This window comes from Microcebus murinus, chromosome 17 (genome assembly GCF_040939455.1).
Source record: "Microcebus murinus isolate Inina chromosome 17, M.murinus_Inina_mat1.0, whole genome shotgun sequence".
Taxonomy (NCBI): domain Eukaryota; kingdom Metazoa; phylum Chordata; class Mammalia; order Primates; family Cheirogaleidae; genus Microcebus; species Microcebus murinus.
In genome coordinates this window covers 51,369,898-51,658,255 of record NC_134120.1, presented here as the reverse complement: position 1 = coordinate 51,658,255, position 288,358 = coordinate 51,369,898, and the positions used below count along the sequence as shown (strand labels likewise).

Here is a 288,358-nt window from a genome sequence, read left to right as displayed (position 1 = left end):
ACCTTGACTGTGATGAAATATTAACAGCTAATGACACATCTGCACAGGGAAGATCAAAATGACGCCACCGAGCCTCACCCCTGCCCGCGGAGTGGAGCAGCGCCGTGCAGCGCGCAGCCGCGATTCTGGGCGTGCTGCTGCTGCAGGCGACCGGGCGCAAGGCCACCGCCGCGGCGAGGTATGTGGGTTCTCACCTCCGTTCTGCTGCAGATTGCGGGACTGGGGCCAGTCACTCATCCACTCGGCGGCGGCAACTTCTTCATACACAAGGACACGCGTAAGTCAGGCTGGTGGTCCGCAACCGTCAGTTACAGCCGTACTGCAGCAAGACAGTTACCTTTATTTCCCGGGCCATGGGGGCTTGAGAATGATATGGGTTCTTTCTTAGTTGTCTACGATTTTTATAAAACCAAAATAAACATTTTAAGTCTGAATGCACAGAAGGATGTGCCGTCCCTCCTTCGAGAAAGTACCGCAACGGAGGTGGTGCCATAAGGTTAATCCCAAGTCAAGCCTCTTCACGCGTAAATCGAGAGCTACTTGCTCCACGCGTTTGCAATTGTGCGGGAGAGGGCTGCAGAGGGTCAGCTGTAGCAACTGCTTCCAAAATAATCGCAGGTACCCGCCTTCAGCCCTGAGAGAAACCCAGGAGGCTCGTGGTGAATGTCTCCTGCTTCTAACTGAAAGATGTTATTTTCACAACGATGCTCAGCTTAGTCCAGAGTCTCTGAATGAAATGGCCCCTTGCAACGAGGCTTGCGGGCGGCTCTGCACAGCAGGCCACCAGCGACACCCCGGTGTCAGCTCTCAGGGGAGCGGTGGAATGGCCTCTTCTCACTCAGGGCAGGCAGCTGCCGAGCACCCTCGACCTGCATCTTCACCCACCGAGTGTTTAGCTCCTGCCCCCGCACTTCCACGTGCGTCAGAGTTGGGTGTGGGGAGCTCCGTGGGAGGACCCAGGCTCCTTCCATCCGACGGCTCCACCGTCTCTTAGGACAGGGCTCCCAAGCTCAGCACCATGGACATCCGGGGCTGGATCGTTCTCTGTCGCCAGGCCGCCGCCGTGTGCATTAAACACGGGGCGTCTGCCGGCACGCCGGCCTCTACTTACGCCAGTGGCACCCCTTAGCTATGACGACCAGAAATGTCCCCAGACATTGTCAAATGTCTCCTGAAGGTCAAAGGCACCTCCTGAGCCCCCACCCTTGGCGACGGAGCACAGCCCTCGGCCTGGGGCGTCCCCCGCACTTGGCCGGCAGGTGGGAGGGAGGGAAGGCACCTGCGCGCAGATGCCCCCGCCCTGCAGCGACGCCCCGCGGGAGCTCACGTTTCACGAACACACGTCCCCACCTGAGTCAAAGAGGCTTCGGGAAACATGCTCCAGCTGCATGACCAGGAAGCAAAGGAGATCTGGTGGGCGCCAGCGGGAAAGGCAGCTGCGGGCCGCAGGGAGGCTGTTGTCTGGGAGACTTTCTCTGCCCTGTGGTCCTCGTTCCTTCCCTCTCCATCCCTTTCTTTCTTAAAAAAAAATAAATAAATTTTATTGTAGCGATTTAAGGCATACACGATGTTACGAGTCCATGTAGATGGTAAAAAGGTTACTATAGCGAGGCAAATTAACATCCGTCCTCTCACACAGCTACCCAGTGGTTTTTGGTTTCACAGCAAGAGCAGCTAAAATCTCTCCACTTAGCGTGGATCCCAAATGCAGCACAGTCCTATGACCTGTAGTGCTCACTTCGCGCGTCAGGTCCCTGCACTTGTTCATCCTGCATATCTGCTGCCTCGTATCCTCTGACCTACCTCTCCCCGCTGCCCCTCACCCCCAGTCCCTGGCAGCCACTGCTTTGCTCTGTATCTACGTATATTTGAATTTGGTTTTTGTTTGTTTGTTTGTTTGTTTTTTAGATTCCACATATAAGTGAGATGATGCAATGTTTTCCTCTCTGTGTCTGGCTTATTTCACAGAGCACACTCTCCTCCAGACTCATCCACATTGTGGCAGATGGCAAGATCTTTTCCTTTTTATGGCTGCATAATATTTCATTGCATATATGTGTCACATTCCTTCATAGACAGACACTTAGGTTGTATCCGTTTCTTGGCTATTGTGAATAATACAGCAGTGAACTCGGAGTGCAGGTATCTTTGCAAGGTGACAACTCCGTCTCCTTTGGACTTGTGCCCAGAAGCGGGGTTGCTGGGTCACGCCTTAACTCTATTTTTAATTTCTTTAGGAACCTCCTGGTTAGTGCAGTAGTAAACTTCCCCACCTGTCCCCAACCCTTTCCAGAAAGGCGCCCTCATGACCAACTGGTTTGTTCGTCTTTCTAGATGCAGAATTGAGGGAAAAGAAAAAGATTAAAAGGAGAAATAGGCATCTTGGGACTGTGGAAGAAGTTTCAGGTGGAACTTTTCAGGAAATATAGGGGAGAGAGGGCTGGCAGGACCACGGGATAGTAAGAAAGCAGATGTGAGAGAAAAAAGGAATTTCAACAAGTGCTCACTTCATGATATTCAAGAAATACAAAATTAATTTGTGTTGAAATGACTCTCTTGTGCTCACTTCGGCAGCATATATATTAAAATTTGAATGATACAGAGAAAATTAGCATGGCCCCTGCACAAGGATGACACGCAAATTTGTGAAGTGTTCCATATTTTTGTTTGGCCAAAACAAAACAAAAAAAGAAATGACTCTCTGGTTTCCAGACTATGTTCCCAGGACCATAATTCTTTCTGGGTATGCCTTCAATAAGGTTACAGATCATCAGGATTTAGATGTTTATAGGGAGTGAAAGAGTTAAACAAGGCAAGTAGAGGAATAAAAACAGGGATAGCTCAGCCATGAGTAAAAAACAAATATGATTTTTACATATTCCCTGCAGTTACTGGGTCCAAAGGAACCCGCGCGTGGGGTAGCCAGCATGTGAGGACCCATGTTAAGAGAGCGAAGTTGGTTTTTCGTGGTCAAGACAGATGTGTACACAGAATCTAGAAGTTCAAGTGGGTAGTGCCTCTAGAACTTGAAGATGCATATCATGTGCATCACCGGAGGACTCATTAAAATGGAGATTTAGATTCAGCATGTCTTGGGAGGGGACGCTGAGGTTCTGCATTTCTGATGAGCTCGTGGGTAATGCCCATGCTGCTGGTCTAAGCACCACATTTGAGTAGCAAGGAAGGAGGAAGACAATGTGACATCAGCACATAGGCATGAGGCTGACCCGAGGGAACAAGCCATTTGTCCAATCAGACTCAGAAACACCTATGTCTTTAAGAACCAGAAGTAATCTTAGTTCTTTATACAATTTCTGTCTGTGTTAGAGTTGGTTCCAGGGTTTATGAACATCTGAACTACAAGATATTTAAAGGTGAAAGGAAAAAGGAACTGAGCGCAGAGCCTCCAGGTAGACTGTAAGGTGACACAGAGCATTTTTATGAATAAATGCTGAAATGAATCATTCTCACATTTCGTCTTTCCCAGCCGCAGATAGGTTACATCCCTCGGTAGCAGTTGCTCCTGAACAAGCCACCCTCTTTCCAAGCCTTTATAACTTGAATACTCACCAAGAAATATGAGACCCTGATGATATATTATAACTAATACTCAGTATTCCTGGACCTCTACCTCAAATTCTTGCAAACCAATCCTTTGAAAATTTGCCATTGGAGAAAAAAAAAATCTGTACTCCATGATTAATACATTTAGCTAGTGAAGAAATTTCAAATGGTTAGTGTTTTTAATTAACAGTTATAGCTATTTGCTCATGTTTAACCTTTCCTTTATTAATAAAAACATTAGCACCAAGTTCTATTTAGCTCCAAAGCAATTATAAAACAGTTAAACACTGCTATCCTAGGGACATTTTCCCAAATGTAGTTAGTGATTGTCCATACTCAGAACTAGTATGAGAATTCCAATCATAAATATTATACTGTCTAACGGGCTAGCTCTTTATTTGCCTGTGAGTATCAGAGGTGATGATTCCTATTCCCTCATGCTAGCCTCATAATTGATCTATTTGTGGTGAAGATAAATTGGAATTATTTTTGCCAATACACCCTTATTACTGTGCAAATTTCCCTCTTATTTATTTTCAGACAGTGACAATTGCCTGGACAACATAGACAAGATAATATCATTGCCATTTACCAGAATGAAATAATGTTAAAATTGTGTCTTGTAAAAGCAACAACATAAAATCAGCACAATAATAAAAACAAAATCTTAGAAAGCCCTATTAGAAAATAGAAATTCAACACAAAGGCATGGTTAATATGTGTAACCTTAACACTTGTACCCCCATAATACACTAGAAAAAAAAACTTAAAAAAAAAAGACAGTGTGTTCATTAAACATTTGTAGAAATGGATAAAAATTAAAAAAATAAAAAAGATTCAGATTAAAAAAAAATGAAAGGTAGCCCCAGTATAAGTGATTAGACACTTTGGAAGCAGAACAACTCCTCTCTGTGCTCTGAGAATGTTCCCTCCATGTTCTGCCAATAAGAGAGTCATACCCCAAAGACTCAGACAGCTACAGAAGGAGATTAAACATACAGAAATGGATGTTCAATAGTTTAGCTTCTCCCCATTTATCCTTTAGCTTCTCCCCATTTCTCCTTTGAGTGTCTTGGAAGGTACATATTTGTGTTGGTACCAGGTTTGGGGTTCAAAGATGTTCCCCATTTCTGTACATAGGGGAAAACACAGAAAATCAAGTTCCTGTTGGTTTAAACTAGTGCATAAAGAATCTTGAGTGTGTGGCCACACTACAGTATTATTGATAATCTGGAGTTCTATCTATCAATTACTCTGATGTTTTGCTAGCTACCTACTCTTTTGTTAACATCTAATGAGCTCCTTAGAATAAAGATATCTAGATCCATAATGATTACTAAAGCAAATTCTCAGATTTTTAAATAATTTTGACATTATCCCAGAGAAATAATTACAACTTGGTTTTTTATATTTTTTAAAAGATTTCAGAATAATATGGAGGTGCAAACGTTTTGGTTACATGAATTACTTTTGTATAGGTTAAGCCAAAGTTGTGAGTGTGTCCATCACCCAGATAGTGTGCACTGTACCCGCTAGGTGTGAATTTACCCATCCCTACCTCCATCCCCCACCTGCTTGATTTCTGTTGAATTTTACTACCATATGTACACATGAGTGTTGCTCACTTAGTTCCAATTTAATAAAAAGTTTAAAATCCTTAGCTATTTAGTTAGAAAAATAAATCCCAGAATTTTGTGATAGCTTTAGTTTTGGGATATATAAATACAATTTGACTTAAGAAATAAAGTATCATCATTTTGTTTGCAAAACGCACAAAAGGAGAGAGCAACATTGGGACATTATCAGGACAGACAAAACAAGAATCAAGGCAATCTCTTTGATGAGTTGAAATAAAGGTATATCTGTAAAAACCAGAGGAATTTTTTAATTTTACTTATTTTTTTAATATTACAATCTCGCTTTTTAATAGATTGATAAATTTAGGAGTACACATGGTTTTTGGTTACATGGATGAGTTGTATACTGGTGATGTCTGAGTTTTTAGTATACCCACCACCTAATAGTGTACATTGCATCCGATAGGCTGTTTTTCTTCCCTCACCCCACTGTCACCCTCCCCTGTTCTGAGTCTCCAATGTCCATTGTACCACTCCTGTGTACCCTAGCTAAGCTCCCTCTTGTAAGTGAGAATGTGTGGTGTTTGCTTATCCATTCTTGTATTACTTCGCTTAGGATAATGGCCTCAAGTTCCATCCAAGTTGCTGCAAAAGACATTATTTCATTCTTTTTTATGGCTGAGTAGTATTCCATGGTGAATATAGTGTGTGTGTGTGTGTGTGTGTGTGTCTCACATTTTCTACCACTCTTCAGTTGATGGTCACTTATGTTGATTCCGTACCTCTGCAATTGTGAATTGTAGTGCAATAAACATACAAGTGCAGGTGTTTCTTTGATATAATGACTTATTTTCCTTTGGGTATACACCAGTAGTGGGATTGCTTGATTGAATGATAGGTCTACTTTTAGTTCTTTGAGGAGTCTCCATACTGTTTTCCATAAAGGTTGTACTAATTTACCTTCTCATCAACAAAATGTGTAAGTGTTCCCTTTTCACAGCATTCCTGCCAGCCTGTATTGTTTTTTGACTTTTTGATAATGGCCATTCTGACTGGGTTAAGATAGTGTCTCATTGTAGTTTTAATTTGTATTTCTCTGATGATTAGTGATATTGAGCATTTTTGTATGTTTTTTTGGCCACTGGTCTATTTTCTTTTGAGAAATGTCTGTTCATGTTTTTTACCCACTTTTTAATGGAACCCCAGAGGGATTTACACACTACCAAACACCCCTGAAAATGTTATAGTGCAATTCTAGATCTCTGTAGGATATTTGGGGTTTTGATTACCAATGCTTTTCCCTTTCTAACTAGCTAGATTAGCTAGATAAATAGATGGGTGATAGATAGATAGATAATGTATATAAATGTGTGTGTGTATATATGCATATAGTTTCTTTCAATTTCAGTAAGTTTGACAAGGACTTCATAGAGGAGGGGAGGGAAGACAGGTAATTTGCATAACAATTGGTGTGATGAGTCTTTTGTTAATGTATTTTAATGGCGCTTTCTTCTGGTGTTTTTCATTTATTCCAATTCACAATCCTCTCCATCTTATTTCAGAAACTCATCTAATAATAACAAGGAATAAAACTCCTCTATAGTTAACATTATTTGCCCTTCTAATTCTGGACTTCACTAACTTCATTAAGAAGTTAGAACCAGATGATCTCAACAACTCTGAGTCTACAATTTTATTTATTTATTTATTTTGAGATGAAAAAATTTTATTTCTTTTTGGAAACTACAAAAATCTGACATAATTTTTTTTGAGAAAACCACATTTTATTTTTATTTTTTATTTCAGAATATTACAGGCATATAAACGTTTTGGTTACATTAATTGCTTTTGTATAGCTTGAGTCAAAATTATAAATGTGCCTATCCCCCAGATAGTGTGCATTGTACCAGCTAGGTGTGAATTTACCCATCCCCTTCTCTCCCTCCCTCATGATTTATTTCAGTGAATGTTATTTCCATATGTGCACATAAGTGTTGATCAATTAGTTCCAATTTAATGGTGAGTCCATGTGGTGTTTGTTTTTCCATTCTTGTGCTATTTTGCTTAGAAGAATGGTCTCCAGTTCCATCCAGGTTAACACAAGAAGTATTAGTTCACCATTTTTTTTATGGCTAGGTAGTGCTCTATGGTATAGATATACCATATTTTATTAATCCACTCATGTATTAATGGGCACTTGGGTTATTTCCACATCTTTGCAATTGTGAATTGTGCTGCTATAAACATTCAAATGCAGTTGCCTTTTTTATAGAATGTCCTTTTTTTCCTTTGTGTAAATACGCAGAAAGATTGCTGGATCAAATAGTAGTTCTATTTTTAGTTCTTTGAGGTATCTCCATACTACTTTCCATAAAGATTATACTAGCTTGCAGTCCCATCAGCAGTGTATGAGTGTTCTCGTCTCTCCGCATCCACGCCAACATTTGTTGTTTTGGGACTTTTTGATATAAGCCATTCTCACTCAAGTTAAGCTGTATCTCATTGTGGTTTCGATTTGCATTTCCCTGGTGATTAGAGATGTTGAGCATTTCTGCACGTGTTTTTTTGGCCATTAGTCTAAATCTTTTGAAGTTTCTGTTCATGTCTTTTGCCCACTTTTTAATGAGGTTGGTTTTTTTCTTGCTGATTTGCTTGAGTTCTTTACTGATTCTAGTTATCACCCCTTTATCATATGTGTAACATGCAAGTATTTTCTCTCATTCTGTAGGTTGTCCATTCACTCTAATGATTATTTCCTTGGCTGTGCAGAGCTTTTTAATTTGATTGGGTCCAATTTATTTATTTTTGCTGTTGCTGTGATTCCTTTTGGGGTCTTCTTTATAAATTCGTTCTCTAGGCCAATGTTTATAAGAGTGTTTCCATCATTTTCTTCTAGAACTCTTATGGTTTCATGCCTTAGGTTTAAGTCTGTTATCCATAGTGAGTTGATTTTTGTGAGTGGTGAAAGATGCAGATCCTGTTTCAGTCTTCTGCATGTGGCTATCCCATTTTCCCAGCACCATTTATTGAATAGGGTTCTTTTCCCCAGTGTATGTTTTTGTCTGCTTTGCCAAAGATCAGATATCTATATGAGGATGGTTTTATATCTGGGTTCTGGGTTCTAATCCATTGATTTATGTCTCTGTCCTTATGCCAATATTATGCTGTTTTGGTTACTAAAGTCTTGTAGTAGAGCTTGAAGTCTGGTAAATTGAGGCCTCCCAATTTGTTCTTTTTGCTTAAGATTTCTTTGGCTATAGAGGGTCTCCTATAGTTCCATACAAAGCATAGAATTATGTTTTCTTAGTCTGTGAAAAATGATGTTGATATTTTAATAGGTATTGCATTGAATCTGTAGATCACTTTGGGTAATATAGACATTTTAACAATGTTGATTCTACTGATCCATGAGCATGGTATGTTTTTCCATCTGTTTACATTCAGTGTTTCAAAGTTCTCCCTGTAGAGGTCTTTCACCTCCTTAATTAAATATATTCCTAGGTATTTTATTTTCTCTGTTGCTATTGTGAAAGGTATTGAGTCTTTGATTTGGTTCTCAACTGTTTTTGGTATATATGAATGCTACTGATTTGTGTACATTGATTGACAAGAGAAGGAAATCAAGGGTATCCAAATGGGGGCAGAAAAGGTCAAACTATTGCTCTTTGCTGATGATATGCTCTTATATCTAGAAAACCCAAAAGATTCTGTCAAGAGACTACTGGAATTGATAAATAAATTCAGCAAAGTCTCAGGTTACAATTTTATTCAGATTTGAAGTTATAGGTGAGGGAAAGGTGGGTAATCTAATTCACAACTTCTAAATGACTACACTTCCCTTGGCACAGTGTTACTTGGCCTCTTAGTATTCTGGATGGCAGGAGTGGGGGCAGCAGGAGAAGAGAGCCTTCCTCTGACTGGCTTCAGGAGGCTCCCAGGCTCAGAGTCAGGCAAACGGGAGAGCCATTTCCAGGCACTGGTAACCTAACATAGAACACTATAAAATATTTATTGAATTTTTATGGTGCTGTTCTGGGTGGTCAGAGAGTAACCTCAAGGAGAAGTTCACAATCCAAGGAGAGAAACACATAAAATATTTATGTTTCTTTTTTTTTCTTTTTTTTAGATAACTAACTCTAAGATTTTAATCATAAAGAAAAAAAAACTCAAAGGAAATTTCTCAAATGCCAGTGCCAGGGTTTTTTATTTTCTAGCTGTTTCTAGATTCCTTTGTCAGCTAGCGCTTCTCAAACACCTGCAGTGTGCACAGCTCTGTGAAGCTCCCCGGGGCTGTGAGCCAACAGGGGCGGCAAATTTCTTCCCTGAGGTCACAGGGATCTTCCCAAAGTCTTATCCTGATCAAGTTATTCCTCTGAAGCCTTCATGGATTCCTCCTGCCCACAGGAAAAAGTCTGAACTCCGTTATTAACCTGGCCTAAAAGAACCTGCATGATGAATCCATATCACCTCCCAGGAGGCTGGCCCACAGAAAGCTCCTTGCAGACCTCCCAACCCCCACCCTCTCTGTGCTCTGAGCCTTCCTCTCTTCCAGAAAGATTCCTTTCTCAGCAATTGCCCCTCTTCACACTCTAACAATACAGCAGTGGCAGGAGTCTTCCTTCACCCCCAGCACCAGGTAGAGCACCTGCCACCTGACCTAAGTCCAGGGCAGCACTTCGGCCTGGATGGGAATGGCCTGTTTATTTGATGGTTTCCCTCCAGTCAGAGACTTTCTGGAGGACAGGGCTTGCTGCCTCTTGGGTGTACAGCTCCCAGGCCCCACCCCCCAGCACAGAGCAGCACAGGGTCGCCCCTTGGTAAATGATTGTTGAGTTGAAACGAGGTGTTCCTTGGCCTTGTGTATCTTTTCACTGATGGCGGCATCCTGGGGCAATGGCAACAGGCGTGGGGTCCACAGTCAGCAGACTCGAGCATGAGCCCGTCCTGCTCGCAGTCCTGGGTTGTACTCAGATGGGCCATTTTCTCAGTCTTTCGCACAGGCATGGCAATAGTGAGAGTCAGTTGTGAGACTTTAATAAATCTGAAAGCACTTTAAATCTGTAAATGATTCTAGACCAAAAGCTGTACTTGGCTTTCTCTGGAGGATCAATGTCAGTCCAGACAGTTGTGTTTGGTGGTGTTTGGTAAATGCTCAGAGCTATTAGGGAAGATGGGATTTTTGTCCCTCAGAGATTCTTGGTGGGGTACATAAAAATAGAAGAAGAAATAGTTGTGGCTTATTTACAAGGGACAGTGCAGTACTTGCTACGTGGCAGATGAAGACACCAGAACATTATGACCATGACCCTACCCACACCATACCTGTTGTCTAGCAAGCTTGGAGCTCTGGTGCCAGGAGCTAGCATGATTTCCTCCAAATTAGGCATAGTTTGTACAGTGAATTATTCTCCTATTCAGACAGAAGTCATATAGGCAGGCTCAATAAAGAGTCACACTGAAGATTTGAAATCCTCTTGTGAACTTGAATGGGGTTGGAAAAGGAATGAGAGCCAAGAGTACAGGAGCCATCTTTCCTGGCGTTGGTGTTAAAGTCTAGATTTTGAGACATGGGCCATCATGATGGTCATGCTATACTCTTCAGGAAAGAGTGACTCTTCACAGACATGCAGGAATAACAAGGAAAAGTAAGGATTATTCTATAATAGCTCTAGACTAAAATAAGTAGAAAAACCACTCAACTTCTTTCTACTCTGAATGCAGCTCCAACCTGGATGGCACAATCAATGGACGTCAGTCCTCAAAGATTGGAACTGACATTCTGCCTGCAAAGTCCATCAGGCAATTTGTGACCTAAGCCTGTTCCTCACTAACCCATCTGGCTCTTCGGAGGGCTTGTCGGGTCTGATGAGCGGCATGGGAACGGAGTCCTGTGTAATACATAGCAGCACATGGCAACTGGGCTCTCTATTCCCTGGGCGCCCTGGCTGCTCTCGGCCAAGGCTGGGAGGAGCAAAAGACATTCCAAAGCAGCAGTGTGAAGTCAGGATTTCCAGGTTGAGATGTCTGGACTGCCAGATAAATTCTCCTTGGAATAGAGCTGATGCCAGGAGCACCCACGAGCCCACAGCTTGCTGACAGGAAATGCTACATTTCTGTTTGATCATGACACTCGCATTTATGCAAACTTCAGTTTATGCAAACGGTCACTTTGTACTCTTATCCCTCATAACTTCAAAAGTTTTATTTTTGATGATGATAAACTTTTCTTTTCAAATGGAACATGTTAGTGAGCCCGGAGATTCTCCAATTATACCCATTTCTGGCCTCTTGCTAGGCGGGCAGCCCTCAGGCTGGCGCGGGGCAGCTGCGTGGGTGGGTGGAGAGAACGCCAGGACACGCCGCCCTGGGACACGCACCTGCTCCTCTGGGAGGGCCCAGAAGCCCTGCTGAGACATGAGTCTTCCTCTCGCTTAGGAGCCGGGTTTCACGCATCTGACAACAATCTCCGTGATCTTCGGATGCTAATTTGGATGTAAACACTCAGGGACTCTGGGCTGAGGACTTTCCATCCTTTCCCAGCCCAGAAGGCATATTATCATGCCACACTCAGGGGGAAATTATGGCGGTTTATTTCAGAGTAGAAATAAACTCTTTCCCCTTTTCCCTTAAAATTGGTTTTCTTTCGTTCTTCTGTTTTCCTTCCCTCCTTCCTCTCATTTCCTCTTACTCTCCTTCCTTTCCTTCCATCCTTCCTTCCTTCTTTTCTCTTTCCTATTCTTTCTTCCTTCCTTTAAGCATGGGAGCCCTTAATTCAAATAAAACTGTACATTTCAAATGTACATGTAAAACGCTTAAAAGTAACTGTTCTAACACAGTGAGTGGCACCTGCTCAGCCTTATTCCCTTCCTGTTTTCCCCTCAACTACAGGGTGCTCACCACACCTGGACACATGCACCTGTACACACATGCACACCTGTACAGACACACACTTATACACACAAACACACCTGCAAACACATGTACACGTGTGCATGAACATGAACACACACCCCCACAGGGACACACATATGCATCTGTACATACAAGCATACACATATACACCTGTGCACACAGTCTTGCATACATAAACACACCCGCACATGTACACCTGCACACGTATGAACACACACATGCATGCACCCACATAGACACACATACACATACATACACATGCACACTGTGCAGTGGGCCCTGCAAATATGCTGAAACTCCTTGAAGCCTGGTGTGAAAACCACAGTTATAGGGCATTTTGGAAACGCCAAGTGTACAAAGAAATTAATGTTGTTTTCCTGACTGCTAATGAAACCTCAACTCTGCAGCCCATGGTTCAAGGAGTAATTTCAACTCTCAGATCTTATTATTTAAGAAATACATTTCACAGGTCTGTAGCTGCTATAGATAGTGATTCCTCTGATGGATCTGGGCTAAGTCAATTGAAAATCTTCTGGAAAAGATTCACCAGTCAAGATGCCATCAAGAACATTTGTAATTCAGGGGAAGAGGTCAAAATATCAACATTAAAAGGAGTTTAGAAGAAGTTGATTCCAATCCTTAAGGATGAACTAGAGGGGTTCAAGACTTCCGTGGCCACAGAACTGAAGATGCGGTGCAAACAGCAGGAGAACTAGAAGTGGAGCCTGAAGATGTGACTGAACTGCTGCAATCTCCTGACGAAACTTGAGTGCATGAGGAGTCGCTTCTCATGGATGGGGAAAGAAAGTAGTTTCTTGAGTTGGAATCTACTCTTGGTGAAGATGCTGTGGGCATTGTTGAAATGACAACAAAGGATTTAAAATGTTACATAAACTTAGTTGATAAAGTAGCAGCATGCTTTGAGAGGACTGACTTCAATTTTGAAAGTTCTATTGTAAGTAAAATGCCATCAAACAGCATCTCATGCTACAGAGAAATCTTTCATGAAAGGAAGACTTGAAACACTTCATTGTTGTCTTATTTTCAGAAATTGCCACAGCCACTCCAACTCCAGCAACACCACCCTAACCAGTGGGCAGCCATCCACATGAAGGCGAGACCCTCCACCAGCAGAAAGATGACAACTCGCTGAAGGCTCAGATGATCATTAGTATTTTTAATTAAAGTATGAACATTATTTCTTTAGCCATAATGCTATTGCACACTTAATGGACTATAATACAGAGTAAACATAACTTTTATATGCACCGGGAAACCAAAAATTTCATGTGACTTGCTTTATTGAGATATTCACATCATCACAGTTGTCTGGAACTGAACCTGCAATAATATCCCTGAGGTTATGTCTGTAGAAAACTTTGAAGGAACTTGTTCCAAGTTGGATAACCTTCCATCCCTTTGTGAAGTCTACTTTTCCTTAAACTAGAGAAGGTAAAACCACAAGCAGACATGCGGAGTAGTAGAGCCGCCTTCCCTCTTCCAGACTCCGCGGGACAGGCGGGCAGGGCACGGGTCAGGAAGCTGTGTGGCCACAGGCAAGGGCTCACCGGTGTGATGGTTCTCAGGGGGCTAACAGTTTGTCCTGGGAGGTGGAGGGGGTACCTCATAGATTCTGCTCTGGAATTGGGTTTGACTGTTACCTTTCTGCTTTCACAGACACACCTTTTGCAGCCCTGAGTAGGGCAAGACATTGGCCGAGGGCAGCTCCTCCCCTGCCCTGGAGGTTTGGGTGCAGACTGCATCACTGGTCCTCCGGGACCAGGTTACACACACAAACAGGGTTTCCTGCTCGTGTTTAAAAGCTCCAGCTCCAGCCCATGTGGCAGTTAATTTAGCATTAAAAATGCTGCATAAAACATACGATTAAGCTTGGTTCCCTGGAAAAGCTCATAAAGATGTGTTGTGTTGTAAGATACTGGGCTATAAGGACAATAGACATCTTCCAGCTTCTGTTCACTGCTTGTTTGCTGACCGCAAGGCATTATGAGTATATTATGGGATGCAGAGGAAAAAGACAAAGAGAGCAGAAACCTGAGTCTCTCGGCTAGGACCCGGAACAGGTTAGGGCCTATCAGGGGCAGGCTGAAGTAAAAATCACTGTGGGGGCGGATGCATGACCAGTGTGTAAACAACTAAGTTATAAAAGGGGACTAACACACAAAGGAGGGTCCCTGCCCGGAGAAGAGGTCACTGCGCTGGCACTCTGGGGGCTCGGACCCTAGCTCGAGCTAGACAATAGAACTCCTCTTGATAATTACAGCCTCGATGACTCTGTCTCTTTGTCCTGCGGCCTTGTGAATCTCGAATATAACCGTGTTGCAGCTTTTTTCCCTTTCTCTGCAACACAGTACTGCAGTGAGCATCTTTCCCATTCCATCCTAAACTTCAGAGAACAGGTGGTCTGACACTGAAAGGTGAGTCAGATATTTTTCCATTAGGCCATGCTTTTAAAATAATTTGCAGAATTCGCAGAAAAGTAACTTAAGGTCTTGTTTTCATTTTGCAAGAATATGGAGGTTCCGGACCTTCCCTAGAGAAAGCTCTGACTGCAATAAAGACAGATAAAATTTATGACAATGACTGAGATGGAGGCAGAAAATAGTGTTTGCCAGCGTAATGCGTTACCCCCAGAGGTATTAAGCCCAAATTAACAACAGTAATAGTTCCTACACTACCCATACCCGAGCCTCCACAGTATCAAAAGCAGCAGCAAACACCAAGTTCTCCAGCTTCCTCCCTCCCTTAACTTTACACTAGTTCCCCTAGTTTCCATTCCATGGTCCTGAAGAGGCATTTTCCTTCCTGCTCACCTCCTACTGTGATGGTTAACAGATTTGGGGCACACCATCTCCCCTGTCCCCCAGGCAAAAGACACCCTGCCCCACCCCCTCCGTGCAACTCAGATCCCAGCTCCCAGACTGCATGCCCTGGTAATGAGAATGCGGCTTGGCGCATGGAGGGGGTTGCTAGCAGGATCGAGGTGGTAAGGGCACTCCTGAAAGAATCTGCAGGCTGCTCTTGTCCACATTTTCACTCTGCAGACTAGCAAGGGAAGGGCTTGGAGGGAAGGTAAGAAGGCAGATGAGAATTAAGTAGGCTCATATGCAGTGCTCTTCCTACATTTCTTATGGCCAAGCTGATATTTAAGAGCTAGAATGTAAGAAATAATCAGGGTTCATTAATCGATTATGGCAAACATTTCCAAAAGGCCTGTGATGTGCCGTGTGGTACAAATAGTTTTCAAACAATCCGAGAGAGCCGTATGAGCGATGCGAGTTCGTAACCTCGTAACCACACCCTGCAGGAAGCTACTTGGCTGGTTTGAGATCCGAAGGGTGGGTTCATCCGAGGCCCGAGGGCGGGAGGAGGGGGGGTTGTGCATATAAGACCACACGTGGAGAAATATGTTTAGAGTGCCGGGAGCATAGCACTCAGGGAGGAGGGTAGCAGTAGAAAATACGCTGCAAAGGTTAAACAAGGGCTGTGTGATCAGGCTAAGGAATTTGAATCCATCCTGGATAAATGGGTCTAATGATGAGATCTTCATTTTTAAAATGTAATTTTGGCAGCTATACAGTCCAGAATACACAAGAGTGGGCAGCGGCTGGAGGAAGGAGACCAGTGAAAAGGCAGGTGTAGTAGGTCATGCAGGAGTTAGGGGCCTGAGGGAAGGCACCTGGGAGCTGCCCTCAGGTATAGCTGAGGACGGGCTATACCTGAGGGAGATAAGGAAACATCCAGACTGACTGAATGGGAGGCTCAGGAGCAAGGCAGAGCTTGGGGATGCCAACAAGGGTTTTGACTTGATCGGCAGATTGTATCTTCTCTTCAAATGGCCTGAGGGAGCCCCTTCCCATCTGGGAAGTGATCTCCCCTTCTTCACTCTCCAGAACTCTCAGTAGAAGGGTGTTTGTGACTTTATTCATTCATTATAGTATTTCCAAATAGGACTCAGACTTAGACGGGGGACTGAGCTTCCGTTATATCAGGTTGGGAATGGCCACCAAGTGGAGTATGTATTGCTGGCTCAGTCTTCTTCAATCTGTCATTTCATTTAGGACAGGGGGAAATGAATCAGAATCTTTTCTGCTCAAAATAGATGTTAGCTCTTCTCTTGGAAATAACTGATCAATAAACATTTAAAGATCAAGCCCTCGTTCCCATCAGTGCTGCACCATCTGGAAAGCTGGCACTAGATAGGAACAGGACCCTTCCCTCCCTGCCAGGCTTGGGAGCCCACAGTTTTCCAGTAATGCAGCCCTGGGCAGTTGGTGTGTCCCTTTTTGGTTTAATTGTATTTTTTTTTTTTTTTTTTTTTGGCTCAAGAACTCTCACATTGTCTGGTATACTCCTGGCTCATCACCAATTACTAATGGATTGTCTTGTGGCTAGGAGCCCATCATCGGCCTGGAATGACTATTAGAGTTTTTAAGGGTCGACTTGCAAACAGGTGAAGGGGAAAGTTGGACCTCAGGCCAGGGGCCCAGTCAAATATTATGAGCTATTTCTTCAACAGCAAACTGCTTCTAAGGGATCCGTTCGGGTTGTTTCGAAAGTCTTTATTGGTTTGTAAAAATGCTATTCATCCCTCAACTGTTTCATTTGCCACAAACTTTCGCATCTAATAAAACCATCTCCTCCATTTAAAAATCATTCCATCCTTTTTCTGGTTCACCCTGTATAACTCAGGGCTGATAGAACAGAAACACCTGTCTTCGGCAGTCGTGTTGACACATACTCTGCCAGTGTGGACTCCCACAAGAATGAAAAGAAAGAGAATATAGTACAATTCTTGTAAGTCTGCTTCTTGATTTTTATTACAACGTATCTGGATAACTTTTAGTGCTGGGGGCATATTTATTTTTATCCATTGTGCTGTGATTTTTAGTTATTAAGAAAAGAGAGCCTTCATTTTTCAATCCACATAGAAACCTTTTCTGTTACAGTTTTGTGTCTCAGTCAGTAAAGCACAGTCTGAATGAGCACACGTGTTTGTCAGATCCTCTTTGATAATAAATCCCCTTCTCTTAAGAGTTCTGAAGTTTTGGAAACTGAACAAATTTACCGTGTTATTTCACACAACCTACTTAGAGTTGCCAGATATGGCAAATAAAAATACAGGATGCCCAGTTACATTTGGATTTCAGATAAATAACAAATGCTTTTTATGGTAAGTATGGTCTATGCAATATTTGGGACATACTTACACTAAAAAATGAATTTGTTATTTATCTGATGTTCAAATTGGGTGTCTTCCATTTTATCTGGTACACCCAAACCTTCGGTAAATTGAGAGTTAAGATACAAAACCAATAACTCTGGCTTCCTCAACATTTTGTGTTTTCTCACAAGACAATTTCAACCACCTGACTATTTTCCTTTGAAGGACAGCCCCTCTCTGGGTATTTGGAGAGGGCTTTTGATAGGACCCTGCCGTACCAGATCCTTAATAAGCATATGGCCTGTCCTTAAGGAATGAATGCTGAAGGAACCTGTCGGGAAAAAATAGGAGCTTCCAGGGACATGTGGCAAGATGAGTCTTTCCCCATTTCGTTCATGACATGCAAAACAGAATGGGGCTCTGATATCCTGGGTCACCAGAGTGGCTAGGTTTAGGCTTCACAGTTGTTCAAATGCTGAGGCATTATCTAACATAATTCTTACATTGTGAAGATCTTAGCCAGGTCTACAGCTAGGATGGGAATATGCCTTAAATTGGAGGCTTTTGTAGCCATTTCTCTAAATTACATTTGACAGAGACAAAAGATTCCACTTATATTCCAATGAAAATTGCTTTACTGTTAGATAGACCCTCTTAAGCATGTGTCACTTCACAAGGAGAAGCTAAGGAGAGCACTTAGCATTCTTTTCATAGGTTCCCACAGAAAAATGTTCCTATTTTTCACTTCTAAATTCCTTTGGAAAGTTGCTGACCTTAATTTCCCCTTCTCTCTCAGGATGAGAAGATTAAGGGGGGGAAAAATCATGTGCATGAGGTCATTTAAAGACCCAGGCCAACCAAATTAATAAAGACATCATATGACATCCATATTAATCCAACCTTCAAGTTTTCACAATTCTAGGATTACTTCCTGAGTGGTGGTTGGGATCAGGCGTGGACCATGGAGATAAAACGCAACTCTCAACTTTCTCAGTGAGGAAACTGATCCCCAAAAAGGGACACCCCTTTCCCAAAGTCACAATCAAATATGAGATACAGTGAGTCTCGCACCCAGGTTTCCTGAATCTTTTTTCCCACAATTGTTACCGACTTATTCTATATGCGTAGATGAAAATCATTCAGGTATATTATTGCTTAAAAACAAAAGCTAGTGCACCCATGTTCATAACAGCATTATTCATAACAGCCAAAAAGTGGAAGCAACCCAAACGTTCATGGAGAACTAAGTGGAACAACAAACTGTGGTTTATATGGATCGTGGAATATCACTCCACCTTAAAAAGGAAGAAAATTCTGACACCTGCTTACTTACATGGATGAACCTTGAGGACATTATGCTGATTGAAATAAGCCAGTCACTAAAGGATAAATAGTGTGTGATTCCACTTATTCAGGACACCTAGAGCAGTCAGGTTCCTACAGACAGAAAGCAGAATGGTGGTTGCCAGGGGCTGGGGAAAGGGGGATGGAGAGTTATTGTTTAATGGGTACAGAGTTTCAGTTTTGCAAGATGAAAAGAGTTCCGGAGACAGATGGTGGTAATGAATTTGCAAAAATGTGAATGTTTAACACTATTGAATGTACACTTAAAATGGTTAAAATAGTAAATTTATATTGTGTATATTTACCCTAATTTTTTTTTAAATAAATGAGTCATCTGAAAAAAGGAAAAAAATCTGACTTTATGAGAGGCCAAGGTGCTTACTTCGAGTGCTTGCTGATAGGAATTGAGTTTAAAACTGAGAATAGATTTGAAGCATTCAACTACATAGAGGATATAAAAATGGTCAATAAATTTGTTTCTAGAACAGACATCAGTGACCTTTCAGAAAGGTGGATATAATGTTTGTCAGGCGTCCTGGAGTGGGGTAGGGCAGGCAGCTGTAGACAAGGCACTGAGAAGGCCATCCTGTCCCAGAACACCTCCTAACATTCTGCTGTTTCATTCAGAAGACTCAATTTGGTCCTGTAGTTCCACTCTTAAAATACAAACGCTCCAGAAGAGTTACATTCCAAAACCCATAGTGCAACACATTTAGCTTTCATTTCTGGACTTCCCAGCTGATCTCCATTCTCCAACTCACCTCCCCCAACCCATTCTCCACACTGGAGGCCCCTGTTTACAACTCCCATAGTATCCCACACCCTTCCTTTAAAGGCTCAGCAAAGGATAGGCTTGCTGTGCTGTGTTATGTTCTTAGTGTCTGTCCACACCCAGCTCCCTGAAGGCAAGCATGACGTCTCCTTTGTTCTTCTTGTGGTTCAGTGTCCAGTGTAGTGTTTAGTACAAAGCAGGCTCACAACAAATAATTTTTAGACATCTGGGTAAATCAACACACAGCTTAGAAGACTATTAGGTCTTTTAAAGCTCACCTGGGCAATGGTTAAGTGAAATTATTAAAGTAATCACTGAGGTTCTTCCTCCCATCTGCTCAGCAGTTATATATGGACTATTCTACCCATACTGCCATTAAAATATCAAACGTGAAGAATGCCAACAGGAAGCATTTCCAACGTAAAATTAACCTAAAGATTAAATTTCTAACTTTTAATATATGTGACAGCAGAAAAAAATAAAAAGAACATCTTTTAATTCTGCATATTTCAGTTCAAACTATTTAATAGACACAAGTAAAACCCTGTAAACTTTTCTTATTTGATGCTTAATAAGAACTACCACTTACACAAAATAGAAACAACCACTCCATTCTTCCAGTACGCTAGCAGAATGTAATCAGTGTGTGCGTGAATATATATGATGCTTCCAGAATACTTTTTGTCGATACCCTTAATACTTGGCTTATTAAATATTCTGTTTCTTTATGAATTCGAATATCAAATAATTATCCTTTGGGTAATCCCTCTTTGTGACCACTAACGTCCTGTAGATTTTCTCTGCAGAAAAGAAACTAAAGAAAGCAGAGAGGAGATTGGGCCGTTCATGTTCTAGGCCGAGTTCTGGGATTCTGCACCAGTGTTGTAACTCAAGATATTACACATCTGCTGGACCTCTTAACACTGAATCTAGGCCCATATTGCAACTAAAATTAATTTGCTGCCTTCTTCCTCCATAGGAAAGCTAAACAAGCTAATGGCTTATTGTATTAGAAGTGGTTTTAACAGAAACATTTTCTATTTTGTCATCTTTCTCCTATGAAAAATCAATTTTAAAGTCTTGTTTCTTGGAAAAGGTTTACAAAGCCATTTGGAAAAGTTTTGTTTTGTAGGTTGAAATTGAGGCGCTTTTTTAAAAAAAGAATTTCACCATAAACCGGAAAATGTTTAATTTTTAATTTTCTTCTTTTTTGCAGAAATAAAATACCTAATAGATAAGAAATTAATAAAAATAGACAAGAACCTAAAATTCTCCTCTAGGTTTAAGAAAAATAAGGATGAAACCAAACAATCTTCCCTATTCTTTTACATGAAATACATAACTTAAACACTATGATGAAACTGCAGATAAATTTCTGATTGGATGAAATAAAATAGTTGATTTTCTTTGTTGTTATCAATTGGCTTCATCCTGGATGGACATTTGGTGTTTTTCCTAAGAATTCAAAAATACTTCTTTTCCAAGGACTTCTTGTTTCTGTTCCTTCTCGTTACTTACTGGGTGATCTTAGATAGAGGGTTAGATCCCTTTTAGACTGTGTGTCACCAAGGGACCCCAGGCAGTAAAGCTTCCACTATGAAATAAGCTGGAGAACAAAGTGGGCCGTGCCTTGCCTGGAATAGCACAATTTGATAGCATAATACAAGACTTTCCAGTCTGGTGTTTAAGAAATGGAAGCCAACATCTGCTCTCCTTGGGGTCCAAGCTAATCACTCTTTACTCAGCAAAACTACCTTTTCATTTCTCCTCCTAGATCGCTAGTTTTTATAACTGGCAAGGAACACTTACAGCAGTATCTGTAAGGCAGCGATTTCTTGACTGACGCTAATGATTTCCAGATGTCCTAGTGTCTCTTCTCTTATTGATCTAGCATTTTAACATTTTCTTCAGCGTATTTAGATTTTTACAACCAACATCTTACCTTCATGAAGCCTTGAGGATATTATGCTAAATGAAATAAGACAGTCAGAAAGGGACAAATACTGTATAATTCCATTTATATGAGATATCTAGATTAGCCAAATTCATAGAAACAGAAAATAGGTTGATGGTGTCAGGGGCTGCGTGAGGGGGATGGAGAATTATTATTTAATGGGTGCAGAGTTTCAGTTTTGTAAGATGAAAAGAGTTCTAGGGACAGATGGTAGTGACAGGTTCACAACAGGGTGAACGTCCACTGCTAAACTGTACACTCAGAAGTGGTTAAGATGGAGAATTTGTTAAGTGCGTTTCGCTATAATTTTTTTAAAGCCCTCTCGCATCTCTTTACCTGGAGGATTGAACTGTACTATTCCAAGGCAGCGTGGCCGCAGAGCATGCTGGGATGGAAGAAGTAGGCTGGTGGAAGAAGAAGGCAGGGCTGGCTTAGCCTGAACCAGGAGGACGAACACACCTGTGTGTCGCTGGCCAGGGAAGAGGGTACCAGTCTAAATCACAAAGTTCAAACACAAGTATGGCAGACTTAAGGGTGACACAGACGTGTGCCCATATACAAGGAGGACGGTGAGGAGAGAGTGGGGCAGAGAAGCAGAAGTGTCCAGATAACGGACAGCCTCACAGGTTGGCAGGTGGCAGCAGCCGTGTGCTCTGAGGCCTCCAGCTGGGGGGTGGGGCAGGGTGGAACCTCTAGGAAGGGACCAGCTCCATTATCAGAGCACAATTATCAGAGTCCCCTCCAGGCATGCTGGAATAAGAAGAAAGCTTCAGTCTCCCAGGAAATCAGGAAAAAAGAAAGACACTAAGGCAGTTAATATTTTAAGGTGTTTTCTGTCTGCTTTATATTCCTTATTTTATTTAATCCTCATGCCATTAATAACACTGATCTCACTTACGTGGCCCCTAGTAAGTGCCAAGCATAGTTAGCATGTTTTTCATAGATTGACTCATTTAATATTCATAAGACTGTCTTATTATTAATACTATTAACACTATTTTATGAGGAAACTGAGGCACAGGAAAGACATAATCCTGTAGGTTTAGGGATAGGAACTATAATTATTTGCATTATAGATAGAGAAACTGAGAGTTTTAGAAATTGAGTAATTTGTCCAGGTCAGGCAGGGCATGGTGGCTCATGCCTATAATCCCAGCAGTTTGGGAGGCCAAGGCAGGAAGATCCCCAGGAGTTCAAGACCAGCCTGGGCAATATAGTGAGAACCCATCTACACAAAAAAATTTAAAAATTATTTAGGCATGGTGGCACATGCCTGGAGTCCCCACTACTTGGGAGGTTAGGCAGGAGGATGATTTGAGCCTAGGATTTGGAGGTTCCAGTAGTTTATGATCATGCCACTGCACTGCAGCCTGGGCAACAGAGTGAGACCCTTTCTCTAAAAAACAAAAAAAGAAACAACAGAAAAAAACATAAATTTTTCCCATGTCACACAATAAGGGGTAGAGTTGAGCTTGAGCCTTAAAGCTGGGATTCCAGAGGCTGGATGACAATCACTGGGCTACACAGGCCCCTGGGCAAAGTCCAAGGAGGATTAGAAAAAGGCCACAGCTCAGCGTGCACAGAGTCGCTCCCAGACCTCCCCTGGTATTGGGCTGATGAGTCCAGAACAAATTCAAGCCTCACTCCCCACCCCGACTGCACCCACCCAGTCCCCAGGCCCTTAGAGACAGAATCGGCCTGAACCAGCCAAGATTGGCTCAGGACTGAGGTGGGCTGCACGCAAGAGTGTCACTGAGCAAAGCTGGAGGGGTGGAGATTCACCACACTGTCTTGCTAGAATGCGCAGAAGAAACATGGCATGCGTCCCGGGTAGGTAACAGTAACTAGCTGTTGCAACTACATAAGCTACTGATCTTATTTTAATTCCCTTTTCCATTTAGAATCGTGTGCCCTCTGGTCTAGAAACGGTTCTTATTCAAGGAAGAGGATGCCTTGAGGCTGGCAGTGTTATCAATTTTACTCTTTCATAAATTGTCCAGCTCCAAGTATGTATTCATCCAGCCTACTTCAGAGCATGAATCAGAATAGCATACGCTAAATCTCGCACTGAAATAATTTCTAACACTAAATCACGTCCTTCTGAGCCTAATGAATAAAGTCTCTGGACCTAGGTTTTTGGCCTATCAATTATGATAAGGCCTCAGATCATGGACATAGAATTTAAAGAGTTCTGTGAGTGAAAGTTCATGAAAAGCAGAGAATAATGTTGTCAATGTAAAAACAACAAAGAGGTGTTTCTCATTTCCCTATCTACCCCTGCAAAGGCTATAGGATCAGCTTCTGAGAGTGTGTCCTATGCCATCTATCATTGTGCTTGGAATTTAGTTTAAATGGAGTGAGCTCAACATAGAGCATTTTAACTATGTTTAACATGCTGGAGGAATAACCACTTTTAGGGAACAATGTATAGCAGTTAAAAGTACTTCATTTTCTTCCCCTATATGTTATAGGTACTGACTTAAAATCTGAAGCATCTGCATAAATATCATCATAACATTGCTCATGCCATTTTGATTATGAAGACAAATAATATCTTATACTTTGTCATATGCATTGTCTATCATCTGGGATCTCTATGTATGTATCGATAATTAATTTGATCAATCACTGTGCACAGAAGTTTTTAAATTTAAGCTCAATCCGCAGGACACACCACCACAAGCCACACCAGTTTTACTTACATTTATTGAGGGGGAAGAGAAAAAGAGAGAAAGTAAAAGAAAAGTATGCAGGGGAAGAACACAAAAGAGTAATTATACCACTAGGACCCCATTTTCAGCACCAGAGGCTTATCAACACAGGAGGGAGGCTAATCCTCACGGGCAGTCTCCCAGGCAGTGGGTGAAGGCAACAGGCTGGGATATCAAGCAGGTAGGCAGCATGCCCAGAGGTTGAATAGGAAAAAATGGCGCCCCTCCGGGGGCTTTTCTGTGCTGTTTATATAGTGGTCTGAACAAAGGAAGGCTTTGGCGCCAAAAAGGCGTATGCTCTGGTCACGTGAGGTCCCAGATCTGGCCAGGAGCCGAGGCCTGTAGTGACTGGTCTCATATAACAGTTCTGGGGATGAGCCTAGGGTAAACATGCCCAGGCACATAGCTCAGAGCTATCAATTCCCGTTTCCTCAAGAAGTGGCCAACTTCTCCAGGGAATGGGTACATACCTTGAGCCTTATATACTTACATGACCCCAAGCAGGCCTTAATATTCTGTACCTCAGTACAATGTACTACAAAGAACTAGTAACTACTGGGCAACTAGAATCAGGCTGTAGCCTGAAAAAAAAATTTATTTCAACTTTATAAGGTTGTAAGGAGATTTTGATAGAGGTTTATAAAATATCTCAGCATTAGTACTCTACCTTTTCTGACAAGGAATTTACCACTCTTAATACTGGAGAATGTAAGATAGTTGGGAAAAAGTTGCAGGCTGAGGAAAAAAAACTTAGATTGGCAAGATTTTCTAATATTATAAAGTAATTTAATACTATATCATTCCACACTTACGTTCCTGGGAATTACCTGTGTTTCCAACATTTTCAATAATCTTAGCTTTAGGATATTTTCCCACTATTCTACTCTGAAAAAACTTAATTCACTAATTTCTCAAGCACTAGATGATTATAAAAGATCTTCTCAGTCTTTGATGCCATTGGGGAAGAGCTATTTTCACACATAATCATTTGTGCTGATGACTGTTGTGACACCCTATAGCTTAAACAAGAGGAACTAAACATTTTGAACATGAGGGCATCATTATCACCCCAGAAGCAGTTTGTATTAATATTGTAATACTCAACTGTCTACAAAGGAACCAGTCACTAAGCACACCAACTGATGTGGCTGGTTATTTTATTCAAAACAATCTCCATGAAGCGTGCTAGTCTACAAATGTTTGAACTGAAAACGAGAGGCCGACGCCAGGAGTGAAAGGTACGTGGTGAACAGGTTAAGAGTTGGGCTGGAGTTCAATTTCACAAGAGCCTTTCTACCCATACTACCTTGGTCGGCCTGTGAACCAGCTCTGAGAAGTCTGTTTTAGCGTCCACAATCACGGCAAAAGCTCTCTCAATAATCAGAACGGAAACAGCTACACCGGTGACGTGATTTCAACCAGAAACTAGATTTGCCTCCAGGGGCTGAAAGCAGCTCTGTGCATGTTAAATTCTGCATGTGGCTAAGATCTGCTTCCCGTTTCCTGGGTCTGGAAGTGAATAAAGTGCATCTGGATTTTCAGGCCCTTTATCTGTCATCAGAAGAGTATTTTAATGTGCCTATGTAATCCTTTAAGAGATGGCATCAAGAATAACCTGAAAAACTTATGTTCTCAGGCAGGGGTCCTCAAACATTTTAAACAGGGGGCCAGTTACTGTCCCTCAGACCATTGGAAGGCCGTTGGAGAGGGCGGTGCACATTCCACACATGCGCACTGTGGGCCCTGGACCACTGGGCTGCTAAGCAGGACAGGCAGCAGCGGCAAAAACACCCGGCAGGCCAGCGGGATAATGTCCTCATCCAGCCGCAGTTAGAGGACCCCTGTCAGGTTTACTCAGTTTCATCCAAATATAGCATTTAGCATCATAGTATCCATCTTTTATATCCTGAAATGTTTCAACTTTGACTCTAGTGAAACAATGAACGTTCTTTTTTCCATTCTTCCCTTACTTTTAAGCAACTATTTGTTATGGTTTCTTATTGATAAGACTTCCTAAGGGTGCCTGGGTGGGGGTTATTTCTAGAATTCTCTAGAAGGCCTTTTAAAAATATAGGTTCCTGAATTCCTACTTAAGTTAAAATGAATTCGAGTTCCTGTGAGTGGGGCTCAGGCCTGTGTATTTGAAAAAAGACCCCACATAACTCTGATGAGTACCCTGGTTGAAATCATTGGCATTTTATAAACACATGCTATTGAGATTTCATTTAATAATGAAATATATTAAAACCTTTAACATGAATATTAAATAATAAGGGATGATGGGGACAAGATTACTTTTTACTCCTTTTGCATAAAGCACCCCTCTTCTGCCAAATCTGAGGAATTCTCTACTCTTTAATGTAATATAACTACTTTCTTAAAGTTCTAGTTTGAAGTGTGATCCCATTTTTGAAGTCCAAAATTGCTTTTCAGTTCATCCACAGATGAACTCTTTTAGTTTGTATCTCCAAGGTTCTATTTCCAATTTCTGATTCTGTTTGCAGTTTGGACATACAATATATTCCTAAACTATCTTTAAAAACTGCTTCCGGATTTTCTGAATAGGACCTAAAGAAACGCTACTGAGTGTGCCTCACAAATTTTATATGACACATATTTTCCTTTTAATTCCATATTATATCATTGTTTTGTTTTTTTTTTTTGAAGAGGCTGCTTTAAAAGAAATACTTTTTTCTTTCTCCCACCTTAAATAAATAATGCTTAAAAGCTGTTTAAGATACTCAGGATCTGGGGAAATAGGAATCATACGAGACTTAAACTTCTCAACACTCTAGACCTTCTTAAAAGCACAATAGGTAATTTAGTTTTTAGAGAAGTTTATGTGTTGCACAGCAGCCTGCTCCCCCCGCTCACTCCCCTCCCCACACACATAAAATAGCTTGGAGTATCACAGGGAAGATGAAACCTATAAAATGAGTTTAATATGTGCTGTAATAATGGAAAACTACAGAGTAAATATTGTCTCCCTGTGTCATATAAAAGATTAGTAAGCTAAGAATTCTCACTCCTTACAGCATTAAGATGAATTGAAATGTGCCATCTTTATGGTAAGAAAATTTTTTATTGATCCATTGTTTTTCAGACTTTGAGCTCTAGCTTCTGCTCATGGTGAAATGCCTGGTACATGGCCTAATACAACTTGCATCCCTGAGAAATTATAAAATCTGTTGAAAATAAAGCAACTATTTAAAATATTTGGAACAACCAAAAGCAGGCAGACTCTTGAAAAATCAGCTATTGTGAGTGAGATTTGCAAGTGTGTGATTTTTTTTTTTTTTTTTGCTTGATGTTACTCCTCAATCTCTGTGTATTTAAGTAGCAGAAATCAGCAATCTTACTGATTCAGGGTGCCAAGGGGCAGAGTTTGAGGTTCACAGAGAAGCCAGAAAGTTATGAAAAAGATCCTGGAAAGAAGGGAGTCTTAGAAACTGACCACAAAAATCTATGTACAAAAACATGATTAAATTCTTGACAGAGTACTAAACTAAATATGTTTGTGAGAGATCTTAGGAGACTTCAGGCAAAAAGCAAGAGCCACAATCTAAAAGAACTGAGCAGAGATTTCAGCTGCTACCCACCATGTGGGTGACAATTGGGGACTCAAACCAGCCAAGTCAGTTGCAAGCCACTCTTCAGAAGAAGGTCACAGAATCCAGGGTCTCCACAATGTGTCTTCATAATGCCCATTATCCAGTCAAAAATCACCAGACCTGCAAAGAAATAGGAAAACGTGACACTTTTTTTAAAAAGTAGTCAATAGAAACAGACACTAACGTGACTCAGATATTGCAATTAACAGCCAAGAATTTTAAAGCTGCTCAAGGAAGCCATGTAGTATCAACATAGCATTTCAAGTCACCTTAAGCACCACTGAGAGATTTCAGCCTTTGGATGATAATACTGATATTAATGATAGATAGTTAATAGATAGTTACAACTTACTGAACACTCACATATATGGTCAAATGATTTTCAACAAGAGCATGAAGATCATTCAATAGGGGAAGCTGTCTTTTCAACAATATCTATAGAGAAAATTCAATATTCACATATAAAAGAATAAAGTTGGACTCTTAACTTACACCATATACAAAAATTAATTTAAAATAGATTAAAGACCTAAATGTAAGAGCTAAAATTTTAAAAAAAACACTCTTAGAAGAGAACATGGGGGAAAGCTCCATGACTTTGGATTTTGCAATGATTTCTTAGACATGATGTCAAAGCATAGGCAATAAAAGGAAAAATAGATATATTGGACTATATCCAGAAAAAACACAATTAACAGAATGAAAAGGCAACCCATGAAATGGCAGAAAATAATTTCAATCATATATCTGATAAGAGATTAAAATCCAAGATATATAAAGAACTCCTACAACTCCACAGCATAAAAACAAATAATTCTATTTAAAAATGGGCAAAGAACTCTAATAGGAATTTTGCAAAAGAAAATATACAAATGGCTAACAAGCATACAGAAAGATGCTCAAAATTACTAATTGTTAGAGAAATGCAAATCAAACCACAATGAGATAACACTTCCCACTTATCCATCCACCTAGGATGGATACTAGCCTAAAAGAAACCACAAAAACAAAACAAAACAAAAAACAAAAATAGAAAATAACAAGTGTTGGTAAGGATGTGAAGAACTTGGAAATTTTGTAGAAGTATAAAATGTTGCAGTTACAATGGAAAATGGTATGGAAGTTCCTCAAAAAATTAAAAATAGAATTACCATATGATCCAGCAATTTCATTTCTGGGTATCTATCTTATAGAATCAAAAGGAGCATCTCAAAGAGATATTTGTACATCCATCTTCATAGCAGCATTTTCTTAATAGCCAAAAAGTGGAAGCAACCCAAGTGTCCATCAATGGATGGATGGATAACAAAATATAGTATACATGTACAATGGAATGTTATTCAGCCTTAAAAGGACAGAAATTCTGACACATGCTACAATGGATCAACCTTGAGAACACTATGCTAAGCAAAATAAGCCAATCACAAAAACACAAATACTGTATGATTGCACTTATATAAAAAATCTATAGTATTCAAACTCATAGAAACAGAAGGTAGAATGGTGGTTCCTAGGGGGTAGAGGGAAGAGTAAATGGAAGTTGCAGTTTAACAGGCATAGAGTTTCTCTTGGGGAAAATAAAAACTTCTGCAGATTGGTTGCACAACAATGTGAGTATATTTAACACTACTAAACTGTACACTTATAGTTAAGATGGTAAATTTTTACAGGTATACTTTAGAGATATTACAGGTTCACTTCCAGACCACTGCAATAAAGTAAATATCACAATCAAGTGAGTCATATGAAGTTTTTGGTTTCCCAGTGCATATAAAATTTATATTTGTACTATACTGTAGTCTATAAAATGTGCAATAGCATTATGTCTTAAAAAATGTACATACCTTTAGTTTAAAAGATTTTTATTGATAAAAAATGCTAATGATCTTCTGAACTTTCAGTGAGTTGTAATCTTTTTGCTGGTGGAGGGTCTTGCCTTCATGTGGATGGCTGCCAAGTGATAAGGGTGGTGTTGCTGAAAGTTGGGGTGACTGTCGTAATTTCTTAAAATAAGACAATGATGAAGTTTGCTGCATTGATTGACACTTCCTTTCACCAAGGATTTCTCTGTATCATGCAATGTTGTTTGATAGCATTCTACCCACAGTAAAACTTTTTTCAAAATTGGAGTCAATCCTCTCAAACTCTGCTGCTACTTTAGCAACTAAGTTTATGTAATCTTCTAAATCCTTAGTTGTCATTTCAACAACGCTCATAGCATCTTGACCAGGAGTAGATTCCATCTCAAGAAACCACTTTCTTTGCTCATCCATAAGAAGCAACTCCTCATCCATTCAAATTTTCTCATGAGATTGCAGCAATTCAGTCACATCTTCGGGCTCCATTCCTAACTCTAGTTCTCCTGCTATTTGCACCACATCTGCAGTGACTTTGTCTGCTGAAGTCTTGAATTTCTCAAAGTCATCATGAGGGTTGGAATCAACTTCTTCCAAACTCCTGTGAATGTTGATATCATATTTTGATCTCTTTCCGTGAATCACAAATGTTCTTAATGGCATTTTGAATGTTGAATCCTATCCAAAAGGTTCTCAACTGACTTTTCCCAGATCCATCAGAGGACTCACTATAGCAGCTATAGCCTTATGTAATGTATTTCTTAAATAACAAGACTTGAAAGTTGAAATTACTTCTTGATCCATGGGCTGCAGAATGGATGTTGTGTTAGCAGACATGAAAATAACATTAATCTTGTTCATCTCCATCGGGGCTCTTGGGTGGCCAGGTGCATAGTCAATGAGCAGTGATATTTTGAAAGAAATATTTTTTTCTGAACAGTGGGTCTCAATACTGGGCTTATAATATTCAATAAATTATGCTATAAACAGATGTGCTGTCATCCAGGCTTTATTTTTCCATTTACAGAGCACAGGAAGAGATTTGGCATAATTCTTAAGTGCCCTAGGATTTTCAGAATGATAAATGAGTATTGACTTCAACTTAAAGTCACCAGCTGCATTAGTCCCTAATAAGAGAGTCAGCCTGTCTTTTGAAGCTTTGAAGCCAGGCATGACTTCTCCTCTGTAGCTATGAAAGTCCTATATGGCATCTTCTTCCAATATAAGGCTGTTTCATCTCCACTGAAAATCTGTAGTTTAGTGTCTCCTCTTTCATTAACCATCTTAGCTAGATCTTTTGGATAACTTGCTGTAGGTTACACATGAGCACTTGCTGCTTCACCTGGCACATTTATGTTATGGAGATGGCTTCTCTCCTCAAACCTAATGAACCAACCCCTGCTAGCTTCCAACTTGTCTTCCGCAGCTTCCTCACCTCTCTCGCCCTTCAGAGAATAGGAGAGAGGTAGGTCCTTGCTCTGGATTAGGTTTTGGCTTAAGGGAATGTGGTGGCTGGTTTGATCTTCTATTCAGACCACTCAAATTCCTCCCATGTCAACAACAAGGCTGTTTCGCTTATCATTTGAGTGTTCACTGGAGTAGCACTTTTAATTTCCTTCAAGAACTTCTCTTTGCATTCACAATTTAGCTACTGTCTGGCATAAGAGGCCTAGCTTCCAGCCTATCTTGGCTTTCGACATGACTTCCTCACTAAGCTTAATTATTTCTAGCTTTTGATTTAAAGTGACAGACATGCCACTCTTCCTTTCACTTGAACACTCACAGATTATTGTGGAGTTATTAATTGGCCTAATTTCAATATGGTCGAGTCTGAGGGACGAGGGAGGCCTGAGGAGAGAGAGTGGCCACTCAGTGGAGCAGTCAGGACACAGGAACACGGAGCCGTGAAGTTCGCTGTCGTATATGGGTATGGTTTGTGGTGCCCCAAAACAATCACAATAGTAACACCAAAGATCACTGGTCAGAGACCACCACAACAGACATAATAATAATAATAAAGTTTGAAATGTTGTGAGAATTGCCAAAATGTGACACACAGACAAAAGGGGAGTGCACGTTATTGGAAAAATGGCGCTGACAGACTGGCTTGGCTCAGAAACTCCACAAACCTCCAATTTGTAAAAAAAACGCAGTATCTGTGAAGCGCAATGCAACAAACTGCAATAAAACGAGGTATGCCTGTATTATGAGCATTTCACAACAACCTTAAAAGGTTTTTAAATAATTGCAAAAAAAAATTGTCCTTTGGCATAAGCTTAGATGTGGGTTTTTTGTTGCTTTTTTGGTGTTTTTTTTTTTTTTGGCATTGATTATGCAGAGCAACATAAGCTTGAATTTGTAAATAAAATCTGCATATCAGAACACATTTTTTGTTTGACTCAAGTGTATGAGTTGCAGCCATTGCTAAGGGAACCACTGTAATTAAGTTTCATTATGCAGAAATGTCCAAACACCCATACTAATGGATACAGGAAGAGAGGGGCGGGCTCCTTCTGGACATTCTTCCCATGTGGCTAGAAGAAAAACTCTAAGATTACTTTTAATGGCAGAACAAAGCTTTGTTATACCTCTCTGATGTGAAGAAAACCCCGTCTACAGGCATTTCTGTTTTTTCTGCTTTTCCATATTTAAGGAACAAGGGTGAAGCTGAAACTGAGTAAATGAAAATAATACCCTGTCTTCCGTGCCCCAGCACACCAGCACAGCAATATTTCTTCAGCTGAGGGAGGAGGGAGTTAACTGCAGAGCCAAAGATCCAAACCTGGTATACACCTGGGAAAAAAACTTGGGACTTTGTTTTCTGCAACAGTGGTTCTCAAAGAGTGATCCTCGGCCCAGCAACGCTGCCCTGCTGAAGTTCAAGAACCCACTGGTGTGAATGCTGCTAGCAGTCATGTGGGAGCATACAAGGGTGGGGAGTGCAGGGATTCAGACCAGGAAACATGGGTGAAAACAAAACACATGCTTTTGAAGGCACAATTGGGAAATACAAAAAAAATAAAAGGAACAGAAAACTAGGTCAAGAGAAAAGCATTACATGTATGTATTTTCTTTTAAGTTTGTTTCTAAAGAGCACCTAATATAATTAATGTTTACATTTTGTTGCTGTTTTCATTAAAATAAAGTACATTTTTATTAAAAAATTTTTACGAGAGGCCAGGAGCAGTGTCTCATACCTATAATCCCAAATACTTTGGCAGGCTGAGGTGGGAGGATCGCTTGAGGCCAAGAGTTCAAGACCAGCCTGCGCAATGTAGTGAGACCTGCCTCTACAAAAACTAAAAATATTAGCCAGGCATGGTGGCGCATGCCTGTGGTCCCAGCTGCTCTCGAGAGGCTGAGGTGGGAGGATCCCTTGAGCCCTGGAGTTTGAGGTTACGTGAGCTATGATGACACCACTGCACTCCAGCCTGGACAATAAAAAAAAACAGAACTCTCTGAACACTGTGTTGATAAGTCCTTTGCAAAAGGCTTTAAGTGTGTTATCCCATTGAGTCCTCACAATAACCCCATGAGGCAGGCACTATTATCCCCATTTTATGGGTGAGAAAACAGGTTTGAGAGGTTAAAGAATCTTGCCCATGGTGACTCAGCTGAAGAAAGCAGTAAACTTGAACTCAGCACTGGGACTGTGCGACTCAGAGCCAGCCCGAGCTTGCTGAGCACTCAGTGCTCTCTGTTAGGGGGATCCTCTTGATGATGAACTTCAGGACAGCCTTAGTTCCTAACCCAGAACCAGGTGTGGCTCTTCCTGCTCTCTCACCACTTGAATACAATCTGCTTCCGCCTTCTGTGCATTATTTCTTCTGAAAACCTCAACCTTACACCTCCCCTTTCAACCCAGGCTTCATTCTGCTGGCAAATGGGTTTTCTGTAAACATGACTTTCAACCTGCCAGAGTCCAGGTCAAAACCTCATAACTCTCCGCTCTCCTCACTCTTTTCTTCATGTCCCTTGCCTGTTGGGTCTCACTCTGCAGTCACAGGTTCGAATGCCCTACCCTGCTGTCGCTGACAACATCCCTAGACCTGCCATTATTCCATTCTCCAGCACATTTCCTCCTCCCTAGACCGGTCAGTCTCTTTCCAGTCTCGAGAACATTCTTTGGCTCCCATTGACTTCTCGACTGGAATATTCTCCCCTCTCTCTTCTGCGCATTCAAATTCTGCCCCTCATTGCCTCTTGGCTGGAGCCCACATTGATCTCTTTCTCCTCTGGGCTCCTTTGTCTCTTGCTGCCTGCTGTGGGGATCTCTTGGCTTTATTGAACAAGAACCACATTGGCAAAACATTTATGCACGCGCATTTATAAACTATATAAATGTACCACCTAATGGACATGGTAAATGCACATTTTAAAGCATCACAAAGATAGAAATTAAAAGTAGATGAAAGTTGAACATTGGTGGTTCTGGTATTTTCTCCCTTCACCCTGAGGGCCCTTCGTGGAAAGCACCCACACACAGTGCAGTCCCCAATCCCTGATCATTGTGTTGCCATGTCGTCTTGTGCTACCAGCTGTCCTTGTTCAGCTTGTTGTGTGTCCTAGCTTATTTTCTTAAAAAATATGTTGTATGTCCTCAAGGGAATGAATTCTGTTTCCAGTGACTAAAATGAGGTGCCATAGAGTAAGTGTCCAATTCATTATTGATATCCTTCCATTGATGTCCACAGCACCCAGCAGACAGGAAAAGCCTTTGAGGCTGTTGGTTATTGTTGGATCACAGCTCCTGGGAGGGTGTAAAACAGGATGGTCGTAGTTTAGGGTCATCTAAGTTCAAAGGAAAGCCAGGCAGTTAATGCATAGGGTGTCACTTGGCCAATTCCTATGAAACTGGAAATTTCCAAAAGAACAGTCTGCCTGCCGTGCAGCCCAAGAGAGACTATTTCACCAAGTCTTAGTGAGTTAAGAATGCTGTGGCTTTTTTATTTTCCTAACCATCTTCCCTATCTCTGTTTAACCCTATAGATGTCCCTGGGTTACCCGGAAGTCAGCTGGCACTCCCTGAAGCACCTATCGAAATGGAAGGTGACACTGTGCACCCTGGCCAACACCTAACACACAATATCATGTTTACAAGTTGCTCCTTCTCTCTAATAAAAGTTGCAGTCAATCACTGCTCAGAATTCGAACCTTGGCGAGGAAGCACCAAGAATCCTTTTACTTGGGTGTGCTTTTTTTCGATTTATCTTAAGTGTCGCTTTCACATCTTTAAATGTACTCTTCTGTTATTAAAAACTCCTGAAACATGTCTCATTTCTTTCTGCCCCCCCCCCTTGTGTTTTACACCTTTGTTAATAATCTGGGAGATGGAGAACGCTGCACCTAAGTGAAATTCGCCAGTGCTGACAAATTAGATAGTCACAGAGGGTTCAAAGAGAGGGAGGGAAGATGGGCAGGAAATAAAAAGTCACACTATTCCTAATAAATAATGAGAAAATGTCTAGCTGCTGCCATGAGTGACTCATCTGAAGCATTAACACCTGAACTTAGACATGCAATAATACTGGCAGGGAAGACAAAACTCAGCAAGGCCTGTCTTCCGTATGCCTTAGTGTAAAATGCCGGGGGCTGCTCTGTTCCACCTTCATTGGAAGGCAATGGATGCTTGTATTGACCTCTTGGTGAAAGAACATTACTGACCGGTACTGTGGTCATGCATATGATTTTGGAAAGCAAAGTCTGGGCCAGGAATGAGCCTTTCTCCTGGCTGCTGGAGAACAGGTCTTGAAATGATTCAAACTGTGGAAGCCTGCCCCATTTTCCTCCAGTCCAATGTCATGCTAAGAGGCACGGAGCCTGGCTGCACCTGTGGGCACCTGCAGGACAATGGGAGTGAGCCCCGGGGTCAAAGCCAAGTTGGGGACAGGAAGGACAGTGAAGTTGTTGGTGTCCCCCTTTCACTTAGACTTCTGGAGGTCTGTGGGGTGCAGAGTGAACAAACCATCTTCATCATCACTGTTATCACTATGTGACTTTTTATTTCCTGCCCAGCTTCCTTGTTATTGCTTAGCAAGCAACTAGCATGAGCAGAAACTATAATCTCTACTCCTTGGAATCACCAGGCTAAGCAGACATTAGAATATTATTTGTCAGAAGAGAAAATATGTTCAGAAGGATTAAATAACTTGCTCAGATTCACACAGTGGAAGTCATCACAGCCTAACCTAAATATAGCCTTTCCCACTTCACTGTGCCACTTCTTGCCTGTATTGGGTGGCTACTGAGTTTTATGTGCTCACCATAAATTAAGATCTATGTACCTTTATCCTTCCACCTGCTGGCCAAATGCCTCTAATTCCTAAATCCACCATCTTTCAAGTTTTGTTGTTGCTGTTGTTACTGCTACCATCCGGTCCCTTCTGGTTCTCTGTGGCTTCTCTTTGAAGTCTCTGGCAGCAAGGAGCCCTGATGGCATTTTCCTAAAATGCCAACATCCCCCTCCCCATCCACTGCAGAATGAGTGTCCAAGGGAGGAATGTTTTCTTCTTCTTTTAATTGCATGTCAAATACAAGGCTCAAATACTCACAGTCCATTAACTGAACTTCAACACAATGGTGGAAACAAGTTTAATTTTATATATACATTTTTATTTTCTATTTCTATACCAGAGTTCATTAACTGCAGCTGAACACTCTAGTCTTGACAGGGGACTAACTTTATGAGATGTAGGAGGTGGGAAAAAATAGACAATCTAACTCTGAGAAAAATATCTTGAGGGGAAAAAAAATTCTTTCCCAAGCACCTTTCCCACTTGCACTTCAAGTCAAGTAGAATGTTACCAAATACCTTTTCCTAAAATATGTCCTTTGAAATCTGTGAAATAGCAATATTTTAAAGAGCATAAAGAGCTAAAAAAAAAAATTCAAGATGTATTCTAGTAGGGTGGTTCTCAAAATGTAGTTGTGGAAACACTGGGCTATAGCTGAGACCCTTTCAGGAGGTCTGCAAAGTTAAAATTATTTTCACAATAAAACCAAGTCATCCTTGTCCTTTTTTACTTTTAATCTCTCATAAGTGCACAGTGAAATTTCCAGAGGTAGCATGACCTATAATGATGTTATTGCTGTGACAACTTATATTCTGATATTTTTAAATTTCTTACTTTTATTCTCTAATACAATAAATATGGATATAATCCACTCTTTGGGATTATCCATTTTTTGTGGATATAATCCACTCTTTGGGGTCCCCAATAATTTTTAAGAGTGTGTCTTAGTCTTTTCAGGCTGCTATAACAAAATACCATAGACTGGTGCCTTATAAACAACAAACATTTATTTCTTAAAGTTCTTGAGGCTGGGAAGTCCAGCATCAAGGTGCCAGAAGATTTGATGTCTGGTGAGGGCCTGTTCCTCATAGCAGGTACCTTCTAGGTGTCCTCATGTGGCAGAAGGGACAAACAAGCTCCCTTTAATAAGGTCGCTACTCCCATACGAGAGGGCACCACTCCCATGACTTAAGCACCTCCCAAAGGCCCCACCTCCCGACACCATTACCCTGAGGGATAGAATGTCAACACATGAATCTTGGGGGCACAAACATGCAGAAGATAACATAATGTAAAAGATCATGAACACAGAATATCTGCAAGCTGCTGCCGCAAAACATACTTGCTCATTTGAAATTAGCACCTCATACTCAGAAAGAAGGCTCATGTCACCATGGTGGTGGTGATGAAGGGAACGAGAAGAAAAGCAACATGAGTTCCAGTACCCCACAGACTGTCTGAGCACACCAGGCCAGGAAACACATCTGGCAAGCTCTCTGCACACACAGTAGCAAAATGAAAGGAAGGAAACAAAAGAGCAATGGTCTATTCATGATTTCAACACTCATTCGGCTTAACACTCAGCAAAAACAAGTGGATCTACACAGAGAATTCAAATGAAAACTGGTCTGCACACATGCTGGGTTTCCCGACTGGTTCGTTCGACACGCACGAGTACCTGGGGCGCCACTGGAGGCACGCCTGGCACATCTGCAGGGTCTGTGTTCTTTGAAGAGTGTGGAAAGGAAATCCGAGACAAAAGCCATGTCTTCCTGGCACTGGCTCTTCTTTAAATCCAAATGACAGATGTGGAGGCATGATGGCTTTATAGAGAGCCCACCTGTTCAATCTTGTGGAGGATGGCACTCCTAGAGCAAGTGATTGAGTTCAGTCTCAAAGTTGCCTGGTTGCGTGTTGTACGAAAGCAGTCTGATTGGTTATTGTGAGTGCAGTCAAGCGTAACAATACCGTGCTTGGTGGTTATGTTTGCACCCATAGTTGTAATTATCTGATGAAATAAGAAGTAGCACTGATGCCCACTGCTTCAAAACTTTGGGACATTAAGAGAGAGATAAATTGTCCACTTTTAAAGGTCCAAGTTCTCTGAAAACTATCTCCTGGTATTGATCAATGTCATTAGCACTAGTAGCTTTATACAAAGCTCTATATTCCTAAGTAATATTGAAAAACTCAAAATCATTCTAGACAGTCATACAATATCAGAAAATGTTTTAAGCGGAATAAAATTTCAAGTATCCAGAAATTTCAAGTACTTCTGGTTAGCTGTGTGTTCTCATCAATCACTGCTGGAGGGAGAAGGGCACCCAAAGGAATAAAAGGAAAAAAAAAACAACCTTAGCATAATCTACCTTGCTGCTTAACTCAAACAAGCTCAAGCAATGGCTGCACATTCGCTGAAGATGGTTCAGACAGTAAATTTTATGTTACATGTATTTTACCACAGTAGAAAAGGTTAGGGAGGACGCTCAAGCTTTAGCCAAGGAAAACCACGCCAGCCCTGCTCTCAGCTGCCTAAATCCAGACAACGTCCAGAGTTAGACCGGTAGACTGTGCCTGCGTTTGATATTTGGCCTGCTCTCAGCAAGCACGAATCCATATGGTCAATAAAATGGATAGGCATCTGCACTTTGAACACGAAGATTAATTTAATCACTATATCTGTAGGTGCTGTAAAAACAATTAAACTATGAATGACAGACTTCTGCCCTGGATTGCCCTTCATTCACCAGGGAGCTAACCAAGCCTAACACTCGGTAAGACTAATCCTAAGCTTCCATGCTTGGCTGCAACCTTGGTGTGTCTGTGTGGACTGTCTGGTCTCAGCCGGACCTCAGTTTGCAGAGTCAGTATTCCGGCAGTCGAGCCCTTGAGAAATGTGATCTTAAATAGGAAGATTTTCATAACATTTATTTTTTTAAAAAATCCTGTGCCTTGTATATTCACAGTACTTACTAAGTGAAAATGAGGAGGTTACCAAGCAGTGCATACAGTAAGATTCTATTTTTATATTTAAAAAACATACACAAGCATAAGATTGTCAGAAACTTAAAAGAGCTAATTTGATAGCAGGAGAGATAATCTGGGGACGGGGAGGTGGGAAGCTGTGGAAAAGTATACAGGTTTATATTCAATAAAAATAGAACTTAACAAATAGCACATAAAATGGCCTTTAATATAAAATGGTTCTATACACCTAAATTTAGTCTGCTGAGGATAAACCAGCCAACTACTCAGGACACTAATTATGTTCCAATCTTCTAACCAAAATAGGTATGAGTTTGATTTACTAAATTAAGGTGTAATTTTATATACAAAAGCCTTTTCAAAACTAAGTAAAGCAGGCAACTAACTCATGCCCTGAGAGAAACGGGAAACTATTGGCATTACAAAGCAGTGGTTATCTTTCTTCAATGATCAGTGCAAAGCCTGCACACGCGTGTATACTTTTTATAGAAAATAACAGCAACAATAACACTACCCAGAATATGGTATACTGGCATTAAGAAAATACTATTATTTTGCCCCATTCTTAGGTAAATAATTATATATCCAAATCATGGCTCTCAGTGTGTCATTAGAGAAGCCATTTCGACATAGCAGGCTACCTTGGCATAAGGGTCACAATGGTTTTTATAAACTTTGTGAGCTATTATATAAAATAAGAAATATGTTGTAATAAATGGTGGGCTAGTTATGGAAAATAATCACAAAGAGGCATTGGAACCATGGACAGCTAAGGTTTGAGCAGAAACAAATGTTCTTTTCACTGTTCCCTCTACTCACGTAATGGATTTATTCATTTAATGAAAAAGAGACCAAAAATATAGGTAGTTACTGTTCATTTAGGCAGTTTTTCCTGGCACCCGTCAAGAATCTGGCAACTATTTCACTGGTTTTCTCTATGGCAATGTTCCTAATAAATACATTTTGATGATAATAAAAATGATATGAAAAAAAGAACAAAATAGCTCTTCTCACTATTAATTATCAGAGATTTTCCCAGGCCCTTCTTTCATTTTTCCATCAAAAGAAGTGCCAGATCTGGGATGCTATGGGAGCCATCATTTTAGGCCTGGACTGTAATGAAAAGGCAAATAAAGTGTCAAAAAATATGTTACAACTATGAATCGATATATATTGCAAGACTGGTATTTTTATGTCATTTATCGTATCTTTCTTGATAAAGGGAAAGTCATAATTCTTAATTGTGTTAACCTGGAGAATTGTGTTTTCTCCATATTGTGTTATATAATTTAAATCAAGGAAGAATTATCCAAAATGGGAAGGAAATCTTTGACCAAAGTGGTATGAATTAATTAATTTTTTTTAATTAAAAATATTGACTGATTGAAAGAATGCTTGCTAAAATAATTTCTAACATTGTTTAGTGGGTGCCCAAAATCTTTCTAAGCATTTTACGCACATTAGCTAAGGGAAGCCTCCTAACTTCTCACTGTGGAAGGTCCCTGTCATTATCCTCATGTGACAGAAAAGGAAATCTAATGGCGTGGGTGCTGCAGTGGCCCGTTGCTGATAAGGAAGTTGACATACAGGGCATTTACACATTTTCTCTGCAGTGAGTGGAAAGTCAGTGAAAAGCATTCAGCAAACGAGGGGCCTCTCTGGCTGGGATGTGGCATAAGAGCCGAAGGCAGCGGGGGTGGGGGAATAGTTCAAAGGCTACTGATAGCCCAGGAAGGAGAGGACAGAGGTTTGGAAACTATGGGGGCAGAAGACGAGGACACTTTCAAGACATAATCTGGAGGCAGATCTGGCCAAACCTGAGAAGTCTCCAGTGGCTCGGGCCCCACAGGAGTCTTTGCCATGTGCACACGGACACAGGCTCAACAGTGGAACACAGCAACACAAGGCTGGGAGGACTGTCCTTTTCTTACTGATTTTAAATTCTGGCTCATCTTTTAAAAATAAGCATCGTCCTCCTTACTGATCAATAAAATGGGAAACATGAGGACACTAACAAGCATGCTTAAAATCTGAGGATTATATGGTTCCACACAGCAAAGCCTTCCCTTTAAAGTGTCACTCACATAGTATCTACTTAGTGTCAACTCATAATCTAGTTTCTTACAGTTCCAAAGAAATCCTTCCTGTTTCCAGGATACCTGTGTGACACCAGTGTACAGACCTTCGTCAAATCCCTTGTGGTGACATCTTGTGTGTGGCAAGGTTGTGAATCAGCCCCCACCCCCACCCCTGTGAACAGCCCTCCCGCCACCTACAGGTCTAGGAGCCGCACTTGAGATTACAGAATTCTGTCCCTGTAACGTTGGCCAGTCATTTGCCTAGACCTCAACTGACCCCGACTGATCTCATGAGAGTATTATAAAGATGCACTTAAAGTGCAATAATTGAACTCCTGGAATATCCATTTTAGAGCTATAAAATATCTGTTCAGCCCAAAAGCCTCGTTTCTGGCCTTGTTTTGATGAGCTTTTCTTCTTCCCCCTTTCCCTTAAACATCACATCCTGTTAAAGGGAACTCAAATCTCTGCTACCACAAATAAACTCAGGGTCCACCAGCCAGGATGGAGTTCCTGCAACCTATCAGGGCCTAACAACGTGTCATCAGCTGCTGTTAGAAGTCCTAGGTGGTGCTTAACACAGGGATAGTGGCTTTAAAGCCACAAGCAATACAATGAGTGCTGGGACCCAGTCAGTTGCTTGCCCTGGTACAAGACGGCTTTGTACCTGGGGGATGTGTTCTGCTGGAGGAGAGGCCTTTTCCTAATTCTCAGGAAAGACAGCCCTGCGGGTTAGCAGTGGCCCTGCACCTAAATCCTGACTACAATAAAGGCTACGGTCATTACCCACCGCCTAACAAAACAGAGGAGGTTCGAGGCCATAGAACCAAAGTAGCTGGAGAAATGGTTGCCTCCTTTAGAAACTGGGCTTCTGAGCCTAGTTCCCAGCTGGCCAAAAGATCTTTTCTAGTAAAAATGAAAGTGTACCCCCATAATATACCAAAATAAAAAAAATAATTAAAAAAAAAAAAAAAGAAAGTGAGCTCAATCCCAGTTAATGAAAATAAATATCACTAACTAACTAGGGTCTTTGTAACAAAGAGTGTGGCTGTCATTTTAAAAGAGAAAAAGTAGAACTCAGATGAACATTCAGCCTAGTCACCAGCATTGGCTTAAAGTGATACAGATGTCAACAGCTGCCGAGTTATAAGGATAGATCAGCTTCATGTCATACTTTGAAAATTTCTTGCTTTGTAATATTTGGCAAAGAATTTGCTTTTCAGATAATAAACTTCAGCTTACCGCTGAGTTTGCACACGTCACCCCAGATCAGAAGATAACCTCCCCGTTTCTGTCTCCCAGAGTGCTCTTTTCACAGGCTGGCATGCATGCATCAGGCCAGAACAAGAGAACGTCAAACGCTAAATCTTCACAGTGACTTTATGATCTGCAGTTATATGCAAGGTTTATTGATCAGTCACTGCTGCTTGATATTTTGCTGCAAAGGGCAGAGCTTACTCTGGAACATTCTGGTATCAGCAGCTTATTTACATTTTTTATTTTAATTTAGAGACAGTTTTTTAAAAAAGCATTCTGGGGCTAGTTCACACCATGCTACACCTAATAAGCTCTGGAGTACAGAGGAGTCACTGGGGGATCAATAGTTTTAAGTATCAGCAGAGGATTTCACTTGGGAGCTAGCAGGATAGGAGCTTCTAGCTCTAGAAGAAGGAGGAGGAGAAGCTTCAGATTAACAGCACTTTAAAACTTTTACCATTGTTTACTATAGGTAGCTTGGTGAGAAGGAAGGTGATGGAATTTATAGTTTCCAAAGTCCTTTCACCAAATTACTTCAAAAAACGTATAATCTTACCTAGTCTATGAGATACTCAATGCCATTCTCAATTTATATGAGAGAATAGAAATTTTTGAGGTTAAGTCGAGATCACATGGCTACTAAAGAACAGAACCAGAAACTTAGAAGGCATTTCAAGAAATCATAATTTTATTTGACTTTTTTCTTAACATTTGAGGTTTTCAGCAGCAAAATAGCAGCATCAGAAAGAAAAGATTTATGCTGCCAAGGCAAGCCTCCAGGTCGTGCATGGGTAGGCATAGGACACCGGCAATGAGTTTTGCCAACCATTGTGTTAGCAATGATGGCTCCTTTGAGAAAACATGCAAAGGTCTTCCTTTCAAAAGATGCTTAATGCATAAACCAGATAGCTATTCATTTAAAGGGCTACGCAGTAATGAGATAAATGTAAGAGAAATAACCCTCTTTCCAATCATCTGACCATCCCATTAAGAATGTGCTAAAAACCCTTAAAAGTTAGAAGACCTAAAATTTTTATCAGAGCTATATCTTGTATTCAACTCACTGAGCTTCACTGCAAAATCTGAAATACCCATCTGTATATTTTGAGGGATTTACAGAAAATAAAAATAACATTTGCAATTCCAAATTTAAATTGCTATATCTTACGTGTTGTTACCAAGTACAGTCATTAAATAACTGTAGAACTGGCCTCAGTGAAACTTGCTTTCTAAACACTTTTCAAATGTGCACTCACAGTCTTCCAAAGTATACGAATAAGGTACATTAAAAATTTGATGACTAATCGATGCTGAAAATTTGTCCAATGTGTATGAGTTTCCATTTCATTTTGTATAAATGTTTTCTGAGGACTTTTGGCTTATAAAGGACAAAGTTGGACATAGGTCTTTAATAATACAAGAAGAGATTTTATTTCCCTTATGAGCTAAGTGGCTACCTTAAAAAAAAAAGTACTAGCTTGGAAACATCCTGCCCCTTTAATGAGTTCTTTCTGCTCCAAGAGACTTCTGTTTCAACAAGAGAAAAATATGTCTAAAACCTTTTAATAACATGATTTTAGAGGCTACATTTGGAAATATTCTTAGTACATTTCATTTTAATGCCTAGTGTTATATAATTTAGTTGTTTGGTCTGATAAACTGTCAATTGATACCTAATAGTACCCTGTTTCCAGGTTACTTAGCTTAGTTTATGTTTATCAAACACATAGTCTTTTTCTGTCTCTACATTTTTTATAAGATTTTACTACACTCTGCCTTTAATGTATATAGGATTCTTCTCTGTGAAACCTTTCTGATCAACACCATTTGGCTTCAGTTCCTCAAGTCATAGCATGTGGATATGTCTATAGTGTGTCTTAAGTATTTATGTTTCTGTAATTTCATCCATTCAGTTAACCAATATTTATTGAGGGTCTGTTATACCAACAGGCTCTGGTATAGGCAGTGGGGATTTAGCAGTAAACAAAACAGGCTAAAATCTCCCTTTTTGTGGAGTTTATATTCAAGGGAGGGGGAAGGGAGGTGTCAGACTGTAACTAGATCAAGACAATATATACGTGTTAGATTGTAATGCATGCTATAGAGAAAAGTCAGGCAGGTGGGAGAGAGACGATGGCTGGAAAGAGAATACTATGTTAAATGTGGTGCCTGGAGAAAACTTTTCTGGAGAAGACAAGTTTGAGCCAAGACCTGGAGGTAGGGAAGGAGGGAATTATTACAGGACTATCTGGGGAAGAGTGTCCCAGGTAGTAGGAAGGGCAGGAAAACCAGCATGCCTGGAGGGGCCATAGGTAGAGAGCAATGCAGGACATGGGGCAAAAGAGGTAGACTGGTGAGGACCCGGGCTGTTTATTTGGAGGAGGTGGAAGCCATTGAGCAAGAAAGTGACATAATATTTTATTTCACTTTTGGAAGTGAATATTTTGGAAGTATGACAGGGTGTCCCAAAAGTTGCCATACATACAGAAAATGGGAAGTTGTAGCTAAATGTAGCTTTATTTATACAATATTTTTACAAAATATTTCCTTTGTATGGAGACTTTTGGGACATCCGGTACTTAGGCTGCTGGGCTGACAATAGTCTTAGGAGAGTGAGGAAGGGCTGATGCAAGGGACCAGTTAGGAGGCACAAGATAGTCAAGACACGAGATAATGTTGACACCAACCAGAGCAGTCACAGTAGAGGTGGTAAGAGAGGTTGGATTCTGGATCTATTTGAAGGGAGAGCAATCAGAATTTGCTCCAGATTGGGTATGGGATGTGAGAGAAAGGGGATTATCAAGAATGACTTCAGGATTTTGACCTGAACAACAGCAGGGACAGCAGAGTCACTTTACTGAGCAGGTATGGCTGGGAGCTATGGAGGCAGCAGCAGTCCCAGGGACCATGGAGATGGCTGTGTTGGAGCCGGGCCCAAGAGGCTGGAGGGCCAAGGAGGCAGCAGCTGGCACAAGAACGGGGAGGTTGCTGACAGGGTCAGAGATTCTTACATAAGGTCAGAGGGTGCAAAAAAGTCAATATGCTGAGGATAATGGGAGTCAGATTTCTCTCTGTCAGAGGAGAGATTTACAAATATAGAAAGAAGGAAGGCTAGAAAAAATCCTGATGTGCTGGCTTAGAACTGGAGGCACTGGTGTGAACTCACCATATAGAGACAGGTACAGAGATATAGAGATAGACACGTATTTTTAAATGGATACAGATATAGACATACACACAGAGTAATAAACATAAATGTGTTATGTGTGGTTGTGTGTGAACATGTATCACTGGATTCCTAACTCTGTCCACTGAGAGGGCCTAAAGTTTATAACCTGCCAGTAGCAGTGAGCTCAGATCTCATTTCCAATCCTCCACTAAGAGGAACCAGGGTTCCTTGGAGAGTGGGCTGATTCCAGGGCTGGGGTAGGGAAAGTACACAATGAGCCTGGAACATCTTGATGTACAGGAAAGTAAGAGGCTGCTCAAAGGACAATGGGGACATGCCAGAGGGACTTAAAAGCCTGCTTGAAGATATACCTACTGGCAAAATCTGGGACAATTTGGGCATCAAAATAAGTTATGAATGTAATATAATAGAACACAACCCATTGAACGGAATTCATGAGCCTATACTGAAATAAGTAAATAAATGTGGAGAAGGGCAAGATCTTCTTTATAGAAGAATGCCAACTAATAAATGCAAAAAATGATGCAAATGAAAAACCGCTATCTGGCAACCGTCACAGTGGTGGTTGATTCAGGCAGGAGTCATCGATGCCCACTAAGACTGGTTGAGTAAAGCTTTAATGAGAAACAGAATATTGATGAACCCTCAGAGCATAGCCTACAGAATACTTACCAACTACAATGGGAAAAATGGTCACTTTTTAATGGGAAATCCTAGTAACCACCAATCAAGGAGGATGATCAAGGTTCACACCACAACGATGGAACAGTTAAACATTACATACCTCTTAATGAAATGCACCATCAGGAGCATAGTATCGTTTCTTTGATATTCTTGACAAGAATGTATGGCCTGAATCAGACACAAAGGAACATCTGGTGGACCCAAGTTGACAGGCAGCCTACGGAATGAAAAGTACATGTTTTTCAAAGCCATCGAGGTCATGAAAGATAGAAAAAAACTGAAAAATTGTAGCAGATTAAAGAAGAATATAGAGACATGTCAACTAAATGTAATGTGTGCTCTTCTTATATTGGATTCTGGACTGGAAAGGAAAAAGGGACATTTTAGGAAAAGTTGGCAAAATTTAAATGGATTCTATGGATTGGTGGGTGGTATTATTTCAGTGTTGTATTATGTTTATAAAGGAGAGAGTTCTAGTTTGGGGAACATATATACACAGGAGTACTTAAGAGTGATGGAAAATCATGTTTGCACTTGCTCTTAAGTGGTTCAGAAAAAGGATATTGATCAAGAGTATTTATCTATCTAGAGATATACCAAATATAAAATAATAACAACTGGGAAAACTAGGAGAGAAGAATATAGAATGCCTTGTACCATTTTCCCCTATTTATGTAAGTTTGAAATTATTTTAAAGAAAATTATCAAAAGGAGACTTCATTGGTCATTAAGTCTAATCTCCTTTTTACAGAAAAGGAAACACTGAAGGACAAAACTAGGACCCCTAAAGTTATAAACAAACAGTAACGTGAAGATTTATGAGTTTCAGTCCACAGGCAACTCAGTGACTATCAAAAGTGTGGTTGCACAAAGGAACGGCTGCAGCGACAGACAGCCGCACACTAAGCGAAAGTGTTTTGCTGGGAGGACTGGACTGGAGCGCCATGTTCATACTCTAAGGATGTCAGTGGCAATTTTGAGGATAAGAGATGATGAACGATTGTGAAAGTGCATCATGTGAGGAGAGACCAAAGGGACAGGACATGTTTCGCCTCAACAAATGGAGTCATACAGGGCATCTGTTATTCGTCTCAAACAATTTGGAAGGCTTTCTTGTGAAACGGGGTCTACACATTTACATGACCATCTGAGTAGAAACAGAACCAACAGGTAAAGAATGCAGTGAGGCACATTTCGCCTTTGACTAGGGAAGATGAACGAGACTCTTCAGGGATAATTAGATTTTGATCCCAGGGTGCATAGGCAGGATGGGCACTTGATAGAAATAGTCTAATGGTAATCAATGTCACAAGTTATAAGTGACCTTTATGTCCCTTTTAAACACAGTTTATAATAACAGCTAGTATTTGTTGAATGCCTCCTACGTGCAGAGCATTGCAGATGCATTATCTCATTTAATCCTGGCCACAGCTCAGTTAGGGAGGCTCCCTGATCCTCTTTTCACAAATAAAGAAAATGAAACTTAAATATAGTATCCCACATGCAAATCTAGCAGATCACACAGAGGAGGTGGAGCCAGGATTCAGTTCTATGTCTGCTGGCTCTAGAAGCCACTCCATGTCTCAGCTTCTCCTCTTACCTCCTTTGGATTCCAGCCATTCTGTTTTGTCTCCTCCTTCAGAATCTTGAGACATGCAGGGCCCCAATGCCCACCGGTTTTTCCCAATGTCAACAGACTCTCCAACTTTCTCTTCCAATTCTTTCTCATTCCTCTCCTTTTTCCTACATGCTGTCTCATTCACATGAGCCTTTAAGCTCCTTAATACCAAGGAAAATTGCTTTCCCGAAGGAGAACTTTCCATCACTTCTATGCTAGGAAAAGCGCTCACAGAAGGAATGCATCTTGTCAAATTTTTGTGCCTCACCTGGCTGTCAGGATAACAGATGCATATCTGTTCTAACAATGACTGCTGTCTTAGCCCCACCACCACCATGCTTATCAGATATTCCTCCAGTTATTGAGTCAAACTGGACTTAAACTTGAGCGAGCCATACCTTCATTCTACTCGTTGTTTCACCCAATTCAGGTCAAAGTGCAATTCGTAAGTAAGCACTTAACCTGGGGTATTGAAATATCTCCTTGTGAATGATTTGCCACTGGACTGCTGTCTTTTGGAGTTTCAAGAGGAAGAGTGAAGATGAACTTGTCTCTTCTGAGAAGGGCAAGAGTAAGCACTTGACTGCAGGGGAAAAAGTTTGCTATTAATTCCCAAAGTGGACCCAAGATAATAGGGTCTCATGAAACAAAACCTTTGCCTTAATGCAAGGAATTGGTGCTATAAAGCGGTATTCCAAGTTACTTAGCAACAGTTGACAGGGAGCGGCTTTCGAAGGTGCCAACTGTTCTCAGTCTGCCCTTGTAAGGAGCCACCTTCTGACTTCCTTTAGAAAAGCCTCTTCCCTCCGCCTCGTGCTAAGAGTTCCCCCAAACACAGCTAGCTGTGAGTTTGCATGTGCACGCTCTCGTCCGTTTACCAGTGCCACACCTGCACTCTCAAAACAGACATTTCACTAATGGGCTATAAAATGTGCTATTTGGGCGGTTAATTTTGAAATGTCATTAAACTAATAGGCACTTAACAATGTACCTCTTTCACACAGATATACCCAAGAGTCAGGTGTTTCTGTCGATTGGATAGCCTTCCACACTCGCACTTGTCATATTGTTGCAACTTTTCCTCCTGCGGGAGGCTTTACCAAATCAGTTTTCCAGAAAGCACAACTTTAGAAGCTATTAAGAGGCAGAGTCAGTGAGGGTGGGCCTGAATGTCCTCAGCAGCCGGTGGCACAGTGAACTCTTGTCCTGGACTTCGGGGTAAAGGTGGAAGTGAAAAGAAAGATAATGTTCCCCTTGTTTACGTCAAAGATTCAGGAGTTGTAGGAAGCCCAGACTTCCCTCCTCTTTGAACCCTCATGAGTTTTCATGGCCTGGACACTGCAGGCCACAGAATCAAGCAAACACGTGGCCGACATGCTCCGCCTTCCGGCCTGGAAACTCCGTGGACAGCAGCGGGTGGCTTTGCACTGGAACCGGAGCGGCCTCCCCTGCGGTGGTGCAGGCTGGGGAGCAAGGCCCGAGACTGCACACCGCTCTTCTTCGCACTCGGCGCCTCCTAGAAGCCGGGTGATGCTTAAGGGAAGCAGCCCTCAAACCACTCTCCAGCCCACACCCCTAGACTCTGCTGCTGTGACTTTAACTCTTTTCAGAGATTGCAAAAATGTAACACCGGCAAGAGAAACCAAGTTACCAGGCCCCCTGAAGGCACTCGTAGGGGCATTTCCTACGGCCACTCTCCTTCCTCCGGTGTCTACCCACACAAAACTGTGCGTGTGTGTGTCGAGTGTGTGCTGCATTCTCCCCAGCCTGCAGCGCCCGCTGACTATAAAGCCCAGAGAGGCCTGCAGGGAGACCCGCACTTGGCGGCCCGCGGCTCGGAGGCGGGCGCGGGGCGGGGCCGAGCGCGGGGACCGCCCGGGCGCCGGGCGCAGCCAACGAGCGGGCGCGAAGGGCGGGGCGGCGCGGGCTGAGCGGCGCGGGCTGTCACAGGCGCCAGGCGCGCGCTGCAGGTGGCAACTTGGAGGTGCCGCCGCCACCGCTGCGGGAGCAGCCCGGGTCTGGCGGCCCCTTCCAGCCTCTGGGAGCCCTTTCCCGCCGCCGAGCTGGAGACGGGACCCGGGAGAATTGGAAGGCTCGAGCCGCTGCGCAGGGACCTGTGAGCAGCCCTACCCCGCTCTGCCCTTGCAGAGCTACTTTTTTCTGCGAGGAAGGTTGTGCCGGGGGCTGGGAGCCGGCTCCGGGAGGGGCCGCAGAGGAAGGCTTAGGCGACCCAGGTGAGCCCCTTTCCTTTCCAGTGCCCCATCCTTCTTGGCGGCCGGGCGCGGACCTGGAGCGCCGGTTCGCCCCGTGGGCAGGGGCCGGGCGCGGGCGCCTGCCCTTGGCTCGAGGTCGATGGGGGAGAGGACGAGGAAGGGGCGAAGCTGGCCCGGCCGGGGGCTGCCTGCCCGGCCTGCCTGGAATCGGCAAGGACTCCAGGGCGGGCACCCCGGGGCGGGGCTGAGCGCAGAGGTGCTTCGAGGGGCCGGAGCGCTCGCGCCCGGCTGAGGCGGCGGGGGTCGCCCCTGCGCACCGCACCGCGCGGGAGCGGCCGCGGAGCCGGGCGCGGCGCCTCCGCGAGCCCCCGAGCCAGCGCGCCGGGCCGGGCGAGCGGACGAATCTTCAGTCCCCCAGAGCCCAAGGCGCCGGAGGACGTCATCCCTCTCCGCTCCGGCAACTCCTCCTCCGCCCCTCTCGCCTCCACCCCTGCGCGCCCGCGGTTTAGCCTATTCGGAGATTCCGAGCCTTTGCCAGCGCGCGCAGTGGCTGCCGCGGTCACTCCCCTGCCCGCCCTCGCGGGAGTTGGAGCGCCCTGGGGTGCGGCTGCCGGGCCCTGGCCGCCCAGTTGCGCGCTCGAGGCGAGTGGGGCTGGCCAGTTCTCTGCGCGCAGGGCCGGAGGTGAGCGCGGGCTCGCTCTCCAGTGCTCCGTCCGAATCCATCCCCGCCCCGCTGCGGTTTGAGCCGCTAGCCCAGAGAGGGAATGTCGGAAGCCAGATCTTGTCCGCCCAGGGGACTTGGGGGCCTCCTAGGAAGGTGCGAGCCTTGGAGATGAGGCCAGACCCTCCGCCTCCATCTCAGCGTTTCAGTCCCTGCCTTCAAGTGGACAGTGGCTCTGACCTCCGCATTCCGGCTTGCGGCGTGTGCGGCGCTAGCGGCAGCGTCTGTGTGTGTGTGTGTGTGTGTGTGTGTGTGTGTGTGTGTGTGTGCGCGCGTGTGACGGTGAGCGTGTGCCATCCTCCGGGACGCAGAGGCTCGGGGGCCCGCTCCCCTGCCCCGCGAGCCGCGGGCGGGGGCTGCATTCCGGCCGCTCGGCGCTGTCGGCTCCTCCGCTCCTCCAGCTCCGGCTCCCGGTTGCCGCCACCAAAGCGTGTCCCAGGATGAAAATCATCAGCCCGAGGGCGCTGGTGGGAGTCGAGGCACTTCCCTAGGCAAATGAGGCTGTTTTTTCAAAATCCAGGGGAGCGCCCCTCGCTGGGCATTGCCTCTCCGCGCGGCGGGCTGCGAGGACCCGGGTGGAGGCTGGCGGAGGCGGCCGGTGCTCCAGGAGGGCGTCGAGTCACCCAGGAAGCCGAAGTTGGGCGCCGCTGAGCCTCGGCACTCCGCTCGCGCGTCCAGCTGAGGCCGGGCGCGGGCGGCGCGGGAGGTGGGCTGGCCGGGCGGGAGCGCGGGAGGGCGCCCCGGGCGCGGGGGTGTGCGGACTTTGTGCGGGTGTGGGAGGGCATGCCGGGCCTGCGGCGGCTCCCGGGCTCCCGCTTGCGCTGGAAGTTGGGCCGGGTCCGCACGGCGCCCTGGCCGCCCTCGCGCCGCCGGTGCCGCCCTCGGGCCGCCAGTACCGTCCCCGGGCCCGCGCCGGCGGGCGACCTCGCGCTGGAAACGCGTGCGGTGCGGGCGGCGGGGGCCTCCGGGGAGCGGGGCGGCGTCCGAAAGACCGCGGGCGGAAAACGCGGGGATCCGGCGGGTCGCGCAGGCGCGGGGGCGGCGGGGAGCGCCGAGGATCCCCGGGCGGGGCTGACCACCCGGCCGGCGGTTCCCGAGGGACCTGGCGGTGGGACAGCCCCGCCCGCGCCGGCCCGCAGCTCCGAGTCATCGCCTCCCAGTGCGCTGGGTGAGGACTGGCCGGGACAGGGCTGGAATCCGCAAAATGAATGAAAGTAGAAACGACTGTGAATCCCAAATCTAATTGCGGTTTAAATCTGAATTCCACCTGATTAGAAACAGACTCTAATCCGGCAAAGCAGGGTCTGGGTGGGAGCCTTCTACTGCGTTTCTCACCGCGGCAGTTACTGCGGGAGCCCGCAAGATCTGCCCAAGTTGTGCAGCTCGGGTGCGGGGGCGGGGCGGGCGCCGGCCCGCGCGTGTCTTTACACGTAGTTTGGAACAAGGGAAGATTCAAGTTCAGATTGGTTCTGACATGACCTTGAGAGCCTGTCTTCACTTTCCCTTATTGGCCATAGGCATTTCCCAGCTGGATCAAGTACAGTTTAGACTTAAATGACACCAAGGGGTTAAAGATCCTGTCTTATAAGTTTCCAAAGAGGACTTTTAAATAGGCTTCTCAGAACGTGTAGTATCCTTAGAGAAGTATTCTCTGTACTGAGGAGCGAAGGTATAAAACCAAAATTTTATAACTAGACTATGACCTCTTAATTCCAATAATGAAGATATGGTTCTCAGTAGAATGTAAGTTATTGAGTGCAGGGCTCTTTTTCATCCCTTTATCCCTAGAATCTGGCTCAGAGTAGGCGTTCAACAAACATTTATAGACTGGTGCTTATAATTAAAGACATTGGCCTGAAAAGATATTTAATAACTTCTAGAATCAATCATTATTAAAATCAGAATATTAAACTAATTATAATAATCATTCTGAGGACTACAATGCATTGTTTAGTTGCATACATTTTGAAACTCTTTAGGATTGGTGAAATCACTTGAAATAAGAAGACACTTAAGATATTAGGAAATTTAGAAACTACAGAATGATAGAATTACATGGTTAAAGTTTCTCTGTTATAGCCTCTGGTTGAATACCTCTGGAAATGGAGATCTCACCACTTTCAGAAGTATTCTATTCCATTTTAGATAAATTTATTATTTAAATGTTAGGAACACGGGGATGAACATGTCATGGTCTCTGCCCACGTGAAACTCACATTCTAGTTGGTAGGCCAAAAGGGAAGGAAACATTATGATTTGGTTGCTGTTGTAGAGATACACGAGAAAGTTCAGGGATTGCAGCAAAGCCATCCCACACCTTGAGCAGCAGTGGTAAGGGAGACTTCATGAAGCATGGGCCCTGTGGTTTGGATTTGAAGGAGGAGGAGGGATTCTCCTGGAGGACTGTTAAACAGTCTAATGAGAAGTCCATGGAAGGTCGGCCTGCGTATCTATTCCTCTTTCCAGTTCCATCTCCTGAGCTAGAGCACTCTGCCTTCTCTCTCTGCTATACACCCACTTTTCTTCTAGTTAAGAACAGTCTCCATTTCTCTGTTTCTTTTCTCCAGGGCAAAGAGCCACAGATTCTTCACTCTACCTCCAATCCCAAATTACCTGTTCTACTCACAATACACTGAATGTTGGCATGCTTTCTCTGGGGGTGGGGGGAAGAAGCAAAAACCAAAAGAAGATATGAGTTTTGTAGGATTTTAAGTGAGGCCAAGTTGTCGGTGAATGGCTCATTAAAAAGATCCAGGGAGTGGGATGAGTCATAGTCCACTCTGGGCAGCTACTTCCTCATCTATAAGGAGAATAATAATTTTCACCTATCACACTGTGAGAATTAATTTATGACTTCAGAGTTATCTGAGATACTTGGAAGGAAAGTGTGAGACCTGGTACATGGGAACATAGAATTTTCTGATTCAGAACTGGTCAACCAAGAATAGCAAGAAACACAATTAGTAAGAAAATATGACTTTTGATTGGAGCGCTGCTAAAGGCTGCAGATTTTAAAAGGTCTTAAACCATGATATTCATGGTAAAGAAATGTAGATATTAATAGCTATTAGAAACAGTGTATGATTTATCATTTTGCCAGGGAGTAAACTGGAATATAAAACTCAAAGCAGCCACCAAATCACTGGAGGAGAAGAAAAAGATTCGTTTTTGTTTTAAGCTAGTTCAGTAGCTTATGAGGCTTTTATTTGGGAGGATTTGGTGTCTTGATGACATATTCTGTTAAAAAGCAGTGCTGCTAGGTGTTCAACATGTATCCTAAAGTTCTAAGGATCTCAGAGCCCAAAGCTAATGCGGGGGCCAATATCCTAGTGGGATTGTGGAAAGAATTCAAGACATGGGCGCTTAAAGGACATTATCTTAGAATCCTACATAATGAGAGAGTGAGCAACGAGGTTAAAAGCAGAGATGACATAGGGAACTGACACTGAATATAATTGGGGCTGATTAGTAATGATTTCAGTCCAGCAGAATGAATGAAGATCAGAACTGGAGAAAAGACATGAATGGGCAAAGAATGCCTAGTAGCACTTACATTGGGAACTCTGAAATCAAAAGAGGGAGAGAGCTGCCATTTCTTAGTGTGGTGGGAGAACAAGGGTGAATCAGAACTTGGATACCTCACTCCTGACGTCAACTCATTATGTGACGTCCCTAAGCCACAGAGTCATCATCAGTAAAATGGGGATAAGAATGCTTTATAGAGAGACGCCAATAACAGAATATGTAAAACACCTACCTAGCACCTGGCCTAGCTTTTGGGTAAGCTGCCCTGGCCACATGCTACTTGTTTTCTAGAACCAGGAGTGTAAGCTGTCTGGATGAATTATTATCAGATCTTTATCTTTACTATTCAGCCTCCATGAGAAATCTAGTCTCACATTTCCAATTGCCAAGGGAATGTTTTACCCAGCTATTCCATGGTCACCTGCAACTGAATACATCTAAAAATTTCATGCATCGATTTCATACCAGATCTACCATGTCCTGAGTCAGCTGGGTGTGAAACCTAGTCTTTATTTTTTATACCTTCCTCTTCTCACGTTGCTCCCCTCAAAACACAAAGCACGGAAATGTCAGTGGCCATGTTGTGGTGGCTCCCACTAGCACTTCTTTTCTACCATGTTGCCAAGTGTCTTACCCCAGGCCCTTGTCACCTTCTGCTTGGACTATTGCAGTAATTATCCTAACTCACTCTGTTCCACCTTCTATAACTTCTGCTTCCAGTTCCTTCCTTTTGCAGTGCTTTTTTTTTTTTATTATGTCAGTCTTTGCTCCAAATCTCAAGCCACTCCCATTTCCCAAAGGGTAAGAGCTAACTCCTAGATCTGTATTCAAAGCCTTATGTTCCCTCTCTTGTATTTATGTTTGGTGCTATCTCCCATGGCCTCAAAAGGAAATCCATGGCAACTCTCACCAGTTCCTATACATGTAGGGTTTATGTCTCTGTCCTTTGCTCATACCATTTTCTTTAGCTGAAATGCCCCTCCTCACCCTTTCTCCATCTCGAAATCCTACCAGTTCTTCACGGCTGCACTTGAACACCAACCCTCTCATGACTTTTTTCTTGATCATTCTCAGAAGGTTTCTCTCTCATTTTTCCTTCTAGAGCTCTTTGCTCTTTCTCCTTTCATGGAACTTACCATCTTTTTATTCTTTTCAGTGTTTTATTAGTTGAGAGCTAGGACTCTACCTTATTGATCTTTGTGTTCCCCACTAAGTGGTGCCCAGAGTGAGGGCCCTGTCCTAACTTTTCACTGAGTGAATGATTGTCTAGGGTTGCCTGAGAAGAGGCTATGACAGGAGAGGAGGGTGTTGTTCTAAACCTGAGTCAAGGTGGTAGGAGGACGAAGTTCCCAACCCTTGATCAGATCTTTATAGGCAAAGTGGGAAAAACAGGCAAATATCTAGAAACTTCAAAAAACACCCTCTAAGCCATTGGTCTAATTACATGGATAATTTATGCTTTGGTAGCTGGAAGAATCTGTAAAATTATTAACATTCTTCATTGTAGAGATGAGGTTATAGTCATGTGAGCTAGACAGAGCTTTCAAAAGCAGAACAGAATGTGGAGAGCCAAGCTGATAGTGGTTGGGCTGAAAGAAAAATGAGATATACTAGGCAAGATGCCCGTAAAGTGCTGAATGCATCCAAAAATATATGAGAGAATTCTTGGATTAGAACTTATGAGTTTGTCTGGTCTAGAATCCCTTTTAGGAAGATTTTCATCTGATTCCTATTGTGGATCCTTGTATTACAAAATAGAATCATGTATGTGTTCATTAGCATGTGTCATTTAAATACTTCTGATCTAGATAAAATCCTTTATTGAGAGTTTAGAAAATGAGATTTCTTATGATCTCATACTTTTTTAAGAATGAAAAGACTAGTATATACTGCATGTTTAAAGTCAGGTAAAGAAATTATTATAAGATTACCAGCTTTCATATTCCAGGAACAAAACTGTTTCCAGTGTTCAATATACAAGTCTTCAACATGAGAGGATAAATCCACCCTCATCAAGTAGTCATAAACAGTCCATTGCTTACTAGGAATGAGCAAAAAGGGAAAAAAGAGGGTATGATCAGGTACTGAGGTTTTGAATAGTTAGGAATTAGGCACATTAGTGTAATATTAGAATTATATATTCAAACCCTCTCTGGAATATGAGAAATTGGGTGGCTTTAAGTGATCAAGAGCTGTTGTATCTCTGTTGTATAGATTTTGACACATGGTATTTATAAAGTTTACATAGATATGTCACAAAATGGAAAAGATGTTGGCCATCCACTGTGTGCAAATATTTGGCCACACATGTGTGATTCATATCAGAAGGCTGTTCCATACCCAGCTCATCTGCAGCTTACTAAGCCTGTCTCGGCCTCATCTTCCTCATTGGCAAATGGAAATAATAGGATTCCCTATATCACATAGAAAATGAAAAAAAAAAAAATTGAATGACACCATGTATGTGACTGTACTTCATGAGTAAAAAAGTGAGACATGCATAACATTTGAATTTCTAATCTGATAGTTTATTTAAAAATCAGCATTATGCCATATAAATCTGTCCAGCTCTGTGACCTCTTCAGCATAAAAGTACAACATAGAACATTCATAAGAATTAATTCAAAAACAAGCAAATGTTTAATCAGAAACTCATATTCACCTTTAAGTAAAAAAGTATTTCTTTCCCCCTAATAGTCACAAAATTATGCAGAGCTAAATAAGGAGACCAGGAGTCTATGTGGGCAAAGATCATTTTGATAAGCTAGAGGTCAGATTTAAAACCAATTGCTCCCACAGATTAAAATACACTTGCATTCCACCTAAATTAGTTTTCTCTTTGGATGTTGGATGCCCTTTTAAGGTTGCATTGTGAATAAGATAATATATACAAAATGAACATGTGTAAAAATATGTTGCCTGCAAACCCTAAAGAGTCGAATAAACATGGTGATGCAATATAAAATGAATGAGTTGTCCTTTCTGTTATGTTTGGAACACACTGGGATGCACAGTAACTGTGAGGTTAATTACCCCACTGCACTTTCAATACCAGGAGATATTAGCTAAATATCTGGGGACAAATCATCTAAGTTTTTTAGTTCTTTATTTCTTCTGCAAAATTAGTTTGGTAATACCTACCTAAGAGAGTTGTAAGGACCAGAAATAATACTTATAAAAGGACTAGCACATAGTAGGTACTCAAACAAATGTACCCACTTTTTGTTGTCATGATGCATATTTTGTTAACATTTAATTCAGTATGAAATATTTAACAAATCAACTTTTGCTCTTGATATTTATGTTTCAAGCTTTGGGTCCTGACTATGTTTATCTACTTTTTGATCATTAAAAAAAAATAAACTTTAGTCTTGAGTATATTTTCCCTTTGCCACTTTTCAAGGTTTTTTCTTTTTTTCTTTAAAAGATAACTAAAGCAAAATTCAGTTAGGAAGGTAAACCTGATACTCCTACTACAAAATGTTTCTACATTTCAAAATCAAATAGCAATTATTATTTTATTGATTAACCTCCTCCATATCTGCATCATTCAAGTTGGAAAAGCAATGAGTATCATAGATGTTTAGTACTGCCTGTTCTAAATCTATGACAAATTCATTTATACTCTTTGATCTTGAAGTGATCTACATCGATAATTTAATTACCAAAATAATTAGGTAAAACTGCTGCACTTTCATATTTTGAAATGGATGGAGCTGATCTGGTTTTTAAAAAGAGAACTTTAACTTACAGCGGATACAAATGTAACCCATGTTCCTGGGCTATAATAACTATATAGCTTAATAACTATACTATAACTGTATTTCTTTGATTCTATCACCACTTACAAAGATGGCAATTCTAACTGTAGTCAGACATCTCCCAACTAGGTTTAGGAACCCTGGGATCTCTCCTCTGCTTGCCAAACCAACTCCTCTATGTGCTGTCTGCCCCAAGCCATTTTTACTCACTCCTATTCTGGCCACCATAGTGACATCTAACCTCAAAGATCCCAAAAGTAACAATGGATGCCACTATCCCCATTGTGACCAGCACCAAAAAAGAGTCACCAGGACTGCCAAGAGGGGTTGTGTTCTGCTTCCCTGAGGTCTGGACGTGGTGGAGGTGCTGGGTCACTGATCCCTGTCCTCCATGAGGTCCACCTGGCACATGCAATGCTTAGATGAGTGCACCCAGTTTGTAAACTCAAGACATTTTGGAATTCATTAAATGAGCAATGGGGAACCATTGAAGGATTGCATGCAGATGAGCAATATGGGGAGGTTAGATATGGGAAGGTTACTCTATGAGTAGAGTGGCCTAAGAGAACAGAAAGTCAACCTGGGAGGCTTCTGCACTAAACACTGCATCCCACACAGACCTGGGCCTAAGGTTTGTACCTTGATTCTCTTTTCTCTTGACCTAGCTTTTTTCCCAGGAGGAACCTTACTTTATTTTTAATGGTTAAATATTAGAATAACAGGAGCCAAAAAATGTGTATATCTAATTTTTAAAAGGTCAGATGGCTTAGGTACTTTTCTCTCACAAAATTTATGAATCTTGGGAAATATTATCATGCTACAACATCATCTATATTATTATAAAGGATGAGTAATTTGTGCTATTCTTAGCTATTTGCTTCCTTTGGAAAACATGCTATAGATTAAAGGGAATTAGGTAATGCAACAGTGAGCGATGCTGCCTAAGTGTATGTGTGACCCAGTTGCCAAACCTTTTCATTAAGTGAAACAGTATCATGATGTTTTGTTTTATGTCTGGTACTTTAATATATGAGTATACCCTTTCCTTTCATGTTACTCTACTCTAGGTTATTTTAAGTGTGTACCATTGGTCTCTGCAGTATGCAGTTAGAAGATAACTAAGTGTGTTTCAGGAAAAATAAGCAGCAATGTCATTTTCCAGATTGTGGGTTCACTTAATTTCCCTGGTTGATAGTTTATTCATCTTTATGATGGAGTTACAGCTGCTTCAGCTTTCAAATCTACAATCCTAAAGCATTGTCGTAGATGAAAAACCTTTTGTTTTTTAAACCTGGTAACATAGCATAAACTTCATGATTGTTTTTATGGCTCAATGTTGTTAAAACACAATTTTGACCTGATGAAATGAAAATATCATTTTGCACAGGTTTTGCTATATAAAAATACTAAAGAATTCTTTAATAATAATATAAGCACAGGTAATATAGTTTTTGATCTCTGGATAATTGATCACATTGCCCTAACTGATAACAGTTAATCTATTGTTTTTCTGAATTGGCTAAGCACTCTCACTATTTACCATGTTACCTGGAATCTCATTTTATTATTTTCTCTCTTTTCATCTCTCACCATGGATTTGGGTGAATTCAAAGAGGTTCTGGGTAATCTTTTCAAAGCAGAGCAAGAGGATTTATCTAGGTGGTTCCCATTAAAATAAATTAAAATGATAAATACATGCCTAGAATATAGTACATCTCTTAAAACATGTTCTCCCAGCCTCCATTTGGCACAAGGAAAGGGAGTGTTTGTTACCTCTGATTAGCTGTTAGTCTAGTGAAAGATAAAAGTCCAGAAGGCCTGGCTGGAATGTAGCAAGTGGCACATTCCCGGGGGACTCTAGTTGTGGGCTGCTTATATAATGCTTCCAGGAACATCTGGGCTAAACCACTCCTGGCTTTCCATGGAAGATGTGGTTAACTTACTATCTGGCAGTGGGCTGTTATAGGAAAAAGTGTCTGACCCATAAAATTATTTCTCTGACCAAAAGTGTAATTTTAGCAAGATGAAGGAAAAGGGTTGAGAATAGAAAAAAATGTAAAAAAGAAAAAACATTTCCTTACATTAGATTCCCGGGGCTGGATATTAATGGAAGTAGGTACAGTGTATCAGAAACTCAGCAGAGCAGGTTGTACTGTGTTCACAGAAAATTAATCAGAGTCAAATAAATGTGTTCTTCCTCTTTTACTGCCCATTGCCCCAGAACATCAACCTAGCCTTCACCCCACCCCCAAAATCTCTCTTAATAGTCAAGAGCCAGATTCTTAAGGGGTTGTCCTTTCACATAGAGCATGTAGTAGGTGTTCAATAAATGCAAATATAGCAACTTGATTTAGCATGGTGTTACAGGATTATAGCATAGAAATTAGAGCACACAATCCTTGTATTTTCAAAAAAGTCTTAGCGGCTGAGTTAATCAGTAATATTTTAAACATCTCTGTCTTTATTAGATCATTCCCTGTAACTTTAGCAATCAGTTTGATTATATCTTTAACACCAAACAGGATGTTTGTGAACATGTGCATTGTACCAGGGCTGAAAACACTGAGTTCTGTTCTAAACACATTATTTTCTTGATGGTTGGCTGGTTTTCTTGTTGCACAGACAAGCTGAATTTGTCTGTATGGAGTTGCTTGCTGGAGATTTATGGCATAGTTCTTAACCACTTTTTCTTGGTTTTCTCCTGTCCACAAAGGCACACACTGAATTCAGGAATTTGTTTTTCACCATTGACCTACTAAAGTATTAGTTTTCACATGAATGAGAACCATATCAAAGATATGGGGAAGACAAGGTCAATGACCTCTAAATGTTTAGAAGTCTTTTATTTTTCCACTGTTAATCACGTAGGGAAGAAAGTTGGCTTCAGTTGTGTATGCCCTTTGGACACAGGTTGAGCAATGTGGCTCATGTTTTCTTCCCTGTCTTTAGCCCATGGTCTTCTCTTCAACTTTTTATATTTCCTCCATAAGGAGTGCATGTACATCTCATATTTGGGGAGGTTTTGGCACTCCCTTTCTTAGTACTTCTCAAAGCAGAAGACAGGCAATGATCAAAGAGTAGTTTAATGGATGCTGTACATTTTGTTTTTAAGAACATAGAAATGCTTCTTTTCTTCAGCCTCTGGCATTTTTAGCCTTAGGGGTGAAAAGACTAGAGTGATAAAAGGCAAAGACCTACTTTCTGAATATAGGCATTCCCCATTTTACAGATGAGTCATTTTTCCAAAAGTGCCTTTGTTACTAGTTGCTCAGATTGTGGAATTCTTTGCCCACAGAGAAAATGTTAGAAATTGTGTTTAGGTTTCTAGGCTAGCCCAGACAACTATATTCAATCTATGTTACGAACAAATTTCGGAACTATCCTATCAGTTTCAGTTCTGGGACCTTGGAACAGGAAGCCAAATGATGCCTTCCTAAATGGATAGCCTAAGGTAAAAATCTTTTGGATGAGGACATAGTACTTTGCATCTCTCTTCCTGTGTCCCTCATCTGTCTTCTAGTGCTCACTTCTCTGAGCTCCAGTGTCCATATACTATCCTGAGTCACGTTTTTGTACTTGTAGTAAGACTTTGTTACTTCCCAAAATATACTCCTTGCTCCAAATTTATTACCTTCTCTCTTTCTCAACTAAAACTACCATTTCCTTAGTTCTGCTGATCTAAATATTAGATAGGAAAGCAGTCTGATTGAATTAGTTATATTTGCACAAAGGGTTGATAACCCTGTAATCCTTCCATGCTGTTTGCATTACAAAAAAAAAAAAAGAAAGAAAGAAGAATGCCTTTTAACTCAAATCAAATACATTTTCTTCAATTTGATATTCACTTATCATCTTTTACAAGCAAGGGTACTGATGTAGACTACAAGAATTTAAATGTGAATAAAATATGATGCTTATCATCTTATAGGGAGACCAGCATATAGATACAAATAAACACAGTATAAAATATGATAATGATGAGTGTCAAAAGAGGACTTTATGAAAATACCAAATCGTATACATTGCTAGAGGGAAGCAAGTAAATTGATACAAGAACAGTGAATGACAGACATTATTTTGTAAAGACATGTGTGTTGTCCAATGTAGGAATTTTACATCTCATTATATATCGTAGATAAACTCTTGCACATGTACACTAAGAAGCGTTTCCAAAATTTCCATTATCACAAGAAATTGGAAACAACACAAATGTCTGTGGACAAGAGAATGGATAAATAAATCATGGTATGTTCATCAAATGAGATATCATGCAGCCATAAAAGAGAATGATAGATATAAACCAACCACATGGATACATTTTTAACATTGCTGGTCAAAAAGAAAAGTTTCAGAAGACTGCATGATATGATACCACTTTTTATAAGGCTCAAAACCATGAAAAACTTAACAGTATTGTTTAGGAACACACAGAGGGGTGGAAGAGGCAGTAGGACAGCATAGTAGATACATCCATATTAGTGACATTCTCATTAAGTCAGATGATGGTTCACAGGTGTTCATCTCATTATTGTGCACCATATCTTCGATGTGTATATTTATATATATTAAATATTGCGTAATATGCTTTGTGTATGTGTGTGTGATCACTCCAGTTCTGGAGAATCATCAAAGAGAAAGCAGTTGATTCCGTCTGGGAGACTGGGAAGGGCTTTGCAGGGGAGGTCCACACTGGACTGAAGGAAAAGTAGGGTTTGGGGGCTCAGGCAAATGTTGAGTGGTGAAAAGTGGGGAGACAGTGAGGAGGGCGTGCGTGTAGTTGGCTTGAGGTATAGAACAGCTGAATTGGGGAGAGGTGATGAGTAGGATGTGTGGTCGTCATTCTCTCTTTCTAAGCAAGACAGCCACGATGCCAAGGACCCTCCTTAAGAAGCCGTGAGATTACCAAGGAGATTGTCTAGAATGAAAGGAGAAGCTGAGGGTAGAACTCGAGGAAGGGCAGGGAACCCAAAAGACAACACTGGGAAGACACTAAAAGGACAGATTGAAATGCTGGAGGAAAACCAGAGGGCACAGAACTAGGACTTCCCCATTGCAAGGGGATTTCAGACCCATGGAGGGTCAGATTCCATAGTGCAAAAAAAGCCAGAAAAGGGAGTACTCCCAGAAAAGGGAGTAAGGCGAAGTCAAGCTCTTTCTATCTCTCTTTCTGTTAACAAAGTATCTTTTGGTATGCATAGAGATCATAGTTTACTAAAAGTGGAGCTGTTCTTAGATGTCCTATTGTGATAGGAAGAAAAGGAGGGAGAAGCAGAGAAAAAGAACTGCCATTTGCTGAGGACCTACTATGTGCCAAGTATTCCAATCTGAGGGCTGGAAATGTCTTTATTTCTGGCTTCTTCCACAACTCCTGTAGTATATAATGTTGAGATAAAACCAATGCTTACACGGGCAAGTTACTCACCCAAGCCAAAGACAGACTATCTCTGAAATAATGTTTCCTTCCACATCTCTTAAAAAAAAAAAAAAAAAAGAAAAAAGAAAAGAAAAGAATAAAAAAAGAAGCGGCTTTTAAAAGGATGTTTCAATTAGATACACTAAAAAGTTCAATTCCACACATTTTTTTTTTGTTCTGATATCTTTAGCATTTTTAAAATTCTGTTCTCTTGATGTTTTACCATCTCAGTCTTGATGGAAGGGTCTAGCACCTTATCACTCGCCTCCTTTAGGGTACAGGCTGTCCCCTCAGTTAGCTATGTTCTAGCAAGTGTCTCTGGAGAATGTACGTTGATAAAATTTTCGCTGTGACCAACCTTGTCCCCTGGCTACGTGCGTACTCTCTTCACACACACATCCTGACCCTGACATGGCTACAGATTTGTCTTTTTTTACTGATTTCACTAACATACAATGTTTTTTATTACTAAAATCATAATCACACTTTCAGTCGCTATTTATTTCTGGAAACTGCATATTAAAATGATTATTTTTATCTTGCTGACACTGAAGTTACAACTCATAAATTTTATAATCATAGTGCATTAATATTAACTCCATAGTTTCCTGCCTCTGGCTTCTCCACGAACCTGGAAGAGAGCTTTTCTCCTAAGAATGAGGGGATAACAGAAGGGACTTGAGGATGGATAAAGTTTGTGACCACTGCTGAGGGGAGTGGCAGAAGAGAGCCAATGAGGGAGACCAAAGAGGATTTCTAAGCAGCAGAGCGGGCCTTTCTGAGGTTAAAAAAGGTCATCTTGTCTATGGCCATACCACCCTGAACACGCCTGATCTCAGACGCTAAGCAGGGCTGGGCCTGGTTAGTACGTGGATGGGAGAAAAGGCCATCTTTTGCAGAAGCAGCCATCAGCTCAGCTCCATTTCCTGTTGCTCCACAGACACTCCCCAGAGAAGAAAGTTGGGCTTTAACCTGCACACGAATGTGAGGTATTGGGAAACAAAAGAAGCTCATCTATTAATATAAACATCTCCCACAAATTAACCAGAAAGTTGATTTTTAAAGGTGCATACAACTCATACATGCATCTGATCATGTAGGGGAGGTTCTTCCTTTGGAAAGCAGCCCTGACACTCATTATAGGTGATGGAGATTTATGGATCAAGGTGGTAGAAAAGTAAGTTAAGCAATTAATAATTCTGTACTACTATTACATGGAGAGAAAGTGACTTTAACTCCAGCTTCCTGCACTTACGGACTATTCTGACGTTGCTCTTGGATAAAGACCAGAACTCTTCACATGGCCACCAGGGGCTTCATGGTCTCTTCCTGTCCACTTCTGCAGCCTTGTCTGGTATCATTTGCCCTTCTGTTGTCTGTCCTAGACCAGCAGTTCTCAAACATTTTAGTCTTACGACCTCTGTACATTCTCAAAGATGATTGAAGACTGCAAAGAACTTTGCTTTATGCATGTTGGATCTATTGATATTACCTGCATTAGAAATTACAACTGAGAAATTTTTAAAATATTTATGTTTAATTCACTTGAAATAACAACAATAGATCCATTTCATGTTAACATAGATATTTTTATGAAGGTTAACTCTTTTCCAAGACAAAAATAGTTTAGGGTAAGGACTGCCATTGCAAATCTATTTAATGCCCAATTTAACAGAAGAGAGTGGGTTCTCATGTTCCCTTCTATGTTAAAAACTGAGGGTGAAATATCACACATCATGTTGCTTCTAGAAATATCCACTGTACACTCAGGAGAGAATGAAAGTGAAAAGGCAAATAATGTTTTAGTATGACCAGGAAAATAGTTTTGACCTCATGGGCCCCCTAAAAGGGTTTTATAGGAACCTCCCAGTCCCTAGAGCCCCACCTTCAGAATCACTGTCTCAGACTCGTGAGTCTTTGGTTGGAGACAAGTCAATGGAGCAGCCAACTGGGACGATGTGAAATACAGTTGGGAAGTTAGGTTGAGGCTATAGCACATCCTATCTGATGGGGACATCCCTCATCTTCTGAGAAGGAGGTGAGCGTTACTGCTAAGGACACACAACAACTGAGGACATTCAAAAGTCCACCCTGCATTTACACTGCTTTGTGTTTCTCTGAGGACTTTTATGGGCATGACTTCATTTGATCTCTATTGTAGACCTCTATGAGAAAAGCAGGATATTTATTCTTTTCCTTTTTCACAGGAAACAGACATGTTTAGTGGCTTCTCAAGGTCACCCAAGGGAGTGTGAGGACGGAGCTGTCACCTCATATTCCCTGAACCTCTCCCCTGTGCAAGTGTCTCCTCTTGCTGAGACGTCACCCCACTGCGGGAGAGACCCATGCATGCCAGGGACTAGGGACACAACTTATAGGCAGAAGGTGTTTGGAAGCAGATATTGAAGCTTAACGCATCGTTCACCTGTGTAGTCCCTTTTCTGATACTTTATCAAGTAAAAGTCATTAAAGTATGAGAGAGTATCAACTGTGCTTTGTGTGGGCTCTTTGGTCAGCACAATTAAAATTCACGTGTCCACAGTGAGCAGAAAATTCATCATTTATTACTGAGATGCAGGAAGTAGGTTAATATCCAAAATCAAAGTTGTTAAACCTTTAAAATATCCAAAGGACATGAGGAAGACCTTGCATGGGCACTGTTTAAGGATTTGGATAGAAGGGAGATGCCACAGGAGAGGGCGGTTCCCTGAGGGCTGCGGAATGCGTGGGGACAGCCAGGCTCATCACTAGTCTCTGTAGGTATTTTTGTCATGATTTCTTCCAGCACCATCTTACCATCTGGTGCGAGTAAGACCCAATTTCTTGAAGTAATGCTAGGCAGCTTTTTATTCCATTACAAATTGCATCCTTTTAATGCTTTATTCTGAATGTTGACTTTCCTTTGAAGATTGGATCTACACAGGGTGGCTAAATAGTTCCAAGAACCATTGTCACAGCAGCCTTCCCCTCCCCCAATCAGAGTAAAATACACATGACATAAATTTTTATCATCTTAACCATTTTTAAGTGTACAATTCAGTAGTGTTACTCACATTTACATTGCTGTGCATCATCTCCAGAACTCATTTCATCTTGCGAAAGGGAAGCTCTATACCCATGAAACAACTCCATCTGCCCTCCCTGCAGCTTCTGACGACCACAGTTCTCCTTTTTGTCTCTGTGACTTTGACTATGCTAAGGACCTCGTATAAGTGGAATCTCACAGTCTTTGTCCTTTCATCCCTGACTTATATCACTTAGCACAATGTCTTCAAGGTTCATTCACATTGTTGCATGTGTCAGAATTTCCTTCCTTTTTAAGGCTAAATAATATTCCATTGTATGTGTGTACATGTCACATTTAATTGTCCATTCATCTGTTGATAGACACTTGTGTGGTTTCTGCCTTTTGACTATTGTGAATAATTCTACACTGAACATGCACATACAGATATCTCTTTGAGTCGCTTCTTTCGACCCTTTTGAATGGATGGTAGCATCTGATGGAACCGATTACAGTATACATCTGTAAGGCGGAGGCCCAGGAATGCTGAGTGGACAGGGGTCACAGAATTCCTCTAGCATGACTTCAACAAAGCCTGATTTTCCAAAGTGACTGCTCATGTGGAAAGCTTGTGACAGATGAGCTGTTTTACACAAAGTCTCAGTTTGGGGAGTTTGAGAGAGGATCCATACTACTTGAAAATATGTGGATCTATACTGTGAAATTTCTTCCCTAATAGAGCAATTATCATTCTTGTAGTATTAAAAAACAATGTATCCTACAGATGTAATGACATGTTAATTTTTTTCCTGGGCCTCTATAAAAAAAGATAATACTTATTTCTTTGATCTTTTCTTTGAAGAATTTCAATTCTATTCTATATTTCTGACCTATAACATGTCTAATCTGGGTTATAATTTATATTCTTTGTGAGTGTGTAATTAGAATTATTTTAGTCAAATGCATATTGGAATGTGTAAATCATTTTACTAGGTTTTCTGATTATTATTTTGAGTCAGCCTATGTCTTTACCTTGCAGCAATTCCCTGCAACCCCATTCTAGTCCAGACTTGCTTCAATTATTTTTTTGTTCCTATATGTTCATACATCTCTTTCATATTATCTATCTAAAAATATCTATTGCATATTTAAATGTGGTTTGGGTGTGTATTCTCTTACTTATAACTGTTAAAGTGTTAGTGAGAGATCCCTTTTATCTCATGTGAATTATCCACTGTTTTTCTACAGAAACTTTCTCCTTAACCCGGAATGTATTTGGAAGTGGGGTGGCTTCTAGGGAGGGGGGAACTGATATTACCATGCTCAGTATTGGGATAAATCATCACCAGTTGTTGAACTGTTTCTAAACTATGTTTTTTTTTTCCTTTTTTGCTCACCCTCCCTGTCTCACTGCCTCTTGGAACATGGAACATGGAACCCGGACCTGCCAATCATCTGGAAAAATGTTACCTTTGCATGTTGGGACATGGATAATGTGGGTGAGTCCTAAAATTAATGCTTAAGTTGTTGATGTCTCTCTTTGTGGAAGGAGAAAACTGTCAAATGACATTGTTGAGTAGGAAAACGTCTTTAGCACCCAGCGCCCGTGTGCACCCAGCCCTTGCACCGCCAGTGAGCCCCAGGGAAAAGCCCTGCATGTACTATTAGCAGTACCCAAACCCAAATGAATCCAAGATGAATTGTATTCAGTGACAATGGCTATTTAGACCTTTGCTGTTTGTTTTCTTTTTTTCTTTTGGGTTTATACCATCTTTAATAATAGTTCTTTATGACAAAGCAATTTGAAAATTCCCACATAGCTTGACGCTGAATTTCCTCTTTTGTTCAGTTATTTCTATAAATTGCACGCCTCAAATCTTCATATTTACTCTTTTTATGGCAGACACAGATGTATTTATTTTTGTGATGCTGGCATTGTTTCTAAGATAAACCCATTGGAAATGGTACATGGTTGATGTATTTATATTAACTGCATCAAGCATCTTGACATGACTTCCCTGGTCAATTAGTCCTCAGTAGATGGTGTCAAAACTCAAGACAGGAAAACTGTTCAATATAAAAATAACTTTGTTCTTCCAAAACTGAGCAATAATGATGTGCTGGACCCTGCATGGACCAGGACTGGGAAGTGGGTTGTGGCCTTCTGGGGGACTTCTTGCTATGGAGTGCAGAATAGACAACAGGCAGGTTTTGAATACCAAAAGATATATATTTTTCAAAATACATTTTCCCATAGTCCTCAAGGATATGGGAAGCAAGTTTCTGGGTAAAGCCTTTGATTGGCATGATATTTTAGAAGAGGCTGGCCCAATATGTTCCATGCTTTTCTTAAAGGATTTAGCATGGCTGATTAACCACTTCAGAACCAGCGTCGACTGTAGTTGATAGCCACAGATGAATGCGCACAGCTTAGTGTGGACTGTAGTCCACAGCCACAGATGAACGTGCACAGCCACTTTAGCCGGCAGCCATGATATGACTTTTCTAATTATTCATTTATCAAAATAAAATTGTGAACATTTAGAAATAACGTAATGAAAACATATATGTATATGTTACCTATTCTGATTTACATGACAAGTAAAGCTGCCTGTAAAGTAAAACAAGCTTTCAGTGCTTTCAAGCTTTCCTCATCACACAGGAGCAAAACGGATTCGTCATCAATGCACAGCACAAACTATCATGCAGACTGTGAGTGCCGGCTGTGGGCAAGGTTTCGCATTTAAAAAAGAAAGAAAGAAATCAGTTGAGGCATACTTCCATAGAAAAGTCATTGTCTTAATGATCAATTCTACTTTTACCCTGAGTTTCCCTGTCAGTAAATTTAAAACTGCCATGTCACTGTCTTAGCTGGTGGAGGTGGCAGGATTTCACTTGCTGGGAGCAAACACATTTGTTGTTGCAATCTGTTATTTCTGAAATGTCTAAAATTATATTGGATGTTAGCATGAAATTTGGCATTGATGTTTGTAAGATTTCCTATTCTGGTGTAAGTAATTTGGGAATCTTTATCTCAGATGATTTAGTTACTCATAAATATCCTTAGGAATATGTGTCATTTGAGTTTAGTCTGTTGAGCTGTGAGCAGTTAATTTGACACAATTACCACCTAATCAGCTGTTTTGCCTATTGGGTTATGTGATGCACCTTCAGTTCCACATCTAAATATCTTCTTTTGGGATTCACATTGTGTGTTTTCCTCCGTGTGTCCCTTTGGGTCTTTTCATCTCCCCCACCCTCATGAGAAATGACAATAACCTTCTAGGGTGGCCATGCACCCTAAAATCTCATTTCTCTGCCAGTGACACTCGGTACTCAGAGCCTCCTTCCTTTGCATTGATCCTGAGCTTGCCTGGGACCTTGAACGCCTTCTGAAGATAACGCTTTATTTGTGAGATGCTCAGGAAATCCTTGGAAATCTCAGACCCTAAAAATAGCAAGTGCCAGAGCAACAGGGTTTTACTTTATTATTTCCTCGCACCCTGTCGCAGCATTCATGCGCTCATCTGCCTCTGCCTCTCCTTCCCCAGCCTCCTTCTGCTGAGGGGTCTTTTGACTTGGGGGTTGTTTGGGTTTCTTGGAATTCATTTTTGTTGCACTTGTAGGGAAGAGAAGGGGCTGGCTGTACAGCCTAAAGCCTATGGTTTGGTTGATAAGGGATCATTTTCTTTAAAAACCAGCTGGTGGATTCATTACACTGTCAGGGCTCGCATTCTAGGATGTGCAGCGTGGTGATACCGTCACCACCTTCCTTTCACCATCATCCTCGTCGCTTGCTCTCCATCGCACACTGGGTTATGGACTTGACATGGGTCACATTTAATTTGCTTGCAGGAACTTTTCACCATCTAATTTTGTGGATGACTAGAGTGAGGTGCAGCTTACCCTGCTGGAGGCCAGCGAGTGGCGGAGGGAGGGTCTGTTTTAATCTAGGAGTCTGGTTCTAGAGCCACAGCCATAAAAGGTTTTCACCAGACACATTTCCTTTTAACCAGTTTAACATACTTTTGGACTCTTCTGTACCTTCAAAGAAAGAATTTTGGTGCATCCTGGATGATACTTGTTCTATACACCTGAATTGGTCTTTTATCTGGCAGTTATGTAAAGCCCTTTCATGAGCCCAAACTGGCAACCCTGTGGTGCCAGGGGGTGGGGGACAGGAGGGATTATAGTAAAAGGCAGATTAGGAGGGTGATTAGCCCCCAGGAAAGTGGTTTATGTTTCCAGTTAAGTGAATATATTTGCATCTGACAGTATAATCATATTTTAATGGATACTAGTTTCGGAGGAAAAAAATCAAACAAAATCTAACTTTTTTCTAAATTCAGACAAACTCTTGTACCTACAAATTCCTTTTAGATTTTCGGCTCTTGGTATTGAGTGTTAGGGCTTCCAAACCTAATCATGAGTCCTTCTCTAATAGCTAATTTTCTGCTTTATTAGTCAGGGTAATGAGGCCCTTCTCAAAAGCAGAGAGACGTGAAGAGCAGGAAGTTGTCTTGGTCAGCTTGCCTGGCATGCCTGGCTTGCCTGTTTCAAGAAACTACCCTGACAAGTGTAGGAATTGGTGGAGCCCAGCTGTGGATGGGCTTGGCCAGCATGCGGATATTTTCCGTCACCTGTGCTGGGCAGATCCCTATCATATCTCACCTGGGTTTTGTGACAGCTTGCTAAAACCTTCTCCCCATCTTTATTCCATCCTCTGTCTCTGCCGCCTCCAACCCGCCCCCCAGCCTTGGGCTCGTACTGGTGCCCGGCCTGTTAGGAACCGGGCAGCACAGCCCCGGCAGGAGGCGAGCAGCCCACAAGCAAGCCATCTGTGTTTACAGCCGCTCCCCATCGCCCGCATCACTGCCTGAGCTCCGCCTCCCGTCAGATCACGGGGGCATTAGGTTATCCTGGGAGTGCCAACCCTGCTGTAAATTGCACGTGATGCCTAGTGATCTAAGATGGAGCTGAGGTGCTGTTGCTAGCGCTGGAGGGTGGCTGCAAATTCAGATCAGCTTGAACAGAGAGGTTTGACTGCACAATAAATGTGATGTGCTTGAATCATCCTGAAACCATTCCGCGGCCCCCGTCTGTGGAAAACTTCTCTTCCAGAAAGCTGTTCCCTGATGCCAAAAGGTTGGGGACCACTGCTCTGACTCCGGAGAGACACGTCCAAACGCTGAGTCCCACCACGTTTCATTCTTGCTCTAAGCACGCCTATGGCTCCGAGTTGCTTCTAGTGCTGCTTCTCCACTGCAGTGTTGCAGCAGCAATAGTTGATGCCGTGGCCGGGTGGGTACAAGGGACTGTGTAAATCCGTTAGCTTTGCTTATTTGTCCCATTGCCCAGTGGTTCCTGGTACACAGCTAACATTAATAATTCAGGTTATCGACACTTTCGGTAGTGCTTGTGATGTGAGTTTTATAGTTATTAGCTTTATGTAATTTTACTCATAGATAATTTCTAGGTAAGGAGGCAGCAAGGATAGATGAACAAAGCTCAGAAGTTCATGCTGTATTTAATGATGCTATGAACATTCTCACCCATGATGACAATAGTTACACTCACCAAATAAACAGCTAAGTGACAATAAAAGTAAAATGTGTAAGAAGATAAGCCATATGAATAAAAGGTTAAAATCTCTGCATTTCATTTGTTTCAATAGCAATAAGTAACATATTTACTTGTCAATAGTACATGTTTATTTGCCTTTTATATTACCTATATAATGGAGGTCTGAAAAAAATGACATGATTCTTTCTTCACAATAAAACAAGATGTGTTGAAGAATTTTATGCGCTGAGAATTTTTCTTCCAAAACAAATAATTTTGTGTTTAATAGATGTCATTACTCACATGCTTATACAAAGGTGTTATCTATACCCCACCTGTCCTCCCAAAATCTCTGTGCTGCTGCTCTTTGCTTTATTTTCCCAAATAATTTTGGTGGAGGCGAGGAGTTGGAAAAATCTGGAAGTATATGTTGCATGGAAAAGTCCTCTGTCATCTGAAAAAAAAGAACCAAGCCCCTTAGGATGAGCCGCAAGTTATTCTCAGATCCTATCACTGCCTCCAAGGTTCATCTGCCACTTTCCCTCTTGCCTCTACTTGTCATTCCCGTGTGCCTATTGGTGTGTCCGACCTTTGGCATCCCAGGAAGGCTCATGTGATTTTTCTCACCCTCCTTCCTCTGCCTCCAAGTCCTTACCTTGTCTTTACCTGGGAATTCCCGCTGCCTTTTACACACAGCTCCCACAGGCAGCCTCCCCCCCTCCTGGGTCTAAGAATCCCTCAGACACTTACAGCACCTGGTGGGTGCCTTTCTCACTCAACTTTGCATATTATACGGAGCAATGGATTTACTTGTATCTTCCCCCCTCCCATTGTTTTATAAAATCAGAAACAACTGGGACCTCACCTTTTAATGATTTCTGTATGCTGAACACCTGGAATTTGGTAGGTTGTCACATATTTCTCAAGAGGTAGACTGTAAAATGCACCTAGGTGGCCAAGGTGTTTGTTAGGCCCAAGACCAAGGAAGAAAGAGGGCTGGGTGGAGGGAGAGGCTGGGCTGGCTACAGCCCCAGCAAAGGCCTCAGCTTCCTGCGTGGGGCGCTCTGGAGCTGGAACCACCTCCAGACTGTTTCTGCTTAGAGTAAGAGGCTGGGGCATTCCTGTCCCCACATAGACAGGTCGTTTTGGATGTTGGCTGTCTCCAGAAGGTGGTGTCACTTGGGCCAGGCGCTTGTAGCAACTAGAGGATTATAAATCCTTCATTTCTGTAAGGGGATCTGGGAAGTATATCATTGTGTTCACTAGATAGGCTTAACTTTTTGTGAAACTAACTGAAGGAGAGCAAAATGCCTATGAATTAGGGAAATTGGGGGGTAAGGTGAGGAAATGAGACACTTGGCAATTTCAATCTGCTCTATTAATAGAAATGGTTTTTAAAAAAATGGATTTCTCTCTGAACAAGAAAATATGATTAGGAAAGACCCCTGAAGTTTTAATTAAGCCTTCCAACCCTAAAAGCAGCAAATACATGTTTTTAAAAACTACTCTAAATATAAAATTTTCTGCTACTCATTCCATTGACTACCCAGAATGTACACTGCACTCTAGTAGCTGGGATGGGATCATTAAAAAATAGTGTAAGTCAAATACCATGGAGTTAAGAATATTTAACCTTTGGTAGATAAAAATATTTAAACAATTAATCCTAATTCAAAGTGGGACGAAACAATGATTCTATTACTAGTATAAGCAGAGTATACCAGAGGAAAAAATGTATTAAATCAAACTTGGCTTAGTGGAAGGTGTGTGTGGGTGTATGTGTGCATGTGTATGTTTATGCCTGTGTAAACATATGCATGTATTTGTATATGTATATGTCTGTGCGTGCGTGTGTGTGTGTGTGTGTGTGTGTGTGTGTGTGTGAGTGTAAGAACACTTCTGAGATGTCACTTGAACTAAGCTTTTGAACCTCCAGAGATTTGAGTTTGGCTCTTCTGGGAAATGTTAGCTTTTACTTTTCTACCCACAATAATATCTCATTTAACTTTCATAGCTTCTGTAATTGCTGGCCTCTATGCATTAGAAGGAGAGGCACTTCTACAAAACCTGTAGTTTTCAGTGAGATCAGAATCATCACTTTTCCTCTTTCTTCCACTCCCAGACTCTAAAACCAGGTCCTGCCTTTTGACATGCTCTAAGAACCTCTCATGACTTGGAGCCGCTGTACAAAGGTTGGAAGTGGGCCTCAGCTCATTTCTGCATGTCCAAAAGAAATTGCCTTTGTTCACTTTCCTTTCACTTAAAGAGGGCTCCCCTTCCTTTTAATGACTTCTATATATGCAGTTCCTTTGTTTTTCCTACCTTATCTTTAATTATTGCTCAGGTGATAACATTGCTGATGACTAAGACATTATGTCTCTCTCTCAAAGGTTTAGTGAAAAGGAAAGAAATTGGAGCACACCGAATTATAATGGCAAAGTTCTCGATTATGCTTATGAGGCAGTGTTGATGATAAGGAAGTAGTTAAACATTACTCTGCTTAGAAAGAAATTGTTCTCAGGACCAATACCGAGTGTCAGCAAAATGAAAAACAATTGATTCATCAAGTTCTTTCCTCCATGACATACAGAGAATGAGAATATTAGCTAGAGAAATTTATTCTAAAATCTATTTTAGTCTGTAGCTTTCTTTATCAACCAATTTCCTGGCAGTCCTAAAGCTCTATATTTAAAATTTTTTTAACATCAGTTACCCATTTTCCTCTTCTGAAGTTGTTACCCTGGGGACAAAGACAGGAGGGCAGGAGACAGAAGGATATAAATCTGTTGAGTCCGTATTGGTCCTTCCTAGTGGATTTGACATTGCTTCCTTTGTAAGGTGTCACGAGTAGACTGAAGGTGCCCGGCTCACCTTTATCTTTTAGGGAAACAGTTTGAATATAGGCTTTCCTTGTTAGAATCAATTTGGCTAATATTAATACTGGCTATAATCCTGGCAGGAGGGATGGAGAAAGGGCAGTACTAGGGGAAAATGTGTTGGTGTGTTAGTGTGTATGCTACAGGACACGCTTCTACCTGCATCCCCCAGAACCCTATTTGAAAAACTAACTGGAAGACTCCATTACATTGTAGCAGATGGTCAAACTGCTTTACCATCCAAATGAGAACTTGGTATGAAAATATACAAAGTTTAATAGCCAATTTTACATGAAAGCTTCTGTCACTTTTAAAGGTATTGAAAAAGTCTACTTAAGATAATTTGTCCAATTCATTCAGTCTTTATTTTTGCCAATAAATGGCTTCAGAGCCCAAAGCCACAGGTCCTCTATACTAGTTTCTTTCCATTTTAAAAAATCACCACTGTCATCAAAGAAAATTAACCACTCCAAAGTGCTATTCTTCTTTATTCATTTAGTTTTGCTTCTATAAATCATTTATGGTAGCAGAGTTATAATTTGACTTAGTAATTAGTTTGCAGAGGAAAAAAGTTCAGCTTGCATTTGGAAAGTATGAGGCAAACATCAAAGAAAACTGGTTTCACATAATTGTTTTAGTGTAACAGATACAAATGTCTGGTTTTAAATGGAACTGGATTGGGGGATAGCTCTAACTACCTTCGTGCATATTCGACCACTGATCCAGCCAGTTTCTTGGACTTGCTGGGAAAAAATTTCTGTGAGGTCAATGATTCATACTGGTTCAAAGGTTACACTGCCACATAGCTCAGCTGTCAGCAGAACTATGTCTCACCTGGCCGGGATTTTGTAGAAATCTGAAGGAAAAAGAAGGACACTGCAAGATTTTATTGCCCAGTGAACTAATAGACCCATGTAGGTAGGCTATGTCAGCAGAAGCATGGGGCAGGAGTTCTTGCTGCTGGTCTGAACTTTGCATTTCCAGCATGTTGGGTTGGAAAGCCAGTCCTGAGATAGCACAGAAGGAGCCAACTTGGCAGCACTGGATGGAGGTAGTTGTAGTTTTATCCTGTAGCAAAGAGTGATCACTCAGTTTGACAGTGTTATCTCACAAGCCTTATCTCCTTCTCCAGTTAAAGTCCATTGTGAGGCTCAAAGAGTACAGTGACAGCCTATTTTTAACTGCAAGTCCTGCTTAGCCATAATTGAACATGTGGTGTACTCAGTTCAGAGGCCCCTCCCCACTTGGACATCCCAAGTATCTGATTCAGGGCTTCCTATATATCTGCATCATGGAAAACTTAGAGGTTAGACTGCATTTTGGATGTATTGCCTTTTGTTAGCGCTCTGGTGTTTTTAAGAATCTTTTGGTTGTTTTTATACAACAATGTATCTGTAACTGGGATGTCATGAATTATCTGAATACTATGTCCACTTCAGACACAGCAGAGCGTTAAAGTTGGTAAAATATTTTTGTAAGTATCCGTAAAAGATTTTATCCCCCATGCCTTCTCCTCCCCAAATGAAACTGAATGTTTGCATTGGAATTCCAGAACCCTCTTGACTCTGTGGCAGCAGCTGTGCATCTAGTGCTTCCCTACAGTAAATGTTAACGGTACTCTGTATTCATTTTAATGGTTTTAATGATTAGAAAGAAAAAAAGGGGTGGTACTGTAGATTTTAAGGATATATTTTTAAAGTGAAAGAATGAATGCCTTTTTGGTTTTGCTTTTAATTATAAATTTTTTATTCTCTTTGCTTTTTTAAATCACTCTAAATCTTAGACAAGAGGCTCCACCTAGTGTAAGTTTTAGGTTAAAAAAATAGTGCAGATATAAAGAAAGGGCAAAAATTAGCAGAACCTACCCATTTATGATAAGATTGTAAGACGAAAGATATTAATATTTTATAGGGTGCTTTATGGTTCAGATCATTTATGTAATTTGGGGACATGGAAACATTCTCATTCCCTCATCTCTTCACAAATTCTTATTTTTATCTATCTTTTTAAGGGCAAAATTATATCACTTATGCATCCAGATACAGTTCTAGGTTGTAAACATTACCTTTGCCTGTGGTGAATGGATTTAGATCCAATTTTCTGGTGATATAACAAGGGAAGAATCTTAAGTGAAATCATTTGGGATGTCTACACAGTTAATAAACTTACAGTGTTACTGTCTAAATGTGTTGTTGTTGTTTTGTAAGCAGGGACTTAAATTTTAGATTGACAATTTTATTTAATAATTTTATTAACATAAATTATATTTTTGAAATTTTTATATTGTATCTAGCTTTAAGATTCAGATTTGTTTATTTAGCAGCCACTAAGTGGAGTTGTACTACTGTTGATCATGGCACTTTTACAACTTTATCACTATAGTGTGGTGTTCAATTTCTTTGTATTTTTTTTCTTATAGAGGGAGTTTCTAGTCTTATATCTATTATCAGTGAGGTCTAAGAAGAGAATGTAAATATGTCTTTAAAAGACTAAATACTAGAGTGAGGTAATACATATATGAAATGCCCTTCCCTGATGCATTGTTGTTTAAAAACAATTCTAATACTGTATTATTATTGCAGAGGTTCTCAAAGTTTTAGGGGTTGACACCTCTTAAAATGAGGATCGACAAAGAGCTTTTGCTTAGGTAGGATATATCTATTGATTTTTACCATTTTAGAAATGAAAACTAATAACATTTTTAAATATTTATTACTCCATTTAAAAATAACATTGGCAAACCCATTATATGATAACATAAATGACATATTTTCATTACAAGGAACTGTATTTTCCAAAGCAAAACAATTTAACGAGTAGCATAGCGTTGTTTCACATTTTAAATATCTCTCTAATGTCTGATAATAGAAGACAACTATATTCTCATCTGCTTCTGCAATCTGTTATAATGTGTTGTTTCGAAGTGTAGTAAGAAAATCTAGCTTCACACAGAAATATAGTTGGAAAAGGGAGGAGTATTTAAAGTAGCCTTTTCAGATAATTCTTTGACCTTGCCAATTCATGAAAGGATTTCAAGGAACCCCCTCCCTGGTCAGGGTTTCCTTGGTTTCACTTTGAGAACTGCTGGTCTAAGTAAGATGAAGCCTAGTTTCAAATCTCAGCTCTTTTAATTCCCTGATATGAAGTCCTGGGAAGTTAGTCAACCTTTGGCAAAGCTGTCAGAGAAATTAGAAACAGCGTGCATGCGGGATCTAGCACATAGGAGGCGCTCAAGCAAATGGCTGCCATGCCAACGGGATGGGAGTGACGAGGGGCTGCTACTGCCCTGCCTCCACCGTCAGGGCTGCTGCCCTGGTCTCACGTGGGGTGAGCCAACTTCCAGAGTCAGAAAATGAAGTCACACCCAGCTTGGGGGGTGTCTAGGAATAAAACTATGGGGAAGATAATGCTATTAATTGACTATGCAGGATCTATCTTATTCCTGGGCTATATGGTTTTTAATCTTTCCCTTCCAGAATAAGGCTGATTTGCAGGGTTTACACAAGCTTCCTAAATTCTGAATACACTACACTTAGAGACCCTTATGGTGGTTGTTATTATAACAACATATAACAAAGATGGGCTTTATTTTATATATCCATATTTAATGTGGAATCTATTGTTTAAAGTATAATGAATAATTGCAACTTTTCCTAAAATAAACAATAGAAAATAGATGCCATGGGATTGGAAAAAAGTGAAAAACAAAAGTTCTGGGAAGCCTTTACTAATACTTTTTGGTGTTCAGTACATTGTAATGTTGAGTGAAGTACCTTCCATCTACACCATGCTGTGCTCATATTTTTCTGTAACATTTTGTGACTCTGAACGTGATGCTAAAGGATGGTAGTCAGGACTGACTAAGCAGGACAGTGGAGGCCGTTCCTAAAAGGCAGTCCTGAAACTAGGTCATAGCACAGGGAGGTGAATTTGAATGTTCTGAGTTGGAAAGTTCTGAGGTTGGGAAGCAGGTCCAGAGTAAGGGTCTCCGATCTGAGAAGCAGAAAGACCAGTGTGTGAAAACCAAAGGGGGCTTGGGGAGGGTCTGGTGACAGCAGAGGGGGATTGGGAACAAATAGTAGACCGAAGCTAGACCCCTAGCCGAGTGGAGCAAAACAAGGCAAGAGTGCAGAAGAATTTGGTCCAAGCCAAATCTTGTAGACTATACTCTTACCTGTGGTCTTGCTTAGTTATGAGGAGGACTGGGGGAGGAGATTTCCAAATGCTAGAAAATATACTTCTTGAAAATAATTTTTAAAACTATATTTAAAAGGCTTATGGAAAAATACCTCATTATTAAAAACACTATGAAAGTGACTCCAAACAAAGAATCTTCTCATTGCATTGTCATGAGAATGATGTAATGCTTTTATTTTAAAAGAATATTTTAGCCACAGGCATAAAAATACCACATTTATCAATCATTTAGAGGAGGATTAAAAAAAGAGAGAGAAAAGAGCAACAAAAGCTCTTTCTCAACTCTGTGCTTAGGATGAGCAGTGATAAGGAGGTCTTTTCTCTTTATACCTCAAGTGGTATCGAGTAAAACTAGTATGCTAACAAGTTTCAATGTCTCTGGCTCAGACACATTTTTGTGTCTGTTGTGGTCATCGACAAGTTCCAGAAACTCATAGGTGACTTGCCTAAGAGGACCCCACTAACCAGGTGGTGGTTAGACCCCAGGTCTCCTAATTAGCTGTGTTACTTTGGAGTGGCACACCCAGCTTTTGAGGGTCTCAGTCTACTCATTTGTTATGTAAGAAACAAGATTAGATCAGCGGTTCTCAAAGTGTGGTTCACAGACCAACACAACAGTGTCACCTGGAAGTTAGAAATGTGTTTGTGGGCCCATCCCAGACTTACAGGAGATAAACTACAGGGAGGGGACCCGGCAATGAGTGCTCTGGCACCCCCTCTGGGTGATGCTGTGCGTGCTACAGTCTGAGAGCTGCTGGGCTAGATGCTCTCTAAGGCCCCTTCTAGCTTTGATGATCTGAGATTCTAAGAAGTCATGTAGTTCACTCTGGCCTTCAGGTAGGTGGTTGTCTGGACCGATGAGAACAGATAATTGTTCTTTTGAAATATTCAGAGGATGGAAACTGTGTTAGGTGTCTCATTTCATTGTTTAACCATCTCAGGAAGTTCTTATACCTCATTGTTTATACAAAAATACATTTAGAGCAAATTAATATTTTTTAAATTGCTTTTTGCATTACTGTTACATTAAACACTTAAAAAGAGCTGTAAAGATTCTCCAGATAGTGTGTATGGGTGGGGGAGGGGTGTCACATAATGGAATATACATGAAGTTTGTGCACAGTATCTGGAGATTTGCAGACTCGCCAGTGCCCAGCTTTGGTCCCCATGTACCTGGCTGAGAAGCACTGACTTAGAAGATACTTGGTGAACAGTTAAGGAAAGTAAGCACGTATCCAGGGATTTAGAAGCAGAGGAACGTTCTATAAATTTCGTCCAGCTGCCATTGGCTTGTCAAATGTGTATCAAACACTTTCTGGTGGGGAAGGCACTGTTTTAGGTCTTGGGATTGGATACATCCTACTTTCTGTGAGCTTTCATGCAATTATTGCAAATGTGGACAAAACAGGAACCAAATGAGCTCATGTTCCTTCTGCCAGGAAATATCAGGGGGAAATTCCCAAAACAGATGGCACATGAGTTGGCCTTCGGGATTGGGCTCAAGACAGAGAGGGGGTGGACCCTTGCACGCTGGCAGGATGGCACAACCAAGGCTGTAAAATGGAAGGCTGTTTGGGAGATGGTTTTTTCTGGCTTCTGGGGAGAGCCTACACAGCCCAAACTAATGGAGGAGTGTGCAGTGAGGAATCCATGGCTCCTGTTACAGTTTCTCCAGGGCTACATACAAACCTCTACAAGGAGATAAAGTGAAATTTCTCCTTCTACACTTGTGCTAACATGCATAGCTGTCAATTCTCAGCTCTAAGGATTCTCTTGGAAACAAAGAATTTCTTCCAACTGAGGGCATTGGATCTTAAACAATTAGGCTAGCTCTCTTTACAGAGCAAGTAATAACCATTTGCCCAGAAGACATTGCCTAGAATTTTGAGCTGTATTTGTACTTCAACGTTAAGCCAAAAGATAGGTCATTTTTAGATAGCTAACAAGTAATTTGTTGCTTACTCTCAATGTGCCTGTTGCAAATTGATTAATTCCATATACTTTATAGGTACTTGTAAGACATTGGCTTACAGCCTTTTAACAAGAGATTTTAATTAATTTTTGCAAGAAGGATAATTTTCTCCTTATTTCCCAGACATTTGCTATTATAACTGCAATAGTTTTGTCTTGACCTCATGTAACCCAACATCAATTCTTGGTTGTTTAATTCCAGAAGAAACAGGGCTGAGTGAAAATGTTTTTCTGATTTGATCAAATTTTCATACTCAGTATTCACTGCTAGGCTATATTGGGGCTTCAGGACTGACAGGCTGCTTAAATTCACAATGAGGGGAACACACAATTTAAAGAGCTGGGTTTTGAGGCTGCCTTCTAAAAGTTCAAGTGAAGGAAAATGATGACATTGCCTAGTCTGAAGCTGGAAGATATATAATCCACTATCAGAATTCAGAATGACATAATTGAAAGTTAAATTAGTCATGTTAAAAATGCCAATTAACTGAATTTTTACAAAAATGCAGTTATATCTTTTTGTATATTTTATTAAAATGCTAGACCTTAAGAGAAAAAGTATTTTCCTATGTATCTCTTAACACGCAAAATGAGAAATCTAATAATCTTACTTTGTGTGTATAAAATGAGAGGTCTTACCTGATGAAGATTTAGTGCCAATGATGGGAACAGATGCTTAGAATGTAATGGGGTAAATGCTAAAAGAAAGAAAGAAAGAAAGAGAGAGAGAGAGAGAGAGAGAGGGAAGGAAGGAAGGAAGGAAGGAAGGAAGGAAGGAAGGAAGGAAGGAAGGAAGGAAGGAAGGAAGGAAAGAAAGAAAGAAAGAAAGAAAGAAAGAAGGAAAGAAAGAAAGAAAGAAAGAAAGAAAGAAAGAAAGAAAGAAAGAAAGAAAGAAAGAAAGAAAGAAAGAAAGAAAAAGCCAAACAGCAAAAGGTCTCTGGTTTTGTCAGTGGTTCTGATCATTGCAATCAACTAGGCACCATCAATTAAGCTAGTATCTCTGGAGATTGGTCCCTGGCATTGGTTTTTAAAGGTTCCCAGGTCATTCTCAAGTGCAGTACTTGCCTACATGATACCTATATTGTTTCCATGTTTGGGTAGTGATGTGATTGATGGAAAGATGCCAACAGATACAGCCAAAAGATACAAAGTTGAGTTTTTTTAAAAAAATGGAAGTTACTTTGAAAACATCCAGAGACAATTATATAAAGCAAGAGATCACAGAGATAGCACAGCATGTTCCCAGAGATCTGACTCTCCAGGTCCCCAAAGTTCCTTGTAGTGATGCTCAGCTGTGCTTGGTAACACCCATGTGGAGTGAGGACCTTCCAGTGCAGGTAGCATCACTGGCCACTCTGACCTGACCTATCTACACTCCCGTCTCACCACCCTATGCCTCCAACCCCTCTGCATCTGTTCTGGGAAACCTGGCTCTGTGTTGGCTGCTTCCAGGGTGCAAGTAGCTGGTCCAGCCCACCCCCTCCAACACAATCTTGGGCAAGTGCTACTAGACTGCAGGGAGGAACTCCTGGGCCATCCCCCAGCCAGCCCAGCCAGCCCAGCCAGCATTCCCAGACGTCCAAGCTCTGTTCCTGCCATAGCCATTGGGCAGTTCATCTGACTCCAATTTTAAAGACTTGAATGATTTTTCTAATTAAAGTATTTTTGTATCATAACTTTTTAGGTAAATTACTTATATAGTTGATTAGTTCAATGTTTTCGCCTGTTTTTAAAAGAGGAGCCACTGAAGAAATTCACCAGGGTCTAAAGCATTTTTTGAAAGTCATAACCACACTTAGCTTAGTTTTTGTTCATAGGGAAAAAATCTAGAATGTCCCTCAGACAATAGTTGGCCTGGCAGTTGTTTGGCAAGTGTTCCATTTTTTTCTGGGAAGAGGAGTGGCTATAAAGGATTACATCACACTTCCATTTTGTGGTGTTCTGTCTTCCCTGAAAACAGTAGATTCAAATATTTTGAAAGTTTTTGTTTGACTTCACTTTCCTTTTACTCCTGATGTTTCTTGTTTATTCTTTACTTAGAGGTCAGAATAAAGTGAGATTCTCATACAAGTCTCTCATACAATTCTCATTTTCTTTTACAGAAGAAAAATGACACATCTAAAATTGTTGCTGTGTCATTTGAAATTTTATTTTCCTGATATTTCTTCCACTTTTTTCCCCAAGCAAATATCATCTCTTATTTATGTTCTCCCCAAATTCATATGTTGAAACCCTAACTCCACGGGGCGATAATATTAGGAGATAATGTCTTTTGGGAGGCATGCTTGGTCATAGGACAGTCTCATCTACAGCTCTTTGGGGGAAGACAACAGTCCTCTGGAAACCAAAGTAGAACATCTGCCCATTTGCAGCAAGACAAAACTTCTGAGAAATAGTGAGATTAGTTCTGTTTGTTAAAATAATAACAAGGATAATGTCTATTTAGTCATTAGGTCCAAATAGTGTTCAAGTCACTAGTTGTGAATAGTAAGTCAAAATAACAAAGTATTATGCAAGCTAATACTGATTTAGTTGTCTTTCAGAGTCATTAAATAGATTTCAACAAAAAGAAGAAGGGTAGGGGCATTTTGTGATGAAATTATGAAAAAAGGAGAGCCCAGGGGTACTAAAAACAATAACACTTTCCCAGTTTTGTTCAATGCAGCCTCATTTAATCAGCTTCTGAGGGTTCATTATGTTCTCTCCTCTCCTGGAGTGACGTCCAGGTAGCTTATTCTTGTTGGACATCAGCAAGCGTGTGGAAATGTGTTTGTATAATCTAAAGTGATCATCCACACAGAATCAGGAACTCCCTAATCCTTTCCAGTTAGGTCCATAAAATTGAAAAATTCCCCAAATGGGTCATAACTTGTATTGCCATAGGGCTTATTTTTTTTTCAAATCTTCTCCAAAGAAATGGCTATAATTCTGTATACATTACAAAACTTTCCCGTCTGCTTTGTCTAGGATAGGATGTGATCATATGATCAGATAATGTTGATTTTTATTAGTGCATTAATTATTAATGACATTTCATCATTTTAATAAAGGTCTTTTTGAATCAAAAAAATAAAATTTGCATGCAGCAGATTTGACCTATGTATAGATTTATGAAACCACCACTAGAGTCAGGACATAGACCAATTTCATCACCAGGAAAAACTCCCTCTTTGTAGTCACACCTATCCCCCACTCCTGACCCCCGACAACCCTGATCTCCTCTCTCTCACTGTGGCTTTGTGTTTTCTAGAGTGTCATACAAATGGAATCACTTCTATGGCATTACATGTAACCTTACTGTAAGGGTTTTCGGTGGTGGCAAAAAGGAACAGACACAGAGAAAGAGTGGGGGCCAAGCCACGTGGCTTTACTATACACTCCTGGAGGAGGTTCTGGGGCCCCAAGAGGGGGGCCCAGCAGTTGCCCCTGTTTGAAGGGGCTGAGGCCTTTTATACCCTTGGGGGCGGGCTGGGGACTTGTGGTGGGAAGAGCTGGGGATTCTCTGTTGTGACCTTGGGTGGTCCTTGAGAAATGGGAGGGGCTGGAGGTATTTGTGGAACCCAAGAGAGTAAACGTTCTTATCCAGGTGGACTTCTGGTTGGTTCCTCTCAGTGGGGCCTGGCAGTTTTGTCCTTGGCGGGTCTGGTCTCCTGAGCCTTTTCTTTTTTATCTAGGGAAGGGAGGGGGCCTGCCAGCAGCCTTACACTTAGGAGGCTGGCTTCTTTCACTCAGCATAACACCTTTGAGATTCATCGTCCTGTGGCATGTATCAATGATTTGTTTCTTTTTATTGCTGAGTATTATTTCATTGTATACAGATACCACAGTGGATTTAGGCATTCACTTGTTGAAGGCTATCTGGATTGTTTCCGGCTTTTGGCAATTATGAATAGATCTGTTATAAACATTCATGTACAGTTGTTTTTGTGTGAACATAGTTTTCACTTCTCTAGAGTAAATGCCTGGGAGAGTAGGATTGCTGGGTCATATGGTAAGAACTTTGTAAGAAACTGCTAAACGTCCAGAGTGGCTCCACCATTTTGATTTCTCACCAGCAGTGTGTGAGAGTTCCAGTTGCTCTGCCTTTTAGCCATCCTGATAGAAGTGCAGTGACCCGGGCTTGGGTTTTTAATGGGGAAAGGAACAGTCCCTTAATACTATTTTAGCTTATTGATCACTATGCAGAGTCAGAGGTGCGCTGGAACCTCAAACAGACATCCCTGAGAACTGCTCTCCTCTGAAACTCCCATCGAGGCAGCTCAGGGCTCTCTGTTCTGGTCCTTTCTCCTCCAAGCTTTGCAAGCCCTAGGTGAAGGGAACGGGAGGGCCATGAACAACATGGGAGGCAGCTACAGGAGAATGGAGCAGTTTATCATCCCTTTTCCTTCTCTTATTTTGTCCTTCCTCCTTTCCCCTCAGTGGAAAATAAATGGGTGTTGCTCCTTTTAATTCAAATTCAAATTTCAATTTTAATTCAAATTGAAATGTAAAAGTTGCTTCTTTTAATTTAAATTGCTATCTACCCTGAGGAGGACAAAACACATTTTACTCCACTGAACAGTGATGGAAGAAAAAAGTTCTAGCAAAAAGAATTTGAAATAATCAAAGGATCTCTGTGTTTTTGTCTAGATCACTGTGCCACCAGCTGTGAATCTGATTAATGTCCTTGAAGCATCAGAGAGTCACTCTCCAGGCAGGAGTCCTCATTTAGAACAGCAGCAGACAAAAAAAAGTATATATAAAGTTACAAGGAGTGGCATACCTTTTTCTTTTTCAAAATGTTGGAAGAAATATTGGCAAAATTTAAAATTTGGGAAATTGATAATTAAAGCACAGATATGTGAAGAGTAGGGTATATAGGAACTATAGCAAGATATTTGTTGTTTTCAAACATTGTCTTTTTATAAACAAGTTTAGATGAGACTACACAGAGCTAAAGAATCATCTAAATAGAATTAAAAATGTGCCTGATAGAGTGCTGTATCTTCGTATGTTTTACAGCCACAGGATGGAAAAAGATATATTAAATTCCTTGCTTTATTGCTATGTTTTTTACATTGTCAAGTCATGATCGCCTTTCATGAAGAGGATAAATATATATTATTGTAAATCAAGCACCATCCTTACTAATCTTTTATAAGAAACCCAAGTAAGTTTAGTAAGGGCAGGGGAGACGGGAGCCTGATGGGGGGAAGTTAACGAGGCTATAGATAAGGTCTGATATGGTTTGGTGAATATTTCTATCAATTTGTAGCTGGGTCTGAGCTCATACCACTTGCCACAGGACAGTCGGTAAGTCAAGAGACAAAGTATCAGGGAAAGGAAAGCGACTTTTACGTGGAGAGCCAGCAAACCAAGAAGATGGCAGACTAATGTCCTAAAGAACCCTCTTAAGTTAGTATGATCTTAAGACCTCTTTTTATGTTAAGAGGAGGCGGGTTGCAAGAGATAACCAAGGACAACAGACATCTGGGCATTAGTGAAGGTAAAACTTCTTTGTTTTTGGTCAGTTAACACTGGATGAGTAGGTCAGGTCACTGAGTTCTTATAAATCTTCAATATAACATTGTTACTTGTGTATATACTTTTCTTATCTCCCCAGCAGATAAGAAAGGGCAGTTTGGGATAAGGGACGGTCATCATCTTTCTTATAGACTATGTGCAGAACTAAGCAGAAGCTTTTAACCAAAAGGGTATTACTGCGGGGGTCAGACGCAACGTGGAGCTGGTTACGTTGAGCCTCCCTTCCGCTGTCACAGCTTCCTGTAATCATTAGCCTTTATAAGAATACACTGTGTAATGAGTTGACACCATAAAATTAGCTTTGAATTCTCCTCAATGGAAAGAGGAAATTATGATCAGCTCTTTTTATGCATTTAGCTGTAATAAGTCCCTAGTATCACATACCCTCTCAATTATTTATGAGAACATAGTGTGCCTACAACCCTCTAAGTGCAGTGTAGGACAAGTATTGAAATACCCATCTCTCAAATTAAATGCACTTTCTCATCTACAGAGTAATCATTTTTTTTTTATTGAACTAAGAAGTCATAAATACTTGGGTGCCTGGAAATTCATCTTGTAATTATCGTCCCTACCCTTTATTGTCTTCGAAAAATAAAATCCAGCCTGATCAAGAGTGAGACCCCATCTCTATTAAAGCTAGAAAAATTAGCTGGGCATGGTGATGGGTGCCAGTAGTCCCAGCTACCTGGGAGGCTGAGGCAGAAGGATCACTTGGGCCCAGGAGTTCAAGGCTGTAGTGAGCTATGATGATAACACCATTATACTCAAGCCTGGGCAGCAGAGCAAGAATAAAAATAAAATAAAAAATAAAATAAAATCATCATATTTATTAATGAATTCTACCTTGCAAATCCCAAGGTTTTACTTAGATATATTGTTTTTTTTTTCTTTTTAGCTTGTCACAAATGCCATAGAAATAAGAACCTATTGCTTTAATTATAGTGGAGAGACAGTCCTTACCTCTTGGAGGCACAGTAGAGGTAACAGGTGCCTGGTGCTGGCTCACCACTAAACCCTCTGTGACTTTGGCCAATGTGCTTAACCTCTCTGTGCTGTATTTTACTCACTTGGAAAATTAACTGAAAATGATTTAAGTGAGACTAGTACTTCAATCTCAAGGATGAAACAAATTAGTAAGCATTCCACAAATATTTATTGAATAAATCTATTTTATTTCTACTTTTTCACTCAAGATTTTTATACATATATATTTTTCCAGTATGTCTATGGTTTGTGTATTTCAAATTTAATTTTTTTAATTGTATAATAATATACCAGTTTTAGCTCACTCATTTAAAATTGGAGAAAGGCCATTTTTACACTATTAAAGGCATATTTTTAAAAAATCTTTGTTCTTATAACTTTATCTCTTGAGTTGTCTCTTAAGGGTATTGATTCTAAAATTGGAACTACTAGGTCCCAGGCTGGAATCAACATTCTGACTTATTGACTACGGCATGGTCGTTCTCCAAGTTTATTGTACTCATTTACAAGAATTATATGACTCCTTGCAACTCCTGCCAACATTAGATTTATTGTTTTAATTTGTGTTGCCTAGTTTAGTAGGTACGAGATGATCCCTTCCTCTTGCTTAAATCTGTGTTGCCTTCATTGTGATGCTGGATGTTGTTCTAAAGTGTGCTATTTTGGTATTCTTTTGGGTGAATCGAACTTTCCTCTTGTCATTTTGAGCTTAGGTATTATCTTAAGGGATTTAAGTGGTTATTTGTAATAGGCTTACATTCATAATATGGGAGTCATTATTGTGATAACTGTGTCGGTTTTTACTCTCATCTTTTATTTCACTCTCATTTTCATGTCATACAGAATTATTTTATTTCATTAAATTAAAGCCATTTAATGAATGAGTCATGCAAACAAACTCTAGCTCCTTCCCAAAGTTAAAATTCTCTCTCTCTCATTCTTTTAAGTTTTTGTTGGTTGTTTTTACACCATTTGGAAATTATTGTGAATGTCATGTGAAGAACAGAAGCAGGAGGGAAAGAAGGAATTTTATGGCAATCTCTGGTCTAGGCTGCCAGGGTGCCTTCCTTCCCTGGGAGAGACTTTTTCCAATTACAGCAGTGCCCCCTTACCTGGGGGAATATGTTCCAAGACCCCCAGTGGATGCCTGAAGCCTTGGAAGTACCAAACCCTATATATGCTATATTTTTCCATATACATACGTACCTATGATAAAATTTAATTTATAAATTAGGCCCAGTAAGAGACTAATACCAGTAACTATTAATAAGATAGAACAGTTATAACAATATGCTGTAATAAAAGTTATGTGAATATGCACGTGCTCTCTCTCTCTCTCAAAATAATCTTAATATTTTCAGACCACAGTTGACTGCAGGTAATTGAAACTGCGGAAGGTTAAAGCAGCGATAAGAGTAGACCACTGTGCAAGGCCCAGGGTCATTCAATTAACTTCTACCCTTCCTGCTGCTTCCTGATCATTCCTATCCACAAAACTGCATAAGATCATTCTCCTCACTAATCGATTTCTGGCAGAGATGGTGACTTATGGGAGTTAATGTTCATGTCCACGATATATATTAACACCTATTTTAGTGATTTTATAAATGTTACAAACCAAAATATGTAATTTATTCATAATTACGATATTTTAATGTGTTAGGGTCTTGCTGCTTATTCTTGCACAGGGCTAAATAATTGTGAGTTTTCTAAGCAGATTAAAAACTGATGATTATAATTACCTGAGACCATAAGGATTCAAATACTGAGTCTGTTTTTTCAACACCTGCCTATAAATGTGTTATGTTGTCAGGCTTCATGGAGCAAACCGAATAACCAAGCTGCCAAATAATTATCTTTGGAAATAATTTAAATTACCGTACATAAAATCCTATTTATTTTAAATAATACCACACAGAGAAAGAAAATCACAGTGTAATAAAATTCATTGATTTTTATTATAAAAATTCATTTATACTACTTACTCATAATATATGATCCTTGAATCTTTCAGCTCCTCCGTTTAGTGTGGCTTTGTCAAATAAAAGCCTTTTTTTCGGATACATGCAAAAATATGGAATTTTGCTCTAACCGAATTATCGAAGTAAAGAACAGATTTTACTATCTATTGGCTTGATTTCGGGATGTATCAATCATGACCATCGTAGAGAGCAGGAGTCACCTTCAGCTGTGAGTTTTAGAGAATGTAATGCAGGGAATTTTATAGAGGAGTATAGAAAAGGAAACCAACAGATGTTAAGGCACCCAAAGACTAGTAATAGTAGGAGGCTGTTAGCACCCTAGGGCTGAAATGATAACGGGAGGACACAGTGTTAACAGAGCCCATTGAGAGCTGGAGTAGTAGGAGGGAGACCGTCTAACAAGAGCTGTGCTGGCAGAGGGACAAGAAAGGTGGCACTCACGCAGCCTGGAGACAATACCCCAGCTTCTCACTCTAGTTTTTCAGCCCTCATGGTATCATCTCCCATTGTCCAAAGCCAGCCCAAGCCAGGGGGTCAGGGGACCTGAGTGATATGGTTCATGGAGCAGACCCTCCCCACCCCCAACTCCCTGGTAAAGAGCAGAGCAGAGTAAGTAGGAAATGGAGCTAGGGTCCTAATGAGAGAAATAGCATGATATCTTGAGGTTCTCTTTGAGGAAATCTCTTAGTAAACACAGTCAGAAGACCAGTATTCAAAAGAATCTTTTAAATAGATCTGTACTTGAATTACTTGTTTCAAAGATAAATCCTTAAGATCTTTTTATATTATTCGAGTAGCAATAACAAGTAGAGACACGATCACCCCATTGGCAATAGTTCTACTGTAGCTAAAACTCAGCATCCACTTCTTGGAACTCACTTTTGCCAATTGGCAAAATTGGAAGAACTCAAAAAGAATAAAAGCGAAAATGTAACCACTGCACCTAGGCATGCTTATTTAATTTCCTTTTTCTTTTAAATTTCAGTTTCTGAGTCTTCTTTCTTGAAAAGTATCACATAATTCCTGAAAGGATAAAAAGATCATTATGTTAATTTTGGGGAAACTGTACCCTCCTCTAAACAAGGCAGCCATTCACTAAGACAGTAAGAGCCACACAGTCTTGCAATCCAATTTTCTGAGTCATCGTCTCATGCTGTACTTAGCATTATATTCATTTTTTTTAATTCAAGACAGTCTTCTCTTTGAAGCTGTATGCCTTTGGTTTGAATTTGCTACAGATTTTCACTTTGAAGCAGATAAAATAATTTGATACTTTGGATTGCCTCATCATCGGTGGTCGTAAGTTATTTTCATATCTCTCTTGATTAGAGTGGTAACATTCTTCTCTTTGCAATAAGAAGCAGCATAAAATATTACTCAGAGAAGGCCACTAACATTTATTGAACATCTATTACATGTCACAATCCTTTTATCTTTTTTATTTGTTCTTTTCTTCATACCCCATTTTATTCCACAAAGAATTTTGGAATAATTTTTGTTAACAAGTGACAATCCTTAAACAGCTATATGCTGTAGATGCAAATAATTTCACTTTACAGATGAGGAAAAGAAGATTCAGAGAATTTAAGTAACATTGTAAATGTAAGTAACATTGCAAAACTATGAAATGACCCAAATATGTAAGTTAAACCTTTCTGTCTCCCCAATAAAAATTAAATGATGTGAAAACAACAAAATATGCCTTTCATCACATATTAAATACCTTCAAATCAAATGGAAATACTTACCTCAAATGGATTACATTCTATTACAGAAAACCCATGCAAGGAACTTTGGATCTGCCATGGATGGGCCCTAGTTGAGCCTTAGGGATTGAATCTGGGAAATAAAGGCCCCAGCTAGTGGCCAGTGTCTGCTGTGCCCTCATTTACAGTGGCATTATGGGTAGAAAGCATAGACATAAAGGTCACAGTCCGGGTCAGAAACAGGTTGGGGAAGCATGTAAGAATTGTTTTTCAGAACCACATCCCTTAAAATGATTAATCTGAAAGTTCCAAAAGCATTTATCATCTAGAAAAAAAAAATAACATAGCTCTTCAATTCTAAGATGCTGTATGATTACCCCATCAATTTAATAACAGCTTCTCAGGGGGAAAACACTATCCCAATAAATATATGAATCAGTTTCACATCCTGATTTCAGACATGTTGAAATATTTGCAGAAAAGTACATGTTAGAAATGAAGACATGGCTGGTCCGAAGGTAGTGAGTTATCTCACGTGATTGTTCACAGTCAGTTACAGATTGAACTCCTTGTTCTACTACTTTCCCCCCTCCTCACTACTGCACTTGACTAGTCTTTAAAAAAAAAAAAAAAAAAAAAAAAAAGAAAAAAGAAATGAAGACATAAGGAGTTGCTTCTGGCATAGTTTTTTCTAGAAGTAAACTTTTCCCCTTGTGGTCAGTTGAATTCAGATGACATTCTGAAAACAAAAAGAAAGGAAAATGATCAAAGCCTGTTGATTTTGAATTGTGCTACTCTTAATGACTTGTTGAGGCCGTGGTTCTGCTAAAAGGGCCATGACTGGGGCACTGGACTCTCCAGTGGGGTGGGGAAGGGTTTTCAAGTTCGCTAGACATGGATTAAAGTGAGGAGTCACTGAACTTCTCCAGCTGTCTTTTATACAGTGAATAGGTGGGCAAGTGTCTATTTCCTGTGGCTCTTGTGATGTTTAGGGAAGCTAACCTATGTGGGATACCTTGCCTACTATCTGGCTCGTAGCAGGGACAGTTGCTGTATTCTATAACAATTGTCCAACTTATTGGGCTCAGCCACTCTACCTGTGAGTTAAAAGAGTATACTAAAAATAGTCACAAAGTATTATTTCCCTGACTCATCTCTCTAACTGCATCTCAGGAATTTCAGAATCTTTTCAAGGTTCTCCCGTCTCTATTCACCAGCTTTCTCCACCCCAGCACATAAGGGCTGTGTCATTGGCACAGTCCTTGCAGTTACCCTGTGGTGTCTGCTGCTCTGGCTTCCTGCCATGATGGCTGCCGTGGCTCCTGGGAGTTGCCGGTGACTTCAGCACTGTCTCTACTGAGACTCCAGCATCTGACTTCGTATTTACACTTTTATGACAGTCCCTGTCATCCAATGGGACATTTAAATTTTTATGAGAGGTTAAAATAGTTACTGTGAAAATTACCACTTATGTTCTACTTCCAGCTCAGTCACAAACTATTTGTGTAGAATCAATAAGTCACTTAACCATCTGGGACTCAGTTTCTTCCTTTCTAAAATGAGGGCTAGAATGGCTCATTTCTTTGGTCTTTTCTGGAGACTAGATGTTCTCTGTGTTAAAATTATTTTGGCCCTTGTAAAAAAATATATACCAGGTTTCATTTGTGATATTTAGTAACATTAGTTTTAGAATATCCTTAAACATACACTGTTTAGCATTTAAAAAGTAAACATCTGTTTAATGTTGGGAGAAATTAAATTGTTGGCTCCAGATGTAGTTCGATTCTCTGTGGAAATATATATTTAAATCACAGATCTCTAACCAGCCTTGAGGCAGCTGCCAAGTTTTTGGGTTTCTCCCACAATCCCCTCCTCTACCTGTTTTCACCGCTTTGCAAGACGAAGTAGCTCCAGCTCTGTGGGCTTCTCTTCCGCGTCGGGCAGCTTGCTAGCCTGGTGTCATCTGACAGCCTCTCTGTGTTTCCCTCAGGATCCATGAGCACAGCTCCCTGATCATGGAGCCCCACTGCCTTGGGATTCAAGCTGAGGGGAAAAAATCCCTTGTGGACTTTGAACTCAAAATCACTGGGGGCTTTCTACTGAGACACCATAAAGCAAATTTTTCTAGTTTGATGTAAAACGCAGCATTCCAAATCTTTCTTTTTCTTTTCCTTTCTCGCCTTTTATGTGAAAGGTATAGATGAAACTACAACATCTTAATCTTTAAAAAGTTAAATTTCTATGTTTTGAAGACTCAAACGATGTTCTAGGGAAAGTGGCAGGACTAAACCATGGGATGGGTATGGAGGCGCCCACTTTTATCCTAGCGGTATTAATAATTATATTTTTTTTCTAACAGGTTGCCATAGTAAGGATTTGGAGAGGTATGGGTTTGTTTGTTTGTTTTGCATTTCTGTGTCCCATTTCCAACTCTTACCTATCTCATTTATTTTACATCAACAGAAAATATTGAAAATGATAACCTATTTACCCTTTCATTATTCTATGGAGCAGCAGTCCCCAACTTTTTTTCACCAGGGACTGGTTTCATGGAAAACAGTTTTTCCACAGATGAGGGGGTAGGAATGGTTTGGGGCTGGTTCAAGCACATTACGTTTATTTGTGAACTTTATTTCTATTATTATTACATTGTAACAGTTAATGAAATAATCATACTACTCACCGTAATGCAGCATCGGTGGGAGCTCTCAGCTTGTTTTCCTGCAACTAGACGGTCCCATCTGGGGGCGATGAGAGGCAGTGACTGATCTGACAGGAGGCAGAACTTTAGGTGGTGCTGCGAGTGTTAGGGAGTGGAGCTTCACTCACCTGACCCTCCCCTCCTGCTGCGTGGCCCTGTTCCTGACAGGCCACTGAATGGTACTGGTCTGTGGCCCGGGGATTGGGGACTGCAGCTATAGAGTCCCTAGCATCTAAAAATTCAATTTTCGAGACTGTTCTTGCATCTAAACTTAAACTCACTGGAGAACTTTATATTAGACACTATAAGAGTAAACCCCTGAAACTAAAACACTCAAAAATAAGATATGGAAAGCCAAATTTAGCAAAACTGGATTCTCTATAAGTAATGCTAACAGTCTTATCATAATTTTTTTCATTAAACACTTCATTAAAGTGTTTAATGGTTACACTTCATGTAACTATTCATTGAACACTGGTTACATTCCAGACTCCATTCATTATATATTAATATAAATAAAGCTAAGGTTTTTCTGCATTTGGTTTTGTCATACCACGGACTGGATTTTTCCAAATTTAGAAAGATCTGATTTTAAATATTGAATATTAAGCTCCTCCTAAATTCACTTTGTGTGGGCACTCACAGATGTGGGACTTATGCTCCAGAGAAGTGGAAACTGAGGTACGTGTGGGCTGTGTGGCCACTGATGTGATGGGACAGGCCATGCTAAGAAGTATATGCTGCAGGCCGGGTGCGGTGGCTCATGCCTGTAATCCTAACACTCTGGGAGGCCAAGGCGGGTGGATCATTCAAGATCAGGAGTTCGAGACTAGCCTGAGCAAGAGTGAGAACCCATCTCTACTAAAAATAGAAAGAAATTAATTGACCAACTAAAACTACATAGAAAAAAAAAATTATCCAGGCATGGTGGTGCATGCCTGTAGTCCCAGCTACTTGGGAGACTGAGGCAGGAGGATTGCTTGAGGCCAGGAATTTGAGGTTGCTGTGAGCTAGGCTGACACCACGGCACTCTAGCCCGGGCAACACGGTGAGACTCTGTCTCAAAAAAAAAAAAAAAAAAAAAAAAAAGAAGTATACACTGCAAATGCAAGTAGTGGTTGTAAGGATGACAGTCATGGGGCCAGGTGCTGCAAGGGACTTCCATTTATCTTAGGTCCTTTGTCCTTGTCCTTCCCACATGGACAACTCTATGTAATAGTTGCTGGATGAAGCAGGCAGTCTTAACAACAGTTAGGAATCTGTTGAGCTATGCTGGAAAAGCGAGGCAGCTTTCTGTGTGTGTATGTTTGTCTATTTATATATGTGCATGACCATATCTATACATATGTATGCATTAGTGTGTGCATCTGTACATATTTGCACATGTCTGTACATATGTATGAGTGTGTACTATATATGTGTTTACATGAGTGTATCTATATAAATGTGTGTATGAATGTGTGTTGATACTTATATGAGAGTATTTATATGTGTGTGCATATATAAATATATATCTGTATATGCATTTATATATCTGTTTATGAATATGTATACATGTGTGCCTATACCTGTGTATGAGAGTGTTTCCATATGTGTGCATCAGTATATATCTGTATGTGTATATGAGTGTGCATCTATACATATGTATTTCTATACATACATGTGTATCTATATATGTATTTATGTGTGTATATACACATGTGTATGAGTGTTTGTATCTACATATTTGGGGGTATCTACACATATGAGTCTATATGTGTATATCCATAAACATGTACCTATCCGTAATGGGTGTGTGTATCTATACACACGTATATATGTATCTTAGACGTTAAGAACATGAGCAGTGGAGCAGGAGAGAGCCAGGCTGAAGACTCTTCCATCACGTATCATAGTCGTATGACCTTGGAGAAATTTCTTAACCTCTTTTTCTTTTGATCACCTCATCTTTAATCGGGAATAATAATTATTATTATTCATGCTTCATAGATTGTCGTGAGAGTCATATTAAAAAACATTGACAAAGTCTGGCTTGTAAGCAACCAAAAGTGTTAGTCAGCATCATCCTGATCTCCATCTCTAATCCTCGCATCCTAAGGGGATGGAGGCTGAGACAGGGAAACATCCCCTCCGGGGGCATTGGTTATGGTATGTTGCAGGGCCGGGATTCTAGCTCGCTCTCTCTATTGCCCAGCTGTATCTCTTAGACCTGTAATATCTTCCCTGCCTTTCTACGCTACCTGGAGAAAGGAAGTTTATCGGCTCCAGCTACGACCCAGGAACAAGATCACTCATCAGCATGGGTGAATGGGAGAAGCTGGTACTGTTTTTGGATCTCTAGCTGAAAAAGGAAAAGCAGTCCCTGCCTTGGTAGCAGCCTGGGCTTTCGAGTCTGACAGGACTGAATTTGAGCCTCTAAGGTGTCACTGTATGACTTGGGCCAGATTTTTGTTTATTGGTTGTTTTTATCTTACTTCTTTGGATGTTCTTAGGACCTCAGATGTACAAAATTGGATTCCTAATAATCTTTGGTTAATGGTACACTCTCATGAGTGTTTCCCCTTTATTTTGTTATTAATTAGCCATTTTGAATAATGTAATAAACATTATGAAAACACATGCAAAACAAAAGGAAGGATTTTGACAGCAACCTTAGCCTAACCGTTTGGCTGTTCCCACATCTCATCCTCTGTCTCCACCTCCATGGACACATCCTGAGATCCGCATTCGTTATTCCTTAACTTTCCTTTTTATGCAATCTTATCACATTCGTAAGTTTTCCGAAAGGAAATCTTAAATTATAGCTGCTTTTAACTTTTTAAAAATGACATCCTGTTGTATATAATCCTTTGAGATCAACTTTTTATTGTGAAGTTTCATCTACATTGTGATAAGCTGTAGTACATTTGTTCTATTATTCAATACATCAGTGTGTAAAATATACTGTAGTTTATTTATACACTCTCTTGTTGATGGACATCGGTGTGTTTTCAGGGTTTTGCTATAGTGGAGAGAGCTGTTTGATATATTATAGCTCCTTATGCACGTGTGCAAGAGTTTCCCTTGGGTAGAAGTAGAATTGCTGGATCAGAGGGCGTAGGAATGTTCAACCTTAAGAGGTAGTACCAAATTGTTTTCCAAAGTGGTTGCCCTGATTTTCACTTCCATTGGAATGTGGATCCACATTTCTTCTAATACGTGGAATTTTTAGACTTTGTCATTTTTGTTAATTGCCTGGGTGTAAAATGGGGGCTCTAATTTATGCTCTATGATGTGACCCCTCACCGGGTTTTACTTTATGTTGCTCTGACTACTATTGATGCTGGCCCCCTCTTCTAACACTTATGGGTGATATGTGCTTCACTGCCATGAAATGTCTATTTATTTCTTTTGATCGTTTTTCTGTTGGGTTGTTTGTGATTTTCTTATTGGTTTTTAGATGTGGGGTGAGTTATTTGATGGTTTTGAGATCATTTCTGTATCTATATAATGGGGGTTGAAAATACAATGTTTACAGGGTTGATTTAGGATTAAATTAATCCTTCCATATGGTACTGTAAATACTGGCATATAGCATAATAGATAATCAAAAATGTTACTTCTCACTTCCTGCTGGGCCCTGCCCCCTCTGGAGGGGCTCCTGTCTGCGGACTGGCTTTGTTGGAATTTGCCCTGTTAGCTCTGCTTATTGGTGTGGCCAGGGTGGTTATTACTACTCGTATTTTTGTACTTTAGGAATAAAGCAAGTTAAATGAACTCAGACTCCCTTGGAGGAAATATGAAGAAAGAAAGTAGAGGGAAGAGATTCAATGATTCCTTGGCAAAATGAAGGGAAAAAAGTCAGTATAATTATTCTGTTGATCTCAGTAGCCCTGTCTGTAGATGTTTGAAGTATGTATTAACATGACAATTAGGAAAACTAAGGATTTAAAAAAACATACATAATTAAACTGAAAATTTGGTACCAAGCAAAAGATTCTGTGATGATGCCTGGAAGCCAGTAGTCATAAGTGGCCCTGTGACACTTCAGGTGTTCTGTTTCTCTGCTGCCGGGATTCCTTGCACAGCACTTTGGAGAGTGCTGCACAGTCGTGCGGAGAAGCTGCACTGGGACCGGGAAGAATATTAGAAGCATCTGAAGGACATCATTAAATGCTGTGCGGTGTTTGCTTTCTGTTCCGGGCCTGACTTTCTGAGTGTTGAATTCAAAGAGCGCGTCTGGATGTGATAGCAAAGCCACTGCTTTTCCACCCGGGATCTTTCTGTGTTCCACTGAGAATATTCCTGTGGGAGCAGAAGCCGGAGAGTCGATGCTGCAGTCGCTGTGAATTGCTGCACTGCAGCATGCCATCTTTCATCTGCCTCTATCTGTGCTCAAAGTCCCTCTTAGGATTTGGAGGTAAATGTTGGTATTGCCGGCATTAATGTATACTTGTGAGAAGTGACCGTTGTCACTTAGCGATTGTAACGCTGGGTTTGATAAATATTTAAGCAAATCCATACATAAATTCAACCGGGAAAATGTGGAGATTATTCTTTAGTGCACGATGCCTCTTAAAATGTCTGTTCATACATGACTTAGCTATGCTGATTGTTCTCTAGTTTTTCTCTGATTTGAAAGCTCTGCTTTTAAATTTTTAGTAGGAAAATCTGAAAATGAAAACAGATGACGTTTAGCTACAGTGTCATCTCACCTTTCCCTTTGTCCTTCTTACTGCACGCTAGTTTGACCCATTCGTCAGAAAGTCTTTGCTCTGGGGACACTTGCTTGAAGGGTTTGAAAAACAGCTTTTACTTGGGATGGCAACTTCAGTTTAGGAAGTGGTTAAAAGAAAAGTTTGAATGCTCTCCAAAGACAAGAATGCTGTGTACTTATGCTTTGATTTTGCAATTCACAAGTTGTAATTCCTTTTCCTTTGTGCCAAGAATTATACAGTAGAGCAGTGAAATATAATTTAAGTTTATTTTGTATGGTAATTGTAAAAACAACTGGTAACCCAACTTCACTGAAACATGGACGGTTACTTAAACCTCAAAGGGCTGGGGCAGCCTGCAAGGAACCCGTCTTAGGCTGCAGAGTCTTACGTATAGATCCCTCAGTGGATTTGTCTGTCTTATGTTGATCCTTGGGAAAATATATTTCACACAATTGATATTAAAAGTGACTAATTAGCAAGGCTTATACACAAAAGCAGTAGTAAACTCATAGAGGTAAGTCAGTGGGCTCTTTTGTTGTTGAGACCTTTTGATCTTAATGTGTATTTAACAAAGGGGGTTCTTAATGTTTCAGAAGAGACCGTTTCCTATCTGTGTCACCTGCCCCATCCTGACTGACATGGGTCCGTGACTGAACAGGAACCCACCCCCTTTCCGCCACTGACGACTGAGTTGTGATATCTTTTAATTTTTTTTTTTGACAGTAACTGCTCAAAGACAATACTATTACCTGGGAGAAGTAACTTATGTTATGATATTTTGAGTATTAGTCCTATTTTTGTAGCATATCATATTTTCCTTTAAATGTCTAAAACTGAAATATTTCTCACATTTTTAATGAATCCAGAAATTTGTGCAGAACTTTATAAAAATTACTTTCTATAGTGGAAGTTACAGAGAAAATGGACTTCCCTTAACAGAGCTATTTTTCTTTACAAATCAACTTAGATAAGAATTTACCAAAAATCAAAATCTTGTACCTGACTATTATTTATACCTATAGTTTTGTTCACATCTTATATATTCTTATATATAAGGATATTAAGACCAAGAAAGGTTGTTAATTACTCAGAATTAAACAAATGGCAGAACAAAACAGATGCAAATGGCAGAACAAATGGAACTAAGAACAGAAACCGGTTCTCCTGACTGAGAGCTTCCCCCCAGGAACTGCCATTCCCTACTACACAAATGGTGTTGTCACTGAAGTAGTGGACATGCAGTAGCACTGAGCAGGGGACATGCATTGGGGCTTAGTAGCCATGCTTGGAGAAATAACGGTACGGGCAGTTGTGAAGGGCTTCACAAGTTAGAAATGACGTAAACAGCCGTAAGAACTGTGTTGGGGGTCTCAGGTTCAGATTTTCTTGGACAACTCCTAGGAGTCAGCATGCAGTCATAATCACAGCTAAGATTTATTGCAGGAAAATGACAGAAGCAAAGGGGAAATGGCTTATGGGGCAAAGTCTTGGGGAAACCAGGCTCAGGCTTCCAAAGTCATCTCCAGTGTCATCGCACAGGTGGTGCTTAACTCTACAGCCGCAAACGGGGACAACCCGAGTAACATGTTGGGAAGCTCCTTAGAGACTCAGGGCCAGGATCTGCCCTGGGCGCTGGTCAAGGAGGCACCCTCTGCCCAGGATGTGGCAAACTCCAGACTCCAAGAAGGAAAGCAGGTGTTCAGCATCAACCACATCGTTCAGGATAAAAAAGAGAAACATTCTAAGTTCTGGATATATTGGTTCTGAGATGACAAAGGGAGTCAAATTAGGAAAATAAAATGTAAATATGTATAACCACAAGTGAAATACATTCAAGATGTCAAGATTTTGGTAGATTACACTTTTTAAAAACTGATTCTGTTATGAGGTTTGGGTCCATTGTACATCTCTAGTGTAATGATTAGAAAATTGGAGAAAATCATATTACTAGAGAACGAGTATCAAGACAGACTTTTCACTTTGCATTAGCTGTGAAGGACATACTGTTAACAAGGATAACGTCAACAGGAAAATATTATTAGTGTTATTAGAAGGTATATACATACTAGGTAATTTTTTCAAAGGACCTGAATTAGCTTTGTATCGTACTTACCACTGCTCATTGAAATTAGGTAATTCTTCACTGGAGTTCTCCAAATTAGCCTTGATTTCTTAAAAACATAAGTAACTAATTTTCCCTTACTCATTTGTACGCAAAATGTGAATAATAATGATAGTATTTATAATAGAATTCCCTAGAGGTTTAGGGTCCTAGTGGATATAGATTTGGAAAACGATAGAAAACAGGTGTCTGCTGGTATAACATGAAGTACTGAGGTGCCTGGTAGTCTCTGAACCAAACTTATGAAGCAATGCGTGTACACAGGCTTCTCAATTTCTGCAATAATATCTCTTCCCCACTAATGATCTATATCATATGTACGAATTTCCGCTACCTAGGAGTATCCATGCCATATCTCTAGCCACAGTGGCTTTTGATAGTTCATATTCATGGTTATATTTCTTACCTATAGTTACTAAATTAAATATTCAAGCCCTATTTATTAAAGATATATGATTGCTTTTGATTGGTGATATCACCATTTTATTTAGCCAAAGCGATTTTTCTACATTTCTCATGTATTTGTTCATTTTAATGAAGCTGTTCTCTTACTTGTGCGGGTAGAAAATAGAGTAACAGGTTTGGGATAATTTTTTGAATTGCATATGTGTGTGGGCCAAATGGTGATGTGATGGTTTTGCAGTATTGTGGAAAAACTTCATAAATATGCATTGTGACGATGATATTCTTATACAAATTGGATGTGTCAGGATTTGAAATGTCACTTTGGGTTTAATCCAAGAAGTTTCTTACTTGCATTTTCTTGACTTTCCTTGGAATTGACCCTGTAGGCACAGAGACTTACTTTCTTCCTAGCTGCCAAAGTGAGATTTCCTTTCTTTCCTTCTTCTGTGCCCTCCTGGCTCCCACCTACTACTATTACTTGTAATTCTCATCATCTCTCTGGATGCCAGGACTCTCAGAGCAGCAGGAAGTGGGGAGATGGCATGGGGTATCATGCTATGCTCCATTCCACTTGGATTCACACAACAGAAGAGCAAATAAGAGAATTAACTTCTTTCTCTTCCATGCAACTTTTTTGTTTGTTGTCATTTTTTAAAACTCATATCCTGCTTTGTTCTGAAACAGACTTGATTGAGGTAGGCATCCCAATTATTCCAACAGAATATGGAATAATTACAGGAAGAAAAAAATAAAGCCATGACAAAATGAGTATGATAAATGCATACTTTAATGTCTTTTACAGTTGATAGAGGTAGCTTACAAATTTGGTTCTTAGGTTCCTTGAAGTGAAGTAGAGAGGAAAACATGAACATGAAGATTTGAAATATCTGTCAGCTAAAACCCCAAGTTTTCCTAATACTGAAACTTAAGAGGATTTTTTTCCATGGATGTCTTTAAAGGGAAATATAATGGATAATAACTTAACATCCTTTTATAGCTGTAGAGTGGTGAGACTCATATGACTATTGCTTATGACATCATCAACATATGCTTATTTACATGGTGCACAAACCTCACTGAGAACAAGAGGTTCTGAAAGGCCCAGTGATTCCAAGTACACAGGTCTGTTCAAGAGTAAAATGCAGGGAATTGAGATGAATAGGCCATCCCCATATCCTTCAGGCAATTATATTCATGAACATCTTTCTCCCAACCGGGCTTTGGATAAGAATTACTCAAAATAGAGTGTTGGTTTATAATCTCTGACTATAACTTAGACTGCAGTGTTTCCAAAGTATTTGGGAATGGAGGAAGAGTAGACTTAATTTTTATCCAACACATCCCTGGATGGGTAGCTGCTGTGGCTTTACTGGAGGATGAAATGAAGGAGGACCCATCAGCAGGGACAAAAATCTTCCTTCAAAAATAATTCTGGATCCACTTCAAACCAACATAGACTATTATTCTAACTCAGGTTGCTTTACCTTTATAGCAGTAATTTGTAAAAGTTAAAAGTTTAGGTTGGGACTCACAGAACAACCTCATTGCCTAGAAATGAAAAGCCATTAAAGCCTATTGTGTTATTCCCACTGGAGAGATCTTAAAATGTGTCCTGCCAAAATGCAACTAACTATCCATGAGTATCAAAGCCTTAGGAACCTGGCCTTTGCTACAGAACAGGCTGAAAAAGTAAACTCCAGAGATAGTGCTTAAATTTGGGTCACATTCCTTCCCATTTCAAAATAGCGACAAACAAGCCCATAGAACAGTTTGCATTCCTTTCTCTAAAGACTAATTTTCTAATATGCAGGCTAATGTATTTGAAAGTGAAATTTAATTAATATTCACTAATGATTCAAAGTGAGGATATTTAGAGCCAATATTTGTCTCTGATACTTCTTGGAATGCTTTCAAATGTGTTCACAACTGCTTTTTGCATAGTACATGACTTCAGAATGCCAGTTTTTCACTTTAACCTTGAAAGAATGCTAGTATAATAGAAAAGTTCATTTCAAAATTTCAGAGCAATGCACATAATTATAATTTTCTGTGTGTAGTAGACTTATATTCTGAAAAAAAGTCTCTAAAAACTTGGTATTTGATAAGAAAAAAATACAGACATTTAATACAATGAAAACTATTTTATTTCAAAGATTACAAAGTTAGATGGAAAATGCTGATAAGAGCTTGCTTTCCATAATGACTTTCATCTGCTCCTTAACCTCTGACATCTCTTGCCACATCTCTGTTGCCAGGCAACAGCAGAGAAATAAAACCTGTGTGAGTAAAGCAAGTTCCCAGCATAAGAATGGGCTTATTCTAGAAGCTGGTGAACCAGTTATTTAGAATTTTAAATACATTTTTTATGTTTACGATATTATACATGGTAGTTCAGTACCCAAGCCAGCCATTGCAAGCCTAGTTAACTCATATTTCGATTGAAGTATTGAAAAGCAGCACCTTGCCTTTTCAGAATAACTTGATGATTCTCTTATCCAAAATGCCAAATTCCAGGAAATGAGAAAATGCCACTTAACAGTCAAAAGAGATGTTATAATGCCCTTGTATTAGAGCATGTCCTTCTTAGTCAGAGGAAAAGTTAGATGGAGCCACAGCCCATGTATTCGTATACTAAATGTAATTTGAAAAGTCTAGCTATTTGATTTGAAGGGTGAGAAAGGATGATAAAAGGAGGCATACAGACAAAATTAGAAGTGATTGCTGACAGCCTGAAGGCAGGAAGGACAGAAAACCTCATACAATTCAGAGCACAGTTGTCCGTTGTCTTTTGCAACAAGGTATAAAGCAATACTCCCCTGTAGATGTCCTGAGAGCATTCCTGTATTATACCCCCTTATAAAGGTTACCACAACCACTCCATAACCAACAAAATGATGCTTCTTTTAAGGACTCACAAGTGTGCATTTTGGAAAGCTTGAATCATAAATAGCTAACATTTAAAAGAAAACAGCATTAACCACATGTTTGAAAGGGGTATGCTATGCCTTCAGATCTAAGCAAAGTTCATCTAGCTAGAGCAACAAAAACCCAAGAGTTCTGCATAGCTGAACTTTAGTAAAATACAATTTAATTGCACCTATATTTTATGAGATGTTGCCATGGAGAAATATGTTGTGAATTCCAACTAGAAATGCCAGATAAACACCCCACACACATACACTACAGAAGGCTGCTCTTGGAGAAAAAGATGACATGCTTTCACTCTACATAAGAGAAATCCGCACCTCTAGGTCAGTCACCAGGGCTTTACAAATGCAACCCGGTGAGGGTGCAGGAGGCCAGGAATATGCGGGTCCCTCATCCCTCCTCTCATCTCTCCTGCTGGTCCCCCAGGTGCCTATTCAGGTGACTGCTCCTTCACAAATGGGCGTATTTCTAATTAGAGGGACAACTTTAAATATTACACTTCAGCAATACTTTATCTAATTGTTCACAAGCCATGCTGACTCTTAATTACTGTTTTGTTCATGTCCACAGCAGTGACAATAATTCCAAATTAAAAATGAGTGATTGGTATTAAGCATTTGATGAAAAGAATACAGTAAGTACCAATACTTGCTAAAAATAATGGAAATAGCTGACCATCTCTTTAAGATGCAGCCATCTAACTAAAAAATGTTCTGTTTACCAAAAGAGAGCCTGCTGTTATTGTTTTGTTTCATTATTTCTTCCTTTAGATTGCCTCTGTATCTGAAGGACTAAATTTGAGTGTTCCTATCCCAGATGACTGAAAATTCTAAAATTCTGTGCAGTCCTGTTGACAGAGACAGTGTCCAGTCAAATCTACAGATTGTAATCAAGATGCATTTTGTAAAATTGTATTGATGGAAATGTTCCTTAGGAGATTGCATAAACAGCACTAAATTCAATCTTCATAGAGTACCTCAAGTTTTAATAACTGAAAGTTTTGGGTTTCCTCTCCTCATTTTTCAGCTTGAGTTACTTATAGAATTCCTTAAGTTCAAAGCATGTTAGGGCTGTGCCAGCATTCTTCTCAGTATCTGGTGAGAAATAGTTAGCACACAATAAAACGTAGCCAATAACAACTTCTGAATCTGGAAAGGTAGCAGTCTGAAACTATTAAATGAGCTTTAAGAGAAAAATATTTAGCATGCTTCCTCCAGTAGAGAGCCTGTGAATGTTTTGAATGTATAGTGCTGGGAAGGTGCCTTGGGGAAAATTACAGCAACTCTGTTAGTCTCTGCTCATGTTGACAAATAATCAGTATCTCCCACAGATGTTTTGCATTTAATCAGGGCTTGCGTATACCCTGTGGGGCCCCCAGCAAATGTGGCTATACCTCTGGGAACTCTAGATCCATATTTCACATTTAATCTTTCAAAAACATTCTTTGGTATGTCAACAAAGACTTTGCTTTCTCTCATACCTTTTGGGTTTTTTTAAACCATCCGGAGGAATTGATAAAAACCATCCTAGAGAGAGAAGGGAAGCTTCTCGGCGTGGCATGGGGGTGGTCCTCTCTTAAGGACCAATGGTCTTCACTTTTTGCTTATGTACCACCTAAAAAACACTTTGGAAAATGATTTACTCCTTGAACATTTTTAAGTTCACATCTAAAATTTGTACATTAAATTTAAATGGTTATAGAGTATGTAATTTCAGATATTATGTATAATTGTACTTTTTATGATCAAAGTATACCACTTTTTTATATGTATCTTTTAAATACTCTAGCAATTTGCTATCTGTCATATATTTCACAAGTGTAAGAATAAACTTTTCTTTTATAGGTATTTTGCATCATTTTTGTTACTCCATAAATAACAACTTCTTTTTTTTTTTTTGAGACATGGCATACAAATTTATTTAATGCAGATTACCCCTTTTCTTCATAAACTTCTATTTCCATTCTACTTCCTCCTCAGAATATTACCCTAATGTAATATCTTCATGCTTGAAAGCATTTTATTAGTTAACCTATCATAATTCTCTGCAACAAAGTGGGTATATAAAATGAAATTTCAACTTCATTTTTCATTTTATGTGACCATAACATTCTAAATTTTAAAAAATATTTTCTGGATTAAGTGATCATTATACTTATTAGTAGTACACACTTGGATAAACAACACAAACATATTACAAACTATGATAAATATGACACATAAAAAGTAAACTGTCGTTGGAAAATAATCTCCTAATAATACAGGCAGAGTATTTTTTCCCATTAGTTCTTGTATCTGTGGATAAGTATATATGTATGTATGCTAATGTGAGTCAGGGTCTGGAACAATTTCTTTCCATCCTTCCCTTCCTTGCTTCCTTTCTTCCCTCTCTCCTCTCTTTCTTTTTCCCCCTCTTTCTCACTTTCTTAGATAAGCACAAGTAAGATTGTTGAGGTACCAAGTGGGTGTAAATGGAAGGAGAACCATTTTACAACACTTATTCTCCAATTCTTTGAACTAATCTATCAGCTACTTTGTCTTCTCTTTCTTCAGGTTGGTTGAAAGGAAAAAAATTAGAACTGACCTGAGTTGCTAAGGATTTGTTAATCATTCACTGAAGTAATTCTAATCATTGAAGAAATGTATTTTCTTAAAGCCAGCATCGATTTCTTAGGTGGCACCCTTCTGTTTGCCTATTAGAGGCGTTCTGACCGGGCTGGTTTGCTTTTGTGTTGTCTGGTGGAGGAAGAGGCTGTGACTAGGAGGTAAGAAAGGAAAGCCTGCAGGTTATAGTCATTTTCTGCAGCAGATCAGCTGGAGGATCTGGAAGCTGAAGATCTAAAAACTGAGTCTCATAAACGGGGCAAGTGCCAGCACATTCCTTTGAGAGAATCTGTGTGCTCCCAGGGGTATGCACACTCCAGTTTGAAGATCATTATTGTAGATAACAAGTATTTTGCTATGTGGCTGTTGGTTATGATTATGAATCAGATGCTACCATTATTTTCTAAAAGCCCTGTCAGGTGGAGTCCTGATGTCCCAAGGTGGGATGTCCCATCCCACCTTGTCCAGTGTCTCCCCTCCCCACCCTTCACAAGCCTTGATGGAGGTTGTGGGTGGCTGCAGGGACCTGGGGCTCCACTGGTGGCAGGAAATCCAGTAGGAGTAAGGAGGTTGGAAAGGGAGGTGAGAATTTTGATTTTCTTGGCAACTGAGCTGAAGAGTTGAGGTGATAAAAAGTTGAGCTATCGCAAATTCCTGACACATTTCTTACAAACGTATTTGTAACTGAGCTCATCTTCCTTCCTTCCTGCTCATTTCTTGGAATGAGATGTCCTTCTCAGGTCAAGGGCATTAACTCCACCTGCACTCTTGGTGCCCTCTCCTCCCAAACTCTGCCCCAGAACCCACCATCTGCTCCCAAATCCTAGCCTTTCCTTCTCTGTGATTCTTTTCCCTTTAGGTATAATTGTGCTCAAGTCTGCCTCATCCTTCAGAAATAAGAGCAAACACATGCAAAAAATGCTTTCCTTGATCCGTTTCTTGCTAGCACCCTCTCTCCTTCCCTTTATTATTTTCTCATCTCTAAAATGGCAGTAATAATGGTAGCTATATTATAGTTATTCAGAGAATTAAATGAAATAATACCTGCAAAACACACAAAGCCCTATCATTACCCGTAAGACATCAATAAAACTCAGAGATCATTATTATGATTGTTAGCCAAGCTTATTGACAGTTAAATGTCTCCATTTCTTTAACTCTCATTCACTCCTAAATCCACTGAATTATTAGCCCCAAAAATCAATTGAAATTTATCTGACGGGGCCACTTGTAACTTTTACATTCTAAATCAAATGGACTCTTCTCAGTCCTTATTTTTGTGGCTGGCTTAGGTAGCTCTGCCCTGTCTTCCTCTCTGCCAGCTCCTTCTTGGTCTTGCTCAGGGCAGCTCTTGTTCAAACCATGACTATGGGTGTTCCCAAGGGCTCCATCTTGGGCCCAAGGTGTTCTTTTTTCTCTGTGCAGCCTCTAGAAACTCTTTTCCACACCCGCAGTTTCAACTTCTCCATAATCCCAATCTCCCAGGTTGGTGGCTTGTTAGGAACTGGGGTGCACATCACCGCCTGAGCTCCACACCCCCCACCCCCAATCCATGGAAAAATTGTCTTCCATGAAACTGGTCCCTGCTGCCAAAAAAGATTGGAGACTGCTGGTTTAGCATTTATCTAAAACTCTTTTAGTCTCCCCAACAACACATTGCTCCCCCACCTGCTCCCCCACCTCCATCTCCTTTATCAATAAATGGCACCACTACCCATGCAGGTGCCTAAGCTAGAAACCAGGATTCAGTGCAGAACCCGCCTTTCATGGTCAGACAGTGATTCAGCCAACACCTGTGCATTGGGTGGAAACTATGTCAAGAAATGGGACTTCCATCCTGTCGGTTTTTCGTCTGATATATTTCTTGATCCACCTGGCTTTTTTCTGTCTCTACGACTAGTGCCCTAAGCATAACTTAACACTGTAGTAGTGATAATAACTGCTTTATTGTTATTATGTCTTGCTTAAAGAGTAGCAAAGCTCTCCTACTTGGTCTTCCTGCCACTAACCAGTCTTATAATTCTCTAGCGTTTTCCCCTGAATGCTGTCAGTCAGAATGGTCGCTCTAAAATACAAGTCTAACCCTGTCACTCCCCTGACCACAACCCATCACCCACAGGGTACAATTCAAGGACTTACATAATTGTCACTCACTCGGGCCTTACCTGCTTCTGTTCAAGGTTTTCCTATCTTCTGGTCTTGCAGAGTTCCCCATACTACTGGGTATTTCAAGGATCCTGTGCTTTTTCTAATTTAGTTGTTCCTTCTGTCTGGAATCCTTTCGCCATGTCCTCTGTGCATTTTTCTCTTCTATCTATACTGCTGGTAAGGCTCAGCTCAAGCTGGGTTGGGTGCCGTGCCCTGGGCTTGTCTCCAGCAGAGCATTCCCTGTGTTAAAGGAAAGGATTGGTTCACATGTCTTTTGTCCCGTAAGACAAGTAACATGTCTCTTTCTCCCTCTGAAGCAGACGCCCACACTCTTTTATCTCTGTTCTACTGCTACCTAACACTGTACAGCCGTAAGTCATGCAGTACATGCTCGAAAAACATCTGAAGAAAGCTGGATGGGAAGGGCGTGCAGGGAAGGTCCCAGGGGGCTCCAACGGGATCTGCAGTGGTGTTGGGGTGGCAAATCCCCAGGGGCTTCATGGAGGGAGAGGATCTGAGCTAGTGGCCAGTCAGTATAGACTGTCCATTATTGTTATTGTCAATATTTCTACATCAACACCATCGCCATGGTTAACACTGATTTGGTTCTGATAATGTACCAGGCACTGTGACTCTCTTTATGTAGCTTGTTCTATTTAATCTTCCTTTCTAGCTCTCTGAGGTAGGTACCCTGCCCTATCCCTTTTTTATACATGAAAAATCTTAGAGAAAGTAACTGTAACTTGCCTGAGGTCACACAGCTCATAATCAGTTGAGTGAGGAATGGAACCAGGTGATATCATCCCTACTTTTCATTGTGATATCCTTCAAGCAACAACTCAGTCGGGATACAGAGCAACAAAACAAATTATTATTTTTTCAATTCTTTTTACTTTGAAGCTTTTTATTTTGAAATAATTTTAGACTTACAGAGGAGTTGTAAAAGCAGTGCAGAGATTTCCCCATATACCCCACACCCAGCTATCCCTAATGTTAACATCTTATATAAACATAGTACAATAATCTGGAATTCTGTTGTATAGAGAAGTTGTTACTTCTCTTCTTTTTGTTTCTTTGTTCAATCATTCATTCATAGCAGTATGGATTCATGCGTATTTGCTTTATTCTTTGGATTATAATCCAATACGACCCTAGTTTTATATTTTTGTCCAAATGGCCCAGCTTTGGCCACTAAGAGCTCTGCCAGGTTGCCCTGTGTCTTTTCTGTGTGCCCACCCACTTCCCTTTTAAACACTTCCGTACTTTCTGACACCACAGGATGCTCCGAGATCAGGAAACGAAGCAAAGTAAAAATTAACTACAATTGCATATCATATGGGATAATTAAAATTTCTCATTGGATGTGTCATGCAGTCTATCACTAGCCCTTTAGGAGTTGGCACTTCTCATAAAAGATTTGCCTTGTGTGGCCCTAAGGAAACCACAGAAGATAGTAAGTTCTTTGTTCTCCCCCCCACACACACACAGTAGAAAGTCTTGGAAATTACCATGTAAAGTATGGAATGTAACATTCCAGTCACATAACAACACTTGCCATTTAATTTTCCTTCAATAAATGTGCAAATGTTCCCGTTTCTGATCAATGTACCTGAACAAATGTAGATTTTCGGAATGGTGTGGTGAATGGTGCAGCGGGCATCCTGCAGTGTTCTCTAGAAACTTTAGGATCTGTGTGCTTAATTCCCCTATTTAGATGAACTTGTACTTTACCTGAGGCTTTGACTTAGTTCATAACCAGTTGTCTCTACACGCAGAGTGAATTAAGTTTGAAAAAGTTGAAATTAAAAAGTTGCTCTTATCAAGTTGATTGTGCTGCGAAAATTGTTTAGTCTTTCTATATGTATCTCTGAGGGAGCTTGTTCTTAAAAATTAACTTTACAGTAGGGATGGGAGTTCTTCACTCTTAAAGTTACTGCATCTAGATTAGTGTCAATTGTGGCTGTTCTTCACCCATCACTCATCAGGCTGTTGCTATGCCACTAATCAAGGGAACCCATCTAATTTTAGGTTTAGCTTTAATCAGCTCTTGTGCTATTTCCATTTTTATATCAGCCTTTTATACAAACACCTGAGATTGCTTTCAGCATTTTTGTAAGTCATAGTTGCAGAGAAACCTAATCTGGCAAACAAATTTTGAGGGGACCTGTACGGAAGGGAAATCATATTGGGAAAGGTTATAGTGAGTAAGGTTAATAGAGATACATATATTTTCATATCTGGATGGTGTCATAGTAATTGAGCCAAAGATCAAAATATGATGAAAAGAAAAATCATATAAAGATAGGCAAAATAACATGCTCATGCTATAGCATACATAAAGGCACAATTTTAAGTAAAATAACTCATAGTATAGGTGTAGGATCATGAATTTCCTCTGGTCATATCAGAAAAACGGTCAGTTATGTGGTAGATGAAAAATGTTTTATTTAGATCATGTACAAATAATCTGAGATAGTAATTAAACCACCAATAATTTTGTTTAGCCATCAGAGTTTTTTTTGTTTTTTTTTTTTTTTTTAGGGAAGTAACCAAGTAAGTGTTGTATGATATGAACTGCAAGAGGATTTCAAATTACATCATGAATTTATAAACACATCCATAAGTTCATTTGTGGATTGATTATTTGCAACTCAGAAGATGTTTTCCCTTAGAAAGACTGTTTTAGTTCTTGGTGTCCCAGATCATTGGACAAAAGCCAATTTAATCTGTGACATGCTTAACGTATGGATAAACTGTAGTATCTCAATTATACTAAATCGCCATTTTTTGCATTGCTGCTATAAACTCTAACATTGGCATCTGTCTCAGGTGGCTGTTGAGTTAGCTGGGTATTCACAGATAGCCCAGTGTAAGATTTCTCTGTTGTCATAAGGGTGGGGGGAGAAGCAAGGACTTCCTGTAGTTGAGGTAGACCCTGGCAGGGGTGGGGAACCTGTGGCCTTCTGATTTCAAGATTGTTCTCGTTTAAGCACCTAAGGGGGAAAGAAAACCATCATCTTTCTCTGCTACATCTCCCTTTTATTTTTATTTCTTTTTGCTACTTCTGAGTTTATTTATTTATTTATTTTTAATTTCAGTGTGCTATGGGGGGACAAATGTTTAGGTTACGTATCTTGCCTTTGCCCCACCTGAGTTAGAGCTTCAAGCATGTCCATCCCCCAGGCAGTGCGCACTGCACCCATTAGGTGTGAATGCTACACTCCTTTTAATAAAAGGATTTGTTTTGTAAAATTTGGGTTCTGTCAAAAGGCCGCACTTAAGGACCCAGAAGTCTACATGTGGCCTTAAGGCCTCAGGATCTCTGCCCCTGTATGGCAGCAGCATTCCAAATTAGGAAATCAGGAAAATTTTCCTTTTCCATTCATTCGTAAATAGGGCTTTTAATAAGTCCAGACTTAATGACAATAAGAACTTTCCATTGTAGAAAACATTATAATGTATTTTCTTGGTCTGCAACCTTGGAGGAGCAACTTTGCCTGCCTCAACTTTATAAAAGTAAAACTCTAGCCAAATACTTTGAAGATCATGAAGTCCTCTACAGGAAAAAAAAATGTTTATTCATCTTCTTAAGGAGTGCAGGCCAAATTATTCTTTTTTGAAAGTTTACACAGAAACAATCCTGGAAACTTTTCACTTTAGCAATCATCATTTAATTAATTCCAGACACTGTGTAATGCTGGCAATGAAAATACTCATAATGTTCAAAAAACTCATACTTGATGTAGTCTAATTGAATTACAACACTGCTGTTAAAGACTAAGTACATTTGTAGAATATGAATGTTTGTCCTGTTATGTCCTCTACCAGATAATGACTCAGGGAAACTTAAAGTATTTTTACTGAAGTATTAATAGTAGTAGCTAACTTATATGTGCTTACTATGTGTTAGCACAGCTGGAAGGGCTTAATGTATTTGATGCTCAACTCCACGAAGAGGGTAATGTGATCATCTCCATTGTGCAATGAAGACACTGAGTTCTTGAAGATTAAGTAACTTACTGCATAGCCAGCAACTTCCAGAGCGAGCTTTAAACTCAGCTCTGACTACCAAAACTCAGCTCTTAACACCCAGACTGTGCAGCTCTTATATAATTCAGTAAATATAATATATAACTATTCTGCACACTATAGGTATAAACTCTCCGAAGAAGCATAGTGGTGTCTGGATACAAATGCCTGGAAACGTCATCCATTTCCAGGTTACTATTAGGCTCATTTCTGCTTCCCGTTCAGAAGGGTCTCATAATTGTTCCTCTAGGAATTGGAGTACCTTTGCAAAGCCCTGTTCTTAGTGGTTTGGGCTCAAACTTCAGTAATCCTGCAAATCTATCACAGTGTTCTGTTTTTGCATTGATTAAAAGAAGCCCAACCATTAAATGACAAGATGTTTTGTTACAACTATATCAGAGTGCATTCATTTAAAGGAATGCTGTTTTCTTATGATGGAGATATTCAAGTAAATATAACCATGGAGATAAGTGCAGTTCTATCATTTACATGGTTGGGACCTTGGAGAGGTCTCCTGACCTCTCATCTGTAATATGGGTACACAAGTCTGAGGGGTTTTCTGAATCTTAAGTGATGGACTATATGTAACATGCTTAGAAAGTACCTGGCACATAGTAAGTGGTCATTAAATGACAGTTGCTGTTGTCAGTGGAGATGGCTGTGTCGCTCAAAATCTTTTGGGAACTACTCTTTGAACTCCCTTCCAAACCAGCACATTAAACTATGCTAAGAATTTAGTTGAGTTTATTTATAGTTAAAACTCAAGGTTTGTTTTGTTTCATTTTGTTTGTTTATTTTTTTGATGCTCAATAGGTCTGACCCCACTTGACACCCTTATTCATTAGCCTGGAGCTAAAATCATTTTGGCTCCTTCAAAAAACCAATCTATCTTCCACAATATGCGTATCTGCAATTTTTGAAGTGATTCCAAATAACAAGGCATGTGCTCTTGAGAGAACATCTCAAATAAGTGCTTTAAAAATGCTTTGAGCAATTTAAATTTCTTTTTAAATTGTGTATGCTGGGAAAAAAATTAGGAAAAGCACACATGTTGACAGCTGTTTTTACAAGATTTAAAAAAAAAAAATACGGGCCAGGCCCAGCGGCTCAGCCTATAATCCTAGCACTTTGGGAGGCTGAGATGGGAGGATAGCTTGAGCCTAGGAGGTCAAGACCAGCCTGGGCAGAATAGCAAGACCCTGTCTTTACAAAAAATACAAAATATTAGCTGAGCATGGTGGGGGTACCTATAGTCCCAGCTGCTGGAGATACTGAGGCAGGAGGATCACTTTAGCCCAGGAGTGGGAGGCTGCAGTGAGCTATGAGTGCACCACTGCCTTGTAGCCCAGGCAACAGAGCAAGACCCTGTCTCAAAAAAGAAAAAAAAAAAAAAAAAGAGGCCTGTTATTGTGGAACAGATACTATTATATTTCCTGCATTTACCCCCTTCCATCAGGCAACATAATCAAGTGAGCAGCCACAGCAGACCAGCTCTTTGGTGCTCCAGGCTGTTTCTTCCCAGCTCCTCTGGGAAGTGGGTTTATGAGCTCAGCAAACCTCCTGGGGGTCCAGAGCCACTTCCTTCACTTTGTCAAGGGAGCTGGTTCTCCAAGGGCCCCCTGCACCCTCCAGCGTCTGTTTCTCAGTGTCTGCACAGGTGGGAGGACGGAGGGAGCCCTCGGACCCCTGGCTGCACTGGCGGAGGGAGAGCGGCCGAGTGGCATTACTGTGAGCCACCGACATTGCCGCGACGCACATTATGTGGCATTTGGAGCTTACTGAGAGCGTTTTACGTGAATTATCTCATTTAATCCTCTCAATGGTCCTTGAAGCAGGTTTAGTCACTCAGTTTGAAAATGAGAAAGCAGATCAAAGGCGATGAGGCAGTGGCTCCAGGCCAGGGCCAGGGCGCTGGTGAGGGGCGCGGCCCCGGGCAGTCTGCGCCTCCCGCCCGGAGGCCGCGCTGGTCCACGGCCAGAGAGAGACCGCCGTCTCCCTGGGTTTCCCTCTGTCCCTCACGCACCGCCGTGCAAATGTCGCCGCTTATTTTTCTGTCCTCCAAGTTTCCCACCAAGATGAATCACTGGCACACAGGGGGCGAGTGTGAATGAGGGTGGAAGTTCAGAGGCTGATCCTCTGGGCGGAAGGGTAGTCGAGTCATTCTCCCTCCTTTAGTGGCAGCGTGTCGACGCCAAATGTGCCCACCCCAGCCGCACCGCCGGGGAAAACCACAAGTTAGGATTCAGGGAAGACAGAGAGCCACCAGCAGCCCTGGCCCGTCCCCTGCCCAGAGAAGGTGCTCAGTCCAGGTCTGCAAATGATATGGATAAATATTTGTGTCCACTGTGAGCCTCACTTAAGTGTCCAAGATCTGAAAAGCCTTGTTGAGTTTTTGTCTATTTGTTTGCTTTCTCCTTTCTAGCCAGTAGGAATAGCGAGCCCCTGGCTGCCCCTGTGCAGGCTGAAACCTAACCGTTATGTACTGTACTGTTTCCAAGAATGGCAGTTCCTCAACATTTGCTTATCATAAGTACCCACTGAGTGTCTCCTACCTGTCAGGCACAGTGCACACTGGGGACAAGGTGGTGAGTGGAAGCAACCCAAGTTCCTGATGGAGACTTACATCTTGTGAGGGGAGACAGTGGTTCATGAAATAGTCACACACACAGATGCAGCGGTGCCATGCTGCGATGTCGGAAGCAGAGGGACTGGGGCTCCCGGAGCCCTTCCTAGGGACGTGTGACCTAGTTAGGGAAGCTGAAAAGGGGAAACAGAAAGATGGCTGGGCTGACCGGAGTGGAGGAAGGGAGTACTCAGAGCATCAAGGCTGCGTTCAAGAGTGTTGGCTTCACCCTGAGAACACTGGGAGGGGCATGGTCTGGGTGGGGGTGACAGCACCACCTGTGTGTCTCCAGCGCTTACCCATGTCAGGGAGGTTGGATTAGAGACCTGAGAAGAGACTGTTGCAGGATGGGGTGCAGTGGGGGAGGGATGCGGACAGAGCCAGGAGATTATATTTATTTAAGGTGAAAGGCAAAGGACTTGGCAACAGATCTGATATGGGGGTGAGGGAGAGTGAGGTATCTGGGGGATGCTTGGGTTGCTGACTTGCATGACTGGGGATTAGTGTTGTCCTTCACTAAACTCTCTAGTACCTCCTGTTAGGATGTTTTAGAGTACCTACACTGAAAAATACAAATATGAGTCAGAGAGTCCTGGTGCCCTCACAGAGCTTACAATCTAGGGTGGAGCGTTAAAGATATCGTATACTGACTCACTGTCTCCTGACATTTGCTTGAAGTATGGCAGTTGCATAAAGTAGGCAACGGTCAATACACATGGAAGTCCCCTCCAGAGGGCACTCGGCATGACAGGTCCTGGGACTGGGTGCCCTGCTGGAGGAAGGGACTGGGGATCAGAAGACAGATGAAGGAGTGGCCTGGGGATGTTTGAAAGGCACCGTTAATCACTGAATAAAGCCTTAACGCAGACCAAATGGAAAGACATGGCACCAGCTTCAAGTTTGAAATGATAGAATCTAAAATTCATCTTTTGTGGGCATGCCAAGTGCAATCAAAAGAAGTGAGCCATTTCGTAGGTAGGAGCAAGTGGGATGAGAGTGATTTCTGGGGATAAAGGGTGGATTGTGACTTCTTTTCCTCCAACAGCCCTTGAAAAGCATTCACTGCTTGATCATGGCTCAATCTACATAAATATCACCATGGCAACCCTTGATATGAAAAATAACATTAGCCTGGACATTTCTGCTTCAGATGATCTGACATTTTCCACTGCAGTGGTCATTTCCATTGTTTGTGCACATGAGTAAAGAGGGCCCTACTTGGATCCTGTCACATTTTCTTTTGTCCTGGTGTGAACAAACAGCCTCCACTGGCATTTGGGGAGGGGTGGAGTAGGATAAGCAGGTAGGCATGACAGAGTAGCCTGATCACAATGTTTTCTTTTATTGCACATATTTAGGGTGCACAGGGTAGGCCTCTGAACGGTGACATGTGAGCAAAGACTTGTAGTAGGTGAGGGCATTCGCCATCGCAGAGAACAGCTGGTACAAAAGCGGAGGTGAGAGCGTGCCTGGCTTGCATGAGGAACTGCAAGGAGGCCAGAGCGATGGGAGTGACACAGGGGAGGGCAACTGGTAGATGTGGTCAGGACAGTGGGGTTGCATGGAATGAAGGCAGATAATGCAGGTCCCAGAGGCCTTGGGGCCTTGAACAAATGAGGGACCAGACCTGGCTTACGTGTTGTTACTAGCCTTACATCTTCCGTTTGGAGAATGACTATGAGGGTCTCAGGGTGGCAGCAGAGACAAATGTGCGGACGTGTTCCGGGAACCCAGACAGGGACAGTCAGGGTTTGCCCCAGAGTGCCAGAGGTTCTGGGCCACAGCGTAAATTCTGAAGGTAGAGCCAGCAGGGGTTACTGGTGGATGGGAGCATTCTTCTTTGGTCTTTTTCTCGAACTCTAAATTGTAGTAGAATGTTCTTGGCCAAACAGATACATATTTATAGGAGGATTCCATTTGTGGCACAGCCTTTTGAAATTAATATTCCTTTTTCTGTAGAGGAAATCCCAAGTGAAAATATGTAACTGTGTAGGATAACTTAAAGCAGCACCATTAAGAGACAGATTCTAAAGCAAAACTGCCTATTCCACAACTTCCCAAATATGTGGCCTGAGACGAGCTCCTCAGTTGCCTCAGTTCTACCACTTGTAAAATGTCGATAATTATAGTTCCTACCTCATAGAATTGTAAGGAATAAAGAGATAATATCCACAGGAAGCCCTTAAAACTGTGTGGCACATTGTGGGTGTTAAAAGTTAACAATAATAATTATAATTTTATTAGCACTTGCCTTAAGTTCTTTTGATAGCTTCTTAGACTATTAAAAAACCTGAATATTCTTTCTATATTAATGACTTTTCAGAAAACTTTTTCTGTTCTCTTATATGTGTCTATACTAGTAGACTCTCCTTAACTCTGTTTCTCTTCTTTTGTAACTAGTGCAATGTTTTCTCATAGCAGTATATTATTGTGCTGTAAAATTACTGGTTTTGAAAGTCAAAAAACAGTTGAATATTGGCAATTTCATAAGCTTTAACCAAATATGTGTGCATGCTTGTATTTGTTTGACTGTACACTTAGAGGCCTTATGGGTCTAGCTCCAAAGTTAAGACTGCCAGAGTTTGCATCCTGGTTCTACCTGTCAAAGCCATGTAAACTTGGGCACCTGTTGAACCTGTTTCTGCCTCATTGACCCCTTTTGTAAAATAGGGGTCATAATAGAATCTACCTCACAAGGGTCTTGTGATGGCGAAACAAGTTCTTCTTATAGAACAATAGCTTATAAAACAGTTCCTCATACAAGATAACGTTTAGCTTAGTAAATTTCATCTCTTAGTGAAAACAGTGATCCCAGGGCCAGATACCATGAACCAGTATCCCCCATGCCTAAACACGCCTGTGGGAAAATTGCTAGATTCCATTCATGTACCATTCAGGTTATATTTATTTAGACGCAATTTCCTACAGGCTCCTCTAATTTTCCAGGTGATTTTTATCTGTTTCACCAAAAGTACATGCTGGAACCTCCTATTATTCATAATATTTAAGATAATCTTCAGTGCTCATGTGTATCTTCTACACATCACATGGAAACTTGGAATAAAACCATGAATGATATTTTTTTTCTTTTGAGCATTTGAAGAGTTGTTGAAATTCTAGTCATGATATTTAGTGTTATGAGTTCTTTATGCCTGTTGTGAAATATGCCAACATTTTATTGACACATTACTATGAATTGGACAGCCAGCTACAGTAATAGGTTTCCCCAAGAGTGTGAGTATCAACAAATCTGATGGCAGGCACTGCCAAGCAAACCCAACCTGTTCAAAATTGACTTGCTTCATAGAGAATGGGCACATGCGTACATAATCCAGTGGCTTCTATAAGAGCTTCAGCTAATTTTTAAAAAAGATATAAATAACTGCTTGCTATTAATATTTATTTTTATGGGATCCCTCTTTGGAGCAATTTTTAACATTCAATTTAATTGTGAGTTTTAGTCTCCTTTTGCTTATTTCTCATCTCTGCCTACACATAAAAATCACTTGGGGAATGCTGAAAGATCCAGATGCCTGTGCCCTGCCCCCCAGAGCTTCTGATCTAATTGGTTTGGGATATATAGCTCAAGCATCGGCATTTTAAAATGATTTTTTAATTTAAAGTTTTAATTATGAAATCTTTCGAATGTACACAAAGTAGAAAGAACTGTAAAATAAGCCCACATGTACCTAACACCCAGCTGTGATAATTCGCTTCAGTGGCTATTTCTAAAAAGTCCCCCCAAGTGACTCCTCTAATGTGTCACCATGGTCAAGAACTACCAGTCTATTCTAGTAAAACAAGAGATAAGGAAATTTGCTCAAGGCCACACAACCATTTTAAGACATTATTTGGTACTTTGTCCATCAAGCCAGAATGATATTCATGAGGGTGTAAATATGGTCAATGTATGCCTGTTAACGGTGGAGTAATCTGGGGATGGGCATTGGGACAGCCAGGAGAAATTCAGATAAAGGCCTAATGGTTTGCCATTCAGAATATTTATACCTTGACTCAAAAAACAATATCATGCCCAAGTACTTAAGTTAATTTAGTAAAGGTTGGCTCAGAAGTAAAGAAAAGAGAGTGGGGACTCATTGAAACCTAAGTAGATTAGAGTTGATGGATCAGAGAAGACATGTGGGAGGGGAAGAGGTGGTGGAAACTGTCATGAGATTTATTTATGAAGCACTGAACTAATGACAAAGTAATCTCAACCTATAATAAAGAAGTGTTGTAGGGTATTGAAAAACCACATAAATACATAAATGAGTATGTATTCATGAAGTCAATGAGTTGCTACCTCCAGCCATACAGAATTGTGTGTAACCCCTGCATCTGGACTTGCAAACACCTGGAAAACAATTTCATCTATAGTTGTACAGAACTTTATAGATGATCTCACGCAAGTGCCTTCCTGATGCTGGAATCTTTTCTGTCCCATTATGGGCACATGTCATCATGTATCTTCTTGAATATTCTAACTAGAGAACCCACTGCTCCTCAAGTAGCCTGGCTCATATTAGAATGACAGTCCTCTTTGATTGAGCTGAAATCTTATCCATTACCATCCTGTTAGTGAAAGAAAATATTCCTAACTGATGACTCCCCATCACATTGTCTTAAACATACATAGATATAAAATGAGATTTCAATTTGTCATGTATGTCACACCAACTATAAAACCAAAATAACCTTACAAACAGATAAGAAAAATATAAGACTCACACAATAAAATTAACAGCATATTAATATGATTAATGATACTTTGTTTTTCAAAACAAAATTTCTCATGTTGTGCTTAAGGGCAGAAAGATGTAGCTTTCTTTATTTAATTTGGTTCACTAGTTTTTGGTAATTAGCATAGAGAATGCCTGTTTGCTTAGGTGTTATACCAAAAGATATTTAAACTCCCTATTTGTTGGGTTTAGGATACTAAGATCTCAAACTTAACCAAAACTGCCAGCAATTAGTCCTCAATTTCCCATTTTAATGAGACATCCCTTGGCAATTTTGTAAAGATGTTTTGTGTACTTGGAAATTAAGGTCAGAGTTGCAGTGTTACTGCAATCTTCAATAAATAGGCATCTAATCCAATTATTGCTGGAACTGGGAACGGAACAATTCTTCATTGTTATTTATTACTATACTTACTGCTAATGAACTGCTGTTACAAACTGATGTATACAACCACAGGACCCAAGCAATAACTCTTGCAAAATGTGAACTGTCTGTTGTAGTGTAGACTCTCTTCAGTTTAGCTCACCATACGTGTGAATGAGGCTGTTCTTTCACCTTTTTTCTCTGTTCTAACTTCTACGAAATAGCTACTGAGTACATGCAGTCACCTGTGGGATTGCTATTATAGAGTGGTCACCTAGATCAGTGGCTCTCAAGATTTATTGTGATTTATAATTGCTGAAGGAGCTTGTTAAAAATGCCTGCCCTCTAGACCCAACCCCAGAGCTTCCGATTTGCTTAGTTGGGGCTAAACCCAGAAATTTGCATTATTAACAAGCATTAAGTGATTTTGACATAAATGGTGTGAAAACTGCACATTTGTTGCTTTTTAATGTTATTATTAACACAGAAACATAAAACTTAAAAAACTGTTCACAAACAACCTACTTGGAGAAACTCTGGTATCCTCAGATTTCTATCATTCACAATATTAGTCAACCTTGAATATTCTTACAAATCCCCAATAAACATCTTGCACAGGGGAGAGTCAATAGCCGAGGCTTTCTTTCAAATGTCTTTGACCTATTAAATTTATTTCAAGGGACACAGGTACTCTAGATGACGTTTTCATTGACCCCTGGAGCATTCTGGACGCTGTGGACTACAGTGGAATCACATTTTCAGGCTGTATTCACACTGTTGAAGTATGCATGTCAGTGAGAACACTGGAAAAGGAAAACAACATGCTAGAAATAAAAAATCAAATTAGGAAGTTAAGCTGACTTTTTTAAAGTAGTTATTTCTGTAGGTTTATTCGTTTATAAAGTTAACCATCACGTTTTCCTAGAGAGAACACAAACCTGGGGATAGCATCTACAAATTAATAAGCCAGACTGCTGAATGTGTCTTACTACCCATTTTTTTCTTCTTTAGTTAATTCTTGTCAACAGCTTCTGGAATAAAATATAATAGCTGCTTGGGATTATTTACAACTTTACAGGAGGCTGAGTGGCTAGCTGGCATTTATTTTGTCTTTAAAGTGAAAAAGTGATTAAAATGTGAAATTTCTCAGCATGACTCAATAGTGATCATCTGGTTTGGAGTTGAATTTAATAAAATTACAAAATAACAACCTTCATTCTTTATAGTTTACCAGTCCATTCTTTACATTATATATAAAATCCTTAAATCAAAAATATTTGTAATGGGTTTTTTGTTTTTACATAAGGGGAGAAGAATAAAATTATTGTGCATTTAAACTTTATAAAGAACTGATCATTAGACTAAGTTACAATTCTATTGTTAAAATTATACTATTTAAAAGTGCTGAAGCTTATTTCTTAAATTTACTAGAAATATAGAAAGTAAAATCAATAGGGGTATGTTTTAATACAATGAACCTCACATAATACGTATTGGCCCACCTTTATGGCTATTATTTTTACAAGGGTAAAAGAGAAAGTAGGCAAATAAGGAATTCTGATGAATAGGAATATTTTTTTAAATGGTGTGTTAGTATGCCTAAATTTGCTCCCTCTCATATGTACACATTTTTGTACATTTTGTGCTACATTTGTACTTATCAGTGGGTTTTTATTTCATTTTGCATCTGTCCTTTGAATGTATACAGACCACTGAAATGATGTATACAAACCCGCAATGAAGAGAGCATCTGGAAGCCTTAATGAGCTATAAACTTAAAGCTATTCTTAGAACCTAGAAACTCTTCAACGAATTTGTATTTCAGAAGAATAAGCTTGTTGCTCTTGAATTATGCATTCATTCCCATATTTCTCTTATTTATGGTTCCCAGTAACGCTGTGGCTAAAGACTTTATATCCTGATTTCGAGGACTTGATATTCAATTCAGGTGCCTGCCATTATTCTGAGCATAAAATAAGCCTCAACTAGTTACTGCAAGTATTGTTAACATTTTACTAAGGCAGCAGCTTAGGTTGAATAAATGAGGGCAAATGAGTGTGTATGTCTATTAGAGCATTTGTAGGGTTTGGTCAAGCGTCAATATTCCTCATGTTTACAATTCTCATGTTTGGGGGCAAAGTTCAGATGGGTTTACTGCACTGACTCTCTATTATTTCTTTCTGAAATCTTGTCCATGAGGCTGACATTATGGCTGTTAATACGACCTGCAAATTCTGTCCTTGCCTTGGCTATCAGGTTGGCATTATCCTAGAGTACCAGTAAGTGCCAATGACTCAGTATTCTACTGACACCTGTGGTTGGATGGAGGTTCCTGGGGAATCCTGTCTCTTCAGCTTGAAATGAATTTACACACACATCTCACTTGAAATAAACTATACCCTGGCTAGAATTCTGGGTGGTCACTGGCCTTCAGTATTGTACCTTATGTACAGTAAAGCAATTTCAGGAAGCCCATAAATAAGATTGGTGTTGTAGAGTAAGCCTGAGTATGGTGATAGAGACCAAAATGAATATCCTAAAACCTAGGCTGCAGTCATGGAAGCGTTCTCTCCTTTTCATGGATTTCAGTATTTGTATAACGCTCCGTATAGCACTGTGTGGGTACAGTAAGCTAGGAATCTTAAGAACTGAGTTCTAACTCCAAATCAGCACTAACCCTGGGGCTGTATGAGATGCATTCCCTGGACCCAAGAACTTCTTTCCTGTAACTTACTGAGACAGCACCATTAGAGGTTTTACACTGATAAGAATAAAGGATTCTCTGGGGCTATAGGTGGCTTTATTTTTGGTAGCGAGAGGGATGCTGGTAAGAAAGCAAACACAACTGTATCACCACCTTGCCTTCTGCTTTATTTTGCTACTTTCTTCTCCTTTCCATGTGGAGAAGTTTTATTTTTTTATTTTATTTTTATTTAATTTTCTGATGAGAGTTAAATAGTAGATTTTTCATTATTGCTTTTACTCAGTAAGTACTAAGAGGTACAACATCTTTTAATTTTATGGAACCCTAGTGATATTGAACCATAAGGAATTTTGGAAATAGTCGCTTATTTTATACATGGGGAAGCTGAATCCTCGAAGTAAAGTGACAGCTTAGTTCATTACTGAATGTCCATTCATTCATTTAGCAAAACGCTTAAAGCTTGGCTTGCAATGTACCCTGTGAGACACTGTGGGGAGACAGAGATGACTAAGAGAGGCTCCTGCATGAGTTTAACCAGATAGAATGAAGAGTGTGTCATTACTGAGATACAAGCAAGTTACCGAGGGAGCTACGCACTGCATAGGAGTTCTATGTCTGGCATTTCTCTTTCTTCACATCTGTGCTAGGAAGAAAAAAGAATATAGCAGAGAGCTTTAGTCAAGCCCAGAAGGTTCCACAGTAATTGCTTCCCAGATTTACTATCAAACTATGTGGCAGTATAGGTTTTACTCCAAATTTTGAATTCATGGAATATTACAATAATTAGCTAGGTGTTTCTAACTTTTAAAAAATAACAGTATTCTAACATTTTTCTAAGAAAATAGTCATTCCAACATTATGGTTGATTTTCATCACCACAAAGATTAAGATTCATGAGTCATAAGGAAAACAGTTTGCTTTCAATTTAAAAAATAGCAAAAATATTGCAATAAAATGAATGAAAATATGGAACCATCTGTGTCCTGGATGGTAATGCCAAATCAGTGTTTACTGTAAACAATACGATTTGTTCAAGTCCACTTTTGAAGGAGAGTGCTTTAGTGTACACGCAGCAAAGGAAGATGCATCCTTCCTTCATTCACAGACCTTACATGCAACGTATCTACACAGCCATCTAGGTGCATACGTGAGATGTGCACATATGTCTCTAACACTCGAGTGGGAGATTTCCTGACAGGACATTAATACAAGTAATCCTAAAACAGATATCTTGTATCTGAACTGTCACCTGAAAGACAATTCAGGTCTTCATTACCTCTGGCACCTGTCACAATGCCATAGTCTCTTTCTATCAGCAACCTGGTATTTACCCATCCGTTCTGGTCTTTGCAGAACTATCAGATTATTTTTGATAATATATAACTTGTCACACTTTCTTGCTCTAAAACTCCCAAAGCTGCACCTCTTCTACAGAGTACACACAGGCCCATAAACTCCATCGCAACATAGTAATGATCCTCCTCTCCCACCCATTCCAGCTGACAAAAATCCCTCAGCTTCAGCCAAGGTAATCAAATGCCATCCCCCTTTTCTATTGAAGTTTTCACTATTCTAGATAAGTGGGTCTGTGTCCCCACCTCCCCAGGACTAACAGGTCAGGCCTGCTTATCTCAGACGGAGCCATTTGTCCTGCCTGCATCCTAGCTTTGGCACCCAGGAGTAAATGCAATATTTTCATGATTCCATATTTTCCGTCTCTTAATGAGTCTCTGAGCTCCTGGAGGGGTGACCAGGTGATTTGGAAAGTGCCTTACATTTTTTAAAGATTTAATGTACAACATGGGGACTATAATTAACAAAACTGTAGTGTATTCAAGATTTTGTTAAATGAGTAAATTATAGCAGCTCTTGCCACGGGCATGGAAGTGGGAGTGAATGGGTAAGTCTGAGATGGTGGGTATGTTAATTTGTTCCATTATAATATCCATTTTACTATGTATGTATCTTACAACTGTGGCCCCCAAACCCCAGTAATGGTCTGAGGCCTAATAGGCCACAGAGCTGTGCCACTGTGGGAAAACTGTCTTCCATGAAACTGGTCCCTGGTGCCAAGAAGGTTGGGGACCTCTGGCTTAAAACACATGTTGTATGCCTTAAATATACACAACAAAATTTCTTTTAACAAATAAATTACAAATAATTTTTGAATAGGCCTTGAGCACTTGGTTAGAAGTTAGATGTTGTGAGAAGGCCAGGAATTCTGTCATTACCTACAAGGCGGAGGGTGGCCCCCCTCCCCTCCATTTCAGGGGAAAGCTTTACAGTCGGTGGGGAGGGGGGAGTGGCTGAGTTGCTCGGCAACCTCCTTTATCAACCTTTAATTCAGGCCTTCTCTATTATAATATTTCTTGAGCACACATCCAGTGCAAGACGTGGCCAATTTGAAGGTTTCTTTTCTTCTTCAATACTGCAGTCCCTAAGCCAATAAATAACTCACCTGAAGGTCAGGAGTACCCCTCCCTCCTTTCTCTGGGAGGGGGAGTGGGGGGGGAGTCCGGGGAGGGCGGGGGAGTGGAGGGGCCGCGATCTAAGTGGCAGTCTGAGAGCTAAGGCTGTTGGCAGCTGTCTCCAGGCGTCTTCCCTGGAGCCAGACCCCGCAGGACTGGGAGGCTGTTCCGCGTAACTGTCCCGAAGTGCTGCGGCGCCCCTCCCCGCGGCAGGGAGGGCCGCCGGGCCGAGGTTGGCTCGCCCCGCACCGTCTCTGGGCGTGGGCCGCGCCGCAGCTCCGCGGAGCCTCGGAGTCTCCCGCAAGGGGCGGGGGAGGCGCGGCGAGCGGCCCCGGGCTGCGGCTCCCTCCCCGCGCCGAGTCTCCTGCGCACCGCCGGCGAGCACGCGAGCGCCAGCCTGCTCCCTCGCCGCGGCGCGCCGCGCTCCCCGCCGACCCCAGGTAACTTTTCTGCTCGGGAGTGGGGGCTGCCAGGGGGTCTCGGCTTTCAAGGTGCGGAGGAAGAGCCAGGGCCGGGCGCGGCGCGCGGGGCCGTGCGGCTGACGCGTGCTCCGGCGTCGCGCGGCCGCTCGGATCGCGGACCCCCGCCTGGCGCGGCCCGGGTCCCCACCCGACCGCCCGCCCGCCCGCTCGCGGGGACCCCCGCCGGGCCGAGCCCGTGCGCCGCGCCCGCCCGCCCGCCGCGCTGCAGCATCGGTTGAGCCGGCGCGCCGAGCCCGAGCACCGGCCTCCGGCCTGGGGGCCTCCCTCGGAGCCCCGGCGGCTGGGGCGACTCGGTCCCCGCGTCCCTTCTCTGCCAATTTGCGTAAATCCCCCGCTCGGGGCGCCATGTTTTGAGTTACCCTCGGGCGGGGGGCGAGGGCGGGCGGGCGGCGCGGGCCGGCCCCTCCCCGCAGGGAGGTGCGGGGGGCGGGGGCGACACTGCGGCGCCGCCGGGCGGGGGCCGGCGCGGGAGGGGCCTGCGCGCCCGGCTGCGGGCTGGTCCCGGGTCCCGGGGGCCGGCGCGGCGCGGCGCGGCGCGGCGCGGGCCGGGTAAGGTGCGCTGGCACAAAGCATCCCCTCTCGGCTGCGGCCGGCCGCTTTTATATAACTTGCCTCCTTCCCGAACCGGGGCGGCTTCCCGGGCAGGAGGAGGGGGCGTCCGCACGAGGGTGCCCGGGGCCCGGCACCTGCGGGCCAACTCGCCCTGCCCCTCTCCGCGGGCGCCCCGCGGGCCTGCGCGGCCTGGGGCGGGCGCGGCCGGCTCACCTGGCGCCCGCGGGCTGCCAGCCGCCTCGGGAGGTGTCTGCGAGGGCGGCTTTGCGGCGTGGGGGCGGGGAGGCGGGCTTCGGACCCTGGAGTTGGGGTCCCCGCCGGGTCTCCGCGGCGTTTCCTGGCTCCTGCCGCGGGGTCTCGCTTTCTCGGGTTTCCCCTCTAATCTCGCCCTACTTTTTCCCCCTTCCCCCCTCACCCCCACGCGCCAAGTTCATGGCTTCTGCAATGCGGTGGGTGTGGTTATCTAGCAAATTTAAACTGTGGTCCTTTGCAGGGCGAGCATGCTTTCCTTTTTTCTTTTTATATTTACGGATCTAAAGTTTTCTAGGGGGTTTGCCTTTAGTTGCAGCCCAGTGTTAAAGTTAGCAAGAGATTGCTGCAGAGCAAATAGAATGATAAAGAAAACATGTGGTATAAATTACTTGTGGAGGCTGGGCCGGGAAGTCCTGAGAGGGCCGCGGTCCTGCGAATGCTGTGCTTCCATTACGTGTCTAAGTTGTTTCAGCTTTTTTGCATTAGTCTTGCGGGATTGCTTTTGCAGATGTCATCACTGCCTCCTTCTTCTTTTTTGGCTCATTTTAGGCTCTCTGAGGCAGCCAGGTGTGCTGGAATTTGTCCTGGTAGCTTTAACTTCCATAGTAGAGGAGCCGTCACACCCAGTACTAAAAACATTCTTTTTGAGTTTTACACTGGTTTTTAAAGTCTCAAGGAAAGAAAAATGCTACAACTCCATTTATATCTGGGAGCCATGGACGCAGTACCAGTTATATAAATTAATCAGAAAAGCCCTATTAAGAAAAGGGAGCAAATCAAGTTTGAGTGAACTCTGGGGACTGAGAGGTGATTTATGTCTTTGCTCAGAGGAGGTTTTTAAAAAATGCATATTAATTTTGGTATCCAAACTTTTAAAACTTTAGCTGAAGTGACAGAAAGCTATTGTGAGAGGAAATAAATTCTAAACTGAAGAATTGGGACTTAAGGAAAACAGAATATCAGATGCACAGCTTACCGCATAAAGTTTATTTAGCTAATACTCTTTAGGCAAATGATTTTTGCAAAATAGAACATGCTTTGTGAATGAATTATCAAGAACAGGAAGAGTAGTCACTTTAAATTGAAAACCCCTTTTCTGGAAGGGTTCAGGAGCTATGGGTCAAAGGTCAGTGTCTCAGTGAAATGTTTATGCTTAATTTTTAAGTCATTCCTTCTGCATGAATGCAATTTAGGTTAAAAGCAGTTATTATCAATTCTTGTATAATGCTTGAACTTTTGCCAACTTTGAGTTGTATGGAAATACAAGATCAGGGAGCTTTTTCTTTTACTTGATCAGATGCAGTTATATATATATATATATATATATATATATATATATATATATGTTGTTTTTAAAAAAAAATTGGTGGGTCAAATGCATTAAGGGGCCACCTTCGTAGAAGAGAGGCAACTATCCATGTACTGAGAAAGATGATTTATTAGCTTGTGAATCTTTTCTGGATTTACTATAGTATTGGATTAAGTGTGGCAGGAACTTGCTGTTCAGTTTTCTTCCATTTAGGTTGTGCATTCATCTTTTAAGTTAGTGCTTTTAAAAAGAAGTCCTAAATTTCACAAATTAGAATTCTTGCCCTGGCCAGAAAAATAGAACTAGAATAGACTGAAAAATAAATGTTTCTTTTCTGTAAGAATTTGAGTGTAATGAAGAGAGAGGATTCTTGAGTGATCTACCCTGGTCATCTTTAATTCTCATAGACTGTTCCAAGTACCCCATCATGGTTTTCCTCTTTGAATGTCAGCTTTATCGAGGAATATAGACTCACCATTGAAACCCATGAATCAAATTTATCTTTAGCACCACTTCATTTAGAGAGATCCTTAATGATGCTATTGCTGCATCTATTTCTTTCAGAAGGCTAGCTAGCTGCTAATTTGTTGGGAATTCATCGGGCACTTGGGCTCCTGGAGGGTTCTGCCTCATTTGATTTGTCTTGGCTCTAAAGAATTATGTGCTCAGAGGCAGGGACTAGAGCAGTGAAGTCATTGCCCTGCCTGGTGTTGTGACATCACTATGACTGGAAGGAAACGAGGGTGGGGCAGGCAAAACCAGACGTCTGAAGCATCTTGCTGGCTTTGACTTTGCCTGGTCCATGAGTGAGACTCTCCTTGCTCAAGTTGAACTGCACCACAAGGTATTGTTTGGAGACCTGGAAGATAGAGTGAGCTTAAGACTGCCTGGGAGAATGTGTCTCTAAGAGCACAGAAGAAGAGGTTTTTTGGTGAAATAGTAGAAATCATTGAATATTCTTTTTATAGAGGAAAATACTGTAATTTTTGAAAGGGGCCATTTAAAAAATTACAGAACAAGAGTAATGAGTATGTATTTTTATTTATGTATTGAGTCAATATATTCCTTATTCTTTGTTCTAAAATAGCATTCTTGCTCAATTCTAATGTGTTTTAAAAGTATTTTGTGTCTATAAAGATACCATTTGTTTACTGGGAAGGCAATGGTCTCATTTATTTTTAAGTGATGTGATTGCAGTTGGCAGTTGGAAAAAGCTAGGGATTTCATAAGTATAGAAGGTATCTGCAGTGATTTGGGGTAATTGATTTACATTTATTTTTTTATTTGTTAATTTTATGATTTAGCATTTTAATCCTAATTTAGAATTCTAGTGTAGAGATGATCAGACACATTTCACCCAAATTAGTATTGAATAAATTATAAAAGACTGAAATTCTGAGACCATAAAGTACATTTCATGTTTTGATTTTTGAGTTTAATGTTGATGTGAGCATAAAAAATGTGAGCACAGAATAGCAGCAAATGTTCGTTCTCTTTTCTGTATCTCTTTGCTAAGATGACTGTCATTTTTCATGTTAGTGTATTATGCACATAGGAGCTCTGAGCAGTTCTTAACTGTGTGGCTGTTCAATAGCACATTTCCAAAGCAAAGGGAAGGAAGAAAAATGGGAAGAATGGCACAAGTAGAGAAGTTGAAATTAGGTGCCAGAACAGCAGATCACTTCGTTGAAATGTCTTTGGTACTGCATTTTTAGACCTTGCAATGATTGGTTAAATTGCACACTTTAGAATTGTAACCTCCTGTTAGCACCAAACCCCTAATTCTTTTGTAATTTGCAGTACAGAGAAAAAGCTGACAACTTAATTTTTAGATTGCTGACATTTTGATATATTGTTCTTATAACCCTGCCTTACAAACTAAAAACAGAGAGACAGAGAGAGAGAAGCAGAAAGGTCTGTATTAGACCTAGAAAACAAATGCAATCTTTAACTTGCCTTGAGTGTATATTTTTCTCTCCAGTTATCCTGGGTGAGTGGTTGAGAAGGATATGAAGTTATTTCTCTTGGGGTTTCATCCCAACCCAAGTACATGTTTAAACACTTAAAGCATTGAGTAAATATTTATGGAATTGAATTAAAAATGAGGCCATTTGTGACTTACGCTTTATCACAAAGAAAAATTTGCGAAGACTTGAAAAGCACTGCTGCTTTATTTAAAAATGAGAATTACTGGACTCGTGTTTGGGGTCATTATTTTTAATGACACAATCCTCATCATAACAGGGTTGCCACCTCTGTCTACAGCTCAAATTGGGTAGATCCTAGAGGTTTTGCCATATCAGAGAAGAGAATTCTGCAGGTACCAAGAGAAAAGAAGAATGGTTTCTTTGAGGGGAGAACTGCAGGGAGCCTGCTTCCCTTCCTGCCAGCTCTAATTGGTGTCATGGAGGACATCAGGATGGAGGGAGTGCTGTGAAGAGGAGAGGGATCAGATGGGAGGGTGACAGAAGCTGAAAGGGATTAGTGTTCAAAGATGATATTGATCCTGGTGTTGAGCTAAAAAGAGAAAAACTATTTTCTGTTTTAGATCTCTCTCTTTTGGTCATTTTTGTACAAGCATTGTTTACATCCTCAAATAGTGAGTTTCTGTGTATTCAAGCCCCAAATTTGATCATGTCTAAGAGAAACTTATTTTTTTCACATTTAGCATCTCTGAAATTGGGATAGGTCTCCAATGGCTCTCAGCCATGTGGCAGAAAAAAAGCTGGCAACTTAATGCATTGATTGTGAGTGTGCATCAAAAATTGGAGATTGGATGTCAACCGATTGGAAGAAAATCCTGGAGACAGTAATGGAGCACTCTTAAGAACTGATGCAGTTCCCGTGCTCTGGTGACACAGAAGATGATATTGTGTGGAAAAGCATAGACAACAGTAACTCTTAGTCAACATGCAGTTTGGAAGAGGTGGATTCTGAATATGTAAGAATTTTTAGGAATACCTTGACAAATTAATTTTTTTATGTTTATGTATGCATTGAATACCTAAATAAGTCTAAAAGAGTTCTTTAAGAAGAAAATAAAAATTCCAGTTTTGAAAAATGTCTAAGTCATACTTAATTGGCAGAGTGCTATATGACATAATGTTATCTTTTACAGTCAGTGATGTCATGAATCTTAGGAAATATGATTTGTCTCTTGGCTATGCAAAGTTTTTAAAAATACTTTATAATATTTGGTGCTTATTTATACTGTCCATTCTATGTATTGGTGCATTTTTTTATGTACATCCTTTTGTAGAAAAAAATCTGTTGAGCAGTCTTCATTTTCCGTTTTGACTTTTCCATTTTGACCCTAGGAAGATGGTTGGATTTTAATAGAGCATCTCAATTAGTCATTGAGAAGACACTTGAGATAGGACATTCCAGAAGTGAAGAGGCTTAAATTTAGCTGGAATGTAGCATTTATGTTGGGAGGGCAGAGGGAGATGAATCCAAAGAGCCAGTGTAGGGCCTGATTGTGGAAGGTTTTTGCTATGAGGCTAAGGCATATTTTGGACTTTGCTAGGTAGTGGGGAGCCATTGAAAATGGTTGAGTAGAGAAGGAGCATGCTTATCTGGTGATAAACGTAGAAGGAATTGGAAGAGTAGGAATCTGGAGACAGATAGTCTTTCATTAATGGACTAATCCAAAAATTTTCAGAAATTGAATATAATGATTTTTCTCCCAATGACTGATATTTTAGACATTCACCCCATTTATTTTTTGTGGGAGTATTTAGCTAGAGATTAAATATTACTTTTGGACTGTTTAAAGTACAAAATGAGATATATGGAAGATGGGAATATTTTCCTCCTTATTTACCCTTTCATTCAAATGTCTTTATTTCAGATATTAAAAATAATACATTCTCATTTTATAATATATTCTAACAATACTTAAAAAACAGAAACAACAAAAAAGAAATCTCATCATCTAGAGAAAGTTACTTTTAATATGACAAACAGCCTTCCAAAGCTACCTCTAGGAATGTATAATCTATTAGAGTGGGTCTTGGATTCAGATAGCCTGTGTTGAGCTCCCAGTCTTACTATGTAATAGCTGTGTGGCATGGGTCTCTTAATGCCCTAGAGTCTTTTTGCTCATCTGTAAAATGGGACATAATGCTCATATCTCAAGGATATGAGAATTAAATATTGTAATACATGCAAACACTGAACACAGTACCTGGTATCTCATAAGTGCCTCATAAATTGCAGTAGCATTATTTTGCATGTATAGATTCATAGACACGTACATAACACTTTACATGGATGGACTTCTATCTTAAATACTTCTATGGAACCTTTTTTTCAATATAACAGTATATCTGTGGAAGCTTTTTCATGTATATAAATCTATATCTGTGTTACTTAGAATGGAAAAAATTTTCTTTCGGTCCTGTGGAATACTGGGGAAGGATCATTACCTTCATGATGATGATGATTTGAAGCTTTGTCATCCAGCCCCTCCTCCTCCTGCCACTTGCTGCCTACACTTTTCATCATTCTCTTCTCCCACACATGAGGAGGCTTGCCGTGAAGCAGGACGTTAAGGAAAATTAAAATCTGTAATGGCGGTTAGGTGCGTCTCGATGCTGTGTGTGAATATTTAGTTTTAAACTAAAACAGCCAGACTTTTACCGTGTGTTTCCTGATTTTTAAACTCATATGTTAATGTGCTGTCTTCGTAGAGGACTGACCCTGTCTAGCCTTGAGCTCCCGGGGGGGGGGGGGGGGGCGCCCACCGCCCCTCTCAGGTGCCCCCCACACGCACCGAGGGGCAGCACGCACAGCAGCCTGTACCTGAATTAGACTCTCCAGAGCCAGGATATTCAGAGTCTGAGATAGTTAAGGACGTGTGTGTGTGTGTGTGTGTGTGTGTGTGTGTGTGTGTGTGTAGCGTGGGAATTGGCCTCCCAGAGATGGAAAAGAACAAGGCTCTTTTGGGCTCCTCCTGAGTTCCTCCCTTCGTCCTCAGCAACGGCCGCAAATGTCAGTCGGTTCACAGATTTCACCCAGATTATCCAGGGACGTGGATGGCTCTGTTATGTTATTCACAAGCACGTGGTTTTGACTGATCTTGGGTTTACACAGAGCTCAGTCTTGTGTTCCCTACGTCCCACCCAGCTGAGAAAAACAACTTTATGATCCCAAAGGTGGCCATGCCATTCTGGAGTCTGCAGGCTTACGCCTGAGCCTGGGCCTGAGCATTGCTTATTTTTATGCAATTTGTATCTAGAGTTACATCAAAGCATTTTAGGGAGTTTTTGACACTTTCATTATGGAGAATTCTTCCTGATGAATTTTTGTGTACTTTATACCATTATTTTGTGCTGTTTGGTGATGACTTTTAGTTGACTTTAACTTAGGAGGAATAGTTTTAGTGGGCTAAGTGTAGTACTTGGAAAATAGAGTTGACTAATTTGCTCAAGACATTTGTAAAGTTTTCCTCCTGAATTCTTGAAATGTAGATAGCAGTAATTCACGGGGGTAGCACTATGCTGTAAAATAAAGAAAATACGATGAGTTAGAGAAGATACAGATTGAAATATCTGCTAACTTTGAGCTAGTTGACTTTGGGCAGTTTATTCCATTTTTCTGGGCAAGGTCTCCCAAGCTGTGAAATGATAATAATGGTGCCTACCTCAAGATTGAAATGAGATCTGTATTCAAAGACATCTGGAATCGTGTGCAGTGAGAATAGGCATATGATAAATGTCTTCCCATTTCAGCTAGTATATGTTGTTGACCTGCTTTGCTTGTTCCTAAGGACCTATAGTAGGAATTGTGAGAATCCAAAGATGGCCCTCAGGATGAATATAGAATTTTGTGACATTCCACCACAAACTTGAAAATCCAAAAGATGGTCTTCAATGAGGATATGGAATCTTGTCAAGTATGAAACTGCAAATAACAGTAGTAGAGGTTTGCAAAGAGACACGGTGGTTTTCAGATTTTCATATGCAGCAGAATTATCTGGGGTGAAATAGGAATTCTCAGAGAACCATCTCCAGATTTTCTTTTAATAGGTCAGGAGTTGGGTCTGTAAGGATATGTCTAACGAGCACTTCAGCGGAGTCTGAGGCAAGTGGTCCCTGGACCACATTTTGAGATACAGTGTCTTAAGGACTCTTGTCTTAATGACTCTCTAGCTTATAGGCCATTGTCAGATAAGCATTTAATCTGGAAAGATAATACACTATAAATAAATAGCACAGATGTTTGAGAGAATGCTTAGCGTAGAGCAAAGAACCATGCCCTTGGACTCAGGATGCCCGGGTCTCATTACGGCTGGTCCATCACAACTTTTCTGGCCTTAGAAATTAGGTAAAACTTAAAAGGTTAAGAAAGCAGGATAAGGGTTAGTTTTCTTATTTATTAAATAGAGATATAGTAATTATGTAGCAGAATGGTCAGAAGGATTAAATGAGAATGTAAGTGAAAGTGCATGGCTCATTTTAATACGTCTTCAGTTGGGGCTAATTTTCTTTCTTTGTGATTGGTAATGGAGTGAAATGACAGTAATGAAGAAGTGCTTCCATAAGTAAATATGATTCTGCTGATCAAAATTATACAGAGCTATTTGGGATATTCTTGAGATACTATGAAGTTCATAACATATAACTTAAAATGATTAAAAGCTTTATTTTCTTTACAGATGTTACTGTGTTTAGTGATATTAATATGAATGGTAAATGGTCAGATTACATTATGACATGTTAATTAGTGATTTTTTCGTATACTCATATGCAAGAAGGACATACACACTCATGTAAGGCACGGATGGGGCAACAAAAGTCCCTGTATATCATATTTAAATTGCATTGATGTCTTAGAATCCCAAGATGAATTCAAGAGGGAACTTCAATCTTTGGAGCTATAGTTGCCATTTAGCCTTAAGGGTCTTACGCCTTTTTGGCAGCATGGCCCTGCCTTGGCACAAAGAGAGCCAGCTGAGGTATGTAACCACCTTCAGACTTTGGCTTTTCTCCCCTTGTCAAATCTTCTCCAGTTATCATCCAAGTTGCAGTTTTGGAGTTACCTTTCAGACTGCTTTCACATGAAGACAAGATGTGTGAATAGATCTTTAGCAAAGGATAGAATATGCATGTATTAGTAAATTAAATTTCATAATCTTTTTCCACTCAATTTCCAGTGAAATGTTCCTCTGAAATGTTTATTGGTTTTATGGGTTTACCATCATCCCTGTTATTTCTACATGCTCTTATTTAAGATTTGGATTTCAACGTGGTCTCCTTGCCTGAGGCTTCTCCTGGCTAGTATTTGGTCATATTAGGGTACATAAGTGCCTCTGTTGCTGGTCAGATCACAGCCCCCAAGGCTCCAGATCTCAGCGACTGTTTCATTGTCTGCCAGGATGAATTGGATCTTCTCTAGTCAGGCCAGCTCCAGATGATCTCTTCTCCAAATACTCTAGTTCAAGTATCTCCCAGAATGAAGAATAAGAAGCAAAACGAAATAAACCAACCTATCTTTTGACTCAGCTTCCCCTTCAACCTTACTGCCAGTGTGTCTTCTCAGCTGCTTGGTTGTCAGCCAGACGTCTTTGAAATTATGCTATGTACAGGCAAGACACTCATTTAGCACCAGTGATAATTAATATTAAAAGACTGACCAAAGTATGCCAAGGTACATATTGAAAGTGAAAAAGCAGATGACACATGCCAACACACTTGAGCCTTTGTAAAGTTGTGTCCCTTTATCTATTTAATTCCACAAATACTTACGGAATGCTTCTTCTGAACCTGGTACCATGCTCAGTTCTGGGATTACAGCAATGAACAGGGCAAATCAGGCTCTGCTCTTCTGGAACCTGTGTTTTAAACAGGGGACAAGCGGTACACAAATAAGATTTCAAATAGCAGTGAACACTCTGAGCAGGATCAGGGCCCGGTGACTTTGGGTATAGAGAGCTTCTTTAGATACTATCAGGTGGGGGGTGTGTAACATTTTATCAAGCCCCTCTTTTTGTTTGTACCCCTTCTCTGCACGGGTGTCAATTCTAGATTGTAAGTGGTACTGGGCAGGGACCACATCTAATCATCTTTGTGTCTTGGTGCCTGGTGCGGGTGCCTCACACACAGTGGCCCCCGTTAACTGCTGAGCAAATAGTTCTTAACATCCTTCTTTCTTGCACTTGGCTTTTCTTGTGATATTAGGTTGACTTAAAATACATATTCTCTTCTTTCTTCCAGATTGCCGTTAGATTAATTCTAATAGTAATTCAATAGTAATCTAGATTACTGTTAAGTGTGAGCTTCGTTTCTTCTGTTGCTCCACTCAGATGCAGCCTTGCCACGAAGCTAATAAGCCGAAGCTTCAGGACCCCTTCCATACAGCATCTTTTTCCAAGGTTTTTACCTACGCTTGAATTTTATAATCTTTTTCTTAAAGAATAAGTTCCCCAAATTGTAAGAGCTTCAGCACTTAAAAAACCTGGATCCGCCCCTGATCCCAAGCCTCATTAACCTGCTCCTTTTCTGAATTTTGACTGCACGTCTAGTGCACCCGAATCTGGAACCTGACTGTGTGTCACTTTGTCGTCTTTTGAAGTATCTTGTGGGCACACATGAGAGACACATCCAAAGGCTTGGATTTATTTGTGACCTAAAACAAGTCACCAACTTCTTCAGAAACGTACAATCATCTACAAATGTGCAGAATAACCCGTTTCTTCTTCCTGCGGAGCTATCATGAAGATGCACTGGCATAATTGACAGGGAAGCGCTTTTCGAACTGCGGAGATGCGTGACATAACAAGGGACAAGGGACGGGATTGTCGGGAGTGGGGCTGGCAGCATCAGGGGGAAGGAACGAGTCTGATTTCCTTCACACTCTGCTCCTGCAGTCTGTGCTTCTGTCCCTCTCGCAGCGGCTGTGTCCTGAGTCCGTGGGAAGCTCTAGCGCTGTCCAGACGCTGGCTGGACAGCGCGAACGGCAGTGCCCGCTCTCGTGGGGCTTCCTGTCACCCTGAGCCTGGGGATGAGGAATGCCTCTCCCAAGTGCGGTGGTGACAGGGAAGTGGCCACTGAAGGAGCACAGAGGACACTGGCCTGCCAGGCCTGGGGTGTGGCTGTGGACGGAGGGGAGCCCTGAAGGGTGGCCAGCAGCCCCGAGATGAAGAAGGGGGAGGCCAGACGGGCGGGGGTGGGTGGAGAAGGGGGTGTTTGAGGTGTGAGCAGCGTGGACAGAGGCCAAGAGGGAGGAGCGAGAGATTTCACATGGCTGGGGATCAAGAAGGGCTCTGGGGACAGTGGGGGAGGTGACAAGATGAGCCTTAGAGGCCGCTGGGGCCAGAGTTCAGGCCCCATGAAGCACGTCATCCTGAGGGTCATGCGGAGCCAGCGACGGGTTTGGCACGGTCAGATGTGCTTTTAATATGGCTCTTTAGTGATCTAGGGAATTTACTTTCTTAGGAAACAGTATATCATTGTGGTTAAAATGACTGCTTTTTGTGTTGTTTTTGGAATGAATGAATGAATCGGTGAACTCGTTAACAAATCCTGGCACCACAACAGCCTAGCTTTATACTTAGAGAGCAAATACTTAACCTTAAAAACTTCACTTTTTTTCCTATAAAATAAAAATAATTTAGTCCCAGCTACTCAGGAGGTTGAGGCAGGAGGGGTACTCGAGCCCAGGAGTTCAGGCCTTTCGTGAGCTATGATTAGGCCACTATACTCTAGCTTGGGGGACAGAGCAAGAACCTGTCTGCCAAAAAATCACAAATAATCACACTTAGGATCACAATATCAATTCATGCAGCAACCTTGTGTATAAGTACTTTGCACGTGATGAGTGCTCAATGAATAGTAATGATATTACTGTTGAGGGAAGAATTGAGGGTGATCTGAACAAAAAAGTGGTAGTAGGGATGGAGAGAAGTGACTAATTTGAAAAATATTGAGATGGAATTTTGAGGCTTTGTGACATATTGGGTATTGGACATAAGGAAGAGGGGAATGGCCCCACTCAATGTGCCCTGAACCTGTGTCCACCAGAGGAGCCCTGGGGTGACAGTAGGTTGGTGGCGGTGGTGTGGAGGCCAGGAGTTTGCCCTGAAGTTCCCATGGGACATCAAAAAGTGGATGTCCAGTGGTAGCCTTTATGCATCAGTCTGCAAGCCAGTGAGGTGTCCTGCTTAAAGACAGAGACTCAGAATCCTCTAGATAGGAAGATACTTAAAGCCATGCAAGATGAGGTCCTTAGAGAGAGTAGAGTAAGGAGAGTCAGTAAGGGAGGAAAACAGAAGAGGAAGAGGCGAAAGAAGTTGGGGAGATGTGATTCAGGAAGAAGCAGAGTCTGGGCTCAGGAGGACTGCAGCCCTCCCTGTGCACTCAGCGTGCTGGTGTCAGTGACCTCACCCTGAGGAGCTCCGAGGAGCTGTGTCTATTCTTCCACCTTTGCTTCCCTTTCATCTCCTGGGGGTGGAAGGCAGGCCTCAGCCGCTGAGGCCGAGAGGAAGCAAGTGCACACAGCAGGGGTACCTGGTGCTCAGGAAAAAACCAAAGCGCAGACATCCTTACCACACTGGAGGCGAGGTAAAATAGATATATATTTGATGTAATTTTTATCCACCGTGTCTTATTTTTGTAAAGAAGTATATTGAGAAGCAAAGGTGACATTGTTGAAAACGCCTTGCCTCCTGCGTAGCTAAGGGGCTGTATTTAAAATTGTGACAGGTGGCTCAGCTTAAAGCACTAAATGTAAATTTGCTATATTTTCTTTTATGCAGCCCTTTTCTGTAGATCATAAAAGGCTCTAATGCGTAGTTTCAGAGTGCCAGGAAAGTGATGACAGCTTTTTAATTCCCTTAATATGCTCCCTTTCTCCTCATGATGACAGAAATGCTTCCACCAGTGGTAGAATAATTCTTGATCATAGCTGAGTGGAAATATTGGTGCTGTCTTGCCCATTGCTCAAAGATAAGTATCCGTTTGACCCAAGGATGGTTAACTAAGAAACTAGAGGATGCTGGGAGAGAGTTGAAGATTCTTTTTAAAAAATATTGTGAAATATCTCTAATACATGAAAAGGTTGAATGAGAATGTAGTGATGACCCGTATACCCAACATCCAGCTTTGGAAATAAAACATTACCCCAAGTTGCTGCATCTCCTGCTTCCTCTTATCTGTGCACCTTCCTCCCTCTTTGAAGTGGCCACTCTTCTGAATTCGTATCTGTCATAGTCGTACGTTTTTTCCTTTCCACATTACTAGTTATAGCATCTCTAAACATTGTTTTTAATGTTCAAAAGTTTTAAAATAGTACACTGTGTATATCCTGTAGCTTGTTTTTTTGTTGTTGAACAGTATGATTGAGATTCATGTATGTTGATATCTGTAGTATTACATACTATATTTCTTTTTCTTTCTTTCTTTCTTTTTTTTTTTAAGAAACAAGGTTTTACTCTGTCTTACAGGCTAGAATGCAGTGGAGCACTCATAGCTCGCTGCAGCCTTGAACTCCTGGGCTCAAGCAATTCTCCCACCTCAGCCTCCTGAGTAGCTAGGACTACAGGTGTGTGTCACCACACCTGGCTCATTTTTCTTACTCTTGGTAGAGATTGGGTCTCACTATGTTCCCCAGGCTGGTCTCAAGCTCCTGGCTGCAAGCAATTCTCCCACCCTGGCCTCCCAAAGGGCTGAGATTACATGTGCGAGCCACCATGCCCAGCTGCTACATAATTGACTTATTTATATTTATTAGGGGTCTCCCCCAACCAGAATATCAGCTTTGTGGGGACAGGATGTATATCTGTTTTGTTCACTGCTGTGGACCCAGCGAACACTGCTAGGCACTTGATAGGTGCTCAATAAATATTTAAATAAAACAGTGGTTTAAAATATACTATGAAACAATCCCATAAATTTACAAAGGAAAATTCCAGGTCAGTCTTTAACATTTTATTTAGCAGGTACAGCTTGTTAAACTGTAAACATAAATGTATAATGTGAGACTCCCTGATGAGAAAGAGCTTGTCTGTGCTGCCCATGGAAGCTTCTTGGGACATAAGAAAATCAGCGCGTGCTGAACCCAAACCTTCCTCCGCGGAGCAGTGAGCTCAGCCCTGCTGCCTGGGTTGATGGTTGTGTTCAGTCATTTTCCGTTAACTTGGACTTGAGATTCTTTATGCTTGTTAGAGTAATTCCCTACCCCCACGTTTAAGAATGAACACTTCCACGTTGTTAATACTTTCCTTGATGTACCATCCGGCCTGCGCCTTTCGTTCCTTCCCTTTTTGGCACAGTCCAAGGTAAACAGCACCCCCACACACACGCCCCCGCCCTTTACCAATGAATATTCTATTGTCTTGTGATTTGGAAAAGAATTTGTACTCCTCTCATTTTCACTCTCTGTATTCAGTGCTGGGAAAATCAAAGTGCAGTTGGTTTTTAATTCTGAGCTCCTCAGTTAAGCACTAAGTGGGTAATTGAGAGTTTGATTAGGTGTGCATGCCAATTAAAGAAAAATGAATGATAATTTTGCATTTGGACGACTTTGGGAAATTATTCTGAAGTAGAAAGACAGATATTTATGTTTTCCTATTGGGAAAATCATTTATAACTTAATTTTTGAAAATTTCTTATCCAAAAGAAAGTTTTTCTTACTGCCATATTTCTATTTTTTATAGGAAATTACATTTTTCTGTAAATCTGTGATTTTTGTCTAGATTTCAGGAGGGCAGGGATCTGGAATTTCTCTTCATCTAGCTCCAGGTACTCAGTGTTGGAGAAATGGAATGGTCTGTCCTCATTGTGACAGTTGTATTCAAATATAGTGCCTTCTTCCTGGTGCCAGTGATAACGTGTTCTTCAGTCAGGCGCTCAGATCAGCATGGTGATTTGAATTGTCTGGTTGACTGAATGGTAAAGAAATTGTCAACTTAAATATTCTCTAAAAATTAGAGGTGCAGGACACCTTGACCTTCCATAATCATTCCTTGTGAACTATTTCAGTGATAATGCACATGAATTAAGTTTGGCCAAAAAAGAAATACAGGTGCTTGCCTCTTTAGCTTCATCTGTATTTGGCTTCATTGGTTTCAGGATGTCTGATAATAAACATCACTCAATTGGAAGTCATTATCCTTCAGCGTGGGCAGTCAGGAGTATGTCTCAGGCCCGGATCAGCAAATTTGATGTTTGGAGGCTCCTTTGAAAGAGTCTCTAATGACATAGATAATTGTTTTTATGGCTTTCTGTAAAATGGAATGCCTGATGGAGCTGTCTTGTTTCTTGGTGGCCTTTTATCTGATACTGAACAGAGTGAGGTTGAAAAATGTTTCAATGGAAATGGCAGCACCATTACCAGCCTTGCAAGTGCTAAGTGCGCGACACTGGCCGTCTCCCCTGTAGGAAGGTTTCTCCAAGGCTGCCTCCCATGGAGGTGCCAGGCTGAGGATCCCTGCGATGATTTTAACGCATCTGCTTGATGAAGGCAAGTCGTTTGGGTGGTAGATGAGAATATCTCAATATCAATTTGGATATTCTCTAATAGGTGAAGATTTAGAGAAGAGTATTTCAGTATCAATTTAGATATTGTATAACTGAAGGTTTAGAAGGCCTGCATCCTCTGTTACCACTCTCCTCAGATCTCTAAGTTCCAAGAAGATATTATAAATCTTTTATTTCATGTTTTGTATTATGTAATTACATACATAGTATATAATAATCATGCATATATATCACAATTATGTCTATAATGATTATGTATTCAAATCATCATGGAAGTTTTAGATCAGATTTGTGATATGCAGTAAATCATCATATATTATGTAATCTCTCCATTTAATCCCAGGTCAGTCACTTGGTACTAACAGTGCAGCCACAGGCAAGTTCTTTAGTATCACTTTACCTCAGTTACTTCACCTATAAAGTGGGGCTAGTAATACTAGGCTTATTGGATTTATGTGATGTTTACGTGCATGTTAAGTGCATGCACAAAATGGGAATTGTGGTAAAGTTGACCTCATTATATCACCGTGTTAGTATTGCTAATACTTTGTAGAGTTGCTTTCAAAATACCAGGCCATGGAACAGCACTGGTCCCTGTGAACATTTTCCCAGGGCCATGGGCATTCCTCTTGGATAACTTCCCATTGCTTTGGCTGTCTGGACCCCACACTGACCAGCTCAGAGCAGGCAGTTTCTGGACTGTCAGGACCCTGTTCTATTTGGGTCCAGCCCGGAACAAATACAAAAAAGAGCATGGGTCAGGGAAACTTTCTTTACTTAGCTTCTCTCACTTTTATATATTATTTTAGATTGAAAGAAATGAAATATGACACGTGTATATTATGAGACAAGATCGGGCGGGTTCAGGGTGGCGTGGCCGGAGACGACATGTGTATATTAAAACTGAGTTTCCTACCATAAATGAATGAGTGATTAAAAATGAAGAACTGCAGTAAACTAGAAGACTGAACTCACGGTGTAACTTTTCTCATGTCCATCTTTCATTTCAGACCAGCACCTGCTCCCCTGGCTTTGAAGAGCTGCTCCCCGCTCCCTCCTTGGGATGTTAGGGGCTGTCAGCACAGGGTGCCGCCTGCTCGCTGGCTCAGTGACGGGCAGGTGACCCAAACCTGGCCAGTCACTCCTCTGTTCCCTAGGTGTGTGATCCAGGCTGGCTCCACGCATCCTCCCCTGGGACTATTCCACATGGATAGAGAGGAACGGCAATTTAACTGTGGAAGTGGTAGAGACAGAAAGGTTTGCCTTCTTGCTTGGCCCAGAGAGCCAAGCAGAGATGAAATTATGTTTTAGCAAAGTGGAATCCTTGAGGTCTGTCGAGCTGCCTTGTTTCCTGCAAATGATCAGAGGAAATGGCCAAAAGTATTTTTTTGTTTGTTTATATTAGTGTAGGAAAGCAGCTGTTAGCAGTACAGTGTAGTAATTAAGAGTCCAGCCAGTTACTATCTGAATGAGCTGAGGACAGTTAAATAACATCTCTGTGCCTCCACTGCTTCAGTTGGTGATAACAGTAGTATCCACTTCATAGGTTTATCGTGAATATTAAATGAATTAATATTTGTAAGAATTAAATGAATTAATATTTGTCTGTATATATCCACACATACAGATTTTCACATATGTGTATTTGAATATCTGTTTGTAGGGCATTATTAAAATATATGTATTTTAATCTTGGGTTTTTAAATTTTTTTCTTTTTTGTTTACTTTTTTAAATTAAATATTTCAGTAAATTTAGGGGGTACAAGTGATTTTTGGTTGTATGGATGAACTGTATAGTGATAAAGTCTGGACTTTTAGTGTACCCATCACCCAAATAGTGTACATTGTACTTGATGGATAATTTTTGATGCCTCACCTCCCTTCCATCCTCCCTACTTCTGAATCTCCACAATCCATTGTACCATTCTGTGTGACCATGAATACCCATCAGTTACCTCCCACTTATAGATGAGCATATGCAGTATTTATTTTTCCTCTCCTGAGATACTTCCCTTAGGATAATAGCTTCCAGTTCCATCCAAGTTGCTGCAAAAGTCATTACTACATTTTTTATGGCTGAATAGTATTCCATAGTGTGTGCATTTGTGTGTGTGTACACATACATATCAATACATATATACACACCACATTTTCTTTATCCACTCATCATTTAATGGACACTTAGATTGATTCCATATCTTTGCAATTGTGAATTGTGCTGCAATAAACATTTGGGTACAGATGTCTTTTTGATAAAATCACTTTCTTTTCCCACTACCCAGTAGTGGGATTGCTGGGTCAAATGGTAGGTTTACTTTTAGTTCTCTGAGGAATCTCTGTGCTGTTTTCCATAGCAGTTGTACTAGTTTACTTCCCGCCAACAGTGTATAAGCATTCCCTATTCACTGCATCTGAGCCAACATCTTTTGTTTTTGACTTTTTAATAATGGCCTTTCTGACAGGGGTAAAGTGGTATCTCATTGTGGTTTTAATTTGCATTTCCCTGATAATTAGTGATGTTGAGCATTTTCTCATGTTTGTTGGCCATTTGTCCATCTTCTGTTGAAAAAAATCTGTTCGTGTCTTTCATCCACTGTTTGATGGGGTTATTTATTTATTTATTTATTTCTTGCTGCTTTGCTTGAGTTCTTTGTGGACTCTGGATATTAGTCCCTTTGTCAGATGTATAGTTTGCAAATATTTTCTCCTATTCTGTAGGTTGCCTGTTTACTCTGTTCATTATTTCTTTTGCTATACAGAAACATTTTTATTTGCTTTTCAGGTCTTATTAATTCTTTGCCTAGGCCAGTGTCCAGAAGAGTTTTTCCCATGTTTTCTTCTAGAATTTTTATGGTTTCAGGTCTTATATTTAAGTCTTTAATCCATCTTGAGTTAATTTCTATATATGTTAAGAGATAGGGATCCAGTCAGTTTTATTCTTCTGTATGTGGCTATCCAGTCCCAGCAGCATTTATTGAATGGGGTGTCTTTTCCCCAGTGTGTGTGGTTGTCTGCTTTGTCAAAAATCAGTTTGTCATAGCTCTATGGTTTTCTTTCTGCATTCTCCATTCTGTTCCATTGGTCTGTCTCTACCTTTATACCCATGCTATGCTGTTTTGGTTACTGTAGCTTTGTGGTATGATTTGAAGTCAGGTACTGTGATGTCTTCAGATTTGTTCTTTTTGTTTAGGATTGCTTTGGCTATTTGGGCTCTTTTTTGGTTCCATATGAAGTTTAGGGTTATTTTTTCTAGATCTGTGAAAAATAATGTTGCTATTTTGATGGGAATTTTGTTGAATCTGTAAATCACTTTGGGCAGTATGGACATTATAACAATGTTGATTCTTCTAACCCATGAGCATGGGATGTTTTTCGGTTTGTTTCTGTGATCTCTGATTTCTTTCATCAGTGTTTTAGAGTTCTTGTAGGTGTCTTTCACTTTCTTGGTAAAGTATATTCCTATGTATTTCATTTTCTTTGCAACTATCGTAAATAGTATCGAGTTCTTGATTTGACTTTCAGCTTGACTGTTGGTATATAGAAATACTACTGATTTGTGTACATTAGTTTTGTAACCTGAGACTTTATTGAATTTATCAATTCTAGGAGTCTTTCAGTGGAGTCTTTAGGGTTTTCTAGATATGAGATCATATCATTGGTAAACAGGGTAGTCATAAATTCTTTGCTTAGGCCAATATCCATAAGAGTTTTCCCTAGGTTTTCTTCTAGAATTTTTATGGTGTCAGGTCTTACATTTAAGTCTTTAATCTATCTTGAGTTAATTTTTGAGTTTGGTGAAAGGTAGGAATCCAATTTCATTCTTCTGCCTATATATGATTCTCCAATTTTCGCAGCACCATTTATTGAATAGGGTGTTCTTTCCCCAGTATATGTTTTTGTATGGTTTTTTGAAGATTAGTTAGTTGAATCTTGGGTTTTTTGAAAAAAGTTAAAACCAAAAAATAAGTAGGAAGGGTATGATCTTAGACAATCTTTCTCAAAAAAGTCATTTAAAAAGCTTTATACCAACAAGTATTAACATTTTAAAAGTTGAGTATATTTTAAAAATTCAAATGAAGAAAAATTACATTTTGTTTTACAATAAGATTGTACATTATTTATATCAGATTTATAGTATCAATCCATTTCTTATTTGGAGTGTTGGTTTATTGTTTTAATTGACAAAAGCCTAATTTAAACTAATTTGAAGAAGAAAAAAAGCAAAGACTTAGGGAATCAAGAATTTGAAGGAATTCACTCTTGAGAAGCATCTAATGAGAAACTATTATGGATAATTTTTACTTTAGTAGCCATGTCTAACATCATTTGATATTTAATAATGCCATGTTACTAGTCTGTGAAATCTGCAAATATGGAAACCACTGCTTTCAGGGCTTTTGTGGCCCCCATGTGGTGCTTACAGCATATATGTCAGTTCCTTATGGAAGATTTTAATGGGAATTACTCATTTTGGATATCCCCGTTTGTTCAATCTATGATGTTTTTGTTAACTAGGTCCTTGATGATACTTCTCTTTTGTTGTTAAAATAGGATTTGTTTGTCATGAGATTTGTGCTGCATTGTAGTAAAATTAAAAACTTATCTGTGATTTTGTATCTGCTGCTTTGCTTTATTTTTCATTGTTTAAGATTTGCCCCTAGTTAAGATGACTTTTAAGAGCAATTTTAGTTATTCATTTTTTCAACTCATGAAATATAGACATTGGTCAAAAACTAAGGGAATAGATGTGTGCTCTGAAGGCTTTGAACTCATGAAATTTTATGGCATAAAGACTGATAACTGTACTTGTGTACTTTTGAAGCCACGCGGAGTAGGAAAAGATAAAACTTATATTGGCTCTAAATGATATACTCTATTGACTGTGCCTTACATGACTCATATCTTCTTTCATCTGGATCATGATTTATTCTATAGGTATACATTGATGATATTAATATTATTATGCAACTTTAAAAATCAGTTTGGCATTGAAATAAATAAATGTTTGTGTTCTACAGCGATAACCCTTTTACTTGTAAACAACCTCTTAAGGTATGTTGTTTGATAGTGTTTAATTGGATGCTTATAAGTTAAAATTTTAGCTGTTGATGGTGTATATTATGATGGAGGTTTTTATTATGGCTAGTGTTGAGACTAATTCTCAGTATTTCACCATTTTTTGACTAAGTAAATTCAAATAGTATTTCAAGTGTCCATTGAGTTAGTCATTTTACATTCATTCACTTACTTGCCGGATATTTCTTGAGCACCTAGATGCCAATCACTTTTCTACATAGCAGTAAGAAAAAAACCAGAAAACCTCTGCCAATGTAGAGCTTATATTCTAGTGGGATCTTCTGTTATCACTAAGCCTATAACATGTGTGTTAGATAGGTGTTATCTCCCTGGTTTATAGAGGAGGAAACTGCAGTTGAAGGAGTTAAATGACTTGTCCAGCAACCTATGGAAAGTAAATGCAAGGCCAGGCGCGGTGGCTCACGCCTGTTATCCTAGCACTCTGGGAGGCTGAGGCTGGCGGATTGCTCAAGGTCAGGAGTTCAAAACCAGACTGAGCAAGAGTGAGACCCCGTCTCTACTATAAGTAGAAAGAAATTAATTGGCCAACTAATATATATATAAAAAATTAGCCAGGCATGGTGGTGCATGACTGTAGTCCCAGCTACTCCGGAGGCTGAGGCAGAAGGATTGCTTGAGCCCAGGAGTTTGAGGTTGCTGTGAGCTAGGCTGACGCCACAGCACTCACTCTAGCTTGGGCAATAAAGCAAGAATCTGTCTCAAAAAAAAAAAAAAAAAAAGAAAGTAAATGCAGATTTTCAATTTGAACCTGGGACTTCCTAATTCTAAAGCCAGTTTGCCATTACAAATGCTGTAATTATTCTAAAATTCAAATAGTTCCTCTCATGATATTCTTATTCTTTAGCTAGCCATGCTCATCGTGGTACAGTTTCTTAATTAAATGATAGAATATCACTAACACACGTGGCCCTGACAAATTCCTGGTATTTGGTGCTAAACTAGGTAATGTTGGTGATTAACTGCATGAGCTGGATAGTCTAACATTATATACCCAAGCTATAATCGTCAAGTGGGCACTAATAGACATGCATCATTTACCCAAACAGAAATGAAATTATAGAGAAGATCCTTTTTCATATGAGCTCAGGTGAGTACCTTAATGAGCTATGTTCAAAGTCACCCAATAATCTAGATAAAATGCTTAAAAAGCAAATTGTTGCCTGATGGTTTCTATACCAGGCTAGTTACTGAAAACACTTATGTTTGAGTAATAAAATGGGACTACTGCTTACAGATGGTTCTCTGTGTGGTTAAAATCCTGAAGCAGCAAGGAATCATTTTATTTTTATTTTTTTGACCAGGGACAAGGATTTAAGTTAACATTGATAATCATGATATTTTGTCTTCAGTATTCTGTTTAAAGAGTGGCATGTAGGCTATGGAACACATCTTTCTGCATTTATTTTTTATGCCACCTATTACTGAGTTTATTAAAAATTTTGGCAAATTTTTAATCACAGGACAAAGTGTGCATTCCTAAAAGTTTCTTGTATTACAACTGAAAGGCCCTTTGGATGTTACTCTATTCAGTGCCTCCTTTCTCAAGTAATATAGCCTGACCAGAGCCCCACCCACGGCCATGGAGCTGACAGGTTGGAGGTGAGCCCTCCCCCGCAGTGCTTTCTGCCCTCTTAGTTGTCTCATCATGGCAGCAGCAGTCACATTAGTCCACATTTCAGGTCTTTTTTGGTTGCTCCTTTTTACGCTGTGTTTTCATTGGCTGTCTGTAAGTCCTGAATAGAAGCTCTAGCTTCATACTCTTTTTACCCTGGGAAGTAGGGGAAGGGGGAGCAAGGGTGCTATTATTTGGAAGGAAAAAGACCAGTGTTAATTAGTGCAGCATTTTCTGATTGTGTTCCCCCAAATGGTAAATGTCATGAAGAGTGTTATGCTGTGTAACATAGTTGAGGAAAAGCTGGTGTAAGGTTTCACTACCTGGAAAATATATTGTTATACTTTGGCATTTTCTAAGCAGAACATTTCAACTCACAGGGGAGGTGCTTAACCACACTGGCTCTGGTCCCTTCCTCTCTAAAATGAAGCAGGCAGCTTGATCGTCTCTTCCAGACTAATACCCTATGACTCAGAAACGTGTCCAACTTGTACAGCTCAGAAATAAATCTAGTGACCTAGTTTATTTGGCCTTGATTATTTTCTCCTTGATTTGAAGCATATTTCTTTTTGGGGCATCTCTCATTTGACATCTTTGGAACTGGAAATTGTTGTCAATTACTGTATATTGCTTTTGAGTCAGTGTTTCATGAAGTCTCACAATTTAGTGGGAAATGTAGCAGAGTGCCATAGACAAGATCTTTGGTTTGCCTCAAAAGGCAAAACATTTCCCTTGCTGAGAATCATTTGCTGCTTTAACGCATGCAGACATTTTAGATTTCACTTGTACTGACCAACATTTGTATAGCTCTATACAATGGTAATCCTCCTTCTAGCAATTTCCATGAACAGTGTAAATCTGTGAGATAACTACTGAAGGGAAAGTTATCAATAATTACTCAACTAAATCTACTTTAAATCCAGGAAAAAGAAGTAAATCCTTTTTAAGGAAAAACAAAGACTATCCCGTATGCTGGGTGAACCAAGTGATTGTCTCATGGTTAAAAGTAAGATGTGTCCCGTCCACTCTCGCAAAGGCCTGTAATCACTCAGCCAGGGATCGCTAGCAGGGGCATCCCCAGACACACTGTTCTGCAGAACCCCTTAGGGAACCCAAGGGTGGGGGACACAGCTGGTGGCTTTAGCACCTTCTTTTGGAAAAGGAGTTAGTTCAGTTTCGAAGGAACCAACTTCTGCTCTAAGAACATCCTTGGCACTTGGTTTGTTGAGGTAGAGTAATTCTTTGTTCTTGGTGATAACTAACTTTTCCTTGAGAATTTTTGAAAAGGAGAAAAACAGAGAGTAATCTGGACACGTGGGGGAGTAGCTGAGATGCAGGATGGTCAGAAGGCAGCAATGGAGAGCAAGGAGTTCCGTTGGAATCGCTTTCCCTTCCTCTGCTGTAAGACGTCAGGCGTTGGACAGTCCCCCAGCACGCCAGGGGCCTTTCTGCTTCTGCACCCGTGAGCAGGGCCACACTCAGCACCGGGCTGACGGTTTTTGCTAGAGGCGTGGTGTATGCCTTCACCAAGAACAACTGTTGGGGATTTGTTGTGGCTGTTTCAGTCGTTGTTTTTCTATCCTCAAAGCTTAGGACGAGTCTTTTCTCTGCAATTTTTCTCTCTTATCAACCCTATAATTTCATCCTAGTAATTCACTGCGTGATGTCGCTTGACACACAATCTGAACTGACGTCTCTGCCGAGCAAACAGATTGCCTGCTAATTTGCCAGACAGGTTCAGACGCTTTTTAATTCTATTTACTTCTGTTACATTTTTTGTGATATTTGTATCTCTTTTGAGATATCTTTTAAAAGCTCAAATCTTTTCATTTTAATACTCTTTTTTATCCAGGGCGTGTGTGCGTGTGTGTGTAAAAGGGTGCATTTTGCAGGGGGAGAATGGGGGAGTCCAACATGCCCGTCAGGAGGGGACTGATTGCATCAATGTTTACATCTTACAGTGGACGCCCAGGCCTGTGCTAAATACAAGGGCCACTTTAGCCGTCTGATATGCTATTAAGAAATAGTATCCAAAATATATTATTCATTCTCTTATTCGATAAATACTTTCTGAATGCCTATGGTTGAGTCCCAGGCATTATTCTAGCAACTGAGGATGGAGGAAGATACTCAGGAGGTGAGAAAAGAAAAAACCAAGAGCTTAGTGTAGCATAGGGGAGGTCTGACAAGAGCTGAGTGGCAGAATAAAGCAGGGCAGAGGACCAGGAGGGGCAGTGGGGTTTCAGAGAAGACAGTTAGGGGAGGCTTTGGGAGAGAGGTGCCTTTGAGCGAAGTCCCAGAATACATGGAGGGAACCTTCCAGTGTGTAGAGCCTGGGGGTGAGTGTGGCACGGAGGCTGGTGTGGTTGGAGCAGAGAGGGGAACAGCCAGAGGAGGCGAGGTCTCCGCAGAAGCAAGGCGCATGTGGCAGGGCCATGTGCATACTGGGAAGGCCGTGGCCTCCCTGAGTGCTGTGCGGAGGAGGGCCTGAGCACAGGAATCCCCTGGCCTGACCTTGTAGTTTAAGACGCCCTCTAGAGGGTGAGCAAAGAATGACCAGACCCTGTCGGGAGGGCGAGTGAGGAGGGGAGGCAGGGAGGCCCCTTGGGAGTCCATGACAGTGATTCGGGAAGGTGTGGTGGTGACAGTATCTAGAGCCAGGAAACAGGTTAAGCTCTTCAAAAACCGAGTGTAGGCAGAGAAGAGAAGAGCTCCAAGGACCAAGCCCTGCAGTCCTCCAGCGTCCGCAGACCAGAGATGGTTAGCCAGCGAGGCAGGAAGAAAACCAGGTGTCTGGAGCGCTAAGGGAGGAGCGTTTGAGTGCAAGGGAGGTCTGACCAGGTCACAAGCTGCCGATGGAAAACACAGCATGTGGGACTCTGCGCGTGGGATGCTTCCTTTTTTTTTTTTTTTTTTTTAAGAGGGGAAGGTTGTAGACATATTTATGCTTGAATATGGCTAGAGCACTTCTAGGGGAATCCCCCCAAAACCTGCCCTGATTTCCTCTGTGGAGGTATCTTGGGGCTACAGGAGGGCGAGAGGAAGGCTCCTTTCAGTTTAAAAAATGGCAGTTGATTTTTAAGTCTCCATCAGCCCTTTCCAATGGAAGCACACGTGAGAACAAGCCCCGTTTCATGCTTTCGTCTTTTCTTTCTTTGGTGCTGCTTTATTTCCCCCTGTGGGACCCCGGGACCCCCCACTCTCTCCGGCTGCCACAGTTGCAGTTGGCACATCCTCTGACTCTCCCTCACTGACACTGAGCGCCTGCTGTGTGCCGGGCTGCTCTCAGGACAGGGACACTGCTCTGGCTCTCCAGCACCCCCCCCCCAACGCTCATCCCCGCTGGGTCCCAGGAGTATTTTCACATGGGCCTGAGAGAGTCTACCAAAGTGTTATTCACATGCATGCTGGCTTAAGACCATGCAGATAACCTTTGGAGCTCAACTATGATTTATAATACTATATCTGTGCAAAACAGGATTTTTGGCTCTCGACAACCATTTTAGAACTATCATTTTGGAGTATAATTAACTGGCAAATCAGGGACTTCCCATGCTCTGGTTTTAACTGTTTAATGTGTATTTATTAACTGTTAGCTATCTCTGCTAATAGAAATAAGTACTGGAGAGAGTATATATTTTGACTGCCAGGTTAAAAAAAATCAAGTCCATGTTCTTAATTGTTTTGCTTTAGGCTAATCCTGAAATGAGTTTACATTCCCTGAATTCATACCAGCTGATATCCAGGACAATAGTTGAGTCCTTCTGTGGAAAAAGGGAATGCTGGAAGTTCACAGTGTTGAGCGTTTTTGGCTTAAGGAGATGTGGGAGTGTTGGGAACCCTTTCCATCTTTCTATCAAAGATGATTTTAAAGCCCATTTTCAGTACTGGGAAGGAATAAACTTCAGTTTGTTGGGACATTCACTTGGGGAGTAACTGATAACATGAAGAAACAGCATGGGGATACTACTTCTCTCCTTAGCCATGATTTCTGGCTTGAAAACTTCTACTGGTAAGTACCATGTAGGGAGAATAAGAAATCCTTCCCATAAAAGATACATAATGAACGTCCTCAGTTGGGTGATATAGCTGGTCCTCTCATCCATTTCTTAAATATATTTTTTAAAGTATGCCCTCAACTTTTGTCTAACTTTGTCATTTTAAAAACCCACAAAATAGATGATCTCTTGGTCAACGAAGATGATCCCTTAGTTGTCCTCGGGTTCTTTTGAGTATAGGAACTCAATAACTTGGTAAATTCCTAGGAATGGCCAGGAGGAGCACATGCCATAGGAGTGAGGTGTGGAGTTGGGAATACCCCTCCCTGGGCTTGGGGCTCTGAGTGTGGTGCTTGGACCAAGTGCGCCTGAGCACCTGGAACTTTTGTTAGCAAAAATATCTCACTACCCTGAAAACTGCATCGGCTGTCGGCCCTGCAGCATCTGACTTTCTATGGCGCTTGCGTTTTTGTTCATTATGATGGCAGTTTTTGTAGCCAGGGAAATGGTGACTTCCTGAGGTTGTGGGTGATGTACGTGCACGTGCTTCCCTCTGCACTTGCAGCAGGTCTTTCTCTATTGAGAAAAATGTCTCAGTGCATTTCTATCTTAGGAATACTTGGACTAGAATGAGAGGGGTTGTGAACTTTTGAAAATGTTTTCATTTTCTTAAAAATCAGACTTTATTTTGATTTAAAGGCTTACTCCAAGTTAAAGTTTGCATCTTCCTCTTTTGCTTTTTGACTTACAACTATGACTTGCACACTGTATTTTCTGGCATCGTTGACCTTAGGGTTATGAAACAGGGTGAGACTTTTGTCTGTTCTCTCTCAGTTCCTTCTCGCCGTGCTGTTTCCGTTAATCCTGGTGACGGTGCCCGGGAAGGAGGGGAGGAGAATTACGTAAAAGACCAAGAAAGCTGTTGTAACTGGTTCCATACTGATGTTCTCTGCAACTTTGAATTAGGAAGTTTCTAGTTTTGCTTTCTACTTCCCCCTTTTTTATGCTCAGGCTGAATTCCGTCCCATGTGGCTGACGCAGAGTTCCTTGCAAAGCAGTCTTCAATTGCAGAACAGACTTTTTCCTAGCAAATGGTTGAAGAATTCATATTTGCTATCAAAGCTGAATACCGAACAATGTTATTCTAGCAATACCATCTTGAAGAGGACGTTTTAGGGAATGCTGCAAAGCAAAAAACTCTCAGTAGCACCCAGCAGTGTACACTGTGGCAGCTGGAGAGTCTAATTATAGGCTGGGAAGCCCCTTAGGAATTACAGAAAGTGTTAGCGAAAGGCCTGCAGTAAATGACAGCTGCTGGCCTTGGGCACCAAGGAGGCAAAGTGCATATAGAATAAAAATAAAATGTCCTGTCCAGCATATGTTTGTTCAAGACACTTGCAGAATCACCCTACTTAGAATTAGTGTAGTAATAATAATAGATTGATGGTCCATCACTGAAATAGTGTTGGCTCCAACAGCTCTGCAAGGAAGAGAACACACACATTGCTTTCGTAGTTCAGATTTGTGTGTTTAAAACATTTGACTATTCAGTACATGCTGATTTAAAGGTAACATAGGAAGTAAACTGTATACCTGTAATTTGGAATATGTGAATATTATGGGTACAGCTGTGCCCTGTCAGCTCTAATGGATTCTAGAACCAAGCAAATACCACCTTCTTGTCAGAAACATATGGAGTGAGAAATATTCCGTCTGTTTTTTTTTTTAAAAACAATCCTTGAACACCCAAGTAATACCAGAAAGTGATAATGATTCCTTTGAGTGAATGAATATATTCTGAGACTTACCATTTTTATAAGAGATTCATTAGAAAATATATTATTTCTTTGTAACTGTCATTAATATTTTGACATTTTCTTTTTTGATTTTTAATTATGGGTACATAGTAGTTATATATCTTTATAAGGGTACATGTGATGTTTTGATACAGGCATACAGTGTAAATTAATCAAAGCAGGGTAATTGGGGTATCCGTCACCCCAGGCATTTAACATTTCTTTGTATTAGGAACATTCCAGTTCCATTCTTTTAGTTCTTTTAAAGTTTACCCTAGTATTTTGACATTTCTTGTTCAAAATAAAGCAGATACATACATTAATAATATCTGATGCCAATAAGGCTATGTCTGTCTTTTAAAAAAGGATAAAAACCACTTTAAAAATAAAAGAAATAATTATTTGCAGGTAGAAATGGAGGAAGAAAGTATATTTGAAGAGCAATCCTGTCATATAACCTATATTTTTATTACCATTTATATGCTACGATGCCTTATTTTGGTTATGGTTTCAAATTTCTTTTATAAAATGTTCCAAAACATTTTATGCCGTTTTTGATTGGCATCACTTACAAAAACATATATCAACTTAACATTTCTTGTTGCTTTATCCTGTAAAGGGAAAATGTACTTCGCACCATAATCAGTGGTGAAGACTGTACTATGTTAACAGCTGCTCTGGCATTCTGTTTCCATTAAGTTGGGGCAGGAAGGAGGAAGAAGTCTTTCATCCTGAAGTAATCACAGCATAAGGGTTGATGTCAGCTATGTTGCTGTTCAGAGTTATAATTTCATACATAAGACATACTGAGGAAAATGCTCATTTTCTTCCACTTTTGTAACCTTATAATTATGCTTTTGTCTCTTTATTAATGTGACCAAAGTCATTACTACTTTTTAATTGATAAGAACTTCAAATTTAAAAGTGCAATTTTAGATTTGCTATGCATATTTTATTAGCAGACTTTTGTTAGGATATACATTAAAATTATCTTGATTTTTCTGTTCCGGATGAGTCACAATGACTGTAAGATACTGTATTCTATATATATTGAGTTTAGCAATCTGAAATATAAATAACAAATAATGGCTAATGTTTGAGTACTTAATATGTGCCAGAAACTATAAATTATATGAATTATCTCATTAAATCATCATAAGCTGGTGAGAAAGAAATGATTACTGTCCCCATTTTGCTGATATGATTAATATCCCCACTTACTAAATCAAGGCTCAGAGAAGTTAAGTGACTGACCCAAAGTCACACAGCTAATTAATTGTGGAGCCAATTGAACCCAAGCAGTGTGACTGTTGTGCTTAGACACCTACCCTCTGTGTTGTACTGTGTCTCAGTGACAGATGGAGACCAGTGAACAGTGTGTGCAATCTCCTGACCTAGTCACAGTGGAGCTGCTCCATAAATGTGTAAATGCGAGAAGTTGCTCCATTTTCTAGGCTGCTGCTTTCTCTTTAATCTTGCTGTCCTACCCTTTCCTTTTTTCCAGGTATTTCAAATTCAGCACAAACACGACTGGCTTTCTCTTTTCTCCCTACTCCAGACATGTGGCGTGTGCAGCTCGGTCAGGATAGGCTGGATTACGCTGCTATAGCAGCCCCCAAATCTCTGAGGCTCAGAAGAGCAAAGATTCACTTACTGCATGAGCTGTATGTGCATTGTGGTTTGGCAAGAGGTTTTTACTCATGATAATAACTGAGGGACTTGGGCTGACAAGGAAGTGCGATCCTACTCTGTGCCTGGGAAGAGGAGAACCAGAAATCCGTGGGAGAGACAAGTGTTCACTATGGCAGCCACGTCACCTAACCACAGGGATCAGACACACCATCCACCGGGTGCCCGAGTGCCCTGCTGGATGCCGTTTTCCTCATCTTGCCATCTTCTGTAGAGTCTTTCTCTATAGGGCCCCCTCACTAGTGTCTCTTCATCGACGGCACCAGCATTTGTCTATAGGCAAGGCTTGGCCGGGGAGGGTTTAACTATTTGGAAGTGGGGAACTAAAAGATTTTTCTTAAATCCATGTTCGCATTGCCAGCCATTTTTAAGTTAGATGTTGATGATGGTGATTTGGGGATGGCTGATGGTGGGAGCTGGAACTAATAGAGCTAATGGGGAAAACCAAAGCTCCCATTCTCCCTGCCTCCCAGAACTCCATTTCTAGAACATTACAGTTATTGAGGCCCTCATCTTCTTTTTCCCGGGCCATCAAAACACATCCCTTACTGGTCCACCTGTCTTTACTTTTGACCTCACGTCTGTTCCCTAATCCATTCTTCACCATCTAGCCAGTAGGATGTGTCTAAAACACCATTCTGACCTTACTAAATCTTAAAACCTTGAACTTGTTGTCCATTGCTCTTAATATGCACTGATGGGTTCCTTTTGTGGTCTAATTCCTGAATGCCTCTTTAGCTTCCTCTCAGTCTTACCATCCCCAAGGCTTTGCCTGAACAAAGATGCTCTTTCTTTACTTTGCCACTTTTCACTCTCTCTTGAGAGTAATTCCTGATTTCTCCAGTCAAGGTCGAATGTCCATTCTATGTCTTGTGGCCTCCAGGACTTCCCCATCTCATGGCATTACTCAGCCCTGTTTTAAAACTATTTAGTCGAGTGTGTTCTCTCTAGACTGTGAGGTCTTTGAGGGTGGGAATTTATATCCATATCTTCTTTGTTCAGCATTGTGTCGCTAGCACTAACATACTGTGTTGTGTTAGTTGAAGGAACAACCAACTGGGCAATGTAATCCAGTCTAATTGCCCTCTGATTCTTCTTCCAAACCTGTACCTGTTTTCTTGTATTGCTGAATCTGACCAGAAAGAAAACTGTAACTCCACTTGATCTCCTTGTCTTATTGAAACTATTCTGAAATGGCTGTTCTCAAATATTACTTTATTCTGGAAGCCTTTTGGAACTATGATTCTGTAGCAGATTAATTTTCATGTGCTCTTAATCTCCATCTAGGTGGTTCTCTGTGATTTTTCCAGCCCTGTCCCTGGCACATAATCTCTGTGTTCTCTACGCAGCTAGAAGGTTGAAGTGTTGAGGGTCCTTGAGAGAGTAAGCACTCAGAGTCTCCTCTTTGAAAGTTACTCTAAAATTGTTTTATATGGTAAATGTAAAAAATAAGAGAACGTAAAAAGCTTCATTTCAGTTTTGTGAAATATTGAATCAATAATTGACCAAAGATCATCTCGATTGTGCTAGGCTCATTGTAAAAAAACAAATCTGGGTCAAAGCCAAGTTCCTTCTCTTCAAAGATGGGAGAACCCAACTTTTGATCCTTTGCAAATATGGGAAAATTGGGTATACATACCAAAAAAAAAAAAAAAAATCTCACAGATATTTAAAGAAAGAGTGAGACTCAGTACTTTAACCATCTCTGCTTGCTTCTTCAAGTCAGTTTTTCGAGGACGATATCTAAGAGAAGTCAAATTAATTCACTTGAATTCCATATACTTTTTGTTTTTTTCCTACTTTCCTTGTAATGGAAGTCCTAATGCAGATCATACTCGCTGTAAGGTCCACTGCAGTCAGGAGTCAGTGGCAGGCCCGTGGATCATAATCCACTGTCTGCCTCTGGTTAATCAGGAATGAAGGTCTTTGGTCAAACAGATTACTCTGTTCTTTGTGCTTTCACTGCGTAATAGGTATCCCAGAGCTTCTGGGATGCCAGCTGGTTGTGGAGCTTAGTTATTTCCCACTTGAATAAAGGGGCAGCACACGGTCCTGTGTAGTTTATTTCAAATGCTCTCTCTTTATCAACAGCAACAAAAAAGCAAATTGATGCCTCCAGTGAATTTTTATTCCTCATTTCCTTCCCTCCTAAATGTATAGGCAAAAAAAATGATATAAATTTAATAATATTCATCAGGTGAAATTTGCAGGTGATGGGGTATACATTAAAATTAAACAGTTATTAGGTTAATTTATTCAGTGTATATTTACTGAACACATATGTGAACTGTGTGCTAGGCATGGGGGTAAAAAGCTAAAAATTGCCGTTCCCTGCTGAGGAAGAGCCCAGGGTCAGGCTGGCTGATGGCCGGACAGTGCAGCCAGCATTCCAGGAACGTGGGCACAGCGCCTGGGCACAGATGAGAGCTCACAGCTTCCTGGGAATCAGGCTTGGTTTTGTGTAAGGGATGGTGCTTCACCTGGGTCCTAAAGGAAGGAAGCTGTGGGACTCAGGGCCATCTCCTAATGCAGACTTCCCATTTTTAAGTGTAGTGCCGTCAAATCATGTCTCTCCCTGACTGCCTGTCATGGGGACTGTTGGTAGACCAGAACTCCTTCAGATGCAGGTGTTCTGCAGGTCCCTAATACTGGTTTTATTACAAAATTATACAATACATATGTAGTCATATCACATTAATGTCTTTCTTGAAATGAAAGAGGTACAAGCTCTCAGAGGTACAAGCTCTCAGTGTTATTTTAAAACTGACTTTGTAATACCAGCTTTCTCTGATTTCCGTATTGAAATCCCACATCTGTAGTATGGGGTGAGTGTGTGTTCTAGTACGAGTGCAGGTTCTTCCTGACCTGGGTCTGGGTTGGTGGTTAGCTGTAAGTCACTTGTTTGCATGAGTTAAGCTATTTTAATGATCGTAATGTCTAACATGTTCAGTGGTAAAAATCAAAAGTAGGCTAAATTGAAAACGAGATATCCAAGTCTCCCTGTCCTTGGGACCCAGCATATAGCACATACATATTGTTGAACGACAGATTAAATGAGTCAGTGGTTATGAGTGAAAGGTGATTATCAATAAAATTATCTCGCACACCATAACCAAGCAGAGTAATAGCAAAACAATACAACCCTCTAAGTAGAAATGTACTTACAGGGCTTTGGAAAAGAAGGTGAACAGAGCGATTCAGAGTCACTAAGACAGTGATACTGGTTTGAGCATCTGCAGTTTTGGGCCAGTAGACTCACTTTTTGATCTTCTTTGATTCCTTTTAGATTCCTGTGATTCTAAAGTACCAAACCATGAGATAGGAAGATTAATGCCTTCACTGCCATTTAAATTTAGAACTGTTTTTTTCTTCCCACCACGTTTAACTCTATTCCCTTAGAACCGTGCTGTCCACTGCTGGCCACTCTGATGAACTCATCAGTGTTCACCAGGAGTGGACACCTTACTGTGGTCCTTTAAGACAGTTCTCCAGCTCAAGGAAGGGAATACTCACCGCGGAGGGCGTGAGGGGAGTTATTCCGTCTGCCACTGGGGCCGGTCTCCTTCACTGTTCTTGGGTTTATTCTTTCGTCTCAGAAATCCACCAGGAAATCCTGAAAAGAACTCCTTTCTATTAAAAATGTCCTCTTACGCAAATGTCAAACCAGTTCCAATGTTTATGAACAATTCCTCAGCTTTATGCTAATGTCTGGTTATGAAAATTGTTACTTTATTCCCCTCAAGGGTGTTCGCCTGGCTGGACTCTGAAGCTGGCCTCTGCTCGGTTGGTCTTGTAACCTTACATGAGGGACCACTCAGTGCTCCCAGGCAGATGGCATTGATTAGAAATTGCTAAAGATCATTTTTGTTCTCACAGTTACACACAGTATGCTGCCTATTGTAATGTTTATTTTATATATAATCTTCACTCAACTGGCCTGGGTGTTGCTGTCAGACTTACATAAGGGCCACCTCAAATAACTGGGATGCTTATTAGATGCCGTTACCTATAAGAAACAGGTGCATGGTATTGAGGGATAAGGGAATGTGTTCAGAAAACAGAAAGAAAAGCAACACTTCGCAGAAGTTTGAAATAAATAGGAGGTATGTCATCAGAAGGTGTATCTTCTGCTGCATTGGACAATGTTAATATAAAATTGTCCCCCCCCCTTTTTTTTTTTACCATCACTGGGGAAAGAACATAGCTTGGAAAATGGAGCAGGTTTTTTGTTTTATCTCACCTTTTGGAAGCTAAATGAAGAAGACAAAATATTTATAGCATCAGATAAGAAGTAGGCTTTGGTAATTATGATTTTATAGTTGTGGTTCCTTGATGCCCAGAAAATTTATTTTCATTATCTTCCTGGCTAACCAAGGGCATCACTGTCCCATGTAACCTTTGTCTGAACTCTTTTCTCTTATCTCCCCCCTGAGAAAGTCCTGGGGTAAGATAATTATCTCCCAAGCTCAGAGTTTCGGAGGAGTTCATGTAAGCACATTACTGGAAATGACAAGTGCACAAAAGTGATAGATGCTGCTGTTATTTTTCTGACAGAGTGGCACATAGAGAGTTGAACCTGCCCCTTAATTTGGTTTATTCATTATGATTATAATAGCACTAGTGATCCTTAAGGCCTAGGAAGCTCTCAAGAAGCAGGTAATATTTCATAAGTTTTAAGGAATTTGGTCCAAATCAACATTTGATTTTAACAAATACTGGGATAACTAATTTTTATCCCAGTATTTAACTAATACTGGGATACCCTCTAGCAAGGAAATAATAACAAGAGGAATTGCTCTACTGCTTTAAAAATAATGATGGCCCATTTATTGAATGCTTCCAATGTGTGTTGTACTATGTAAAATCCTACTCTCTCTATATAATTTTACTTAATTTTCAACAATCTTTAGAGTTAGGTATTTTATCTACATTTTACAATTGGTAACAATTGATTTTCAGAGAGTTGAAGTAGTTTACTCAAATTCACACAGTTAATAAGGGAAAAGCCAAACTTTGAACGTAATCTGTTAGGTGGCATCCCTTTTTTAGGAGATCAGGGACTGATACCAATTGGCAAAAGTGAGTAATGGCACTTACTAATGTCTCATAATATCTCAAATAATAATGTCCTCTTGGCTTTTATTGTTAATCGTCTTGGAAAAAGACAAGACTCACACCAAATTGTTTAATGGTAAATATAGGCTAGGTAGTTGATATTATGCTTCTGGGATATAATATTCATGTTTTGAATATCCATCATTGCTTCTTGGTTTTTTTTTAACATGTTCTCTTTAGTCCTCAGATGAGGAATAATCTACCTATAGCAGAGCCTCATCCATAAGGAAGATAAAATAAAGGACATTAGGGTCAGGATTTAGGATGGATGGGTCATTCTTTAAAGTGCTTTTCTGAATACTAAAGACTCTTTTGCCTTTTTCATTGTACACAGGATGGAGTCCTCCTCTTTAGATGGAAGTGGAGCAGGTGCATTCTGCGCAAGATGGGAGGAATGTTGTCAGGGTGCAGGGACTTTCCGTGCCAGCTGCCCCAGAGCGTGCTGTGGGCTGGCCTTACTCAGCTCCATTAGCCAAACTGCCCTGCAGGTTCCTCTCATTTGGGGGGCCATTCTTAGAGATGGACTGCGGGAAGGTGGGTCATGGCAGTTCTGAAGGCTTAGGATCCGAGACCATCGTGCCGCTTCTCAGCCCTATTTTAGGGAGTCCCTGAAGGAGAAATCCACTCCAGTTGAGGACTTGTCTGTGACTCTAGAATGTGTCTGAAGGATAAGACTTTAATCTCATTTCTGAGGATCAGCTCTAGAAATAACAGTGTGTGTGCTTTCTCTGGCCCAGGGCCTGGGCGTGCCCTTCCCCCGTAGTAGAACAAGGTTTCTTTTGAATCTGGCCTGTGTCCCAACTCCCAGTCTATTAAAGAACAGACCACATTGGGCAATTTCTCAAGAACATTCTGAGAAGTTAATAAGAAAAACAACAAGAATAATAGCTATAATTTAGCTCTCATCCTTACAATAATCTTCTAAGGTAGATGTTAGGTCATATAAAGATGAGGAACCTAAGATTTACAAAGTCAAGTGGCCACGCACACACAATTAATAGGTGGTAGAGCTACAGTTCTATCCCATGTCCAAAGTCTTTTCACCAGGTTGAACTGTCCTTAGGAAAAATGATTCTAAGAATTTCGATAAAAATATTGATTATAGTGCCATTTTGCCTAAAAATTAAGTGTAGTAGGGAGCAAAATTTAAAATACCTTTACAGGAATTTAGCAGTTGGGTGTCATAATTCAGCAAACATAATCTAACGAGTACCTATTAAGTGCCCGAAACGCACTATTGAACAGCCTGAAGACCCAAAGCTGTGTTCGTACAATATTCAACAAATATTCATTGAGCACCTGCTACGTGCCACACACTCTTTTAGAGAATGGGGATATGACAGTGGATATAGCAGATAAAAGTCCCAGACTTCCTGGGGCTTAGAGCCTCCGGTTGGAGGAGACAAATAAAAACCAACACAAATAATAGAAATATGTAATGCACTGGATTAGCAGTCAGTGTTACGGAGAAAGCAGCAGGAGAGGGGGTGGGGTGGGGGGCTAGACAGGGAAGGCCTCCTGAGAAGGAGAATCTGAGCAGCCCCGAGAGAGGTGGGAGAGAGGTGGGGGACTGAGCCAAGGGAGGCGCGCCTGGCAGGCGGGAGGAGCAAGGCAGAGCCTCAGGTGGGAACATCCTTATGGGTTCGCAGTTGCCCAGGCTGGCCACAGAGGGGAAGGGGACAGAGTGGAAGATGAGGGAGCATCTGAGTAGCGTTATTTTATGCCAGGGTGGAAGGACTTTGGATGTTATTATACTTTGAGTGAAATTAAGAGCCACTGGATGATTTTGAGCAGAGAAGTGATGTGGTTTGGTTTATATTCTAAAAGAATAACCTGGCCATGGTATATAAAATACACTGCAGAGAGGGCAGAAGCAGGGAGAGAAACCAGTTGGGAGGATTCTGGAGTAACTGGGCAAGTGATGATGACAGGTGGGGTGGGGGGGGGTTAGAAGTGAAGGTGTTGGGGGGCCGTCCTGGGGGGTGAGGTAAGTGGTGGTCAAGGTGATGAGGTGGTCACACTTGGAGGTATTTGAAGGCAGAGCCTCAGGAGTTGCTGAAGCATCATGTGCCATGTGAGGAAAAGTCGGTTTTGGTTTTTCTTGCTATTCTGTTGGTCTGTATTTTCTTTGGCTTCAGACCCTGCAGGGATGGATTGGCTGTGAGGAGGACTCAGGTGTCCTGGCTTAGGGGGAGGAACTGCAGGAGTTCACTTGTGGATACCAGAGGTTGGATATTGACTTGTGGTAGAGAGTAAGAGTGAAAAACCTGCACTTGCCCTGAGGAATCTCACCTCAGTAGCAGAGACTTTTAAAGCAGAGGTCCCTACAATTCCAGGGAGACAAGGAGCTTCTAGGGGTGTGTGCACATGCGGCGGTTGCCCAGAGGAAACTATTTCTGGGCAGAGGGACTTGGGGAGTCCCCACTGCTTAGAGGCAGTAGTGTTGGAGCGGAGGTTTGAAGTGTGGGGTCCAGCGGTGCTGGGGGACATGGGCGTGGCGGGCACTGCTAGACACAGGGCAGCACCTGCAGGAGCGTGGGTGGCTCTGAAGCTCAGGCCGCGCGGGAACTGCGGGCCATTCAGTGGTTTGTTGCCGCTGAAGCTCATGAGGATAAAAATGAGGCGTGAGCCGCAGGAAGTGCCGAGGATGCGGTTGCCCTTAGTGCTGTGCGGAAGGGAAGAAAGGGATGGGGAACTACTGAAACTATTGTATTGCTTAGAAAGGCATAGCCGCTCAATTCCACGCCTGCCAAGAATCCACCTGAGACAAGTGCCAGTAGAAAACAATAGAGTATGATCATCCGTGCTTTTATTTTGTTGCTCTTTCATACTTTTTCTAACCAGTGTTCCACAAGCCGTAAGGTTGCTGTGTTCTTGGTTCCTGTCACGGACTGAAGGTACTGAGTGGTACTTAAAATCCATTTGGAGCCACTGCCGGCCCCACTCCAGCGAGACAGCCCCCAACAGGGCCACCAGGGTGAAAAGAATGGGGCAAAGATGTTGTTAGGAGAAGATTTGACAGATTTTCTAGGTATTCAAGATCAAGTACATAGGAGATTTGATGATGCCAGCTTTCTAAACACACTAAGATTTTGATATGTCTGTTACTCTTCTGGTAGGTGATGGAGACCCAGGCTCAGGGCTAAGCACGTCCTTGTGGAGTTGAATGGAAAGCACTGGGAAGGGCCCATGAGTGTCAGATGGGAGCTGCCCCTCAGGCAGGAACTGAAGGTAGCTGGGAATTGGCATTAGCAGGGTTCTATTTTTCCCCTTTCCTATCTATGCCTCCCTCTCTTCCTGTCTCCTTGTTCTCAGAGGCAAGCCCATTCCAATTTAACAGAGATACTTCTCTGGAAAGAAAAGTAAATAAGATGTTTTCAACTGTATTTTAGTAATAATCATCACTAGTATAGGTGGATAATACCCTTATCACAAATGATTACTTAATATTCTTTTTGGGAAAAGATCGAGCATGACTTGAGAGGGGAAAAATATATCTATTATAAAATACAGTTTGAAATGAGTAATGCATATTAGTAAAGTGAAGATATTAAAATTGAAGAATGTAGTCTGCACATACCTTCCAAATCAGCAAAAACAAAATGGCATATCCATATATGAAATGCAAAACATTAAAATTGCTACACCAATTTTGTGGCAATAGTCAGAATATGAACAAATTGATATCCTTAACTAGGGCCAATGATCTTTATTATCTACTTGTCAATTCTGTCTTCAAATGTAGTCATTCAGTAGCTTTGGGGTTGAGAGGCTGTTGATTTCCCTACAGGCCAATGGTCGGCAAACTTTAGTGTGTGGAAGAATCAGCTGGGTGCTGATTAAAAGTGCAGATACGTGATCTTACCATTCTCAATCCAGGTTGCATTGTAGAATAGCTTTTTTAAATTACCTATGCCCACCAGAGATGCTCTTTGAATGGTGGGAGTAGAACCCAGTCACCTGTACTTTGGAGATTCTGTACACCACCACCATGTAAGACTATGTGATTTTTACCAGAGTTCAGATACTTCTGATCCAAGTGGTCTGAGTTTCATCCTTTGCAAACCTTGAACCTTCGTTGGTTTGCTCCATCCACTGAGTGGGGGTGCCAAGTTACAGGATGAATGGTTGGGTGTATTTCAGAAGTGTTAAAACAAATTATATTAGAATTAATCATTTGTTTCTATAAAAATAGTTAGAAAAGTAGAAGAGCCACCTAGCACAGAAGTTGTAAATATAACTTTGACTACCATTCATCTCTAAGAAATATTTTGTTGGTTTTCTCCTAATTATAAAAGTAATATTTTTGTAGAAAATCTGAAAAAGACAACTAGATCTTTTCAGATCTTTAATTTATCACTTCGGTATCTCTTTTTGTGGTGGATCTGGGTGTTGCAAAGCCCAGGCTAATTCACAGCCTCTCCAGGGCCAGTGGTCGGTGCTGCCTCTCCAGCTGTCTGCCTCTGTTGGTAGCCCATCTCTTTCCCCAGAAAGAACGACCTCCCTGCTCGCAGGGAAGAGTTTAATCTGTCTTCCTCTGTATCTTCATTTTCCCTACTCTAGGTCAGAAACTCCTTCCGGGAGCCCAGGAAGCTCTCATCTGCCCCACAGTGCTGACCGTTGCCAGGACAGAGAGCTCCCCTGGAAAACACATTAGAACAACGTCATCCTCTCTTCTCAGTCCCAGTTTTGCTTTGAACAGCACCCCTCCTTTGCAACTTCTCATCTTCTCCACCTGACTCTTTGCCAAGACTACCAAGGTCTTCCTGTGGAGAGCAGACACCTCTTTACATGTCTATTCGAGGAACCCTCTGAACAGAGTGAAACAAGGAATTAGTGTGGTTTCCTTACTTACCACATAAAGCTTCCACCTAGACAGATTTACTTTGCTTTCATTTTAAAGTAGCCAATGGATTTAAAACTCATTTCATTGTGAAAACCGCAGTAATTAAAAACATTATCAACACATGAAGTGAAGCAGGTTTGCTGTGATTAAGCCTTTAAAAAAAACACCTGACACAAAGAACCTATAAAAAATTTTTTTAAATGAACGCATTTCAGCCTTTAATCCCCATTGAACTGGAAATATGTGGATTTAACAATTGAAAGAGCTATTTATTGGCTTAGTTGCCCATTGGAAAAAAGAATACAAATGGCACGTCACACCTGTATCTGTTCAGTCATTATTCGTACATTGTGTGGGAAACTCACCCTGCAATAAGAATATCAGAATGCAGTTCCAACCACAGGCTGCCCTTTTATCTACCCAGTCACCTGGGAGACAGGAAGGAAGATGGTGGCCTTGCCGCCTCCTAAAGCTTTCATTACAAAGTATTTGAGCACAAACGGGGAGCCCTTTGAGTGCTCTAGGCACAGAGTGAACAGCCCCAGTGTAAGAAACCCTCTTATCAGCACCTTCAGAGAACTCGATGAGTCGCTGCTTTCTGGCAACTCATTTGTGTGCCAGTGAGACCTTTTAAGAACATGCTTTATATTACTAGTGTAGAGATAAAAGCTGATGCATTACAGTAAAAACAGAATAATTAAATACTTGGCCGCACATTTGTATTGAAGGATGAAAAAAATTCAACAGTCTGTCAAACCCTCCAAGAATGCCAGAAGAATTCCCCATTTCCTCTCTCTGTAAGAATTGTGATAAATACTATCGTGAACACTTAGTTAATTAACTGTGGGGTGATGAAGACAATGGTATAGAACTGTGGGAAAAACTAAATTCTGTTAATTTGGCTTTTGGCTACAGAAATGGCCTAGAAAATACCAAGATTGAAAAGGGGTGGGTAACTGATGAAATTTAGCATATTCTATATGGCGAAGAGTGGAGAGCTATTAATTTATATTCATTTCTGTTCAGTGCAGTACACCACAAAATAGCCAAGGGGTTTAGGGGTCAGATTGAATTGGATCTGATTTCCTAAGACATCGTGTATAGACTTGTGACTTGGGGCACATTTAGGTTAAATGAAGCTGATATACTCATTTATCATGAATGATGATCATTCATTCATCCAATATTTAATGACCATCAGGCTGCCAATAATGGTTGCTTTGTATACTTTTATAAGTATTAAATAGAAACAATAATGGAATACCTGAAATTTATTCATATATTTGATTTATTTTCCTTAGTGATAGAAGTAGGTTTTTTCCCCCATATTTCTCTACTGATTTGATCAAACATTATTCGAGCTGTGTGATCCTCAGAACTCACCGCCTGGAACTCCTTTAAAAGGCGAGACACAAATATTTACAGGCAGCTTGACTTCTTGGGTCCCCGAAAGGTCTTATTTCTTCCTTTGTTTTCCTTTTCATTCTCACTGCACGTCCTTATGGTGACTAGTTTTGGGGGCCTGCATGAAGCTTGCTATTAGAAGCTAACCACAGAGATAAAAGCCTTGAGTCATGCATGCAGTTACAGAACATATCCAGGCCAACACCTTGTTCTGCCACTCACCTGAATTTGCGGGGCTCACGCTACTAAGCAAGACCTACAGTACTGTTGTTTTCGTGATATGCAGAAATACAGACCGTTCATTCATTTCTTGTTTGTTCGAGGTCTGTTTGTATGAAGAATTCTCCCGGACAGAGAGGGAATTAGAAGCATAGGTTATTTGCACTTAGGTTATTTTGAGACAGTTTTGTTGTTCTGTCTTTACCCCAATGAATGGTATCGGCATCTATGAAGAGAAACCTGAATGGATCATGGATTCTCAACCAGATAGTGAGATTTCAGTGGGCATATTGCCCCCTCGCTAGGTGTAAAAGTTCGAATTTTTTGCCATAACCTTCTCCCTATTTTTAAAGTAAAGGTTCTGTAGGAGAGAGGCGCATTTCAGAAAAAGTCGGAGAGCTCTTATTTGGTGGTAGATGACTGCACAAAGAGCCTGACTCTGTTTTAATCTATTCACTCTGCGGTTCACACCTCCTTTCTCACAGATGCAGAGTCAGATGTTGGGTGATAGAAAAATATGCGCCTCTCAGTCAGCATTTTTTCAGGAAAAAAAAAAAAGAAAAAAAAAAAAAAAAAAAAAAAAAAAAAAGAAAAATATGCGCCTGAATTAAGGTGCCAAACATATCTTTTTGCTAATAAGTTCTTCCCTGAATAGAATTGGCCAAGAATATAGAGGAAATACGCTACGTCCTTTTCTCTCAGCTCTTTCGATTTCAGCAAAGGAATGCTTGAAATTTTTTGAACAATATGAGTTGGACATTTATAGCCGGAAAGACGTGACGCTGACTTCTTGTCAGTTTGAGGCCCTCCACTAACGACAGTTTCAAAATGGTAACTGATTAAAATGCAGGCTGACTTATCTCGAAGCTTAAAGCCACCATAGTGGAAAGTTATGAATTGTTGAGAATACAGAAGCAGAGTCAGTATCATTTGTATTTTCTCTAGAAGCAACAATGATCATTTATTTTTTTGTTTTCCAAGAATAAAATGTCAACCAGTGACAGAATCCTGAATGTTCACGCTAGATTAGAACCTTTTTTTTTTTCCAACAAAGGAAGAAACTAGTGTTGGGATGCTTTGTATGTATTATTTAAAGATAAGTTTTAGGGAAAGTAGTCCTTAAAACAAAATATAATTTTATAGAAGTTTGAATTTACCTATGTTAAATCAAAGGATATGTTAAATAGCATATTGAAAACATAGAATTGTAGATGATCACATAAAACAGTAACTTTGATAGATTCTCCAGTTCTGAAATAGAAATACAAGGACAAGAGTTAGATTTTATGGTGTACTAATGTGCACAACTTGTGTGGGAGAAAGAGCTGTTATTAGAGGCAGAAACTCAGATTTAATTGTTGGCTGTGCTCATTACCATGTGACCTAGGCAAGTTGTCACTAACCCGGCCATCTCCCTCTGTCCTGTGGGGATGAGCTCGGATAAAGGAGGTGCTAGCACCCTGCATTTGTGCTTTCACTGTGAACAACTTCCTCTGTGTTCTCAAGCACCAGTCCCTGTTAATTAAAAAATAGTGATAACATCACAAAAGGCTTGTGAGGAATTATTTCCATCAAGCTCCCAAAGATCCTATGCATTTCAGGCACTGAACTTTTTAGGGAAACAAAAGGCAAGACTTGATAATAGTTACTTAGAGTTGTTTAGTTAATAAACAAATATGCAGTATTTAAATAATGTTCTACACATTGAGGGCATAAGGACAGTTTCTTCCTTACAAAGAGTGATTTATGGAGAGTAGTTGCTATACTTAGTTTATTCACTCAACTCTTTCCAGGATTCAATTTAACATAAGGCCTGAGTACTTTGCTCTTCTCTATCTCATTGGTGCTCTGAAATTTCCATTTTTATTTAATTTTTTTCCCTTAAAACCTCAAGAATACTGTTGGGGGGGAGTGCCTTTGGCCAAGGGAAATGATGTCATCAATTCTGAACTCTAGCTCAGTGATAGGGAACACTAATGAATTGTTATAAGCACAGCTATCAGGAAACTGAATTCAAGTATGTATATTTATTCCTGAAAAAAACCTTTTTTTTTTTTTTTTTTTGGCAATTTCCTATTCCAGGAACAACTCTTTAAAGTATTTATACTGAATAAAATATTAAAATGCTTGTCAAAGTGAAAAAATGTAAATATATTATGGGGCAGTACCACCTTGTGCTAGATGAGGTGGTTCTTTCTAAGTTTGACCTAGGCCAAGACAGGATTCACATGTGGACAACTTAAGAACTTTAAAGCGCTTTCGTAGCACCAGCAAGATTCTTGCTTAGACCAAATAGAGAAACTTTAACAGCCTATTCAAGTTCCCAATAATGACAGCATCGGTGATAGTCATGTTAAAATTTCATGGAGACTAAAATTCTCTGCCAGATTATGCACAAAACAAGCGTGTAGGTACAGCTGCCGTTTAACCATTGGTTAGGTTCTCAGATGAAGTCTAGAAGCACATTCCCTCCTCAAAAGGCCAAAGCTATTCATGTTAATATGTTTTAAATTTGTTTTTCTGGAAGGCTGGAGCTGCCACTTAAACCACAGGAATGCATCCATTATAAATGAAAGTGGCATTTCTTTTCACCTGAATTTGACGATTTTTATTGCTGACGACATAGGGTTCACTAATGATTTCCTGCATTAAAGGTGATGCAGCTCGGGGCATTTCCCCTCTCTTACCAAAGCTACAGTCAGAGCTTCTGATGGGTGCTCGAAGGGCATCCACACTCTCTCCTGCTGCCCTGGCATTTTTTTCTCACCTGTACCCTTGCTGTCAGTCTCTATGCCTCCTGCTCCCACCTTGCTTCCTGCACACAGAAGCCCACGTGACCTTTTAAAAGCTTCAGTGAGACCCTATCATTACTCATCCCAGAATGCTCCATTGCATTTAAAATAAAATCCAGCCTCATGAACTATTCTTGCCCCACACCCCGGGCAGTCCCACTCTTCTGGTCTTTTCATTCCTTGACCAAGCCAAGCTCATTTCGTCCTCATAGCCTGGGCACTAGTCTTCCTTGCAGGCATTATCCCAGACCCCGTGTCTTCACATGGCAGACTCTTTTTGATATTTGAATGTTGGTTAAAGGTCTCCTCTTTCGAGAAGGCTTCCCGAACCACCCAATCCAAAGCGGCAAGCCATTTACTTTAATTGGGTTATTTAATAACATCTGTCTCCAGCTGACATTTGTTACTACTTTTTCTTTTTCAATTAATGAGAAGGTAGACTCCACTAGATCAGAGACCTCGTTCCTCTCTAGTGTCTCCGCAGGCCTCAGAACAGCTGTTCAGAAAAAGTTTGTTGAAGGCTGTGTTAATGAATGAAGCAATGATGTGGTCAGTATTTCTAACCTTAGCTGATAAGCTTCCAACCCAGAGCAAAAAAGCCTTGTTAGTGTGGGCAGCCACATGGCTGCTCGATGTACACTCTCCTTTAAAATAGCAAAACAAATGCTCAGATCCCTGAGCCTTCTTTCCCAGACCTCTGGCATACAGAAATCCCAGTCTGGGGAATTCCTTGGTTTTAACAGAGTGTGCACAATGCACGGGTCCTGGAACAGCATTTGAATTTATTCTTCTGCCACACCCTGGATAGACTTAATTGGCAAGCCGTTTTGCCCCCTCAGGAACCTGCCTCTTAATAGTGTCACTGACCTCTGTTCAAGTCCTCCATTGACACGGTTCCCCTTCCTGTAGTGGGGGGAGCCAGCTGCCTCCCTTGTTTATCGAAATGTATTTGGGGGACTTGTGGTAACAACCAAAGAGTCTTGGTATTTCAACAGCATAGGGAATTTTATACCCTGGTATTTGGCGCCAGAGGGGTTTGGAAATATGAACGTATATTGGTAAGTTAAATGCTTCCTTAGTCTCCATATCAATGTATATATTCTAAACTGCATTTGTTAATTTTTCTGTTCGCACATTGATCTAAACATTTTTGAACTTGGAAAGCTAAAAGCTTACTGAAAACAACCAGATTTTTCCAAGCTATTAAGTAAACGAAGAGTGGTTTTCTTCCCCCAACTTTTTCAGATTATCTAAGTATTGCATCAGTGAACTAAATAAAACCTTAATAAACCCAAATAGCTAATGAGGCGCAGAGCCCGACCCTTGCAGGTGGGAAGAGCTGGCTTTCTCACTGGGGTGCCGTGGGGCCCTGTCAGCAGGAGCGTCAGTATCTGTCTTCACTTTGGAGTCATGCTGTTAGTACAATGGCGTCTCTGGCTCAGGAGCCCTAGAACTTCGGAATTGCAGAGCAGAAATTCCGCTGAGGTCATAGAACACGTGGCCGGTTAGGCCCAGAGCGCACAGTCTTTCCTGCTGCTCCCAGGACTTTCATCATCCCCGATTCCCCTTTTATCTTTCTGAAGTAGCCTGTGATGTCTGAAGTTTAAAACTAGTCCTTTAACTTGGGACTGAAGGTTAGTGATTATTTTTCTGTCAAACAAGTGTTATTTCCTATGGAAATCCTTCCTGCCCTACAGACTTGTTTACAGCCCCCTCCTCTGGGCTGTGTTCTCATATCCTGGGTGATTGGTTCGCTTAGCTTCTCTGGATAACGTTTCAGAATGCACATTCCTTGAAGCAGGAGACTTTTTTGGGGGGTCTTATTTAGTTTTTTAAATTTCCACCACCGAATTGTAGACGTGCGATGCCATTAGGAAGTCTCTGTCTCACAGCGACGAACCTTGGTAAGCCTTTGAAAAGTGTGCAGTGGTCATTGCGAAATGAGTTTTGAATCACTATGTCTTCTTTATAACAATTCCAACTTTCTGCTTCTTGCATAATCTTAAAAAGTCAGTCCACTTCGTAAGAGTTAGCATACTGGCTTATAAGATTTGAACTTGGCATGGCTAACAAGCTTGTTTGAAAAAACTGCTAGAATTACCCCTGCGGAGGTCACAAACCGTGTCTCAGCTCTTTACTATCAACTTTTGAAAGACATTTAATAATAACCAGTTCTGAATTCACTGATTTGTACTTTGAAGAGTGACAGGTCCAATGCTGCCCCATCAAGGCCTGTTTGGTCTAATTTCGAGCTGAAACAGTGGAAAAGTCTGACTGATACATTCTGATGCCAGTCGACTCCCCATGGCTGCCAGACTGACCTTTGTTTAAGGAGATGAAAGCCTAAGGTCCCACAGATGGCCCATGGGACCTGCCCTGTGCCTGGCTCGCTGTCATCCCCTCTCGTCACCTCCCATTGTTCTTATGCCCTTCTGTTCCAGTCACGGTATCACCAGACTATAACCTCCCACAAGTGAGTGCATGTGATCTTCCATCCTCTTCTGCTTTTGCTTGATTGGACACCTCTGGCTATAACTTTCACCTGTCTTCTACTCTTCCTTTAAACACAATTCAAGGGATGAAATTGCCAAGGGTAAAGTGGATGAGAGTTGAGAGAAAGGAGACAAGTGGTGTCCTGATCCCAGCACGAGCAGTTAGACAGTTGGGGGCCCACTTGCTAAAGTGGGGAAGATGAAAGTGGAACAGATTGGGGGGTCTGGGGGGTGCAGAGATCCAGGGTTTGGATAGAAAAATGTTCAGCGTTAGGTGCCTCTGAGACAGCCAGGTAGAAAAATGAGAAGGAGAGTTTTATATGGATCTGAAGCTCAGAGAGAGGTCACAAATTGAGGGACCTATTATTTTGGAATTGTCATTGTATTTGAATTGAAGCAGATAAGCTCTCCAAGAAAGAGGACTTAAAGAGTAAGACTGGTTCCTAAAGAACTGCAAGGTTTAGAAATAGAATATGAGAAATGGGATATGAAGAAGCAAATGGAAATGAGGCAGAGTAGGCAGAAAAGGTAGAAGGAAAATCAAGAGAGTGTCAAACACATGGAGAATTGAAAGATGAGAAGTGATACAACATAGGATTCATTGGCTAGTGGGGAAGTTATTGGCAACCTTAGCAAGATAACTAGAATAATGGGGAAGATTCTGAAGGGTGAGTGAGAGGGAGAATGTGGTGACAGCATGAAAAGAAGATTCCTTCCAGAAGCTTAGCTCTACAGAAAAGTTAGGAGGTAGGGCTGTATTGGAGGGGTAGAGATGGAGCTCATAGAAGAGTAGAATGTGGGACCAATAGCAGGTTGTTGTAGTTTCCTGTGGTTTTGGGGGGTTTTTTGGTGGATGATACTAAGGCATTTTTTTCACAAAGGTAGGAAAAAAACAATAGAAGGGCCAAGGGACTTTAACTGCCTTCTAGTTTGTTTACAGTGATGGTTTTTTGCAGACTAGTGGATAGTATTCAGTAGTCACAAATACTTAACGCTGCGTAAGGTCTGCCAGCCTACTCGCCTCTCTTCTCCTGTAAATGTGTAGTTGAAATATAAAAGGAGAAAAAAGGTTTGTAAAAAATTTATCTGTTATAGTCCTACATCCCTGTAGGTAGATGGTATAAGGGAGTTTTCTTTTATGAAATGCATTGTTATTCCACAGAAATCTTGTCTTACAATGACAGAAATTTTTATTAAGCATTTTCTTTCACTAAATCTTTGTACCTTTTAATAAAATACCACTGAAGTTTCACATCAGCAAGAGAGGTAGGTAAATTTGAATACAGAAGCTAATTTAGCATTCATTTAGTTAGGAGATGGAGGTTTTAGAGATGCCACTTCTAAAAGTGGAAAAGATGAGAATAAACTGACTTTTTTTTCTTCTATGGAATAAAAAATTACAGCTGAAATGGAACAAAGCCAGGAATGCATGGCAATGACCGTCTTTTTGTAGGTGAATTGGATTGGAATTGTGAGTATGATTTCATTTACACCTGCACAATGCATTCTTTGAAGCTCAGTACCATTTCTTTTGGCAGTCTTTTAATAAATATGTCCCTGAGAGAGGCATATTGAAATATAACTTACATTTCCTTAAAAAATGAAGGGCTCCTCTTGCCATCCAGTAGCATATTTATGAATGTTCTTACCCCAACTTTTAGGATTTGGAGTTTCTAGGAATTCAAGCCCTTTCAGCCTAAGCAAAATACAATTAGTAAGGTCAATTTAGTATAAAGAAAGGGCATAGTTTAAGTCAAAACTTAGCATCAGCATTTTGCATCACTTTCTGTTTGGCATTGTAGGTGATGATATTTATTTCCAGTAACCCAAATAATCAACAGTTTAGTTCAAAGTGAATTGATCAGGAGAAGAGAAAGGAAACTTGGAAAGTATTTTTTTTTTGAGACAGAGTCTAACTCTGTTGCCCCGGCTAGAGTGCTGTGGCATTAGCTTAGCTCACAGCAACCTCAAACTCCTGGGCTCAACCGATCCTTCTGCCTCAGCCTCTGGAGTAGCTGGGACTATGGGCATGCACCACCATGCCCGGCTAATTTTCTCTATATATTTTTAGTTGTCCAGCTAATTTCTTTCTATTTTTAGTAGAGATGGGGTCTCGCTCTTGCTGAGGCTGGTCCTGAAATCAAACGATCCTCCCACCTCGGCCTCCCAGAATTCTAGGATTATAGGCGTGAGCCACTGTGCCTAGCCTGGAAAGTATTAATAGTAGTCTTTAGTTAGTCAAAGAGGGAAAAGTGTGATTTCAAGTGGCAAGAGTCATCCCAGAGAGCAGGGAATGAGTATAAGAATAAAGACAAACCAAAGCAACATAAATATCGTGAAAATCTAATTTTAAAAAAATGTTTTGGCATTTAGGTATATGAGTGAAGGAGCACACTATAAACTTATTAAAATAATGAGTTAAAGTTAGAAGCACTTTAAGTGTTTATGATTTTGCCATTTAAAAAATAAGTTTATGGCTTGCTTATATTGGCATATGGTTAGGAAAGAGGACTGTTAAAGTTTTGAACTTAAATTTGCTGATCTAAGCCATCAGCACTGGTTTATTTGCAGGTACAATAAGAACTTACACCCTGGCCGGGCGCGGTGGCTCATGCCTGTAATCCTAGCTCTCTGGGAGGCCGAGGCGGGCGGATTGCTCGAGGTCAGGAGTTCAAAACCAGCCTGAGCAAGAGTGAGACCCCATCTCTACTATAAATAGAAAGAAATTAATTGGCCAAATAATATATATAGAAAAAATTAGCCGGGCATGGTGGCGCATGCCTGTAGTCCCAGCCACTTGGGAGGCTGAGGCAGAAGGATCGCTTGAGCCCAGGAGTTTGAGGTTGCTGTGAGCTAGGCTGATGCCATGGCACTCATTCTAGCCTGGGCAACAAAGCGAGACTCTGTCTCAAAAAAAAAAAAAAAAAGAACTTACACCCTTTAAGATATGTGGAATTGGGTATTGATTCTAGTGAGAGTCTAGATTAAAAGCCTTACATTTTTATGTTTTATTACTTTATCTGTCAATAGCCATGAAAGTTTTATTAAAATTAGTCCAAAATAACAATCTATAGTAAAAATATAGCATAATCATTTTTTTAAAAAAAACAGCAATGATTTTCATTTATTACATTATTGCCTATAGTGCTGGGAAAAATAATAGATCTAAGAAATATTTGATAAGGGCATAGGAGTTTATTTTCATGTTTTTTTTTTTTTTGAGACAGAGTCTCGCTTTTGTTGCCCAGGCTAGAGTGAGTGCCGTGGCGTCAGCCTAGCTCACAGCAACCTCAAACTCCTGGGCTCGAGCGATCCTTCTGCCTCAGCCTCCCTGGTAGCTGGGACTACAGGCATGCACCACCATGCCCGGCTAATTTTTTATATATATATCAGTTGGCCAATTGATTTCTTTCTATTTATAGTAGAGACGGGGTCTCGCTCTTGCTCAGGCTGGTTTTGAACTCCTGACCTTGAGCAATCCACCCGCCTCGGCCTCCCAAGAGCTAGGATTACAGGCGTGAGCCACAGCGCCCGGCCTATTTTCATGTTTTTGAAGTTCTGTGATTTATGTGATGTCCAACAGGTAAGTTATTAATATTATATGGTATGATTCACAGGTTCAAAGTAATGATAGATTATTTTATTATTAAAATAGTTGATAGGTGGTTTCTGGGCTCTATTCATTTTTGCATTTTTATTTAGCTTGTGTTTAGCTGGTTCTCTGCTTTGCAGACTGTCTTGGCATTTAAGACAAAAGCAGGTGCAAAATGGTTTCATGACTAGACTGATAACATTGAATTGCAATTGGGATATTCCTTTACTAAGGCAATTGGGATGTTCCTTCTATTTCAGGCATAGTAAGTCCAGGAACTAATGTCATGTGTTTAGAGAGACTCATATTTTAATATAAATTTGACAACTTTTTAATTAAAAGTTTGAAGTTCATTAATATGAAAGTTATATACTATTAATAAAACTACATTTGTGTTAAAACTCATATGTTTAAAAAGTAGTAAGAAAGTTGAAAGAAATACATAAGAGAGATGACAGACTTGTTAGCTTAAATGGAAAGATCTGCAAGGAAGGAGACTAAACAATTAAGTTATTTACCCAACATCATACATGGCAACTTATTTGATGCTGATTATTTTCATGTATTATGTTTATAAAGCTTATTGATGGTTTTGAAGTGAAATGAATGGAAACATTTTATAAGGAGATTTTAGTTTTTTATTTCTGTAACAGTCCTGACATCTAATTATTAAATTATAGGCATGATTTGCTGAGCCACTTAAAATAGCAACACAGAATCCTATATGTGATGTTCGATAGTAAGATACTGATGATATCCAAAATTATTTTAAACATATGCAAAAATTGTCTTGCCATAGGAAAACTGAAACTCTTTAAAAAAAAAAAATAATGCCTTTTCTAGAGTCATTTATGTTTTGCTTTAATATTTATGATTTAGTGATGCTGGTAATTTTTTAAATAGAGATTATGTAAACCACCTAAAACCTTTTCTTTTTGAGTCTTTGGGAAGCCATTCATTCTACTGGTAAACTCATTAGACTGAACAGCCCAATAGCATTCCTTTTACCTTATGAGGTCTTTAGTTCTGAAACTTTTAACAGAGTTCTTTTTTCTTAACTATAAAACGTAAAAATACCTACTCTTTACCCACTTGAGGATTTTACAAAGGTTAAAGACTATAAGTAAGAGTTATACTTTTACATATACATATCTGATAAAAATGAGGTTGACTTTGCAATTTAGTTATTTATCAAATAATTAAATTATTAAAGTACTATGTTGCCATATTACATTGGTAATGGGTATATTGGGGGTATAAACAGACATGGTTCCTACCCTTGTATATACTGGAAGGAGGTCAGGGGAATGTAGAATAATTATAAAATTTGATAATTATAAGTAGGAAAACAATAAGACACAGCTAGAATAACTATGTAATCAGGGAAAGCTTTTCCAAAACAGTCAACACTTGAGGAATAAGGAGTTGACCACTTAAGAACAGAGGGAAGAAAATTCTCCCTGTGTCTCAAAAACCAGAAGGCAGCAAACTGATGTGATTTAGACACTAAAAGGAGACATTGTGGCTAGATCATAGTGGGAAAGAGGGGTAGGCAGTGGCCACTGGACAGGGTGTTGGGGCATATTCTTGAAGGCCTTCGTAATCAAGAGTTTAGATTTTACTGAAATCACATTGAGAAGCTATTGAAGGGTTTTCAGTAGTGAGTAACATGACTAGATTTTTATTTTGTAATGATTAGACAGATTGGGCAGAGGTGAGCAGGATAGAGGCAAGGAAAACCACTTGGAGGTTATAGGAGGACTTCAGGAAAGAAATGATGCTAGCTGGTATAGAAGCAGGATACCAGTTCAAGATATATCTTGGAAATAGAACCAGCAAAATTTTATGTTGTGGATTAGATAAGGAAAGTAAGATGTCAAGGGTGACTTCTGGAATTCTGGCTTGAAGGAATGACACTGCCATTTACTGAGTGAGGTAAGGAAGATGAGAGTGGGGAGAAACAGGATTGGGAGAGAATGGGGAATATCATTGGGCCATTGGATACTAGTTAAGCTTAGAACAGAGGTGGGGAGTGTCCGGCAGGCCATTGGGTACTAGTTTTAAAGCTTAGAACAGAGGTTTGAACTAGAAATAAGATCATGAGAACCATTGGCTTATAGGAACTACTTAAAGCCCTAGGAAAAGATGTTGTCAGTTGGAGAGAAAATGTAAATAAAGAAGAGAAGATGGCCCAGAATTGAGTTTTACTTGATATGATGTATTTGGAGGTTGGGTAGAGGAGTAACCTGTAAGATAGAGTGGGAAGGCATGACCAGAGAAATTGGAATAAAGCAGGAGAGCACGTTCTGAATACTAAGGGAGAGAGAGGAGCATATTGACAAGGAAACTCTAATGGCCTGGGTTGGGGCTGCTAAGAGGACCGATGAAAGGAGAATAGGCAAGAGTGGATAGTCCATTGTTACTTCCCAGCCAATGGGAAAGGAAATCTAGAGTGGCTTTGTCTTTATGAAAATGACCTAAACATTCAATACATTTTTTCCATCGTCTCACTGATCTAGTCTTAGTCATGTGGCTACTACTCATCATCCTCTCAGGCTGGGTGGAGGAGTACCTGCTAAAACTGAAAGCTTAGTAAAGGAAGATGGAGAAAATAGATTCTGGGGAGATCCTATTTCTGCCTTGGACCATGAGCTCCTTAGCGTGGGGAGAGTGGTTACGACAGATTCATCTCTGTTTCCAAGCCATGCATACAGTGCTTGGCTTATGTTTGGTACTCAGTAAGTGTTTGATGGGTTGAATTGATTATTAGACTAATCCTCTTTCTTTCAAAGGTAAAATTTGATTGTAGGCCCTGAAATCCACAGCGTACCCATGGCCTTTCTCCTCCCTGTTTCTCTGTATACTCTTATCACTCTCCAGGATAAGCATACAAAAGCAAATATAATATTTACTTTCAAGATTTGCTTAAGAACCTAAAATGTATTGTAAGAGGAAAAAAGAAGAAAGTCTGTTCATTTTATTTGGATCACTGTCTCTGTATTCGGACTTGATATTTACATGTGCCTTTGGGCAACTGAGCACATGCCAAGTTGATATGTCTTTTATTCAACAGAAAGAGTATCTGGTGACTGTGAAAAGTAATCCTAAATAGAAAGCATTTAGTTTATAACATAGATTGGGATTTGTAGTATTTCCTTCTTCAAATTATTAAACATATTCTGATGTGTATTATGAAGATAAGATGTATATTGGTTTTACTATAGAGTTATCAGTTTTATTTTGCATAATTCTGTTATACCAAAGAGTGTATGATTTGCTTAACGTACTATATGAACCTTTTATTCATGATATTTTTACTATAAAATTAGAATTGAGAAGGGAAATTATATGACAGTATGAAATACTTGTTTTTGAGTTACCCCGCATACCTGATGGTATCTACTTGGCATTAGCAGCTTTCTTGTTTAGAGCAGAAATCTGCTTTAAAACATAATGGTGTATCTTATTTTAGAAGGGGGAAATAATAACAGTAGGAAATAAATTCTTTAGGCATGACCATGTGCAGTGTCCTCATTTGCCACGTGTAGAAATGGAGCCAGAAAATAGTGAAGCATCTGGACTAGCAAACTATTAGAAGATGGTGGTTATATTTTGGATCTTTTTAAAGGTCGTATCAGCAGATTATTAGGATCTGTTGTTTGAGTTCCTTGTGAGATATGAGACAAACTCATCTTTTAACACTCAAGGGAAATAGGAGGAAGCCAAGAAGAAAGGATGAGAATTAATGTGGAAGGGAAGGGATGCTGCCCTGTGCCCCGCCCAGCCACAGCCCTGCCTGTCCACAGTGGGACAGATTCCGTGTCCCTAAAGGAGCCTCTAGAGTAGCTGTGGCTGCTCATTCACAGGGGGATAACTGAATTAGGAGAAATCAAATGGGAAAGACATTAGTTCCTGGAAGTGCCTGTAGATCCAGGGGTTAGGAGGCCCCCGTGTAGGGAGAGGAATGGGGTGGGAAACGAGAAAGGATGTCTGCTTCCATTATGCCATCATCCTTCCCAGGGATTAAAATATATATTCACCTGATGCAGCAAATTCATTTTTCTGAAATTAAATGTAAGCTATTTAATTATTATGACATTCTTTAACGTCATTATACGATCCTCTGTGGCAAAAAAAATCTAATAGAAGTAAAACCTGCGATCATTACAAATCCACTTTCACTTCTAGTTAAATATGAATTCGGAGCCCCTCGTGGGCGCCCATCTCGGCGGTAACTGGGCAAGTTTCTGTGGGGCGTGAGCACCAGGCTGGTGCCGGGTGGTGCGCATCTCTGCCGCGGTTCTCTCAGCCTTCCGCAGCCGGCATCCTAGTTTTCCTGCCCAGGAAGGGTAAGGGCGCGGTGTTGACGAGATCTGCCCTCTTTCCTGCTTGCAGAACAATCAACCATGACGACCGAATCCGGATCAGACTCGGAATCCAAGCCGGACCAGGAGGCCGAGCCCCAGGAGGCGGCGGGCGCGCAGGGGCGCGCGGGGGCGCAGCCGGGCCCGGGGCCGCCGGGCGCGGACGAGCAGCGCCAGGCCCTGGAGCAGTTCGCCGCCGCCGCGCACAGCACGCCCGCGCGGAAGGAGGTGAGCGCCGCCGGGCGGGCGGGCTGCGGGCAGCTGTGGGTCATCTGCTCGGCCCCAGCTGGCCCGGCCGGGAAAACGTCTGTGCTATTTTAAGGCTTTCAGTGAATGGCATTCCGCAGCCTCCCTTGGTAACAGCTTCATTTACTTAAAACACTTAAGCTCACACTGGAGGCTGGACTGGAGATTATTGATCCTATCTGGATGTAGAGGAAAGATAGACAGCGAACTGACAGCTTTAATTATGCTTGCGGTGGTTTTTTATTTCAAGCCTAAGGGGCAGAGCTACTTTGTTCTCCCCCAGGCAGCATTCTGACCCTAATATGCCACCTGCTTTTAATGGACCTTCAGGTAGGTCCCTTCCCCTCCCCTGTATGCATCTGTGTTTTCAGCCTTATTCCCTGTACATGTTTGTCATGAGTAATGTGTATCTTTTAAAAGTTTTCATATAAAAAAAGTATATAGTTTATACCTGGGCCTCAAGGGAGTCCATGTTTAAATTTCTTCCGTCTTAAAACTTGAAACTTGGAATCATATTTTAGAGTATAGACTTACATGTAGTACAGAAATCTGGAGTCCCCATAAGTGATTAACCTTTGGTAGGTCTGAAGTGTATGTGTCAAGGTAGAAATTCTAAGATGTCGAGAGAAGGGGCCTGAAACCAGCACATTAGTGAAAATCTTTGGAAGTTATGACACATTATAACAACATTTAACATTAAACTCTACATATTTACCACCAGATTGTTTTCTTTCTTTTCCCAGGGCTTTTGCATGTTCTACTTTTAAACAGTGTTAGTAATAACATTTATTTTCACTGTATAAATAGATGTGTCTGATCTCCAAGGTTTGGTGATGAAGAGCTGGGAGATCCCATCCCAGTTTGGCAAACAAAAATCTAAGGAGCTGTTGCCATTGCCATTGTTTTCCTTTACCTTTTCTTTTCTTTTTGTGTAGGAGTGATGATGGTAGTGGCTAGTTTTATTTTTTGTTTGTTTCATTTTTTTAATCTTGAAAAGTTTTAACTTACCAGAGTGGTTTTTTCTTTATTCTTTCCTCTTAAGTCTAAAATGAAATAACATGAAAATAGGAAATTATTATAGAAAAGTATGAGTATCTATAGCTAGACATGATTAAATGTACTTTCTTTATCTTCTATGGTCAAATGTTGGATACAGAACAAGAGAAATGATACTAAAAAGGAAAGATGACTGGCTACAAAGGGCAGAGACCTAAGTCCCATCTCTTCCAATAGTAACCTCCTTAGAGAACTCATTTACACTCTGGGGCCTCAACTTTTACATCTACAAAATGAAGGTTCAGAAAAGATGATTTCTAGGATCGTTCCACAGAATTCTTTGATTCATACTAGGAAGCTATAAAACAAAGTACATTTTGACACCCAGGGATAATTAAAACACGAGTTTGGCTGGATTTGAGTTCCAGTTTACTAATTTTGTGACCTTTAGAAAGTTTCTTAGGCTCCCTGTGTATGTCTGTCCTTATCTGAAAATGTGGGTAGTAATACTATGTCACAGAGCTGCTGTGAGGATTAAACGAGGTCAAGGATTTGCTAAAATGGTTGATACCAATATTTGTAAATTATAGTGCATCATGACCATGATTGACATTTCATTTGAGCTACTTCATTTGCTCTTCTAGAGTTGTTACAATTGATTTAAAAATGTGTGTAAGAGCATCCATGATGAGTTCATGTTTCCAGTGTTCCCAGCAACAAGGCCTGTCCTTTGGTGGTGGATTAAGGTACATCTGGAGCTGAAATTTTAAAGTAATCCACAAAGTTTATTCTCACACAGATATTTATATTAGTAGAAGAAAAGTGAAGTTTCATCCCCTAGTAAGTAGAAAAAGTTTATTACAGGTAAAATTTAAACAAAAATGTGGGTTTTAATGACCTTTGCCTATGATGAGATTAAAAATATAACTTAAATGTGCAAGAGTCTTGTGTAAATTATAAGACACTTAACAGACAGGTGTTATGGTTGTTGATATGCAATTCCAAGGTTACCAAAGTTATACTTAAGCTACCTCAAGGCCAAAATTGGTGACAGTTTTATGATTTCCTTTCACTTATTATTTTAATGCATTGGTATGGAAAGCGCAGTGGTCAAAAAAGTAGAACTGAGTTGCCAGAGCAGGTTTTCTTTAGTTTATTTACTTGGTTTAGCTGAAGCTTGCCTTCTCAACTATTCTAGCCTTTGAAATTGGTTATTCAAGTTTTTGTTGGTTTCTTTTTATAAGGTTGGCAGATTGGTCTCTTTCTATCCTTGAGAACTTCTCAGGACTTTGCCTTGAATTCCTGGGCAAGGTATGGAAGAAAGGACTATCTTAGAAATCTTCTGGATGGAAAACAAGACAGACAAGGCAGAAATATGCATCTAAAATCCAAAACAAATATGCCAAAAATACCTTTGTAATTACACTAGAGTGTTGTAAAATTGTAGAGGCTAATAGAAAAGTTGAAATGATAAACTATCAGTACTATCTTTACTCTTTGAGCCCATGTGGGTTTAGCACCAGGCTGCTAGTATGTTTGTGCTTATTCAAGACCCTAACCTGAATTTTGGTGCCATATCTTTATTTGGAATGTCAGTGCTTTTTTGCAGAAGGAAAAGAGGAGTGTAGGGGGAGTAGTTAAGGATCAGTACATAGAGAGATTTCCAAGGGGATTGGTTCAGGGAGAATTTTATTGTTAAGTAGGATGTCCTCTGCAGTTTTGAGTCCAGCCTGGACTAGTCTGTTGTGATTTGAAAGCAAAGTAAAGCTTTTGGACAGATTTAATCCATCCTTATACTGGTTCATAACAATGAAGGGAAACAGACATAGGGGATTACTTTGTGATGAATTTCAGTGCTACTGACTTCACTGAATTGACTTAGAACTAAATCAAATATTTTAACAGGTGTGTGAAATCACTGAAAAGATTAATACTTCAAGTTTTCTAGGCCTTAAAGTTTATCAGATGCTTTGTATATATTTGGATGGAGCAGTTATAACAAATGGAATATAGAAAGAGTCAGTGAATTAAGAAAGTACAACATATAAGACAAAAATCTAGATGATGTGTTTTAGAGGTCTATATTATCCAATGCTTTTTTTTAAAAGTCAAGAGTCAATTTTTCCTTCTTTGCTTAGTGAAATCTTGATAGCATTTGCAAACTCAGTGCTTCTAAAGTAAATCCTGGAATTAAACTGAAATAAGGCCCTATCGGTACATTTAAATGGCAAAAGTTATTTGGGTAAAACTTAGCATTATATTATATTTGATAAATATCTGTATATGTAGATCCATTCCTACTGTTCTGATTCAGACATCTCTCATCCTCCAGGAAATAGGAAAGCAGGCTGTTTCTAAAGTTTTATGCTATTGCCTGAACAATGTAGTATTTATTTTGTCTTGCCATGAAAACTGTCGATTGTTTGCTCTTCACAGGTCACTGATAAGGAACAGGAGTTTGCTGCCAGGGCTGCAAAACAGCTCGAATATCAGCAATTAGAAGACGATAAACTTTCTCAGAGGTCATCTAGCAGTAAACTCTCTAGGTCTCCATTAAAGATAGTCAAAAAGCCTAAAAGCATGCAGTGCAAAGTGATACTTCTGGACGGATCAGAATATACCTGTGATGTAGAGGTAAGTGTCTATTTTAAAACTTTTTTGTCCTAGATATTGAGACCTGGAGAATGTTGGTATAAAACAAATAAGATGCGTCTTTATTTTTCTAGAACTCTGGAAAATTACTTCAAACCCAGTCTCTAAATACAAAATTATTTCCAAAGTCTCTAACAGGGGATCGAATTACTAAAAATATATATAATGTCCTAAAATGATATAATCAAAACTAAAGTATGATCTTATATTTAAAAAAAAGATGGAATCCATAATACTTTCTATGGTAGGAAAAAGAAATTAAAGGCATAAAAATCAGTTTTTCTTTAATAGTCCAGTTAGGAGCTGTTATTTACAAGAATTTTACCTTTTTCATTTGCATAATTTATGGCCAAGTTACTTATTACTTGGCAGAAACTTACAAATTCTGTACAAAGGGCAGGGGGATAATTTGAAATGCCATGTCCTTTTCTTGCTCAGGGAATGAGTAATTTTTTAAATGTACATTGTGGTGGGCGTTGCAACTTCAGTGTGAAAAGGGTATACTACTCATTATTCTTTTTTGTGAAGAAAGCTAAAATTCCTCTCAGAGAAGGGCAGTTGAGTGCCTTTTGTTGGAGATGTTGAGCAAGACCAAGTTAGCAGATGAGAACAACACAATTTGTCAGTAGCTGCAGAGGTTGGTGATTGTTGGATTCGCTGAATACCATGGAGAATCCACGCAGGGCATGAACTCAAGCTATGGAAACAGGTCTGTGTATGCACCAAGAAAGAATGGCTTGCACTTGTAGCAAGGTACTTCCATTTCAGATTTAATGTCTTCATTCTAAGAGTTCATTCTTCCTGCTCCTGCCCCTGCCCTTATAAAGGAAGGCAACCACACACACCCCTCTAAGCCAGCCCCTCCCACCACCTGCCTCCCCGTCACCCCTTCCTTGGTGCTGTGCTGAGATTCTCTCCCAGGCACCACAAGCAGTGCACACTTGTGTGTCCTCACACATTTCCACTCCTCTTTCCTCATTATAGCCAGCACCAAGCTCACTTGATTGCCCACGTTCCCTGTTCATTCATCTTTGCTTCCTCTGTCTTACAAACCCCATATCATGCCTGTTAATATTTGCATACTGTATCTACGCACCCGGTGCTTTTCTTGCAACGGAAGATTCAAATCCATTTTATATTGGATTCATTAGGGTAGGGATGAGGGGTGGGACACTAAATTTTTATAGATTGCAAGAACATAGCAAAAACATATTGTTTTGAAAATAAATTCTTACATCAAAAGTTATTAATGTTTAGTCTGTCATATACCAATTTATGGGAAAATTTAGTCATCCTTTGCTTGATGGCCTACTGCAGGGATTTCTAAGAACCCTGTAAGATTTGCCATGCACAGATTCATTTCTTGCCTTTGGCAGGCTTTGATTTTGGCTAGTTTCTTTGACCAGAGTGCCCAATTACTGAGTTAGATGTGAATTCTAGAAATGCGGAGCTCCAAGAATATACTCCTAGCTGGGGTTTACTATGAAGCTTTTAAAGGACTTGTGTAACCTTGAGAGGGGTTGTTCTAGTGTAAATCTACTTTTTTGGAAAACTTGATCTTGAGAAGCTAAGCTTTGTTCCTTAATTTTGAGGAGAGTCTTTCACTGATTGCATTTATATAATGAAATAAATAGGTAACTGGCAATCCTCTAGCCATGGCTACTAGAGTTTTCTAAGGATGGGTTCATAGTGTTTCATGCAGTGAGGATAATACCATTTTGCCAAGTCTAATTTATGTCTGTGCTTCAAATTCTTTTTTTTTTATTGCAGCATATTACAGGGGTACAAATGTTTAGGTTACATATATTGCCTTTGCCCCACCCAAGTCAGAGCTTCAAGCATGTCCATCCCCCATACAGTACACACCACACCCATTAGGTGTGTATACTTCCATCCCCTCCTCCCCACTCCCACCTGCCTCACACTCCATGAATATTACTACTATATGTACACATAAGTGTCGATCAGTTAATACCAATTTGATGGTGAGTACATGTGGTACCTGTTTTTCCATTCTTGTGATACTTCACTTAGTAGAATGGGTTCCAGTTCTATCCAGGATAATACAAGAGGTGCTATATCACCATTGTTTCTTGTGGCTGAGTAGAACTCCATGGTATACATATACCACATTTTATTAATCCACTCATGTATTGATGAGCACTTGGGTTGTTTCCACATCTTTGCAGTTGTGAATTGTGCTGCTATAAACATTCTAGTGCAGATGTCTTTTTTATAGAATGTCTTTTTTTCCTTTGTTTAGATGCCCAGTAATGAGATTGCTGGATCAAATAGTAGTTCTACCTTTAGCTTGTTGAGGTATCTTCATACTATTCTCCAAAGAGGTTGAACTAGCTTATAGTCCCACCAGCAGTGTATGAGTGTTCCTCTCTCTCCGCATCCATGCCAACATTTATTGTTTTGGAACTTTCTGGTAAAAGTCATTCTCACTGGAGATAAGTGATTATCTCATTGTGGTTTTGATTTGCATTTCCTTCATGATTAGTGATGTTGAGCATTTTTTCATATGTTTCTTGGCTGTTTGTCTTCTTTTGAAAAGTTTCTATCCGTGTCCTTTGTCTGCTTTTTGAGAGGGTTGTTTGATTTTTTTCTTGCTGATTTTCCTGAGTTTTATATAGATTGTAGTTGTCAACCCTTTACCAGATGTCTAGCATGTGAATATTTCCTTCCACTCTGTACCTTGTATGTTTGTTCCCGTGACAGTTTCTTTGGCTGTGCAGAAGCTTTTTAATTTGATCATGTCCCGTTTATTTATTTTTGTTGTTGCTGTGATTGCCTTTGGGGGGGTTCTTCATAAATTATTTCCCCAGGCCAATGTCTATGAGTTTTTCCAACATTTTCTTCTAGAATTCTTATAGTTTATTGCCTTTCAAATTCATTATAGATAATCACTGTGGTTTTGAATACAAAAATTTTATTTTGTAATTAAGTTTAGACAAGTAAGTGTTACTTTTTATGTCACTGTGAACATTTTGAATGGTATAGCAATATTGGTCAGTTATTTTCCTTTATAATAAGGTATTTTTATAAATTTGACAGATTTTTAAGAGTAACTTTTTCTACGATATTAAAACCTTCGCTAGCAGAATATTTTCAGTTTCACAACAGACCTTGGTATTAGAAAATATGCATTCACTGCTGACATCTTGGTGAAGAATATGGGGAAATTTGAAAATGGTAGAAGTTCAATGGGCTTACGTAGCTGATGGGCTGAGTTAGAAAAATGTGTTGTAAAATCAGTGGTGTGTTTCTCAAGGTGGCAATGAGATGGTAGTTGAAAAAGCATATTCAAAATGTCTCTTGTTTCTTGATATAAACTGTGGAAAGTAGAGTTTGGCTGGCGTGGTACACCCGGGCATAACAGGTAGATGGAGATTGGAGAGCATCGCACTGGGGAAAATGTCCTTCCGTGTTCCCTCTCCTCAAACCTGAGTTTTTGTTAGACTTGGATGAAGGCACGGAAACACAGCCAGACAGTTATTTTTTTAAGCAATACAGAGCTTTAAAAGAGACAAATGGCCCCGAGTGTTGGAATCTAGTCTTACTGCGAAGCGAATTGCATGCACCACTCAAGCAGAGCTGGCAGGCCAGTGTTTAGCAGGAATGGAGGTAAAACTTCCCTCTATTAGGAAGGATCAAGTGCAAAATGGAAAACCGTTTGGGTGGAGAGGTGGTCAGACAGTCAGACTTAGTAACGATCTAGGTAAAAGTCATTTTGGGATTTACGTTGATTACAAACTCAACATGAGCCAACAGTGTGGTGCAGTTGTCGAAACCGATCGTACAGTCACAGGCGGCTCCCGTGGAAGGGTCCGTGGAAGGGTCGTGCTCCGTTTGCAGCAAGCGGCAGGCTGTCCTGTTCCCTGCGCTGGTCAGGTCCTGCCTGCAGGGCTGCGTTTCATTCATATGGGATAAGCCTTCAAAGCCACCAGACTGGGGCAGATGTGGTCTTGTCCACTGGTAACGCATGTGATTTCAGGGAACTTCCTTCAGCTTTCTGAACCCGCGTTTCTTCAACAGAAAAATAGGGGTAAAAATGCTTGCCGTCTCTTACTGAGAAGATTAAGGCAAATTTCTTTAAATGCCTTCAGGATATGGCATATCTTAATGAATGGGTGCTGTTTAATAACAGTGATAATAACAATGAACTCTGACTTGAGCTCATGCAGCAGAGAAACATAGGATGGTGAATGGTCTCCAAGCCTTCCCACGAGGAATGATGAGAGAATAGAATGTGTTAGATATGGAAAAAGTAATATTGGGACCCTAATCTTTTAGTTCTTTTCAGTTACTTAAAAAGGTCGACATTGAAGGGTTGCCATAACTTTTTTTTTAACGCGTAGGAAGCAAAACTTAGGTAAAAGTTGTAGCAAGTCAGATTTGATTTTATTTTTTTTTCCTTTTGCTATTATTTTCATTTATTTTATGTTGCATCTGTTCCCGTGCCTTAAGTTTTTGTTTCTTCAGTTTCTTCTGGGATATCTTTTTCTTCTGTGCAACCTCTTCTGGCTTTGGAACATTCTCTTCCTTTTCAGTGAGGATCATCTCGATGTGGCAGGGGGAGCTCCTGTAGGGATTAATCCCACCATGAGCTCTGTAAGTTCGGCCATGCATCTTGGGTGCTTCGTTCCCCTGGGTATGCTCAGTGACCAGAGAATCTACATCCAAACCCTTAAGTTCAGCATTACTCTGTGCATGTTTAAGCATGTGCAGCAAAAATTCAGCACTCTTTTGGGCCACCGCCCCTGTGTCCAGCCCCACGGTTTGGCCCGGGCACACCTACCCACTCCACCATTGTACTGTCGGAATGGTACACATTGTGTCTTTAAAGTGACATCTTTCAGATACTTGGTGGCTTTTCATATATGCATGCCCTTGGTGGCCTGGGCAGTTTCACCAGTGTTCTTGAAGTGAACACGAAGATTTGAACCTCTTGACTTGCATGATTTTTGTGGGGTTTTCTGGGTCAAGTGAACAGCGAACCATTTTCACAGATCACCTCAGGCCACTTGAGGGGAAGAGCCAGATTTTAAATACACAGAAAAAGAATGTCTCAAATGGTTGCCATCAACCTTGTGATGATATATATGGTCTATCATAGAGGAGTTCCTGCAGAAACTGTAGGTGCATTTATGGAAACCAACTGCTCCTCACACGCTGGCTCAGGCCAGACAACTTCCAACACCCCTTCCTACTCTGATCATGGAGAGACACACAAGACACACAAAAACCTAAATGAAAGAAACAGAATTGCTTTTCTAGTCCTTGTCCCCAATACATGTAGTTCTAGGTGAATTAAGAACAAAATACAGGAGACAATAACAAGTGAAACTTTTTTGTATGTGTTTAATAAGACATCAAAACAGCATTTTATTTTCATAAAATTGTGATATTTCCCCCCATGTCTCAATTAATGCTTTCATCACTTCAACATCAAAATCAGTAAGGTGTAATTCTGCTATGACATTATCATAAGAATTTATAGTTGCCAGTAAAAGAGCCCTAACACACACACACCTTGGATAGCTGGATTCTCTTCTATCTTGAGGCCCCAAAGTAGCATTTCCCTTCGTCCAGCTTCAGTGGGACAGACCTAGGGACAGGGGAGGCAGGATGCAAGGAGCAGTTCTCTGAGAGCAGTAACTAAACACTATGTGTCCCACCCTCCACCCACCCCCCTGTTTTGATGCCTTTGCAGATTATGCCAGCTTTTACTAACTTTCCTCTAGCAGTCATTGTAGTGTTCGGTGTTTTTCCATTTGAGAGACGTTTCCCTTGATTTTTTTCGAACTCTTAATCTTGGTTATTTACAACATAAGAAAAGATCTTATTATAGGCAACTTCATACATATGTTTGGGAAGTGTATACCAGATTTTCATGTATGCCAACAAAACCACTATGTGATTCCCTTCTTTACTTTACTATGAAAGAATATAAGCAATTTCCTGTAGCCAGTTGTTGTTGTTATTCATTTCTCAAACGTGAATTTTAAAAGAGAAAATAAACAAAAATACCGCAGTCAAGTGCCATAGAGGAAACGGTGCTCACACTCATCCCATTTATTTCAGTCCCGATGCTTCTGTGCTCGGCAGACTGATTGGAGTCTGACTGGTTAGCGCACAACGTATTTCCTAACAACCATCCAGTCAGAAATTTGCATTTTCTATTTGGGTGCCTTTCTAATCTTGTCTGATTTTGTTTTAAGAAAGTAAATCAGGGCTTGATCTCAAATTTGAGTCCATATTTCATATATGAAATATATATGGTATTGCATATAACAAATGTTAAGCCATTGTATGGTGCAGTTTGGTCTGTTTCCCACAAGAAACCCTATTGGTGGAGATGTCTGGAGCATTCCTGGAAGAGTGATGTGGAAAGTTTACTTTGCAGGGGTTACTCAAAAGGGCCCTGCCATTTTTCTATCCCTGTGTGAAACCTCAGTTTACTTAGCCCGTAAATACTACCAATTCAGTAGTGAGGGCAATTTACTGCTTAGGGGACCCGGGTAAGTCTACACTGGGCTAGCACTCCTAGGGGAAAATGCTGAGGAATGGGCCACACTGGGGAGAGCTTTGCATCCAGTTTGGGGCAGATCAAATGGAGCTATTTAAGTGCAGCCATAAAATCACAAAAGTCTGACCTCCCAAGTGAGTTAGGTCTTGTCCGGAGGCCTGTGGTTGAATGGGCTCCATAACCAAGGGCAATTTAGATCCTCCAGGGTAGGCCTCGATTCCGCCAAGCATTTTTGGACCATCTGGAGATGCTCCTAAGGGGACACAGAGGATAAGAAATGTTATGCAACTATGTCTTTAATGTGCTTTTGTCACTTCACTATGGTCAATAAGGGACCATTTAAAAACTTGGAAATGCTCTGTCTTGCTTGTGATTCCATTAACTGTCCAAATCCTGCTCCTGTTTTGTGTACTTCTTGGGATTTGTTAAAACTTTTTTTGTTAAAAACTTTCCAATCCCTTTGGAAGTTTTTGACTAGACAGCCAATAGGATTGCCATAATTCAGAAAGTTGCCTTTTTTAAATGATGAGAAATAATAAATAATTGTAAAAATATAAAAAGGACTGTTTCAAACCCATACTAATATTGTTTATTCAACAAAGGCATAAATCAAAGAGCTTTTGATTCTGTGTAACTGTGTCGATTCCAATTTAACGTACAACATGCCACTGGCCTCAGTGGATGTCTGCCCAGCTAAGTGACTTATCATATCAAACCATCCATCAGTGCTATAACCAAATGGCCCCATCTAGCAGCAGTGATTTCCTGCTTGAAGAATGATACCCCAGGGGACTCCGAAGAATGGAAGGGCATTGATTAACCTTGTTTCCTCGTGCAGTGACTCTTTGGTGCAGCCATAGGAACGGTTACGTACAAGGACTGTTAACATGCAATATCTCATTTACTTGACGTAGTTGCCATTAAATCTTCTTTCCCAGGTATTGAGATTTTTACCTTGTTAAGTTTTGATTAAAACAGACCCTTTTCACTTAAATTGTTAAATCTGTTTTCCTGGTTTTCATTTTTAAAAAGTAATAAACTTTAATAGTTCATCATGAAGGTAGATATGATGTCAGTTAAACACTCTAAAAAATATAAAGATTAAAAATGTGAGCATATGTCAAAAAATACAAGCAGCAAGACCCCTAGTATTTTACCATTGTGGACTAAAACAATATCCTAAGCCCCTCGCCGGCTGAACGGACCCCTTCTTCACCAAGGAGAACCCAGAGAAATCTTAAAACTGAGTTCCCAGCCTTGACGAGATGGGAGGCCAGACACACCTCGATATACCCCCTCCTTTGCCCATGGCCTTTGGGGTTTTTTCTGAGGGCTAAACAGAAACTAGTCTCCTGATCTGCTCCTACCTATTTGTGCTTTCTGCACTGCAAACGTTGAGTGTTCTTTCCTGATACAAGACCGCAAACCATGGAGTGATTTCAACCAGTCTGCCAAGTGTGGGCAGAGAGGGTTTTTGTGTCCTTGCTTCACCTTTTGACATCAGAGGGCCACCATTTTCTAAACATGGACCCCAAAAAGGGGCATAAAGCTTAGTTGTGCATGTGCATGTTTCTCCTTTCATAAATATTCATAAGTCCTATAGCTGGTTAAATGTGTATATTTGGCCATCCTGCTCAGTATAATGTCCCGTTCCTATTGTCCACCCTGCAAGCATGTCGTTCCTGGCTTCTGGCCAGAGGCTCTGCTTCCCAGCCTGTTGGACTGTCCACCTGCAGGCTGCAGCCCTTTATGAGAAATAGAGCTCTCCTTTCCAAATTTATGAACCTCATCATCTCTTCAGTTGAAACCACAGTGTAGGCTGAATGACCTTTGGAACTCGAGTGCCTGCGCATTAGGTGGTCAATGATGTACATGAGATAAAAGTCACAAAGAAGTTCTTTGAGCAGTTATTTCCGGTTGACACATTGTGCTAAGGCCCATGAGGATTCATTTTCCAGATGTTATTATTATAATACTGTGATGCTGAAACACTAGGTTTGCTTTTTCATGCAAGCCTTGCTCCTCTAAGTCTTCATGTTCCCACTGTGTTTCATGGCCACTTGGGTTGCAGATATGATGAAATGCTCTGTGTCTTACCTGTTCCAGAGGGCAATGTCTGATCTCTGTATTTCATACACCACTATGGTTAAATTTTCACGTAGTAGTTATTCATTATTTATTGGTCTAGTGAAGAAAGCAATCTGCCAGGTTTGAAAACAACTCATGTTTTCTAGTTCTTACCGTTCTATGACTAAAATACAGTCATATATAAAATAGTCAAATATAAAAACGTATGTTCTTAGATCTAGTTGACTTGCTTGAAATTCACCTCTTTCAGAATCTTCCCCAGCTTGATCTCCGAAAGTTGTCATGGGCTCCCCTAGAAGTCTGTTGAGTTCCCTTGCTCCGTTTGTGGCCTTATTGCCGCAGAGCCCTGTGAGATGGTGACTTGGCCACTCACATTTGCCACGACACCTTTTCCTGGGCTCAGGTAGACTTCTTCAGAAGTAGAGCTGGCTTTCCTTAATTCCCCACAGCACACCTGAGTTTAGGCTTTAGGGAAAAAGACCCTGCAACAGAAAGCACACCTGCCATACCGCATGCCATTCCTAGGAGCACAGGGTCCCCAACCAGTGTCTTCCTGTCTGACACCCATCCTGCTCCCACCTGGCAGGGGCCAGCACACGCCCACTGTAGGATGCTGACCTTTCTACTCCTCAGCGTCCAGGCCCCACTCAGCCCTAGCCCCAGGGAGAGAAGGAATTTCCCACTTTAGTCCAAGGCATTCCTCATTTACCTCCCCAAGAAGGTACCTCATTTTCCTCCCCAGCACGGTGGACTTCAGCTGGCTCCTTTGGTGGCAACCACAGCCTCCCACACACAGGTTATCTGGCCCCTTGACCCCTGGGTCTGCTGCCAATGAGCTTTTCCAGACTCCTTTCTAGAAGTGGACCTGAACTATAGCTTAAGGTGTAGTCTCTTTCAGGTACTTCATCAACATCTTTGTATTTTTCTAGGACGCCTTGATCAGTTTGCACTGAAATATTTTTTTAGCAAGGGAATGAATCATTTGAGTTTTAATTATTATTTCTTAATGCATATTGTTTTTTCCTTGTTTACATCAAGTTTAATTTGTAACCCTAACATGTTATAACACCATGTGCAAAAGATGCCAAAGAGCTCTATTAATTTTGCAGGAGCTTTAAGGTAACATGCATGGGGGCCTGCCACGTTCTAGGCACTGAAGCCTGAAAACAAGTCAGAGACTTCAAGCTTAGATGTGAGATTATCTTCTCTGTAAACTCAAACAGTCTTATACATGGAAGGGTTGTTGGAAATAACCTTGCCCCCTACATTATTTGGCTGGTGAGGAAGTAGGCTCAGAGAAGCTAATGGTGTACCTGAGGACACACAGCCTGGAAAGGGCAGAGAAAGGACAGAATCCAGCTCTCCTACCTTGTATTCCAGAGGTCTCTGCACTACAGCATCAACACATCCAAAATCTGTAGCAGCAGAAGGAACCACCTGAAGAGCAGCATTTGCCTCCAGCGTGGAATTGGGAAATAAAAGGAAGAAAAAGAGGGAGAAAGATCTATTTTACAAATTGCTCATTAAGCGGAAGAAATTAGATTCTTGATTACTGTATTTGTAATTCTGTAAGCTTTTGACTTCAAAATTAATCCATTTTACTAAATTTTTTACGTACATATATATAGTTTTGGGGTGGGTTGAAGGAAGAGAGGCTACCAAAGTCTTTAGTATGCATTTTCTCCTCTCTTTCCTTTCCTTCCCCTCTTCTTGTGCCTAGAAGGTTCTGAAAGCGTGCAGTGCAGCTGTAGTGGACACTGTAGTAGGCGTCTGCTCTTAGACTACAGGCCTTCAGTGGGTTAATTAGGGTCCCTAGGAGCGAACGGGCTCAGATCCTATTCAAGAGAGAGAAGTGGGCGGAATGTCATCCTCTTAAAATTTCTTAAACCTAATTTCTAAAAATGACTGCTGAAGCTTTCATTTTGATTATACTCTCACGAAATAAGCTACTATGTATAGAGTAGAGCGTGGAAGTAGAGCTTTTTATTTTGAGGGAGTAGAGGAAAAGAGCTGGGGAGACACACAGAAACTTTTCCAAGTGGTGTGTGGAACAAGTTTCAAGGCTTACCCGCAGCCCTTCGCCTTCTTATAGAATGATCTCGCTCAAGTGCTGTGGTTATCACACAGCCCAGCTCAGTGGAAAGGAGCGTCTACACTGGGGTCCCAGCCGTCCCTTCCTGAGAGAAACAGTTTTCACCATCCAGTGATTCTTTTTCCGTTTTCCTGATCAATTGCCAGTTTGTCTCATAATTACAGCATTTCCTTATGAAAGGCAGGTTATAATTTTCAGGATTATAGCTCATCTCCCCGTAGTTAGCATTTAAATTGATGCCTTTCTTTTCGTGGAAGTAGTCTTGGCCCTTCAGGAAGTTTAGGAAGCAGGCTGCTGGCATGGGGGCAGACTAGAAATCTTTTCATAGATGGATAATGACCTGGGAAGATTTCTACAAGGCAGATAGTCTCTTGAATTTGATAATCTCTTTTTATGTTCTTAATGTCTATTTCACAGGGACATTGTTCCCAAATTCTGAGGCTTATCAGAATAGCACCTGTGACCTCTTTTTGACTACAGAGTTGAGGTCTGGTAAAAACACAGGTTCTTAGAGTTGGAGGAGAACGCAAACTCTAATTCAGTCCCCAAAATGTGTATGTGATGGATGTGGGGTGTGTGTGTGTGCTGTGTGTTCGTGCACACGTGCTCACATGTCTCCAACAAAATGTAGGGAAGGTTCAGGGAAGATTGGAGTGTAATATGATGTTGAAGGCCCTGTTATAGGGACATGGTGAATATTTACAGAGATCTAGTATTCAGACGACTACTGGTGCGCACACACTGGCTGATTCTGTCTGAATGAGAAGAACACGTTGGCAGTAATTAGTTTCAGGATTTGACTAACAGATGCCTTGCAGTCCAGTGTCCAATTGGCATGTAGACAGAGGTAGCAGTTTTTTAGCTTTTATCATAAAAGGAATATGGTATTATTGAAAAACATTAACATTTTTAACTTAAAAGGGGAGATATCAAAATATGTTTATAGAATACGTTTTATATTAGAATACTGTTAGTATAATAGAATACTATTCCTATGAACTTGTTAATTTTTAATCCAAAGGAAGAAGGAAAAATCTGGCATAGTAGTGTTTTAGTCTCCAGTGATGTTTGCTGTTTGGATATGGCGATTAAATAATTCAGTGGGAGATGGGAAAAATGATGAAATATAGAGAGGAAAAAGCTCTGCTGAAAGGTTACATAGTGAAATTTAATAGTTTCCTACTTTTTCTGTTGTTAGTGATGCATATGCTATGGCTAATGCTGACTGGTAGTAAATAAATTGTAGCAGCCAGTTTTAGCACTTATTTCAAGGCTAATAGTATATTTAATCCTTGAAAGCAAGGTTATAGGTATATTAAAAAAGAACTACTAATCATTTTTGCCAAGGTGTGTGTTGGTGTGTGTGTGTGTGTGTGTGTGTGTGTGTGTGTGTGGATGTGTATATATATATATATATTTTGTTCTTATATCTACTCATTCTCTCAAGGTTTCTCTATCAGACAGACATACTGAGAGCACCTAGTACAAGTTATTTCAGTAAACAGAGGACCATTTAAAAGTTCTAAATGGGTTTAAAAATTAGATTCAACTTTGACAAATTTATACTTTTTTTTTTTTTTTTTTTGAGACAGAGTCTCACTTTGTTGCCCAGGCTAGAGTGAGTGCCGTGGCATCAGCCTGGCTCACAGCAACCTCAAACTCCTGGGCTCAAGCGATCCTCCTGCCTCAGCCTCCCGAGTAGCTGGGACTACAGGCATGCGCCACCATGCCCGGCTAATTTTTTTGTATATATATATATTAGTTGGCCAATTAATTTCTTTCTATTTATAGTAGAGACGGGGTCTCGCTCTTGCTCAGGTTGGTTTCGAACTCCTGAACTCAAACGATCCGCCCGCCTCGGCCTCCCAGAGAGCTAGGATTACAGGCGTGAGCCACCGCGCCCGGCCTGACAAATTTATACTTTACCTTAGATAGCTAGGAAGTTCTGCAAAGAAACGTACCCTGTCGATTTTTATGCTACTGTGCTGGAAATAACTAGGATCCCTTAAAGACAGAATAGTGGAAACATGGAACTCTGATCTTACTTGAATCCATTCATCTGCAGTGGAACCAGCATTTTAGCATTTCACTTATGAAGCTCACTCTCCCCTGAGCTTTTTTTTTTTTTTTTTTTTTTTTGAGACAGAGTCTCGCTTTGTTGCCCAGGCTAGAGTGAGTGCTGTGGCGTAGCTCACAGCAACCTCAAACTCCTGGGCTCGAGTGATCCTTCTGCCTCAGCCTCCCAGGTAGCTGGGACTACAGGCATGTGCCACCATGCCCGGCTAATTTTTTTCTATATATATCAGTTGGCCAATTAATTTCTTTCTATTTATAGTAGAGACAGGGTCTCGCTCTTGCTCAGGCTGGTTTTGAACTCCTGACCTTGAGCAATCCGCCCGCCTCAGCCTCCCAAGAGCTAGGATTACAGGCGTGAGCCACAGCGCCCGGCCTCCCCTGAGCTTTTAAAAAGGTGTCTATGAAGCTGATAATGTCTAGATATCATAATAATTGAATATCTGAATTTTTATGGAAATTTCATGAATTAAATCAGACTTAAGGATTGTAACACAGTAGAAAAGTCCACTCTATATGTAATTGAATTTTGAGCCTAAGAATATCAAACTTTGGGAGGCTATATGTCCTAGCAGCATCACCTTGGGTAGTAGCTTGGCTTTGCCATTTGTAAGTTACTCATCCCCAGAAATTGTCAGCTTTTCTCATCTCTTAAAATAGAACTCACAGGATTGTCGTGCATAGTAGGGAGCGCGAATGTTATATCTGTATGTGCCAGGGACCCTTTTGGGTCTGCAGTGGTTGGCAAATTTGAGAGGTTCTCTAACTTTACAGAATTTGCATCCCATAAAACATAAAATATATTCTTTTAGGCCTTTAAGAATATAAATATAAGGTACTCTATAGATTGGTGAGATTTTAACATAAAAATAGAATCATAGCCTCCATACTATTTGGAAATTTGTTTTTATCACCTAATAATGTATTAGACACTAGAAAATATTCCTTAAATCTGAGAAAGTAAATTTCATTCGACTCTCCACTTCTAGATTTAAAAAAAAAAAAAAAAACAAACCTGGAAAGAATTGTATCCATGTTTTCCTACCAACTAATAATTAATTTGGCAGTTTTGAAAGTGTTGAACAATGTTATTAAGTAAGAATGGAAGTAACATCTGTGCTTGTGTTTAAGATGTTTAAAAACCCAGTTGCCTAGAAGCTTATAGGATTCAGAGCTGACCTGGAAAGTGTAAGTAAGAGGTTTGCTTTTCCTTACGCTGCCCGGTGTGAACCTGCTGAGAGTAGACAGAAGATGCAGCGAAGGTTCTGCTGCTGTTGTGTCAGAAATCAGTAGATGTTTAACAAGCCCGAAAATGTCCTGCAAGTGATTACACACGCTTACTTCTGGCTGTCGGTGCTCACCTCTCATCCCGAACTGATGCGTGTTTTATGGTGAACAGGGAGGCGTAGTGTTCCTTGGCTGCAGTAATGAACTCCCTCAAATAACGTGGGAAAGTCTATTAAAGAAGGGATATGATGAAGTCACCCTGCTTTTCCTTCATCTTCAGTGCTTTCGAAAGCTGGCATGGAACATTCTTTCTAATTCCGCTAAGTCTCAACCTGCCAAATATTCTGATTTCTTACCTGTGTGACTCTGAGTGCTGCATTTGAAGAGGTCTCTTCACTATTCAGTTTGACTTCAAGTACTTTTAAAATTACAGGTCATCCTATATGTGCCCTTTTTGCAGCAAGTATATGGTGGGACTCCTCCTTCCTCTCATCATGTTAAGAGTTTGGTGTTACGCTGGATTTTAAGAAAATAACTAGGGATTCAGGAGAAGCAAATGGGAAGGAAGAAGGAGATGGAAAATGACCCAAGTCATTTCTTTGTATGTTAGGACAGATCCTCTACTACTGTAGAGAACTTTCTGTCTTGCCTGAGGAAGTTGGGAGGGGCTATTTGAGACACATTTCTTGGATTCTTCTTTCTCTTTTAGGGTCTAAGTTTTGAAACAGGGCGGATGTATAAAAAGCATGACTGCAGATCTTTTGCTGGCTTTTAGTGCCAAGATTTCTCAACAGTGGTTCAGATTGTTAAATATTGTAAGTGCGTCTCTGATCACTTTCTGGCAGGTAGATGTTAATTATTAGAAAATGTTGGCTGACTGTCCCTGCAGTGGTATTTAAGACAACATAAAGTCAATTACCATTCACATATTTTTCTTTTATTTTATTATCCCAAATAATTCTAATTATTAATATATTCGTGATATTTACATAATGCTGCTTAGAACGTTCCTTGTTTGGACAGATGAGATGTGAAAAGTGAGCTTGGAGGATTTTTGAAACACCAGGGGCACACAAGACAGAACTGAAAAGAAAGCCCCAGGACCTGTCGGGAAGGATTAGTTTGCTGTGCCAATGAGGTTGCATATTGTTCTGTTGGCGTATTGGTTTTCTGTTGCTGTGAAACAGATTCCCATAAATGGTAGTGGCATGAAACAGGCCTTATTTATCATCTCACATTTTTCATGGGTCAGGGGTGAGCATGTGTTAACTGGTCCTCTGTTCAGGTTCTGATGAGGCAGAGATGAAGTTACTCACTGATTGCATCCTCGTCTAGGGGCTGGGCTAGTGCAGATCCAGCTTCATGCTCCTTCGGGTTGTGGGCAGAATTCATTTCCTCGTGGTCATAAGACTGAAGTCCCCGCTGTCTTGCTGTCTGGGAACTGCTCTTCACTGCAGAGTCCACTCTCGGATCCTTGCCATGAAGCCCCCTCCAGTACAGCAACAGAGAAGCTGCCTCACCTTGATCTGACTCCCCTGTGAATCTCTGACTCCTCTTCTGCAGAAAGACTCTCTGCTTTTAAAAGGCTCACATGATTAGGTCAGGTCCACCTGGGTAATGTCCCTGTCTTAAGGCCAGCTGTCCCCCTGAAAATCACCTAATCACAGGGTTAGCACCTACTTTATCCAGGGATTATGCAGGGCTTGTATACCAGGGAGGTTGGGAAGCTTGGGCCATCTTAGAATTCTGCCTGTCACAGTAGGTGATGGGTGCTTCTGAGGGGCTTTACCTCGGGGAGCTATTTGGCCCATTTGGGTTTTTAAAACATTCATCCGTTAAGTAGTAGGTGGAGGTAAGAGACTAGAAATAGGGCCACTAGCTGGATCTATTGCAATCAACCAGGCAAGAGATGTGGAGGACCAGAATTGAGGCAGTGGCCGGGGGAAAGAGAATAGGATGGATTTTAAAAACAATCCTGAACATGAGTGCACTTGACCGGTTGGGTGTATGAGGGGGATGTGGGTAGTGATAAGAGACAGGAACTGATAGTGGCTTCTAGATTTCTGGACTGGCTGACTGCATAAACAGTAGGGCTACTGATGGATGTAGAATACAGGAAGAAAAGTTTATGGGGGAAGATAATGAATTTAATTTAGAAACAATGTTTTTAAAGTGCCTGGAACATGAAATTAGCAATGGACTATTGCAGCTGGATATGTCTTTAGGAGTTCGGAAGAGAGTTCAGGCTGGTAGACTTTGTGGGAGCCATTATCCTTCATACTAATTCAAACCTGAGAGCGAATGACCTTGTGCAGGTTGTGAGGGGGTAAGAAGAAAAGAGCGTTAGCAGCAGAGCTCTAGGGATACTGACTTTTAAAAGTAGGGAGAGCTTTGTCTAGCCCCCCCCATGCTCAGGTTCTTCCCCACACCCATCCTGTTCCCTGTTTTTGGCCAAGCTCCAAGCTCATGAACTGGGAGTGCCTGCCCCCCTGGGGAAACTGCAGTGGTGACTGTGGTTGTGTGAGGCTCCTTCAGACAGATCCGAGAGAGTCTGCATGGAAAACATTCATTTTCTAAATGCCATTTAAGAGCCTTACGCAGGAAGCAGAAGAGTGTATAAGGCACCATCGTGGAGAAGTAGTTGAGGGCCGTCGTGCTTTGTGATTGCTTCCTGCGCCTCCCTCCACTCCATCCCCAACTCTCCTTTTATTTCTTTAATTCGGCTTTTTGCTTTTTTATATTAGAAATTCAGTTATACAAAGGGATAAGAACCATAACATTACATTACTTATAAAGAATGCCTCCTGCTTCTTTGCACAACTTAAGGTGAACATTAGGAGTAGCTTTACGTCAACGTACTACGTAGTTGTGGTTTTTAAAGGTGCCATTATTGTGCCATGAAGTGTGAAGGAGTCATGTGATTCAGAAAGTTCTCTTAAATGTTCATCTCAAATTAGAAAAAAAAAAACTGCTTAAGCATACCCTCCAGCACTTTTCCTAGTGGGGCCTGTAGTGATGGCTTGCTCTTCATTTGGGGACCCCTCGCCCCTCCTGTCTTCTGCCTGCCTTTCCTTCTGTCCTGGTGGGAGGCATCTAGGCAGTGCTGAACTCCTGGGTTCACCCCTGTCTCCGCAGCAGAGGCCTGGGCTCCTCCATGTCGTGGGTTGTGTTGACAGGCCAGTGTACCTTAAGGCTTTTTATTTGCTTGTTCTGCAAGAGGCCATGGACTTCGAGTTGTGGGAGTTTTTTGTTGTAACACATAACATTGCCATCAATAAAGTTAGCTTCCTATAAAAATTGATGTGATTTCCCTTGTCACATGCCCATTATGGATATTTTATTTCTAGAGAAAAGGAATTTAGGGTCTGTTGCTTCTCTGAGTAGACTGCCCTATTTTGTTAGTGTTGCCTAGTGTTTATTTCCTGAAATCTGGGTCAAGGATAAGTCTACAAATGACAAATTAAAATGCCAAGATTAGACATTAATTCATGAAATTTTCTGAGCAGTGAGCGTTTCTTCTTGTCAGTAAACAAGCTATCTTTGTTTTGTTGGGAACGTGTTCCAGGTGACAGACAGCTGCATTTCCTTGGTATGTACATTCGAGTCATTTCCTAATAAAAGTACAAGAAAATCCTATCCGTCATGTTTGTACCGAGGAATGCGCCTCATTTTCCCGAATGGTGTGCAATGCATGGGCGGCATGAAAAATTGGTTCTTGTTAGGGTGTTTGGAAAACTAGAAGGAATAGAGACTTGTTATTCCTTATGGAATGCCATGATGGCAGCAAATAAAGTCACGAAAGAGGCACCATATTCTTTAGGGAAATGCCATTAAACTGAGCTTGTAAAGCACATGAATGGTTTTAAATGATAACCCCAAGCGAAATGCTTCAGTTAATGTTCCCAGTTATTCATTTAGAAAAAATACTACCCAGACGTCATGACTCGCAGAGCTTTCTTTAATAGTATGATTATTAAGAATTCCTCATCATAGGAGGGGAAAAAAGAATAAAACGCCACTACCAAAATTGGAAATGTAATCTGTTTTAAAAGTACATTTTACTTTAACGTGGGGCTTCTATTATTCATACCCCACCATGCTCTAACAAGGATTTAAGGTGTTTTATATAAATGTACATACTATGAGTAGAAAATAAGTAAGTAAAAAGCAGGACCAAGAGGAAATGAGAAAGCAAGAGTGAGGTTAGTCCAGAAAGTGCATGTGTGTTCTGAGCTCTGGCCTGCAGAGAAGGAAGCCGCGACTCGGTGTCCGTACCATGAAAACGACTCAGTAATTTGAAAGAAATAACTTTATTCGGGGACAGTTTGAGGGAAACTCTCTACTGCAGCTCTCAGATTGCTTCTTCAGGGAATGGATCGTGAATAGCCGTCAGCAAAGCCTCAGTGATTGTTACTTCTGTCAGTTAAACCTTTAATAAGCATTAAGTAATGATTGGTCAGTGAGATTGTGTTCCTCACTGAGGACCCAAGATGCAGCTTCTTATGATGTCTAGTGCAGGTAGATATTAGAGGCATTTTATATTTTATAACAGATAAAACTGGCAAATGTGGCATGGACGCGGGGCCAACATGGGCTTCCTCCTCCCCTCCCCAACAAGTGTAGATGGTGGGACCAGTCGTGACAGGAGGTGGGTTGGGCAACAGAGCAATACTGCTACAGCCATCTTCCTGAAGGACGGTGGCCTAGAGAGCCCGAGTGAGAGGCCACTCCTGCACAGCAGCCGTGAACCCATTGGTCACACAACAGATAACAGTGGGCCAGTGGGCAGTAGGCTCTCAAAACATATAAAAAATTATTCCTCCTACTAGAAGCCAGTGAAGAAGATCTAGATAGGACAGTGTCTGGGCAGTATTCCAGAGCTATGTGTGTGTGTGTTTGTTTGTTTGTTTGTTTGTTGTGAGTCAGGCTCTCGCCACATTGCCCAAGCTAGACTCAATCTCCTGGGCTCAAGCGATGCTCTCACCTCTGCCTCTAAGTACCTGGAACTGCAGGTGCAAGCGTGCTGCCACCACACCTGGCTTCAGAGCTGTATTTTTTAATAGCAGAACTAGAGGTGATTCAGGCATTTTCTCATGAGAAGTGAAGTCTTGACAGGAACATAATCACAAAGAGAATATCACCCTCCTTCTGCAAGGACATGGGCCATGGAAGTGCCTAAGGATGAGGTTAAAATATACCTCAGAAATTTGGATCTAGGCCATTGTAGAGACAAAAGGATGCTTAAGATCCCAAAACTGCTTTCTAGGAAATTACTTCAATAATTTTATCCCATGAAAACTTTAAGGCATTCATAGTGCATTTAAGCTTGGGCAATATAATTTCTTCTGTATTCTTTAAGATAACCTCAAATCTGAATATATGCCCAGATATGTAAATGAGTTCATTCCCTTTATAAGGTCATTAACTGTAAGCCCATCAAATATGGTGACTGCTATAAAAATGTTGACTTCAGTTTTAGAAGAGTTTTTAGGTAACAGGACCAATCACACACTTAATAGTGAATGCCCCAAACTGTTATTCACATATTTATGTTTCCGTACATAGATGGGGGAGGCAGGAGGGGAGAATATTCTTCCTAGTTATCCAGGAGTTTTAAAGTTTTAAAAAGGGAATCCAAGACACATCCCTCTGCTACGAACAGAATTTCTATCTACATACATCAAAGACCATACCTACGGTGCAAGTGGTGTCAAGGTGCAGGTTTGTTGACACCTGAGGGAGTAGGCTGGCCTGATGCAGGTCAGCCAGGGGAGGTCCTTAGAAACCATGATCCACCTTGTATTTTTCTATTTTGTGAGTGGTAAAGTGTGTATGAAATGAAAGCAATGGAGCAAAACCACAGCTCAAGACCACTTACTCTTTGGGGAGAATTTGAGAAATTTATCAGGAAGTTAACCTGTAACATTTAAGGTGGAATTTTAAAAAACTATTAGATCTTTCATTTGTGGTAATAAAGCATTCTCTTCTTACCAAAATGAAGGGGGTGGGGAAATTCAACACTAGTTCTAGCCGGAACAGATTATACCCACATGGTAGAGAAATGTAAACAAATGGTCATGAACAAATTTCAAAGATCAGAGCAGTTTTTGAAGGGTTTTGAAGCAGGAAATGAACCCCAGATGCATTTATTTAGCTTGATTTTCCTTTCTGTCTTTAAAAAATGATTCTGCCCAATGCCAGGCACTGTGGGAGGTGCTGGGAGTCTAGTCATGAGAGAAGATGGTGTACCTGGGAACTACCATTACCGACACCAAATTGTGATACAACACATGTAAGAGTGCCGCCCCGACCTGTGTCATGCAGGGGCTGCAAGAACAGCTTCCCCAGGGTTTGGCCCAGTGCTGGAGGTGGGGGGGGGGGATGGTGAGGGAGGAGCGCTTGAGCAGCGAGGGCAGGCTGAGCAGGCAGAAGAACGTCCTGGGCGTGCAGGTGTTGTGTGCAGGGCAGGAAGGGCCCTGGGGTCCAGGGGCTGTGGCAAGGGTGTCTGGTGGAGTGCGGAGAGCTGGTGGAGGCGGGTGATCGTGCGGGAGGAAGCCACAGGGGGACACAGGGTCTTCCCACAGACAGGCTTTGCCTGTCTGCGTCCCACAAGCTGCTCCCACTGCTGAATCTGCTGCTGGAACCGCTGCGGTGAGCACGTCCTCCCGCTGCTCCGCCTCTCACTCTGCTCAACTGAGAAGACGCGGCCTGTCTGGTCTGGTTCTAGAATTAGGACCAGGCCTCTCACCTTCCTAGCAGGCTTCTGCAGCCACCCCCCACCCCCATCTCAGGGCTGGGGCTGCTGGGGCAAAGAGGATTAGCGCTGGCTTTCCTGGTCTGTGAGCTCCCGAGGTATTAAGCCAGGATGCCCTGCCGGAGCAGGGTCAGAAAACAGCCCTGACCTTTGACTCGCAGTCCCACTGTACCCCAGAGTGGTCCTTATGGGGTGTTACATGTGTCAGAAACAGGTGAAGAAGGTATATCAAATCAAAATGTTTAGTGATTGAAAAGACTTTTTTCCTCCCCTATCTATTGGATTTTAAATACTAATAATCTAAAATATGATATGCTCAAATGAAGACAAGACTGAACTAAGTTTCATTTATAGCATGATCGTGTCCTATTTTTACCGTTTATTTGTATTTCATTATAGGTCTTACATAGATTATAAGATCCTTTTAATTTAAAAACTCACATTTAACTGGTAAAAAAATAACTACTTTTTAAATTATGTTAGTTTTAGTAGTTTATATAATAACCGTGATATTCTTCCTCTTCCTGCTTACTCACAGCTTTGCCCTATTAATAGGCTAAGACAGTTGATGGAAAGAAAGGACACAGATCACTTAGCACATATTTTTTAAAGTAATGGCAATATTATTTTTATATTGTTTTGATCATCAGTGCCTTTTATAGAATTGAATTGTGACAGTGCTACAAATTCATACTTACTAAATTCATATTTAAAGTCGTGTTTTCATTGTCAACATTTACACTGCATATAGCTCTTTATTTGGCTAAATAAATTACAAATCACAGTTTGAGTTTTGCTTGTTTATTTGGGGTTTTTGAGGATTCTTAGAAAGGACATTAAGTACTTCCTCTCACAGGAAAAATTTCTCATAGTTTCACATCATTCAGAATTACCCTAATACGGTTATTTTACATGATTTAAGCATGTGTCTCTTTCAAACATTCCTCTTTCTTAGGCTTTCTTTTCTGCATTCATTTTACACACATTGGCTTAGTGACCTGAATCCTCAGCAGATTAACAGCAGGCAATGTTGTCTGACAGTTCACTGCCAGCATCTCATATGTGTGATGTGGAAGTCTTTGTGAAAAATCAAGCCCAGTGTTTTTGCTGGCCAAGGAGAAGCATGCCTCACTGGAAAGCTATTATCTGCCACAGTGCAGGTCTCTGAGCACGAAAGTTTGATTTCAAACAGAGGCTGGAATTACTACAACAAATGAAGGCAGAAACTGATTGTGGCTGATAAAAGAAAAAAAAGACCTCTTTAAAAAAAAGGTGGATGGACTGAATGTGCAGGAAGGGACTTCTGCGGCGTATGTGCTAGACGTGTTTGTGTACCGTATCACAGTCAGCCGCAGGTCAACTCTACTGCCACCGGCAACCCGTTCTGGTTTTGGCAGTGCTGTGTGCCGTACAGACGATGATACGTGACCACCTCGTTGTTTTGGCCTAGGACGTGCCAAAATGTGCTGATATACCGCACACATATTAAAAACCATTTTGTGAGTGTGTGTTTGTAAAAGATAATTGAATGTACACTCAATTTACTGATGTTAATACTACTTTTGAACAGTTTTCCAGGTTTACCCATATAATGAGATTTGCTTTTCATAAGAACAATGGTTTGATTTGTTTTCCATGATTTCATTGTATTAACAGAAAAAATAGGCTTTCAATAGTATGTCAATCTCTATATCCAACTTTTATAGCATTAGATACCTTAAATTTATGGGGCTCTTTATCAAAAGGGCCTAATAATAATTACCAGCGGAGCCAAGCACAGTGGCACATGCCGATAGTCCCACCCCGATACTCGAGAGGCTGAGGCAGGAAGACCCCTTGAGCCCAGGGGTTTGAGGCTGCAGTGAGCTGTGGTTGCACTACTGCACTCCAGCCTGGGCGACGCAGTGAGACTCTTTCTGGGGGAAAAAAAAATCACCAGCATTTATTGTTTGTGCTTTCTTTGAGTTAGACAATGTGCTTTCCAGTGTTTTATCTTAATGCAACAGTGCTATGAGTAAGTACCAATATTATTTCCATTTTATGATGAAAACAGTGAATGAAGCTCTGAGAGGTTACATAACGTGTCTGACATCACACAGCTAGTTAGTTGTAAAACTGGACTCCAGTCGTGGGACTAATAGACAACACTTAGAATAATGGGAAAGCAAACTTGAAATATGTAGGAATGTCCATTTTAAAGATATTTAAATAATGCTAGATTAATTCTAATCTCTAGGTAATTTAATCATGGGGATAAATCACATGTGTTCAGTATTTTGTTTATAAACTTATCAAAACCTGAAAATAGTCCCATATTCCTGTTTTAACAGAACACTCCAGATTGTCCTTGCTAACGTGATTGAGAATGTGATAGAGTAATTATTGATCGATTGATTAATGTTTGAAAGAAGTTACTATCATGGTTTTCTGAAGAGCTGATTACTAATGAATTTAAAGAAAGGACTGACAATATATGTAACATCCAGAGAGAAGAAATGTGATCTCTGCCTCTCATGTTAGCCCTCTGTGGATATACTGTCTAGATCACATTTGGGATTAGTACCCAGGCTGGAAGATCCCATTAAGTCCTGCCCCATGGGAATGGATTCTGGCAGTAGTGATGTGGATAATGGACTTTCTCCTGTGCTTATTAAACTTGGTGTTGCATGAACGCTGGAAACAAAGCCCATCCTGGCAGGAGATGCAGCTGGGGCAGCCGGTGCTGTATTTTGCTGCTTAGGGCTGTCCACCTCTCTCTAAGGCTTTATGGACTCTGTTATCACAGACCAGACATCATTGTCTTTTGTTCCTGGGTTTGACCACAGCCTCTTGGTATTTTCCAAGTATGGATTAAAACAAACAAACAAACAAACAGCAAAAGCCCCACCCATTCTCCACTGAAATTTCAGGGCAGACAGTGTTAGAATGTTTTTCTATCAGGAATCAAATAGAGGTGGGAGGAAAAGCCCAGGAAAGATGATTTCGCAGAGTGCAGGTGTCTGATTTGGGCTCAACTCTGGCCTAGACAATTTGTGTGAGCTCTTCAGGGGCTCCTACATGGCGGGTCAGTGGTAGTGCGATCATTTAGAAGTAAAGAGAATTCTGAATGAGCTTTGGATGTGAGGAAAATGGAAAAGCATTCAGGGAGGAAAAATGCGATTAAGGAAGGAAGCATGAAAAAAAAAAGATGGCATTTTGCTTCAAGATTAATTCAAAATAATGTTAGAAGAAATTCTTTTTTCAAATTCATGTCAGTAGCACTTCTTAGGCACATAGATTGAATGCCTGCTGTGTTCAGACACTGCATCAGGACAGTTAAAAGGGTAAACAGTTTCTTGTCCTCGGGAAGCAGAAATGCAAGTCCCCAAAATACTACAATCATGGAAGAAAATAAATTTCAAACAAAAAGTCAGTGAATGGTCTCTTTGAGGAACATACACAACAGAAAGAATCAAGTACTTATGGTGTTGATACCCCCTCAAACTTCATAATAGCTGAAATAAGGGTACAAAAGCATCAGTTTTCTGGAAAGTTCTCAATATCATAGCTGTCCATATTTTCTTGTATGAATATGATTGGTTTAAGCCCATTTGTCCGTGTGATTGTGTAAAGGAAAGCATACGCCCGTTCATAGACACACCTTGCTCATACGCAAACCTTCTGATCAGGCCTCCCTGCCCGCCCCTCGGCAGTAGGGACTGCTGATCAGCTCCAGGTCTCAGGCAAGACAACTTACTTTCCTTATTTTCTTCATGGTTGTGCAGCTTCAGATAGATAAGTGTAAGCCATCTTCTAAGGCTAAAAGATAATTTTTGACTTGACAGATTTCTCTAATTTCAGCTTTTCTGGAAGAGATCTTTACTCGGGCTGATTCATAGCTTTGTGAGACTGAAAGGGGAAAGAAACAAATTCTGTTGTAGTCTTGTGCTGGGATTTAGTGTCATTTGCTTTTTCCTACTTTAGCACTCAGTGTCGTAAGCACAGATTAAGAAATGACTGCTAGGGACTCGGGCATAGGGGCAGTGCTCTTTCTGGAGAAAGCACTGCCAAAGGTAGCAGCCTTCCCCAGGTTGAATGCCGGATGTTTGCACTTTGGGGTAATCTCAGTCAGCTGCTAGGGAAGATGCTAATGCTCCTGCTCTATCAGAAAAGATGAAACCCAGACCTTTATGAACCTACCTGGGGTCATTCCTTAGTAATGTAGCAGGATCCTGAGTAAAAGTCTATATTTTAGCTATCCAAGGGGAAAGTGTCTCCCCCTTAAAAAAACAAAGCTTAACAAACTTCAACACCTTTTTTCAAAACATTTGTACTATATATTTTATTCCTAGCTAGCTCTGAATGCAAGTTCGTATTTTGCGGGTTTTTCCCTCAGAGTTTAGTAATTTATTATTTTTCATTTGTATCATTTTATTTCTGCATTTGGCTGGTTTATTATTTCTTGAGAACTTATATTTCTCAAAAATAATTGTTGGATAGGATGTATTAAGATTTTTAAGCTTGTATGTCTATGTAAAACAATTCTATCATAATATACCTATAAGTGTTGGCACAAGAGGCCTAAACAGAGACTAAATGGGGCCTAGACTAAATCTGGAAAAGTTACATGTTTGTTTCCTCACAAAAAAGTAAAATTTCTTTAGAGTCCTCATATTTTAAAATTTCTAAGTTGTAAACGTCATTTAACTTAAAGCATACCTTTCAACCATGCCTGCATGAATTACCTGGGAATCTTTAAAAAATGTAGTTGCCTTGGGCCCATCTTCAGAAATTCCAATTTAATTGACCTGAGGTTGGAGCCTGGGCATTGGCGTGTTTTAAATGCTCTCAGGACCCACTGTTCAAAGCCACTAGTGTAAAATATAGCTTCTGTGTCGTTGTTATAATATGCTAGGGAGAAAAATTTTATATATAGTTTCATCAAGTTACTGTTCTAATCTCATAATGACATTTGACCAGATGTGAGGCCCTGTGAAAGATGAAATAGAGGAGACATGATGCCACAGCAGGTGTCCTTAGGGTCAGGGATAAAAGGGAAGTGACCAGGAACACAGCTGGGACATGAGGCAGAAGATGGGAAGTGCTGCCATAAAGTGGTGCTATAAAGTGTTACAGTGTCCAGAGGAGAGAAAATTACATTTGGCTGGGGAGACAAGAAATACTCTAAAGAAGTGGCACTGGAAAAATCTTTTGAAAGATGAGAAGGATTTCACAGGCAAGAGGCAAGGCAGAGCATTTGGGGCCATTGAGAGCATCATTGTGGTGATACCTGAGATGCACTGAAACATGTCACACATGTTTAAATCCACGAGCTCATTGTGGTGAATATCATGTGAAACAACAAGATCTAATTGGTGACTTTTGGATGATGCTGGGGAACCAGCTTGTGATCTTGAAAATGGATAGAAAGAAGCAGCGTTTATCTCAACTTTCACAATTAAGCTGAATCACTGGGTAAACAATACTGACAGAGAGAAGTATCTCTTTATAAACATGCTCCAGCTAATAAATGAAGAAGGAATGGTGTGGGTTGGAATATCACCATTTTGCAACCTAGATATAGTAGGCTTAGGGCAGTGGTTATCAGTGACTGCTGGTATCACAAGCTGTCACCTTATGCCCGCTGATGAAATTACACAGCATCGCTTATGATAAACCAAAATCTGACCAAGCATCTAGAGTTAACTGCCAATTTACAGGCTATTCAGGAGAATGAGGAAATGTGTTAAATTATACCATGAAGATGCAAACAGCAAAGTCTAGACTGAGGAAACTCTACAGGCAAATGACTTTGTTTCTTAGACAAATTAATATCAAGGGGAAAACCAAGTTGGGAACTTGCAGATTAAGTTTTGATTCTCATGTTTACTTTTAAAAAATTTTTTGAATATTTACTCATAAAAGTAAAATTATTGGAAGTTTAACTTTATTAACTTTTGTAAACATTTAGTAAATATTAACGATTCAAAATAAGAGGTTATGTAATTTTTTGTTAGTCTTCCTCTCTTTTTAATTGGTTTTACAGAAAAGCTGATCAGGAAGTCCAGAGTTCCCAGCTCCTCCTATCTTTGACGTCTTACATTAGTGTGGCACATTCGTTACAATTCATGAGCTAATATTGACACATTATTAACTAAAGTCCACAATTTACATGAGAGTTCATTCCTTATGTTGTATATTCAATGGGTTTTGATAAGTATATAATATGGGTTTTGGTAAATATATAATGTCACGTCTCCCCCGTTACATTATCATACAGAATAGTTTCATTGTCTTTAAAATGCCCTGTGCTCAGCAATCCCATTGCTGGGCATCTACCCAAATGATCCAGTGACACTCTACAAAAAAGACACCTGCACTCGAATGTTTATAGCAGCACAATTCATAATTGCAAGGCTGTGGAAACAGCCCAAGTGCCCATCAATCCAAGAATGGATTAATAAAATGTGGTATATGTACACCATGGAGTACTATTCAGCTCTAAGAAACAATGGTGATATAGCACACCTTATATTTTCCTGGTTAGAGCTGGAACCCATACTACTAAGTGAAGTATCCCAAGAATGGAAAAACAAGCACCAGATATATTCTCCAGCAAACTGGTATTAACTGAGTAGCACCTAAGAGGACACATAGGTGCTACAGGAATAGGGTATTGGGCAGGTGGGAGGGGGGAGGGGGGCGGGTATATACATACATAGTGAGTGAGATGTGCACCATCTGGGGGATGGTCATGATGGAGACTCAGACTTTTGGGGGGAGGGGGGGAAATGGGCATTTATTGAAACCTTAAAATCTGTACCCCCATAATATGCCAAAATAAAAAAAATAATAATAAAATTAAAAAAAAAAAAATGCCCTGTGCTCCACCTGTTCATCTCCTCCCCCCCCACTGGCCCAGCCCTTGGTCTTTTTACTGTCTTTTTATTTTGCCTTTTCCTGAGCGACATATACAGCAGTGCTCCCTTACCCATGGTTTTAGTTACTACCGCAGTTCAAAAGTAGGTGAGCATTTTACTATAAGATATTTTGACAGAGAGAGAGACCATGTTCACATGACTTTTATCACACTATAATTGTTGTGTTGTGTTTTATTATTAGTTATTGTTGTTAATCTCTCACTGTGCCTAATTTATAAATTAAAGTTGATTATAGGTATGCATAGGAAAAATGTATGTCTCTTGGGTTTGGTATGATCCCCAGTTTCAGGCATCCTCTGGGGATCTTGGGACGTATTAATACATTTCCCATGGATAAGGAGGGACGACTGTAGTTGGAATAAAACAGTGTGCCGCCTTTTCATACAGACTTCTTTTGCTTAGCTATATGCATTTAAGGCTTTTCATGTCTTTTTGTGGCTTGATAGCTCATTTTTTTCTATCAGTGAGCAATATTCTAATGTCTAAGTGTACCACAGTTTGTGTCTTGATTCACCTACCCAAAGACTTCTTGGTTGCTTCCAAGTTTTGGCGAGTATGAATAAAGCTGCTACAAACATTTGTGTGCAAGTTTTTGTTGTTGTTTTTCACTTGTTTTTGAGACAGAGTCTCACTCTGTTGCCCTTAGTAGAGTGCCGTGGCATCAGCCTAGCTCACAACAACCTCAAACTTCAGGGCTCAAGCGATCCTCCTGCCTCAGCCTCCCAAGTAGCTGGAACTACAAGGGCATGCCATGACACTCAGCTAATTTTTCTATTTTTAGTAGAGATGGTGTCTCCCCCTTACTGAGGCTGGTCTCAAACTCCTGAGCTCAAGCAGTCCTCGCTCCTCAGCCTCCCAGAGTTCTAGGATTACAGGCGTGAACCACTACGCCCAGCCAGTGTGCAAGTTTTTGAGTAGACATGAGTTTTCAACTCTTTTGGATAAATACCAAGGAGCATGATTGCTGAATCATATGATAGGAGAATGTTTAGTTTTGTGAGAAGCCACCAAACTGTCTCCCAAAGTGGCTGTACTGTTCTACATTCCCACTAGCAATGAATGGGAGTTCCTGTTGCTCCATATCTTCACCAGCATTTAGTGTTGTCGGTGTTTTGGATTTTAGCTATTCTAGTAGGTGTGAGGATGGTATCTCACTGTTGTTTTAATTTGCAGTTCCTTATGACATACGATGTGGGGCATCTTTTCATATGCTTGTTTGCCATCAGTATGTCTTCTTTGGGAAGATGTCAGTTCAGAAATTTTGTCCATTTTTTTAATTGTGGCATTCTCTTATTGTTGAGTTTTAAGAGTTCTTTGTATATCTTGGGTACCAATTCTCCAACAGGTATATATTTTACCAATATTTTCTCCCAGTTTGTAGCTTGTCTTTTAATTCTCTTTACGTTCTCTTTTGGCTGCAACTTCTCCTAATACTCAACAATTTTATGAATCAATTTGGAAATTTTTTAAAGGAAAGAAAAAAATGTAATTAAGACTGAAACTTATTTAAATTGCTTAGGGATATGCCACTCTTAGATCATTTTATTTAAAGCCTTCCCAGTTGTTGGGCTATAGTATTCCTATTTACTCTATCAGAAACAGAAATACAATTTGCCAGTGGAAATTTCAAGAAGGCAGGGCACCTTTGGTTTGTTACTCCAGGATATTTCCTAGTGAAATAGTATACATGAGCTGTGAGGAGTGCCTTTGAGTTAGAGATGACTTATCTCAGAAAGAACTACAACAAGACTAAATACTCCTAGTTTTCTCTGATTAGGTAAATTATCCATTAGTTTAGATTACCTCTGTCAGTTTTTTTTTTAAATGTACTCAATTCTTGACTCACAGTGTCTATATCTAACCACATCCCATGACCGTAGGTACCTAGATTTGATCACTTAATGAACAGCGTGTCTTTGGGAACCATAATAGTTAACACAGTTTCTCCAAAATTTGCAGTCTAATAGTTGGGCTTTATTCACATGTTAAATGTTCTTGCCTACAGATACATGCAGAGGTCAACAAGTAGAAACAGTTGATTTGAAAGTTGAATAATGTGCTAGAAAAAAGAAATCTTCTGATTTAAAAGAATTGAGAGAGTTTTAGAGTTGGGCGAGATTGCAGAGGGGATCCAGTCCAGGGCTAGAAAATGGTTTCACGTCATGTCCCAACTCCATCTTTCTCGTGGTGGTGAGACCTGGCACGTGGGAGAACGGGCTTCAGCCCATTAGTAGGAATGGTCCGCCCTAAGCAAGGGGAGGCCCAGTTACGGCCTCAAGGCCATGACCACCTTGCTCAGTAGTTTTACATGCTCACTCAAGGATGAGACAGTGGAGACGCAAATAATTCAGAAGCCTTTTCCAGAGTCACCGTCTTAGCTGGTGGCTGTTCTGACACTTAGCAGGTAGGAATTTCATTATTTCCATTCCATATAAACATGTACAGTTGCTTCTGGTCAACTGGTCTCAGCTCTTAGGGCCAGAAAAAAAAATCTCTAGCATGGACCACAATGTCTTAAAAACCAATGTTTAAAATATTCAGTAAGAAAAAAGATCTGGTCTACTCAAGAGAAAGATAGATAGCATTAATAGAAATCAAATTGTGAGAAGCCTTCAAAGCAAGAGCCAGATAGCATAACAGTTTGTGCTGGAACTAATCCACGCCACCTGCTGGGCGCAGGGAAGGACCCAGCAGCTGGGAGACCGTTGATCGAAACAGAGAGCAGGCCAGGCTGCAGCCTGGTGAGGAAGGATCTCCCGCTGAGGGCTGCTGTGATCTGTTGCATCAGAAGATACGGGAAGCACAGAGTCAGGCAAAACCTTGTCTAGGAAAGTTTTTGTATTTTTGTTTGTTTGTTATTTATTCATTGAGAGAGTATTTGGTCAGATCCTGATGTGTATTTTTGTGTGTTATGTGGTCAAACAAAAGTTATTAGGTAATAAGCAGGTAACTAATATCTAAAGAAAAGAGCAGGTCTTGTTATTTATCAAGCTGCTTCATGGTGCCACCAGGAGTTGACTCTACGTTAGTTATTCTGCCATTTGTCAGCCACCAGGCTATAACATTAGCGGACTTTTATGAAGTGTTTGATAGGTGCCTCCACTGGACCAAGTTTGAACACATTATTTTAATATCAGCCTTTCCAAAGAAGTAGGGTTGTGTCATAGAAACAGAGGAAAAGAGCAGAGGTTCACGTAGTTGCAAAGGACATACTGTCGATTGAAACCCAGGTTTATCTGATTCTAAAGCCAGTTCCCAGAGTCATTCTATAAGACTGCCACTCTCATTCACCTTCTTTGAACCTCTGTTCTTATCTGGTATTATTACATTGATAATATGAATAGAACCATTAGAACCAGGTTTTTATGAAAAATTTTATAATTTTTAAAGCAGTTTTCAGAAATGATATGCTGTTATTTATAAATAAAAGATTTAGGCCAGGCATGGTGGCACACACCTGTAATCCCTAACACTCTGGGAGGCTGATGAGGGAGGATTGTTTGAGGTCAGATGTTCGAGACCAGCCTGAGCAAGAACGAGACCCTGTCTCTACTAAAAATAGAAAAAATTAGCCAGGTGTGGCGGTGCACACCTATAGTCACAGCTGCTCAGGAGGCTGAGACAAGAGGATTGCTTGAGCCCAGGAGTTGGAGGTTGAAGTGAGCTATGATGACGCCACTGCACTCTAGCCAGGGCAACAGAGAGAGGCTCTGTCTCCAAAAAAAAAAAAAAAAGAGATTTAAACCAGTAAGCAGGCATTTCATTGTTATAATATTTATTCATAGCCAATAAGCAATGTTATTATGTAGTTTTACCAACAAATAATTTATTTTCATACTTTATGGAACTGTTTTTTCCAAATATATCATTGATTATTTAGCTAGCTGCAATTTAGACTTGACTTTCCTATCATAAATTTACCTTTTTTCCTAAATAGTCATGCTTGAAGGGACCAAGTAATTGCTTTCAACATAATTATGGCTGTGCAGTAACGCACCACTAACGGGCCTTTTGAATGCTTATGATTTTGGCATGGACATAATTTATCAATTTTCATATTTCTCATTGTTGCTATATTAAATCCTAAGGACAAATATACTTAATATATTAGATGTAAAATGTTAGTACCATACAAACAAAAAGTAGTTTAGCTTATTTGTTGCCAGTTAATTCCTCACAAACTCCAAGGCTATGTTTAAAGACCCTTGGAAGGATTAGGTAAAAAAAAATGATAGTGTAGTACAATAAATTAGCTGATGAATTTTCTTTCCCCAAATAACTACCTTTCTCCATGTTCCTGCTTAATGGTCGAAAATATAGCACATATATCTATATCATTTATATATGATAACTAAAATCCTTAAACTTGATACTTTTGTTATGTTTAATAAGGATTTGCTCGAAGAGAAATTGAAAAATTTGTTGGTACAAAACTGAAATTTGTGGCAAAAAGACAAAACAAAAATAAACTAATGAAGTTAGTTTAATGGATTTTAGAAAGTAATCGTTAGAATTTCTTAGTAAGGAATTTGAATAGAAAGTTTTAAGTGAGATTCTACCTAAGACAAGGAATAAGGTTCATTCTTCTCAGGATTTTACAGCCTGAGAACTGAGTTAGGGTGCTGTGAAACACGGCGTTGTCGGCCCTTTACTCCCTTTCACTGTCAGGATTTTTACATTTCACAAAATATTTTATGTTTCTAAGCATCGCATTATTCTCCCCAGCTGCTGCTGTTTAGAAATCACCCACCAGTCCCCTGAGCATGCTCAGTGGCGCTGTTAATATTTTGTTTCTGTCTGTTTATTCGTAGGGGTGGGCTTATGTAGGTTGAGGTTCATTTTTTTTTTTTTAGCCTTTTTGCTGGTTAAACGGGAGATGGCAAAGTGATCACACTTGTCCCTTACAGCAAGGAGTGCTTTAAATTTTACTCAGTTTTATTTATGGCAGTTGGGAGAACCTTGTTATGTGTTGAATTGTTTTTCTGTTCTGTTTTCCACAGAAACGCTCCAGAGGGCAAGTGCTGTTTGATAAAGTGTGCGAACATTTGAACTTGCTAGAAAAAGACTACTTTGGGCTTACATATCGTGATGCTGAAAACCAGAAGGTGAGAGATCAAAAGCAACACAAAATATAATGGCTTGAACTGCTCATTACTGTGAACTAAAGCCGGAGGGGAGAGTCATTTTCCCAACCTCTATGCACATACCCACGTTTACTACCCCAAGTCCGGCAATACTGTTAATCCCCTATTTCCTCATGAAGCAAATCATTAACAACTTCCTTTAATCTCGAATATTCCAGAAGCAATAAGTGAGCTCTTCTGTTTTTCCTGTTAAGAGTTATTTGTGGTTCCAGGAAAGCATTTTAGATGGTGCTTTTTTTTTGGGGAGGGGGGGGTATAGTGTATTTCAGTAGATTATTTGAACCAATGAACATCATTTTCATACCTCAAAATTCCATGAAGATGTTATGGCTGTAACATATGGTCAGGGCAGCTGACTGCTGATGCTGCTGACATTCTGAATTCATCTTATGTTTTCATATTCTTACTGAATCAGAACATGCGATGTGTCATTTGCCGGCCTGATACTTGTCTAATGCACTCAGTAGACGTTCTATGTTTCATGCAATACCTCTGTAGGCTCTTCACCTGAGTGATGCAGTCTGTTCAGGACTGTACCTCATGAATCTCCACAACTATCTGAGAAATACAGAAGAGGAAATTGTTTCCATTGTGTCGGAAGCTGAGTCACAGATATTTTGCTCATAGATGTTACTTGTTTCCATGTTGTGCCATTAGGCTTACGTAATACCTACTGAATTCACCAGACACCGTCTAACTTCATTATTAAACATCTGATTCTTTCCAGTGAGGAAAAATGTAAATCATAAGTATTCATTCATTTGGGAAATTTTCTCAGTGGATGTGATCTATAATCACAGAAATCACAAATGGGAACTGAATGGGACTTGCAGCCTTAAGGCTACATGTGGCCTTCCAGATCCTTGAGTACACCCTTTCGACTGAATCCAAACTTCACAGAACAAACCCCTCTATTAAAAGGATTTCTGTGAAGTTTGGATTCGGTCCAGGGACCACACTTGGGGATCTGGAGGGCCACACGTGTTCTTAAGGCCACAGGTTCCTCACTCCTGGAGGACATCAGTGTGTCAAGTTATATGTATCTTTAATTTATCCTGGTAAGTTGGTCGAACATAGAATCTTCTGCTAGTTTTTCTCCTCTGTTTCTGTGCTCACTTGAATCCCTGAAGGAAATAGTTGTTAAATTTTTCTTTTTTTTTTTTTGTCAAGCACAAACTACACACACATATGTTTTCTCATTAGAATAGTGCCTTGGCCTCAGAGGTTTGGCAGGGGTACCAGGTGTGGGGGCGGAGGGCAGTGAGGCGAGCCTGCCCACAGCCGCTCACTCTCCACCGTATATTGAGGGCATATCTGTACTTAATCAACATTGAGGCATTTTTATTCTTCTCTGATTCAAATTCAAAATGTCATTTCTTTTTCAGAACTGGTTGGACCCTTCTAAAGAAATAAAAAAACAGATTCGAAGTAAGTTCATTTTGATTATTTTATGTGGTAATGTGAAGACTTTTAGAGAAGAAAGTTGTCTGAATTGGTAGCCCATACCCAAGTGGCTAGTGCGAATACAAAGTTGGTTTTTTTTGGTTTGTTTTTTTTTTTGAGACAGAGTCTCACTTTGTTACCCAGGCTAGAGTGAGTGCCATGGCGTCAGCCTAGCTCACAGCAACCTCAAACTCCTGGGCTCAAGCGATTCTGCTGCCTCAGCCTCCCGAGTAGCTGGGACTACAGGCATGCACCACCATGCCCGGCTAATTTTTTCTATATATATATTAGTTGGCCAATTAATTTCTTTCTGTTTATAGTAGAGACGGGGTCTCGCTCTTGCTCAGGCTGGTTTTGAACTCCTGACCTTGAGCAATCCGCCCGCCTCGGCCTCCCAGAGAGCTAGGATTACAGGCGTGAGCCACCTCGCCCGGCCACAAAGTTTTTTTTTTTTATCACAAATACAATCTGGCAGGTTGGTATGGTTCAGACAGTACCCATGTTTCATTATCACAATCTGGGAGTTAAAATGACTGTCACAAGTGTGTCCATCCCCTAGATGGTGTACATTGCACTCATTATGTATGTATATACCCATCCCTTCCTCCCCCTCCCACCTGCCCGATGCCCAATAAATATTTCTCCTATATGTCCACTTAGATGTTGATCATTTAATACCAATTTGCTGGTGAGTACATGTGGTGCTTGCTTTTCCATTCTTGAGATACTTCACTTAGTAGAGTGGGTTCCAGCTCTATCCAGGAAAATACAAGAGGTGCTATATCACCATTGTTTCTTATAGCTGGATAGTACTCCGTGGTATACATATACCACATTTTATTAATCCACTCATGTATCGAGGGGCACTTGGGTTGTTTCCACATCTTTACAATTGTGAATTGTGCTGCTATAAACGTTCTAGTGCAGATGTCTTTTTTTATCGAGTGATGTCTGACTCCAGGGGGGAAGGGGAGGGAAAGGCAACACATGTAACCTAAACATTTGTACCCCCATAATATGCTGAAATTAAAAAAAAAAAGAAAAACTAAAAAATTGACTATAACACATGTTATTCCCCTGCCTGTACATAGACGTGAAATACATGATTTAACTAACTGATGTTCCATTTGGCAATTAGCCATTTAAAAGTTCCAAACTTAATTATTAATGTTATATTAAGCCTAATTATTTTTCATGTATTCAGATTGGCAAAGATTTTAAAAGTTTAATAAACTATGGCAACTGCATACCCAATTGGTATAAGAATAAGTTGATGCAACCCTAGACGAGGACAATTTGTCAATATTTATTAAAATTTAAGATGTGCTTAATTCTTTGACCCTTCATTTTACTGGTAGAAATTTGTTCAGCATAGGTATTTGAGAGGAAAATTTGCATGTGCATAGGCACATGGAAGTTCATTATAATACTGTTTGCAATAGCAGAAAACTAGAAGCAACTTAAATGTCCATTTATGAAGAAATTATTAAATTAATCATGGAATAGCCATATAAATATGTCTTAGCTCTCCTTAGTGAAAATCAGGTTGCAGAATAATATCTATAACATTCTCATTTGTTTTCAAAAATTAGAATATAGATGCATGGAAAACTTTCGGAAGACATGAAAGATATTAACAGTAATTATTCCAGAAGTAGCATGCAGTGTAGGGGGTTGAGAAAGAGGAGATTTTTTTAGTTTTATTTTTTACCTTTCACAGCATCTCCTGTTTTTTACCACAAACATGAATAATCTTTATAATTTCAAATAGATAGTTAATTTTTAATTCATAATTTTATCAGTAAAATCTGAATTAATTATTCTGGACAACTAATTCTAACTAAAGAATAAATTTAAAGCTAGTTTATTAATAAAAGCATCATTCCTGTTTCAATAAGTAAAAGTTTTTAACTGTTTACTAAAACAGAAAGCAAATACTTCTTAGTGCCTTTGAAAGTCCTAAGATACCAAAATACCCCAAATACTAATAAAACATAATTGGGAGTGAGCATTTTGAAATGGTTTAGTAGATAATATCCCAAAAGGAAAAAAAAATAGTAACTGTACTTCAAGATATTAGAATCTGCTGATTATTTACACAATTAAAACATCTTTAGCATATTTTTGATGTATCTACTAACCAGAAATTCAATAATGAATTAGTTTGATAGACTAGTTTAATCAAGATTGAAATCATAGATAGCTACAGTTGTGTTAAATAGGTGAAAACACTACATTTTTTTTTATTCTGAAGAGTCCTAATAAAAACTTTAAAATGACAAATGTACTCCAAAGATTTTTATAGAGGTACTAAAAACAGACATGCTAAATATATATCATATTTTATGTGCATAAAGTCCTTTGTAGTCATCTAATTAATGGAATGCTGAGCTGTTTAATAATTGTAAAGCATTTTGAAAATATATAAAATGTTCAAGGATAAATCATAATACTGTTATATAAGAAAGGCTGTATAAACTAATTTTCTTCTCTATTGTTAATAGAATTCTTTTTTTTAACTTCCAATTTATGCTGTCTTCTGCCTTCCTTTCAAAGACAAGAAAGCTAAAGGGACAGTCAAAACAAGAGATTTAAAGGATTTTTTCATCATGCAGTTTAGGCAGTGTGGCCGTGACATTAAAAAAACTGACAATCTGGCTGATAAAGGAGGAGACAAAATCAGAATTTTTTTAAAAATAGAGTTTGGTATTTCTATCTATGTTCCCTTGTTGTTTCCCATCCACTAAAATGCCTTCTTTCCACAAAATTTGCATTCTACCAAAGCAGAGAAGTATATCTAATGTAATTATTGTACCATTACCTCCTCTCCCTAAATACAGATGACAAAAGGATGTTTCTGTCTTTTTTATGCTGTAGGTTCACAGTATGCCTCTAGAATGGTAATCTTTAATACATTGGAGATCAAGCTGATAAAGATTTTAAGTTACACATTTATGATAAATAGAAAATTCTGAAACTAAAGAATTCCTACAAAAAAATTTTATTCTAGTCATTTTTTTCTATATGGCATATCTTAAAATTTCTAAATATACCATATTTTGTGATAATGGTATATTTATGAATAGTAATAGTAATTTTATGATGTAGAGATAGGATATATCATAATTTTATGATACAAATACAGTATATTTAGAAATTTTAATATTTTAGCAGGCAGAGAAGACTAAAATTGGAAATTTTTCATAAGAATGAATTCTCTTCAGTGTTATAATTTTCTATTTATCATAAATTTGTAATTTAAAATCCTACATCAGCATTGTAGAAGTAGTCATTTTAGTGTGCTCAAACTGTTTCATTTCGTCTTTCTAACCAGGGCTTTCATTTGAGCAGCTCCAGGGTTGCATAAGCACTTCCTTCCCAGTTGATTTGTTTCTGCCACATTCTTTACGGGGATGTGTATTTGAGCTTTAATCTGCCTTTCTCATTAATGTCAAGTTCTATGCCTCATTTAACTGGATTTTTTTTTCTTGATTGGGATGTAGATTGTCATTTCTGTAAACTTTCCCATGGTTTCAAAATAATGTCCTGAAAGATACTGTAGTTATTTGGGTTACAATCTTAGGACAGTGGGTTCCTTAGTATTAATGATTTTCAAAGTGATTCTATAGCCCACCTGTGTCAGAATCACAAGGAAGCTCATTAAAACGGTAAGTTCCTAGGCCATATTCCACATCTCTGGAATAAAAGTCTCTGGGGTGGGGCCTAGGAATCAGCACTTTTAACAAGCACCTCAGGTACTTCTTAGGCTCATTATGTTTTGAAATGCACTTTCCTAGAATGAAGATTTTTGCATTGAAATGTTTTTACTGTTGTTTTATTACTCTTACTAGTTTCCATAGTAAAATGTTCACCCCAAATTTATTATAAAATTGTTTAATTACAATGCTAAACTATTCATTGGATTGAAGGCGTACTTTAAAATGGATAAAAGTTATAAAAGAGCAATAAATCCATTTCCCATAACTAATCCATTAGTTTTAATTTCACTTGCTTGGAGGAAAGCCAGCTGTCATTGTGAACCTCACTATTGGCAAGCATTGAAGGAATCTATTTTATGTTGTTTTTTTTTGTTTTTTTTTTTTTTGAGACAGAGTCTCGCTTTGTTGTCCAGGCTAGAGTGAGTGCCGTGGCGTCAGCCTGGCTCACAGCAACCTCACACTCCTGGGCTCCAGCGATCCTTCTGCCTCAGCCTCCCGAGTAGCTGGGACTACAGGCATGCGCCACCATGCCCGGCTAATTTTTTATATACATATCAGTTGGCCAATTAATTTCTTTCTATTTAAAGTAGAGATGGGGTCTCGCTCTTGCTCAGGCTGGTTTTGAACTCCTGACCTTGAGCAATCCGCCCACCTCGGCCTCCCAGAGAGCTAGGATTACAGGCGTGAGCCACCGCGCCCGGCCAGGAATCTATTTTAGTAGCAAGTGAGTAGGAATCAATAGGAAAGTAAAACCAAATCAGGCTATTTTTGGAAAAACAAAAGGACTTTTTTGAGAACAGTGGGAAAAGCAGGCACTAGAAATATATTTGATTGACAGACATATTTTGAGTGGTTTGAAAATGTATGGAGCACCCAATAATACCTGGTCCAATGCTAAATTCTTTATAGGGTACCTCAGGTTCCCTGCCATGTAGAATCTTAAGTGTGATGTAAATGGTAGTGTCAAGAATAAACTAGAATTAATAAATGGCTCTATGCCACTTATGACAGAACGCAGGAAACCGATGAAGCTAAGTATTGCCACATATGCAATCGAGCAGTGCCAAGAAAGGAGCTAGGAGATACAATACTGTACCTTTCTTCCAATGTTTGGGCAGGGCTCAGAGAGAAATTGGAGTTTCCAGAAGTCATTTAATGGGGAGGAGGAGAGTAGTTTTGGAAGCATGAGGGCCGGACTGTGAGAATAATGGGTAAGAGCCCGCTGTGGCCACTGGGTAAGGTGTGAAGGAAAGGCTTCCCAGGAGGAATTCTTCAGTAGTCCATTCAGAACGTAAGCAGGGCCTAGGCCTCGGCACTTTCAGCGTGCTTATTCAGTGGAGAGGACAAATATAAACAGTGCTCCAGAGAAGGAATACCCAGACTTGGGTAAACTACTACATTTAAAGGCTAAAAGGAAAGAATGAAGTGAATGTACGTTAAAGGAATGATCACATAGAGTGCGTAATTTATATTGATTAAACTATATACAATAAGCGACAGTATTAATGAAATGTGGAGCCTAGTAAGGCTTAATAACGTTTCAAGGATATGTGTTAACAAACGGAACAGGGCCCTGTGAGCTAACTTCTGGTTGACCCTTTTCACTGCTGGAGAGGCCATAAGTAGATGCCACAGGATAAAGACAGCAAAGTGTAAGAGGATGCGTCTAAGTCATAGGCTAAGGAGGTGTAGAATTTGCTAATGCACAGCAAATGCATTTAAATATCTATTTCATCCAAACTTTCCCTGAGCAAGAAAATAATTTTCAACAGCCCTAGAGTAGCCCACTCACTAAAGCAATATTCACTATAACAAACCTTTCCCATAAAATACACACATGTTGAATAGTGCTTAGACATTTATCATAATTGAATTCGACCTGTAATAACAAAACAGAAAGGACAAAGGAAATGGGAATTATGCTTGTAGTGTCAGTATGTGAGCTATCCAGAAATTCACAGCAATAAGTCAATTCACTTGCTTACTTATCTGATGGAAGATCATCCGTATCAATCACTTTTTTCCTTCTTCCAAAAGCTTACCTCTGATTCTGAGAACAGGAGGAAGTTAGGTCAATTTCTTTGCCAGTTAAAAGTGCCAGTGAAGGATTCGATTGAGGAGAAGATTAGAAATTAGATGAGGTTTCAGACTTATCTGTGGATTTCATATAACTGAGACTTATCAGTTTTTCATTAATGATCAAAAGTTGCTTGAAGTTAAGGCAGTTCCAGCTATCAATTAAAATCATAACTATGAGGAGAGTTTCCAAGGGTTTATTCCTAACTTTTTTTTCCATCCTTGCAGGTGGTGCTTGGCACTTTTCATTTAATGTGAAATTTTATCCACCAGACCCCGCCCAGTTATCTGAAGACATCACCAGGTATTTGAAAGTTGGTCATGGGAAAGGAGAAATATTGGGAGAGTTGTGCTTCTCTTAAACACTCCAGAGAAGAGCATGCCTACATCTGGTAGCCTTGTAGTATCCATGCTCAGATGGCAAAACAAAAGGCAACTGAATGAGAGCAAACATCTGATGAGAAGATTTGCCAAATCATATCTTTTCACAGTTGAATCTTTGGTGCCACGCTGATATTTCCCTCTGCCCGACCCTGGTGGGAAAACATGCAGAATTGAGATGCTGTCATCCACCCACCGTAGTCACATTGGATGGGATTCAGCTTTAGATGATATAGCAACTGTTAGTGCTCCTGCTCTAAAACTTTGAGTAAAAATGTCTTTGGATGCTTATGCTTTGTATCACACACACACGCGCACATACACATATAAACCTAAGAATCAACTTTCTATGGCCTGTGTATACTATTAGGAAAATGATTTGTTTATTTTCCAGAAAGAAGATGTTAAGAGAGGAATCTAACATAAAAGTAGAAAAATATTCCAGCGTGGTGACTGAGCTTCGAGTGTGAAAAGAGAGCCCCTTATAAAGCTACCCTGGGTGTCTTTGTCTGTTTGGGGTACTATAACAAAATAACATAGACTGAGTGGTTTATAAATAATAGAAATTTACTTCCCACAGTGCTGGAGGCTGGAAGTTCAGGATCAGAATGCCAGCATGGTCACATTCTGGCAGGGATCTACTTCCGGGTTGCACACTGCTGACTTCCTGTGTCCTCACAGGGTGGAAGGGAGGAAGAAGTCTCTTTTTTGCCTTTTTTGTAAGGGCCCTAATTGCATTCATGAGGGCTCCACCCTCATGACCTAATCACCTCCCAAAGACCCCCCACCTCTTAATCCCATCATCAATATGAATGGGGGTGGGACAGAAGTATTCAGTCCATTGATCTTGGTTTGCCTCATCCTTCTAGGCTTCTCTGCATGCTACTTTGGAAGCTCTGACTCTCTTGCTCTGTGTGGTAGTAAGTTTATGACCAAAGTGATTTGTCCAGTGTGTACAAAATTTTCTGTATAAGCTTTATAATTTTTTGGAAGGCTTTTCAGAAAAGGGAAGTTACTCAAAGCATCTTCAACCACTTGCTACAATTAAAAATAATTTCAGGCTGGATGCAATGTATCAGGCCTGTAATCCCAGAACTTTGGGAGGCTGAGGTGGAAGGATTACTTGAAGCCATGAGTTTAAAACCAGCCTGGGCAACATAGCAAGACCCTACAAAATTTTTTTTTAATTAGCCAGGCATGGTGCCTTATGCTTGTAGTCCCAGCTACTCTAGAGACTGAGGCCTGAGGAGGAAAGATCACTTGAGTGCAGGAGTTGGAGGTGCCAGTGAGCTATGATTGCTCCACTGCATTCCAGCCTGGGTGATAGACTAGGACCCCATCTCTTAAAAAAAATGTTTTTAATTAAAATAATAAAAGTAATTTTACCAGACTTATTGGAAAAGGTTAAAAATTAATTATGGAGGATTTTTTAAATATTTGCATTAAATCAGAAAAATTACAATTTCTTATTCAAAGATACTTACTTTTTAGTCAATGTTGAGGAACTATTTAATTTTGGCTAATTTGTGGTTATAGGGCCAATATATATACCTGAATTAAAAAATTTAGTGCATGGTTTCTTTCTGTCTACCTGTATATTGGTAGAACCTGTTAAACGTTTAAGAATTTTTCTTTCTGAATTATGTAGATTTTATATGTATCACCAGCCTAAAATTATACTAAGAGGGAACCTTAAGCCTTTATCATAGTCCACAGCTTCATATTGGATTAACAGTTCATATTGGAAAGATACAAGTGTGTTTTTCTATCATACCCATATGCTGAACCATGATAGTTATTATTAAAACTCATCATTGTTAACCATTACCTTGGGGTCTTTTGCAGTCGGTATTATATCTATAAGTCTTAAAAGTGGAATAACAGAGAAGACAAATCAACTGTCAATGAACATATTTTTGTGCTATATTGGCAATATTATGTGAAAAATGTGCTATATTTCTCCAGTTGAAAACTGTTTACTTACAGTGACAAGATTCTCAAATTTTAAGGTAGTAATTCTTCAGAGTTAGTCTTCATATCAGATTCTAAGAAGCTATATAAATGTTTTAAATGAGAACCTTAAACGAGAAATTATTTGTTATAAAGAGACGATCTCATTAGGGATGCAGGAAATTGAGAGCTAATTTTATGAAGGCATAGCTGTTGAGTTACCTGAAATCTGTCTTGTCTTGGTCATATGGCAAGATCTGTCATCTAGATATCCAAATGAGACTTCCTAACACTAGCTGGGACCTAATAATTATACAGTCATGCATCGCCTAACGATGACCGGTTATGAGAAATACGCCTTTAGGCGATTTTGTTGCTGTGTGAGCATCATAGAGTGTACTTGTACAAATCTAGATGGCATAGCCTGATACACAGTTAGGCTATGCAGCGTTGCCTACTGCTCCTAGGTTGCTAACGCATACATAATGTGACTGTACTGAATACTGTGGGCAAATGTAACACAGTGGTAAGTTTTGTGTGTCTATATCTAAATATAGAAAAGGTACAATAAAAATAGTCTAAATGATGAAAGATAGTACACCAGTATAGGGTACTTACCATGAATGGAGCTTGCAGGACTGGAAATTGCTCTGGGTGAGTCAGTGAGTGAGGGGTGGGTGACTGTGAAGTCCTAGGACATTACTATACACCAATGTAGATTTTACAAACACTGTAGGCTATACCAAATTTATTTAAAATTTCTTTTTCAATAATAAACCTTAGCTTACTGTAATTTTTTATAAGCTTACAAAATTTTTAAACTTTTGAATCTTTTGTAATGATATCTAGCTTAAAACACAAACATATTATATAGCAGTACAAAAATATTTTCTTTATATTTTTATTCTATAAGACTTTCTCTATTTAATTTTTTTTTTTTTTACTTTTTGACCTTTTTTAGTTTAAAAACCTTAAGATGCAAATACACACATTAGCCTAGGCCTGCCCAGGATCAGGATCATCAATTTCACCATCTTCCACCTCCACATCTTGTCCCACTGGAAGTTCTTTGGGGCAATAACAGTCATGGAGCTGTCATTTCCTGTGACAACAAATCCTTTTTCTGGATACATCCTGAAGGAACTACCTGAGACTGTTTCACAGTTAATTTTTTTTTTAAGTAGAAGGAGTATACTCTAAAATAATGATTAAAAGTATAGTATAGTAAAAACAAAAACTAGTAACAGTTGTTTATTATGACTATCAAGTATTTACTTATATAATTATATGTGCTAGACTTTTAAACGACTGACAGTGCAGTAGGTTTGTTTATACCAGCGTCACCACAAACGTGAATAATGCATTACGCTACGTCAGGACGGCTGTGATGTCACTAGGCAGTAGCAGTGTTTCAGCTGTCTTGCAGTCTTGTGGGACCACCATCATCATATATGCAGTCTGTCATTAACAGAAATGTCATCATGTAACATATGACTGTACTTAAGAGCATCATTTGCATACCATAATTTCCCCAGCCAAGGATTTCAGGGAATGTGTTGGGAACTGTTCATTTGACTTTAAAAGTTATTTTAAAAGATGTTAGAAGAATATGTCTTTAGGTTTCTTTTACTCTGTCTTTATTAACAAAACCCTGTTTTATTATGAACATTGACTTGCTTCTGGATGCCCTTAAATATTATATTTTGTAGCCAAGTATTTTCCCCTTATTTCTATATCAGATATAGATGAAATTATATTTTCTGTAGATAGAAAATTTATCCTACAGAAGTTATTCGACAGGGAGAAATGACCCACAGTTTACATGGAATGGTCTCCTTTTCATCTATCCTCATGCTGGCCTTTTGTGTCATCCTCTTGGCTCCCGGAAGGTACTACCTCTGCTTGCAGTTGCGTGATGACATCGTATCTGGAAGGCTGCCTTGCTCCTTTGTCACCCTGGCCCTGCTGGGCTCCTACACCGTCCAGTCAGAACTTGGAGACTACGACCCCGATGAATGTGGGAGCGATTACATTAGTGAGTTCCGCTTTGCACCAAACCACACTAAAGAGCTGGAAGACAAAGTGATTGAGCTGCACAAGAGCCACAGGTTAGTGGCAGAAACCCCGAGAACACTCACTTAAGTTGGGCCTTGATGAGTGGGCATCGCTCACACCATCCATCTCCTCCAGCGTTGGTTTGGGTCCATTAAGGATGGGACTTGAGCAGAGTAAGAAGGTGCACAAGGTAAAGTTCTGGGGTAGGTGCGCTCTCACTCAGAACATCCAGGCGCTCATGTGGAATGTTTTCTTCCAAAGCCGTTTTCCTTGTGATTCTTTTCGCGTATATGTGCTGCTGCACGGCATGTCTCTCTTGGTGCCTGGATGGGCGGGGGCTTTCTTGTGCCAAGTGGGGAATTTTACAGCCCCACCAGGTGAAGGAAAAGCAGCATTCTAACACTTTTCTCTTTTCTTATCAGAGGAATGACGCCAGCAGAAGCAGAGATGCATTTCTTGGAAAATGCCAAAAAACTGTCCATGTATGGGGTAGATTTACACCATGCCAAGGTATGCATTTTTAAGCCCCAAACTCTCTATTTAATGTTATAGCCGTAAGCTGGTGACTTTTACTTCAGTTAATATAAATGAAAATGTTGGAGATTCAAATCCGTGTTTGCCTTTTAAGCCCTACTGCGTGATACAACAAATCTATCTTGCTGATATTTGCCGAGGGGTTTGTTCTTCATGGCTCAAACTTTCATTACTCATGGGCTCAGCCCCCTGCAAGCCTTCGATAGGCAGCGCCTGTGATTGCCTGGTGATGCAGTTGGACACTGATCTTGACCAGATACCAGCTCTGAACCCACTAGCCCCGTGTCTCCTGTCACGATCACATTTCCCACTGTGCTGACACGTGCTCTTTGCTCCCGGCCGTCCCCATCTCTGCCCTTCCCTGAATATGCCTGTCTCTGGACTGTCCTCTTTCCTCTCTGTCTAAACCTGACCGATTGTCCAAGACCCAAGTGTCACATCTCTTACGTGCCAGGTACTGTCTACGCCCCCATTCTGGATGGCCAACAGATTGCCTGTCTGACTGGTGATTGGTGGAATGTTAAGGATGTATTCAGGTCAAGAGTCTTAGGAAGAAAGAAGTTGGAATTAGGCTGTAGGAGCGTGACAGTCACAAGGACACATAGAGCAGCTTGGACTTCGTGTCATGCCCTTTCTAGAATCCCTGTGTTTCTCAGCAGTGAGCAAATGCACATGTGCACTACTAGTCTACTATTTATATAGCCATGAATAGAAGCCCTGTGGAAATACAGCGAAGCTTTTATGAAAACTTTTATCAGCAAAGCATGCAAAATGTGTTAGTATCCTAGAGACAGATACTGGTACTTCAGCAGTGCAAGGGTCAATGTTTAAAGTTCAGAGGTAGTTTCTTCTGATGGGGGCTGACAAGATAACATCATTTCTGGTTAGGGATGTGTGTTTGACTTCTGATAGACAGCGTTAGTCACCAATTTCACGGTCTGGGACTCACAAGAACATGCAATTACAGGTTTCCAGGCAAGCGAATGTCTTACGCAGTCAGGTTTAGGGCCTAGAAATGAAGAAAATTTCAACTGGCTCTGCTCAAGTAAACATCTCCATGACCGTGCAAACCCACTCTGGGTTCTGTTGATGCTGGAAGTCAGACGGCTCTTTGGCTGGTGTTTGAGGAGCAGAGTAATCCACAGTGAGTTTGGACAAGGGAGTGGTGGCCATTGAACCAGTGCAAGTTTGATTGGTTTTGTCTGTAGATCACTTTGTACATCTCCCACCGTGAGTACTCCCAAGACCCACCGAGTACTAGCAAAATCCCTGAGACTTGGCTGGGACCCCTACCAGGGATGTGCTGGTACTATGAATGCCAAGCTCTTTGACATTTGTGTGTAATTACAATAGCAGGTGTAGCTCTATTTACTTGCAGGTTGTTAATACTATTTCACTTATTGTGCACTCAGATAACAAAGAGATGTTTTCTGTTTTATGTAGGGCATGAAGTAGAGTAAGGATTTAAAGATAAAAATGAAGACAGACACCAAGATTGTTTTTTTATTTCTCTTAGAATTTTTCCCTAGGTGGTTGAAAGATAAGGAAGCAAAAAAGAAAGGAAGGTAGCCTAATAATTTGAGTGGATATGAAGCTATTTTTGAGTTACATCACAAATTCTGACTCACTGACTGCCCAGAAATAAATAAATAATTAGGGTATACATTTAAGGAAGGTACAACTCAAGATGTATCAGTGTTTCTATCAGTAAAAATAAAATCACTTAACATTGCTATAGCTACTGAATTAAAATAGATGGCTGCTTTTCCATTATGTAATATGATTTGAAATTATGCCAATTAAAAAGAAAGAGAATTAAGGAAGTGCAAATCCAGCCTGTTATAGGATTCTATCTGAATATTAAGTATAACAGATAATTCAGTTATAGACTCCATTTTCCTATGCAACCACACTCCATCATTTGAAGAAGGAAATTTACTGAATTGAATTAGAGCTAATTTCCGGTTCTAAGCAAGATGCTTTTCTTCTGTTGATGGTATGGAATGCTCTGAGCTTTGTGATCCATTTAGAAATTCTGAATTGCAATCTTGTACTCCACAGCTCTGTATGAAGAATAAATACCCGTATTAGATGAAGATCTTACGCTTTGGAAAACCTCTTCTTAATGTGTTTTGGAGGACCTATTCTAAATGCTTTGTTTTTTCTTTGGACATCTGTCTCTTCTTGTTTGTCACTTAATGTCAGTCTTTTTTTTTTTTTTTTTGAGACAGAGTCTCGCTTTGTTGCCCGGGCTAGAGTGAGTGCCGTGGCATCAACCTAGCTCACAGCAACCTCAAACTCTTGGGCTCAAGCAATCTAATCCTGTCTCAGCCTCCCAAGTAGCTGGGACTACAGGCATGCGCCACCATGCCCGGCTAATATTTTCTATATATATTAGTTGGCCAATTAATTTCTTTCTATTTATAGTAGAGACAGGGTCTTGCTCTTGCTCAGGCTGGTTTCGAACTCCTGAACTCAAGCAATCCGCCCGCCTTGGCCTCCCAGAGTGCTAGGATTACAGGCGTGAGCCACCACTCTCGGCCTTAATGTCAGTCTTAATAGGCTTTGTCAGAGTCATTTATGTAAGATTCTGAAATGTAGATCTAAGTCTATATGGGATATCTCATGGACCAAGTGATATTGAAAGATGGAAAAGTTTGAACAGTGATTTTAAATTAAGGGAATACTATAGTATGCCCCTTTATATTCATGATGCTAGTCTGGGACTATCCAAATCTACCTTCTGTGCTCCCAGCTAAACGGAGTATAAACGTACTTATTGATAGTGAAACCCACATGTTCCCCAAGAAAGTCTGTTGTTACAGTGTTTAAAACAAAAGATTTATCAAATTAATCTCAATACCGTGGGCTGTGGTAGAAAATGTGATGTGAAAAATATCGGGAGTTTTTTTTGTTGTTGTTGCTGTGCAATTAATGAAATGTGGAGACTTCCATCCAGGTTAAGATCCCACTTGTTCCTGCCGTGTTTATTTCTCGTTCACCTTTTCTTTCAGTACACACGGGGCTGAATACACGCGAGGCAGGCCTTGTGCAGCTCAGGCCACACGGGAACAGCCCCTGCCCTGGGCCAGCTCTCCTCTGCAGGAGAGGGAAGATGAGTGGCAGTCCATGTCGGCGCCACCTGCTGAGGGTGTGCTAGAGATAACAGACTGAGGAGGGGACACAGAAGCCTCTGTTGGGGAGGACAAGAAGAGGGGGCACCAGAGCCTTCCTCGTCTTCCCCACGAAGGGACATTGTTTTCTTATGATTCAAAGACACTAATGGTCGAGCCAAACATTTTATTATCTATTCATGAAAAAGGTTTTGAATGTCCTTTCCCCTCTGTAGGTCAAACACATATTCCTAAATTTATATTCTGTAGTTATCAAAGAGAGAGCAAAGCAAAGAGCCGTTTCCAGCAGTCCTTCCTCATGCCTGATTGTGCCCATGGCGGGAGGCGGTCCCCCTGAGTGGCAGTGCGGACAGATTGGCTGGTTTCGTTCTAACCGTTCGATAACACCAGCTCCTTGTCAGCATCTTTAAATTGCTCTTTCAAATTAAAGCCCTCAATAAATGATGGGCAGTTTCTGGTCTTTGAGTTCTCAAATTTTATTATATTGTAATATCCTGTCATCAAATCTTTCCTCTCCTGTAGAGTAATTTGGTATCTAATGGTATGATATGTTTCCAAGGTAAAATATTTCATTTTAAACCAATTATATTCTGTTTGTAAATGTACATTTCCCAAAGATGGACCAATGCATTTCTGATTCTGGAAATGTCCATCTTGTGCCTTGTGGGCCCAGGATTGAGGAAGTAAATTCCCATGAAGTAGACGAGTCAGCATTTGGATTCTTCTGTTTTCCCCGCTGCACTGCTGGTGCTGCAAAGTGACTCAAAGCTGGGGGCAGCCCTGCCGATTGTGTGCCGTAGTGTCCTGTGTGTGGCCAGCCCACAGCCCTTTTTGTCCCCTGCTTCTAACCATCCGTGGGACAAGCGGTAGACACCACCTCGCATACGGTCCTTGCCTCTGCCCTGTCTTTTTACTCCATTCCGGGCCACCAGAGCTGTTCATTTGACCTGAATTCAATGGAATGCAGCATTTAAGAGGGAAAGACTTTATATGGTGTATTGCCTGAGTTCGCTATAACATCTCTGACCTCTGGGCATCCCACATCCCGAAATTACTTAAAAATGAAATGTGCAAGTAGCAAAAGCAAGTGGCAATTTTAGTATGATCTCTTCAAAAAAAAATACTATACACACGTAAATAAAACTATATATATATACTATAGTATATATATATATAGTATATAGTATATATATATAGTATAGTATACTATATATATAGTATATATATACTATATATACTATAGTATATATATACTATATATAGTATATATATATAATGTATTTATGTTGTTAAATGTGATTACCACTAGACAGTGTGTTTGTGTGGGGGGAGTGAGGTTGTTGGGGGAGTGCATTGATACTTTTAAAAAGCTATTATATTTCACATTTAAATTTCACTCTGACAGTAATGGTGTATAAAAAATAATGGGGTAGCTAGACTCTTTTGTTCTTTTTAAAGGAACAAAACCCTCATAGGGAAGGATAGGGTCCTCCTTGTTAAAACACATGTCATTTAAGAGTACTGCCTCTGATACCAGGCTGCCCATGTTTAACTGGGACTCTGTACCTTAGTTTTCTCATCTGTTAAATGGGAACAATAATAGCAACTGCCTCACCATATCATAGTGAAGATTGAAAGGATTCATATATGTAGAGCAGTTAAAACAGTGCCTGGTACTCAATAAGCGATAGCTGTGACTGTTATTATTGATACTAACACACCTTCATCTGCCTGGCCTTCTTGGTGTGGAGTATTGAAGTTACAAATCTAAGGTATCTGGGAGAGGAGATTTCACTCTACCAAATCTGTGTAGTGATGGATATCTTCACTAAAAGGCTATCATTTAATGGCAGCGTTTAAAAAAATGGCTGTAGTATTTTTCATATTTAAATGTCAATTATAGGTTCTGTGGTGAAAGTTTAAATATTGTACCCAGCTGATAAGCAAGATACTGATGCGTTGTTTCTTGCTGTTTTCCAGGATTCAGAAGGAGTAGAAATTATGTTAGGAGTTTGTGCAAGTGGTCTGTTGATATATCGTGACCGACTGCGAATAAACAGGTTTGCCTGGCCCAAGGTTCTAAAAATTTCATACAAACGGAACAACTTTTACATTAAGATCCGACCAGGAGAGGTAAGCATACCTGCATTTGCATGTGCATTGGGAAGAAATGTCCCTGATAGCAAACAAAAATTTAAATTATCTGCTCACATGTTCCGAGCGTCATAGAACATGGTGAGTTACCTCTAAATGCCTCAGAGAACTTATTATAGGTTTGTCCAGTAAACGGTAATAAGTAAAACATTCTCTTCTTTATTATGTTCCATTTTTTCTACCGTATGCATTAATTGGTTTTTAAAAATATCTTAATATAAAATCTAGATTCCTGAATAATTGTGTGTGTATTTCAAGCTGTGATGAATGCATCTCCTCCTGTGTGCCCTGTTAGGTTTCCATGCCCTTTGATCTGTCCTGCAAGTCTGGCTGCACCCTAAAGTCAATGGCTTAGATGTCATGTACTTTAAGGGACAAGGAAGATTAGAACAAAGGACAGTGAGTGTAATTATGTCAATGTTGCACAGTTCAGTATATGTTGTCTTTTTTTTCTTAGAGAAGCTAATGAAAGGATCAGAATGTCCTTGCTCCTTGGGCAACTGCCTCCGTGATCAGTTTATATTACTATCCTCCTTAGTGGTTTGTGCATAGTAGTAGTAAATATCAACTTTTATGTGCTTAAGAAACAGTTAATAAATACCTCCAGTGTCTGGTTGGTGTGCTTACTATAATGGAGGCACTGAAAGCCCAAACGCTCTAGCTCATTTATATCTCTGAACATTTTCTAGTACAATATAGAATTACCTCATCTTCAAAAATCTACCTCCCCACAGGTATTTCTTGGTGGAAAATGCCATTTAATGGCCGGGCGCTGTGGCTCACGCCTGTAATCCTAGCTCTTGGGAGGCCGAGGCGGGCGGATTGCTCAAGGTCAGGAGTTCAAAACCAGCCTGAGCAAGAGCGAGACCCCGTCTCTACTATAAATACAAAGAAATTAATTGGCCAACTGATATATATATAAAAAAAAAAAATTAGCCGGGCATGGTGGCGCATGCCTGTAGTCCCAGCTACCCGGGAGGCTGAGGCAGAAGGATCGCTCGAGCCCAGGAGTTTGAGGTTGCTGTGAGCTAGGCTGACGCCACGGCACTCACTCTAGCCTGGGCAACAAAGTGAGACTCTGTCTCAAAAAAAAAAAAAAAAAAAAAAAAAAAAAGAAAATGCCATTTAAAAAAATTTTAGAATATAAAACATGCAATCATGTTCAATGTAAATACAAACTCATACTTGTCTATGATGACTGAAATAATCTGTAAGCTTTTCATGTAAATTCCTGAAACTGTATTGTTTTTTAAATATTTCCTAAAGATTACATGTTAAACTTATAACCAATATATTGAATTCATTGAACATTTATTAGGTGAGCACCTATTAATTATGAGGCACTCTGTTGGGAATTGGAAATAAGAAGATAAATATAACCTGTTCCTGTCCTTAAGGGATTCTCTATTTAGCAGAGAAGCAGATTCACACTTTGGATGTTAACACCATGATACGAGTGGGATGTTACTCTGTAGGCACAGCATAAGCATAGTCTTGTGAGAGGCCAGAAGGGGGAGAGTTGGAGAAATAAATCAGTAGACAGTAGTGAGCCCCAGAAGGTTTTAAATTAGGACGTGGCACAACTGGATGAATATTTTGGAATGATAGATTTCTTAATGAAATTCAACTACTTAATAACGTGATGTGATAAGACCTAAACTAGGGCAGAGGCTGTGGGAATAGGATGGGGAGAGCAAATTGGAGAGAGAAGTTTCACAGGCAGAGCCAGGAGGTCTTGGAGACGAGATGGAGGAAGGGATTAAAAGGGGGAGAATCCAGGATGACCAGAGGTTTTCAGTTTGCATGTGTGAAGTCTACAGAGATGATATTAGACAGGAGGAAAAAAGGGGGAGGATTTCTAAAAAAAGATTGAAATTCCTTTAGGACAGATTTTCAGAGGATGATTCTTACATAATAAGAAAGGCAACAGACTTATCAATCGTATACATTTTATTGAAGGCCTTAGACATGGAATAAAGTACTCAAAGAGCAAGGGGAGGCTGAGCATGGTATCTCACGCCTGAAATCCCAGCACTGTGGGAGGCCAAGGTGCGAGGATTGCTTGAGCTGAGGAGTTTGAGACCACTGAGTAAGAGCAAGACCACGTCTCTACAAAAAATGGAAAAAAAACAGCCAGGCATGGTGGCATGTGCCTGTAGTCCCAGCTACCAGGGAGGCTGGGGCAGGAGAATCGCTTGAGGCCAGGACTTTAAGGTTACACTGAGCTGTGATGACACCACTGCAAAACTCTTGTCTCAAAACAAACAAACAAAAAAACATACAAGGGAAGTCGGAGAAGAGGCCCCCAAACCCAAACGCTGAGTAAGACCACTATTTGAGAGAAGGGCACGGAGGAGAGAAACATAGGGAGATTAAGGAAAACGGCCAGAGAAATAGGAGGAGGAACAGAGACTGACGAATGACCAGAGGTGAGTTTCAGAGGACAGTGGTTGTTAACCAGCGGTGCTACGTGTCACAGAGAGGGCACGTGGGACGCAGACTAACAAAGTGCATTGAACTTGACAGGTCCATCATGACACGCCGGAGTTCAGGAAGGTGCCCCCGGCATGTGGTGAGGTCAGGAGTGAGTTGCACAGGCGAGGTGGTGACTGCTTTTTCATGAAGCTTAGCAGTGAAGAGACAGGTGTGCTTCCAGTAGAAGCAGGCTCAGAGAAAGTTGGTTTCCCACCCTCCCTTTTCTATTGTCATATTTATAGGCTGAGAAGAGTGGGGAAGAAGAAATTATTGGTAGCATACAGGCTCTAAAGAGGTTGAAAGAAATGGATACAAAGCACAGAGAGATAAACATTCAAAAGCTCTAGGGCTGGTATTATCCTTGCCTAAGAAAGTTTGTAGTAAGGGACTCTTCCCAGCTTCCTGTAGCAGAGAGCAAGCTGGCTCTTCTTTGGAACCCTTGGCCTTATGGTGCATGTTAGATGCAGGATAAATAAATTGGCAACGGTGTAGTCAAGAGCCACCATGCTTCTGTCTTAACTGGGTCGCTCGAACAATAGCGATTTTTTACAACCAGCACTGCACATGAATTCCCAAGTACCCCAGTCATCTCAACAAACAAGAAATAGGGGTCAAGCGTGACTGTATCTCGCGCTGTGCATATGACCCCTCACCTTGGTACTTTGCCACATAAATTACTTTTTGCTATAGGTTACATAAATAGTCCGGTTGTTTTGTTCTCTTTTGGAAAGTCTTTATGTTTAAGATGATTGCCCTCTGGTGGCCTGATGCTTCCCTTCTTCAGAAAATAAAAATGTATTGTGAACCTGCAATAATGATATTACAGCATGTTATGCAGGCAATCAGATGAGATATTTCACTTTGAAAAATCAAATAGCTGATAGAATATCATCTGAAATATACAGGTAGGAAAATATGTTCTCCCAATCTCTGATCTTATGTTTAATGTAGAGAGATGTTAGCATTTATCATTATAATCCATGGTGGAACATACAAATAAAATCTGCAGTATCCGAACACCAGGTCCTCACATACCTAGGAAGTGTATTTCCTAGCCAGATACTAGGAGAAAATGTCATTTCTAAGAACACTATAGGCTATGTTTGTAACCATTTTGTTCATTTCTGTACATTCCAGTTGAAGTCATTGTGTCATTGAGAAACTATGAAAATAAAGCTTAAAAATGAGATCAGAACAAACTGATCGCTGGAAGGAATCCAAATACTCTCTTTTTTTGTGTTTGGTTTGCATGAGATCTATATTGTGCTGAAAACATTTACTGCATGCATAACATGGTTATCTATACCTGCAACATTTGAAGGAGACAGATAATAAGGTTTTTTTAATGAATTAATGTATAGACCATGAATTGTGCATATAGCAGTTTATTTCATGTATAAAAAAATTGTGGTGGTATTATGATTTTCTAAATTATTTGCAGGGTTCTGTTATTTTTAATTCCAAACTTTACTCTCAATGTATTTTTTTAATTTAGTTTGAACAATTTGAAAGCACCATTGGGTTTAAGCTGCCAAACCACCGAGCTGCCAAGCGTTTATGGAAAGTATGTGTCGAGCACCATACATTTTTCAGGTAGGTAGAGGTTATTTTGTCTTTTTTCCTAAGGAAGAATTGGGATAATTGGAATAACTTACACTGAAAAAGGTTGGGAAGAAGAATATGGAAGCATATGCTTTCTATTTCTTCAAGTTCATTGTCACCAGATTTCTTGATGAAAAACCCTAAAAGAACTTCTAACTAAACTTGAAGTATTTTCCTTAATTTATCATATGCTTATCTGTCCCACCCACCCCCTTTCTTTATTATTTTTAAGATCTTTTCATTATTTTTATAAGATGTCCATTTCAAATATCCAATCGATTCCTTACTATTTCAATAATTTCTCAATATCCTGGACTCCTTCACCCACATATATTTTTACACCCATCAATTTTGTGCCTACATTGTCACTCTTCTTTTTGCTTATATCACCTATTTAATTGCCATTAGACCCACAGACCCTCCACTTGCACAGAAGGTTAAAAGTTCTAGTTGAACACATCTAGTTGAACACAACCCCTGTTTTGTCTGTATCCTCTCTACAACATCCCTAGTTGACATATACTGTATAAATTGATTTTTTTTTTTTTACAAAATCAGATTCATTTAACTGCAAGTCACGTGTTAAACCTTTAATACACAAAGCACGTTACCTCTCATGGCAGAGTAAAAAGTATTCTTAATATTTGACTTAGTTTCTTTCTGGTGTTTGCCTTTAATCCCTTTAGACTGTTGTTACCAGAAGCACCTCCAAAGAAATTCCTGACCTTGGGTTCCAAGTTTCGCTACAGTGGCAGAACGCAAGCCCAAACAAGGAGAGCCAGCGCGTTGATAGATCGCCCAGCGCCTTACTTTGAACGATCGTCCAGCAAACGTTACACCATGTCTCGCAGCTTGGATGGAGGTAGGCATCGCGTACTGGCCCTTAACAGCTACCCGAGAAAGAGTGTGAAACCATCAGGAGCTTTCAAAACATAGGTCCTCTTGGATATTGTAAATTGGAAAGCAGTTGTTGGTCTGTGGCTGAATGGCAGACTTTTAAGTCTCCAAAAAGTGTCTTTGTCAGTCTGATGTCTGTAGATTTGTATAAAATTACGTAAAAGAATGGAACTTAGGGAATGAGGAAAGTAACTTCCATAAGCCACACCCTGAATTTAGAGAAAGATGCTCTTATTCTAACTGTAGTAGCCACATACTCTATAAGTAATTTGAATCTTGTGCCAGCAGATCTTAGAGAATTAGCAGGTTTGTCTCAGACTATTTGTTTCATAAAACTGTAAGTTAAATTTATCTCTGCTAAAAAAATTTTATGAACAAAATGTGGACTTTATCAGCCAACTGATAACAGCTGGTAGAAGGATGCATTCAAGTAACAGAGCAAAGGGCTCTAAGTTAAAGTCTCCTACTTAATACTAATTAGTATACCAGATAGACTGGGAGAACATTGCTGGGTAAGGGTTCTGTGCTGCCAAGTCAAATAAGTAAAACAAGGAGATAATCACTCAAGTTATCTTTTTAAGGGATAACAATGAGTTTTAGTAGGTTTTTGTCTTGTCTAACAGTTTTGTGTTGCTGTCCAGAGTAATGTGCAGGTGTGCTTTTTGCTACGAGGCATGCCAGCTGTAGTAACACTTAACTTAGGAACTGAATCGTGGCCAGGGCGCTGCCTTCTAATCCAGAACATGTGGAGAGTAGTTGTTTTTCTGCAAGACCTTATCCTGTGCAAATAAAACAAGTTCAAAGTTTCTAGTATGCGTGTAAAGATTTTAATAATAAGCGAAAGCATAAATAAAAGTTACAAGTGCCTGGGACCATCTCCCTTCCCACCTTTTTTACCACTGCTCCTCAAAGAGTCTCAGCAAATGATTTCATCTCTCCAGGCCTCAGTTTTAGTTATCTGTAAAATGGGAGTAAGGCAACCTTCAACAGGGTTGTTGTGAAGTGTGAGTCAGATACATGTGAAAGTACTCTTGTTATAGACATAATTATCTCAATGATTATATTGATAATTATTCTTATAGGCTTTTGTGAGCTGGCCTAGGAAGTTAATTACCATTTCTGTATCTTCTCAGAGTTTCTGGAATATCAAACTTAGAGCCAACATCGTAGAATAGAATATTTATCAATACTATTTTGAGTTGAGTGATATATCCATGTTAACCTTGAAGCTTTTCTTTCTACTTTGTCTCATTGACTCTTTCCCTTTTTAGAAAATCTCTGTTAACTATGTGTATGTTCTATAAGTCAGTATTTGAGGAACTTTTGTAGAAAGTCCACATCTTTTTTTCCTGAATACCATCCCCTTTGTTCAGTAACGGGCGCCCCAGGGAACACATTTCTTGTCAATGTTGTTTTCTTCATGACCTTTTGTGTGATAATGACTGCTGAGAAGACAGAAGACAATTGTGCAATCAATGTACTAATACCATGCTGTCTCTTCCTCCCTGCCCAAAAGTGATGTTAGTATGTGTTGTCTCTCACTCTTTGCTGTGCTGCCAGCCCCAGTATGTTTGCTGCTGCTGCTGAGCTGGGTGTCACGGCTGCATGTTGGAAGATAAAATGCTTTTTTACAAGGTTGCATCTTACAGAGAATAGCCTAACTGGTCCATTGGGAAGCTGTGTCTCATATGAGCTTTTTCATCAGTATAAAGAGATATAAAATATCTTAGTGAAGATACTTTAGTGACATGGTTTAGCTATTAAAAGGATTTCAGAGAGGATTTCATGTTAGAATCCTTTCTTTTATTATGTTTTTAAAGTTCTTGAAATATAAATGCAGATTATATTTTATCTGATTAGCTACTATACATTTGAAAAGCACTATGTATAAGTTTTAATAAATTTCATGATCTGAAACACCTAAAATAATGAGTACCAAATCTTAAAATTTAACTAAATTAAGCATTTTTTCACTAAGACATTTTAGCTGGGATGAAAAGCTGTATCTTTTATCTCTTATGTTTGCATGTTTTGCATTTGCATGAATTTCATTTGACAACATTTGTCTCGTTTTACCCAAAATATTAGAGATAAATAAATGTATATTATATTATAGTACTCTCTTTAAAAGGCAATAGAAATTAAAACATTTCTTTAGTTGAACGGAATTGCCATCTGAATTTTATAATCTCTGACAAGATGGTTAATTTTCATGATTATCCATGGAGCTCTTATATTGTAGGAATGATAGACTTTTCAACATTAATGATAATAAAACCAATTTGCTGCTTCTTGCTGAATGGCACTTCCAAAGATATGTTCAAAGTCAAGCGTATGAGAGCAATTGTCTACTGCAGATACTGCTATTAATTGTGAAACTGGCCACCAGTTGCTGGTGCTTGAGCCCCACCAGTGACTTGGGGTAACAGCCTCACCTCCTTGTCATACACATCGTCCCCAGAGAGTCTGAGAATGGATGAGAATTATTCTGGGATTTCAAGACATAAGCATATTTAAATAATGTTAAAACACTGGGATGGGTAATGCAGATGGATCTAGGGTGGTGCCTAGATATAGTTGCCTGCAGTGCTCATTTCACTTTTCAAGACAAACCTGGTATTTTGTGGTGGTACCATCCCTCCCCCCCCCCGCCCGCACCCCCCACCCCCCGTAACAGGACAATTGGTTTTTCAGCTGTCTTCTGACTTCACTATTTCAGATGTTATTTCTTCGATTGTATTTGCTTTTAGCATCAGTGAATGAAAACCATGAAATGTACATGAAGGATTCTATGTCTGCTGCAGAGGTTGGTACTGGCCAGTACGCCACAACAAAGGGCATCTCTCAGACCAACTTGATCACCACTGTGACTCCAGAGAAAAAGGCTGAGGAGGAACGGGATGAGGAAGAGGACAGACGGAAGAAGGCAGAGGAAGTCACGCCTGTCTCGGCCATCCGGCACGAGGGAAAGGTATAGCTCCCAGGCTGCCTTCCAGAGCTTGTTCCGGCTTTTAAGAATGACTGCGTAATACTAGGGATGTGTTCAGACTCAGGGTAGTTCATATATTAATTAGTATGGGTCACTTTCATATGCCAGTTTTAAATTCTTATCCCTATTTCATCAGTTTTCCTCTGAAAGATTCCTTTGTGACCCTTTGAAAATTTTTAACAACTTGTATGCTATTTAAGACTTTCAACAGCTGTATGAAAGTATGTGTATCTTAAAAAGACTTTTGGTGGCATATCACACATTTCTGTTTGGGCTCGTATTTCTGAACTGTCATGAAAGCTGTTTTCGTTGTTTCTGGCCCCATTCTCCTACCCATACTTGGCATATTTTTCTAGATATACAGTAATCACATTGCTGTTCTTCAGACTACAGGTGCCTTGAGTGACCAGAGCCTGTGTGTTCACACATTGTTTCCTACTTAGTCTTATAATCTAATCTGCAAAATAGTGAATAGCCATGTTTTGAAAAGGGATATTAAGACAAAAGATTGCAACAGAAGAGAAAAAGAAAATTTGGCAACAGTTTCTTTTGGTATTTTATATTCATTAAATTTTGTGACATCATTTCACTCAAAATTAAATTTTTTTAAATGTTTATTTTCTATGATCCAGCACTCAAAAGCAACTTTTCAGAAAAATAAAAGTTAAAAGACACATTGGGAGGTTTAGACCTAATAATAATGGAAAAACAAGTGGCTCCTGGAATGCACAGAGTTAGAGGAAAAGGCAGAGTGAAAATGTTCGTGTAACCCACAGGTTATTTTATTAACAAGTGCTCGTTTGCATGCTGGCTCTTGAAATATAGATCTATGTGATAGGAAATCACCACTTAGGCTCTATGGACATTCAGTGTTCCTTTTGACAAGAATTTAGCAGCAACATCTTAATGGGCGGATAAACAAATAATTTTTGTAGTTATGTTACAATATTCCAAATGACCCAGTCCATCGTATTTTTTTCTTTTTTTAAGGATAAAATCATTTATTTGATAAACACAAAAATAAGCACAGGGTGGGATATTTGGATCACTTTTGCTATTAAAATGTGCTTTGCTATGAATTTTGTTTTTACACTCTTCAGTCTTCAAGGCAAGTTTTAAAGGGGACAGAAAAAGAAGATAATATGCCCTAAAAGTAAATAAATGGTTCTTCTACTTAGTTATTTCAACATTTGTTGAAATCACCCAGGCCAACATAAGACACCCATGGATGTATAAATATAGTGAAGTGGCATAAAAGTAAATGATTGTTAATTTGCACCCGTAATAGATCTGGGCATTCTCAGTTTATTTGATTTTAAAAGACCACCAATTTGTTTATGTAAAATGCAGCACTAAGCTGTCCTCATTCTGTGCTGCTTATGCCAGGGGGAAATAAAGAGACAAAAGAAAGCTCCCCCTCTCTGAGTCTGAGTCCCTGAGAATGCAGCGCTTGAGTGGGTGCCTTGAGGAAGGCTGCAGCTGAGATCCAGTGGGAGAGCCTGGGTGACAGCTGGCTCTAGTTCCCAGTGCAAAGCTGTCTTTTAAAAACCACTTTAATAGGCAGCACAGAAAGTTAAACCTTCCTGTTATTCTTCTCCATCTTCAAAAAGTATCATAGAAGGTGCTTATTTTTTAACCGACATGAAAATGTATTACTGAAAATAGTTCTTAAAAGACTGGTCCCCTGGCTTGCCTGAGAGGAGGTGTGTTTTCCGGGTGAAAACCTCGCTGCCGCAGGACCGTTGTCTTCATGCAAAAGGCAGCTCGTAACTTCTACATTATTCTCAGCTGAGTGAGATTTTTGCAGGTTCCTGTTTAAAATGCAATGTTTAATGCGAGTGTGTGAGAAAAGACATACTTGTCTCATAGTAAAAAGAGAGACCTCTAATGCTGTGATTTACCCAGTATATAATTTTATTGGTGCATTTTCTTTCCTTCATGCCTCACATATTATTTTATATGTGCATTTTCTTTCCCTCTGTTGCTGTATTTACCACTTCTCTCCAAGTCAGGATTGGATAGCCAGCACAAAGCAGGTTGGGTAGTTTCTGTGCTGTCAGGTCGCTAGGCAAAACACACGCACACGCACACACACGCACACGCACACACACACACAGCGGCAGAAGTCTAATTAGCTTCCGCCTCCATGTGACCTTGCCTTGAACTCACAGGCTACAACAGCTCCTGTGCCTGCCCAGGTCCTCCCTGGGGCTGCTGCCTTTCTTTCCCCTTGTCCAGTGGCCCCTCTGCTGCCTGCAGAGGACACCGGCCTCGGTCATGGAGACAGACCTCCAGGGCCCAGAGAGGATGGAAACTAGACTTGCCCCATAAAACCCTGAGCTCACCATGGGAGCGCTTTTACAGGAACGCTTGCTTTTATCATTATATTTAGGGCTTAAATCAAAGGTATGAACATGTCTTTTATCTGCTAAGAAAAATCAGAAGGCTAGGAAATTGTATCTTTCTATTATGTATGGATATAAATAACAGAAAGTAAACACAAAACTCTGTTACAAGAAAACACATTTTTTTTGCTAGTCAGCTTGTTGATACCACTACCTGAGTTGAAGTTCCACTGACATCCTAGATAAAGGAGCCAAAATAGAAGAGTTTTCAAGGGAGCCCCAATTCTTTGTGGGGAAGTAGAGCTCCTGAAATGTTCACTGTTGAATCCTCTGATTATAACTGTTTATCAGACAGGAGTGGGGCCAGAAACTTACCTGTTTTGGTTGTAATTAACTAACCAAAGAAAGGAGTAATGCTAAAGATTTTTCTTTTAATAATCAAAATTTGTACTGAATTTCATTTTTAATCCAGCTCAACTATAGTAACAGCTCTGTTACCTGGAGATTGGAAGAAGGTTATTGAAAGTCTTGATTTTAAGTTATCAGAGATTTATGTTTGGTCTCAAAACCCTAAAACTTTCTATAGTTGTTGGTCTAAGATGAAATTTTTTGATCATGTGAAACAATGTAGACTTTGGGATTGCCCATACATATCTTCTGTTCTGACTTAAAAAAAAAAAAAAAAAAAAAAAAACCCGCCTTGTATTTGATGGTCTAATGGGAGAACTGTAGCCATTCGTGGCAACATTGGCATGCAGCTTGGATACTTTAAAATTCATGAGCAACCCTAGTGCTAAAATTCTTGTTTTACAATTTTATATTGATACCCATAAGAAAATTAACTAATTGCAGTTTTCTTTTTGTCCTTTTGCACCTCTGTTGCTGCTCTCTGTTTCTTTCTGTCTCTTTCACATTAGTCACCTGGGCTTGGCACTGACTCATGTCCCTTGTCACCCCCATCAGCCCATTGTGCCCCTGCCTCTCCCACAGAGCTGCGTAGGAGGTGCAAGGAGAATGAGTGCAAAGCGGCCGGTTGTGAGCCATCCAAGGCTGAGCACGTGCACGGAGAGCCCTCCCTGGACTCTGACGGCCAAGGGAAGCCTTACCTAGGGGAGCAAGATGTGGCTTTTAGCTACAGACAGCAAACTGGCAAAGGGACCACCCTGTTCTCCTTCTCCTTGCAGCTCCCTGAGTCCTTCCCCTCCCTCCTAGATGATGACGGGTACCTCTCTTTCCCCAACCTTTCCGAAACCAACCTCCTGCCCCAGAGCTTGCAGCATTACCTCCCAATCCGCTCACCCTCGCTCGTGCCCTGTTTCCTCTTCATCTTTTTCTTTCTGCTGTCTGCCTCCTTCTCAGTGCCATACGCTCTCACTCTCTCCTTCCCTCTGGCTCTGTGCCTCTGCTACCTGGAGCCCAAGGCAGCCTCCTTGAGCGCCTCCCTAGACAATGACCCGAGTGACAGTTCAGAGGAAGAGGTGTGTACCTCGGCATAGAACACGCTTCCCCTTCGTGTTCCGTGCTTCAGTCCGAAACAGTGTTAGCCGGCTGCTGCAAGAGTGGTCCTACTTTCAGAGCCTCATTTATTGTCTGTGCCAATATGTTGAGGTTTTTGTGTGTTGGGGAGTCCAACCCGGGCCCCAGGGTTAGGCACAACACCATGTGGACGTAGCAGTCTGAGCCCAATCTGGAATCGTTCTGCTACCCACTGAGTTCTATGTGGGGTAGAGGACTCAGCCAGAGTCAATTTTTAAAAACCCATTAGCTATGCAAAAGATCAGTGCTAAGTTAAAGGTTCTGATCGGTTGTCATTTAATAAAGTCAGTCACACGTAAGGCAGATCAGTAGTTTTTCAGCTTAAATGACATTGAAGGGGCCGAGGGGGAGAGAGCCCCAGCACAGGTGAAGCATCCTCGTCATCTCAGTAGCTTTCCAAAATTGCAAATGCATCTCCCCGCTGGAGGTTCTGAGACGCCCCCACCACCCTCTGCCTGATGTTGCCAGACGGTCATTGTTCCTTGCAGAGGTCGATCGATCAGATCCCACGATATGCTGGGACAGGAAGAACTTGCAGAGCAGTTTAAAACACCCACATGGCATCGTCACCAGTAGGGCCAAAAGGAGCTGCACACCGTGCAGCAGTGTTCAAAACCATCAGGAAAAGACTCAGTTGAGCTTTCTCCACGTCACAGAAATGGGCTGCAGTCTCATCAGTGCTAGCAACGCCAGTGCAGACATCACATGCAGTGATTACTCCAGTGCTGGCAGGAGAAAAAATCTCCCTGTTTTCACAGTGTGGGGAAGGTCGGGAAAGTTGGCTAGGCCTCCGTGGCTGTCAGCCAGGCATGATATAGTAGCAGAAAGATCCCAGGCCATCAGCCTCTGTCCTTGAAGGCCCGCTGCCTCCGGTAGGGCCCCTGTCTCTCTCCTGAGCAATTGTGTGAGCTGACATGGGAGTGGTAGTTTTTCCTCTCAGTTGCTCTCCTTCCCCACCACCCCACAGCCCTGTGGACAGCCCAGCAGTTTCCCTTTCTCCGGGCCTCAAGTAGAGCACAGGGAGAAAGAAAGGAAGCCGCCGACAGAGGCACCGCTGTCATGCACACTCCTGCACACAGCTCTCCCAGGCTCCCTCCCGCTCTCCTGTGCCCACGGAACTCGGAACTCGGGCTGTTGTCACAGGAGACAAGCCAGATACTCCTAGCATTTAAAAAAAAAAATTCAGAGTCAAGGCAACGCTAAAAAGGGAAAGAAAGTCTATTCAGTTTTGTGCTCAGCTAGAAAGTCATAATTTGAGCTGCACCTGTGAGTGTATAGAATTGCAAGAGTGTAAGTACCTGTATTTAGTGGTATTATGACCATTTCTTTGCAGCAGAAGGAAAAATATGATCTCACAGGTGTTTTAAAAGTCTAGGCTTTTCAATTGATACTGCCTAAGAGTTCTTTTCCAGGTTCTCAGATATGATGATTAGCTCCAGCCAGTATACATATATATTATAGAGAGATATCTGTAAATAACTATTTTTATACATGGAAAATATTTTAAGAACTATAAATCCTGAGTTTTTAAATCTGTATTTCTCACAGTGCCAATATTATCAAACAGTGTAGGGCTAGAACATACTACAGTTAAGAACACATTATTATGTGCAATGACTGTTTATTATATTAGCTGATTTCTAACATGGAGATGTATTTTCCCTTTAGCAGTAGCGTTAGTCATCAAGCTAACATAAAGCAAAAAAGATTGCTGTTTTATGCTTTCCTAAATTCTCAATAACTGTTTGAACTTTTATATAGCAAACCACACAGATCTTGTGCCTAATCCAGGGTATACATTTTGTTGTAATCAGTGCATGAGAATTAATGTTAAACGGGCATGTCTGCATTACATCGGCAAAACAAATCACAGCAGATAACTGTTACAAGCTAGTGAACATGTGATCAGAGCTTCCCAGTCATGACTGTCCTCGTTACTGCAGACCTCTGAATCCATGAGTTAGCTGTCACCACTGCAGTCTTCTTCACCCTCCTCTGCAGCCTTAGTTAGCCTATTACTGCTCTCCTGTCACTAGACTTTGTGTCTGGCCATCTGTGCAATGTTGCCTCTTAACCCTAAGTGTTAAGAGCTGTGCGTTCCAATTCAGGCTGAGCTAGAGAACTCATATTTAGGTCATTCATTTAAAAAAAAACAAAAATGCCATTTACTTACATGGCCTGTTTAATTCTTTAGGCCTCAAGCGCATTGGCAGCTGTATTGGGTGACTTCTTAGTATACAATTCAGCTCTGTCACTTTGATTTTGCAAAATCACAAATGACTGTAATTCTTTTTAAACATTGTATCATCACCGTTTACATATTATAGTGGGTCTTAATTAATTCTAGCCTTTCTCAAGAGTGAAACCCAATATAAAAAGGCTTAGTCATTTCAAAATGATAAAGCTGTTGGCCAGTTGTTTTTTCCCTTTTGTACTTTCAGAATGGTCAGATAAGAAGGGGCAGAATATCAAATCATCTATCAAGAAACATAAGACGAATGTAGCTCCCCATACCATAACACGTGATTATGTGTGAACTTCTGAGTAATTTTTTAATGACACAAAGAGAAGGGGAGATGGATTTAAATATGGAAGAAAAACTAATTGGTCCACTGATTTACAACATTTAAAATTATGTAAACATAGTATTATATGATAGTTTATCATGTGCTGTACATTTGCAGTTTATGTAGTCACAGTACATTGTATAAATAGCAGTTGCTATGAAGCTGCTTTATTCAGCCTTTATTATTTCATCTATTGGCTATTGATCAGACACTATGCTGTTGACTGACTAAATGCTAAGTAGAAATTTGAGAGAGTTTAGAAATGGACTAAGCTATTTGTGTATGGCTAGGAAAAAATAATAGTCCTAATTATATCATTAATATTAATAAGTTACAATGATCATAGGCATTTTTAGCTCTGTGTGTCTCAGGCATTATAGCATCCACTACCCAATACAGTTAGGGCTGTTATTTTCCCCATTTTACAGGAAGAAAGCTGGGATTAAAATAGGAAAAGCACTCGATGTTGTCACAGGTTTGAACAGCAATGATTTGAGCTCATGTCAGTCTGACATCAAAACCCTCTCACTCTTAACTATGGCTGTTTTCTATAGTGTGATGCTTGAAAGTTCATTAAGTAAATTTTAAAACTATAAGAGAAATTATAAGGGAGGAGAAGTATTTTCAAGAATTTTAGAAGTGTTTGACGTAACTAATTAGGACACTAAGCACAGGTCATTCTTGTTTATTCATGGAAGCCTAAAATCTTGGAGTTATTCTATACATTTGAACAAAGAGCCAGTCTCTCTTACTAATTCAAACTGGCCTTTCCTAGCTGTCAGTTGGTGAAGCCATGCTAATACCATAGCAACGATCACTCTTACAGGAAAACTAATAACCACTCCGCTCCCAGTTGGTAACTGAACTGGTCAGGTCATGAAAATGCGTCAGCATGCTCTCTTTACCAACCTACTGAAAATTGTGTTAGACTTGGTAGCAAGGTTGCCAGAATGGTGTCCTTGGGAACAGGTGCCGAGTGTGCATCGCGATTCCTTTTCTTGCGGGAATATATGAGGGCCAAGAAATCAGCATGGCCACAGTTATGTCAGTAGAAACACACTGTCCCAGTTGTCCCTTCTTGACGTTTCTTATTCTTTAGAGTAAGAGATTATTTTAAGAAGCAGGTTCATAATCTTAGACCACCAGTTTTGATTTTTGTTTCCAAAATATTAATCACAAATCTTTGATCAAGGTAATTTTATTAATAATTAGTTGGTATTTGTGGAGGGGAAGTCAGTTAATATTATTATATCAGAGCATCTAGATGCCCGTGGCATCTATTTTTTTTACTCAAGAAAAAAATAGTTTTTGTTTTAAATCATAAACCCCTATGAAACAGATTAAAAACCAGTCCTGAAATGATTATTCTCATTCTCCCTTAAAAACCTGTAGGCTCTGTCAAATGCTGTGCTTTGTTTTATTTGTTTACAAGTAGATGTCTCTCTCTATTTTTTAAAATTATTATTTGCTTCATTTGAATGGTATTTTGGAAAAAGATATTTAAATACATACTTTTATATACCTCTTTATATTGGAGCATGGGGCAAAATAAACACAACATACAGTCTTAAAAAATACCTAGTTAGCAATGCTACTTGAAAATTGAGTGACATTTTTCTTATATAAAATATATGTCCATGAGTCACTGGCATGTGCCTTTTGTAATTAATAGGTAATGCAGACAGCCTGATGGCCATAAATGGATATACATTATCAAAATGGTATAAATGAGGGGCTGAAAGTCCAGTGACTGTTACAGTAGCTTTTAATATAAATTTACATTTTCGTTTACCTTTCTAATGTGCCCTATTACTGGAATAAAATATATAAACATTAATTTTATTTGCACTAAACATTTTTAGGAGATCTTGTTCAGGGTTTTGGTTAAAAGGTGACGGGTGGGGCTGGCAAATTGGTTTTCTGGAGCCATAGAACCAGGCAGGGCAGTGCGGCTCCTGCAGCTCCTGCAGGCTGGGCGCTCGGGTCTTCCTCTGAGCGGGCTCTGCTGACGACACCCAGCTCTGGCCCTTCTTTTTGCTTTTGCTTGAACCCGCATTCTCGTGGGATGGTAGCATGATACAGATCTCAGAGGAGGAAAATGAACTGTCTGACCTGTGCTGGACCCTGTTTGACCAGATGGTTTATTTTCTATCCCTGCCTTGCTCTTGGAACCCGATCACTTCTGTGGTCCACAGACCGACAGTGAGCGCACAGACACCGCGGCCGATGGGGAGACCACTGCCACCGAGGTGGGTGTCACGACTGAGGGTGGCTGGTGGCTGCCTAACCAAAATGCCTTCGGGGGGGGCGGGGCTCGGCATTCAAGAACTCTGCCCACCAGCTTTTGGAGAGGAGATCGGTTCTGACTGTGATAGTAGGAGTGAAGTGTATATTTTGCTGCCTAAACAAGTGTATTTCGCTGCCTGTGGATAAGTGGTTCTCAAACTCTGGCCTGCATCAGCACCGCCTGGAGGGGCCCAGCCTCGTGTTTCTCATTTAGAAGGGCCCAAGTGGAACTTGAGTATTTATATTTCCAACAAGCTTCCAGATGATAACTCCGTTAATCTTAGGATCACATTTTGAGAAGCACTTGCCTAAACTGATAACATGTTTATTAAAATAAGTTCTCCTATCCCAAGTGAGAAGCTATGTATGAATGATAGCCATGTTGAAGGGGAAGAAGGGTCACAGTTAATTTAATTAGCTTATCAGTTGGATATATTTTTAAATCCCAAAGGGTGAAATAATTGTTATTAAAATAATACTTCTCTTAACTCATTTTTGTATCCTTTGGCTATAGTAGCCTGGGTCACTCATAAGAAATGAATTCTCTAAGGAAAAGAAAATTAGCACTGATTTAAAAATATGTAACACATTGAACAGTAATAGGAGGGATACTATTATTTCTCCTTTATTAATTCTTTAGGGTACATTAAACATGCGTATGTCTCTGTGAATATGCGTGTGTGTGTGTGTGTGTGTGTGTGTGTGTGTGTGTGTGTGTGTGTGAGTCTTGTGTAGTTTTTCAAATCTGCTCTATCGGTAACTAATTAAAATTTCTATAAAAACAATATTTACCTATATCATGAATATCAAGATGTGTATATCCTGAAGTACTAGCAGAATTTAGTTTTTACTATGTAATAACATTTCCTTTAGGTTATATATTCTTTTCTACATTTTCCAATCATAATACTTTCTAGTTGGCTATTTAGAACAAAAAATGTCGTAAATGGTATCTGTACATCACTTAATTGAAAATATCTTAAGAAGAAAAGGTTTCGTGATGGCATTTTATTAAGTTTCTTTCTTTACAAATGCTAGAGTTCAATTTAAAGCTTGAAAATCATAACTCTTTTAAGATAATATTGCAAAACAATTGTCCAGATTCTTTAAAGCAGTCATATATAAATGTATCATAAAATAATTTTCGATGCCAAATATAACAAAACGACACCTTGATATTTTGTAAGTTACATGGAGCCACAGGGTAATGCATTCGATAAATTTCATTGGAATCCCAATATTTGCTATAAATGAAAAAAATTTAATAATAATACTTTAAATTTCTATAGTAGTCGTAAAATGTGTTACATAACCATTTAAGCATGTAAGGGAATCCATGTACCACGGGTAGATGGTGAAGCTTAAAAATAAATGGGAGAGCCGTGACCCTACCGTGCACTGAAGAATTAGCGTGTCACCAGCACTGTGTTACTGTGCCCTGTGTGCCCTGTGACCCTCTTTAAACACTCTCCTTCTCGTCAGGCAGCAGCACAGCAGTGGCACAGTGCAGGGCGTGCACAGCAGACAGCCTTGTCCCGGCTGGCAGATAAGAAAAGCGAGGCACCAGCAAGTAGACTAAATGAATCGCTTAAGGCCATTTGCCTGAGGTGACCCTTTTCTCACCTACAGTTTCGCTCTGGGTCTCCTCTTGTAGCACAGGCGCTTAAATCCCAGGCCCGAGTCCAAGAGCCACAGCGTGCGCATGTGCATTGACCTACCTACTAGTTACTCAGATCCCAGTCCCAAGGGTTAGACAGCTCCATCTACATTTTAAAGAAATGACAATGGTGTTGATAGTAGTTAATTTCTTTTTTCTTCTTTTTTTTTTTTGAACATCCTTAATTACCCCATATCAATCTTCTCCCTTCCCAAATTTCTAAGTATATACGTTCAAGAAAATCAAGGTTCCAAGAAACTTTAAAATGCGGGAACCTCCGTGTTAAATTCTTTGAGCCTAGCTTCTCTCTTCTAGAAACTAGGATCATAATAGCTAACCTACAGGTTACGATTCATACGCTGCAAGGGAGCTGTCATCATCAGAGCCATTTTTATGGATTTTAATTTTAATCTGGCTCCTCACACTTCCTGAGCCATAGCTAATGTTCGTTATGGACAGCCTTCCAAGCCCTTATGGAACTGCTCATCAAAATGCCAAAGACCCACTGGGCAAGGATTCTTTCCCTCCTGTGTTCCTGTTTCTTGTTAAGCTTTATAATTTGTGTGTGAGAATGTTGTGGTTTGTGTACAAGAAGGAGATGGCATCCATATACAGCAGCACACTGGTGCCCACATGTAGCACGTTTACATAGACCTTAGTTCTTCAATCTCAGAGTAAATTGCATGGTAAGACTTTATTTCCCACTCTCTCTTGATGCTGACAGTCGGACCAGGAGGAAGATGCAGAGCTCAAGGCACAGGTAGAAAATCAAAAAACAAAACAAAAGCAAAACCAGCGTGTGATAAGTCATTGTTTGTCTACAGTGTTCAGTCTTTCAGCATGCTCCGTAGCTGGTTACTGTGTTACTGGTGCAGTGTTTAGGTTGGCATTTGTTCCCTTGACTACTATGTCCCTTACTTTTCCCTTTCTTCTCCACTTTTTTCAGAATAGTCTGATTAAGCGAATAAAGGGTGAAAATGTATATGTCAAACATAGTAATCTTATGTTAGAGGTTGGTATTGGTACATACCAGTGCATGTTTGTGTGTGTTGTTTTCTTTTAGTGGAATCCGTGTGGGCTCATACCATGATGCATGCAGTGTGTGCTCACCTGTCAATAACTGGGATGGCTTCTCAGCTTATTCTGATTTTTTATTCTTTCTTAGATATAGATCCCTTTTCCTGTGTGTGTATTTATTTTAATTCTCTCTGGTTACATGTGAATTACACTCTTTACAGTTTACTTTCTAAAATTCTTTTGGTATTTATGCTTGTGTGAACTAGATTTTTTTCACCCTTCCTTTTCCATGGAAAATCACATTTTCACCGGAGTGTTTGTGGTAATGCTATCAGCCCTGATCAAAATTCTGTTTTATTTTGACTACTAATAAGATTGACATTATGTTAAAAAAAAAAAAAAGTGAGCTGAAAGGAATACAAATGTAAAAACATTGACTGTTGGATTTTCTATGTTCTGGATATAGGAGCTAGAAAAAACTCAAGATGACCTCATGAAACATCAAACCAACATTAGTGAGCTGAAGAGAACCTTCTTAGAAACTTCAACAGACACCGCCATCACGAATGAATGGGAAAAGAGGCTTTCCACCTCCCCAGTGCGGCTGGCTGCCAGGCAGGAGGAGGCACCCATGATCGAACCACTAGTCCCTGAAGAGGTCAGTAGACAGGCTTTTAGCTGGACATGCGTTCTGTTCACGAGCTTCACTTCTCCACAGGGTGTAGAACTGGGACAAGGATTTGGCATGCTTCTGAGTAGCACATATCTCCTCTTGTTTATGTATAACCTGAACTGAGATGCTCAGTACTCCACAGGAAAGCTGCACAGTAAAATGAGTGGCCAAAGAGTGAGTAATGGCATCAGATAGACCTTAGAGTGACCAGGAAGCCACAGTCACAACAGTGCAAATCAGCTAATTCTGACCATCAACCTAGATTTTATAGCCAGGAGAAATTGAGGTACTATCTTCACGAAAGGACACTTTTTCTGAATATACTTTCTCCTTCTCCATTGAGAAATGCCTTGAAAACTCATCTATATTTATCAATTGCAAGACGAGGCCCTCTTGTGATTATCTGATGTTTGACTAAATGGAGATCTGAAGTTGATAGTATTTCAGGAAAGTTTTACTCTGAAATACTATATCAGGCTTTTATTGGTATAATGAGTGATTTATATTTTTGTTTATGACATTATTTTAACTGATTTATAATCAGTTTAACTGATTTTTTATGGGGAAAGTAGTGACCAAAAATTTCTTTTTAAGTATGAGTCTTTTATATGGTAAAACTCTCTTTAAATGTGCAGCCAGAGAACATGAGTATTCAGCTGGTGTTACTGCAGGGCTCCCACTGTGTGGGACCCACAGATTGCTATAGTGCTAACTGGACTGTCTACTATTAGACATCATGTTGCTTAATCTCTCTTTAAAAAGAGGTAGTTTTTGAAAACTGCATCTTTTTAGCATTGTATTGATTAATTTCCTTTCTTATGAAGACCGCTTTGTTGTAAGATATTTGTCCGAGAAGCTGAGACAGAATAGAAAATTAAAACATAGGCTTTTGTGGGAGAAAAATCCTTTAAACGGTGTTCTGTATGCAGTGCTTAAGTCCTTGCATTAAAAATACGAATCGAATTGCACTCATTATTGATAATTTTCTAAACCTCCTTTGAAAGCTGTTTATGAAAAGTGACCAAGATCTCACCATCACCATGTTTATGACAGTTCCAATCCCAGCTGAAAAGAGAAGAGGTGTATACCTATATATATCCATTTCAGTTTACTTTGAAAGGGCCTTTTATGCAGAATAAATGAAAAGTACAAATACCGAAGTATTCCTATACCATTAAATGCTAGTTCCATCCAAATTACTGAGTTTCAAGAGACAAATTTCACATTCAGATTGATTTAAATATAATAATCTTTGCTTTATTAAGAATACTACTTATCAGTTATGCTGTCATAAATTTTATTGTATTTGGTCAAGTTTGGCTTACCCTGTTTCTACCATCTCTTTTGGAAATAATGTGCTGGCTTTAAAGATGTCAGATATTGGACTAAGTCATAAAAACTCAAAATGAACAGCCACCAAAAACAAAACAAAACAAAGGCAAGCCTCTCTTCCCATGCTGTTACTTAAGAAAATGGTAGGTGGCAGCCACTTTGAATGAAAGGCTTGATAGTAGCTTAGAGAAGTTAAAGGTGTGCTGATAAACAAGGGGACATTGTAAGTCTAGGCTTTAGACTAGTAAAATAACTCTGTTTACTTCTATTAAATCCTGAATCTTAGAGAATGACATTTGATGAAGCCCAAGGACATTAATAATTTAAGGAGATGATATATTGAATATACTGAACTTTCCTTGGATGTTAATGCCTTTTCTGTGTTAGTACAGAAACACTGGAAAAGACCAAGAAAGGATATTTTTTTAGCATGATTAATGGATAGAAACATATCCTCTTGCAGAAGAGCAAAGCAGTTTGGTTATTTAGAGTGCAGGAGACTAAAGGCTGCTTAGTGTCTGCTGCCCATCATCTGCAGAATCGTGTAGTCCTGCAGAGCTCCATTGCTGCCATGAACAGGAGACATTGCAGATGGAGCTGGACTAGATATAAAGAAAAACTTCTTAGAAACAGGCAGATTAGCCCTGGTTGGTTATCAGAGGAGCTCTGGAAAGCAGCTCTAAGGAGCTTCAAATCCCAGAGGAGAGAGATCTCTTTAGGGAGTTAGGGTGCCAGGCTTCCCCCAGCAGGGCCAGGCAGAGTGGCTTCTCCACTCTCTTCTGCTCCGCTCCAAGACTCATGGTCATCGATGACCTCCAAGCTTCTACTCCAGTCGAGGGCCCTCTAGACAGTCTTAACGATTAAGAAGAAAAACAAGAAGGTTCTTGTGCTCTGTATTGGCAATTTCTATATTAAAGTTACGGCATGTATTATTATGTGAAACGCACAAAAGATAATTTGATCCACCCAGCTAGCTACATACAAAGCATTATGGGTTTACAAACAAATAACCAAAAGATTTATATTTTTTAAAAGTAAATTGCTAATTTGATATTACCCTATTTTTAATACAGCCCACTTTAAATTAAACAGTAATCAACCAGTTTAGAAAGAAGTTCAGGTATTTTTAAATGTAAATATTTAATTTAACTTTTGTAATTGACATCACAAATGAAGTAATATTTGTGTCAGAAACAGTAAAAACTTAGATTCAGTGACACCAAATTTATGACCCCAAACTTAGTTGCTTTTTATTTTGTGGGGTTTTTTTTAAGTCTCAGTGATAAAGAAAACAAATCTAGTAATCTCTGATTTTTAATGTGACTATCTTTTTTCTTTATTTTGTTTTTTCTATAGTATTTGAATTGTTATTATAATAGTAATTGTTATTTACATAAAATGCTAACAATTTATGAATAATTAGAAGAAAATTAGAGTTAAAATTATATATAATGAGCTAATAATGATGATTATATTCTGAGATTTTTATGTGTGTTTTCTGTACAAAATGGAAATATGATTGCCAGTGATTTCAAGTTTCAGATATTTGAGTTAATAGGAGACAAGTAGCAAGGATGCCCCAAAGCAGCAGATAATATCCAGTACTCATTGACTTTAGAAAATAGACAAACCCGCATACAGAGCCCACCAAATAGAGAAAAAGGTAGGCACATCCTCTGTCCGCAAACATTTCCCATGACAGCCTTTTATGATGATCCTAAGCCTGTCCATGTTAGGAGTATTTTCCTTAATGGGTTATTTGAATGCCAAACGTTTCCAAATCTCAGTCAAAAAGCAATACCTTCTGGTGCTTATTCTGTGCCAATATTGTCCTCTCTTTTACCTGAGCGGTAGTTTTACAGTCGTATTCATTGAGCTAGACAATCAGTACAGTCAATTCCCATCATTTACAAATTTGCCTATTTCCTAAAATGTATTTGTGGAAACCCTTAATCACTCAAGAGTGATTGACACTGTTGTGAATTTTGCATGCCAGTTCATAGGGTTTCCTAAATATGGTATAGAGATGAAACTAAATGAAATGGTTGGGATATATATCCAACTATATTCTAAAACCTAATGAAAGTATTTTTTAGGTTATCACTTTTTCTTTGTCAATACCGGTTCACTTTTCTTCTAGCTGAACTAACTGGGTTGGGAGGTTAACCATATATAGAATTTAATTCTAAAATCTATCCCCTTATGCTACCTGTCTATGTCTGTTATTGGACAAATGCAATGCCAAATGTAGACAGAGTTGATATTTTCAATTATAAGACATAGACGTCTTTTAATTTAGTTGGTTTCAAACCACAGAATACACTGAAACCACTGTTCTTCTGGGACTTTTGTTAAGCTTTTTATCTAAGGAATAATATTTAGTTCAGTGATTATAATTAGAGACCTAGCAGTATTTATTTTGAAAAGCACCTATAATTTTGACCTTTCCTTCCTCTTCTCATTTATGTTTAGAAAAAAGAGGCTATGATTGAAAAGTGAAACAAAAATCCACATTTAGTGATTCCACATGGTACATTTTATCATTTCTAATACCATCCTCCAAAATGCAGCAGACAGGGATTTTTTTTTCCTCCTTTGAAAATGGCTTATTTGTGTCTTATTAGACAGGGTCATATGAGAATGATATTATCAAAATCTGTGAGTAGGTCCTGCAGGAGAATGTTCTAGGTGTTCCCCTACAACCTCTTACAAGCAAATGATTAAATATAGTACTGATAGATTTGTAGATAAATGGGAATTTTAAGTAGTTCTCATAAAATTATATTGTTCACAATGATAAGATTTATTTAAAGAATTATATTCTTCTAGAAACTTTGAAGTTTCCATGATTATTTTTTACATTATTCAATCTTCCACAATATCCTTTGTGCCCTTGTGTGGAGCTATACACTGTGCAGAGCTAGGCTTGGTAGCTAAGGTATTGCCACCAGAATTATGCCTATTTAATACCAAAGAAAGGAATAAAAAGTAATTAAAAAGTAAAAAAACTAGTTCCTAACATGAAATATATACTTTAATATTTCTTTGTATTATATATGTTAAAGAACAATATGAATTGATATACTTAATTTTTCACTAAGATATTTTGAAATTGACTGTAACCTTGAGTATTTTTTATTTATTTGTGGGACAGTAAAGAAATCAATCTAAGTGTAACTGGGTTTATTCAAATGAGTGGCTAATGCAGTAACCTTGTTTTATTTCATTACTCTGTAACAGGCAGCACATGAATGGTGAATATAATCAAATACTTGTCAGAAATAGAAATCAGGATTTAAACCTAACTTAAATTTTTAAAAATTTCTTAACATTTTCTTTTAATACTCACTTTTTAATATATAATATATTATATAATATTAATATATATATATATTACAATAAAAGAACTCTCTTCCTAACTTGCCTTTTTGGAAACTGTCTGCTTCCTCTTCTCCAACCCAACCCCCTTTATTTAAACAGACCAAAGAAGAAAGAGAAATTTCTGAAAAAGTTATATTTTTGCAGCAAGGAAGCTCTCCATTCCTTGAGTCTCAGGTAAAAAACACACATAAAGGATCTTCCAAAAGCAATTGCTCTTCAGAATTCAGTGTCATTGAAATGTCCTTAGTTTTTATTTTCCTTTTAAAATGTATCTAGTTTGATACTGAGGTGGGTATATAATTTTGACTTAGATTCTGGGGAAGGGAAGATGGAATGTTCTTAATATTTCATTAATCAGTTATGCGTCATTTCTCTGTGTCTTCTACTCGGAGGTGATTTTATCTGTTTGCTGTCATTGAAGCTTTATGATTGTACTTTCTCACAGTAATCTTACTGAAACTTTCTACTGCCTTTTTTACTCATGGAGTGGTGCTGATTTAGATGACATTGATTGATTTTGAAAGTTCTGAACTTTTATTGGTTTTCCCACTAGCCCAGTGTGATAAAGAAAATTCAGGAAGGCGACTCTGCTGACGCTATGGTTACTTCTCGTCAAATAATTTTCCAGAAAACTGTCCCATCGGCCCTAGAGGTTAATTTTCAATTTATTTCATTTAATCCAACACCAGCTTGTAGATAAGCTGAAACCATTTTCCTTCAGGCACACATTTTCCTAGATTCAAGTTTTCAGGCTATGATAAATACAAAAGTATAAAGTATCCTAGTTTAAATGTAAAAGCAAGGCTCACTGCTCCTGCTTTGTTCTCTCTGTAATCCCTCTGTAACCTGTCAGGCTAGTCACCCACCTGGTCACATCCTGTTGGGCCTCTCCAAATACAGAGATTTCTTAACTTTCATGTTTCTCTGCCTCGTTGGAACTAACACCAAGCAAGGCGGGCAAGAAAGTGACCACGACAGTGAACTTTAGTTGTAAATATGGTTGGAACTCTGTACGGCTCACATGGCCTGTGCGTGAGAGGCTCCCACCATGTCCTGTCAGTGGGAAATGCCTCTTCACGACAGCTTGGACACGGGCTCACTCAGTATGTATTGGATAGTCAGTGCTAGAGCGGATTCATTTCCCTGTATAGGGAAGGACAGTTTATAAATTTGGAAAATGGTATTTACAGAAATTTGTAGAATGTTGGCAAGTTCTTTGTGAGAACAGCAGTATAAAAAGTAGTGTATTTTTTCAAAGCTACCACTGTGCATAAAAAAAAAAAAAAGTAGTGTATTTAATGTAGAAAACCGTCCTTTTGTGTCCTCACACATGAAGCCAAGTAACTTGTACAACTTCAATAACGTCATTTGAACTTCAAGTATAAAATGATTAGAACTTTATCATAAGATCAAATATATTTCTTGCAAAATTTACCACGAAAGTATGTTCCTATTTAAAGAAATCTGAAATTATGGCTGTACCTGCAGGAGGTATTCCCAGTTGAAGGTTATAGTTTATAAGTGTCAGAGAGGAGATTGCAGTCATAATTATTAGATAATAACACTAGCCCTTTGCAGGCCCATCACAAACCTGTGTGTAGCTCTTGCCCTGACTTTCTTAAAGGATTCTTATTTCAGAAATGAGATACCATCAGAATTTCTAATTTAGCTTTTATATTTCAAATATAGGGCACAGAGGATTGGGTTATTGTAGACAAAATACCCGCTGAGGTAGTTGATGGTGATTCGAGAAAGATTGTGACTTACAAGGTGGTGACAGTGAGCAGTAGAACTGGTGACCTCCCGGCTGACCTGTTAAAATCTGGTGCTATTACCATGGAGAGCTTCGATGACTTGGCTCGAGACATGCAACTGAAAGAAGACGGCAAAGAGAAAATATACACTCTGGGAAAATCCTACGACACTGTCTCCGGAAGAATTGTCACCATGACCGGCAGAGCTAAAGAGGGGGAGAGAGTGGTGTCACCCTCCACTCTGGAAGCTCTAAAGAAAATGGAGAGGGGGATACCGGAGTCCGAGAAGATCGCTCCTGTTCTGGCAGAATACGAGGTCCTGGAGGCCCTTGCAGATGAGAAATCCAAGAGAGGCCCTGAGGCCCACACACCGAAGCGGAAGTTGTCGGAATCCCTGGCGCCCATCAAGGAAGCCGAGTCTCGGCGGCAGAGTCCTGAGGAGGACGACCTCAGGAAGGTCCCCGCGCCGGGGAAGGATGCGGCTGTCCACCCTGGCCCAGAAAGTGGACGGTTTGGTAAAAAGGAGCAAGTGCTGGAGAGTGAGGTCTTAAAAGTGGGGCTCTTTGGGCCCCGAAGGAAGAGCCTATCGGAATGGAGATACTCCCAGGAACCGGCCTTTACCGTGGCCACTGCACATTACGTTACCGAGTCGTCGGCGTCCCGAGTGGCGGTAACCATGGCGCTCGTTCAGGCCACAGTTTCCGATGCAGCATGACGGTCCTTGAGGCAGTGCCCTTCCACCCCAGACCCTTCCGTTTCTCTTGCTGCTTGGCTTTATGTTCAGAGCCAGCCAACCCAGCTTTTTGATTTTTTTCATGGTTAAATCAGTACTGCAGCGCACAGTGGGCATTCAGACACTCTCCATTTTATTTCCAGCTCCCCTTCCCCAAGGTGTGGTAGTGCTGCTGTGGCTTGCAATGAAGGAAAACATGATCTGCTTGAGTCGGCGCCACCCTGACCCCAATAACTCCGCTTTACCAAACAAGAGCGCCTGGTCACCCCAGTTTGCTATTTTATTTCCCATTCTTTTCTGTTTCCAAACTCTGTATGTGAGGTTCCTTCATTCCTCCTCCCTTCTTCCTCTGCCTACGGTTGTCTAACCTGCTGCGAATGTGTGCGTGCCTGAGTTCGTCTCTCTCGTGCTTGACTCTGCCTTTCTCTGTTCACTCAGACTAAGCAGATTTCTGGCGAAAAACTCATGGACGGCTCTGAAATCTTCAGTTTATTAGAGTCAGCGCGAAAACCAACAGAATTCATAGGAGGGGTTGCTTCTACTTCTCAAAGCTGGGTTCAGGTGGTCATTCGCTTCTGTCCTTGATGTTTCTGAATGCGCTAATTTGCATTTCCTTCTAACTTTTTTGGGGGGTGTGTGTGTTACATCCAAGTGGCTTTGGATGTCTTCAGTTGTCTTTTGTGCCTGTTTGGTGTGTCTGTCACGTGCCTTTAGCTCCATCTCAAGAATGTACTTCAGATATTGCAAAGGCAAGCATGTCGAGAAATTTTCAAAGCATTTAATTTTTATTATAAAAGCATTTTATCTCACCAGTTGGGTCTAAGAAAGCAACCAAAACCAATGTGAATGTGCTACAGTGCTTCCCTTAAAAAAAAAAATTGCATTTGATACGGCGTTCTGTTTGGCCGCTGTCCTGCAGTGGCAGCGTAGGTTCAAGCATGCGTACAGGGCGGGCATCAAAGATCCTCGAGGGCAGGAGGGACGAAAGCTAGTTTATATTTTCCATCGGCGCTTCTGGTTGATGCTGGCTTTGGGCGTCCCGTCGAGTGGCGGCTTTCGTTATGTTGTGCCCTTTGGTTTATGGAGAGTCTCACTGACGCCGCAATCTTCTCCCACGCAGAAAATGGAAAGCAAGACGGAGTCGGGCGGCACGGAGGCGCCGCCGGCCCCGCACGCCCCGCCGCCGCGCGCCGAGAAGGCGGCGCCGGAGACCGCGCTGGTGGAGGAGCGGCGCGTGATGAAGGCGCACGCCAGCGGCGACGCGTCCTGCGTGGCCGGGGACGACGTGGAGGCCGCGCAGCCCCCCGCGGACGCTTCCGGTGCCAGAGGGAAGGAGGGCTCCGCTCTGGCCGAGGGGGCGAAGGAGGAGAGCGGGGAGGAGGCTGGGAAAGCCGCCCTAGAGCAGGAGGAGGCGGCCGCGGCCTCCCGTGAGCGGCAAGAGGAGCTGAGTACAGCCGTCCACGTTGCTGAGACTTTGGAACATAAACCTCATTTTGAGGTAACCAGTCGTTACTGTTAGTCTTGGCACTAAAGGTGAAGCTAAAGTTAATGCTTTACCTTTTCCTTGTGTGGTTTGTCTCTCTTATTTCCTTCTTGCACAGCAGTTAGGGGTCTCAGTGCTGGTTTCCCAGTTTTGGGTCACATGCAAACACATCTCCTGATGATTTGTAATATATAGCTCCAGAAAATGGCATCTGCTCCCACTGAAATTATTGTAATTGACAGTATCCCCGGGGAATGCATGGTTGGCTGAGATATTAGAAAAGTTGATACATTTATTTCTGATCAACGTGCTTATCCAGAAAGACCAAAAACCATCCTTTGCCCAAGTACCAGATGCCAGAACTTTAGTCATTATTCTCTTCTGTTGAGATCCCTAAAATATTTGGGGGGTTCATGTCTTATTGTTTCTTCTAAGAATTTATTAAATAGAAGGCTTATTTATAATTTTTTATTATTATTATTTTCCTCAGAATGTTTTCCTTTACCTGAAACAGTCCATATAAAAAATGTTGCGGAATTCTGGGAGACTGACATATATGCCCCTCATTCTCCAACTTACTTCCTGAAACATTTGTTCCATACTGATCTGTGCTTAAACCACCAAAGATGAAATGGGGGGAAACAAAACTATGTGTTTGTGCAAACTATAATAGCCACTCTACTTTCTTCCCATTGGCACAGTCATCAACTGTGAAGACAGAAACCATAAGTTTTGGTAGTGTTTCGCCAGGAGCAAAGCTAGAAATTTCTACCAAGGAGGTGCCAGTCGTGCACACTGAAACAAAAACTATCACGTATGAATCATCACAGGTAAGACAATCTATGAAGACCAGAGCCCTGGCATTTTGTTTTACCACTTTTTACAGCCTAAGGCAATTACATATTAATATAACTACACAGAACTTAATTCACCAGACTTAGAGGATCCGATCGGCAGCCAGATTGGCTTTGTCAAAAGTGATGCAAGAATTGTAATTTTTTACTGGTTGTGGAGCAGCAGGTGACTTCACCAAGTGTTCATGTATCTCAAAATATAGAAAAAGGTGCAGAAATCTATTTCCCTAGCCATAGAGGAAGGAAAATATTCACTGAACCATCCACTGCTCACATTTCTAAAATCCTGGATTTTCAAATGACAGTTAACTCTGGTTATGCTTAGCTGTCACCCTTGGCGGCAGCTCCAGACGCTGATTGAACAGCGCAGTGTGTTGGAGATAATGAAATCACCGTAATGCCTTAAGTAACGTAGGAAAGGTAAGCACCTGGGTGAGGTGTCTGTCCCTGTGCTTGCTTAGGTGGATCCTGGGACGGATCTGGAGCCGGGTGTGCTGATGAGCGCACAGACGATCACGTCCGAAACCACCAGCACCACCACCACCACGCACATCACCAAAGTAAGTGGGCCGGGAGCCAGAGGGGGTTCCCTGAGAGCTGGCGAAAGGCGCTCGTTCAGGACTTGTTACAGGGCGGGCTGCACAAGCCCATAGTGGCTCGACCATCAGGATGCCAGCAAAGCTACAAGAAAAGCTGTTACAACTTCTGTGTTTATGATGCTCTTGTTCTTACATGCGAGTCTCTGTTTAGGAATGTCCATTCTGAGCTCCAGTGCTTAACAAACACCTTCTCTAGCACTTGGCATGTGGTAGGTGTTGCAGAAGCACTGGCCATCTAATCCCAAAAGACTCCACTCTGTTGTCACTTCTGAAATTAAAAATGTTAAATAACTGCTGCAGAATTCTACTTCAGTTCTTAAAGAATGAGTGATGTTACTTAACGATCTGTCACCATTTTCTTGTTTCTCCTGTTGCATAAGTTCGTAAAGCTTTTCTTTGTTGCTTTCAGACCGTGAAAGGCGGCATTTCGGAGACAAGAATTGAAAAGCGAATAGTCATCACAGGAGATGCAGACATTGACCATGACCAGGTAGTATGTGTGAGACAATAAATACCCGGGCAGAAAAACAAAGAAAAACCTATGGGCCCTCTGATTCCCAGTGCAGTTCTTCTAGTCCAGCATGTGTTCTAGAAAATGTTCTGAATTAACTTTTCAATATATGATTTACAATCCCTTTTGTAATCATCGTTCCTCATTTGTAAATTGTGAATATAGATCTAGCTTGTAAGTCTCCACCTTGCTACTGATCATGCATGTTCCACCTCCTTTTTGTTTTCGCCTTTCCGTGATTTCCTGGGGATAGGCGCTGGCTCAGGCAATTAAAGAGGCCAAAGAGCAGCACCCTGACATGTCAGTGACCAAAGTAGTGGTCCATAAAGAGACAGAGATCACACCAGAGGACGGAGAGGATTGACCAGAGGTAAGAGGGGCACCGATTCTCCAGGCTTGCCTAGGCTGGCATGTGGCATGGGCTCTTTCTTCCCTCTCACCCTTCACCTGACCCCTCCTCTCCTTTTTGCTCTCACTGGCGTTTACAGGGCTGGTTACCAAGAGGATGGAGAATTGGTTTGCAGGTGCCACTTGTGTCACATTTGGAGGTTCCATACTTGTGGGTGTGTGCATGTACTGCCAGTTAGAGGACTAAGGAAAAGCAGTCTTTGCTCCAGTGGTCTCACGGTGTTCCTTCTTAATCCATGCCCTGCACTCTTTATCCAAATTTGAAATGTCAAATTTGATTTCACTTGCCATGTGGCCAAATCAGAACTGAGGCAACTTTGTTCTGAGAGGTTCAATTTGTGTGTTTCAAATACTAGGGAAGTAACATACACCCCTTTCTCATTTTGATGGCAACGCTATTTCACCGTAACCTTTCTTTTCAGCTATGTTTGGTTATAGCTGGTTTATACTTTGGTGTTTTGTTTTTTAATTTGAAACATGAGCACGCACTTGCTTTTTGGATGTCTTGTGTTTCCTGCATTCTTTGGGATGATTTTTCTCCCTAATGTAGCATTGCATCTCATGAGGATGCAAATATGCAGTCTTGTGGTCCTGCAGGACGTGCCTGCCTTTCCAGCAGCTGTTTGGCCAGTGTCATGAGCAGACTGTATTGTCTATGTGTGCACAGACTTGTCATGCATACTAACCTGCCATGCAAGAACTCATGGGACTGTGAGCATTTCTGAGAGGGCTTTGAATGCTGAATGCAACAGTTGCCTCTTGCACACTTGGTGGTGTGATAAAACGTTAAAGAGACTTAATAAGTAAGTTCTCTAACACTAGTTTAAGAAACATAGATTGATGAGTGGCATATCTTTAAAAAGAAATATATAAGTCACTCATTATATTCAAATTAATGTGTTTTAGAAGATAGCAAAAAGATTCTCTTCAGTGAACTTCAGTCACTTGAGTGATATTGTAAATTACTTAAGCATGGTATCTTGTCAAAAAGAGCATTCTAAACCTCCAAGATACTTTTTTTGTGACTTTGATCTGGGAAAAATTTTCAGATGTTTTCCAATGGGTAATGAATCAAATCTCTTTTCTACAGGAATAATTTAGTTTGCACACGAATCCGGTCATGCAAACCATTAGGAAAACCAGAGCCTATATGGAGTTCCCTCTTCTAACCCAACTGACTTGTATCTGTCTGTGGAAAATTTCAATCCAGAAGAATTGACCTTGACCATTCATAAAGACACTGGCAGAGAGATCTTCCCATAATAAAGCAATCTGAATCAGCATCACTAAACTGATACTGCATGAAGCAACGATAAAATTACAAAAGAGCAGCATTTTTAATTTCACAAAATGTCTAAGTTTTCAGCTATACCTGCACGTTCATAACCAACAATATAAACCGTGATCTCATGTAACACATAAACAATTCATGCCTTTCATAGTTTATTATTAAAGTCTTAAACAGAATTGCAGTTTCTTAGATGACAGATCTTTTGTTTACAGATAAATGAAGATTACCCTAAAATACTAGAAGCTGTCTAGGTCTGGTGTGTCAAATTTATCCCAGATTAGATGTGCCAATAACCGAGTTTATTCAGTAAACAACTTGAATCTTGTACTTGTTTCATCTGGTTTTATTACTCTTCATCCGTAAACAGTAATTACTCTCTGACCCTCTGGAAATATTTAACGCTTACAATCTTGCTTTGTGTATCTAATTTCATTCCTCATAAGGTAGTACTGATTTTAGCATATTAATTGTGATTTCTTCCTACTGTCTGCTTTGGTCTGCGTTTAATCCGGAAAGCTCTCCAGAGTTCCCGAACAAGTCCCAAATATGTAAATTGTCATTATTTTGGGAAGAAAACCCTGTATTTTTGTTAGTTTACAATATTATGACATTTCACTCCAGGAGAACCTGTTGGGCTTCTATTGCTTTGTTTTCTTTCTTTGTTTCTTTTTCCTTGTGTTTTTTAAATTGATTTTTCTTCTTTTACTTGAAAAAAACGTGTTTTATTTCCAAATCTGGTCCGTATTTACAACCTAGTTCAGAGCCAAGCCTTAAACTGTACAGACTTTCCACTGTAATTAAAACTATTTAGTGGTTAGTTATAAATAGCCTTCAAAAAGATATATTCTCCATTACACTGTCACCTGCATCACAGCCCACGGTGAATGTATGTTTCTGCATAACGAAATAAAAACAGTAAATGCACTGAAAGCTCTAAGTTTCTGTGTTTAGTAATTTCCATATTGTATGTGTTTAGCCCAGAGGTAACATTTGCGTGACATCAAAGGCCTCGTTCATCTGCATTGTAGAGATATCCTGTCTTCACAAGATTGAAAAAAACAAAGTATATACAGTGTGTGGACCCTTTGAGGGATTGAAGATAGGAATCAAATAATTGTATCTAAATGTTTGGTTGCCTACAAAGGCTTTAAAAAGTATATCATAGAATCTCATTTTCAAAGTTTGACTATTTTTATAAGAAAAGAGGTTCTGCTATAAAACCCAGTGTTTCTGGGTACTTTTGCTCTACCAAAGATATCTCTCTGTCTCAGACATCAGCTCCGTAGCTGAACAAATCAAGCGACATGCTCTACAAAGACTTGTGCAGCCTGTCCAGCCGCTCATTCACGTCAAACTCCTCTCATGCCAGGGACTAAGACTTTGTTACCAGCTGCCAACCTGATGCCTGCACTTGCTGGCATTTCCTATGACATCATACTTTACCTAACTTTCTTTTTTAAAAAAATTTTTAATTGACACATAATAATTATACATATTTATGGGGTACATAGTGATGTTTTGACATATATAACATACAGTGATCAGATTAATTAGCATAGCCATCATCTCATATTCTTTTGTTGTTGTTGTTAGGAACATTCAAAATTCTCCTTGTAGCTATTTGAAACTATTAATATATATTATTGTTAGCTATAGTGATTCTACAGCAGTATAGAACACTGGAGTTTATTCCTCTTGTTTAGCTGTAATTTTGTGTCCTTTAACAAATTTCTCAAAAAACTTTGATTTAAAAAAAAACAACTTTCTTTTAGAAAATCATTAGATTTAACCACATATCTTGGTCTTATTGAAGGAGTCAAATTCTTGTCATTTGTCTCTAAAGGAGTGACAGTATTGTGCTTACTGTCAATACTAAGTATTCATTTTAGGAACCGAAGCATCATTTTAATTGTGTTTTGGGCCAATCAAAACTATGTTTAGAAAAGTAAACACATTATTTATACAAAAACAGTAAGTGGTGCCCCAGGGGTGCCTGTGCCAGGATCTGCCTGCTTTTGTCCGTCAGCTTCTACCCGTGTTAGCTGCTTTAAACCACAGCTAGCGTGTTTGTGCTTCTCTGTCCTTGCCAAGAGGTGCCCTTTCGTTTATAAGAAACCATACATCGTCGAGGACGTTGTATATTTCCAGCTCTCTTTTCCTTCTCTCTTACGCCCCTCAAAGTTCTTCCAGCCTCCACCTGGAAGGCTGGAAGGCTTCTGGGTTCCAAAGCCGCTCCCACATACTTCGGTATCTGTGGCAGCTGTGCCTCACTTGTGGTACCCACATCTGTCTCTGTTTTTTATTGTATGACAAATTGCCACAACGTCAGCAGCCAGAAGAAACTAAACATTTGTCACCTCCCAGTTTCTGTGGGTCGGGAGTCCAGGCACGGCGCTTTCCATCCGGTGGAGCTGGGCTGGGCCTGGCGGGCTGTGGAGGCCCCCGCGTGTGTGGACACATCTTGTCCTCCCGGAGGGTTGGGGTCAGAGAACCGCAGCGGTGCAGAGACGTCCACTGCCACAGAGAGAAACGAGGGCAACGCTGGTGATGGGGGGTTTCATGCCGTCTCACTTTCCCACAGGGACTTTCTCATTCCCATCTGGTCTGTGTTCCTGTCAAATGTCGCAGAGCTGCCGCGTCCCTTCTCACCGGGCACAGTGCGTGAGATCGTGCACCTCGCGGGCTCGCTCAGCCCGTTTTCTTAAACAGTCAGTGTAATCCATTTCCCTCATTACGTCACCCTTTTCCCAGCACATCTACTGCTCTATCACTTAAGTCAACATCGGCCCTAGCTATTTTTTAAAAATCAGAGTCTAGAACATGAATCCAAAATTGCTTCTAACTTACCAACAGGCATTATACATACCTTCCGTTAAATGCTATTTTTGTTTTTATCTGTCTCACTATGTCAGATTAACCAGGATAGAGGTGTCTGCCTGGGATTGCCGTAGAGGTGCCCTTGTATTTTTAATGGATATTTACTCATGAAGTAAAACTGGATTATTCCATTTTTCTATAAAACATTTTTGTGGCAGGCCATTGGTGAGTATAAAATTGTGTTCTCAGAAATAGTTTAACAAATAGTTTCTCATCAGAGCTATTTAACTCTGAAGAAGGGTGACAGCAGGAGCTGATGCCCCCACCAGTGTGGTTACACACACACACACACACACACGCATGTGCACACATGTGCTCCACTGCAGAATGGGCTGGGGGCAGCAGAAAGACCAGCTCCAAAGGGCTTTGGCCTGTCCTACCTCAGTCGTCACTCCATTGTTGCTGATCCCACGACACCTTCCACCTGTGTTTAATACCACAAAATTGCAGGGACACTAAAGGACATCTAACTTGATAACAAGAGGACAAATCTAAGAATAAACCTTACAAAGGAGTGGCTATGAATAAAAACCACTTGTTCATGCGGATGTTCTATTCATCCTGTTGTGCAAGCCAGATACCTGGGCAACTCACATCACTCGCCCTCACCTGTCACTGCCCCAGACTATGCAAAGTGGATTTAAAAAGAAAAAAGTAACAGCCTCAGAGCAAAGAATACACCACATCCATAAAAGACAATCAGAGCTACAGAGAAACATTCAGAGAACATAAAGGAGCTTTCAAAATTAAAACACAATGGCAGGCCGAGCACGGTGGCTCATGCCTGTAATCCTAGCACTATGAGAGCCAGAGGTGGGCGGATCACTCAAGGTCAGGAGTTCGAAACTAGCCTGAGCAAGAGTGAGACCCCGTCTCTACTATAAATAGAAAGAAATTAATTGGCCAACTAATATATATAGAAAAAATTAGCCGGGCATGGTGGCGCATGCCTGTAGTCCCAGCTACTCGGGAGTCTTGAGGCAGCAGGATTGCTTGAGCCCAGGAGTTTGAGGTAGCTGTGAGCTAAGCTGACGCCACGGCAACAAAGCGAGACTGTCTCAAAAAAAAAAAAGGCCGGGCGCTGTGGCTCACGCCTGTAATCCTAGCTCTTGGGAGGCCGAGGCGGGCGGATTGCTCAAGGTCAGGAGTTCAAAACCAGCCTGAGCAAGAGCGAGACCCCGTCTCTACTATAAATAGAAAGAAATTAATTGGCCAACTGATATATATATAAAAAAAAAATTAGCCGGGCATGGTGGCACATGCCTGTAGTCCCAGCTACTCGGGAGGCTGAGGCAGGAGGATCGCTTGAGCCCAGGAGTTTGAGGTTGCTGTGAGCTAGGCTGACGCCATGGCACTCACTCTAGCCTGGACAACAAAGTGAGACTCTGTCTCAAAAAAAAAAAAAAAAACCACAATGGCAGAAATAAAAAATTCAGTAGAATGCTTGGGAATTTGGGGAAATCTAGAAAGTGCAGCATAAAATAAAAGAGGTGGGAAAATGCAAGACAAGATCGAAGCAGAGCAGTCTAGAAGGGACACCACCCCAGTAGCTGGAGTTCCAGGATTGGAACCATCATCGCCATAACTCACGGAAACTTCCCAAGTTTGAAGGTGTGAGTTAGTTTCCAAGTGGCAACTGTGAAGTACCCTTTCCTTGCACTGCTAGGTTTGTGTTGCTGCCCAAAAAATGTTTGTTCAGGGAAAGATATGTAGGTGGTAAAAACTAAACTAAAAACAAAGAAATGATTAACACAAAAGTCAGGATGGAGCTTACTCCTAACTGGGAGAAGGGAGGGCTGTGATGAGTCCCACAGGGGCTTCTGGGGGTGGTAGGAGGAGGCTTCACTGGGTTACTCTTCTTAATCTCTACGCATACATTTCACACTGCCCTGTGCATAACTTCAAAAATCTGTATGTTAACAGCCCTTGTCTTTGTCTTCTATGAAAGGAAATGTGTCCAAGGACTAAAGAACCTGGACTAGGAAACAAATCCTGGTGAAAGCACGAAGGTGGCACTAACTAGATTTGTGATCTTGAACAAATAACTGCCTTCACTAGTCTGAGTACCAGTTTATTAATTTAGAATAAAGAAGTTGGACTAGTTTATCCCCAAATATTCCTTTGAGTCCCAGGTTCCACAATGCCAGCTGAACTATAACCAAGAATGACAGCCTATGCTGTCTCCATGGAGCCTAAAAAAAAGAAGAAGGACCTTCTCTCTCCTCGGGCCTCTCACCCCAAGGCTATTAGTGATGCTCAAAAACCAGAGAAGGTTCAAGCTTAAAAGCAACTGAAGAATCATGCAGTTCAAGCTGCTCACAGGAGCAGTCCTTTGAAATTGCGTGTATCCCATGGAAAGATTCTAAGTTAGATTCCTAAGATGGAATGGAAGTAGGCTCTGAATACACACACCTCTCAAGTTTCATTGAGATGAATGTAATCAGTAACAGATTGGCCAGGTTCTTGCAAGCTGAAGAAAACTTATCTGCCACGATAATTCATGGGTTTCTAGAGCACTCCATCATACAGTGAGGAGACAGAATATTTTTCACCTGAATTCAAAGTTTACTCATTTTCCTTGAATAATACTGAATCTAAACGAGCCCTGAAGACAAGCAATGACAAAGAAATGCACATGTTTATGCAGTCGAATTTTCAACAGTCAAATTGGCCAAAACCATTTTAATTTGAAGCTTTGGTGAGGATGCAAAGCAGAAGCCTCTGGAGCATACTGCTGGTGAGAGAGTCATCTAGTCATTTGTCCAGACTAGGATTGACATAGACAGATAGTCTTAAATTTTGTAAAGTTTTGACCCATCAAATCCACTTCTGGGGATTTGTCCTAAGGAGAAACCTTCAGTATACAGGACTGAAGGTGCAAGGGTGGCTAGGTCAGTGTTGCTCACAAAATCCAACAAGTGTCAACAGTCTAGACACTCAGCCAAGTGGAAAATCTGTCAATAATTTATGGCATTTACATAAGATAGAATGCTGTGCAACCACCAAAAATGGTAGAATACCATACGGATGTAGGAAATAATCCTAATATGTTAGTGAAAAAGTGGATGAAACAGTTTGTACATTATGGTGCTGATTAGATAAAAATGCTTATCTGTGCACAGAAAATGCCTGAGCGGATGTATACCAAAATGCCAGCCGTGATTTTCTCTGAGGGGAGAACATACAGTGATTTTTTGTCTTTGTGCTGTTCTATTTTTCCAAAGTTTCTTCACGGGTCTATCATAATCATTATATTTTTCTAAAAAGCAGTTCAAGAAATAATACTAATAATTTTATCTAGGAACTGAGAATAATGGAGAGAGATAGATATGTAAATGAGAAGAAATTTGGAAAACTGACTCTCCCAGAACTTCAAAGCCATTATTACAGTCTCCAAATGTTACAAATCCTTTGTAACATACTGACTTCCTTAGTCACTGCCTAATTAGAGGGGAGATAGATGAGTTTCTATTACAGATAATGCAGTTATTTATAGTAACACTTAATGTTAGATCTTTACAGATGAATAAGCTTCTCCCTGGATGCACATTAGCAGTTCAGGCTGTGCTTTTACTTTTTAAAGGTGTTATTTGGTGTACTGTGAAGGTGAATTTAAGTGCCACCATAGTATAACTGAAAGATAAGCTTCTCTGGGTTTGCTTAATTTTTACCTCCTCTACGTAAACCTGCCATTAGCCCTTTATCTGTTTAAGCAAGCAAGCAACCAAACAGACTCTGAAGTGCCTGCCAGTTACTAGCTTTGCCACCTTAAGCCAGTTACTTGGACACAGTTGAAAAGGGAACCATAGCCAGCTACACAGGGGGTTGTGATGAAACTTCAGCTGTATGAGAAGGTGTATGACCAAATAGGAACATATAAGGAAGTCCTTTGTGAAATGTAAAATGGCAGTTTGATGTAATAACTTAATTTTTTTCCTTCTTCTCTCTCCTTCTCAACACTGTGCATCACTTGTTCTGTGTTTGAAAAGTCGAGCTCAGGAATAGCATTTGCCTCTGTTTAAGAAAGAAGAGCCCTGCGCTTGGGGAAGTTCAGTTCAGAAGCTGCCTGATCTTTTTGTTATGATGTAATTCCAGCGATGTGAGTGACTGTATCTAGGATCCTTCCTATATCTGGGTCAGTTATCACTTTATGGAAGGACGCAAAACAGATGTTTCTGTTGGGAACATCGAATATCCTCCTTCTAGATATTTGAAGTATTTTGGATTATTAATGGTGCCTCTGGGGAACATTCTATTTTCTGTCACTTTGGTTATTCTTATCGATGTTTTCAAGGTAAGTCTGGCTGTCCCTGTAAGATACAACCTCTTTTACTGGACCCATTACTTTCATCTTGACTGTTAGTGTTACAGTTGTTGCTTTCATCCTTTTGTCACCCTTGTTCTCTTAGTGTCCCTGGAAGTCACCTGGTCTGAGCTCACAGACTCCCAATATGTGGGGAGACAACAGTACTGCCTTTAACCTGCACGGCATTTGAAACATTCCTTATGGTGACTTTTAGAATATGGTCATAATAGATCTCTATAATAATATGTATGTGGGTGAGTTAATTTCCTTTTATAGAAGATGCATCTGAGACATAGTAGGTCAAGGAACTTGACACTCAGCTTCTCTCCGTCCTAAATCAGTGCTCTATCCACTAGGTCAATAGTTCTCAAAATGTAGTCTCTGGTCCCATGGTATCAGCATTGCTAACAATGCTAATTCTCAGGCCTTGCCCCAGAACCACCCTTATGTAGCTGGTTCATGGTTTCCTATGGTAAAAATTTAGCTAATATTGTCAGCGAAATAGTCAACCTGACAATGCCTAGTGATATTAATCATGCAGTAAATGTGCATTGGATCCAAAACTTAAATATACAAGTTACTATGATTATTGCATTGCTTGTGGGATAAGGTGTATATCTATGTAGGCATGCACATATGTGTGGATTAGCTACAGTGACTTTCTGTATAGGGGTTTATATTTGCATTGACACATTTTGTATCTAGAGAGTTGATAAGTAATAGGGTTCCAAAATTCCATAGGACATTTGTGTGCCTGGCTAGATTTATGTCAGATACCTTTTCTGGGGATCTTATTGAGGACTAAAACAGAAAGAATTCATGGGCCCCACAGGAACTGCATCATCCCAAGCAGCGGGTCTTAAGCTTCACTGCACATTAGCATCACCCCAGGGATTTTTTTAAAAATTATGAAGGCTGAGCCTCACTCCAGAGATCCTGAACTAATTGGTCTGGGGTGGGGCCTGGGCACCACTGTGTTTCAAGAGCTCCACATATGGAGTGTCACGTGTAGCATTGAACATGCATCGGAATCTCCTGGAGGGCTTGTTACAATCCTGTCCTTCCCCTCGCCCCAGATTCCTGATTCAGTGGCAAGGCCTGAGAATTAGCATTGCTGGCAGTGCTGATACCATGGGGCCAGAGACCACATTTTGAGAACTACCGGCCTAGTGGATAGAGCACTGATTTAGGACAGAGAGAAGCTGAGTGACAAGTTTCTTGACCTACTGTGATTCAGTTGTGTCTTTTATAAAAGGAAATTAACTCATCCACGTACTAATTATTGTAGAGATTTATTGCAACAATATTCTAAAAGTCACCATAAGGAATGTTTCAAATGCCGCACAGGCTAAAGGCAGTACTGTTTGTTGTCTCCCCACATATTGGGAGTCTGTGAGCTCAGAGCAGGTGACTCCCAGGGACACTAAACAAGGATGACAAAAGGATGAAAGCAACAACCATAACACCAGTAGTCAGGATGGAAGTAATGGGTCCAGTAAAAGAGGTTGTGTCTGACAGGGACAGCCGGCCTCACCTTGAAAACATTGATAGGAATAACTGAAGTGACAGAAAATAGAAAGTTTCCCAGGAGGCACCAGTAATAATAATAAATACTTCAAATAGCTAAAAGGATATTGAATGTTCCCAACAGAGAGAAATGATAAATGTTTGAGATGGCAGATAGGCTAAGTGCTTTGATCTGATCACTATACATTATATCTATTGAAACATCACTATTTACCCCATGGATAAGTACAATTATTATGTGACAATTACAAAATAAAATTTAATTAAAAAATATATATTGTAATGATGCCCCCAAAAGCACTCCAGCATTCATTTGTTAGAATCACCCCAAATAGGCCTTAAACGTAAACTATTCATAAAGCTTTAAAATACACTACAGCAGAATCAATCGTGACCACTGATAAAGATGTTCATAAGGAGATGTGCAAGTGGACAAAAAAATCAATATACAATATAATGTGATAGGAAATGTAATAGTGGTGAGTGAAAATTAAGAGCCCAGAGGAGAGGCTCTTCCTGGAGCCTAGTCTAGGTGGGATAGAAGTGACATTGGAATTGATCCTTGAAGGAAATGTAGTGTTCATCGGACCCCAAAGAAGGGGGTGGGGGGTGGGGAGTAGAACTGTTAGAAAATAGAAGCTTCTCCCCTAGGTGTGCTTCATAGGCCTAGCACCCTGCCTTCCAAACGGTCATCGACTGCAAGTTAACTGCGACATTAACCTAAACGAACTGTGGATGCCGACAAGCAGGGCAGTAAGGAAATGCCCCAAGGGCAAGACACCAGTGCAAAGGCTGAGCCGCCCTGGCTGCAGCTTGTGATTGCAACTCCTCCTACCAATAGGGCAGTCTGAAGTCAGCACCTTAAAGAGAAGACTGGATTAGAGGCAAAAGAAGGATTTCTGTGACTTGGGGCAGGCAATGGAGGTAGTGGGGAATCTCCTTTCTAGTTATAATAATAATAAACAGAACAAAAGTCAGCTTTGGGGAGCGGCTTAGGATGCCCTGTAAGAAGATGTGGAGAAGGACTGGGTTTCTTATCAAGTACTATTCCCAGTTTTGTAATTCTAGATTTGCGTTGTATCAGTGGCAATGTTTCCACGTAGAGACGGTTTAAAGATAGAAGAGCTGTTTCTTCAAGTACAAAAGAAGAATAAATGGAACTACTTGAAAAGATAGAAGAACTAAATTGAATTTTTAAATTAAAAACTCTCCATTACCAGAAATGGTTGGGATAGAAGAGTTTGACTAGTTTATGCCGTACGGTCCCTGCACAAGTTATCAAAGTTTAAAAACTGGCATTACCGTGTAATACACCAAGTTCCAGCGATACTATGAATAATTCCTTCCGTGACGACCCAGAGCACCCTTTCGGGATCTCCCGTGCATGGGCGTCTCCATGTCGGGTCTCACCATGGTGAGACAGCAGGTGGAGGCAGGGGACATCGGGGCGTACTGACCGCAGGACGGTTGCCTGAACGTTGCTTTTTGGAATAAATCCCTTCACCTTGAAGATGTCCTCAGGACAGGAGGAATGGGAGCAAACCTGACTTCCCTGTGTAGGGATTACTTCCCAGGCTGCTTCTAGTCATTTCTGGGAAAGGGACAGTTTCCTACCTGTCGGCGACCGGGGGGGAGGGTGGGCACTCTGACACGCAGGAGCAGCGGCGAACGGGCGCCCAGGAAGCACACTCAGGTCTACACCTGGCGTTCCCTGGCCGGAAGCGCAGAGGCTGGAGCAAGCCCCACGCAGGTGACGTCGCACGTAGGGCACGTACGTACTGCGTGTCAGAGTGACGCAGAGCGTCAGCCACAGTTTGAAGGAAGAAGGTCGAGAGCAACACCAGGCTCAACTGGCAAAGTCCAGGAACTTACACTGTGGGTATAGACGACTTTGTAAATATATGACAGTAGCGTGTTTGCTTCCCCTTCATCCTAAAGATAAACTGGTGGCGAGCGGGAGATGAAGGGGAGACAGAAATCTGGTTGAGCGTGTTGGTCAGCCGGATACTCGTTAATTAATGGCAGGCGATAAATGGATGTTATTTAAGGACTTGTGACTAATACTGAACTGTCATTCCGCTGCAATAGTCCATGAAATGACTGCTGTGCCCAGAATGACTCCCGCGGAGTTGCTTGACAGGCGCTATACGTCAAAAAGAATGAACGCCTGACTTCAGCCCCTTAGATATGAAAAAAGAAAAATGCTGATGCCTCTTCCCAGGCCCTGCATGAGCAGTGGTGACTTGTCACCTCTCCCTCCCACACCCTCCCTTCTATACTGTGCTCAATCCACCTGGCTTACGGCTCCAGCCCCCTCTCCAGGGGCCACCACCCCTCTCTAGGGTGACTTTCCAAGGAGCTTCCCCATCCTTGTTCTTGTCCCTTAGCCCTATTTGTGAACAGTCTTCCATGCAGTGTCTTCAACCATCCCCCTTTTGGGGTTCTCCTTGTTCCTGCAAGAACACTCGCCCTGTATAGGTTTCTGACGTTGGGCAAGTTATTCTTTCTTTCAAATCTATCAGGTGGGAGAATCTGTAGAATGGTAGTTTGAACCACATCAGAGTGGCAGTATTTGACCAACTTTCACTTACAAAAATGGCAATTTCATATGCTGTGAGAAATAATGAAATGTAAAGCTATTTGAATAGTACTGACACGTTGTAAGCTACTACTCATTTCTAGTGATGACCCTGTAAATTATGTCTCTGCCCAAAGATAGCAAATGTGGGGCCTGTGCTGCCTTCTCTTCCTATTGCCAAGAGGACACTATTTCATTTGTCGCAGGGCTCTTTCTCACAGATCCCAGAGGCCGGTTCAAACCCTCCGGGGGTAGGAAGCAACCCAACCCCATGGCCCTACTCTGCCCGACTCGCCCCGCGCCCACTGCCCAGCTGGGCTGTCAAAGGGGCTCCCTGCTCCCTGTGGCAGATCGGTGCCCTTGGCATTTTTGAAATGGTGTACATGGTGGTACGGTCTCGAGTCCCTGTTAATACTTGGTTGCACTGCAGTTAGTTACCTTTGGGTTAGGTGGGGTTTTGTGGGCTTCCCTAGAGGCTCAAGAATCTTTGTGTGATTTTGTGTTTTGGAACATATGTTGTGGATTTTAAACTTTCTACAAATCAATGTAACCTGGGAGATTTTTGATGGATAAATACACTCTTATACACATTCAAACATACATGTGTGTGCCTGTTTGCACTTCAGCCGGCCTCGTTCTAATGGTACAGGTCTTTGCAGCTCAACTGTTCCAACTCTGCACTTACTATGTAAGCTGTCACTTCTAAATAGCATCGGTACTTCTCAGAGGTCATTTGTTACTGTCAGGACTCACTCATAAATCTTCTCGCTTCCCTGCCCTTCAGTACTGGATCTCAGCAAGGTGCTAGGTCCCAGCACATTTGAATTAAATCTAGAACATGTTTATGAGAATTAACTATTACAGAATTGAAGCATACCTGTAACTTCAAAAAATTAAGACAAGATAATAAAGGAAAAACATTCTTCCCCCTTCTGAAATAATACACTGAGGTACAAAGGACATCTTGTCCTATTTTTAAAAATGGAATGGTACTAATGTGGCCCACCTTCCCTGCTTCTGTTAGGTCAGCTGACAGTTTTCAGCCACCCACACGATTCAGGCTTTTGTTTGCACGCTGTAAATATCTTTTAGACATTCCGCTATTGTAGAATGAATGGCTTCCCTATCACATCAGCCAAATATGTTAGAAATTAACTCATAATGAGAGAATTTGAATTTATGCAGCAAATTGAAGTGGAAACACTTTCTGCACTGTTGCAAAGGGTTATTAATCCAGATGATTCCATCTAGGTTAGGTGAGAGGAGCAGGGTAACAGCAAATATGACTCAGGTTGAAGAACAGAATTATATGGCTGGTTCTAGAACTGAGGTAGGGACTGGTAAATCAACCCACTCAATTAGCTTTAGGGTTTAGGATTTTTTGTGTGTGTGTCTATTAAAATTAATTTCATTGCTGCCATTAGCATCTTCATTTTGCATATATAGTTAATTGTATATTTATAGTTTTGGTTCCTTTTTACACATAGAAAGTTTTGTGCATTTCCAAACTGTATACTAAATTCAAGCTTAGCATACTATTATATCTTAACAATATACATAATTTTGCATGTGTGAGGTAATCCAACTAGTGGTGAAATTCCTTTTCCTAGCCCAAAGAAGAGAGGATACTAGTCCTGGGTTTTAGAGCCTCTTCTGGCTCCTTCCCCATCTCACCCTGGGTTAGCCCACGCAGATATCACATGCATCCTAAATTTAAATCTTGGCAGCTTTGTATAATGTTTCACTTCCCAGTGTATTTACAGTAATGTTGCAAGACATTGCTATGTGCTGGAGATCATTTTGCTCTGCTTTCAACAGTTTTGTCAGGAGGATTGAATTTATTTTGGGGGGTGTGTTACCTAGTTTATTTCAGAGGAGTTGTCCTTGAGTACTGAGGAACCGACAAATACAAGGCATTTGGGACCAAAAGGACACTGAGTCGGCTGCCCTCCTAAGAGTGAGTGTGCTGTCTGTCTTCCAGCCCAAGTCTGGCCTGCTGTGAAGCTCAGACGTCCAGAATGTCCTCCTCCTGCCCCCAGCCCGGTAACTTTAAGGTGAGGCTTTTTATTAGCCTCTGATAATTGCAGACCACTGCTCCAGATGTGTGGCCCAACTCTGATGATACCTTGAGGAGCACAAACAGAAAGAAACTGTTCCTAAGTGGATTTCAAGATGCTAATCACCAGGGTTGACTTCAGACCCTGGGCTACTTCAGTTATTTGGCCTGAAACCTAGGACCAGGAGAAAAGCCACCCTGGCTGCCCAGTAGCAGGGAATCCTCAAATACATCCTTGTCTGCCCAGTCTCCAACACCAGCCTGAGCAAGAGCAAGACCCTGTCTCTACAAAAAAATAGAAACATTAACCAGATGTGGTGGCACGTGCCTGTAGACCCAGCTACTTGGGAGGCTGAGGCAGGAGGATCACTTGAGCCCAGGAGTTTGAGGCTGCAGTGGGCTATGATGATGCAGTTGCACTCTAGCCTGGGCAATAGAACAAGACCCTGTCATAAGTAAATAAATAAATAAAATACCTGTTTTTTTAATGGTTGAAATGGTTCCACATTATTCCTCAATAAAAAGTTTTAATGATCATTTCTTCAGATTTAAATTTTTTATTAGTTGTTTAAAGAAAAAATTTAAAAGCATTGATTTTGCAAATCATTCAAAATTTACAAGGCAGCTAATATATTTAAATATTCCAATAACTCCCGTATTGACAAATGTATTTTTTTAATTCTTGAGTTAATGTAAACTGATTTTTAAATGCAATTGAACTTATATCAGTTATTTCAAAATTATGTATTTATCTGTACAAAAAGTGTTAATTCATCTTTTATTATTTGTCAAGTTCTATGCTAGGTACTAGTGATTCAGCCATGAACAACAGTGGCCATAATGAAAAAGACCTGCCTCCATGGAGCTTACCTCCTGGCCAGGGGAGACGAACAATAAACAAATAAGTAAAATGTTTAGTAATTAATATACTAAACACTTAGTGTATTAACTATCGTGTCAAATAAGTGACATGGAGAAAAATAAAGTACAGATGCGAGGTACTGAGGAGTGGCAATGCTGGCCAGTTTTGAATAGTGTGGTCAGGGAAGACCTTATCAAGGTGATATTTGAACAGAGACCTGAAAAAGATGATTGAATGAGCCGAGTGGACACGCGGGAGAAGAGCGTCCCTGCATCAGCATGAAGCCCATGCACAGCCCAAGGCAGGAGTGTGTCTGGCTCCTTCAAATAACATGGTGGTGGCCATTGTTCATGGAGCAGGAAAGCCATGGTGGACAATAATGTGATCTGAGACCAGAGAAATGGCAGAGGTTAGGTGATGCAGAGCTCCATAGGCCATTGTGAGGACTTGCGAAACGAGGTGGGAAGCCAATGGCAGAGTTGATAGCACAGTTGTGAAAAACTACTATGTGTTTATGTTTTAAAGGATGGCTTTCTCTGCTGTGTTGAGAATAGGCTGTACAGGGGCAAGTGCTGCAGTGAAGAGAACAGTTATGAGGCCCCTGCAATAATCTAGGCCAGAGACGCTAGAGTAAGAGACTCAGCAATCCACAACACACCTACTTCTGGCCCATTTGGAGCAGACGGATGCCTTGATGCACCAGTTGGAAAGTTCTGCTCTGCAGGGGGCAGAGACTGTGCCGAAGGTAGGTGCACAGGGAACTGTAAATGTTTCGGTTTCACATTTTAATTTCAGTTCCAGGGATCCTGAAGCAAAGTTCTCAAGTTCCATCAAAATCAGAATTCCTGAGCCCAATATTGTTGAAATTTGGTGATTTTCTTGTAACATAGGCTTAGATGGGTCTGTTGATCCTCAAGTACACGTGACAACATTGGGCTCTGACACAGGCACAGCTGTGTCCTTATCCCTACAAAGCAAGGACTTGGCAGTTCTACCTGCCCACCTGCATTTGCACTTATCCCACCTGGAGAAAGTTAATCCTGGATCTTCCTCTCTGTGGTCCTCTAGGAAGGCCAGAGCCCAAGATAAACTGAGTATGATGCAGATGTGAGTTCAGTATGTGACTGAGTCAGGGAGAGGTTGAGAGGTTGAGACAAGGAGTCCCTTGTCACCCTCCAAAGCCTTATTGCCGCAGTCCTGGCCAATGTCCATCTCTAGCTGGACCCCCATCCCTCCTGACCCACTGCCCACGACCTCCTATCCACATAAGGTTTGGACCTGGCCCAACATTTTATCTATAGTAGATAATCTGTTGTTCTCTACATGCTCGTTGCCATGTCACACCCCTGTTACCTTATGCATACTCCCTGGACCCTTTGTGCCATTTTCTTCAATGGATTGACTTTCCCTCATTCCTCAGGGCTCAGCCCAGGCATCATGGTTGAGTGTCCATGCCTAACCACCCCAGGCAATGTGCCCCTTTGCATTCCACTACTGTTAGACATGCAACATTAAATCAAAAGTATTGATGTGTCTTTCTTTCCTACCACACTCAGACTTTTTGTGGTCAGAGATGATACCTTGCCTACTTCTAAATTCCTAAGTCCTGCCATGCTTAGCTCAACAAATATTTGCAGAACTCAGGCTCCCCTACTCTGTAAAGCTTATTCAACAACTTCAAATAGACTGAATTGATTTCCTTCTTCTCTGAATTCTGAACCAAATAACTTAGAATGTTAAGTCTTCTCTAATTCTTTAATTCTCCTATGTGTTTTTCATCCGCTGCTCAGCTAGACCTAAGTGTCATGCACATTGGGACCATGTCATGTAATTCAATATATAATATATTGAATATATCCAGCATAGCAATGAGCAATACTATAAATGCAAAATACTTGTACAACATTTCATTAACTCTTAGTTTTCACTCTATTAAGTGTGGAAAATTGACTAGCTTATCTGCTTCAGGGAGTGAATATGAACACTATTTAGTAAATATTTAAGATTACATTTGAATTCTTTGGATGAAATGTGATTAAAAATACCAAATCTCATTGTGACCTTAATTCCATACATATTCATGTTCTTTCCAGTGATAAAAAGGAATCTACAAAGATAACATAGAGTAAATCCCAAAGGAAGTGAGATCAGTATGTTTGGTCATGCTTTTCTAAAGGCTAGGTATCTCTGAAGCTTCAATACTTGAATTATTATAAAAGCCAATATTCAGATATTTATATATTCCATGTTAATATTCTATCAGCTTTTCTATAAATATAATTTGATGGATATTACTCTTTCTAAAAGTTAACAAAGATAATATATGTAAACATATAATACAATTAATATTATCCATATTTTATTTTTTGTTTTGCTTGTTTGGGCACAAAGTAACTCAAAGGAGAAATACATGAAATTTTTCAGGTGTTCTTATCTAACAATATTTGGAAATTTACTGTATACATTGTCTTAGTCCATTCAAGCTGCTACAATGAAATAATATAGCAGTTTAAGCAACAAAAATGTATTTCTTACAGTTTTGGAGGCAGGGAAGTTCAAGATCAAGGCACCGGCTGATTCCTGTTCGTAGACAGCCATCTTAAGTTTACATGGTGGAATGAATGAAGGAGCTCTGTGGGCCTCTTTCATAAGGACACTAATCACCTCCCAAAGGTCCCACTTCCTAATACCATCACCTTAGGGGGGGGGGATTTCTACATATATTCAGCCCATAGCATTCATTCATCTAGGGATAGCATGGGAGAAATGCTTAAAATATGATTTAGTGCATTTTATTGTTATAGAATATTGTTGCTTTTTAAAAATATAGCCTAAATATCACAAAACCTTTTCTAACCTGGAGATAACAGCAAACTCTCAGCAGCCAGCATAGTTTGGAACACAGCTCATTTAGATAGCTATTTTTAGATGCTTTTATTATGTCTGACTTTATATTTAACAAGTGTCCTGTCAAATCATGGTACATGTTTCATTTCATGTACTTACAAAGTGACAGGAACTTAAAATTTTTTTAAATAAGAGGTAGTATTATAGAATAGTTTATGTAATGAGAAAACTTACCCTGGAAACACGTTTATAGTAGCTAAACAGCAATTAGTATATGTACTCATATATTTCTAGTATATTTTTGTAAAGCTATTCAAGTGACTATGCTTTTTAAACAAGATGTTCTTATGTTTTATTCATACTTCTGAATAATATATCTTGTTAGCACATACTACGTGTCATTCTGACAGTTTATTTTTGATCGTTTTAATGAGCTATTTTGAATAACCATTTCTTTAAATGTACTCTCAAGGAACAGATCAACAGCAGTAAATATTCCCCAAATCAGTTCTGAATTATTATTTAAACTCTGTGAAAAAAATTTTTTTATGTCTTGGAATGATTTAAGCTCTGAAGAGTGAATACATAGAATTCTGTAATTCTATATGTTGTACTAGATCTCAGGCATTTAGAGTCCTGTTGAATTGGCTGTTGGAGCTGTCCATGGTGTTCTGTTATAGAGTTTGAAATATTTCCTAAGCAAGTAGTTCTGAAACACTTTGGTTTCAGGACCTCTTCATACTCTTAAAATAACTGAGGACCCAAAAAGAAGTATTTTGTGTCAGTTGTATTTACCAATATTTATGTTATTTGAAATTAAAATGGAGAAATGTTACAAATATTTATTCATTAAAATAATAAATCCATTGTATATCAACATAAATATCATTTTTATCAAAATTGTTTTATTTTTCAAAAGAAAAAAGTTTCATGGGAACACCAGCATTGATTATATTTTGAAATTTTATTTAGTGTCTGGCTTAATAGAAAAATAGCTGAGGCTGGGCCCAGTGACTCATACCTATAATCCCAGCACTTTGGGAGGCCATAGCAGGAGGATCACTTGAGGCCAAGAGTTAGCAACCAGCCTGAGCAACATAGCGAGATCCTATCTCAACAAAAAATACAAAAATTAGCCAGGCGTGGTAGCACTGCATGCCTATAGTCTCAGCAACTCAGGAGGCTGAGGCAGGAGAATCACTTTAACCCAGGATTTTGAGGTTGCAGTGAGCTATTATGATACCACTGCATTCTAGTCCAGGCAACAGAGTGAGACCCTGCAAAGAAAGAGAGAGAGAGAAGGAAGGAAGGAGGAAGGAAGGAAGAAGGAAAGAGAAAAATAGCTGAAATTTCATATCTGCTTTTAAAAGTCTGTTGCAATATGTTATTTTGGTCAAAGTATGCGAAGAAAATCAAGTCTCATGCACATATGTAGTTAGAAAGGGGACGAGTATATTAATAGCCTTGTCACAAAATTGAGTGTTCTTTGATACTATACCAAAACTCCACAAGTGATATATGTGGACTCTGAAACCATATCAACAAACTTCTTATACTTTGTTACATTATAATACATTGGCATATCTTGCAGTTCTGATTTTGTAACATTACGCACTGGTCATTTGGTCTATTGTGTTATGCAGATCTTTTAGGCATTGACATATTTCATTATTCAGCACACAAAAAGATCTCATTCATTGGTATAATACTAATATCACCATAGCTTAAAATCTTTACAAGTTAGTTGAGAAGTGGCAAAGACAGTTTTCTAATCCTTTTAATTATCACAGGAAAGCTTGAATTTTTGTCTTTGGCAAGAATAATTTTAGTTGAAGTATTTTTTCTTGAGATAGCAAGTTTTTTCATTTATTTCTGAGAAAATGTCTGCCAAATACCCACGTCTGGGTAACTATGGTTAGTCTGTCAGTCAATCACATCCATAAAGTAAACCAGCTAGTTCAGCTTGCAAGTCAAATGGCCACACACGTGCTTTCCTTATGTAGCAGAAGTATTTCAAATTTCACCACCAGAATATTTAAAAAGACACCTCAGGGGTTGAGATTGAATAAAATTAATAATTTTCACTGCTTCATTAAGGGCATTCCTAGTGAAACTGGCATCTTTTTAACTGCAAGTGCATTGCATTGAAGAATACAATGACTGCCAGAACAGTTGTGTTACTACCTCAGTTTGTTCTAAAGCTCCAGCAGTTACACCATTATTGCTTTTGCACTGTCAATGCAATTGTCAACCCAATGAAAATAATAAAGAATATCTCAATAATACTAGGAAAATAGTTACATTTGAAAGTTCTTGGGGGCCTCCTGGAGTCTGCGGACCACACTTTGAGAATGACCGTCCTAACCAATTACAGAATCACAGGGCGCCGGGTGTGCGAGGGGCCCACACAGAATCACAGCGTTGGAGGAGGGATGGAGAAATCGTCAGTAAAATTTTACACTCTATCGCCCCGCATGTTCAAACAGTACAATATTCTCCATACTACAAAAATATAAAATGGCTTTCATTTTATAATACCATAGCTTGAGTATTTGCTATTTGCTATTTTTCACTCATAATGCATCCTACCCTATACTTAAGATGAAATCCTCATCCATAAATTTCAGTCCATCTCCTTCTATTCTGTGTTTAGTAGACGTGGAGGTTAGTTAGTCCACTTACTCTGCATATTTGTAAGAGCGTGTTATTTAATCACAGCAGGATCCTTGCAGCTTTGCTTTTACAACTATTTACCCCTTCTTTGGCCCTTTTTTTATGCATATCTGTTCTTTTTTACTCTATCCTTTTGTAAGTAACTTTGCTAACCTGAAACATATCATCACCTTGCTCCAGCCCATGCCTATGTTCTCCACCTTGTGAATGTCTTAACTTCCAAATGCGCTTCCCCGTGGAAAGCTTCCAGCAAATTCCAGCACCATTGTCAGAGCACTGCCATTAACACAGAGGCTGTGGGTGTGGCTACAACACTAGCGTGATAGTATAACAAGAGCAGGGAGACCAACTGTGTACTAGACCACCCTGGTCCAATAGAACTTTCCGCATGGTGGAAATCTTTTATATTTGAGCTGTCCGGTAGAGTAGCCATGAGCCACATGTGGCTATTGTGTACTTGAAATGTGACTACTGTAACTGAAGAGCTGCATTTTAACTTTTATTTAGTTTTAATTTAAATTTAAATAAGCATGTGTGTGCAGTGGTTACTATATTGGACAGTAAAGTCATAGGCCTTACTTGTCATAGTTCATTTAATTAGGGAATCAAGAAAGGTCATGCTTAATGATGTCAACATATAGACACGACTACTGCTCATCAGGACAGGCTGCTTCTCTACTGCCTGGGCACACAGAGGAGGACCCCCCGAGCTCTCCTGCAGGGAGATAGGGCCATGTGATTAGTTCTAGCCAAAGTGCTATGAGCAGGTAACGTCCCACTTCCAGGGTGAACATTAAATGCTTGTGCATGACACTCCTCCTTCATCCTGTGGTGGCGATGAAAATGTTCCAGAACACAGAGCCTCGGTGATTCTGGGCCCTGCGTAAGCATGGAGCAGAGTCCCCTGGTCCGCTACAGCCTACACTGGACAGGTAACACAAGCAAGAAATACGCTTTTATGTCTTAAGCCACAGGAAAGTCAGGCTTCCCTTGTTACTGCAGCAGAACCTAGACCTTCCTGACGGATAAGAGTCCACATTAGATTCACCTGAGCAGATTTTTAAATCCACATATCTGGGCCCCATCCTGGGTTGGGAGCTGGGCACCTGTATTTTCGGTTCAAAACAAAATAAAAGATCTCTCCAGGTGATTTGTTTGCATGCTCACCTGGTTAGGAACCAGTGTTGAAAGACCACCTCACCGTTGCTACACACAGCAGAGAAATGAAGCCTGGAAAGGTAAAGGTAAGTGGTGCAAGGCACGTGGCTAAGTGAGGGAGATAAAATTTGAACTGTGCCCTTTCCCTCTGCTCTCCCAGTCTTCCTCTTGTTATAAGGGCTGGGAGAAAGCAGAGTAATATGTCCTGGCTTCCAAATCAAATCTGCTAATGTTTTTAATGTTATTATCCTACTCTTATCAT

General features: G+C 40.5%; 1 protein-coding gene and 1 non-coding gene across 34 annotated transcripts; both read left to right on the top strand.

The window, feature by feature from the left end:
• The first annotated feature begins 2,558 nt into the window (after positions 1-2,558).
• Positions 2,559-2,665, top strand: LOC142861745 (U6 spliceosomal RNA). Its single transcript, XR_012912900.1, has one exon. It is a non-coding gene; the product is annotated as a U6 spliceosomal RNA (small nuclear RNA).
• Positions 2,666-49,548: 46,883 nt separating this feature from the next.
• Positions 49,549-267,166, top strand: EPB41L3 (erythrocyte membrane protein band 4.1 like 3). Of its 33 annotated transcripts, none has more exons than XM_075993645.1 (26): positions 49,549-49,822; positions 180,714-180,877; positions 184,328-184,525; positions 217,233-217,337; positions 218,762-218,804; positions 224,843-224,918; positions 228,835-229,053; positions 229,423-229,510; positions 234,649-234,801; positions 238,793-238,890; positions 239,586-239,761; positions 242,547-242,767; positions 246,048-246,608; positions 251,429-251,482; positions 254,123-254,188; positions 254,660-254,851; positions 259,679-259,753; positions 260,133-260,231; positions 261,269-262,003; positions 262,505-262,627; positions 263,187-263,564; positions 264,251-264,379; positions 264,865-264,963; positions 265,412-265,492; positions 265,767-265,883; positions 267,012-267,166. In XM_075993645.1, exons 3-25 carry the CDS (start codon positions 184,472-184,474, stop codon positions 265,875-265,877), a joined length of 3,936 nt encoding a protein of 1,311 aa, XP_075849760.1. In that variant the 5' UTR covers positions 49,549-49,822; positions 180,714-180,877; positions 184,328-184,471; the 3' UTR covers positions 265,878-265,883; positions 267,012-267,166. The 33 variants fall into 33 exon arrangements, with proteins under 33 accessions (XP_075849760.1, XP_075849752.1, XP_075849759.1 ...); XM_075993637.1 differs by lacking the exon at positions 49,549-49,822 and adding an exon at positions 64,039-67,724 and having other exon boundaries at positions 180,681-180,877; XM_075993638.1 differs by lacking the exon at positions 49,549-49,822 and adding an exon at positions 95,258-98,129 and having other exon boundaries at positions 180,681-180,877; positions 242,601-242,767.
• The last annotated feature ends 21,192 nt before the right edge of the window (positions 267,167-288,358 follow it).

Bases quoted from the DNA above. Each gene is read 5' to 3' on its own strand.
- EPB41L3 (XM_075993634.1), top strand. From the start codon at position 98,075: ATGCCATCTTTCATCTGCCTCTATCTGTGCTCAAAGTCCCTCTTAGGA. The intron at 218,805-224,842 runs GTAAGTTCATTT...CCATCCTTGCAG, and splicing joins AATAAAAAAACAGATTCGAA to GTGGTGCTTGGCACTTTTCA. The intron at 239,762-242,546 runs GTAGGCATCGCG...ATTTGCTTTTAG, and splicing joins GTCTCGCAGCTTGGATGGAG to CATCAGTGAATGAAAACCAT.